Here is a 230,057-nt window from a genome sequence, read left to right on the forward strand (position 1 = left end):
TGACCAGACTGTTCAACAGCCATACGTTAATTTGATGTCAAATACCTGCTATATGCTATATCATCAAATTCACATCTTTTGTCCCAGTGTTAACACCATCCCTATGAGACTGTATTTACCATCATCCGCATTTACCAGTAGCTAGACTCCTTAGGAATTCAGTAACTTGTCCAAAGCCATACAGTTTTGTATACAACAAGCATTCAAACCCATGTCTCATGAATTCCAAACCAAAGTTCTCTCCAGCATACCTAAATCACTACCGTGTCTCTTCCCTCATTTTCTAGAGGCATATTTATCAGTTTGATTTCCATTTTTTCTCTGAAACACCTCATTGCGTATGTATGTACACTGTACATGGCATCGTCACACAGAACCCTTTCACACAAGCACACATTGTTGTGCACTGACCACAAACCTATCTAGCTTCTAAGTCACTAGATAGCTGAAGACCATTTTGAAAATCTGATCTTCCTGCCTTCTTTCCCAGAGACGTGGATTATAGATAGGCATGTGCCGACATACCTGGTTTGATCTAGTGCTGAGGATCAAGCCAGAGTGTTGTGCATGCTAATCACTCAGGCTACTGCACTACATCCCCAGTGCAATCAAATTTCCTGAAGTAATGTCCCATAGTCCTCCAAGAAAACTAGTTCTTAAGCCAGACAAAATAGGCATGGTTCTTTAAAGAACAGAACTGTGGAATGAATACAAGAAAGCAGAGACTCTAGTAGTTTTTCAGTCTGCTAGGCTGATTTCTCAGCACTCCCAAGCTGGTGCTGGAGCCCTCATGGATTCCTGGAGAGCTTCTGATCTTCAGTCTCTGTTAAATCACGAAGACGTTGGTTCTGATACCAGTGAAGGAATGCCTCACAACAGGATAGATGAATTTGCCAACGAAAGGGTACAAGCAGGCAAAAGCAAAGTTTCCTTCTTCCTTGTTCTTCTATGTGAACCGACACCAGAAAGCCTGACCCAGATTTAGGGTGGGACTTCCTGCTTCAGATAATCTGATTAACAAAATCCTTTGCTGACTAGACAGCATCTTGAGTTTTAATTGATTCCAGATGTTATAAAGTTGACAAGTAAGATTAGCCATCACAATTGTGTTCAGTGTATGTCAGGAAAAATAGTTCATTAGAAAATTATGTCAATTAAGTGAAATTAAGAGTGTAGAAACAACAAAAAATGGGACGTGACTCCCAGGAAATCCTGAGAACCCTTAGGTCATACTTCAAAAACCTGTATTACACAAAATTGGAAAATCTAAAAGAAATGGGCAAATTTCTTCATAGATACCATTTACCAAAGTTAAATCAAGATCAATAATCCCTAAGGAAATAGAAGCAGTCTTTAAAGTCTCCCAATAAAATCAAAAGCCCAGGGCCAGATAGTTTTAACGCAGAATTCTACCAGACATTTAAAGAAGAGCTAATGCCAATACTCCTCAAATTATTCCAAAAAGGATAAACAGAAGGAGCACTGCCAAATTCTTTCTATGAGATCACAGTCACCCTGATACCCAAACCACACAAAGACTCAGCAAAGAGAATTACAGATCAATTTCACTCATGAACATTGATGCAAAAATAATCAGTGAAATACTGGTAAACCAAATCCAAGGACACATCAAAAAGATCATACACCATGACCAATTAGGCTTCATTCCAGAGATGCAGGGATGGTTCAACATACAAAAATCTGTTAATGTAATCCACCATATAAACAACTGAAGGGGAAGCCTAGCCCAAAACCTTGTTTTGTAAGGCGTGTCCCCCTTGGTCTAAAGGCGTGTCCCCCTTGGTCTAAAGGCGTGTCCCTCTTAGGCGTGTCCCCCTTAGGCTAATATTGACTTATAAAATCTTGCGGGCCTGCGGCCCGCCTGCTCTTTGTTTTCCTGCCCTCCTCGCTGGAACCTTGGATTTGTAAGTTCCCTTTCCTTTCCTTTATTAAAACTGACTTATATATATTAAAGCTTGTCTGGTGAATCATAACTGCCGATCAACCACGCACCTTCGAACAACCTGAAAAAAAAACATATAATCATCTTGTTAGATACTGAAAAATTCTTCGACAAAATTCAACCTACCATGAGACCCAGCTATATAACACTTGGGCATATAGCCATAGGATGCTCAGTTATACAATGACACTTGCCCAGCTATGTTCATTGCAGCATTATTTGTAATAGCCAGAAGCTGGAAACAACCTAGATGCCCCTCAACCGAAGAATGGATAAAGAAAACGTAGTACATTTACACAATGGAGTACTACTCAGCTGTTAAAAACAATGACACCAGGAAATTTGAAGGCAAATGAATGGAGCTAGAAAAAAAATCATCCTGAGTGAGGTAACCCAGGCCCTGAAAGACAAGTTTGATATGTACTCATTCGTAAGCGGATATTAGCTGTAAAATAGAGGACAGCTATGCTATAAGCCACAGCCCCAGAGAGCAGGTAACAAGGAGGGTTCATGGCGGAATGCCTGCATACCCCTAGAAAGGCAAATCAATATTAACTTGAAACCCTTTCACTGATAAAACTATAAAAATGACAACATCAACTATCTGTTGGATGTTGGAAAACTGGAATTCTTGGGCATTGCTTATGAAAATATAAAATGGTGAAGCTACTTTAGGAAAATACTGACATTCTTCAAAAAATTAAACATTGAGTTACTATATATTTTGGGGTTGGTTTTACTTCAACTTGATATAAGCTAGAATCATTTAAGAAGCGGGAATCTCAATTGAGGAAATGCCCAAAATGGCCTGTGGGGAAAGTCTGGGATGTATTTCTTGATTGATGGTTGGTTCTGGAAGGTCAGTTCACTGTGGTGTCGCCATTTCTGGGCTGGTGGTCCTGGCTACTATCAGAAAGCAGGCCCAGCAAGCTGTGGGGAAATCTTAGTTTAAACATTTGGGGTTTTTTGTTTATTTGGTTGGTTCATTGTTTGGTTTAGGTGTTTTAGGTGTTTTTTTCCCTTCTTTCTTTCTTCTTTTTTTTCAAAAAGTTTTTTAAAGTCTGTTTTTTTCCCCATTACAAATATTGAGCTTTATTGAGAAAGATTTTTATTATGTGGTCTAGGATAGCTCTGAACCCATCAGCTTCCTGGCTTAGTATCCCATAAAATGGTGAATTTTGTGTTATGTGAATATTTAAGGAAAAGTATTGCTACTGGGTTATGTAGCTCAATAGAACAGCGCTTTACTAATTTCATGAGATTCTGGGTTCAATCCCAATAAGTGGCAAAAAAAATAAGAAGGGTCTTAAAGGAAAAATAATCACAGTAAAATGTTAATGTATCTTATTTTAAAGTAACTTGTCAATTCACCAGAAGTCACAGGAGTAGAATCTCTTGAACATTTATCCAGCTTCGTGCAATGATGATATCTTATAGAAATGTAATGCAGTATCAAAACAGGCAATTAACTTGATACAGTATTGCTAAGCAGATATAGGCCTCATTCCATGTTCCCCATATTCACATGCGTAGCTTATGTCTATGAGCGCTTCTATGTGCACAACTGGCTCTCTACAGAGATTAGTATAGTCATTATGTTCATCAGACTATAGAACTGTTTCATCACCACAGAGAATTGCCCCATGTTATTCAGTAAAATACTGCCTTTACTATTGTCCCCCGGCATTACTCCTGTTTCTTCATCTCTAAAGCTGTGTCATTCCAAGGATGGTACGCAAGTGGAATCAGATAGTGTTTAATCTGCTGAGATCTGCTCTTTTCACTAAGCACAATGCCCTAAAGATCTAAGTTATCACGTATCAAAATAGCCTTCATTTGACTGAGCAGTAACTGTTCCATAGCCTGGTTGTGGCACAGTTGTTTAACCATTTATTCAGTGAAAGACATTGTGGTTTTTTGTGTGTGTGTGTATGTGGTGTGGTGTGGTGTAGAAGTCAGTTCCACCCACTCTGGGTTCTGATGCTCAAACTCAAGTTGTCAGGCTTGTACAGCAAGTATTTTATTCTCTGAGACATCTCGTTAGGCCATAGATTTGTTCTTCAATACCGAGTTTTGTGGGTCCTTTATAAATTCTAGATGCTATTTGCTCATTGGACATATGGCTTGTAGGTTTTTTTTCTAGTCTGTGCGTTATGTTTTCAACTTTTTGGACAAAGACTCTTGCTGTGTAGCACAAGCTGGCCTGGGGCTCATGTATCTCAAGCTGACTTTGAACTTGCAATCTTCCTTTTCTCAGCCTCTCTCCTCCACATGCTGGAATAACAGGTGTATTTCACGACATCAAACTTCTTTTTTTAACATTTTTAAAAATAATTTACTTATTTTTATTTTATGTGCATTGATATGTATGAGGGTGTCAGACTTTAGAATTACAGTTGTTAACTACCTTGTGGGTGTTGGAAATTGAACCTGGGTCTCATTACTTTCATCTGTTTAATTGCTTTTTCTTGGTTTTCTTTAAGAGATTTGATGATTTCTTTCGATTTTTTTGTTTGTCTTTTCCTCCATTTCTTTGAAGGAATTTTTCATTTCCTTTTTAAGGGCCTCAAACATTGTCCTAAAGTTATTTTTTAGGTCCTTTTTGTCTGGTTCATCTATATTTGGTTATTCAAGTCTTGCTGTTTGTAGGGCCACTAGTTTTTGTTGGTGTCGTGTTGCTCTTTGTGATGTTGAGTGTGTTCTTACCTTGTCTACCCATATTTTCCTCTGATTGGGGTAGTTGGGGCCGTGTCTCTGGTGATCAATCTTCCAGGTGCCAGTGCATCCAAGGCTCAGATGGTTGTACCTCGTGGTGCAATTAGGGCCCTGGTTCCAGTTACCCCAGAGGTCATTCGGTGTTCCTGGAGGTTGTTCCTGGGGGATCACTGGGGCCTGATCCCATGGAGGTTGCTTGCTTGGGGGTGCTCCTTCTGAGGTTGCTGCCTTGGGCCTGCTCCAGCTGAGGTCACTGGCTCAGGCCTGTTCCCGCAGATGTCCCTGACTTGGGCCTGCTCCATGGGAGGTCCCTGACTTGGTCTGGGTCCCACAGAGATCTCTGGCTCCATCTCTCAGCTTTCTTATAGCAGAGACATTATCCCACCTCTCCCATTGTCATCAGATCTCCTCTAACTCTGATCTTTCTGTCTTTATGTTTTATAAACCCAGGTGATAACACATATGGTAACCCACATGATCGCCACACAAAAGATCCTGGATAATCTCCAGATTTTTAGGTGAATTACTTCTACAATGTGTCTTTAAGGAAGGTGCTAGTTCACCATTTCTGAGGACTAGGGTATGGCCATATTTGTAAGAGTCACTCTTCAGCCCTTCTATAAACATCTTGCTTTTGGCATCATGTCTATGAAATTCACTTAGTTCTAGGTTGCCAAAATTTTCTAATCGAGTGTGTTTTTTCTTAAAAATCTCATGACTTATGCTCTATATTTGATTCAATTTTTGTCTTTCATTAATTGTTGTATACAGTATGAGTAATAAGTCTAGTTTTGATTATGTACAAAGTACCACCCAAAATAATTGAACCAATGTAATTACCCCAAAGAAGGCCACCAAGATAGCTCCTCTCTCATATGTTTTCACTAATGGTAGGAGCTGATCTGAATCAAAAACAATACACATACCAAAAAGGATACCATAGAACAATATAACTTATAAATTAACATCAAGCATCTCAAACAAAGTAAAAGTAAATTGAATTCCCCTTAAAACCTGGCACTGGTGGTGCACACCTTTAATACCTTTAATACCAGACTTGTGAGGCAGAGGCAAGTAGATTTCTGTGAGTTCAAGGCCAGCTTGATCCACAGAGTGAGTTCCAGGACAGCCAGGGCCACACAGAGAAACTCAGCCTCACCCCACCCACCTCCAGTAAAAAAAAAAAGGAAGAAGAAGAATCCCCTTCAAATACATACATTATATATATGAAGATGTCACAATTAAACCCATTATTTTATACACTTAATATACACTGATAAAAATAAGTTCCATACAGAATTCTGCATCACTAGTAAAATCTTATCCAGTTATTGAAATATGGAAAACATTTCTATGCTGCTAGAGTAGCCAACAAAGGAAAACTGCACTTTTTTTATGCTGGAGATTTAACTTAAGGCCCCCTACAAGCTAAGTGAGTGCCCTGCCATTGAGCCCCAGCCCTCTTTTTACTATTGATTTTGAGACAAGATTTCACAAAGTTACCCATGCTGGCCTGGAACTCATTCTGTAATCCAGGTAGGCCTCGAACTTGTGATTCTCTTGCCTTAGCCTCTGGGCAGGTGGAGCAGTTGAGATTACAGAGATTAAAGGCCTCTCTAAAATATTTTAAACATATTTGTGTGGGGGGGTGTGTGTGTCATGTTAGTGCTGGGCCCCACAGAAATCAGAAGAGGTAATAGGATCACCTGGAGACCTGGAGTTGAATTTACAGGTGGTTGTGTACCACCCAACATGGGTACTGGGAACTGAACTTGGGTACTTTGAAAGAATAACATATGCTCTTGACCACTGAGCCATCTTTCCAGCCCCATATATGCTAAAATAATGATTAAAATACTTAAATGTGGGCTAAAGAGATGGCTTGGATTTTAATTTTTAGTAGACATTTTTTATTACTTTATAAATAATAGGAATCAAAATTTCCACTTCCTCCCCTCCTCCCACTTCCTTCCCGTTCCCCCACTCCTTTTCCCCCTCTCCCCCTCCAGTCCTAAGAGAGGGCAGGGTACTCTGCCCTGTGGGAAGTCCAAGGCCTTTCCCCTCCATCCAGGCTTAGGAAGGTGAGCATCCAAATAGACTAGGATCCCAAAAAAGCCAGTAAATGCAGCAGAAACAAATCTCAGTGCCATTATCATTGGCTTCTCAGTCTGCGCCAATTGTCAGCCACATTCAGAGGGTCCGGTTTGATCCCATGCTCATTCAGTCCCAGTCTATGTTGCTCCCATAGAAGACCTGGGTTCAATTTCCAGCATTCACATAGAAGCTTACACAACTCCAATTCCAGGGAACTTGATCGCCTCTTCTGGCCTCCCCAGAATCTACATGCACATACTTCCCTTACATTGTTTTTTCTTGCTGAAGCATGCATGGGCAGCCCGTATATGGCGGTTCTGTTGAACTTGTCCATATCGGGTTTTACGGTCCTAGTTGATGAGGACAATTGACCAGGTATCTTCCTCAAGAGGACACCAGGTCTCATTACACACGATTATGAGCCACCATGTGGTTGCTGGGAATTGAACTCAGCACCTTTGGAAGAGCAGGCAGTGCTCTTAACTGCTGAACCATCTCTCCAGCCCCAGAGACCTTACATTCACACATACAAAACACTCTTACATATATAAAAATAGAATAAATAAAAAGAAACAATAATAATTAAATTATTAGAATTGCTAGAATTAGGACACACTTCCATGACATCAAAAAAGACATCCAGAAAGGTTTAAACAGAGATAGGAATGAGGAATAGAGAGAGAAGAAAGGAGACACAGATGACAGGGACATAAAGATTTAAGTAGAAATGAGATGGAATGTGAAGGGCAACCCACATTTGAGAGGAGGAGTTGGGGGAGAGTTAACCAAAACTAAGGATGTATTGGTGCTGGAGAATTGTCTGTATTCTATCAATCATGTTTTTGAATAAACGCTGATTGGCCAGGCAGGAGGCATAGGTGGGTCAACCAGACAGAAAGTAGAGGTGGGGCGATGAGAACAGAATGCTGGGTAGGAGGAAGCCCAGTCCTGCCCAGACCACGGAAGAAGCAGGATGTGACCTACCCGACTAAAAAAGGTACCGAGCCATGTGGTTAACATAGATAAGAATAATGGGTTAATATAAGCTACAAGAGCTAATAAGAAGCCTGAGTTAATGGGCCAATCAGTTTATATTTAATGCAGACTCTCTGTGTGATTTTCTTTGGGACCTAATGGCTGTGGGAACTGGCCATGACAGAAACCCCAACAAGCAGGCCCTCATGTTACAATGTATGAAAAGTCTATAGAAACCCATAAGTTAGCAAACTAATTTATATACATATATATTTCTATATATATGTATATATGTAATTTGAAAGACAACTGCTTTTGGCACACTCAGAAGCACACTATCAGAAGCTTAAGCATTAGATATTGCAGACAAGTGGCCTCTCGGTTCTTTATTACAGAATTTCGCTTGAGGGAGCTGAATGGTTTTTAGGTCAATAGCCCCTTGCCTGAAACATGATCTTTGATGTTGAAATGTCTGGACCTGAACCTCATAGTCAAGGATTACTCAGACTTTTTAAAACATAAACTTCCACAAAATAAAAAATCAAATCATGACCCGGTTAAAGGAGTTTGAATGAAGGTACCCTAGATAGATGCCGCGCTACCAGAAACCATGGCTTATTAAACAAAAATCCCAGCGCCTTGCATGGAACACTTCCTTATGAGCAGTTGGCAAGAAAGCCCCCACCCAGCTGCCTGCCCAAAGCAACCAGATGATAAGAACCTATCACTGGACTCAGGTGATGATGGCACACGCCTTTAATCCCAGCACTCGGGAGGAAGAGGCAGGCGATCTCTATGAGTTCAAGGCCAGCAGTCTGGTCTTCAGAGGGAGTTTTAGACACAGAGAAACCCTGTCTCAGAAGGAAAAAAAAGAACCTATTGCTGAAACCACTAAACACTTTAGTTTCAGGACAAAGAAAAAATCAACCTAGAACTAACGTGGAAACTTCCTTTCTGCTGGCTAGCTTTATCAATGCTGAAAGATGCTATGCAGGCCACTGGGGGTGGGGGGGGGGCAAAATCATGAATGTTCTTACCCAGTGCTGGACCCTGCATGCTCTAACAATACTGACCTGCCAGTCAAGATACACAATAGTGGCATGCATAGCTCTGATTGGATTTGAATCCAACTGCATAGGAGGGAATTCATGCCTGGTACCATAACCTGAGTCAAAAGCTCACAGACCTTAGGGGAGAACTAACTACTGCTGGTTTGCTAAATGAAGATGTTGTCAAGCTGCCTCAAAAATACTTAACATTTCTAGCCACGATTTTAATACTGCACCACTCCCAATCTTCGTTAAGAGTTTTATTTTGTCACAGGCAGCAGTTAATGTAAAGACACATGGTGCTAAGGAAGAGACTGGTGAGCATTTAGTCCCAGACATCTGTATCACCCCTATCCCCAAGGCTCAGGAAACACCGTGAAGGAGAGGGGTGGAAAACCGCTGAAAGAGCCAGAGACAGGAGGGAATGTTGGGAAACACTGTCTTCTGAACACAACGTGGCCCTTGTGCTCATGCAATTACAGCAGCTATGGTTACCAGCACCAGGCCTGCACCAGATCTGGCCTCCACATATGTGCACACAAATGTGCACACCCACACATGCGCTTACACACACACATACACACACACACACACATGCACAGAATGTCTGTCAACACAGTGTTTTCTAATTGTGGCCAAAGTGTGCGTGTGTGTGTGTGTGTGTGTGTGTGTGTGTGTGTGTGTGTGTGTATTGTGAGAGAAGGGGGGGAGGGAGAGAGAATAAAATAAAAAGTAAGAAAGCACCAGAGTTACGTTTATAGGCAAACCCTTTTTCTCACAATTAAAATCCTCACAGTAATGTTCAAAGTCCTGTTTATACTGATGATGTCAACTGTTCACAGCTGAGGGCCAGGTGAACTAGAGGAAGGAGACTGGTTTAGGGCGAGGGAAAGCAGGTGTCAACTTTCATAGGTCTGGCTGGGCAAGTGCTTGGGATGGTAGTTTATTTCTTAAAGGTTTGTTTTCTTATTTTAATTATGCTTAGGTGTGTGGGGGGGTATGTGTGCATGTGTATGGGGGTAGTGCCTGAGGAGGCCAGAGATATCAGATCCCCTGGAGCTGGAGTTACAAGCAGTTGTGAGCTGACTGAGCATGTGCTGGGAACAAAACTCAGGTCTACTGTGAGACCAGTATGTGCTGATAACAACTGACCCGTCTCCAGAGCCTATTCTAAGTTACTGAAGAGGAAACCACTAAAAGTCGGAAATGGGAGAGGCCCTGAAATCTGATCCCCTTTACACTATTCTTCAGTTATTTTGGTCAGTTTCCTTCCAATTGAACAGCTTTTCAGTTTTCCAGTGTTTGAAAAATATCCAAGCAGTTTAAAGCATCAACAAAAGTTGTGGCAAAACTGAAACACACTGCTTTGATTTTGGACTTAAATAGTAGATAATGAGCCAAGTAACTGTTTTTGGCAAAAGCATTGTTTCTCTTTGAGCACATACAAACAAGCAGAGTACGCTAGCAAAGGACGGTATCTCATCTAGTGTGCCAGCTACAGGCAAACTTGGGTAGAGCAGCAAAACTGAGGAAGGATATGCACAGACCCCAGCAGAGATCACTGTCGTTACAGCAAGGTTAATAGAAATCAGCCAAGAAGATGGTTGTTATTTGCAACCGAGTATCAGTGAGATCGAACTTAACATTCTGTTATCTAATGCTACCACGAATTCACAATGCTGAGAAATACAAACCAAGGCCTGGAATTTTTAGCAATTCAGCAAGGCTGGCTGGCCGGCAGCTCCAGATAACTTCCTGCCTCACCTTCACAGCCCTGACATTACAGACCCTGGCTGCCTGGCTTTTTATATGGGTGCATGCTGGGGATCGAACCCAGTTTCTCATGTTTGTTTGCCAAGCACTTTACCAACTGAGCTATCTCCCCCGCCGCCTAATAAGATTTTCTTTAATAGCCATATAATATTTCTTAGACTGCTGTCTTTATGAGATACATACTTTATTACTCTGAGGTTCTTTAATGTCTTTTGCAAAAGCAAGTTGCCACTTGTCATGTTCGCTTCTGAAAAATAAAAGTGTAACATTAAAAATATCTGAAATGCACTTGGAAGGTTTGGGGGATAATAAAGAATGCCCTTGACAATACTTACCAGAAAATTGTGACATCCTTGTTCCAAATTTCAATGACACAACACTATTACCCAAACACCCAAGCATGCATCACAATTATTGTCTAATGTCCTTTAGAATGTGTAGAGCTCAAAATAGTTGGATGAAATTTCTGCCCAGGTATCTCTCAATAGGTATCCCCAGGATGCCAAAGGCCCAAGTTGAATTCTGTCCCGTGACTGCAGGACATGGAAGGATCAATCTGGGCAATGGAGAGAGTATACAGGGAAAACATATGGGGGGGGGGCAGAATTTCCCTGTTAGAAGAGGCCTTCAAACTTACTACCAGTCCCCAGACCCAAGACTGCCGTGGAGAAAACTATCCAGAGCGTCTCCACAACACAATCTTCGGATACTATCTAAGAAAAAAAAAAAGGAATTTAGGGCCTGTTATGGACTCAGCAAGACCTGGTAGAGTTTTTCTCAACCACCAGCTTTCTTGTTTCCCATAGCAACTAGAAGAAAATAGATCTTAGGGATGGCCTGGGACAGGAATTGGGTGAGTCAGGAAGCAGCAGTTGGACGGATAGCTGGAGGAGAACTCCACCCCCTTTACAAACCAGGCTGCCTGGAGGTCAGCCAGGCAAGAGCCTCAAAGCATCTGTACAAACAAACCCTCCCTGAAGACAAGCAGAGTCGGCTAGATGCCTTATCTTTATCCCCAAGATCACCCATACCATATGACATATAGAGGTCAGGCCGGCACACTGTGTTCCTAGAGGATTAGCACGTTAGCAGGCGTGTCATTGTGATGTGGCGCTCCATGTCCTCAAGATGTCATACACTCTTCTAATATAGAATTATAGAATTCCTGCTAGGTGGCAGGCACTGGTCAGGATGCTGGGCTGGCAGCTGAAATAAAATAAGGACCAGCTCTCCCAGAGCTGGTACACCAACTGGACAGGCAGACAGGAAAGCAGCACTATTATGTTCCTATCAGTTACTGCCAGGAAGAAAATTGAAGAAAGTTTAATTAGCGATCAGTAGGTAACAGGGAAGCATTTTTTAACTATAGCAGCAAGAGAGATCCCCAGTAATGTATTACTTGAGCAGAGATCTGAATGAGAGGGCCCAGTCCGACTTACTCCAGGGGAAGGATAGTCCAGGCAGAGGGATCAAAACACCCAGGCAAGTCAGTATACTTGCCATGAAACTGTCAGGGAACAGACAGTAACTGGAACAGACTAAATAGGGGAAGATAAATGATGGCTTGATCAAGTAGGACCTCCTAGACCCACGGGTAACTTTAGATATGGTTTCTTATCTAAATAAAGAATGGAAGTTAATTAAAGCTTTTTTAACATAGATCAACGTATGGAGGATAGGATAATAAATCTCCTTAATCGAGTCACCTGGATTTCGCAGTTAGCCAAATTTTACGGTTACTACTTGCTCAGCTAGTCTATCCTTCTGTATATCACATCTAAAAATAAAACCAATACATTTAAAGCCTATTTTCTTATATAAAATAAAGCTATTATCACACCTAACAAAATCAACCATTTCCCCATATAATACTCTGTCCTTAGTTGAGTTGTTACGTCTGCCTTCAAGCCATTTTTCCCAGTTAGCCTATGGTGACCTATAAACTATCTGTATGGTGTTCCTTCTTTTTTCACCCCACTTTGCTCATATCAGTGATTTCTTAAAACAAAAAACTACAGCATTGCCCTATAGAGGCAAACCCTATATTCCTGATTTGTCTGTTTGCCTCCTTATGATGTATGTTAACTTGTTTATTTTCCCTATTCCTGTAAAATAGAAGTCAGCCTGAAGCCATGTAGATTCAGGTTCAAACAATGAGGTACAGAGCTATCTCTTCAGATACTCTAGGGTTTCCATCAGCAGTGCAGATGCTAACGGTGTCAATCTGTCTGTCTTTCCTTTCTTTTCTTCTTCTTTTTTTTTTTTGAGACAAGGTCTCCTGTATCCTGGACTAGATTGAAACTTGCTATAAAGTCAAGGATAACCTCAAACTCCCCATGTTCCCACCTCAGTCTCCCGAGTGCTGGGATTACAAGTATGAGCCACCCTGCCACACTGAAACTTTTCATTGTGACATTCCAAAGAAACCTTTCACCTCATGATGTTAGCCGTCACTGATGATGACCATTCGTTGCCTGACACTATTGTTTCTTCAGAGATTGAACAATAATGTTTTTCTACTTCTGTCATTCTTCCCACACTTATTAGCTGGTATGATACAGTATATTCAGAAAGGTCTCGTTTCCAACAACAGCCCCACTACCTAGTTCCCTTCCACTCACTCCCCACAGCTAACTGTCTTTGCTAATTTGGTGTTTTCTTCCTTCTGAGATTCTTGTAGCAACCAAAAGAATTACGTGTGACTGTGTGTGTGTGTGTGTATAAATTTGTTTATATACAAATGTTTGTATACATACAAATTCTAATAAATATATGTATGCATTTCTCATGTTATGTGAATATGTACATATTCCAATTTACCTCTCCTTGTACAAAATGGAGGCTTTGTATGCAATTTTGTCCCGTTCTTTTCTGTCTTACTTAAACATGTCCAGGAGTGCTGAAGCATAATGATACACATCTAAATCCCAGCAGCACTCAAGAGGCCGAGACAGGAGGATCACAAGTTCCAGGGCAATCTGGCCTACATAGTGAGGCCTTGTCTCAAGAATGAAAACAGCAAAAAAAAATGTCCTGGGACATTCTCCACATCATCATCCAGCAATAATCCTCATCCCTGGAGAGGTTTCGAGCAGGGAAATGGAGAAACCTGACTCAGGGTTTACAAGCCTTCCTCTAACTGCTTGTAAAAAATGAAATTTAAAGAAACAGTACTAAACAGGGAAACTACTCTAGTGGTCTAGAGCGTTCTGATACAGCCAGTTTAGATCATGCAGGTAAAATGAGACTATAACATGACATGGCCCAGCCCTAGAGCTGAGCTACCAGAGACCAAATTCATCTCCATCTTATTTAAAGAAGCTGTTACATGCGCTCAGCCTACCTTCTAACTTACATAAATCATTCTAGTACCAATATACTCATTCAAATGTGCACTTATCACTGCAACTAAAGGAGTCAAAATGAGTGGCTTCCTTTCGTGTGTGTGTGTGTGTGTGTGTGTGTGTGTGTGTGTGTGTGTAAATCATAGGTCTACAGGCCTATGTGGAAGCCAGTGGTCAACATCAGGCAGTGTCTTGCTGTATTGCTCTCTGTTTAAGAGTGTGATGGCAGACTCCAGCTGCTGCTAACGCTCAGATACTCCTGGCAGCTCTCTCTTTCACAGGTGTTGACAGGCACCCTATTGAGACACTGCTTGTGAGTCCCTAGCTTCCCAATTTCCTGGAGCCAGAATCTGTCACCTGAGAAGTGAGTTTACATTAAAATGGTATTAGTGCCACACCCTGATCACCACACCCTTCCCTGCCTCCCACCTGGGAGTCAGAGAGCCTGTCCGCAGCCTCTGCTGTATAACCTTCTCCATTCTCAAGAAGAACCCATTTCTGCCACATAGGTTTTGATTCCTCTCTTCAGAGACCCCACTATGCTGTTGTCTCTAATTTCGGGGCCTGTATTCTCCTGGGAACCCCACCATGCTGCTGTTGTCTCTAATGTGTGGGCCTGTACTCTCCTGGGAACCCCACCATGCTGCTGTTGTCTCTAATGTGTGGGCCTGTACTCTCCTGGGAACCCCACCATGCTGCTGTCTCTTTAGTCATAGTATTAATAACTTTGCTGATAGACTTCTTGCTCCCCAGTGACCAGTTCCAGTTCCTTTCTGAGATGCCCTAGGTCAGGCAATCTGCTGAAAATTTTCACTCTCCACCATATTTCTTTATTTACTGGAGGTTTGGTTTGGTTTTGTTTTGAGCTGGGTTTCTCTGTGTAGCCCTGGCTGTCCTGGAACTTGCTCTATAGACCAGGCTAAGCCTCCAATTCAGAGACCCTAACTGTCTCTGCTTCCCGAGTGCTGGTACTAAAGGCCTGTGCTACTATGCCTGGCTCCACCTTGTTTTTAAAGACAACACGTCTTATATACTCACTCATAAGTGGCTTTTAGACATAAAGCAAAAAAAAAAAAACAGCCTACAGTTCACAATCCACAACTCCAGAGAATCTAGACAACAAAGAGGACCCTAAGAGAGACATACATGGATCTAATCTCCATGGGAAGTAGAAAAAGACAAGATCTCCTGAGTAAATTGGGAGCATGGGGACCATGGGAGAGGGTTGAAGGGAAGGGGAGAGGAAGGGAGGGGAGTGGAGAAAAATATATAGCTCAATAAAAACAATTTTTAAAAAAAGACAACACGTCTCACTGAGCCTGGAGTTCAGAGACTAGCTAGACGGCCTGACCTGACCAGCAAGTCCCCAGTTTCATCCTGTCTCTACTTTCCCGTACTATGAGATCAGAGGGGCGCACTGCCACTCCCAGCCTTTTCCATGGGTTCTGGGGATCTGAACTCAGGCCCTCTCGCTTGCACAGCGAGCAGTCTATCTGCTAAACCTCCTCCCCAGCCCAGTGGCTGGCTTCGAATTCGAGCTGGTTTTGTGCTTGATGAGGTATTTCAGGTAGAGGAACAACAGAGGGGAGGTTTCAGAGGCTGGGAGATGCAGCTTTTATCTCATTAACAACAGTCTCTGGAAAGGAACAAAACCCAGCCCTGGGCTTTCCTTCAGTTCCACGTGCATTCACTGATGACTCAAGCTAACTTCCGTCTTCACTGGCCTTGACTAAGTGAATCACCTGCTCTATCACTTAGCTTCCTACTGTTTAGTGTTGCTCATTCCTCTCCAACCACACCGGCCCACTCACTGCTCCATGCGTAAGCTGTGCATGCTCTTAACTCAGGGCCTTAGTAGCTGCTATCTTCCCTGCCAGGGAAACCACTACCTCTAAATTCTACATGTCTTTCCCCATCAGCCTTTCTAAAACTGCAGCTCGCTCTCCATCCTGGTCAGTCTGATTGATCTCCCTCACAGTCCACAGTAGCACTTGGCATTACTAGATTGCATTGTACATAGCATGCTGTGTGTTTGTTAGTTGCTGTCTTCCCTCCCTAGAATGTAAGCCCCATAAGGACAGAGTTTTCTCTCCATCCCTTCTGCAACCACAGCACTTAGAGTACTATGAAACACAGCAGAGATTAGACATAGTAAATACCTGGATATTTGGTGGACAATGAAAGAGATATACACTATCTTGCACTTAAGTCCTTGGACTCATACTTCTTTCCAACATGTCTGAGCTAGAGAAAATATGAGGCATCAAGAATGAGGGGTTGGGGGTGAGCGTGGAAGTTCAGTTCTGACGTTAAATCAGGTGGGGGTACTTTCAAAGGAAGCAGGAAGCTGAGCTCTGGTCCATTTGCAGATTGAGAAGCACTCAGACCAACTTTTGCAGACATTAACCTGCTGTTTTTCAGCCTCTCCTTTCCCCTAAAGTAATATTTTTTTTAGAAGAAAACCAAAAATTCAAACTTCAAACAAAGGTCAGTGTTATTCCAAGTTGTTAGCTTCAACTCATGCACATACATGAACATAGAAGCAACACTAAATTGGACAGAGTAGGGTGTGTGTGTGTGTGTGTGTGTGTGTGTGTGTATAAAACAATAAAAATTAAAGAAGAGGATAAGAATTTGAGAAGTAGTTGTGGGCACAGGAAGAGTTGGATGGAGGTGGTGATAGGGGACTAGAAATGATATAAATACAGTACTAAAAATAAAAAATTAAATTTAGAAAAAGAAAGGAAATGGTTGATAAATTAACAATAAAATTAAGAAATTAAATTTTTTTTTTTTTTTTTTTGGTTTTTCGAGACAGGGTTTCTCTGTGGCTTTGGAGCCTGTCCTGGAACTAGCTCTTGTAGACCAGGCTGGCCTCGAACTCACAGAGATCCACCTGCCTCTGCCTCCCGAGTGCTGGGATTAAAGGCGTGCGCCACCACCGCCCGGCAGAAATTAAAATTTTTAAAGAAAACAAAGACAATCTACAAACTAGGAAACACAGAACTCAAACAAATATGGAGCACCTATTGTGTTCCAGCAACTATCAACAGCCCTTCGTAAAACTATCTCTGAGGTGATAGTTTTAATTCAGAATGATTCCCAAAGGCCCCATGTTGTAGTCGTCGTCGTCTGGATGAGGAGGCGGAGGAGGAGGGAGGAGGAGGAGGAAGAAGAAGAAAGAGAAGAAGAGAGGAAGCAGACAAACGTGAGGCGGGAGGAGGAGGAGGAGGGGAGGAGGAGGAGTCAGAAGAAAAGAGAAGAAGAAGAAGCAGAGAAGAGAGGAGGCGGAGGATGGCAGGGGCAGGAGGAGGAGGCGGAACGAAGAAGACGAAGAAGAAGCAAGAATAAGAACGGAGGAGAGGACGAGCGGAGTGATCTCGGGTTAGGTCGGATGAGGATGATTCTTCGACGAGTATCTTGAGTGGGAGGCGTGCTTGAAGAGTCCGTACTCGTGTCTTAGGAGCCTAGCGATGCGCCAGCGGACTCGGGCGGGAGATAGGAGTATTCTTCCCTCTTCTCTTCCTATGAGTCTTCTTCTTCTTCTTCTTCTTCCTCTTCCTCTTCCTCTTCCTCTTCCTCTTCCTCTTCTTCTTCTTCTTCTTCTTCTTCTTCTTCTGTTTTGTTTTCAAGACATGGTTTCTCTGTGTAACAACCCTAGCTGTCCTGGAACTACCTCTTGTAGACCAGTCTGGCCTTGAACTCACAGCAGTCTGCCTGCCTCTACCTCTGCCTCCCGAGTTCTGGGATTAAAAGCATATGCCACCACTGTCCAGTCAGCCTATGTGTCCTTAAAACTTTGATCCTCAGTTTAGCAATATTGGAAGATGGTAGGCCCTTTAGGAGGTGGAGCCTGTTAGAACGCAGTTAGACCATTTGAAGTGTGTCTTTGAAAGGGATATTGAGAATCTGTCCCCTTCCTGTCTGCCTCCTCTGTCACATTCTCCCACTATGTTAAAGGGCCCCAAAATGAGCATTAATTAAAACATGTGAAACCACGGGCAAAAATAAAACTTCCGTCTCTGTCACTGGGCATTCTGACCCAGTGACAGAAAGCTGACTAGCACACTGAGTCAATGGTAATTTGCCTTTCAGCCTGTCAACTTTGACAGTACAAAATGACGCACATTGACTAAAAACTAGTTTTTGAATTTTAAATCTTTTCCCAGGTCAGTGATTCTCTTTTCGGATACTTAATAGTGGCAGTGACTCACTGCTCCCGGTGAGCCGCTCAATCAAGAAGGGAAAGAACAAATAGTCTACAGCGTGTTGCATTACTAAGGCTACAATGCTCGGCAGCTCAGGGGTTTAAAATTCATTTTGACTTATGTTTTAGTTAGAGTAAGTTTGTCAGAATGTAAAACAGTCTTGAGTTGAGGGGTGTCTATAGCAAAGGAAGGCAAACTTAAATAAGATCTTTTGTTTAGGAGGCTTATGTGTATATGGGATAAAAATTCCAAATCTTGAATAACAGGCAAACATCAATACAGTGGTTGTTCGTGGTGCGGGGGACAGGGGAATCAGATGAGCATAGGGAGGGCATTGGAAGTTCCTAGTACTATCACTTTCTTTTCTTTTGGATTTGTTTTACAGCACTGGGATCGAACCAAGAGCCTTGTGCATACAAGGCACACATTCTATCTCTGAGACACCTATCCCCAGTCCACTAATTCATTCTGGGTGGTGGGGACATATATGCTCGCTTATTTTTCTTTCAACTCTTTATATGTATGATGCATTTCATAAAAGCACAGAATAAAAAAAGAGAGAAAAACATGAGCAGACTTGGGAAGGATCGTATACTGCTTCTAGAAATAAGAGGGAAGGGAAGGTGACTGAAGGGCCGTGTTAGCTTCTGCTAACATTTTGTTCCATGTCAGATCCTTGTGGACTGAACTACCAGGACTTGTTCAGGCACGCCTGTGCTTCTCTCCCAGTCATCTCTCATTATCCGCAAATCTTGGAGGCCAATCTGAAGTTTTGTTTTGTTTAAAATGCATGGTCATCATTTTTAAAACTAGAAATGCTTCTAAAAGATATGTATACACCCGTACATATGTGCAAACATCCCATGTGTACCTATAAAGAGGCAAAATAAATAGACATAATATTAGCAAGTACTGAATTTAGGTAGTTGGTCATATGAGAATAACATATCCTTAGATTATCTTTTAATTTTCTTGTATGTATTCGATTGCTTAAAATAAAAAAAAAAAGTTGGAAGGCCTTTAGCAGCATCTCTCTGGGTCATCACATGATCATTCCTTAAGACTCTCAGCTTGTTCCTTCATATCTAGTACCTCTGGTCCCTAAACACATTTGTGTTTCCCACTTCTGGCCTAGCCGGTAGGCCCAGACTCCTATGTTTTCCTGATTCCTGCATGTAAACAAATCCTAATGCTGGGGCATGATAAAGTTTCTCTCCCTCCCATTAGCTATACACAAGCCCATACACAAACTTTATATTTTAGAAGAGGCCAAGTGCAATAAAAGATGATATCATTTCCCAGTACCCTACAGTGACAGAGAGCCACTCCCTCCTAGCAGCTACAGTGACAATGGAAGGTATACTGTATCTTATAATGTACAGGTGAAGCCTTGGAAGAATCCAAACATATCAGCCATCTTCTCCCACCAGATTAGATGTGTGTGTGTGTGTGTGTGTGTGTGTCTTTTAACATTGTTTATGGCTTGTTGTCTCTCTAGAACCAATTCTGAAAAGGCTGAAAACCTAAGCTCTTCCAGAAACATCCATTGGGTAGGTAACCATGTCATTCTTCAAATCCTTGATACAGCATTGAACAAGGTTGACCCAGTGGTCACAGGCAATGTCTCCAAGGAGCCCCTTGAAGGTGCATAGGCACCAGAGAGCCTGTAGCCAATAAGCTTCCCCTTTAAGCTGAGTGACTCTTAGTCCCTTCCAGTCTAATCGCCTTAGACAGGACTGAGGTAAGTTTCCCAGTTGTCAGTTACCGGGCCACATTCATGATGACAAGCTCATTCTCTGCAATCCGCAGTTTTCACTGTTGCAGCTGCCATGCTGCAATGAGCAAATCCGCAGCCCTTCCCACCTCCAGCTTGGCTGCTTCCCACACACCACACAAAATGAATTCATACTAAAAGCTTAGAGGAGTCTGCAGATTGCCAGAGATAGAGTAACACGGGAAACAAGCTGAGGTTGGCCAGTGACACCACATGGCAGACTGGTCAGCATGCCAAGGCGGGTAGGGAAATGGTAAAAATCTCAGTCTGATTCTCTCCCATCACATGGATAGAGAGTGAAAAGGTTAATTTGCCCTTCTGAGCTCTAGTAACCTTTACTTGGACCAGCACAGTTTCTACTGACTTTGTTACTTTTGGGAATAGCATTGGCTTTTGCTTTATTCTCAGCCTTCCCCCACTGCTGACCTCTTACTGCTGACCTTACAGCTTCAACCTATTGCTTTTTTTAATATCTAAATCTCCATATGACTAGACATTGGCTCAGGAGAATGATAACACCTGTCCAGCCTCCTCTATGACCTAATTTCACTGGGTTCTGCCCACGTACTATTTTGACAGAACTCACTTGCGCATTTGAAACTTCTCTGATCAATCCGTAGATGCTGAGGATTGAAAACAAGTAAGATTCTACTTCCAAAGCTAGAGCACCAGAAAGAACCCTTCAGCCTTCAGAGGAAGAAGTTAAGACAATACCAGCCAAGGAGCTGCTAGGTTGCAATTCGGGGACAAGTGTTGCTTTCCATGTGTAGTTCTCAAGGAAGAAAGTCCTCCCAGGAATTGTTCTTAGCAAACAAATGTGTCCTGAGAGAATCTGTGGGCAATAGAGACAGGCAGTGTAATGTGGAGGAATAGCATGTGTCAATAAACATGGAGGGAGGGAGGGAGGGAGGGGGGAGGGGGGAGGGAGGGAGGGAAGAAGGAAAGGAAAGGCAGGAAGGAGAAAGAGAGGGAGAAAGGAAGGAAGGAAGGGAAGACCCATAAATTGGTAAAAGATTGTATGACATCAAAAGCTAAGTGTGGTTGCACACCCTCTAATACCATCAGTTGGAAGGTATAGGCAGGAGGATCAGAGTTCAGGACAGCCTCATCTACATAACAAGTTTGAGGCCAACCTAGGCTACATAAAAACCCTTGTCTCATAAAACCCCCAAATAAGGAGAGCTGAGAGTATGCCATCAACAACAGATTATAACTAATACAATTCAGTGATGTCACATTACTAAAAGCGACAATGAAGACAAAGATTTAGTGTTCTTACTAACAACCAGGTCTCCATAGCCTAAGGTTTTCTAATCTCTTTTGGTTATTGTTGCATTTCCTTTCATATAATTCAGGGCAGCCAAAAAAGTCCCTGGATGTCCCAGATATTCTGACCATGGAAATTGCAAAACTCTCTCACCGTTTTAGTTCAGGTGAAACTAGACTCATTTTCTTTCTTCTCAAAGGGGAAAGAAAATAATATGAAACAGAGATCTCTTACTCAAGTTTATTCTAAGTACAGACTGACCTTAATGATCCACTGCTTAAAAAAATCCTATTTTTAGCCGGGAGGTGGTGGTGCACGCCTTTAATCCCAGCACTCGGGAGGCAGAGGCAGGCGAATCTCTGTGAGTTCGAGACCAGCCTGGTCTACAAGAGCTAGTTCCAGGACAGGCTCCAAAGCTACAGAGAAACCCTGTCTCGAAAAACCAAAAAAAAAAAAAAATCCTATTTTTCCAGGGTTCACATCCCACTGGACCTGGCTTAAATCCAATTATTTTCAGATAAATCTAAAAGTAACACTATCAGGTCTAGTAGGATTGGCAGAAAGGTGTGTGGGGCGGGCAGAGAGAACAAACCTACTTGCCCACCTGTTTGGAGAAGAGGGTCATGGTCTCTCCTCAAGCCCAGAGTTCTCTCAAGGCGATGCAGCCTAGCTCTCTGCTTCCTCTGCCTGTGCCATATCTACACGTGTCAATGGCATTCTAGGAATGTGCCTGATTTCTGCACCCTGCCTAAACTCCTAAAATTCACTGGGGGAGAGGACATTTAACACAATAAAGGAGGTGTACAGGTCAGCAAGTAACCTTTCACTTACCTAGAAATCTAACTTGAGTTTGGAAAGTACTTATCTAAAAGTTAGAGCTTCTGAGTGAGCATGGTGCCCACACCTATTATTTCAGCCATCAGGAGTGGAGGCTACAGGATCAGGATAAGTTCAAGGCCAGCCTGGGCCATTTGTGAGTCTTGTCTAAAATGAAGCAGAAGGAGCTGGAGGGATAGCTTAGCGGTTAAGAGCTCATACATCTTTTTTTCAGAGGACCTAAGTTCAGTTTTCACACTCAAATCAAGCAGCTCACTCATGACTGCCTGTAACTCCAACTCCAGTGGATCCAATACCTTCTTCTCGACTCCTTAGGCACCTACGTTCATGCTCATGTGCCCCCCCCCACACACACATAATCAAATATAAGAGAATTTTTTAAATGAAGCAAAACTAAATAAATAAACCAGGTTTGGTGACTCAAGTCTTTAGTCACACACGCAGAAGGCAGAAACAGACAAATCTCTGTAAATTAGAGACCAAGCTGGTCTATATAGCATGTTCCAGGACAACCAGGGCCACATAGTGAATCCTTGTCTCAAAATTAATTAGCTGATTAATTATTAATTAAGAAAAGTAGTGCTTCACATACAATAAAGGTTTGAGAAATGAAGTATGGTGTAGTCATACAAGGAAATGTCATGCATGATGCTATAGTAACATGAAATGATGTCACAGTATACCATTTCATACAAAACGGCTTACAAAATGGAATATGGGATATGTATTTGAGTTAGTTGATTATTTTAAAAACTAACATTGAACTTTTTGATGATTGTTTCATTTATTGAACCTTTAATGTGAACATATATATGAGCAAAGAACCGAGCCAAAGACTCTGCATGAGCTATTTTATATAAATGACAACCCTGTGGTATGGGTCAATATTTAATCTTTACAGATGATGAAATGGAAGCGCTAAGCACGTAAGTGAGAGCTCAGATACACATCTTGATGTGTTGGACTCATGAATCCAAACTGAACAGTAATTTTTTATTGATGACCGCATTTATATAGGAAAAAATACTCAAGAGAAACAAAGGCCAGTATGGTCACAATTAATAGTAACTACTTGTGAAAGGTGAGGTTATTTGTATACTTTCCTGAGTACTCTGAAAATTGACCAATTTACATGGATTATTTCCATAATCAGAAAAAAGGAAATAAAATTTTAGTCATTTTATTTTCATGTGTATAGGTACCCTGCAAGTGTATCTGTTAGCCATGTGTGAACCATGAAGGCCAGAGCACTTGATCCCCTGGAACTAGAGTTACAGATGGTTGTGAGGAGCCATGTGGATGATGGGAATCAAATCCAGGTCCTCTGGAAGAGTAGTCAGTGCTCTTAATCACTGAGCCACCTCTTCAGCCCCCATAAACTTTTATTTAAAAAGAAGCAAGAAGCCATTGTTCACAGCCTGTAGGCAGCAAGCTGCTGACGCATGAGGGAGTAACTTCATTATTACAGAGCATTGTCTAAAATGAATAGTGTCTTGCACATATATTGTTTCAAACAGATGCAAATACAGTCATAATCTATGCACATAGCAGGCTCAGTGTGTCATGTGTTATTCAATTGATATTAAAAAACACAATTATTATCACACGGAGGTCCATGAAGTTTTATATACAAAAATACTAATGCAAGGAGTGGGATCTGGTACTAAGTGTAACATATATACCAATAAACTTTCTGTAGTTTGTCTTTAAACAATTTAACAATTTGCCTTCTATTTTTTTTCCAGGGGGACAGAAGGAGATAGAAATGAATACTGAGACTTCACACATCATTAAAGAGTTAAGCTAATGGGAAGTAGAAAAAGACAAGATCTCCTAAGTAAATTGGGAGCATGGGAACCTTGGGGGAGGGCCGAAAGGGAGGGGAGAGGAATGGAGGGGAGCAGAGAAAAATTAAATAAAAAATGTTAAGCTAGGAGGCTGGCTTCCTGGAGAAAATAATTTACAAGGACGAGAAGAGTGTGGGCAGGAGGTGATGTAGGACATTCTCTTCTGGAAAGCAGAGCGCCAAGAATGAGGCTTCAGCCTGAATCCCAGCTGACATCACGACCTCAGCAGAGCAGCTGCTCAGCAATACCTACCACTTGCCCTGGAGCCAGGCTAGTTTCTAGGCCTGGAGGTGGAGGAGGGCACTCTGGGATAAGGGGAAGCGAAGCACATGGAACTTTCCTTAACATCAAACTGCCTCAAAGGTCAGTTGGCACCTGTCTTCCTCTCTTGCATTCTTTCCTCTCCCCTTTGGAAATATGTCCTTTGTTTTCTCTATTACTGTGCGTCTTATTGTTCCCCATTGAAGTCCCCAAAACAAACGCCTCCATAGGATTCCAGCGATCTCATTACACAAAAGCGATCATCCGGTCACAGAAATCAAAAACGAAACACTCAAGATTGCGCACTTGACATCCATGGCCTAGAATTTGCCAGACATTGAGAATAGTCACACTACTAGGTATGTAGTTCAGTCGTTGAGCACGTGACCAGCATTCTCAAAGTCCTGGGTTCAGTACCCAGCAACACACACACACACACACACGCACGCGCACACACACACACGCACGCGCACACGCACGCACATGCACACTTTTTTTGCTTTTTTTTTTCAAGACAGGGTTTCTCTGTAGCTTTGGAACCTGTCCTGGAACTAGCTCTTGTAGACCAGGCTGGCCTCTAACTCACAGACATCTATCTGCCTCTGCCTGCCGAGTGCTGGGATTAAAGGCGTGCGCCACCACCGCCCGGCCCCACACTTCTAAAATGAATAGACTTGAGGCTCACGCTTCTAACACCAGCATTCAGGAAGCGGTGGGGTTTCTGTGGCCAGCCTGGCTTACATAGAGACTTCTAAGCCAGCCAGGGTGATATAAAACAAAATGGACTTGAACTCTTCAAACGTGCCAACATCAAGAAAGGCCAGGGGAGACCAGGAGAGTGTAAAGAAAAGAAGACCGTGATTAGGGGGACTGTGGAATCCTAATGGGATCCTGGAACAGAAAATGGACACCAGCGAAAAAGCAGTCACAATTCAAGTAAAACCTAGAGTACAGTTAACAGAGATTCTCCAGTGGTGATTTCTTCATTTTAACAACACTCCCTGATTACACCGCACACTCAACAACAGCGAGGGTGAGCTGGGTGGGGTGTGGAGGGGCCTTTCTGTACTGTTCTGGAACACCATTATAAGTCTAGTCGCTCCAGAATAGAAGGCTAAAAAGCAGAAAACTTCAATTTTAAAATTTAGAACTTCAGTCACGTCTGGACAGGTGGCCCATAGAAAATCATGAAGAGGATGACTCCGGCTTTCCGGATAATGGTTGCTTGGAGAGGAGAAAGAGGATTGGGGTGGGAATGGGCCACATGGAGAGGGGCTGGGCCAAGTAGAAAAGTTCTACATCTTCACCTAATGGTGGCTGCCCGGTGTTATTCATTAAGCCATACATTTATTTAAGTGATTTTTGTCTCTGGTTTTACTTTACCAAGAGAGAGTGAGAGCAGCACAATAGCCAAATATAACCAGGGAATCTTGTTTAGAGCTAACTAGAAAGACGCTTGCATGTGTATTGACCATCAGATAGTGTTAGGGAATTGGTACGCTTGTTAAGGGTGACGGGGTAGTGGCACTGCGGAAGAAGTCATCTGCAGTTTTATATCTGCATAATGAAGGCCTTAGTGACAACATGGCATGGTGTCACAACGGTGGCTGTCAAATACTCCTCCCAGACAAGCAGACAGATGAAACGAGCATGTCAAAATGTTAATAGTTGGTTTTGTTTGTTTGTTTGTTTGTTTGTTTTTCCGGTGCTTGGGTTCACGCAAGAGTTAGCAATAAATACAAAGACGAGCATGTGCTCCAGTCTCTACTGGTGTGCACCTGCAGGGAAAGTGTGAGGCTGCGCAGCCTCGCGTCGGGCTGCTTGAGGGCAATAGAGATCCAACTCCAGGTGTCCCTCACCCAAGACCCCCCCCCCAGAATATTCCTCCCACCAGCTAATTCCTGCTGTGTATGCCTCCTGTGGTCTGAGTGGCCTGTGAGAGAGTTGCCCCCTCTCTGGGTATCTGTCACTTAGGCTGGATGACAGTCCTGCTCTCCTTTCTTCATCCTGATGTCCCCATAGTCACAGAAAAGAGTCAAAGGGCGGTGGGCGGGGCTAGACCTGCGAGGGCAGTCCCCAGCGTTACTGAACAGGCCTCTGCAGTGGGTGGGAGGAGGGCGTTATGGAAAAGAGGGGAGAGGGCAAGTGTCAGTTCTTCATAGCCTCATCAGTCACTATTAGGTGAGCTTGCAGAGGCTGTGGCACCGTTCATTGGAACAGGCTCTGGGACCCTTACCTCCCTCAGGCACCTGGGCATAATGCCTTGCTCTAAGAAGCCTGATTACTTACAGAGTTTGAGCCTTCTGCAGTGGCCCTTGAGCTACCTTGCCATCTGTGAGTACTGAACCAAGAGTGCCCAGCAAGAAGCCAACCCAAGGAGGCAGGGCCAGACCTGGGGGATGTTCTTATGGTCTTGGGAAGTCTCATTTTTGGTCTTTTGATTGACTTAGAGAGTCGAGCTGCGGAGTTCTTGTACCTTGAATGGAAAGGAAGCGATGAAGGCCCAGGGCACAGTGAGAAAAGACAGGAGTGGGGGGGCAGTCCCAATAGATATGAATGTGCCATCCAATTGCAGCCACTCCTTAACCTGCACTACTTATAGATGGCAAATGTGCTTACAGGGGTTTCCTGCAACATGGAATCGCACAGGGGAACAGCTAGCATTGTAGGCTTAGAGGAGTGGGGCCTGCGGAGCTTTTGTTTCTTTTGTTTGTCCTCTTGATTGCCCTTGTTGTTTTGTTGCTGGATTGGTTGGATTTTTTGAGAGAAGTCCGTGCTCAGTGTGCTCTCTAACTCATTATCGTCTTTCTGAGAGCTGGAATTGCAGGAGTGTGTCCACATGCCCAGCTATAGAGCCAGGATTTGAGCCATAGAATTTGCTACTCTGAGAGTGGATTGGTAGTGTTGAGTGAGAGAAAGACGGGGGCAGAATTGTGGGATGGGCAAGAGGACAAGAACAGTGGGGAGGAAACAGTATGGGGATGGGGATGTTGGCTGGGAATACTCAAGGAAGAGATGGGGAGTATGAGGACAAAGGAAGGTAGACCCATACCTAACACAGATTGGAGACAGGCAGGGGGGAATGATAGCTGAATGTGAGCAGTTGATAAAAAGCTTGTTCCAGGCACAGAGCCAGAGTACAGGGATGGGGACTAGACAGGGAGTCAGAGGAACAGGATGAGAGGTAGGAGGAGAACTGGGGATTGCATACGGTAGATGATAGAAAAAAAATTCCGAAGGATAAATGTCGGGACCTAGACTGTGCTGAAGCCCAGGTTCAGAGAATGGGCGTGGCTGAGTTCTGCTGCCAGTACAAATCTGGCCTTGCCTACTCTTCCCTCAGTTTGGATCCTGCAGCCATTGTTCTTTGGCCTGCTGTTCACACCCTTGTGGCTGCTGCCAACACTTTACTTTGTCTGGTTACTCCTGGACTGGAAGACTCCAAATCAAGGTAGGACTCGTGAACCTGGGAAAAAGAATGTTCCACCATAGCCTATAAGCCCGCTTGTGGGAGGGTCCCACTCACCATGCCACAGGCCTCCCTTCCAAATTCTCAGAGGCTCGAATGCCAGGCAGCTGGACCCATTCTGGAATGTCTTCCTTTCCTACCTCTGTAGCAGAGATGTGGTCCTCCACGGTGCTAGGGAATCCCTGGATGACCGAAAGGTGTGGAATAGCAATACTAACATCATCTCTACTGGCACTTTTGTCTCAGGTGGCAGGCGTTCAGCCTGGGTAAGAAACTGGTATGTCTGGAGCCACATCAGGGACTATTTCCCTATTACAGTAAGTATCCCTTCCCCAGTGTCCCTCTCAAAACACAGACATTATATCAAATAACTAGGATTCTCCATAAGAAAACTGGGCATCTTGACAGTGTCAGCTCTAACTGGATTACAGCATGGTCTTCCGTACTTTGCTGGGATATTTTAGACGTTCTTGGCACGACCTGCCTTATGACATAGGCTGAGTGAAAGTATGTTCAATCTAACAAAAATTATTCAAAAACTTCCACTAACCACATGTTTGGGCCTCAGAGAAGTAAGAACAATGTGATTCTTCTTGAGCAAGGCGCTCACATCTGAAGGCAAGAATGGGTAAGTGCATAATTAGAATCTGGTGCAAGACACAGAAGTGACTCTGGCAAAGGCTAGCTAGGAAATGCTTCACAGCTGGGGCAGTATCCAAGCGGCGCTTTCGGTGTTCACGGGAAGCTACCCAGGCAGATACTGGAGGCAGGTGAAGGAGGACACCGCAGAGAGAAAGTCTAGAGACAGGCTGCTCTGAGGCTCCTCTGGGTAATCTTTAAAGTCGATGACAAACTCAGCCAGTGTGTGGGATTTTTAGAATATATTTATTTGTATTTGTGTGTGAGCATTTTGCGTGCATGCATGTAAGCAAACAACATACATTCAGTGCCCGAGGAGACTAGAAGGGAACACTGGAGCCCCTCGAACTGGAGTTACAGGTGGTTGTGAGTAACCACATGGGCGCTGGGAACCCAAATCGGGGCCTCTGCAAGTGCAGCAAATGCTCCTAACTGCTGAGCCAGCTCTTCAGCCCGAGTCCTGAATTTTCTCAAGCGGAGCTTCCTGGCCATGACATCTAATACAACATTGCACAAAGAAAATGATAATGTGCATAAAGCTCTCATGGATACCGATGACTGAAACTGCTTGAACCCACAAGCAAGAGAAGAGGCTCATTAGTTCCAGTTGCCCTGGATCCTGTCTTGTCATCCCAAGGCTGTGGGGATCAAAGTCCAGGCTTCTTGAAAACAGTTGTCTGTTAGGCAACTGTTTCAGAGAATACCTGAATCCCTGACATATCTTTACCTTGTTGCTCCATGTGTGCTCATTCTCTCTCTATGCTGTTTGTTTCCATGGTTGCAGATCAGGAAGACAAAGGACCTGTCACCTTCACACAACTACATCATGGGGGTCCATCCCCACGGTCTCCTGACCTTCGGCGCCTTCTGCAACTTCTGCACTGAGGCCACAGGCTTCTCGGAGACCTTCCCAGGCATCACTCCTCACTTGGCCACGCTGTCCTGGTTCTTCAAGATCCCCATTATTAGGGACTACCTCATGGCCAAAGGTGCTTCTGATCATACTCACTGGAGTTTCTGGGCCATTTCACCGCAGCTCTTTGAAGGGTTGCGCACCATGCACCCTCTAAGCCTCTTCTCCCTCCACTGCGCAATTCCTTTGCCCTACAATCACAGTGTGAAGTCAAGGCTTATGCCCTGGAGTGAACCTGTCCAGACTTAATTCTTGGCTCTGTTGCTTGCTGTAAAATCACATGAAAATTAGCTGGGCGGTGGTGGCTCATGCCTTTAATCCCAGCCAGTGGGAGGCAGAGGCAGGTGGGTCTCGGTGAGTTTGAGGCCAGCCTGGTCTACAGAGTGAGTTCTAGGACTGATTCCATAGTTACTGGAAATCCTGTCTCAAGAAACAAACAAACAAAAAAAAAAAAGATCATAGGCAAACTAGCTAATTTTCTAGCAGACTCAGCTTCCTCACCTGAAAAATAGTGCTGAAATGGTACAACGATTTAATAAGAATTCTCTTAAGTCTCTTAAACAAGTGTTCAACATAACACCTAGTACAGACTTTGTGTTCAATGAACAACAGGTATTGCTATTCATGGACTGAAAAGGGTGGAATCAGAATTGAGATTCAGAAAGTTGGATTTATCCCACTAAAACCACCCTGCTGTAGCTTCCAATTGACCTTGCCTTCAAGTGAAATGTGTTCTCTCTGCTCACTGCCGTCTCTGCCCCACACCTCTGTCCCATCTCCTTGAGCTTTTCCTCCTGTGAGCCATGGGAACCCAGAAACCAGTCTACTCTCTCTGACATTGCTCCCCTCCTCATGACTGTGCCCGCTCTGCCCTTGATTCTCTCTAGGAGTGTGTTCTGTGAGCCAGCCAGCCATCGACTATCTGCTGAGCCATGGCACTGGAAACCTCGTGGGCATCGTTGTGGGAGGAGTGGGAGAGGCCCTGCAGAGTGTGCCTAACACCACCACCCTCCTTCTCCAGAAGCGCAAAGGGTTTGTGCGCACAGCTCTCCAACATGGGTAGGTCCCCCCAAGGGAGGAGCAGGGGGGTCCCTCTCTGCTCATTATGCTGTAGGTTGTGACAAAATGAGTACCACTTGAGTTTGCCCTCTAGGAACTTAGGACTGAGTATGAGAGATGGCTGTAATTGGTTTTTTGTTTGTTTGTTGTTTTTTGTTTTGTTTTGTTTTGCTTTTTCTTTTTTAAGCTTTAGGCCGTCTACTTCCTCTCATTGAGTTGCACCAGTGCCCAGGAAGTCAGACCACAAACTCTAATGCAATGTCCAGGGCAGTTAGACTCAGGCTAAAGTCAATTAAGTCCACATTTCTCTGTGTCTAGCAGATAGTCCACATTTGTCTGTGGATAGTAGGTGCAAGGGACACTACAAAACAATGAGTTTATGTGAAGAGCTGGAATCTGGAGCCTGATTGAAAATCCTGGCTCCAGGAGGCTTGAAGTGTAGTTCTGAGGTAGAGCAACTGTCGAACATGCATGAGACTCTAGGTTCCATCCCAGTGCCAGATAAGTAATCATGATGATGATGATAATCATCATAATAATAGCCCTGGCTGTATGGCTTACTATGAATATTGGGATTGCATCCTGAGCCTTGGGATCTTCATCTTCCTGATACAGCTACTGATCATTGTTCCTCCTGCATGGGATGACTGGGCTTCACAGCTCCAACAGACCTTTAACTTATGATCCCCTGCCTCAGCTTCATGAGTAGCTTCGGTTATAGATCTAAGCCCCCAGGTCCAGTAAGTTATGAATGAATTCAGTCATAAAATATCTACCATGTACCTTGCACCCATGGGGGGGGGGTTGTTAAATATTAGATGCACTGTCTTGGGAAAGGAAGGAAAAAGGGAGCTGGTATCTGGAGTGATCGGGAGCTTACCAGTCCAGTGGTCTAGTTCACTGGACACAGGGGCAATTGTCTGCTGCATACTCAGGGAGGACACAAACCTGTCTTTAAATAACCTCCCCTCAGGGGCCTATCAGTCCGGACTATAACATACAGGGAGAGCTCTGAGTTGGCCAGGAGACCTGGGTTCTAGTCTAGGACCTGCTACTCTCTGGCTGCCTGTAAAGTCTTGTCTTTTATGGGCCTGGGCTCTGGTTTCCCCACCATGTCCTCTCTATTATAAAGAACCAATCGGGTAACACATACCAAATTGCTGTGTTTTCTTTTTCTCAGATACGGGCTGTAAGGAGCCTTAGTTTTTTTTTTGTTCTTTGTTCTAGAGCATCCACTGTTCACTGTGGGCTCTTGTGGCCTTTAGAAAAGAAACAATGCTCCAGTCCCATGACCCAAGGACAGACAGACTACCTTCTGATTGGTCTCCTTGGGGAGGGGCATTTCAAATATGTGTATATATCCACATTACCCGTATCCTGTGATTTCTCGAACAGAAAGTTAGATGTTTCATTCTCGACACCCACTGGAAATTGGTCACCATGTGGGTCTCTTCCAAGCTCTTCTTTCCTGTCTGCATCTCTGTGTCTTGCCTTGGGAATCTAGGCTAGAGTTGATACTCTCATTGTCCTGGAAATTCTCAAGACAGGGCATACCAAATAGGGGACCCTGTGAAGTGCAAAAAGAATGAATTAGGTCTCTAGCACTGCATCTTAGTGGAAGAGTGCCTGGCCTTAAAAGTCCTTCCAGCATGGTTTCCACAATAGTCTGTGTCTGAGAAATGAAGATTTTCCTACAGAGCTCATCTGGTCCCTACTTTCACGTTTGGAGAAACTGAGGTATATGACCAAGTGCTGTTTCATAAGGAGAGCTGGATGTACAAGTTCCAAAGCTTCTTCCGCCGGATCTTTGGTTTCTATTTCTGTGTCTTCTATGGACAAGGCTTCAATCAAGGTTCCTTGGGACTCCTACCATACCACAAGCCCATTGTCACTGTAGGTGAGTGCTGCTCTCAGCCTCGGGGCCATCTAAGCTCTTTCTCCCAACTCTGTAGCTGCATCTTACCCCTCCTCCACCAAATAAGAGGGCAGCAGAGTGGGAGAAGCTGAGGGCTGACAGGAGTGGCCCTAGAAAGGAGAGGAGAGTGGAAAAAATGAGGGTTCTGGCACGTTCACTCTTCGATTTTTTTTCATCTCTTTTGACAGTTGGGGAGCCTTTGCCCCTGCCCCGTATTGAAAACCCGAGTCCAGAGATGGTGAACAAATACCATGAGCTCTACATGGATGCCCTACACAAGCTGTTTGACCAGCATAAGGTCCAGCACGGCTGCTCCAACACCCAGAAGCTGCTTTTCTTGTGATTGAAGAGACTCCCCTTGAGAGCACCTGCTTTGGAGAGAATCGGAGAGTCCTGGGAAAGGAAGATGAAGGAGGCTGTGCGCATGCTCAGCGAGGGGACATTGAGAGCTCCTTTCTGACAATAGTACTGCCCATGCCCACACCCCCACAGGAGTTGTCCCTGAGGAGTTCCACCCACCCAGTCTTCAGAGGGGCACATCCTAAGGTCCTTCTAATCTCGGGCCTTGCTGAACTTGAAACCCTAGATCCCGAAGGACTCAAACGATGACCAGGCAGTTACCACTCCAGTTTTTAAAAATCTTAATAAAACATTTAAATTAATATGTTCTTTGCATCCCATAAATTTAGCCCGTTTGACGTGCAAAGTCCAGCAGTGGTTAGTATCTCCAGACAGCTGTACAACGACCACCACAAGCTGTTTTGGGATTCTTTCAAGCACCGCTAGAAACCCAGTACACACTTCAGTTACTGCCCGCTGCCTCAGCAGCTGGCAATCGCTGATTTCCCTTGTCCTTAAGGCTGTGACAGTCTGAACACTTCCTAGAAACGAAACAAAGTGGCATATGTTATTTCATGATTGGCTTCTTTCTTTCAGGGTATTTTCGAGGTTCCTCCGTATTATAGCATGCAACAGTGTTCCATTCTTTGTGGCTGAATAACGGTCTATTATGGGTGACCCGCATTTTGTTGATCCAGTCATTAGTGGAAGGACCTCTCTTTTGTCCCACTTTTCAGCTACTATGAACAGTGCTGTTACAAATATTCATGTATAATTTTAAAAATTATCTTCTGTCCTCAAATACAAAGGCTTACTTCCTCACCACTGCCAAGTGTGATTTTAGACAGACAAAAGGTGCCTTACTCGAGATCAGCTCTCCATTGACATAAGTATTTCATATTTATTTTCCTTTCTATGGTCCCAGGCTATCTTAATCATTACAAAATTCTATCTATAGCTTTTTTTTCTAAAAGTTGTACTCTGCTTTACTTTCTTGTTTTTTGTTTGTTTGTTTGTTTGAGATGCTATCTCACGTAGCCCAGGCTACCCACAAACTTGCTAGGTGTCAGAGGATGACCTTGAATTTCTTATCCTCCTATCTCTTTCTCCGAAATGCTGGGATTATGTGAGTGTGCCACCACACCTGGTTTACGTGGTGCTGGGAATGGAATTCAGGGCCTAGGACATGCTAAGTACATGGGAACAGGATATCTGTGTTTCATGCTACCATCTCCAGCTCCTGAACTGTGGGAAGTTTAAAGGAGTAAATAAAAACAGATGTCTCTTACTTCAGAAAAAAAACCAGCAAGAGGCACTTTGAGAGCCTGGAGAGAGAGCACAGTGGTTAAGAATGCATGTTGCTCTTGCAGAGAGAGAGGAACCCAAATTGGGTTCCCAGAATCCACATTAGGCAACTCCACAAGCACCTGTAACTCCAGCTCCAGGGAAGTCAGCACCCTCTTCTGGCCTCCTCCGGCCCTTCACTCACACACACAAAGCCGCATACATCCAGATAAAAATAAGACACATTTTCAAATTCACCAAATACCCCAAAGTTAAGGGTCTATTTGCATTTCTTTTTTTTTTAAATTTTATTTACTTTTTAATATTTACTTATTATGTTTACAATATTCTGTCTGTGTGTATGCCTGCAGGCCAGAAGAGGGCACCAGACCCCATTACAGATGGTTGTGAGCCACCATGTGGTTGCTGGGAATTGAACTCAGGACCTTTGGAAGAGCAGGCAATGCTCTTAACCTCTGAGCCATCTCTCCAGCCCCCCATTTGCATTTCTTTTCTTTTTGCCTTGGCTTGACTCTTAACTGTTCCACCTTCTCTTATTTTACATAATTTTGGGTCTATTTCTAACCCAGACTTCCCTTGTAAGCAATAGTCAAGTGGATCCAATTTCCCAGCCTCCAACAAACGCCTTCCACTCATCCCCGTCCCAAGCAAGTCATTGCCTTCCTCCAAATTCCCATTGTATCCCCAAATTTACTACTTTTTCTTAATTCAACAAACCCCTCCTCTCCTCTACTACCATAATCTAGACAAAGACCTTACCAAAATTCATTGACTATTGCTATTCCTTCTAGTAAAATCTGTTCTAGTCAATCCTTCCATCAGGCTACCTTGCTGAATCTTAAATCCGATTAGTCATCCTTCACTTAAAATTGTTTCTTGCTTCTACAATGGCCCTACCAATATACTCTAACTTATGCTCTGGGTACCACTAATGCTCTTAGATGCTAATAATTACTGAACAGAAGATAATAGTAAAAACGAGCTTGGGAGGTGCTAGAGTAGATAGATATACTTACTGAAGTGTTTTTAGAGTCTTTAGACTTTAGCTCTAAAATTTAGAACATTAATGGACATAGTAATTTTCTTTTTAAAGATTTTTATTCATTTGTTGAGAATTTCATAAATTGTGTCTTGATTATATTCATCCCTCTCTACATCTTCTCCAAGATCTTACCCCCATTCCATATCCACCCAACTCTGTGTCCTCGTTGTTTTAAACCATCAAGTCCCATAAGTACTTCCTATATATTCTTGGGTGTGTGGTCATCCATTGGAGCACATTAGACCTACCAGGCACCATGCTCCCCCCCCCAAAAAAAGCTAACTCTTCTTTTTCTTGACAGCTGTCAATTACCAATAACTCCTCAGCTAGAGGCGGGAATTCATGCCCACCTCCTACCTCCATGCTGGGATTTTGTCTGGCTTAAGTTTGTGCAGGTCTCATGCATGCCATCAGAACTGTTCATATGTGTAACTCCCCTATCGTGTACATAATTATTCAGAATTCTTCTGTACTGACAAGTTGCCTCCAGCAATTTAAAAAAATGTATAATGAAGCCTAATTATCAAGTTATTTTACATGATTATGATTTCCTGACCCTAAGAAAGCATTGCCTACTTAACCAGGTTGTTTTGCTTGCCTATATCATCTGATTCTTCTGTAATAAGGACTTTGCTTCATAATACTGAGAAACCAAGGTTTTACAATTAGATGACAAAACTCTGTAATTTTAAAGATGTATTTTAATTCTTATGTTTTTGAAGTTTTATTTTATTACATTTTATTTATTTGTGGGGTAGGAGGAATGAGATGGTACATACTATCGAGCACATATAAAAGTCAGAAGGCAACAACGGACTTGGTTTTCTCCTTCAACCATACATGTTCTGGGAATCCAGCTCGGGTCATTGGACTTGAAAGAGCTTTTACTCACTAAACCATCTTGCCAGTGGTAGAATTTATTGCTAATTAAAATTTACACAAGCCAGCCCTATTGTTTTGGCGATGTCTTCACAAATCAAAATTTAAAAAACCCCAATTTTAAAAGCAAATTGCCATATACGAAGAATCGGTGACAAATTTGAAGATCGGCACTATCTGTTCCCATGGAAACTCCAGGTTAAAGTCAAGGAAAGAAAATGGCTTTAGAGTTGGACCATCCTCATCTGTCTTTTGTCTACCAAGTATCTGAATTAGAAAGCATAGTAAGCAGTTATAAACATGATTCTAAATAGGAAGAAAATCTGAGGTGCATATAATAAAGAATTAAGGATTTAGCCAGGCCTGGTAGCATAGGCCTGTAATCCCAGCTATGCCGGAGGCTGAAGCAGGAGGATTGCAATTTAAGGCTTACCTGGGCTACAGACTTAAACTCAAAGTTATCACGAGCAACTTAGTAAGAATTTATCTCAAAATCAAAGCACAAAGGGAACTGGGATGTGGTTCGGCGGCAAAGCAGGTGCATAGCATGCACAACACCCCGGGTTCAATCCCCAGGCCTTAAAACAAAGCTATGTCTGGTGGCACGGGCTTGTGATTTCAGCTACTCAGGAGGCTGAGGCAGGAAGACCACAGGTTCAAATCCTGACAGGCCATTTGAATGAGACCCTATCTCAAAATAAAACATTCAAAAGGCAAAAAGGACTGGGAATATGGCTCAGTGGTAGAGTGCTTGCTTAGTATACATGAGGCACTGGGCTCAAATACCTTGGAAATGGATTGTATCACTCAAAGTAGAAAGAATAGAGAAGCCTGAGCTGAAAGATAGTGCACGCCTTTAATCCCAGCACCCGGGAGGCAGAGGCAGGCAGAGGCAGGCAGATCTCTGAGTCTGAGACCAGCATGAGTCTACAGAGTGAGTTCCAGGACAGCCAGGGTACACAAAGAAACCCTGTCTTGAAAAACCGAATAAACAAACAAACAAACAAACAAATATTTTTAAAAGAGGAAGGAAGAAAGCCTAAAGTCCAAATTGTTAGAGTTTTTCTCTTTCTTTTCTATTGGCACATGGTCTTACTATGTAACCCAGGTCTAACCTCCAACTCCCTATGTCGGGAGGCTAGCCTCCTATGCACATCCTCTTGCTTTAGCATCCTAGGGGCTATGGTTACAGGCAGCATCCATCTCTACTGGCACAACTGTTTTTTTTTTTTTTTTGCTTTGTTTCCTGTTTTCTCCCTACGAGGTGAATGATCTCTTCCTTCACACACTCCCACTACTATGCTATTCTGACTCACCTTGTGTCCAGAATCAACAGAGCCAAGGACCAGTAGCTAAAATAAGTCTTTGCTCCTTGGGGCTGTTCTTTTAGGTAATTAATTTGGTTTCAGACAGATAAATGTGACTAAAATATCCCTTTCCTCCTGTGCAGAACACAAAACTCTTCAAAGATGAGCGACCATTTTGCAATCAAAAGGCTAAACATAGAACTGAAAAGATGGCAAAACGAGCAGTTATAAGCGTTCTCTTGAGTATTTGGAAGGCAAGCCTGGCTAGTCAGCAAAACAGTGATAGTAAATTTCCCATTAGGGCCCATGACTTCTCCAACCAAAGACTCTTGACCAGTTTTACAGAACTAGGCATGAGTCCCCACTGCAAATATATATATATATATATATATATATATATATATATATATATGTATATATATATATATATCATATACATATATATAACAACTTTCTTCTCCCGTCCTCTCCCTACTTTCTCCAGTTCTGCGGGTTTACTACGATAGGACCTCATACACGCTAAGTAAATATTCTAGCTGTACCCTTATTTATTTTGTTTTCTTGAGACAAGGTTTCACTGACTGGACCTCATTCTGTCGCTTAAGCAGGTTTTGAACGTGGCAATCCTTCTGCCTCCTGTGTAGTTGGGATTCCAGGCCTGTACCACTAGACCAGGTCATTTCTTTTCTTTTTCTTTGCTCTATACTTGCTCATAGTGGAAAGAAAGAAATCTAGAGGAGCTGGAGCCATAGGACAGCTTGTATCTTCTGCTTTAGTGGTTTTAGTAGGTCTCCCTCCTTAGAGAAGCACTGACTATCCTGACAGGTTCTTGGGATGTGCTGTGGGGAATAAAAGTTGCCATGCTTAACAAGCTCAGAGAAAAATGCATGCTGTGTTCTAATGTGGTTTTTGCCTTCAAAACTTACACTAAATTTTATTTCCAATATTAAAGTGTTGAAAGGTGGTAGTATCTTTAAGGGATGATTAGCTCATTAGAAGGGAATGACTTAATTCTCAAGCAGCTGGCTTTATTAACTTGAGAGCATATTGGTATAAAGCTGGGCTTCTTTTTCTGTTTTGCGTTGTTATGCCTCTGCTTGCCCTCATATTTTGTACCAGAAGTAGCAGTAGCCCAGCTCCTTTGTCAGGGTCACACTCGAAGCCAAACAGAACCCCTTTCTTTATAATTTCCCAGTCTCATATATATGCATAATCCCTTCTTCGTTGGAATTCACAACAACGGGCATTATGATATCTATGATTCTTAATAAATCTAGCAGTGAAGAGACATGTTTACAATTATTTAACTCATACAAGCATAGTGGCACCTATTACTGTCCTGGAAGAAGTTCTTTGGGAAGTTTCATTAGAAAAAAAGGATAAAGACAAAAACTTTTTTTCAAAAGTCAAACCGTAATACCTTAAATTGTCAGAAATCAAAAATAATGACTACCCTCTGGAAAGGAATCTCCCCGGAACCAGAATGGGTGATATCTTACTGCTGTTGGAAGTAGAAGGCTATTGTGTAATAATAAAAAAAAAAGTGTGATTTACAATGAGCACTAAGCTAAATATCATTGAGAATAACACAAATTGAGCAGATGCCATCATCCTGGTGCTCCGCTTAGCTTTGCTCCTGAGTTTCCCAAACACACTGAATTGTTTTTCTTCTCTTGAGTAGATCCAAGAACATGATTAGGACCCCAATAGTGCAGAATTAATGGTGATAATCAGTCAACCCCCAAGAGGTACTTCATCTTCTTTCTCTTAGAGAGTCACTATCTTTTAATAATCTACACTTTAGCTCAAGGATGAATCATTTGTCTTTGTCCCATTTTGTAACCCAAATACATTGTCTCTGGCACCAAACACACCAAGGTCCCTTATAGATATGCCAGCCCTTTAGTTGCACTAGAATACTTTTTTAAAACTTTCTTTCGGTGACAAACTACACCTCCACTCATGCTGGAAACTTCAGCCTACAGACTGCACTGCTATTCAGTGGATTCTTCTGAAGACAGTGCAAATAAGTAGGGAACTTAGACGCTCGACGTGGAAGAGGACTATACAAAGCATGAAGAAAATTTATTTAAGGCCAGATATGGTGGCGCATGCCTTTAATCCCAGCATTCAAGAGGCAGAAGTCCAAACTCAGCCTGCTCTACATATTGAGTTCCAGAACAGCCAAGGCCACATAGTGAAATCCCATCTCAAAAAAATAAATAAATAGAAATGACTAAATAATAAATTTGGAGATGAAGAGATGGGTTGGCGGTTGAGTGTGTACTGCTCTTTCAAAGGACCCTGAGTTCAGTTCCCAGAACCTATGTGAGGCAGCTCAAAACCACCTGAACCCCAGCTCCAGGAGGATCCAATGATGCCTCTTGCCTCTAAGGGCATCTGCATTCATAGGTACACACACACACACACACACACACACACACACACACACAAACACACACACCACGGGGCATACATATACACATAATTAAATTTTTAAAGGAAAATTTATTTAAGAATGATCTCTTTAATTGATGTCACTGACTAATGTTCTGGGTGCACAAATCCAAACTGGCAGAGAATTAAGTGCTTTTATTTTTAGTTCTGAGTTTCTTTTTTTTTTTTTTTTTTTTTTTTTTTTCTTTTTTTTCTTTTTTTGGTTTTTCGAGACAGGGTTTCTCTGCAGCTTTCTGTCAGAGCCTGTCCTGGAACTAGCTCTTGTAGACCAGGCTGGCCTCGAACTCACAGAGATCCGCCTGCCTCTGCCTCCCGAGTGCTGGGATTAAAGGCGTGCGCCACCACCGCCCGGCTAGTTCTGAGTTTCTTAGACTTCCTCCATTCTCTTGTGCACTTAACACAACTGTTTATTTTCTTAACCTTTTTAATTCAAATCTTTTTAAAATTAGTTATAAATCTCTCTTTTGAAAACTCCCTTGATGCCAGAAATGGGATCTGCTTCCTTCCAGCTCATCACTAGTGTTATCCTTCAGTGACCAGCTTTTAGCCTTCCGGCTCCCACAAGGGTTTATTTTTGTCAAGCTCTTATTTATCACTTCTAGGCAGAGCGAGATCAAAATCTAGAACTTGGGATGCTATTGAAAAAGGGGTCCCACCAAGAGGAAATGTAAGTGATGCTCTTCATTCACTATTATTGCATGAATTCTTCACCACAGCCCTGCCAACTAGGCATTCTTACCCTAATTTAGCAATGAGAAAACTGAAGCACAAAGAGATCAGCTAACTTTGCCTAGTCAGCTAGAAATGATAGGATGAAAGATATACAATGTGGGAAAAGCAGAAGGTCAGCTTTATCACCTCTCCTCGCACTCAGGCTAGCTCTATACACGGGCCAAGAAACCCACACCGCAAAATATGAGAGAGTCTGGATAGACTACTTCCACTCCAGACATCTCTTTAAATGCTCAACCCAGCTGTTCCAGAAGTCCCTTTGGCTCTTTAATTCTTTGAGATTCATGTAAGCATCTTAAAGTGGCCAGTATCCAGGAAGAGAAACAACAAACTGAATTGTTAGCATGTAATCATCCTTTAAATATTTATTAAGCACCATTTATGAAACAGATAGAATGATAGGATCACAGCTACTTATATTTGCTTAACACTTTAGCTTTGCACAGCCTCACTGTAACCTGAAGTATTACACAAAACTGAGATTACGATCTCCATTTCACAGATGATGAAATTATGGCTCAAAGAATTCGAATGACTCATCTAAGGTCACACACTTGAGTCCCATTTCCAGATTCAAGGCTCAAACTTGGGTGTCCTGATCCCCAGTCTTGTGTTCTTTCCTTTACAATACATTAACTCAAGGGGTTTATAGGTTGGCTACACAAGCCAAGAATGCATGAAGAATTAACTGATAATTCAAAATAGTATCCGTGATATCAAGAAATGTTAAAGGTGCTAACTGACTGCTGTGGACAGTAATTACAGAAGACAACATCAGGAAGATCACTGTTGGTAAGAATCAACAGAGAAAGTCTCTGAGACCTAAGCCTGGCCCATGGGAAAAAGTTTTAAAAAGGACAACTTAGGGGGGGGTGGTATTTCAGTAAAGAGAACAGAGACAATGAAAGTCCAGAGGTAAGAAAGTGCAAGTATTGTCCAGAGAGAGAAAACAAGAGACCTATTTACCTAGAGGAATTTAGAAATGTAGCTCTATTGCAAGACCGTGGGCTCTGCCCCAAGATACACAGATACACACACACACACACACACACACACACACACCATACAAATAATCAAACACAAAAACCTAGAGAAGAGACATTTGTATTGAGGGAGAATAGAAAATTCATAAAACCTTCTTGAATTTCTGCCTAAATTATTTTCACTTGTAGACAATAAAAATCATCAAAGACTTTGAGAGAAGTGTTGGACAGATTGAGCTGACAATGTGCATTTGTGTGAAAGGAGGCAGGAGGTAAGGACTATCCAGAAACCTATGACATCAGTCAGGGAGAAGATGAAAAGAGTCAGTATTAGAAGGGTAGCATTGGGACCATAAAAGAAGGCCAATTACAACGGGCAAAAAGAGCCATGTCAGAACTTGGAGATAGGAAGAGAAAAGAATGGATTTTCCCAGAAGCTTTAGAGCTTAGGTAATTTAAGAAAGACGTCATGAATAGAAATGAGCAAGATGAGTAGGGGAACTGGTTCAGGTGGTTTCCTTTTGTATATTATGGGTTAGAAGCAACAGTGGAAGATCTAAGTGAACCTATCCAATAGGCAACTGAGGTTCAGAGGGACAAAGGTCTGGCCTAGCACCAAGCTGGCATGGGAGAATGGAAGGAGTCGTGGGAACCTAGTCCAGGGTCTAGTTTCTTCCTGCCATTGTGTAGAAAGTCCCAGGCATGACACCTCACTGGCTCTGTTTCTTCAACTGGAAAATGAAGGGGAACCCAAGCCCTGTGTGACCTGTGAGGTATTCTCAAGGACTAGAAGTCAACTGAACCATAGCCACCTGTTATTTGTTCTCTCCAAGAGGGACTCAACAATCTGATAAGCGAGAAAGGATTAAATAAGCCCCACATGTTGAGAGTCAGACAAGAAGGTGACAGCAAAGAGAGAAGTAACGAAGGCAAAGCAGGAGGAAAGAGACTCTAAATCCAGGGAAGGAAATAAGGAAATAAAGCATTATAATAAATGGGTTAAATATGTCAAATATGACCAATGATGATACACATGGTAAATAATTATCACATTTCAATAGAAGCTTACCACTAAAATAGCTGAAGAATAATGCAAATAATAAACACAAGAGAAAGTGTTCAGTGCCATAAGGAGGCAAAGAAGTGAAATTAACAAATTGAATGTTTACCATCCAGAAAGATTTCCTATAAAGTCTGATGCTGGAACTGCAATGGAACGAGGATAGCCATATATCATCATGACAGTAAAAATTTATGCAGTCATTTTGAAAAATCACAATCCATACAAATGTTCATGCTCTTTGGTCTGGTAATCTTACTCCTAAGAACTTGTACAGATTAGACACAGAATTGCCAAGAAGAAAAAAAAAGCCACAAACAGGAAGATATTCAAAGCACAGAAAAATTGAGCTACCTAAATGTTCAATTGCAAAGGGACAGTCAAATAAGATATAATCTACCAATGGGAGTAGTTTTGTATAGCTATTGAAATAATAAACGTGAAAGACTGCATCGACACAGGAAAGGAGAGAGTTTAAAATAAGAGAGGATTATACTTACTTGTTTTGAAATAGGGTCTCACTACAAAGCCTAAATTGACTTCAAATTTATGACCCTCTCGCCTCTACTATCAACTCTTGGGATTATAGTCTACCATACCATAATACCCTAAAAACAGACTTTTATACACTGTGGTTACACTTCTACAGTACATGAATACAAATCAAGAAAACATGAAGTATGAAAAGTGAAAATAGGGGTTTGAAATAGGTGAATCTTTTCTCCACATTTCCTCCTTCAGTGTCGTCACAGTGAGATCTTTTAAGTGTTATTTTTATATTTGAAACAACTATAAAAGACATGCAATAGAGTCAAGTGAAGTAGAGGAGTCAAAGAGGGATAAAAGTAGTATATATATATATATATATATAAAATGTATGTCTGTATGTATGTATATATATGCTTATATATAGGTATGTGTGTGTGTGTGTGTGTGTGTCATTAAAATTCTTGCCAAAGACGTAATTTGTGTTCTGAGAGCAGCAGAGCAGGAGGCAATGCAGTTCAGAGAGTTTGGAGCAATTCCGTGCTTAAGTGGGGTGGAGAGCTCTCTTCCTGGAAATGCAGTGGTGGAATGGGTAGAGATAAACAGAGGGCAGCAAGATGAGACGACAAGGTTAAGGTATTGATGCGGCGAAGATTGGAAATAACCAAAAATAGTCCTTTTATAATTATTTAAGTTTAATACAAAGGGAGATAAGGGAACTTACAGATAGGTTTTTATGTATATTTTTTGGTGATCTTAGGGTTTTTAGAACCAGTCACCTTTTTTGTAGTTATTACTGGGAAAATAGGTAGAGTTTTATTGAAGCTATCCCGGAGAGTTTTATTTGATGGGGTTGGGACTTTTTTTTGTACTATTTGTTTTTGTTTATGAGAGTCCATAAGTTTCTCGATCTTTTTAAATCTATTTACCATTGTCTTTTGTAATGTCTCAATCTCTTGTCCAGTATTATGTTTTAAGGCTTTTATAGAGGATTTAAGGGTATGAAGTTTGTCCAATACCGATAACGTCTCATCCTTGGACAGAATTTTTATGGCATGAATGGTGTCATCTTGTATTGAAATTCTGTCCAGCAATCTTTTATAGCTCTTTGATAAAGTCTTGTTAATACATTTAACGGTTTGAATCTCCTCAGATAATGTTTTAGCTCCTACCGACAGAGATTGTAACTTATGATTTAGATCCGTTGTTCCTGACTCCATACCTTGTATTTTTCTCTCGAGTGATAAAGCCATCTCAGAGAGAGATCTGTTATTTTTTTCCTCATGAAATTTAAACTTTTTCTCGAAAGTTTTAAATTTTTTAAGTAACAAAGCCATCTCAGAGGAAAGTCTCTTATCCCTTTCCTCGAGAGCTGTAACCATCTTTTTAAGCTGTTTATTAGTGTTTTTTAAACCATTTATGTCCTTGTTTAGTTTTTTAGCTCCTGTCTGTAAGGACTCTATCTCCTTTTTATTTTTTAACCACGTTGTAATGAAACAAACAAAAATAAAGAAGATACCAAACCCTGTAAATATCCAGCCAAGGGAAACCACATCTGTATCGCTCAAAAATTTAGTCATCGTGTAGTTGAACAAATTATAAAATCCGTTAATAGTGATATTGTCGGACATTGTTAATCCGAACGGTTTTTAATCAAATGAAAAATTACCTGTAATTACCGTTGTCTGCCACTAGATGGCGTAGGGCCCCGAGTTTTACGTGTTGTAGGAAACCAAAGATGGCGTTCCGCGCAGAGCACCGTAGCTGTGGAAGCAGCGGCGAAGTGGCGGGGCGGGGCTTTGGTTCCCTGCAAGAACTTCACAAACGATTTGGCGGGCGACTTGGCCCTGAGGTGTGGGGAGGGGGAGTGCAGCGGGGCGCGAGAGCGGCGCGGCGCGGGGCGCAGAGCCGAGGGAAGCCCAGGGGGCGGATCGCGCGCGCGGGCGCCCGCGGACGGCTTTCAATGGCGGGTGTCTGTACCTGGCTACTGGGACGCCCGGCTAGCTCAGTCGGTAGAGCATGGGACTCTTAATCCCAGGGTCGTGGGTTCGAGCCCCACGTTGGGCGCCAGATGATGCGGCGAAGATTGGAAATAACCAAAAATAGTCCTTTTATAATTATTCAAGTTTAATACAAAGGGAGATAAGGGAACTTACAGAACCAAGGGTCCAGCGGAGTGACCGCGGGGCAAACGAACGGGCTGCCTTCCGGCTCCCCAATCCTATTTAAGGGGCATGGCTACCCCGCTGGAGCAGCCACGCCCCTGAACGCAGGGATTGGGCCAGCTGCCCCAACAAGGTATGAGTGCTTATGGCTTTTGTAAATGATATAAAATCAGTGTAAAGTATAAAATCAGTAATGGAAGTAATGGAAAAGACAAAGGGAAAAAATAAACGAATAAGGCCCTGGTGGCATACGTCTTTAATCCCATCACTCAGAGAGGCAAAGAGGCAGGTGGATCTCTAAGTTCAAAGCCACCCACGTCTCTGTAGCTAGTTCTAGGCTAGACAGAGGTACATAGTAACAGTCTGTACACTCCAGGAAGTTAGTCTTGACTAAGCAGCTTGGAGTTATGGAGCCTGACTCAATGGAGGAGCTTGAAGAGAATGATCTTAGGTAGGACAGGTGACAGGCAAGGGGGCTGTGGCCTTAGGAGTGAGATCCTGGCAAGAATTTTTTAAAAAGGTCAATAATTTACTACTATTAGAAGAACTCTTGTGTTCCAAGGGAGAGAATCCCTGTAAAGACTGGAAAGGAGGGCAGAGGGGCACGAAGATTAAGCTGCTTTACTCTGCAGCCTAGCACCTCCCTCCCCTACTCTCCAGAGACAGAGAGAACACTTAGAAGCCAATCAGAACTTGGTATCAGTAGATGAGTAGGCAACCAGAGAGGGCAGCAAAGGCTGGGGTCTGACTCAGAAGGCCCATAGGCTCTAAGGTGATTTCCTAGGAAAAGAGGCTGAAAATAGATTTCCCTTCTCATGAAAGCCCGCCCAGAAACTCTTAACTCTCAGGTTTGGGATTGAGTTCCCCTGGCTCCATACACCCACCAGGTCCTCCAAGCTCATTAGGTGCTGTGGCAAGAGGATTGAACAGGTGCAAAACCGAGTGCCACACCCTGCCTTGAAATGCTACAGCCCGATTCAGAACGAGCTGGTGACAGGTTTATCCTTTATCAAACTAGAGTTAGAGAAAGAGGAGAGACCAGTCAAGAGCCAGTTCTGGGCGTCTATTCCTGTCAACGCCCTATCCTTTGCACAAACCTGCTCTGCCCATCTGTTCTAGAACTTGGAGCCAATGGACTCAAGAGGTCTTCTTCCCTCTCAGTCAGAGCTGTCCACTCTTCCTTTCATTAAACATATGGGAGCTATCAAATACATTCTCCACAGTCCCAGGGGTGGATCTAGTCTCATTCTTCTTCCCAAGGTTGCTGTCAGCCTGGACTCTGCCTCCAGAAGTTCTGCAGGGTCGCCCCTCAAGGGCAGTTCTCTACCTCACGGCTGCTCAGCAGCTCAACAGCACCAAGCTTCTAGGTGCTGGTGGAGCTCTGCCAGGCAGGTTTGGAGGTCTTGTATCCTATTTCAGCACCTTGGCAGGTAAGACCAGCTTGTCTTTGAGAGGGAGCCAGGAAGTGGGTGTGGATGCTACGTATAGCAAATATGTCATCTGTGATATGCTAGCTCCCCAGCTTCCTGATTCTGGCTTGCTCCATTATATACATCAGGCCGGTCTTGAGATCGCTCCACCCTTCACCCCTCTGGCTGAATTCCCTACTCTGGTTGGAGAAAGGCATGCTGTGGAAGGGCCGGGGAGGCAGAAAGGGCAAAGAGCACTGAGGAAGTCTTGTGGGTTCTAGAAATCGAATCAGGGGCCCCAGGAAAGGACAGAAAAACAGAAAGAAGTAGAGACCGAGGAGTAACTGCCCCAAAGGTGGACTGAAAAGAGAGCAGCCCCTCATCAGGTATCACTAACAGGCTCCCTTCCCTCTGTCCCCCTCCATCCTGCAGTTACCCCCATTCCTTTTATAGCCGGTGTCTGGGGTTATGTAGGGAAGATGACGTCCTGGTGGGTGTCTGCCCACCTGCTGCTTTCCTCATGCAGGGTCACCAGTGCCAGGGAGGAGGCCATAGTCCGAGGCTGGGGCCCTGTACCTCTACATAGCCGCTGGAGCTGGCGTCGATACTTGTCCCCCGTGAACAGATAGAGCACTGGATCCAGACAGCTATTAGCACTGGCCAGGGGCCGGGTCACTTTGTAGACCACGTTGACCGTGTTCAGCACCTGGCAGTCAGCTTTCAATAGCCTTGCCAGGTAGTAAACTGTGCGGGTGATGTGGAACGGTACAAAGCAGACAGCAAAGACAGTCAGCACGACAGCAATGGTGCGGAGCGTGCGGAGCCGAGACGATGACTGTCCAGCTCCCGGCAAAGGGCGATACAGTCGTCGGGCCATGAGTCCGTAGCAGACCAGGGTGACCAAGAAAGGCAAGCCAAAGAGCAGCACCATGATCGCCGAACTGAAGTGTACATAGTGATCAAACTCCTCAGGCCGGGTGGTGTCATGGCACAGGATGGTGGTCCCACTGGGGCTGGTTGTCACAAAGAACAGGTTGGGCACGAGGCAGCCAGCTACCACCAGCCACACAGCTAGGCAGAGAAGACTTGCAAATCGCGGGCGGCCCCAGCGGAGCGCCCGCAGCGGGTGACAGATGCCCAGGTAGCGGTGCACACTGATGCAGGTGAGGAAAAGGACACTGCAGTAGAGGTTCCAATAGAAGAGAAAGCGGACAAACTTGCAGAAGGCAGCGCCAAAGGGCCAGTGGTTTCGGGCAGCATAGTAGTACACGAGGGTGGGCAGTGACAGCACATACAAGGTGTCTGACAATGCCAAATGGAACATGTAAGTGGCTGTTGCATCCCAGGGTCGAAGGCGGAAGAGGAACAGCCAGAGGGTTGGAGCATTGAGGGCTAGGCCCAGCACAAAGACAACCGCATAGCTCACAGGCAACAGGATGAACTTGAACTCCTCGTTAAAGGTACAGCGTCCATCTCCAGAACTTTGGCTGGGGCCTAAAGACGTAAATAGCAAGGATTCTGAGCTGGTCATGTCCCCCTAGAGGTAGAAAGGACAGAAGTGAATGTCTGATTTCCCTAGTTTCCCAGTCCTGACCAACCTGCAACAAAAGAGGAAAAGCACCCAGGAGAGCGAGGAGGATCAGATCCAAGTGCAATCCAGGCCCGCCTAGCCCTTACCCATCTCTTCCCCAGCTCCCTGAGCCAAGTCCCTACCCTGCTGCCTTAGCCCAGCCTCTACCCAGTTCCCTTAGCCCAGCCTCTACATAGTTCCCTTAGCCCAGCCTCTACCCAGTTCCCTTAGCCCAGCCTCTACATAGTTCCCTTAGCCCAGCCTCTACATAGTTCCCTTAGCCCAGCCTCTACCCAGTTTCCTTAGCCCAGCCTCTACCCGGTTTCCTTAGCCCAGCCTCTACATAGTTCCCTTAGCCCAGCCTCTACCAGTTCCCTTAGCCCAGCCTCTACCAGTTCCCTTAGCCCAGCCTCTCTACCTGGTTCCCTTAGCCCAGCCCCTACACAGCTCCTTTAGCCCAGCCCCTACCCAGTTCCCTTAGCCCAGCCCCTACCCAGTTCCCTTAGCCCAGCTCCTACCCAGCTCCCATAGCCCAGCCCCTACACAGCTCCTTTAGCCCAGCCCCTACCCAGTTCCCTTAGCCCAGCCCCTACCCAGTTCCCTTAGCCCAGCTCCTACCCAGCTCCCATAGCCCAGCCCCTACACAGCTCCTTTAGCCCAGCCCCTACCCAGTTCCCTTAGCCCAGCTCCTACCCAGCTCCCATAGCCCAGCTCCTACCCAGCTCCCTTAGTCCAGCCCAGGGACTGATGGGCATCAGGCAGTGCAGGGACTCGGACAGGCAGTCAGTGGTGTTCTGCAGCTTCCTCTCCTGCAGAGCCTGGCTAGCTGAAGAGGGTGGAGGCTGACCAGCAACATCTAAAGGGAAGATGCCCAGGCTCAAATTATCATCTAAATCCCCATCAAAGCTCTGTCCTAGTTACTGAGGGACTCTCTCCTTCTCCTCTTACCCTGGTCCTAATTCTCTGTACTCATTTCCCTCTGAAGCCACCCGACTTCACACCTGCTTCCAGCCTAGCGGCACTACCTCCACCACCCTCGCCTAGGAACCTTAGCAAGACTCCTACCCAGTGCCCTTGAAGCGGAGCCCAGCTGACTCTGTCACCCTCCCTCTTGGCAGCCAGAGGGCATATTCTTGGGGGTGGGACTCGGGGTGGCGCTTATCCCTCCTCCTGTCCCATCCCGCAGATTGTCAGAGGTAGAAAAGCCCTTGGAGGTTATCTAGTCCAACCCACTTAGCATGCAGATTGGGAAACTGGGACCCAGTGAGATTACTATTTAACAGCTTCAAAATGATTGTGTACACAAGGAGACATCCACGTTTACAGATAAAGATCCAGGCCACTGAAGATAATTAAATTACAGGAAGATCATATAAGTTTATGGGCATAGAGACATGGGAAATGAATTTTAACATGGACAACAGCAAGTCAACACACTGAAGGACTTTTGAAAATGTAAACTACTGATAACCATCTTTACTCTGTATGCGTTTAATTAGAGCACATGTTTATCTAGTCCTTACTCCGTGCTAGGCACTGTCCTAAGGACTTTATACCCATTGATGATTCTACAGGCTCTCTGTCAAATAGCTTTTATTACTGCCTCTACTTTATTGATGAGTAAATTAAGATACAGGTAGTTTGAGTATTTTCATAATTTATGGTAAGATCAAGATTTGCCAAACTCTAACATCCATAACTTGCTGAGCATGATAACCTGATCCTCCATGCTACTGGATCAGACCTGGAAAAGGGTCAACAAACATTTCCAAAGAGCTTTCAGTTCTAGATCCTGGTAGTTCACTACAAGTGAACCAAACAGATTAAAAATTGACAGCTTGGGGCTGGGGAGGTAGCTCAGTGGTTAAGAGCACTGACTGCTCTTCCAGAGGACCCAGGTTCAACTCCCAGCATACACATGGCAGCTCATAGCTGTCTGTAACTCCTTTCCAGAGGACCCAATACCCTCACACAGATGTATGTGAAGGCAAAACACCAATGCAGACAAAATAAAAATTAAAAATTAAAAATTTGTCAGCTTAATAGGAGTTACATAATATTGGAGGTAATAATAAATCAATAAAACACGAAGAGTGTGATCATTGTTATAGAGAAAAATGAAGGCGATAATGAAAAATTTGCTGTTTTGAATACTGGAATGACTTGAATAAAAACCAGGTATTTTGAGGAAGAAGAACAGAATATGAGGTCAGAGCATTTGAGAGGGACCAGGTCCTGAAGGCTCTTGTGAGCCAGTGTAGGGCCTTTAGCATGTGGAAGAAAACCACAGAAGCTTTGGAGAGGAGTGCCGTGGTCTGACGTGCTCTCCAGAGAGCTCTGTGATGAGACAAGATAGCAGGGCAAGCAAAACAGGAAGAGGAATCAAGAGTGACTCCAAGCACATGCCAGTAATGTCACTAGCTGAGACTGGGATGATTGCTCCAAGTTCAAAGCCAGCCTGGGTCACACACTAAGACTCTGTCAAAAGGAATTAATTCCAGGCTTCTTGTCTGGGCAACTAGAAGAGGGGAACTTCTGTAAACAGGCCCAGGAAAGGCTATAAGAAAGAACATTTGGGGGAAAGAAAGGAAGTTCATTTTCCAGCATATATGTTTTAAGATGCCTATGACACATGTAAGAACAGATGGCCAGGAAGCAGTTCATATCTCCATGTGGATGCTAGCCAATGAGCTTCCCTTACACCTCCCACCCCTTCCTACACAGCACCTTGTCTCTTTCCATCACCCTAGGAGAACCTGGTCTTAATACAGTAGAGAAGGCATGCGGAGCAAGCTTCCATTATTAAAAACCTAATGACAGCGAACAGTTGACAGCAGCTGTGGGTCTGAGGCTTCAGGAACTTAATCTGCCTTCCTAAGTACCACTGTCTCTAGCATACCAGGCAAATTGGGTCTGGAGGATGCTGTGGGTAAGGTGAGCAGTACTTGTTGGGAGGGATGAGCAGGCTGGAGCAGAATCTTTAAGTGGAGCTTAGAAGCAATGAAGACTCAGAACCTGATCCCCAGGTCCCAGGAATGTGACCTAACTGCATCCTGGAAGAGAGAGGAGGAGGAGGGCCTGAAAAGGACACTCTAGAAGCCAGAAGCTGGATCCCTTGGAAGACCTACAACTCTGGATGTGGGAGGAACCTGGAGACCCTGTCCTGTTTCAGGTTGAAGCGGCACAACCTGAGTCCTGGGCTACTGACTGTTGGGATGTGATATAAAAAACCCAAATGTCTGCCTGGAGCTAGGCCATCTTGAACTCAAATCCTTGTTCTGTTTATCAGCTGTAGAAACCTGGGCACCTATTTCTCACGGTTTCCTCAGAAGTGAAATTGGGGCAGTAAAACCACAGGTATCAGAATATGAGTTGCTCAGTAGGCATTCAAACACTTGTAAGTCATAAAATGCTGCAAGTCTCTTATATTTTCTTCACATTATTCTGTTCCCAGGGATGAATTTTGACCTCTTCATAGGAGGTGAAGTGTGTCTTGAGACTTGGTGTAGACTCTAGTCATGGAGAAGTGCCACGCTAGAAAAGATCTGGCTGCAGTGACCACAGCCAAGCACTGGGCTGAGCCCCTGGAGCTTAGTTGAAGAGCAGAGCGGGAGGAGGGATCATATGAGCAAGGGAGTGTCAAGATCATGATGGGGAAACCCACAAAGACAGCTGACCTGAGCTAGTGGGAGCTCATTGACTCTGGACTGACAGTTGGGGATCCTGTATGGGACAGAACTTAGTCCTCTGAATGTGGGTGACAATTTTATGGCTTGATCTGTTGCTGGGGGAGAGGGGGAAGGTGGAGTGGCAGTGGGACCAGGACTTATTCCCAGTGCACAAACCGGCCTTTTGGAGCCCATTCCCTATGGAGGAATACCTTGATATGGAAGGCGGGGGGGGGGGGGAGGGGGGTAGCTTGGCCCTGTCTCAGCTTGATATGCCAGGCTTTATTGAGTCCTCAAGGGAGGCCTTAACCCCTCTGAGGAGTGAATGGAGGGGGGTAGGATGGTGGGAGGTGGGGGAGGGAAAAAAGGAGGGAGAGAGAACTGGGGCTGGTATGTAAAATGAAAATAAAATTAAATAATTTTTAAAAAGATCTGGCATGAAACAGCTTCCTGCTCTACTGCTTCAAGCTGGCTTAACTCAAGGGGTTCCCCGGGTTTAAGGCTGCAAGGCTTCACCTGACTTCAGTCCAAGCAGGTTTCTGCTTGTCCCTGGACACTGCTGCTGCTGCTGCCGCTGCTGCTGCAGCTGCTGTTGCCACTGCCGCCCAGTGGCTACTTTAGGGAAAGACCTCCCCCAACCTCCCTTACAGAGGGAACAAAGCCCCACAGACTAGATGCCCTCATCTCTGAGCCGCTTCTTCCTTTTGTTCTCTGTGGCCTACATCGCTTGGTTTCTGTGATTCCTCTGGACACTCCCGACCCCTTTTCCCATCTCCTTTTGGTCATCCTTCCACCAAATGTGGCTCTTCCCCAAAGCAGACTCCCCTTCCTCCCACCACCCTCCTTTCTTTCCTTTTCTCCTTCTCCACCACCTCTTTCCCACTTTCCCCTCTCCAGGTCTCCTCAGAAAGTTACCCTCATGATTTTAACTGCCGTTTAGAAGTTATTGATAATTTTCTTTTATTTTGTTTTAAGACAAGATCTTGCTCTGTAACCCAGGTTTGCCACTCCACCTCCTGGTGCTGTTATTACAACATGCACCACCACACCCGGAAGATGTTATCAGTAATTCTAATAACAGAGACATTCCAGCATAGGGCTCTCTCACTCTCTCCTCCTCCTCCTCTCAAATTCCTGTCTCAGAGCTGCAGAAAAAGCTCAGTACTTAAGGGTACTTGTTGCTCTTACAGAGGACCTAAGTTTGAGTCCCAGCACCCACATCTGGCAGCTCACAATCATCTGTAGTTCCAGCTCCAAAGGATATGACATCTTGTCTGACATTTGTGGGTACCTACTCAGGTGTACACACACACACACACACACACACACACAACACACAGTTAAAATAAATATTTAAAAATACTTCTCTCCTCTCCTTCCTGGTCCCTCACATGCAATATTCATAAATGTATTAATCGCAATTTCTCTGAAATGCCCGCTGTTTACTTGGGGACTAGAATTGAAAGTGGGGGAAAGACATTTTCTGATCTCTTTCAATTAGGATGGAGGAAAGAAGGCAGAGGAGAGAGAAAAGAAAGGAGGGAGGGAAGGAAGGAAGAAGGAAGAAAGGAAAGAAATGAACGGGAGGTAACAATACAGTTGAAAAACGAAGGCAGATGGTGCTAAGGTTGAAATCCAGTTCCGTAACCTATCAGCTGGCTGGCTGTGAATGAAACCTCCCTGCTCCTCCACTCCTCGTGCGTGCTGTCAGAATCCTAGTCTCTGGCCTGTCGTGAGGAGAAGATCAGACCATCCACATAAGAACTCAGCATAGTATCTGGTTGCTGTCATCTGCATCACTGGTAGTAAGTTAGTAGTATTTTGAGGTTATATTCAGAGTGTTGTTCTGCCGAAGGGAAGTGAGGTCACCTTCTGAAAGTTTAACCTTGATGGAGAGAAGCAGTAACTGAAACCCTGGATGACCCAAACTTATCAATAAAATCACCTGCAAGTGACTGGCTCCATATAATCACACTCAAGTTAGCTTTGTTCATGTATCTTCTCTCTAGTGTGCCTTTAAAATGTGGGGGGGTCAGGCTTTTTTTAAAAAGGATCTTACCCTGTATCCCAGGTTGGCCTATAACTCACTAAGTAGCCCAGGCTGGTCTTGAACTCAACAGTCCTCCTACCCCAGCCTCCTCCGAAGTACTAAGATCGCAGGCATGTGACACCACACCCAGCTTAGTGTGCCTTTCTGGTCTTTCTAAGTGTGATCATGTAGGTAGTTCCTAGTAGCTGATCCATCATCACCTTTCCATCCTCCCCCACTGAGCCAATGCCCTTGTTCACATCCCACTCAAATCTGTTGATTTGGAAAGAATGTAAGAGCCGGAGAAAGGTGGGGGAGCGGTATGGAACACTGAGTTCCCGGTCTGGCATGGCTGCTACAGTCCTGGACTTACTGCAGCTAGAATTATTGTACAAGATCTAAACAGAATTGGGCTCCTCCCTCTCTCTCTGTCTCTCTGTCTCTGTCTCTCTCTCTCTCTTTCTCTCTCTCTCTCTCTCTCTCTCTCACACACACACACACACACACACTATGGAAGGGGAGGAGTTCACGAGGCTCCACCCCTCCCTGAGGATTCATGTGTAGCTAAAGGTTGATGGTTGATGGCACTAAGGGAGAGACTTGTTTTGTTCAATGGCGTTACTACTGGTAAGGTGCTCTTGCTCCTGTAAACCAAGTCTAGCCCGTGCTCCTGTAAATCCCAATCTCACTGAGAGAAAACAGACATGAGAACGAAAGGGGACTGGTTGGGAAGAAGGGGGAGGAGAAAGAAAGACTAACGAGGGTGAACACAGTCAAAATGTATTATGTTCATGTCTGGAGCTGTCATCATGAAACCTCTTACGTATAATTAACACATGCCAATAAACTATTTTAAAAACTGTTGATTTCCTTTCCATTGCAATAACTGAAAATTTCAGCTAACTTTAAAAGAAGAAATATACATTAGCTTGCATTTAAGTGCAGGAGCGGATTCAGCAGTTCAGTAATGTCGTACCGATCTAGATTCTTTCCGCCCTTCTGATCTGCAGCCCTCAGCATGTTGTTAGGAATGCTCATGGTCACACGGGGACTGTGGCATTGCACCCAAACTTGGCACTATTCAATGAGAAGAGAGGAAGGCCTCTCTTCCTGTGCTGTTATATTTATCACTCGGGAAACCTTTTTCAGAACCTCCCCAGCATATTTCCTCTCACATCTCAGTGGCCTGAATTTCATCATGCCTAGAAAACCCAGTGACTTTCAAAGAGATGAAACAACCCTAACACATTTGTTGAGAGAGGCACCGGAGGAGGGTAGACACCTCTATAAAGGGTGACTCTGTCTACAAAGATGGGGAGAGGGTTGCTGAGTTGGTGAGCAATACCGTGTGCTACAATCCTTACTGAACACGCCACCCCTTCCTCACACAGAGGTACAAGTATCACATCATAACTGGACGGTCTAGCTCAGATATCATTGAGGTATACAGAGTGGCAGTGGATAAGGACGTGAAAATATTGCTCCCAACAGTCTATCAGATGTATTCCTTCGCCTTTTTACCCCTGCATCCTTGGAAAACACAGATCCTCCGTGTCAACTGAAAAGATGGCAATAGTTCTCTTTGGGACATTCCTAATGGGAAAGGGGAACAAGGGACTTTTCGGGGGATGTGGGCATACACAGGGTATGAGTTTCCCACAGATATTATAACTAATTATCACAGACTTTACTTAAGGCAATACATATAATAGTTCTCTACAACCCCGGAGGTCAGAAGTCTGAAATCAGCATCAGTGGGCTAAAACTAACGTGTCAGCAGGGCTTTACTTAAACTGCGAGAGTCACCTTGCAACCTGAGAGTCTGTGGGGAGAATCCATTTCCTTGCCTTTGCAGCCTGCAGCACGGGCTTCTTCCTCAGTCTTCAAAGTCAGCAGTGATAGCATCTATCTTCCGCCTTCATATGGCCTGTCTCTTCAGTCAAACCTAGTTTTTGTCTTCTTTTAAGGCAGGCTCTCACTGTGTAGCCCTGGCTGGTCTGGCACTCACTAAGTAAGCAGGCTGGCCTTGAACTCGCAGAGATCAAGCTGCTTCTGCCTCCCAAATGCCAGGATTAAAGGTGTGCGCACACACACAGCTTGCTTCTCTTTCATTATAAGACTAGTGACTGATTCCCTTTGGACCAACTCAGATAACCCAGAATAATCTCTCTATTTTAAGGATCCTAATCACGGGGCTGGAGAGATGGTTCAGTGGTTAAGAGCACTGGCTGCTCTTGTAGAGGACCCAGGTTCAATTCCCAGCACCCACATGGTAGCTCACACCTGTCTATAATTCCTATTCCAGGGGATCTGACACCCTCACAAGACATATATGCAGGCAAAACATCAATACACATAAAATACACATAATTAAATTATTAAAAATAAAAAGAATCTAATCACACACTTGGGAAACAGAGGCAGGCAGATCTCAGTGAGTTCGAGGCCAGCATGGTACACAGAGTGAGTTCCAGAACAGCCAGGGCTACACAGAGAAACCCTGTCTCAAAAATCAATCAAACAAACAAACAAAGAATCTCAATTACATCTACGAAATCCCTTTCACCATGTAAGTTAACATCTATATGCTTCAACAATTATAGCCTGATACATGGGGCGTCAGTATTCAGTCCATCATAGTAAGTAAAGATTCACTGAAGTGCATTCAAGATTTATGCATTATTCTAGGCACAGAGGCATATGCCTGCAATCTCAACGAGTTGTGACTTCCAGGCCAACCCAAGCTACATAGTGAGACCTTGTCTCAAAAACAATTATGCATTTTACCATCTACAAATTATATCCCAGCCCCACATTGCAAATATCAGAAAAAAAGATAAAGATTTAAGTTCGATAATAATGAGTTAAAGACCTCCCAGGTCTCCTTTCTTCCCACTGAGCGAATCAGAACCTGATTTCAGAGAGGGGATAAGCCCCTAAAAGGGAGAGTGGGTCTTTGAGTGTGGGTCTGATGAAACATAGGCCAAAAATAGATTGCTTCTTGTTTTTCACCTTCCCCATAGGCACTAACCTTAGCAAGTTCCTGGCTTTTTCCCACACGCCAAAGCTTAGTTTCTGTCTCATTACAGTCCCAGCAGAATTCGAGCTTCTCTAACTGCCTGGAAATGCCTGTGAAAGACACAGAGCAATTAACTGAGATGGCCCTGAGGAGCATGCTGGTCACGGAAGGGCCGGGCTGACTCAGTCAACTGTGCAAAGGAATACAGGCATTCTATCTAGGTGTTAGAGGCAGATATTGGAATCTGCAGGGCACCTGCTGTATTTCCAGATCCCTGTGACCTATAGGAATTGAACCAGGGACATCTGGACTGTGGCAGTAGCAGAGACTGCTTATTAAGAAAGAACATTTCCAATCAAGGAAGTAAGTGAACCAGAGAACTGGAAACTGGATGATACTGGGCTACAAGAGTTGTGGCTTTCTATGGGTCATTAATACAACACTCGCCTTTTCTACCATGTGAATTTCTGGGACTTTTTTCACACAGATATTCTGTTCCATACATGTGGCCCTTGGTTTTCAGTTCTAAGCCATTTCTCTATCATTAGTTTCTTTCATTCACATGTTCATTTTTGAGACAGAGTCTCTCTGTGTAGCCTTGGCTGGCCTGGAATTCACAGAGATCCACCTTACCTCTCCCTTCTGAGTGTCGGGATTAGAGGCATATGCCACTACACCCTGCCATGGGATTAGAGGCATGTGCCACCACACCCAGCCATATGGTAATCTTGATACTTCTATCTCTACCCTACATAGAGCCGTAGGCAAGAAAGGGCCCAACTCAGCCAGCCTTCTAAGCCACAGCCATAGCTATCCTCCGAGAGCTAGAGAGCCCATCTCAAGGGTTGAAGACTGTGCATATAAGTAAATAGTAAAGACCAGCTAGGTCTACAGGGAGGAGAAGGGGGACCAGAGTCCTGGATCCTCAGACCTCGGAGTTTCTGCTTCTACACGCTTCGTGCGTACCGAGGTGGGGCCCAGGCCCTAGGAGAAAAACAAGAACTAGAGAGAACTTTGTGGCTCCTGTTATGGCAGCTGCAGGGACAGAAACTGCTCTGATTCCATGAGTAGTCACACAAGCTGAGGGAGGCTGCTTAGAGCATGGACCTAGTTTCAGGGATTGGAGAGACTCAAGAGCTGGCAGTGGGAGGTGGGCAAGTTACCCTAGGTCTGGGTCATCCAGAAGTCAGCTGCCTATTCCCTGAAGTGTAACGCTCTGTTACTCTAGCAGAGCACCTGCCCCCAGGCCAGGAATGCTGTGCCTCCCTCTCAGAAAAAAGAAACTCAAGGATCTCTGCTCCTGCTCCACGGCCTACAGGAGACTGATTCTTGTCCTACACAGGAGTTAGGCTAATTGGGGTTTCTGATTGTAATCAGGCTTCAAGAGCCCAAGGTCCCAAGTGGGACTCTTTTCCATCCTCCGGGTTTTCATTTGGCCTACAACAGATGGTGAAAGATACAGGGGCTGGAATGTGACACTGGCTGCTCAGACAGACCAAGCTCCACACCATGAGCCCTCCTGCTTTTACCCCTTCACCTTTAAGAATTCCAACTTGTCTTTGATCCCAGCCCTCGTGTGGAAGGCTTTACAAGTCCAAAGTCCACAAATTCCCTTCTTAAATGTGCTGCCTGTAACTGATAGGTCTCAAATCCCTGACAAATGGCTGAGGTGCCTGTTTACATATCAAAGCAGACCTGGCCTCCAGGTTCTCCCAGCATCCCTCAATCCCTACTTGTTACAGGGTGTGGTTGGTGTGCCCCACCCCCTACCCTGAACTCAGAAGCTCAGGCAGGGTCTAGGGTTCCATTCCCCCAAGTGGCTCTTCCTTAATATAATCCAGCCATTTGGGCTATGTGATCCTTTTTACTCCTTTTACCTTTTTTGCCCTTTTGGCGTCTTGGTCTCCTGGTCTCCCTTACATGGCTCAGGGTCATGGTTACTCCAGACCCTTCCAGGTGCCTCTTATGTACAACAAACCTTCTCCTCCACCATACAAAGGAACAGTCATGCCCTCCTTTTTACTTCTTTTTTTTAAATCAGTACCATCATCAGAATTCCCTACCTCCTCAGTAACAGCCGGCTGATCTCATAGCCACTAATCTGTACTCACTAATCTGTTTTCCAAACTCTTGGCCCCTAAACTAATTATAGCAGTGTTTCATGCCACCCACCTCAACCCTATTCTTGTTCTCTGACTCCCACCAATCTACACATTCAGAGGACTGCAGATATAAGAGGCTGGGAGGCCAGCTTAGCAACCAGAGCTGAAGGCTCGTGTGAACTCCAGCTCTAAATCTCCCTACTTCTAGCCTACTAGGCCTACCGTCCTTGCCTTTAGGTCTCCTTTAGGGGGAGGGGAGGGACATCTTTCCTGCTGCGAGCAATGGGTTTTCAGAATGGTTGATGAAAGAGACTTCTAGAATGCATCACCCTCAACTCATCCCTCTGACCAGGCCTGGTATGTACTGAAGGAAAGCACCAGAAAGACATTTCCCTCTCTAGGGTTCCCTAGAGCCTGAAGAGATGGGTGGAGCTAGGGTGGGAAATATTCAGGAAAGTAGTAAGAGGGAAGATAAGGAAGGGCGAGGAGGGCTTTTAATCTCCACGGAGGCTTCTGCCACCAACAGCAAGAAATCGAGAGCAGCAACCCCTTCTCCCCTACACCTTTCCCCCTCCTTCTTTTCCCCTTTCTTCCTTATCTTAGCTGAAGGTCAAAAACATCCTAATTCAGGGTCAAGTCCGTTCCAGGGACAAAGAGAGATATAATCCAGTCACTTATTCATTCATTTAGTTAACAAACATGTCTTGCCAACGACTGTGCGCCAGCTGAAGTTCAGTATCATGCAGCCCCAAAACCATGGTTTAAGAGACAAAGTGGGATAAATAGAAAAGGTTAAACAAATAAGACAGGGAGCAACCAAGGAAGACACTGGACATCCTGTTGATTTTCACACATATGCATACATGCATGCATGTGCGCACACACACACACACACACACACACACACAAACACACAGAGAAAGAGAGACAGACAGACAGAGACAGAGATTGGCTTATAACAAATAGGGAGGGAGGTGTTTTCCCCTTGTCCAGTTGGCCAAATGTGTAACTGAAGAGGTGTCATAGGAAGGGGGAAGAACAGGAAGCATTGGTTGCCGGTCTGGTATTTAAGGAAGTGTCTAGTATACTAGGGGCATTTCTATGGGATACTGGAGTGTGACAAGGAAAGTAGGGGTTAATTAACTGAGCTTTCCTCCTTTCCCTGTCTCAGGAAAGAGTCAACCTAAATTCCTTGGCCAGCATGTCCACGTAAGAATTCCTTCTAATGCTCTGGATCTCTGGATTGTTCCTTATCCAAACCTGAGTTTGGGATGGAAGAGTTCATAGCTTTGGGCCCTACCCCAGTTATCCCTACCTTTGCTCTGCTCTATCTATCTCATGCTCTTGGAGCCTCTTCTAATCCTAGGAATCTTTTTCTGTTCCCCAAACTTCCCTTTCTTTTCTCTCCTCTTTCCTAATCTGCCAACTCCCTTCCTCTTTCTGATCTGCACCCTGTAGAGTGTTTATGGAGACTAGCTCCAGTGGGAAGGTAAGAGAACCTGGTCCAGCTGAGCAAATGAAAGTGCAAAGGGGACAAGCAGACGCATCCCTCAAGGTCTTGGCGGACTGAGCTCTGGGACTGTTCACTCAAAGATAGCTGAGACTGAGCCAGCAAGTTGATCCGCACCAGCTTTCCCTGTACCAGGAAAATGAGGCTTCGTGGATGATTTGGACATGATGGAGCCCATTGATTAGTGAGTCCCAAGGGGGAAAGAGCCTGAGAAGGGAGTGGGAGCCAGGAAGTAAAAGACAGGCCAAGCATGACCACGCAGAACAATGAGGCCAATTGAAGGGTAGGAAGGGAAGCATCTTTCCAGGAATCAACCCCTGTCGAATTCACACTCAATGGTTTTCTGATCAGGAGGCCACCTCTCCCTCTCTCTGCAGATGGAGCAATTCTTGTTGACTTAAAAGGTTAAAGGAGTACATAGAAGTCCTTACTGAGTTTGTAAGCTGCAGGAGAACCAGCTCCTAGGCAGAAACGCCAAACATGCAACACAGGCGACCTGAATGAGAGCCTAGGCCAGAGGGGCATCAGGAAACCGGAAAGTCACAGGAAGTGTGAGTGTTTTATCGACCAGATTCTGACAACCAGGAACTTGGGCATAATGTGGCCACATTCTTTTGGTTGTAAAAAGAACTGGAAGTGGAGCTCACGGTAAGCACTTCATAGGACCCAAATCTCAAAAGGTTGTTTATTTTTTCCTCCAAAGAGTATTCGAAGTAACTATGCTTCTAGAGAACAAATAAAATTATACTCTTCAAAATTACACAAAGCAAATATGTGTTGAAGTTAAAATAGTGTCTTTACAAAATTTCTGTTTTTCCCCATTATTGGTATGGCAGTCCTGCACGACAATTGGTTTCCATTTAAGCTTAGACGCCCATGGAGTGAACCAAGACACAGAAAAGCCCATATTTTTACATAAATTTCTTGACCTTCAAATGCTAACAACTCATTAAAATTTTTTTTTTTTTTTGGTTTTTCGAGACAGGGTTTCTCTGCAGCTTTTTTTAGAGCCTGTCCTGGAACTAGCTCTTGTAGACCAGGCTGGCCTCGAACTCACAGAGATCCGCCTGCCTCTGCCTCCCGAGTGCTGGGATTAAAGGCGTGCGCCACCACCGCCCGGCCTCATTAAAAGATTTTTAAAGACCTACATAGGTCTTTATCTATTCAATTTATTTACTTATTTATTTCTATTTTGTACCCTAAGTGTCCCTTGGGCTTCCATTTTGTAAGCTGTGATATATGTCATTCCACTGAGCTTTTCCTTCATTTTGTATGTGTGTGTGTCTGTGTCTGTGTATCTGTGTGTGTGGAGGGAGGGAGAGAGAGAGAGAGAGAGAGAGAGAGAGAGAGAGAGAGAGAGAGAGAGAGAGAGAGAGAGACTGCCTAAACACTCCTTTAACAAAAATTCCAAAGGAATAACAAGCACAGGCAGTAACAGCAGGAGATAGCGCTCTGGCAGCAGAACTCTAATTCAAGCTTGCACAGAAATATTTTCCACTGCATTTTCCCCTTTTAATTTGCACTATGGATTAACCCCACTGTGATCCAACCGGACTGAAAATTGGGTTCAACTGGAAAAAAGATGGAATCAGTTGGTGATGACTAGTCTAGAAACAGCCCTTAGATGTTGAGAAATAAACGTGCCTTCCTCTCCCAGATTAAGCACCATGAATAAGCATTCTGGCAAGTTTCAAATATCAGAGAAACTTTGCAGGATAGCCACGAGTTAGCTAACTTATTTATAAGTAACAAATACTCTGTTTCTAACCTCTAAATGCCCCTCCCCCTGCACATTCCTAAAAATGCCCAGAACATCATAGGGAAGGAAATATTTACTTGTAAAAATTGCATGCTACTTGGCATGATGGCCTCCATTTATCCCAGTATCTGAGAGGCTGAGTCAAGAAGCATAGTACAAGTTCAAGGCCAGGGTAGCACGCATAGCAACTTTCAGGCCAATGGAGAGCTACGTAGTCAGAACTTAACCTCCCCCAAAATGCTCGTTTACTCAGAAATTAGATTTTTTTGGTTTCCTTTGAATTTCTTTTATGTTTCTTTAGCAGACTTTTATATTATTATTGTTCATTTAAATCATACACATTTCTGAAGTTTAACCCCAGTTCTATGTTTGGTCACTTTCTGAGTGGCATCTCATTTCCACCATATTGTCTTATGTCCTTTTCATCAGAGATGTGTGCTTTAATGGAAAGTATCTTATTCATGCCATTGAGTGCTAACAGCGAGTGAGACAAAAGATGTGGGGACGGGACTGCATTAACAACACTCAACCTGGCCTCTGTGCTACTTCTCACAAATGCATGTGAAGGTACAGTGGTCATGAAATTTAAAAAAGTTTCACTCCAAAAATGAAATGAGAGACAAGTTATAAATACCTGAGATGACTTTGTGTTCGGCTACAGAAACAAAACAATTTGCAACAAATCACAGAAGATAAATAACATGGCCGCTCTCTCTGGAATAGGATGTTGTGGTAGGTAGAGCTTTGGATTCTCTTTTCGATTCTACTTTCTAATACTCACAAGATTGTATGTCTATGCTTCATATAATTAAGATTAAAAAATGGATCCATTTAGAGAAGACATTGATTTTTAAAAGAAAGTAAAAGCAAGCTACCAGATCTGGTAATGTAGGCCTGTAATCCCAGTAACTGAGGGTGGTTGGGGCTGCTCAGGCAGGATGATCACAAACAAGTTCAAGAATGGGCAATTTAATGAGAGCTTGTCTCAAAATAAAATGTAAAAAGAAAGCTAAGTGGTGGGGTGCTTGCCTAAAATGTATGAGATCCTGCGAGTTTGAGCCAGCCCAGTCTACACAGTGAGTTCCATGCCAGCTAAGGTTACATAGAGAGACCCTGCCTCAAAAAAGATCATAAGCTTGATCCCTATAACCACCGTACTACCACCAAAAGTCTGAAGAAGGCAAGGGGAGGGCCAAATGAAAGAGATAAGGAACAAGTCAGGAAAGGGTCTAGAAACCTTTGTGGAGAGGTTGTCAACCTGATAAATTGTTCTTGGAGCACCTTGCTATGGGTGCCTAACTCGGGCCATGGAAAAAGCAAAGTTAATGAGTGCGGCCTAAGCTCTGATTTGAGCCCAGCAGTTCAGCATCATCTCTTTCCTCTGCTAGGACATAGCCTTCTTCTGACTACAGAGGAGGGAGGAAAGATAGCAAGAGACCGAGAAGCCATGGAGATGGAAAGGGTTGGATTGCAGGGTTGGGGATCTGCCTTGGTGGTAATGCGAAGCCTAGCATTTCAGGAGGGCCTATTCTCTTGGAAGGCAGAGGCAGATAGTGCTCTGCGAGTCTGAGCCAGCGCTTAGGACACTTTCTTACATATTTTTATATCGTCATCATATTCATCCCCCATTACCCATTCCCGAGGATCTCCTTCCTAACCATTCCCCTTCTACTTTAGTTTGGTTTCGTTTTGGTGTATGCAGCAGTTATGGATCATGCACAACATCTATAATAAGTTGTTTTCTATTCACGCATGGCTGTTGGCAGTTTTCTGTGTTAAGACTCCAGATAGACTTAAAGTTACCCATCTCTGTTCTCCACCTTTCCTTGATTCCATCCCTGTCACTTGAGTTTTGGAGTACACCTGCCTACCCCGTCCCACACTCCATTAGTATAGTTCAGAGGCTTTCTGTCTCACCCTAATCTTAGATAACAGCTGCAAAGTATGAGTTCGCTTGTACCTGTTCCATTTTTTGCTAAGACTTCTATCATCATCATCATCATCATCATCATCATCATCATCATCATCATCAATCATTCATATCTATGGATGCTTCCAAATAAAATTATTTTTCTTTCTTTGTTAAAAAAATGTGGTCTTATGCAGCTCATTCTGGCCTTACTCATTCCAGAGCTAAAGTTAGTCATGAAGTCCTGATCCTCCTGCCTCCACCTCCCAGGTGCTGGGATTACATCTAAATACCACATTAAGCATCAAAGGAATTTTTATACCAGACATGGTGGCATATGTTCAGGAGTTCGAGACTACCTCAGGCTACAGGGTACCCTGTGTCAAGATAAATAAATGCATAAATAAATAAGTAGAAGAAGGGAATCCTGAACCATTACCTAACTTTTTCTTTACTTAAGGATTTTTGTGAAGTCTACATGTATTGAGGGTATGTATGTATGTGCTGTGTGAATGTGGCGGCAGTGTATGCTTGTGAGTGTACAGGTATGCATGCCTGTTCACCCACATGCTGAGGCCACAGGAGACCTCCAGGTGTCATCCTCTATAACGTATGCACTTGAGATGGGGGTCTTTCACTGAACTGAGCCCAGCATGCTGGAAAGGCATGAAGGCCAGTGACCTTCTGGGATCCAATTGTCTCTTCCCACAAATGCTGGGATTACAATCATGTGCAGCCATGTCCAGCTTTTGATGTGGGTTCTGGAGATTGTAACTCAGTCCTCATGGTTGTGGAACTAGCACTGCTACCCGCTGAGCTATCTCCTCAACTCCAGTCCTATTTTTGACAGTTATACTAACACGTTCAGAGAAGCCAAGGGAATTTTATAAGTCCTATTAAAGTCCAGGTATCCTGACCTGAAATATTTTTGAAATTTTGTTGCTATTATTACGTGTTTGTATATGCACACATGAATATAATACATGTGTGTCAATGCAGATGTGATGGGGTGTGTGCGGAGGTCGTCTCTGTCATTTCTAGAGTTTTATAAGTTACTTATTTCTTGTTTACTTAGGTAATATTATATCCTTCTGGAGTCTTTGATAGAGTTAAAAAATAAATAGATAGTTATAGATTTCCTTAGTTATGATAAAAGATAAAATAGATTTAAACATTATAACTGTAATACTTGCTTAATAACTGTTTTGTTATATGTAATTTTACTATGTTAAAGTTAAAGCCTTTCTTTTTTGTTTAAACAGAAAAAGGGGAAATGATGGAGGAGAGTTATCTGTCTATGTTTCTTTCATTGGTTAATTAATAAAGAAAACTGCCTTGGCCCTTTAAGAGGACAGAAAATTAGGTAGGTGGAGTAGACAGAACAAAATTATGGGAACAAGGTAAAAGCTTCTCTTTGCATCGAAAATTGTGCCTTATTGCTGGGCCCTCCAGAGGGGAGGAATGCTGTATCCTTAGGTGGCAGAAGAAACAGGAAAAAAAGATGGATGCTAATAAGTCTTTTCTAATAAGGGCCTTAGCCCCATTCATAAGTGAAGATGAGAAAAGATTCAATTTTACTAGACAGCACCAGTTTTCCAAAGTGGTTATATTAATGTAGCTCCCACCAATTGTACATTTGAACTCCAATTGGGCTACATCCTCATTAACACTTAGTGTTGTCTGGCTTTAATATTTTTGACAGTCTGATCTGTGTGAAATGTTTTCCCACTGTGGCTTTAATTTGAGTGCATCTGATTACTACTGAGACTACACAAATCATTGGCCAGTCATTCCACTTGTGCTTCTACTAAGAAGCCATCCTCATTCTTTGCAAACTCTGAGAATGGCATATTTGTAACAGTTATTTTATTCACATGTGAACAGGTATATGTGGGGACCAGTGGCCAACCTTGGGTGTCATTCCTCAAGAGGCACCGTCTACCATGTTTTCTGAGATGGGATCTCTCACTGTCCTGGAGTTCACTGGTTAGACTAGGCTGGCTGGCCACTGAGCCTCAGGGCCTCACCTCTCTCCACCTAGCAGCACTGGGATTAGAAGCTGTACCACCACCACGCCCCACCTTTTCACATGGGATCAAACGCAAGTCCTTATGCTTTCGCAGCAAGTTCTTTGTCAACTGAACAATCTCCTCAGCCTCCCAGAGTTCTTTATATTCCAGATGCTAAACTGTTATATGTGCTTCAAATATGTTAACTCTGGATTTCCTTTTTTAATTTGTGAAACTTTTAACAGAGACGTTTAAAATTTGCCTGCAATCAAATGTGTTGATCCTTTTCTTAATGACCACACTTTTTGGATTATAATAGAGTCCTCTCTGGGCCCTGCTATCCCCCATTTAGGATTTCCTTCACTACTGCTCTGACAAGTCACTCTTTTTCCTCCTTTGCCTGCAGTGTTTGTCATGTTGACATGTGCTTTTCGCTATGGCCGTGATGACTTGGATGTGATTGGTCTGACATGCGCAAAGATCTCTATGTACAGGCCAAGCAAGTGACTCCAGCTGAACCCAGAAGCTTCCAGGGCCCCCTCACAGCCTTACAGGAGCAGCTTCTGCACAAACATGGGGCCAGTGCCTACCCTTTCACACTCCAGGTACTGACGTTAAGTCTCGGGCAATTTCCAGAGGAGATTAAGAGATAAAAGAACAGGAAAAGGTCTCCCTATTTTGCTAAGCGCCTTTTGATTTCTTAGATGGTTGCAACCCTGCCCTGTTCGGTGACACTGCACCTAGGCCTGAAAATTTAGGAAAGGCAAGGGAAGACAGTGCGCTAGTCACCTTTCCACCAATGACAGAGTCAACCTAAAAAGAAGACCTTTTCTTGTCTTTTTTTCTCTCATGGTTCAGTCTATAGCAATTCAGTTGATCTGGATTTGTGGCATTTGTCCCATCATGGTGGGAGCCTATGGCAGAAGAGGTCTGGTCACTCCATAGTGTCCAGGGAGGAACCAAGAAGTGCATGTCTGCAATAACCAAACTTTCCCAATCTCTCTTGAGGTTTCAACTCTTAATTTTTTTTACCACTTCCCAATAAAAACATCAGCTAGGCTGGGTGTGGTGGTGCACTTTTTTTAATCCCAGCACTTGGAAGGCAGAGGTAGGCAGATCTCTGTTGAATTTGAAGCCAACCTGGTTAGTATAGTGGCTTCTAGGTCAGCCAGGGCTACCCAATGAGATCCTGTCTTAAAAAGAAAAGAAACATAAGCTGGGGACAAACTTTTAATTCACAGGCACCTGGGGAATGCTTTGGCTCCGAACAGATAGAGAGCAGATAGACAGACATGTAGTTACGATGGGGTGTAGGAAGACAGATGGACAAGATTGGAGACATGGACAGCTAAGGGATGAAGACATTTTTATGTGGTCCCACAAGGAAGGGAGGGATAGAATTAGAAATGCACTTTGTTCCTGACTCTTTACAGCTGTGTGGGATGGACTTTGAAGGGAAGAGTTTCTGTGCAGAAAATCTGAATGAGAAAATCCCTAAGAGGTATTCCTTGGTCTTCCTCAAATCCTTGCCTTATGCATCCACCACAGACCCTGCTCTTAGGACAGAAGCAGACCTAGTTACCATAGCACCATTGCCACCAACTTGGATGTCCTGCTCTGATTCCCTCCTCACTTTCCTTCTTCACTCTAGGACATGGGTTGGGAGGCGTGTAAAAAGACAAATGATGCATATGTACATTCTGTGGGCTCCCATGTCTTGGTTGCCATGCAGAACTCTGCTGCTGTGGTGCTTGCGTAGTCATGGATACTAAAGAAAGGAAAACGTGTTGCTGCATACGAACAAAACTGAATTCTTGGACACCGACACTTAGATTTTATCTAACATCTGTCAGAGACTATGGCTTTTTCTTTGTTTTAGCCATTTACAACTGCAGGCCTAATTCTTAGATTGCAGGCCATAGATAAACAAGAAACAGGACAGATTTAGTCAGTGGGCCAGTTTGCAACCCCTTGGTTTATAGAACACCAAGGATTCAGGCATTCTCTGAGGGAGGCCTTTCCCCACCTCCATCCCCAAGTAAACACAGAGACTTAAGGGTAGTATGGAGTTGTCTGTGGTTCTAGAATGAGATTTCGATCTTATCCCTTGGCCTCTATTCAGCGATTCTGTGCATCTGGTTACACAGAAAGTGCAGTTTTCACCCCGGAACCAGACCCTGGTCCCCGTGCACAGACCATTTGCAGCTTCTTCTCATCAGCTCAACCCCAACAACTCCAGGCCTGGATGGACAGGGAGGTTGGTGATACCCACCTATATCCTATCCCCTTACATTAGAACCCCTCGGATATCCCCTTTTTACTGATGTCTTAACTCGAGTAGGCAGACATGGGAGTCAGGGCAACAACATTTTGAAGGAAATGAAAATTCTACATTTAGGTTTGGGCATACTCCCTCCAACCTTCTTCTGGTTCAGGTTCACTACCATGGAGAAGCTATTTCTGTCCATGCTCCTATCAACAACTGTACCAACAAGGTCATCTAAAGACTCAAGATCGCTCTGCATCTAACCCCCAGACCACAGGTTCTAAAACACAGCTGGACTTCTTACTCATTTACATTTATCTTAGTTTTCTTTCCCAAACAGGCCTATTAAAACATGTGATCACTGCTGGGTGGGGGCAGCACACGCCTTTAATCCCAGCACTCGGGAAGGAGAGGCAGGAGGATCTCTGAGTTCGAGGCCAGCCTGGTCTAGAGAGCAAGTTCCAGGACAGCCAGGGCTACACAGAGAAACCCTGTCTGGAAAAAACAAAAGCAAACATGCGATGACAACTTACTGCATATGTATAGGGTCACGGACCTTGGCAGTAACTCCACTTCTGGCTGCCTACTACCAGAAACAGGGCCTGGCACTGAACGGCAAACTCAAGCACGAAGGCACCAATTTGGCCTCTAGCACAATGTAAGCTCATAGGTAATTTGCAGCTTCTACTTTCTACCCTTAACCCATCCTACATGCTGAATGTATGGCTCTGAGGTTTCTTCTTTGTTTGAGGTTATTTGTCTTTTAAAATGCCCCTCAGCTAGTGTTCAGCACACTCACAGGCCTCAGAGCCAGCCTCAAGCTAAATGAATACCTATGGGACCGATAGGAAGCTGAGGTCTTCGGTAATGAGAAAGGAAAATGCACAGAACAGAGTATCTTTGTTATATAAGATTTTACAGTCCAAACCAGTCACGGGGGTGCTTGCTTGTAATCCTAGCACACTTAAGGGTCAGCACTGAGGCAGGAGAAAAACAAGTATGAGGTCTGCCTAGGCTGTACAGCGAGACCCTGTCACCAAAATGACACAAATGGGGCTGGTGTGATGTCTCAACAAGGAAAGGCACTTCTTTAGCTCACTGCTTGAGTTCAATCCCCAGGATCCGCATGAAGGAGAGAATCAACTCGTATTGCCCTCTGACCTCCCCGTTTATCATGCCACCTGTACCCCCACATCCATGCAAGGGCACAAAATGGAGAAATAAAAATGTACTAATAATAGAAAATGAAAACAAGACACAATTCACGAAAGCTTTACATCCATCTTCCCTTCCTAAGAATACTATTTAGGTTCCCTGGGCAGGTATGGTATTCGACTTACACATATGAACTCTGAGGCTTATACTTACCTGGCAGGGGAGATACCATGATCACACAGGTGGTTTTCCCAGGGTGAGGCTCACCCATTGCACTTGGGGTGTGTTGATGCCTGCGATTTTCCCAAATGCAGGAAACTCGACTGCATAATTTTTGTTAGTGGGGGACTGAGTTTGCGCTTTCCCTGGGAGGGGGGGAGAACTCTGGGGCTTAAAGACAAGGGACTTGTTCAAGTTTCAGTGATTATGAGGCAGATAGGATTCTATTACATGCCATCTGGCTCTAAACATGTGACCTCCACAATAGCTACTATCTAGAGAAGATAGAATCGAGTAGAAGGTTAGGAGATAAGAAATAGCAGAAAAGGAGGATATAAAATGAGAACTATATGACAGAAATTGATAGAATTCTTTGGTGCCATTCGTTTGGTTCTATGCCTTCAGATTAGCATTAGTTGTGTTTCTCACCAAAGCCATTTGTCTGCCACCTACAATCATGATTGCCCAGTTCTCCCCATGCCTTACCAAACGACTATCTACAGGCCATTATTTTTAGAAATAGCCTTAGAAATTATTCAAAGAGCATTATTTTATAGAGAGATCCAAAAGCACCCCAAAAGCAACCAAAAGACTACCCCAAGATTCTTACAGCTTTTGGTAACTTATTTTTCAATCATCGGGTTTTTATTGAGCGCTTATTACAAGTTCATTCCTCTGCAACACAATCAGATTATACAAAGAAATTTAAGGCTATCTTTGCCTTCAGTCAATATACGGCCTGGATGAGGAACACAGAGGAAAGCAAATAGAATCCAGCAGCTAAGTGTTAGCTGCATGTGGGTCATATTATGAGTCCAGTGGAAGTTAAAGGCCAGCATAGCTGGTAAGACATTCTCAGAGGAGATAGAATGAGCTAGATCTCGAAGAATGGGTAAAATCTGGATATTAATAATAGAAGAAAGGAACATTCCAGACTGGAAACCTGGCATGGGAAGAAGCTAGAAGGTAGGAATCCCACATGGCATTTTTAGGAGCAAAAAAGGAAGGCGGTTCTGTCTAGGCTGTGTTCTAGGTGTGTTAGGAGTTCAGGAGTTAGGGCAGAAAAGAGAGAAGTAGATGAGGCTAGATTGCTTTGGCTCCTGGAAATCAAGCAGAGTAGTTATAGTCAATTTTTTTTTTTTTAAAAAAAGGCCCTTGAACAGACAGTAACCCAGTCAAATGGAATTGTAGGAAGAAAAATGTCATCCCAGCTGGGTAAAAGCAATTATAGCCTGCGATATCTTTTGGGAAAAGACATAGGCAACAGGGCATGGTAATAGAAAACCACAGGATTTGGGGGAGCTAGATTCAATTATATTCCTAACATCCCCAACTTGACACTACAATATCAAGTCTTCAAGCTGGGATGAACAGGGAGCTTCTGGGGATCCTGGTATCCTACAAAGTTAGAGTCAACCTGATGGTGTCCTATGGAGGGGTAAGTGAAGGTTTCCAGTTGGTCTGGGTAGAGGTAAATAGGATGCTTAGGTTTTCAGGGAACATATAGGTGAGGGGAGACCCAGAAAAAAAAGGAGGGAAAAGAGCAAAGAAATTTCCTCATGGGACTGCAGAGCCACTTATGAGCCATTTCGTGTCCCTCTCCATCCTTGCCAGGTAAGTCAGTATGAGGCTTGGAAGCTGTACCCCTCCCCCTTGCCTACTGCTATTTGGTTTTTTTGTTTTGTTTTTTGGGTTTTTTTTTTTTTTTTGGTTTTTCGAGACAGGGTTTCCCTGTAGTTTCTAGAGCCTGTTCTGGAACTAGCTCTCGTAGACCAGGCTGGCCTCGAACTCAGAGATCCGCCTGCCTCTGCCTCCCGAGTGCTGGGATTAAAGGCGTGCGCCACCACCGCCCGGCCGCCTACTTCTGTTTTATGATGGAATTTTTAAAAGCTTCCTCTAAGTGTTGCTTTCAAGACTGAACCAGGCTTCACCTCCACTCCTGGAAAAAGGGCGCATCTTTTTTTCTTAGCTTTTCCGGGGGTAGGGAGAGTGAAGGCAGAGCAGCAAGCTTCACTCAATGTTAAAAGCCAGGACAAACTTTCTGCTTGAGTGGTAATAGAAAACAGAACTAACGTTAGCCAAAGGTAGCTCCTTCGCGGACTTTAAGTGAAGACCATGTGGTCAGAACTCCTCATTTTTACTAGAAGTTGTCCCTAGGAGACTGAACTCATCTCAACTCTCCTACCATCTCATAAAACCTAGGGGCTGAAAACTGACTTGAGAACTTTCAGAATTCAGGCATCAAAACCCCTTTCCGCTATCTATGCCTTAGGTCATCATTGCCCAATTTGGGCTTCCCATAGCAGCTATTCCTTCCCATCCTTAGGGTGATGGTGGATTTGTTTTGGTTTATGGAGACAGGGTTTCTCTGTGTAACAGTCCTGGCTGTCCTGGCACTCATTTGTAGGCCAGGATGACCCTGAATTCAGAATCTGCCTGCCTCTGCTTCTCAAGTGTTACGAGTAAAGACATGTGCTACCACTGCCCAGCTGGTTTGTTTTTGAGACAGGGTCTCTCTATGTCAGTGGCTCACAATGTGTGGGCTGCAACCCCTTGAAAGGGGTTGAACAACCCTTTCACAGGGGTCACCTGAGACCACGGGAAAACTGATATTTAATTATAATTCATAACAGTAGCAAAATTAGTTATGAAGTAGCAACGGAAATGATTTTATGGTTGGGAGTCACCAGAACATGAGGAACTGTATGAAGGGTCAAAGGGAAGGTTGTGAACCACTGTTCTATGTAGTCCGGGCTGTCCTGGAGCTTGCTGTGTAAACTAGTTTGGCCTAGAACTCACAGAGATCCTCTTTGCCTTTGTCTCCTAAGTGTTGGGATCAAAGGCGTGCACCACCACACCTGGCTGGGTTATGGCTTTAATACTCTCTTCCAACTCCTATACTTCAAATAAAGCAGCTCCCAGAAGTAGTCAGCTCCTTTTACTCCATCTCCTAACTTCTCAGTGACACAGAGCACCCTATCTTCATTGACGACTAAAAGGCCAGGTTCACAAGCTTCCCGCAAGCCACCTACATTAAATGAAATTTAACCTGAAATCCAGCTCAGTGGCACTCTACTGGGCCTTGAAGAATCTTATTTAGAACAATAACCACATTAGTAAAATTAAAATAAGGAATACCCGTGAACCTCGTCCTAAAGCAGTGGTTCTAAAGCTTCCTAATGCTGCAACCCTTTCATGTTATGGTGACCCCAGCCACAAAATTGTGTTACTTCATTGCTACTTCATAAACTGTAATATTGCTGTTATAAACTATAATGTAAATGCCTGTTTTCCGATGGTCTTAGGTGACCTCTGTGAAAGGGTCGGTCAACCCCTCAAAGGGGTCATGACCTACATGTTGACAACTGCTATCCTAGAGCAAGATCTTTACAAGAAGCTTCTATGGGCTTCCCCCAGCTCATCCTACAAATCTCAAAAGTTCTTATGCAGGTAGCCATAGCTGTGGTGTGTTCGTGACTACAAGGCTATGTTATATCCAGAAGACAGAAGAAAGCTCTCCTTTCTATCCTCTGGCTCTGACATATTTCCACACCATCCCCCTTTTCTGCAATGTTCCCTGTACCTTAGATGTAAAATCTGAGTGCTGAATTAATAAATTAGTGGTGAGGAATAATCTCAGCTGGAGGCTACAGAGCTGTTTTAGTCAGGAAAGTATTAGCTGAACAAACATGAGGACATGAGTTTGAGTCCCATAGTGCACTTAAAAATGCTGGATGTCTAGTCTGTTATATTGGCGCATACCTTTAATCCCAGCAGAGGCAAGTGGATCTAAGCTTGAGGCCAGCCTAGTCTACATAGTAAATTCCACAACATCCAGAGATACATAATAGAGAAACTGTCTCAAAAAAAAACGTATCCTGGATGTGGCAGCACACACCTGTAATCCCAGCACCGGGGAGGCAGAGAGAGGAAGCTCCCTGGGACTTCCTTGCCAAACAGGCCAGTCAAATAAAAGAGATTCAGGTTCAGTGAGAGACACTGTCTCCAAAAGATAAGGTGGAAAGTGATTGAGGAATAGCTGATTCGGACCTACACACACACACACACACACACACACACACACACACACGTTAACCACAGCTGGGTGTAGTAGTGTACACCTGTGATCTCTGAGTTTCGGAGGATGAAGTGGGAAGATCCCGAGTCCAAGGCCAGCTTGGACTATGTAGCAAGAACCTGTCTCAGGAAAAAAAAACTCAACACAAATTTATTAACCATGGAAAGAGTCTTGACTTTAACGTTGTTTGGTAGACTCAGCCAATAGGTTTTGCGGAAATATCCATGCTTTTCCTTCTCAGATGGCCACCAGGGGTCAGCAGAGCAAATTAGAGGATAGATTTCTCACGAAGACTTAAACTAATTCTACCTCCAGCTCTGTTCAGAAGGTACAGTGCCAGTAACAGAACTGAGCATCGAGCAATACCTTTAGTATAGCTGGGGTAGGATTCATGGGAAGAGCCAGTTTCTGCATGTCATCCATCTGAAAAATTGATTTACCTTGTTTATTTAAATAGGTAGATTTCTAGTTCTCCCACAAACCAAAGATTCACTCTCCAGAAGGAATTAAGAGATTCAGTTCAGCTCCCCAGGATTCTTGTATGTGCTTGCATGCCAAAGCCTGCAGGTGGAGGACAACAGACAACTTTGGGAATCAGTTCTCTCCTTCTACCATGTGGGTCCCAGGGGTTGAATGCAGATTGTCAACCCAGAGAGCCATCTTGATGACTCTCCATAGGATTTTAAGTCAAAATTCGGGCTTTCACTGCAGCAGCACCTTCTTCAGAGGGAATAAAAAAAACTTTAAATTCTGAATGGTATGTTGATGTCAGTGGAGATGGCACAGATGTGATTTCTGTAGTATCTAATGGCCAGTCACTAAATATCTAAGAGGACAAAAAGTTATTTGAGGGTGGGATCAGAAAAAGGAAGTTGGCAGTTAGCGCTACTCAAACTACAAGTGGGAAATCATGAACCAGTTTCCTACTGCTGCTTGTGAGAAGCAGTGTATCCATGCTACTTCTTTGGTTTAAGTTCCAGATCAGAGAACATGGGAAAGGAGAATATATTAATACCAGCCCCTGTAGCAGACAGCCTAACACTCCTGGGGAAGGGACAGTTTTAGCCTGCAGGGCCCTTGAACCTAGGCATCCCTTGGTTATTCTTTAACCTCCCAAGTATTCTAGCCAGATACAGATAGTTGTAAAGTAGGTTTGATGTTGCTGTTTCTTTCAATGTTTGGTTGTTGTAGGTTTTTTTTTAACTCAGTGGTATTTTACATTCATATAGTATCACTCAAGCCATATTTGTTTGGTACTGTGTTTTTACTTTAGGGGGATGAGGAGGAAGGGGCAAAACCAGTGTCTCTTCGGAGTCTCCCAAGTGTATGGGACTCCAAAGTATATGTACAAGGACTAGGTGGCATGGCTAGGCAAATGAGATGGAAGGTCCCCAGATTCTCTGATTTCTACAAATAAAATGCTAAGTGACCCATCTGTGGTACCTGATAACTGCCAGTGGCTTTCCAGCTGGCTTTCCACACAGGCTACAAACATCACCAGCTCTCTCCTTTTCCAGAATGAAACTCACCTAGGAAACTAGGGGAACTCCAAGGACAGTACAGTTGATACAGAATGCAGCTAGTAAGCTGCTCCCCATCCTCCCCACCCGCTAAGCCAGGAAGGCGCTGAGAGTAGAATTTCCCGACTGCATCTCAGAGGGCTAGCCGGCTTGCTCAGGCAGATTCCACATGGAGGGCTATGAGCTGCAAGCCTCTAGTGCACAGTCCTCTCTTTTTGGCGATGATAATCTGGGGTAAGAAAGAACACACCACATTATTTTTGGGCTGAGCTCCCAATTTCCCCATTCCCAACTTCCAGGGTTTGCTGTTCTCCATATTAAAAAGAGTTCTAGGTATCTAGAGCCCTGCCACGTAAGGGAAAAAAAAGTTGTCTTACTGTAAGGAAAGAAGCGCACACGCATGCTGATTTCTCGGGCTGTCTTCAGGATTTCAACAGCCTGGAAGGAACACAGCAGCTTGTACAAATGATGAGAGGTTACCCAGGACAGAAACATACCAAAGGAATGTAGTATGCCACTTCAAACATCTAGGTCACCGAGAGTTGCTCTCTTCTGGTGCATTTCCCTTGAAGAGATGCTTTCTTACAGATAAGGCTAATCCCGTCCAGCCTGTCCTACCTGAGATGGCTTCTTATACGACTATAGCCCATGTGCTATGCTTACTTTGCTGTGCTCAATATCCTGGAAATCCACATCATTCACAGCCAGAACTTGGTCCCCTTCTTGAAGTCCTGCTCGATGTGCATCAGAGTCTGGAATGACCTGTTAGTAAAGGGATAACACACATAACTGAGATGGAGTAATTCCAGGAGATGGCAGGGGAAATTCAGAGTTGCTCAAGTGTTTGCCATTTTCTGTGACACTACAGGGAGATAAGCGGACTGCCAAATGAAATCTGGTTCTCGATTTGTTTTTGGCTTTTTAGATTTTTTTGGTTATTTTTTTGAGACAGGGTTTCTCTGTGTAGTGCTGAAACTTGATCTGTATACCAGGCAGCCTTGAACTCAGAGATTCACCTCCTCTGCCTCCCGAGTGCTGGGATCAAAGGCATTCAGTTGGCTTTATAGATTCTTTTTTTGTTGTTTGGTCCCAGCTGTCCTTAAACTCAAGAGATCCACCTGCCTCTGCTTCTAGAGTGCTTGGATTAAAGGTGTGCGCCACCACCACCTAGCCTGCTTTATAGATTCTTATTGCCTACTCCTGACCTTCCCGCTCCTGCCTCTGGAGTCCTCGGATTACTGGCATACCCCACCACACCTGACCCAAATGCAATTTTGAGACGGAAAGGGTGAGTTCCTATTATGCCCATTCTATGACTCCACCGGGTCATCCAGTGTATTTTAATAAATACCCTTTGTTAAAAGGGAAGTAGCTAGCCATACAGCCTGCCACACACACATTCATGCACAGACCTTGGAGATGAAGATGCCTAGCTGGGAGGCCTTTCCTCCTCGGATGTTAAATCCCAGCTGTAAGACAAAAATCACAGACACAAGAATATGTAGGAACATCAGTGTACTCAGAAGAAAACGACACTACTCTGGCCACCTACTTCCCAATTCACATCCAAGCCCCAACCAAGTCCAACCTCTGGCATGGCCAAAATGTAAGGCGAGATTAGCAGCTTCTATAAGTTTACCTGTGCACCAGGGGGCTTCTTCAGTGTGACGATCCGGGGCAGAAACTGGGTCAACTCATTGTTGTAGTCTGGGTGGTACACTCTCTGCAAGACACAGCAACCTCAGAAATCTTACTGCCAATCTTAATTATCACACCTAACTTCTTCTAGAACATCAATAAACCAGCTAACTTAGGGCTAGGAAGTGAGAAAGTCACAGACTCAGTTTATACGGAACAGACACCACAGTCAGGACCCCACAGTCAGGACCTGCTAGCAGCCCCATAGATCCCTATTTTATTGACAGAATGGAAACTATGATTCCTAGTTTTCGGCATTCACTGGCGTGAAAGGCCCTGTAAAGATGATACTACAAGAAGTTTCCTATGGGTCCCCGTTTGGAATTCACCCCTTGATTCACTCTCCATTGAGCTGCACGATCTTGCTACGTTATCTCTCATAGATCTCACACTTGGAGGTAGGTATCCCTTATTCAGGAACGCAGATGGCTCCCACCTCATGAGGAGGAATCCATGCTGGGGGATTCTCATAGGCAGGCAGGAAAACCACTGGGTAGTCATCATAAGGGATCCGGGTATCCATTTCAGGCAAAACCCTGAAAAGGAGAAATCAACGCAAACAAAATGATTTTCAAAGGGCTAAGCTCTGTTTCAGAAAGCGTTCCACCCTAAGGCCATCCATTTATGGGCCTAGCAGCATGGACGTGTTGAGATTGGAGGGGGACAAGGGGGCAAAAGAAAAACTTATCAATTTTTCTAAATATCTAAATGCCTAGCACCTTGTTAAGCACTCTAACGGCATGTTCTCATTTCTCACAATTCTAGAAATATAGGTGTCACCGCCTTCAACCCAGAGAAGGGGAAATTAGAACGCAGCTACAAAGATCTACTTTAAAACAGCAAGGGAGTGCCAACTCTCTCCCGTAGGGCTTGGGGCCAGGCGCCGCCCCACCTTCTCTAGAGGTGCTTAGTAAACGCGCCGTCCACAGATGGACTCCGTCGGCACCGGCTCCTTTCCAGATCCAGGTCCTGCCTCCCTCCCGAAGCCCGCGCTCACGACCACTTAACGCAGCACCACCTCACCGGCAAACAGGCCTCCCTCCGCGGCGCCCTGGCTCGCGGCCAGTTCGGCCCAGGAACCGGAAGCGGATGCCGGCTGCCAGCGAGTGTGGGCGGAGCTCGCTAGCAGCGAGCCGGTTCCCAAGCCCTAGCCAGCGGCGTCACGTTGTGCGTGCTCACGCGCTGCTCCCAGCCGGGCTGTCTGCGCTGCGATTGGCTGGCGCCTCGGGGCTCAATTTGAAACTTGGCGGTTAAAGCTCCAGTTGGAACAGGGCGCCAGGGAAGATCCGGGAAAGGGACGTTTAGTTTGGTGAGTTATGGGGCCGCGGTAGCTCAGACGCGGCCCTTTTTAGTACGTTAGGGGTTTGACGAGGTCGCTGGCTCCGCTGGAGGGTTTTTTTTTTTCCTTTTTATTTCAGACACCGCAGTGCCGAGACTGACAGACCTTCAGGCTGTGGCCGAGTGTGAGTGACGGGAGGGCTGTGATCTCGCTGGGAGGGAGGCTGCCCCGCCGAGTTCCCAGGGCCCCTACGGCCTCAGGGCCTTCCCACTCTTGCCAGCTTCTGGGGCCCCCTCGGAGAGCCGCCTTCGCTCCGCGTGGACGCCTGCTGAGCAGCTACCATGAAAGAAGAGGTGAAGGGAATTCCTGTGAAGGTGGCACTGCGTTGTCGCCCCCTGGTCTCTAAAGAGATCAGCGAGGGCTGCCAGACGTGCCTGTCCTTTGTGCCCGGAGAGCCTCAGGTGGGTAAGAGTTTTGCTCGCTACAGCTGGTACTGAAAGCCAGCTGGGGGCGTGGTCTGGGTTTTAGTTCTCCCCATCCCCCAATGCCTATCTTTTGCCTTTTGCAGGTGGTGGTTGGTAATGATAAATCATTTACCTACGATTTTGTGTTTGACCCCTCTACTGAGCAGGAAGAGGTCTTTAATACAGCAGTAGCTCCACTCATAAAAGGCATATTTAAAGGTGAGGCTGTTTAATTCACTGGGTTTTTTTTTTAGCATATATTATGTGTGGATATATAGGCACTACAGATAGGAATGGCTGAAGCAGACTCCTTTAAAAAAAAAAAACAGCCCACAGCCTAGTAAAATTTGTGAAAATCTTTCAGTCTTTTTACTTTTGAAGCTAGTTTTAGACTATGCTGTTTATCTTTGACCTAGACATGTTTTTTGTTGTGGGATCACTAGAGGACCAGCTCAGCCCTCAGAGTATGGTGGCTCATTCCTTTAATCTCAGTGCTTGAGAAGCAAAGACAAGCAGACCTCTGAGTTCCAGCCTATCTGGGATACACACACACACAACAAACTCTGTCTCACAGACACACACACACACACACCAAACAAAATATAGATTTGAGCCGGGCGGTGGTGGCGCACGCCTTTAATCCCAGCACTCGGGAGGCAGAGGCAGGCGGATCTCTGTGAGTTCGAGGCCAGCCTGGTCTACAAGAGCTAGTTCCAGGACAGGCTCTAAAGCTGCAGAGAAACCCTGTCTCGAAAAACCAAATATATATATATATATATATATATATATATATATATATATATATATATATTTGTTGGTGCTGATGGTATGCCAACCTGCTGGAGTGGAAAGCCTCAGTATTCAGATAATATAGCCTCTGGGCTCTAAAGGAGTTCAAAGTCCAGAAGGTCAGAGAACAGGTAGCTGACTACATAAGTGAGTTTGAATACATAGGGAAAAAAAACCTAAAGTTTTTGCAACTATTTAAAATGTTTTTCGTGATTTTTCTCCCCCCCCCCCGAGTTTGTTGTAGCCCAAGCTGACTTATAATATAGCCAGAAATGGATGTGATGGTGCATGCTTTTAATCCTAGCACTCAGGAGTAGGCAGAGGAAAGTGGATCTCTGTAAATATCAAGGCCAGCTCGTTTGGTCTACACATATTGGGTTCAGGACCAGCCAGGGCTACATAGCGAGCCCCCGTTTAATGTGTAGTGTTGTGGGAACACACACAGTGACTTAATGTGTAGCGTTGTGGGAACACACACAGTGACGCCTACTATAGACATTTCGCTGCTTTCCTATGAAGTACTATGACAAGTTGAAGGCTGGCACTAACTCCTTTTGGGGGAGTTTAGGTGAAGGTCCATAGGGAACTTTTGATGTAGGTGTTGAATGATGAGTAGAATTTTTTTAGATAGTTTTTTTAAAACCCCCGAATATCATAGCCAGTTAATAATCTTTCTTGCAGAAGCAAAGATTTTATTAGCAGGATTCCAAAGAGAGTAGAACCTGAGAGATGTCTAATTGTTGTAGTATAGTGGTTATTCAATTTTTTAATTAGTTGAGAATTTCATACAAGCATATAATGGGTTTTATCAGTTCTTCTCCCAACTCCTCTCCTCCAGTCCTTCCCCTATTTCCAGCACATATACTCTCTCTTCTTTTTCTTGAACACAGAGACTGTTTAGTGCTGCCAGTATGTAGACTCATCTTATAGAGCATGGGTAGCTTCTGCAGGCCACATCCCTGAAGAAAAATGATTGTTCCTCCTCCATTGAGCTCCCATCAGTTGCTGGTAGTTCCTAAGCTAGGTGCAGGACTTCATGAATATCCATGTTGGGACTTTGTGCAGACCTCACCAGCTGTTCATTTAAAAATTAGAACAGCATCATATTAGTGCTTTTCAATTATAAAATACATTGCATCTCGGCTGCCTAGACCCAAATAATCATACAGAAACTATATTAATTGCAACACCGTTTGGCCTATTAGCTCAGGCTTCTTATTATCTAACTTTTATGCCTTAAATTAACCCATTTGTATTTTATATTTTACCACGAGGCTCTTAGTTTGTTACCCCTTGCTTCTTGGGTGGCTACATGGTATCTGCCTGACTCTACCTTCTTTCCTCCTCTTTATCTGCTTGGATTTCCTGCCTTGCTATAGCAATTAGATGAACTTACAGTGTCTTGTTTGTGGCAGGGTCTCATTTATCCCAGGCTGACCTTTAGGTAGATATGTAGCAGAAGCTGACCCTTAACTCCTGATCCTCTGTCTTTACCCCTAAAGTGTTGGGGTTATATACATGCACCACTACAGCACACCTCCAGTGTCTGTTTAAAGTTTTTCTTTGACAGAGAAGTCATACTGTCATTAAGTAGCCCACTCGATGGCTGCTTTCTGTTGGACAACTCACTTTTTTTTACAGTTACTTTGTGTGAGTGTGTGTCACAGTATGGGAGAGGGGAGTCAAAGGACAGCTTACAGAAAATAGTCCTTTCCTACCATGTGTCCCCCAGATATTGAAATCCATCTGTTGAACTTACCAGCTTTTACACAACTTTATTCATACAACAAAGATCTCCATACTGAAAAGAAATTTACCTCCCAATAGCTTCTACCCAGTGATCTTAGTTCATCATTCTAGATACGCTCAAGCCTTCTAAGCAACAGCTAGTCAAATGTATTTTGATCCTTTAAATATGATACCATGGGGACTGGACTCATGGCTCAGTGGTTAGGAATGCAATTACTAGCTGGGCAGCGGTGGCACACACCTTTAATCCCAGCACTCTGGAGGTGGAGGTAAGCAGATCTCTGTGAGTTCGAGGCCAGCCTGGTCTACAAGAGCTAGTTCCAGGACAGGCTCCAAAGCTACAGAGAAACCCTGTCTCGAAAAACCAAAAAAAAAAAAAAAAAAAAAAAAGGATGCAATTACTGCTTTTGTAGACGACCCAGGTTTGGGTCCCCACACTCACATAAAGCAGCTCCCAACTACCCAGAACTCCAATTACAGGGTATCTGGTCCACTCTGGCCTCCACAGGCACCTGTGTGCACGTGGTACACATAAACTCATGCAGGTACACATAGAGTTAAAAAAAATTTAAACCAGGCAGTGGTGACTCTTGCCTTTAATCCCAGCACTCAGGGAGGCGTAGACAGGCAGATCTCTGAGTTCAAGGCCAACCTGGTCTACAGAGGGAGTTCCAGAACAGCCAGGGCTACATGGAGAAACCCTGTCTCGAGAAACCAAAAGGAAAAAAAAAGCAAAACTTAAATGATGTCATGTCTCAGGGTATATTGAATATCGAAGTATATGCACATGTGTATACAGATGTCCTTGCTCATGCATGTCTTATTGCATGTAGAGGTTAACAGATGTTTTCCTCTATTGCTCTCCATCTTCTTTTTTGAGACAGGGTCTCTCTCCGAACCATTTCAGCTAGACTGAAAGGCCAGCAGGTCCCCAGGGTCCACCTGTGTCTGCCCTCCTAGTGCTGGCTTTACACAGCTATATGCTAACATGCCCAATTTTTATGTAGGTGGTAGAGATCTCAACTCAGGTTCTCAGGCTGCACAGCAAGCAATTTGCCCACTGGGACATCTCCCCAGACCTAGCCTTTATTCATTCATTTACTTTTTTTACATTATTTATTTAATGTGAATTGCATGTGCTAATGTGTCACAATGAACATGTGAAGGTCATAGAACAACTTGCAGGAGTTAGTTCTTCCACTATTTTGGGTTCTAGGGCCCATATGCCAGTTGTCAGGCTCAGCAGTAAATGCTGTTACTCACCAGGCCATCTTGTCAACCTGGTTTTTTTTGTTGTTGTTGTTTATTTTTTTCTTTGAGAAAGGTCTCATGCATTGCAGGCTTTCCTGGAACTCACTAAATAAGCAGGAATGACCTTGAACTTTTGGGTCTCCCTGTGACCTCCATCCCTGGTTTGGTTTATTCTGTACTGGGAAGTGAACCCAGGGCTTAAAGAAGCCATCTTTTTTTCTGGAATCATTTGTGATAAGTTGTTGATCTAATGACTGCTGAATACTTGATCATGTATTTCCTATAAGAGTCAAAATTACATGGCAAAGCTGTCATACAGAAGTTGCTTTATCACATTGCTGCCATGTAATTTCTAGAGCTATTCAAATTTTGTCAATTGTTTCAGCAATACCCTTTAATAGCAAAAGGATTTAGTTCAAAAATCATGTTCTTTAGTCCTCAGGTATAAAGTAGTTCTTGAATCTTTGTTTACTTTCATTGTCTTGATACTTAAGATTACAGTGCACTTATCTATATGTCTGTTTGCTTTTATCTGACATGATAAAATTTGAGCTGTATGATTTTTGGCAGTAATCACCACAAGTGTGCTTCTGTATTCCCATTGATTCCTGTTAGGCAGTACATGGCCTTGATTTGTCCTGTTATTGCTGGTGTTCATTTTGATAATCTGGCTAACAGATCAAGCCACATAAGAGCTTCTAATTCTTTTGCCTCATTCTCCTATATGTCAGGCTTCCTTATCCTATTTATTTTTCAATAATTATTCCCCCTTCCTTTTCTCTTTAAGTGCATGGCCCCGTTCTCTCTCTCTCTCTCTCTCTCTCTCTCTCTCTCTCTCTCTCTCTCTCTCTCTCTCTCTCTCTCTCTCTCTCTCACCAGCGCATAATATGTAAATAGAACCTGCTGAGTCTATTTAGTGTTGCTTTATATATGATTTCAGGACTGACCACTTGGTATGGATAACCAATTAAGGGGATCATCCCTGGGAAAGACTTATTCATCTCTCAGCAGTCGTTAACTGACTGTAGTTCTTTGTGTAAGAGTGGGGCCCTATGAGTTTTCTCCCTTCCGTGTTAACATGTCTGTTGGTATTGTCCTTCTTCGGGTCTTGTTTAGGCATCTATACTGTTGACGTATTGTAGGAGAAGCCTTTCTGCCTTTTCTAGGTGATACAATCTCACAGCAGAGTTACTGCTCCTCTGGCTTTTAGAATCTTGGGTCTGCACCCTTGTCTGCCATGTTCCCTGGCCTTAGGTGGAGGATTTGTGTTGTGTATATACCCACTGGGGCTCAGCACCCCATGATGAGGTGTCTCTGTATTTTGACTAGTTATAGTTTCTCGTAATGGTCTCTATCCTTTGCAAAGAGAAGCTTCTCCAAAGTGTGAGGACCTCTCTTATCTGTGGGTAGAAGGATAAGTATTTAGAATGCAATTTGAAATTATACTTGTTTAGTAAAGTAGCTTTAGTAGGTTCTACAAGATCCATGCCTCACTAGCCTTGGGTAGTTGGCTAGGTTTCAAGTATTAGGCATGATTTTCTTCCTGTTGCGGGGGCCTTAGCACCAAAATATGAGTGTCACTTGTTGAACCTTTAGGGATATCAGGTTAATGCTGGCCATTGTGGTTCATAAGCTTCACAGCTAGGCAGGACTATTGGTTATTTCACTTGCTCGGCAGTTTGCATAGCACCTTCCTATGCTATGAAAGCTAGTTTCCAGGGAGGAGGCTTTCAGGTCAGATCCATTGTAGATCCTCCAAGTCCAGTGTCCAAAGTGCATGGTGTCTTGAGCAATAGGGATTTAACCTTCAGCCTCTGGAATGTAATAGTAGTAGCCTGTATTGTACTGGGAGTTTCTTGTCTCCTCTTACCTACAACTTGAAAGGAGGTTTTTCATGTCTAGTACTAGGGTTTTGTTAGATAATCTTTGACTCTTGAAGGGGAGCATTGCCAATCCAAATGGTATAAGTTCGTTTAAACTATATATGCATATACATACACTTATATGTACTATTTCTAAGTAATAAAAATAGTATGATTTCTTATGGCATTTTCAAACATCCTTAGTGTTATTTGTCCCTCTATCCTCCCTCTCCTGTATTGTCCTCTCTGGCTTCTTTGCAATTAAAGCCCCACCCTTATTTTCCTCTTTTCCCTTCATATCACATATATCCTGCTATTTGTTTTGAAACAGAATCTCATCGAGTGCATGCTGGCTTTGAATTCATTCTGTAATGCAATAGAGACTAGCTGTTAGCTCCTAATTTTACGTACCAGCCTCAGTTCCCCCACTTTCTCCCCCCACCTCTCCCCATCTTACCCCCCATTCACTCCTTGGAGTGGGTAAGGCCTCTCTTGGGGAGTCAAAGTCTGGCATACCAAGTTGAGGCAGGATCAAGCCCCTCTCCGCCTGTATCAAAGCTGAGGAAGGTATCCCTCCATAGCGAATGGTCTCCAAAAAACCGGTTCATGCACCCAGGATACATCCTGATCCCACTGCCAGCCCTCCCAACAGATCAAGCCACATAAGAGCTTCTAATTCTTTTGCCTCTTTCTCCTATATGTCAGGCTTACGGGCCTGAGTCACCATGCCCAGCTACCACCCCTGTTTTCTTTAGTCATTTCTGAAACATTTTTTTAGACTCTTCACTAGCTGGTCATTTTCCACAAATGCACTTCCATAGTTTAGTAAAAGTACAGTAGTTGTACTTTTTATTTATCTATTTTTTATTATTTTAAATTGTGTGTGTGTCTGTCTCTTCTACCTGCCTGCCTGCCTGCTTGCCTTTCTCTCGGTGTGTGAGTTTGTGCACATGAGTCCAGGTGTCCATAGAGGCCAGAAGTGTCAGATTCCTCTGGCGCTGGTTGTGAGCCACCTGAAATGAGTGCTTGGGAGTTGAACTCAGGTCATCTGGAAGAACGGTGCATTCTCTTAACCACAGAGCCATTCCTTCAGCCCCTTCTTTTGTATTCTTACCCTGGGAAATATGAGGAGTAAACTGTATTATTTGAAGACAATTGGCAAGTATAAAGTGATTCAGATACGTAGCACAAATAATAAAAACCCAGAGACATATATTGGGGTTCAACTTGAAGACCAGAAAAGCAAAGCAGCCAGCCACTAGAGAGCTCTTACCTCTATAAAATCTTTAGACTGAAGGAGAATGAGTTCTTGTCTCATCCAGCCTTATATTCCTCTCTAGTGCTGGGATTAAAGGTGTGCACCACCACCTCCTGGCCTCTATGGCTAACTAGTGTGGCTGCTGGGATTAAAGGTGTGTGCAACCACTGCCTGACCTATATGGCTGACTAGTGTGACTGTTTTGCATTCTGATCTTCAGGGAAGCTTTATTTATTAAAATACAAATGAATATATGAACACAGATATACATGTGTTTAACACCATCCTTAATGGCAAGAACAAATCTTGTTTTTTTATATTCAGCTCAGTAGTATCCCCTTATACTCTGGACTCCTGGTATCAGAGTCTTGAGTGTTTTTGACACAGTACTAAAACTTGTTTTCCCAAGATGTTGTTGCTTATCAGCATTTGTGATATTGTAGAAAGTTATAGGGTGTTATATCCTGCCCCACAGTCATCAGATTATAGGAGCAATATATTAGAAACTTCCGATTATAGGTTAAGAGCTTAGAGTAGAAAGATCTCTCCTTTCACTCCCCTCTCTTCCTCTCCTCTCCTCTTCTGACAGGGTCTAGTTTGCCTGGAACTTGTTGTGTAGACCAGGCTGGCTTAAAATCCACAGAAATCTGCCTGCTTTTGCCTTTCAAGTGCTGAGATTCAAGGTGTTGAACTACCACACCAGAAAATATTTTTTTAAAACTTCAGAGTTATCACTTAAATTGGCCTACTTTTTTTTCCAAATTTAAAGATTCTTTTCATTTTCTATTTTTAGGTTTTAAAAAGTTGTGGGGTTTGTGGGTTTGTTTGCTTGCTTTTTATGTATGGACGTTTTTGCCTGGATGCATGTTTGTATACCACATAACTTGCAGCGTCTGGAGAGGCCAGAAGAGGGCATTGGATTTCCTGAGACTGGAGTTTCTGATAGTTGTAAGCCACCATGTGTGTGCTGAGAATCAAACCCGGGTCCTCTAGAAAGAAGAGCAGCCAGTACTTACAACTGCTGAGCCAACTTTCCAGCCCCAAGATTTTTCATTTTAGACTCCAAAATTATCTGGGTAAAAAGTAAATGATAGCTTTGACAAAAATATAATGGTTGTTTTAACAGAGTTGCCTTTAGACTGTGTCTAATCCTCTCATAAGGGATGGCTTTCTGAGGTATTTATTAGATGTTGAAGTAAATTTGAATTTATAGTTTCTTTAGCTACTACTTTATACTAAATTAGTGAGTTATAATTTAATGTGTGAATAACCCATGGATTATCTAATTGTTTCTTTTAAAAAATATTGTTGTAGTTATAGCTGGAATTATCTGCTTCCAGTTTCAGTCAAAACTCAAAATTTGTGGTATAAAGGAAATGTACAAGTAGTATTCTGTATTCTCTGGCAATGCAGAAAATAAAAATAGATGTAGAAAATAATACTTGAACTAAGCTCAAACAGGCATATATCTTATCTGTCTTTCTGCAAATGATACAGATTATATAGGCAATAGGAAATACAGCCACTATTCCATGATGCATCCCATTAATAATTTAAAAGTTGTTTACCATCCTATTAGTCACAATCATCACAATGTGAATTTATAGCCTTTTGATCTTTTCCTGTATTTTTATTTACACTTAAATTACTTTTAACCTGCTATTTAAACCTCTTTTTTTCAGTTCATTATATCATGGACTTTTTAAAAAAACATTTCTGCCTTCTTTTGGAGACAAGAGTATTCCTGTGTAACTCAATCTGGTCCTGAATTTTTTTTTTTTTTTGAAACAAGGTCTCTTTGTTTTACCCTGACTGGCCTACAATTCACTATCCCTGTGTAGATCTGGATAGCCTCAAACTCAGAGATCCTCCTGTCTCTGTCTCCAGCATACTGGGATTAAAAATGTGTTCTATCATACCTAGCTTGGCTGTGAACTCTTCAAAGTGCTGACATTAACAGAAAAGCTTTACCAGGCCTGGCTCATGAGCATCTATAAATGGATTATTCCTTATTAATAGTCTATAAAAGCAAAAGATAAATATGACATTTAATCATACTTAAATGCCATTTCTGCGTGGATCCTGACAATATGGTCTGAGTATGTTCAGATAGTTCGGAGAGAGATTTTTCATCAGTTGTAAAAAAAAAAAAAGTTGCTGCTTTTCAAATTCTCTCCCTATCCCATATCTTTCTCTTTTTTAAAAGATTTATTTCTTTTTATTTTATGTGTATGGCTGTTTTGATTTCTTGTATGTTTGTGCACCACATGTACGGCTGCTGTTCACAGAAGCCAGACGAAGGCATCAGGTTCCCTGGAACTGGAGTTGCAGACAGTTATAGCTACCATGTGGGTGCTGGGAATCAAACCTGAGTCCTCTGGAAGAGCAGCCACTCTCTTAACCACTGACCCATCTCTCCAGCCCCAGTCCCAACTCTTAATCCTGTCACAGCCACCTGCATTCTGGGATACAAGAATGTGCTTTGATACATAGCTGCTGAGACTTCTCTTTACTTTTTACTTTCCATAATTTAGAATTGTTCGAAATAGGGAGTATAAATCCTCAAGAATAAATCTTTGAAAGGCTTTTACCATGACTTGGCTACCTTTATTATCTTAGTCACATCTGTGTTTTTTTAAGGTTTATTTATTATGTATACAGTGTTCTGCCTGCATACCTACACACCAAAAGAGGGCACCAGATCTCATTATGGATGGTTGTGAGACACCCTATGGTGGCTGGGAATTGAACTCAGGGCTATTAAGTACTCTTAACCTCTGATCCATCTCTTCAGCCCCCACATCAGTATTTGACTTCCTTCCTTTTAAGGACTTTCAAAAGGTGGTGCAGTTTGAGGCCAATAATTTTCTTTACTTTTCTTGAGTAACATAAAATTATAGAACCCACAGTACTTTTCTTTGTAGCTGCTATTAAAGGATTCTGTCTTAAGAAAGCAACTGCCATCCATACGGCTTCTATTTTTCCAGGATACAATGCAACTGTCCTGGCCTATGGGCAGACTGGTTCTGGAAAAACCTATTCAATGGGAGGTGCATACACTGCAGAGCAAGAACATGAATCAACTATTGGGGTCATTCCCAGGGTAATACAGCTTCTCTTCAAAGAAATTAATAAAAAGAGTGACTTTGAATTTACTCTGAAAGTGTCTTACTTGGAGGTAAGTGATTTATCTCGTTATTCAGAATTCAAGATTATCTTTGAGTAGAAAAATACATTGAAATGAGATTTTTCCTGGCGTGTCTCAAATTAGTAAATTGAATTTTTAGTAAATTGCATTTTAATAAATTGATAGCAAAAACTTACTTTCTCAGTTGGATCTGGACCCAACCCAGTTTTTTTCTTAATTAGAATTAATCTGTTTAATCTGATTGTTATAAGAGTTGGCACTGCCATACAAAAATATATAGAAATTCTTTAATTTTAGTTTGGCTTGTATCACTGATTCCCTGTGGAGTATGCAGAAAAGTGCTCCATTTCAGTTTACTGCTGAGGCTTGAGTTACAATGCTGCTGCTTCATGAAGAATGTTATTAAAAATCAGGCAAAATATTATGCCATGTAAGTAGATGCTTATTGAGCATCTACTATGTGCCAGACCCTGATCTGGGTACTCAGATAGATAATGTACATGGGAGATATCAGTGGACTAACAGATTTTAAAGACCCTGTCCTTAAAGGAACCTGAATTGTAGTGTATATCAGTATAAAATTGATTGGCCAATTGTATCTAACCTCATGATACCCAAAGGCATAAGGCATATTTAGAGAATTTGGCTTCTGAGAAGCTAGTTTATTGGTTCTACTGCAGTGATGCAGTGATAGCTTTGAGGAATAAGAATTAAACTTGCAAAATTTATGCATGTTAATTGTAAATTGTATGTAAATAGTTCATCCTGATGTCGAGTTGTTATATATTATCAGATATAAGATATAAAATTAGGGGGTTAAAGATGATTACAGTTACCCCTTATTTTCTAAAGATTTGTTTTATTTGTGTGTGTGTGTGTGTGTGTGTGTGTTTGCATGTATATGGGTATGTGCACATGTGAGTGCAGGTTCCCGACAAGGCTAGAGACAAAGAATACCCTGGAGCTGGAATTACAGGCAGTTGTGAGATGCTTAACATGGGTGCTAGGGACTAAATGTGGGTCCTCTACAACAATAGTACACTCTTAACCACTGAGCCATTTCTCCAACCCCATCTAGCTTTGCCTTCTTGAGTTTTGATTGATTCAGCCTTGGTCAAGGTAATTAAATATAGAAATGATTTGAGAAACTAGTGTGTTAAAAATGACATCAGTAATAACAGTAAATAGTAAATAAGTGTAGAGCTCATCATGTATGAAACATTCTCTTAAGTACTTAAGTTTTACTGTTTTATTGAAGCATTAGTTTCAGCTCTTCCCTTGCTCCCAACTTCCACCCTTCCTCATCATAAGCAACCATTGTTCACATTTTTGATGGAGGAGGGTCATCTGTATATCTGTTGTTTCATTGGTTAATTAATAAAGAAAACTGCTTGGCCTGATAGGTCAGAACATAGGTAGGCAGAGTAGACAGAACAGAATTGTGGGAGAAAGCAAGCAGAGTCAGGCAGACGCTTCAGGCAGTCGCCATAGGCAGTCGCCATGCCTCTCCTCTCCCAGACAGACGCAGGTTACGATCTCTCCTGGTAAGCGACCACCTCAGATTACTAAATATGGGTTAGTCAAGATGTGAGAATTAGCCAATAAGAGGCTGAAACTAATGGGCCAAGCAGTGTTTAAATGAATACAGTTTCCGTGTAATTATTTCGGGTGTAAAGCTAGCCGGGTGGCGGGACGCAGCCCCGCCACTCCATCTACACATTTTAACTGGTAAAGTGATGCTGTTGTGGTAGCAGTAAGGAACTGAATTTGGAGGCTGGAGAGATGTCTCAGTGGTTAAAAACACATGCTGTTCTTGGGGAGTACCCTGGGTTCAGTTCCTCCAGCTCTAGGGGATCAGATGCTCCTGGCCTTCACAGGCACCTGTATTAACATGCTCATGCCCCCATACATACAGACATACACATAATTAAAATACAAATCAATCATTTTTGTAATAGAACTGAATTTGAACACCCATATACTAACTTTTCTTGTGCCTGTTATTTCCAAGAGACTTTATCTTAAAAGCAGTATTAATTTTGTTATAATATATGAATTTAATATGAAGTTAATACATATAAAGCCCTTTTTCTTCTCCCCTTTATCTTTTCCTCTGCTCTAATCCCTTCCTTCTTTTCCCCCTCCCCTCTTCCGTCTCCTTCTCCTCCCTTTCCTCCTCTCCTCCTTTCCTTTTCCCCTCTTCTGTTTTCCTCCCCTCCAGTCTTCTATCTTCACCCCTCCTGTCTCTATTCTTTCCTCCTCGCCTCTCTTTCTCCTCTACTTTGTTTTTCCTTTGTATCTTTCGTTTGCGGTGTTAGGGCCTTGTGAATGGTAGTCAAGGGAAGAGCTCTACTACAGACCTATACCCACAGCCATTAAAGGCTTTAATATTTTCCAATCCTTCCTTCCTTCCTTCCTTCCTTCCTTCCTTCCTTCCTTCCTTCCTTCCTTCCTTCCTTCCTTCCTATTTATCATGTGTAAAAACATATTTCTTTTTTTAAAAATATATATATACAGTATTCTTAAAAATTACTTATGATCGTGCAACCCACAGAGATGGCCATTGTTAACATATTTTACCACTTTCTTTCAACAATATCAGATTTACAATGAAGAAATTTTGGACCTTTTATGTCCATCTCGTGAGAAAACTCAAATAAATATTCGGGAGGATCCCAAAGAAGGCATAAAGGTGTGTTTTTCTTTTTTCCTTTCTTTCTGTGATGTTATTACAAATGTTGGTAAGTAATAAAGGTCACATCCCTTTTTTGCCACTGTGGTTTTTTTCGGTGATTGACAACATCTTAGTCTTTCAGGTTTTGTTTGGCCCTAATTCATTTAGATAAGCTAGAATTGCTAGAGGAGTGCTCTTGTGAGAAGAAATTAAAGGAAGATTTATATCCAGCACCATCACTTTCTTCTTGAAGGATGTAGAAGCAATTAAACATTGTTTACAGCGTTCTGAGTGTAAGCCCTTTAGTATGGTAGCCACTTGCTACAAGAAGGTATTTAACTTGTAATTAATTAAAATTGAATAATCTGTTCCTTAGGTACACTAACCACATATTCAGGGGTCACTTTTCTGTGCTGCTTCTGACTACTTTGTTGTTGAGCACAGATATGTAAGATAGCCATGATCGTAGAAAATTCTACTGGGCATCACCACCAGACACTATACTGGGCTCTGGAATGATTTTTAAAAGTAGAAAATTAAATACAGCAATTTAGAGTATATAGCCACATAGGGAAATGATCACTTATCTGAGAACTTTGGTCACATGGTCTAGATGCAGTGCTTGAGTATTCAGAACTAGAAGAATCAGAGGCTGCAAGTGGATGACATTGAGTAAAACAGGCTTGGGGAAGTGTGGGAAATTGTAGCTTATCTATCTTTTTTGCTTGCTCATCACAAAGAACAGAGAGTGACTATTTAAGGTGTAGCAAAGACTAGTTGCCAGTCCTTCTGAGTCTTTTTTCCTGTTATCCAGGTATTAAAGCCACACTTGAAATATACTAGGCCTGGTAAGTTTGAAATATACAGAAGGATAACAAAGATAAGAAATCTGGGCAAAATATATCACCAGGAAGAATATGGGTGCTGAACTACCTCTTGACTATGTCTTAAGATCTTTTATGTGCCCCACATGAAGACAGGGCAGACATTGTGTGAGGCAAGATATGTGATTCAAAAAAAAATGTGTTCCTGGCACAAATTGGTCTAAGAACAAGTTTTTACACATTTTCCAGATAGCATTTAAGAAACAAACAGGAGGTCTGTTGAGATGGCCCAACAGGTAAAAATGCTTCCCACCAAGCCTGGTAACTGTTTGAGCCCTGGGGCCCACAAGGTGGAGGTAGTTGTCGTCTGACCTCTGTGCATGTACTTTGGCAGCAGATGTACTGTTGTAGCAGCTGTATGTGTACACATACACTTCCACAGAGCTTGCATAAAAAGACTTTATAGTAGGGAGTAACATAGCAGGAAAGTAAAAGAAGCCTAGACCGGTCTGTCTAGGATAGGAAACTTGGACTGGGAAGTGAAAAGAACTGTGTTAGGAAAAGATTATGAAGCCAGCTTAGACAACTTAGTTTTTCCCCAGCATCCACTAACAGTACATAATTATATAAAACTTCTGAAGGAAGCACTGCCCTGGTTACTTATACTGGGCTTTTAGTCTTATGTGTGTATCTGTCCAACTTTGTTGCTCTTGGAACTTCAGAGAGAATTTCAAAGTGGCTTTGTATCCACCTCATCTAGAATAAGGGTTAGTAGTGTGCTGACATTTTTTTTTTTTGGTTTTTCGAGACAGGGTTTCCCTGTAGTTTCTAGAGCCTGTCCTGGAACTAGCTCTTGTAGACCAGGCTGGCCTCGAACTCAGAGATCCGCCTGCCTCTGCCTCCCGAGTGCTGGGATTAAAGGCGTGCGCCACCACCGCCCAGCTGTGCTGACATTTTAGGAAGGCTGACTGGAAATGAAAATAAACTCAATGGGAGAAAGACTAGGGTGATGAAGATGCAATTGGGGAAATTATTGCCTTGTGTTTTTCACATGAGGTAATACTAGTGTGGATGTGATTTTTTAAAAAAAAGAAGTAGCTGATTCCCAATAATATCTGAGTTGGTGATACATGGGATATGAAGGAGTAAGAGGAATTGACAGTGATTTGAAGTTTTGAGACTATGAGGGTGGAGCTGTTAATAGAAATGAGACATAGTAAGGAGAATTGATATTGGTGGAAGGAAGCAAGATGAATTTTGTTTATAATGTACTGATTCCAAAGGATAAGTAGTCAGCAGCTAGAAATAAAGGAGAAGAAATTGGAGTCACAGATACCAATTTAGGAATACACTCATAGTATACTAAGGCTAGCAGGAACCTCATGAATAATACAGTCCTATCAGCCCTACCCCAAAGCTCCAAGAGAGTTTGACTTGTATAAGTTCCCTCAGGTAGTTAAGGACCATGCCTAAAGCGTGATGTTTGTGGCTTCCTAAGCCAGTGAAAACTGCCATGCTGTTTTCTCTAGGAGAAAATGGAGTATGAAATGGATTGGAGGTACAGGAAGGAACAGAGTCATGTGGAGGAGAAAATAGCAAAGAGAAATGCCATTGTAATTTATATTGTACTTGATCTCTTTTGGAGCAAATGTTGACTATTTACCCTCCAAGGTTTAGAGACCTTCTCTAACTCCAGCACTATATCTAGTACCCTTTTTCTCAACTTTATAGGTAAGATTGTAGACTTTCATCATATAGTTCCCTATTAAAAGTTCTTCATTTTTACAGCCTTGCATATAATGATATTCTCCTGGAACAGGAAGGCATTTTCCATTCTCTAATCCCTGTACGTCTATTCAAGAATTAAAAGAATGAATCAAGGAACCTTTTTTTTTTCCTCTTGAAATTAGATTGTGGGACTCACGGAGAAGACTGTGCTAGTTGCTTCGGATACTGTTGACTGTCTAGAGCAGGGTAACAACTCCAGGACTGTGGCCTCCACAGCTATGAATTCCCAGTCATCTCGATCTCATGCCATCTTTACCATCTCCATAGAACAAAGAAAGAAAAATGACAAGTAAGTTAGAGCATCACAGTTGTCATGTGCTCTGAAGGCTGAATGTCAGGTGGCTGTTTCCATTGATTTGACATTTAGACGTTATAATGATGAGCATTAATGACTGCTGGAGCTACTTTTACTGTCTTGAAAGAAGTAAGAGCTAGCCAATCAGCTTTGATAACTCGGCTACTTTCAAGCTTATGTATTGTTTTCACTGTGTCTTCCTGTTATCATCACAGAAACAGCAATTTTCGTTCCAAGCTGCATCTTGTAGACCTTGCAGGCTCGGAGAGACAGAAGAAAACCAAGGCTGAAGGAGATCGTCTGAAAGAGGGTGAGACAATTAAGGTCATAGCTCTTGAAGACATGCATCCTGTTGTTGGTATTGTTGGTATTATGAAAGGACTATTTCAGTTTACCTTCTAAATAATATCTACAGTTCAAATTTGAGATTACTTTCAGAAATGGTGAAAAATTATTTCTTTCTCTTGTAGTGATTCACAAATTCAGGTATGAAATTTGAACCTCTCCCTTGGTTTGATTTCATCTGCTCCAGTAAATTTTAGGTTTATCTTCACCCACATATAACTAAAATATTCCAGTTCTATCGTTACAAGTATCTGCTGTCCCTTACAGATGTTGCCATGTGTAAACCTTATCAACATGGTTTCCATCTTTGTTCAAGTTGTTGACTAGAGAAGTGTGAAAGCTGATGCTATTGGAAACCATCTAGTATGACAGTGACCCAGTGACATACACGAACTATCTCTTCGGCATCCATCTTTCATTTCTGAATGAGTTTTATACACGCTCTGATTGTTTGCTATTCATACTTTGGATTTTAGCCTTTGTAATATAATTTCGAAGGTCTCATACCCCTACCTTCCTTTTCTTTTTTCAGGTGTTTAGTTCCAGGTTGTTTTCTTTGGGAGATTTACATAATTGAGACATAATTCAACATATTATATTTAAAATTGCATGTCAGTTGATTTAGTGTGTCCACAGAACAGTGCAGGCATCACCACAACCTCATCTCAGAATCTTTTATCATCTTGAAGAAAAGCATCACAACCTGTTAGTACCCATCCCCCATTCCCATTTATCCTTAGATGAAATATAGTACCTTTGTGACTGATTTCTTTAACTTAGTGTAAGATTTGCAAGGTAAGCACATGTAGCATATTAATCAGTACTCATTCTTTTTTTTGGTTTTTCGAGACAGGGTTTCCCTGTAGTTTCTAGAGCCTGTCCTGGAGCTAGCTCTTGTCAACCAGGCTGGCCTCGAACTCAGAGATCCGCCTGCCTCTGCCTCCTGAGTGCTGGGATTAAAGGCGTGCGCCACCACCGCCCAGCCCAGTACTCATTCTTTTTATTGCTGAATAAAATTCAGCTTTATGGATATACCACATTTTGTCCTTTCATCAGTTATCAAATGATAGCTGTTATAAATATTTTTCTCAAAGCCTCTATATATAAGTTTTCAAACAGACAGTTTGTTTTTAAGACAAAATCTTGCTCTCTATTTTTAACTCACATGGAATTCACTATATATAGATTAGGTCAGAATCTCATCCATCTGCCTCTGCCTCCTGAGTGCTGAAAGTAAAGGTATGCACCACTATGCCTGACCCCAGACAAACTTTTAAATATATCTTGAGAATATACATAGGAATGGAATTGCTGGGTTATTTGTTAACTCCATTTTAACTTTCTTTTTTGTAAAGTTATGAGTAGTGTACCCTTTTTAAAACATGTAACTGAGTGAATATTAATTGTTTATAAGGAGTTCTTAGCCTTCACCAAAATAAATTTTAAGTTATATTTATTCTTCCCCCAAAGAAATTAATATTCATTAGCAGCCACTCCCTATTACTTATTAATCCTCTCCCTCTACAAATTTGACTCTTTGGAGCTTTTCATATAGAAGGAATTATGTAGTTATGTGCCCATTTTTCATTAACTTCTTTTTTTTTTGAACCAGTGCTAGGGATTGAACCTAGGTTCTCGTGCATGCTAATCCCGAGTGCCTCGGCCCTTATTGACTGTTTTTCTCAAAACATGTTTTCCTAGTTCATCCATGTAGCATGTATCAATGCTTCATTCCTTTTCATTGAAAATTATTATTTCACACATCTATTTATTTGTGTCTATGGTGTTCTGCCTACATGTATTCCTGCAGGCCAGAAGAGGGCGCCAGATCTCATTACAGGTGGTTGTGAGCCACCATGTGGTTGCTGGGAATTGAACTCAGGACCTCTAGAAGAGCAGTCAGTGCTCTTAACCTCTGAGCCATCTCTCCGGCCCTATTTCACACATTTTATTGATGTATTCTTCCCTTGACAGATGTTTGAGTGGTTTCGAGTTTTTGTTTGCTTTTTGGTTACTATGAATAATGCTGCTATGAATTTTTTTCAACCAGGTTTCATGTAACCCAGTCTGCCCTTGAACTTTTGAGCTTCTTGCCTCCACCTCCCATTTGCTGGGATTACGCGCATGTGTTACCATATTGATTTTGAATATTTGTACACAAATTTTTCTTAAAGATATATGTTTTCATTTCTCTTTGGTATATGTATATAAGAATAGAATTGCTGGCCTGGTACTTGCTATGCACACCAGGCTGACCTTGAACACAGAGCATTTCTCCTGTCTGCCTCCTGAGGGCTAGGATTAAAGGCGTGTACCACCATACCAGGTATTTACATCTTTTCAATTCTTGCCCTCCTAGTAGGTATAAAATAATTTCTCATTGTGGTTTTCATCTGTATTTAATTGATGGCTAAATATGTTGAACATTGTTTCATGTACTCATTGATAATTTGTATATCCTCTTGGGGAAAATGATCATTTATTTATGTCTGATACATTTCAGTTAATTTTTGTATGTTATGTTAATATTATTTCCTCATTTCCAATCTGTTGCATGTGCATATCTAGATATCCAGTATTATTTATTTGAAGACTATTCTTTTCCCACTAAATCTCATTGATCTCCCTGTAAGAAGTAGACTATTCTGTAGATCTATGTCTCTGTGTTTTCATCAGTGCCTACCTGTCTTGGTTACTGTAATTTTGTAGTAAATTTTGAAGTTGAGAAAAGCGATGCCTCTAACAGTTTTTTTTTTTTTTTCGAGATTTGTATTGGTTATTCATGGTTCTTTAAATTTTCATTGCAATTTGAGGATCAGCCTGATTGATTTCTGCAAAGAAGCAAACAGGAATTTTCAGAGGTATTGCATACAATAAGCAGGTCTGTTTGGAGAGCATTGCTCCTTCAGCCATGTTCAGATTATAGTCAGGAACACTGTCCTTTTTCCTTTTTATCTTTTAATGAGCTTTAAATTTTTTGAAGTATTTAATGCTTCTGTTAATTTTATTTCTAAATATTATTTCAGCACTATTAAATTGAAGTTTTCTTAATTTCATTTAAAATTATTTATTGAGTTTAATATAATTGATCGTGTATCCATTGACCTGCACAGTTTATTGGTTCTAATACTTTGGTTAGGTCTTTCAGGGTGTCTATCTACAGGATTATGCCATTTGTGAAGAGAGAATTTTACTTCTTTCTTTCCAATCAGGATGCTTTTATTTCTTTAGTGCTTTTCCGTTTCTGCCTAAGTGTCCTTGCTTGAAGCTTCAATGCATTATTTGATAGAAATATTAAGTGTGAATATTGTTGTGTTCTTGACCTTGAGAGAAAAAAACACAAGTTTTTTTCTACATTTAGTGTATGTTTGCTATGCATTTTACGTAGAAGCCTTCACACATGTTGAAGAAGCACTAAGTCAGGTTTGCTGAGTATTGCTTTTATTATATATGGGTATTTGTCAAGTGCCTTTTCATCATTTTTGACATGGTTGCATTATTTTATGCTTTCATATTTTTTGGTTGTTTTTGTTGTTTTCAGTTTTGTAACTTTCTTGAGTTAATTCGTGTAGTTTCTGTTCTCTCTAGTTTGCCATCACAGAAGTTTCTGCTTACTTAGTTTAGTGATTAGCTAATGATTAGTCACAAGTTTCCTTAAATGCTTGGACTTGCAAATCTCCCATCATTTACCAAGGACTTTGTACATGTTGGGAGATACACCTTCTACACTCATGCACTTTACAGCTCTGCTTCAGCATTTATTCATTGCTTGAGCCAGCCTCAAATTTTCTATATGCTTTTCCCCATTTTAATTTTCTTTGAACATTTAGAATTAGCTACTGTTGGAATGATTTCTTCTCTCTTTTTAGGTTTATTGAGTTTTATTTTGTTGTTTTCTTTTTCGAGACAGGGTTTCTCTGTAACTTTGGAGCCTGTCCTAGAACTAGCTCTTGTAGACCAGGCTGGCCTAGAACTCACAGAGATCCGCCTGCTTGAGTTTTATTTTTATAAATAAACATCATATATGTTGTTTATACTACCTTTAGTATCATGTTTTGATAATATTATTGTGAAATTATTAGCACAGTCAAGCTAATTAGTATATCCATTACTTCACAGTTGTTTTTGTCAGTGCTTTATTGCTAGAGACACCATGACCAAGTCAACTCTTGTAAAAGAAAGCATTTAATTGGGTGCTTGCCTACAGTTTTAAAAGCTTAGTTCGTTCTCATCACGGCGGAGAGCATGGTGGCAGGCAGGTATGGTGCTGGAGAATTGCTGAGAGCTATATCCTAATCCACAAGCAGAGAAAGATAGAGAGACTGAGACTGGGCCTGGCATGGGTTTTTGAATCCTCAAAGCCCGCCCCCAGTGGCACACTTTCTCCAGCAAGTCAGCACTTCTAGTCCATTCAATATAAGGAATGATTTAAAAAGATTAGCAAAGTATAAAATGAGGCTGAAACAAAAGGATTATAAGTTCTAGGCCAGACTGGACTCATAGTAAGACCTTGAGACTGGGGCTAGCGAGGTGTCTCGGCAGTTTAGAGAATTTGCTGCACAATCATGAGGACCACAGCTTGAATCACAGCACTCCTGTAACAAGCCAGACATCTTAATACCCACAGCTCAGAATGGGGTGGAGACAGGAGCATTACTGTGGTTTGCAGGCTTCCAGCCTAGTTGAGAAAACATGAATCCCAACTTCAGGAGAAACCCTGCCTCAAAAGAATAGGCACAAAATGATGGAGGAAGACACCCGATGTCCTCTTCTGGCTTCCATGTTTACACATGCTCATATGTAAGTTATGAATAGAATCAAATGTATTAAACAAATTAAGTCAGGAAGAAAAATATGTTTTATCTCATTGTGGATCCTAAGTTTTATATAGACACATAAAGTCTTGTGTGTGTGTGTGTGTGTGTGTGTGTGTGTGTGTGTGTGTGTGTATGCTTGCATATTAAAAGTAAAACTATTCAGTATATGAGCCTATAAGAGGTCATTTTTATTCAAGCTACCACATTCTGTTCCCTAGACCCTATAGACCTTTAGCCATATCATAATGTAAAATGCCTTCAGTCCAACTCAATAGTCCCCATAGTCTATCAGTCTCAACAGTGTTTAAATGTTCAGAAGACTCTTCTGAGACTCATGACAATCTCTTAACTATAACCCCCCATAAAATGAAAATCAAAAAGCAGATCACATACTTTCAACATACAATGGCATATTATTCCAAAAGGGAGGAAAGGGAACATAGTGAGGAAATATTGACCAAAGCAATACAGAAAACCTTCAGAATAAATTCTGTATTTCTGTCTGATGTCAAAACACTCTTCAGACCTCCAACTCCTTTCAGCTGTGGTAATTGCAGTGCACTTCTCTATCTTGGGCTGGTTCCACTCCCTGTTAGCAGCTCTCCTCAGCAGGTACCCCACAGCACTGGCATCTCTAACTTCTTGGGGTCTCCAAGGCAATCCAGTTTTCACCTTCAAAGCTTCACTCAATGGCTTCTCCAGACTTCTATGCAAGGAAATCCCTGAAAATCCCTGAAATGCACCTACCCTCCGATGATTTCCTTAGCCACAGAGAGAGATCCCACCACTACCCAAAACATTAGACGACATTGCCATCCCACCCAGAAATTTCCTTCACCCATTTGACCCCCATTCTACTTGAAGCAGCCAATTACTATTTTCTGTTTTCTGGCCCCATAGTAATTTTGCACATTCTTAGACTTCTTTTAGCTATGATGTAGTGTATGTGACACATACCTAGCTTATTTTGCTCAATATATTGAGGCTTTGTGTTTCCTTTGCAGTGTTGACGACTGAACCCATGCCTTTGCATATGCTAGACAAGTGTTGTACTACTGAGCTAAGTTCTTCAGGCCCAGCATAATGTTTTTGAGGCTTATTCATATTCTTGCTTTGGTTTTTTGTATTTCTGAATAATGTTCTAGTTTTTGATTATATAATGATTTGACTTCTGTTACATTGGTGAATTATTTCAAATTTTATCCATTATGAATAATGCTGTTCAGAACATTTACATGCCCTTTTGTAAACATGTTTTAATTTTTCTCCAGGACATACTTAGGAATTCAAGAGGGTAAATACATGCTTAAGATGATAAGAAAATGATTAACAAACTCTAGCATACTTGGTACCATTTTACATCTCCATTGTATGAGGGTTCCCACTTGTTCACATTTTCATAATTCAAATGGTTTCATACCATGCTTTTACTGAGATTTAGAGTTCTGACAGTTGGGCTAGGCACCAATCTATGAGTATAGCAGAATGTCATTAGGAATCATTTCAGTGACTTTTTGTCAGTTATGTTTGGTTCTATCCTAGATTTCTGGGCTGTCTAGCCTCTGGGTCCAGGCCCTCCAGGCAGTGTCAGGGGTGGACTCCCTCTGGTGGTGTGGGTCTCAAGCTGGACCAGTCATTGGTTGGCCACTCCCACAATTTCTGTACCACTTTTACCCTAGCACATCTTGTAGGCAGAATAAATTGTAGATGGAGGGTTATGTGGTTGGGTCGGTGTGCCAGTCTCTCCACTGGAAGTCTTACCTAGTTACAGGACATGACCAGTTCAGGCTCTGTAATCCTTAGTACTAGGAATCTTAGCTAGGGTCGCCCTCATAGATTCCTGGGAGTTTCCATTGCACTATGTTTCTAGCTCATCCTCAAGATGCAACATTAATTCTAATAGTCTCTCCTAGTATTCTCTACCTCCATTCTCCTCCCACCTGATCCTTCCCACCCACCTGGTCCAGTAAAGACAGAGCTTTAAAAAGTTGTTTTGTATATTGATACAAATTCAAAATTAATTTTGTTAAAGCCTACTGTACATCTTTCTAATCTTGTTCATTAAGTGGGCACTTAGTGCTATGAACTTTCCTCTTAGCACTGCTTTCATTGTGTCCCATAGGTTTGAGTATGTTGTGTCTTTGTTTTCATTAAATTCAAGAAAGACTTTAATTTCTTTCTTTATTTCTTCCTTGACCCAGGTGTGGGTCAGTAGTTGACTGTTCAGTTTCCATGAGTTTGTGGGCTTTCTGGGGGTAGCATTGTTGTTGAATTCTAATTTTAATCCATGGTGATCCGATAAGACACAGGTGGTTACTAATATTTTTTTGTAACTGTGGAAGTTTGCTTTGTTACCAAGTATATGGTCAATTTTCGAAAAGGTTCCATGAGCCGCAGAGAAGAAGGTATATTCTTTCCTATTTGGGTGGAATGTCCTATAGATGTCTGTTAAGTCCATTTGGTTCATTACCTCCATTAAGTCTTTCAATTCTCTGTTAGGTTTCTGTCTGATTGACCTGTCCATTGGTGAGAGAGGAGTGTTGAAGTCTCCAACTATTAGTGTGTGTGGTTTGATGGCTGCCTTGAGTTCTAGAAGTGTTTCTTTTACATAAGTGGGAGCTTTTATATTAGGGGCATAGATATTCAGGATTGAGACTTCATTCTGAAGGATTTTTCCTGTTATGAGTATAAAGTGTCCCTTTCCATCTCTTCTGATTGATTTTAGTTTGAAGTCAACTTTGTTGGAAATTAGTATGGCCACGCACTGTACCTATACAGCTCATTTAACAATGTAATACAAATTTCTAGTTATTGAAAGTTATTATTACCAGTTGTTTAGGATAATAAAAAATACAGGTTAGTAATTAGTCACCTATTAAATCAAACTTGTAGTCACATTAGGTATGTTTTCAAGGTCAAACAAATATATTTTAAATAGACAAGTAATCTTCAAAACACTCCAGAGATCTACAGAATATGGCACTTAAGATGTTTTAATAGCCTAGGTTTTTTTTTTTTAATGACAATGAGACATGTCTGCTTCTGGCAGCCCCAGTCTATTTCAAAGAAGTTGATGGGCATCGAAGAAACTCCATATGGAGTTTCCTTTCTTTGTGACAAAAGTAAGCCTCTGGGCAAGAAAATGCACTTGCCTTCACTGCTGACAGTGTGCTGTCCTCATGAGACAAGCAGGACACAAAAGAGAGTGACTGCCAAACCTTGTCAAGACAAAACAGGACAGCACTTCAGAATATCCTGCTTCATGGAAAAGTCTGTCAGTTATTTTAGGCCTATAGTCTGAAGATGGATGCCCCAACATTTGGGTGACTGCCCAGGCAGCCAGCTGTTTTTGTCATTTCTCACTTTTTTTGAAAGTCACTCGTTTACACTTCCTGCTTACTGAATTAATAATATTTCCTTCTCGAATCTCTGAGGTAGTTGAAGACCTGATAGTTATAATTATAGTTTTTCTTGTTTACCAGACTCAGAAAAGAAACTCACTAAAGAGGTGTAAAAGTATAAAAGGTTGAGGAGACATTAAAAGATAATTTGATAAGGCAAATCAGGATAGAAAGTGAGTTAGGTACAACATTTTGAATTCATCAAGATAGGATAGATATGAAGTATTTTTTCTGAATTTGTCGAATGCAAATGAACTAGACATTGCTGATCTATTTATTACCTGTATATATTGTATATAGTTATTGTACTTATGGTATATAATTTATTATTAGTTATAGCCTTTTTTATTTTAGACAAAAGGGGAAATATAGTGATATATTATTTGTGTTTTAATAAATCTTGCCTGAAGATCAGTGCAAAGCAGCCACACTTGTCAGCCATATAGGCCAGGCAGTGGTTGCACACACCTTTAATACCAGCAGCCACACTAGTTAGCCATAGAGGCTGGGTAGTAGTGGTGCACACCTTTAATTCCAGCCCTAAAGAGGAATATAAAATGGAAGGAGACAGGCCTCACTTTCAGTCTCAATCTGAGGATTCATGGAGGCAGAATCGCTCATTTTGGTCTGAGGTAGATGTAAGAGCCAGTGGCTGGCTGCTTTGCTTTATTGATCTTCAGCTTGAACCCCAATATCTGTCTCTGGGTGATATTTTATTACTTGTGCTACACTGCATGTCTTGTTAGGATTTCTACACAATATTATAGTTTTATTGATATTTTGAGTACTTCTGTTTTCTATGTCTGTATAAGAAAATATTACTTTTTAGATCTTGTCTGGAACCTAATTCCCTTCCACTGTCCTTTTTTTTTTTTCTGTCTTTAAAGTGGCTGGCCTAGAACTCATGTAGAACAGACTGGTCTTGAACTCACAAAGATCCAGTTGCCTCTGCTTCATTATTTTCAGTTAGATATTTTGGTCTCTTTTTCAAATATTTATGCCTCTCTTCTTTTGTTAACTTCTTCAGGATTATGCTAGGTGGTGCCAGTGATAGTTGTCATTCTTGTATTTCTTTTTGTTTTGTTTTTATGCTCTAACCAGAAAGTTTACAACTATTTTACTCTTGGCTATCTACTGTACATTTATAGCGTGTAGCCATTATCAAGTTAAGGAAGTGGTCTTTTATTGCTAATTTGTGAGTAGTAGAACTTTTAAATTATTTTATTTTACATGTTATGGGTATTTGGCCTGCTTGTATGATTATGCACTACACATGTGCCTGGTGTCCATAGAGGCCAGGAGAGAGAGAGAGAGAGAGAGAGAGAGAGAGAGAAAGAGAGAGAGAGAGAGAGAGAGAGAGAGAGAGAGAGAGAGTTGTGAGCCACCATTTAGGTGCTGGGAATAGAATCTGGGTCCTCTGGAAGAGCAACTAATGCTCTTAACCACTGAGCCATCTCTCCAGCCCTAGTTGTATATTTTTAAAAGAAGAAATGAGTACCAGGTAGACATAATAGGCACACTATAATCATAACATGTGGGAGGTGGAAGCAGGAGAATCAGGAGTTCATCATCATCATCATCATCATCATCATCATCATCATCATGTGCAGCCTGGGCTGCATGAAACACAATCTCAAAACAGAAGAAAAAGAGAGAGAAACACATTAGTGCTGTATTTTATCTTGATTGGAAATGAGTTAGTCTACTTTTTTTCTACACTGTTGATAAGATTATAAAAATAGATTTTTTTGTAAGTTACTGAATTGGTCATGAATGTTATTCTTTGTCTCCACAGCTAGGGTACTGTCTTAGGACTTAGGACTTTTGCAAGTCTGGCTCTGTGAGAGAGTGCCTCTAATTTTTTTTGGTATATATCCTTTCCCATCTACTTTTAGTTTGAAAATAAACTAATTTGGAACATTTTCAGTTTTTCTTTAATGCCATTCTTGTAACATGGGAAATATTTTCAAAAATGTTTTTGATGATTTGATTTTCTATATATTGATTCAATTTTGCTAATTTATATTTCTCAGAAAATTATTCATTTTGTGTAGATTCTCAAATTTATTGGTATCATAATATTGCAAATAGATTTGCTTTCTATTCTCTAGCTCTAATTATGTTTGTTTTTGTCATTTGTATGTCTTCTCTACTTCTTATCAGTTTGACAGATTTGTTGACTAGCTCTACTTTTTTCTTCTTATACTTTCACCCTCTTCCTGGGTTCTGAATTGTATATTCTTTGTATGACTTCTTGGGTTGAAACTGAGTTTGCCTCTTCTCTTTCCCTTTAAAAAGTTTTATGAGCATGTACCAAAGCGGCCAGACTGGTATGATGACGCCCTCAGGTGTGTCAAGTGGTTTTAATGGTGATTAATTTGTGGCCAGACTTTTCATCTGCATCCTACCTACTTTCACTCACTGATAGTTTTTCGACAAGGTAGTTGCATGCAGGGTGGTATGGCTGTCACCTGATAATATTTTGAAACAAATCTTGAATGTATTGTTTTACTTATTTCAGTGTGCATATGTAGAAAATAAGAACTTTAAAAAAAAAGATTCTTGCCTGAAATGACTTGCTGTTTAAATTATCTCAGATTTTATCTGAATAAAAATCTAAATAAGAGCCATACCTTACCATTGTTTGATAGGCCCTAGGTTTTTTGTTTTGTTTGTTTGAGGCAGGGTCTCACTGTTAAGCCCAGGCTCGTCTCAAACTCCTGCTCTTACTGCCCATGTCCACAAAAGACTGGGGTTACAATTGTGAGGTACCACATCCTGATTGTGAGATATTTTTAAATCTGGAGGTATCTCTTTCACCTACCTTTTTTTTCCCGTTAAATTCTTGGGAATTTGTTTATTGAAAAGTTCAGGCAGTCTTCAAGAATTTCCCAGTCTGAATCACTGATTGTGTGTGTGTGTATGTGTGTGTATGGAGGGTTTATCTTGCCATATCTTTGATCTACATTTACTTACCTCATTTGTAAAAATATCTCCTTAGAAATATGCTGATTAAACAAACTCAGTTAGAAAATAGCAGAAATCCTAGTAACTAGTAGCCTGATTGAGAACTGTTAATTCCTTCTGTGTTTTTATTTGTTCTGAGCAATGTCTAATAAGTAACAGAGTATGCTACTAATATTTGTGTACTTCGTCAGCTGAATTAAGCATTCTAGGAGTTTTATAGGTAGGTGCTTGTTAGCATTTGAAGTAGCTTTTGAGAATGGAAGAGGGTCGTATGAGTGTAGTTTCTACCAGTAGAATTATGTCAGTGGCCATTCTCAAAGATGATTCCTCTAAAAGGAATCACTTTCTACCTATTAAGAAATAAGAAAATTGCTAGCTCTTTCATAATGCTTGAACAGGGTAGATACAGCCCATCAGAAAAATACTACATGTTATATTACAGAGAGTGAGGAAAGCAGGTATCCAAGTGGTTGATTTGATTTGTTAGGCAAAGAAGTTAATGGAAAAAACACACACAGTTGAGTCCTAGATAAAGAAGAAGGTGCTAAAACTGTAGGAAAGGCAGAAATAAAGCTCAGCCATGTAACATAACCATGACTGTCAACAGTGGGCCACATGCACAACCTCAGTTACAGAAGATTATATCTCCTAGTGACATTGTGTAAGTCTGATGTCTGCAATAATAATTAAATTATCTAACTGCTTTTCTTGTGGTATCCCTTGCTGTCAGGTGACTAGTAGAAAAGAGACTACAGAGGGAAAACTTCTGAATTTGATTTGGAATATATCAGTTTTCGAATACATATTAGTAAAAGTCCAGGAAGGAGTAGTAAATTTAGGATACTGGACTAGAGACAAATATTTGAAAACTATGCAACTACATAACGAGAGAACCAACATCACATATTAGTGAGAAACACTCACATTTTAAGGTCAAGAGTAAAGCAGTCAAAGACATTGAGGAGACAGGATGGTGTGATGCCTAGAAAACCAGAGTATGGGTTTCTATACAAAGGGGATTGTCAGTTGTGGCAAATGTTTCCTTGCTGAAAAAGAATTCCCCCCCCCCCCCCCCGCTGAGGTTTTTGAGGTTTGGGTTTGGTGTGGTTTGGTTTTGTTTGGTTTGGTTTGGGTGTTGAGTTAAGGAGTTAAGTCAGGTTACATTGAATTAAGGGACAGATCTAACTACTATTCTAAGTATGGGATGCCATATTTCTCTTTTCCATTAATTTCTCTATCCTTGTATCTTTTAGCAATATTTACTGATGTCCTATCAAATTCTAAACATAAATGACTTCATTATGTATGTGTCTTCTGTTTTCTTCAATGTTATCTTGAAATTCATCCATTTGATATCTGTTTCAATAGAATTGTTTTATTAACTAGAATCTTGAGTTTTCTTAATAGGGAATTGATTAAAAGAAAATTACCTTTGTCGATATTTATTGTGATTATTTCTATTGCTTTTTTATTTAAGAGCAAGAAGGATGTCATAGCGTATAACCTGGGTTTATGAAGTTGTTTTCCTCATAAGACTTTAGTTTCCAAATTAAATTATAATTGTTTCAATGTTTTATTGTTTGGGATGATAAATTTTTGGCAAATAGTATCTTAATTCTTTTCTTTCTTTTAGGAAGTTTTTTAAATACAAGTTATATGCTTCTTTTAACTTTTTTTAAAGTTGTGTTTTATATATTCCTTCTACTCTTTGACTTTTTAGTCCCTTAATTATACCATTTTCCTTTGTTCATTAAGGCTCAAATATGCCAAAAAGGCACAACATGAGATTATTCCTTTTTCTACTAAGTATTTTTCTGATTTGCTAAGGGAAAATGCTGCCTCATGAGTTTAATATACTTTTACATTTATCAAGCATTTCTCTTCCTGGTAGAATTGCCCTTTCCAGGTATTGTTCTCCTTTCAGTCAGTGAATGCTGACATTTCCTATTACATCTAGCCCACTTTTTTTTGTCTTGCTTTAGTATATTTAAGCAACCACCAGATAGATTACAAAGACAGTACAGGAAGTGTGTTAGTCCACCAAAGTATTAATCTACATATGTGAAAGTGCCCTGATGATAGTTGATAACTGCACAAACATAAATAGCACCTAGTTGAAGAAACAGTATGAGAAGTGTCCCAGAAGTTCCATTTGTGCTCTCTTCTATTCTACTAAAGGGTAACCACAACCCAAAACCCTTCATGCTGCTTAACTACACTTGTGATTCCCCCTTATTTTTTGTAAGGTAGCACAAAAAATTACATAAGTAATGACATAGATTAACAGATAATTATAACATAAATAGCTACCCATGAAAATCTTACCTAGGGTGATAAGCAGAGCATTCCCTAGCATTTGATGGATATTTCAGATGTTTCCAGATTGTGACTTTAATCAACAGTGCCATACAAATTTTTTGTATCTTCATGCCTATGTACAAAACTTTTCTAGAGTAGATCCCTACAAGTAGAACTGCTAGGTCATTGGGTATATATACTACAAACTCTTCCAAACTGTATATGCCTATGTAGGAGTCCTTTTCACTCCACATTTCCCAACTTTTGTATTTGAACATTTTTTTGGTGGTGTACATATATATATATGTGTGTGTGTATATATGTACACACACATATATGTATGTTTATATGTGCAGATGCACATTCTGATGCATGCATGTAAAGTCAGAGGTCAATCTCAGGTGTCATTCCTTTGGTGCTGTCCACCATGATTATTGTGATGGTCTCTCACTGGACTTTAGGCTTGCCATTTAGTCTAAGCTTTGTGACCTGTCTCCACTTCCCCAGAGTTGGGAATATAAGAATGAACTATCATGCCTACCTTTTTACATGGGTGCTAAGGATTGAACTCAGATTTCCATGCTTGCTAAACAATTACTGACTAAGCTATGTCCCCAACTCCTTGTCTGAATTTTTAATTTTTGCCAGTTGAGTAAGTAGGGATGGAGTTCCTACTTCACTGTGATTTTAATTTTCTTCCCTGATGGCTATGGGATTTGTTCCCCTTTCATATATTTATTGGCTATATGTATTTTGTTTTCTGTAAAATATCTGTTCAAGTATGCCTTTTAAAAATATTCACTATGAGCAAATGGTGGTGCAATTCTTTAATCCCAGAACTCAGGAGGCAGAGGCAGGTGGATCTTTTTGCTTTTGAGGCCAGCCTGGTCTACAGAGAGAGTTCCAAAACAGCCTGGGCTGCTACACAGAGAAAACCTGTCTCTGGAACTAACAGCAATCCTCCTACTTCAGCCTCCCAAGAGCTGGCATGAGCCACCACACTCAGCTTTCCTTGTAGTATTTTACATACTATTCATATAGTTATATTTTGGAGGACTCTTCCACTCCTGTATAGTGTACATGTATCTTCCTCTTTTCTCCATCTAGCCCTCATTCTAGGGGTGGAGCCCAAGGTCTTGTACATGTAATTTCTCATTCTATTGAACTACATCCCTAAACTTCACTTTCTTCATTCATGTATATGTTGTTTTGTGCCTTATTTAAGAAATTCAGCACTCTAAGGTCTTGAAGGTATTCTGTATTCATGGAAACGACACAGTTTTATCTTTCACAGTTAAGTCCTCTCATCTACCTAAAATGTTTTATATAAGGCATGATAAATAGTTTCTAGTTTTTCCATATTAATATTGTCCTAGTACTATTTAAAAAATTCATTTTTCCTCTGAGAAGCAGTGCTACTTTTAAAAAAATATGTGTGGTTATATGGGGTTTTGTTTGTTTTCTCAAAACAGAGTTTCTGTGTGGCTCTCTTCCTGTAGACCAGGCTGACCTCAGACTCACAGAAATCCACTTGCCTTTGCTTCCGGCATACTTGGAATTAAAGGCCTGCACTACTACACCCAGCTAATCGATGAATGTATGTAAATTAAGTGCCCAAATATTGCCTTGATCTGTTTCTGGGTACTTTATAAGAAAAATTTAGGATGGTGTGGTGACAGGTATCTGTAACTCCAATAGTTGGAAGACTAAAGCTTGGAGTTTGAGGTCATCCTGGGCAATAGAGATATCCCACCTCACAGATAGGTAGGTAGGTAGGTAGATAGGTAGATGGATGAATGGATGGGTGGGTGGGTGGATGGATAGAGCTGAGGAGATGGCTCAATGGCTCAGTGGTCAAAATGCTTGCAGTGTAAATGTAAGGACCTGAGTTTGAATCCCTCAGAGCCACATAAAAAGTAGGTGTGGCAGCATGCCTCGATAGTCCTGGGTTTGAGAGGCTAAAAAAGTAGTGTCCCCATCACTAGCTAATCTAACCAATCCAGTCTAACCAATCTAGATTCAGTTTCAGGGAGACACCCTATCTCAAAAATAAGGTGGGAAGCAATAGAGGAAGACACCTAATGACTTCTGGATTCCACACATATATGCATAGGTAGGTCACACACATACTGCACCACAGCCACACACATACACAGAGAAAACATTTAAATAAATTAATAAACATCAAAGCATATATGTATGTATGTATGTATGTATGTATGTATATGGACTGGAGACAGTTAAGAGCACTGGCTATTCTTCCAGAGGACCCAGTTCTGATTTCGGCACCCACATGACAGCACACATCCATATATAACTCCAGTTCCAGGGGTTCTGATACTCTCTTCTGGCCTCCTTAGGTAATGCATCACATTTAAAAAATTCTAACTTCCACATAAAAGAACACATTATATCTTCCTGTGTCTGACTTTCTTTTTTTAATTTATTTTTTTCCATTCAAAAATTTACACTTCCTCCCCTCCTCCCATTCCCCTCCCACTCCCCCACTCACCCTCCTCCCTCCCCCTCCCTCTTTAAGAGAGGGCTGGGAACCCTGCCCTGTGGGAAGTCCAAGGCCCTCCCCACTACTTCCAGGCCTAGGAAGCTTTGCATCCAAATAGACTAGGGTCCCAAAAAGCTAGTACACTCAGTGGAAACAAGGCCCAGTGCCTTTATTAATAGCTTCTCAGTCAGCCCCCATTGTCAGCCACATTCAGAGAGTCCGGTTTGATCACGTGCTCGTTCAGTCCTGGTCCAGCTGGCCTTGGTACGCTCCCATTAGAACAGGCACACTGTCTCTGTGGGTGGACCAACCCCTCCCGGTCCTGACTTCCTTGCTCATTTTCTCCCTCCTGCTCTTCAACTGGATCTTGGGAGCTCAGTCTGTTGCTCTGATGAGGGTCTCTGTCTCTATCTCCATCTGTTGCTGGATGAAGATTCTATGGTGATATTTAAGATAATCAGCAGTGTGATAGTGGTGGTATGTACTCACTCATTAGTGGACTCTAGCCATAAACAAAGGACATTAAGCCTATAGTTCACAAGCCTAGAGAAGCCAAATAACAAGGTGAACCCAAAGAAAAACATATATAGATCCTCCTGGAAATTGGAAGAAAACAAGATCGCCAGGCAAAAGTTGGGAGCATGGAGGTGGGGATAGGGGAAGGGGAGAGGGGGAGAGAGAAGGGAGAAAGGAAAGACTGAAGAGGGTTTGGGGGATGGGAGGGTGGAGATGAAGGAAGGGTGGATATAAGAGCAGGGAAGAAGATATCTGCATTAAGGGAGCCATTTTAGGGTTGGCTAGAAACTTGGCTCTAGAGGGGGATCCCAGGTGTCCACAGGGATGTCCCCAGCTAGGTCCTTGGGCAGCAGAGGAGAGGGTGCCTGAACTGGCCTTTCTTCACTTAAAATAATGTCCTCCAGTTCTGTTCATTTTACTTTAATTAAAAGGCAAACCTTCATTCTTTACTACTAATATTATTCAATTGTGTGTATATGTACCAAATTAACTTTTTTCAACTTCTGTTGAAGGACACCTAGGCTGATTACTGAGTTATCTATCCTGGTTAGTGCCATAACAAACATAAGTGTAGATGGATAGCCCTTTGGCATTATTTTGTTTCCTTTGGCTATATAGTCACAATTGGAGAGGCTAGATAATATAGTTGATCTATTTTTAGCTTAGCTAGTGTCCATACTGTTCTCCTATAACAGCATACTAATTCCACAGTGTATAAGACTTCTTTACTCTCCACATCCTTGCCAGTATTATCTGTTTGTATACAGTGACAGTATACAAACAATATATATATCAATATAACTGGATTTGCATTTCCCTGATAGTTAAAATAGCGTGAGGCATATGTTTCAAGTTTATTGGTGATTTAGAGTTGAGAAGTATTTATTTCAATCATTTATCTATTTTTAATGGCATTGTGTGTATTTTTAAGGTTTGGGGTTCTTTATATATTCTGGATATTAATCCTCGATCAAATGAAATGTTAAAAGGCATTCCATTCTGTAGCTTTCATTCTGTAGCTAATCTTTTATTTTTTTATTGTTTCCTTTGCTGAAAGTTTTTGACTTTTTGAATTCATTTTATTATATTTACTTTTGTTTTCTGTGCCTTTAAAGTTCTATCCAGAAAATATTGCCCATACCAGTGTCCTTGATACAATTCCCTTGTATTCTAATAGTAGTTTATGGTCTTACATTTAGATTTTTCATCCATTTTGGGTTTGATTTTTGTAACGACTAAAGATAAGGGTTAAGTATCATCTCTTCACATGTGAACACCCAGGTTTTTCACCACCATTTATTTCAAAGGCTGTCCCTTCTCCAATGCATTTTTGGCATCTTTGTTATACATCAATGTGCTGTGGATGCTTAGGTTTATTTCTGGAATCTGTTTTTTGTTACATTGGTTTGTATGTTTGTCTTTCTTCCAGGGCCATGCTGTTTTGACTACTGTGGCTCTGTAGTATGTCTTGAAATTAGGTATTGTGATCCCTCCAGCTATTTGGGGATTAAGATTGCTTTGGCTAGCTGAGGATGGTAGCACTTACCTGCAATCCCAACACTATGGAGCCAGTTCAGGGTTAGCCATAGTGAGCTCAAGGTCAGCTTGAATTACACAGCAAGACTCAGAAAAACAAAGAAAATTCACAATGTATCTCAGTGATAGAGTACTTGTCTTTGTTTTGGTCCCTGTTCATCACCAAACAAAATTTCTTTGGAGCCTTTGGCTCTTTAATATGAATTTTATGGTTAATTTTTTCTATTTTTATGAGGAATGTCATTGGTATTTTGATGCAGTATGAGCATTTTGCCTTTCCCCCACTGAGACAGGGTTTCTCTCTCTCAGGACAGAGCCTTTGCTGTCCTGGAGCTTACTCTGTAGACCAGGCTGGCCTTGAACTTGGGGAGCCTTCTGCCTCTGTCTCTGCCTCTTGAGTGCTGGGATTAAAGGTGTGCACCACCACTGCCGAGCACAGAATGGACATTTTAACAATATCTATTCTTCTAACCCACAAACATGGGAACATTTTCCTGTGTGTGTCTGTGTGTATGGTTCAATTTACCTCACCAGACTTTTAAAACTTTTCTCTGTATAGGTGCTTCACTTCCTATATATTTATTTTTGTAGCTATCACAATTAGATTGTTTTAATAATTTTAAGTAGATTCAGTTATGATACATAAGAAGTATTTTTGTTAGTTTTGAATCTTGCTATTTTACTGAGTTCATTTATTGATTCTAATGGCTTTCTAATGAAAATAAAACACTTCAATCTTTCTTCTGTATATAGAATCATAGTATTGCCATGGCTTAACTTGTTTAACTTTATTTGTGGGATCAGAGGTTGAACTCAGGTCCTCAAGTTGCACAGCAAAGGTTTTATCTACTGGACATCTCTTCAGTCTAATTTTTAACTTTACTTTTGGTATACATAAAAACAAAAATTCACTTATTCTTATCTTTATTGAAACAGGTTCTTACCATGTAGCCCTGGCTATCCTGGAACTCCACTATGTAGACAATGCTGGCTTCGAACACACAGATCCACCTGCCTCTCCTTCCTAAATGCTAGGATTAACTGGTCAAAAATAAACTTATTAATATTAATTTTGTATCCAGCAACCTGTTTTGTTCTAGATTCAGTAGTCTGTGTTAGCTTTTGTTAGTGCCAGTATGTAGAAGTCCACCATTAATATTTTTAATTGTTAGAACCAATGGTTTCTTTCAGTACCTATCTTATCCGACCTCTCTGTGCATTGACACTTCAACTAATATGTTTTAAAATGATCCTTTATTCTTTGGGCATTACATACAATGTAATTTTATTCATCTTCTTCCTCTACCTCCCTACTCACCCAACTTCATGTCTCTTCTCTACTTTTCCCCCATCAAGTCCAGTTTGTATTGCCTGACTATTGCTTTGTGTGAGTCCTGCCTTAGAGTGGTCAATATGTCACCTTTTACACCAGAAAAGAAAACTGACTTTCCTACCAGAAACCAAATACCAATATTTCTCCGCTAGGGGTGGGACTTTCTACCTTTCCCCTCTCCGTGCTGGGATTTTGTCTATCTTGAGCTCACATAGGTTGTGCTCATATTGTCACAAGTGTTGTGAGTTCATATGTATATCTACCCTGTTTCGTTGGTGTCATTCACTGCCTCTGACTCTTATCATCTTTCCATCCTTCATCCTCATCTTCATTTTCATAAATCCCCAAGAGGAGTGTGTGTGTGATGGAGATATCCTTTTTTAGGACTGAGCACTACACAGTATCATATTCTCTGCATGTTGACAGTTGTGTCTTGCTGTTAATTGCCATTTACTTCAAGAAAAAGTTTCTCTCATGAGGGTTATAAGATATACTGATGTACAGATATAGCGATAAGTCATTAGGAGTTGTTTTAATGCTATAATTGACTTCCCCTTTTTTGAAATTGCCCTTGATTTGTAAATTCTTACTGTCTTAGTTCATTTTTAATTCATATGATTCCTTTTCTTTTTGCTGTTCCATTAGGTTAATTATTACACTCAGCATGATCTCCCCAATTAGGAATGAGTACCCACTACCTGCTGTTCGTTCTTTCTTAGCACTGGTGTGGAGATGCACCCACTTCCATTCTGTTCCTATTGTCTCTGCCAAGTTTATAGCATCATCCTGTACATCTGGAAAAGAGCTTCCTGACTGGACCATTAAAAGGCACTCCATTCCAATACTATAGCTAGACCAAGCTTCTTAAGATGGGCCACTTTGCATGTGAATTCAAACTGAAGCATCATGTCCTACTTACAGGATGAACTCTAAACACCTGCCACTTGGCCTTCCAGACCCTTTACCCCCCAAGCTCTAGCCTAGCTCCTCTGCTGTCTTTCATGGCTTCCCTACCCACACTATCCACTCAAGCTATGTGGCCCCCACAACATGCTCAGTTTCTGTATATGTTCTCCATAGCCTTCTCCTCCTCGTGCACAGAACACAATGTGTGCCTGCCCTTACCCTACCTTCACGATCAAACTGTCTCTAGCACAGCCTTTCTTTAAAGCCCAAATTGTCTTGAAGGTTTAGACATTGCCTTTTAAAAATGATTTCATAGAGTTTTTGCCTTAAAATTCTATAGTGACAGAGAACAGTAATGTCACTCTCTGGCCCTTGTGTATTTTCAGTCCACATCCATCAAATTATGTTGTCATCTGTAACTCATCACTGTCTACATAGTTGTCTTGATTCGATCTCAGCATTACAGCTGAGTGTTCCTGCTGGGTTTTCTCCCCTTCCCTATTGCCTTCAGAAACTTGGTTACATCAAGCACACATGCTCCCTGACTGTGTATGTTGATTCTGGTACTGGGAATAGAACTCAGGTTTTTACAGGTGAATATAATTCTATTGTGTGTGTGTGTGTGTGTGTGTGTGTGTGTATATATATATATATATATATATGTTATATATATATGTACAGCATTTCTGCTATTCATTCTTAGGTTGATGAGCATCTAGACAGATTCTACTTCCTTGCTATTGTGAGTAGAGCTGTAATAAACATGGATCTCTTGTAGAATATGGAGTTCTTTGAGTACATGCTCAAAAATACCTAGGTCATATTGTAGTTCTGTTTTTAGTTTTTTGAGAAACCTCCATGCTGACTTCCATAGTGGCCATACTAGTTTACATTGCCATCAGCAGTAAATAGGGCTTCCCCTTCAACTACATCCTCCCTAACTTACACCAACGTCTGGCTTTCAAGGCATTTCAATGTAAATTTTCTTGGTTCCCTCATATACACATAATTTAAAAATAATACCAAAGTATTACAAAGCAAAATGGGTTTTAGATGCATTTATATTATTTATTTTTGTTTGTTTGTTTGAAACAGAGTATGTATTACAGCCTGACCTCAAACTCAGGTAGCCAAGGCTAGCTTTGTACCCTCAATCTTCCTGTTTCTTCCTCTCAAGTTATAAGTTCAAATTTATGATACTGAGTAAGTAAGTCACTCTAAGAATCTCTGTGTGGGGGCCAGTAAGATTACTCAGTGACTAAAAGTGGTAGGCCTAAAGACCTCAGTTTGGTTCTTGGTTCCCACAAGGTGACAAGAGAAAAGCAATCAGAGAGTTGCCCTCTGATCTCCACTTGTCTACCAAGCAGTGTGCCTGAACATAGGCACATGTACACAGAGAGATATACTTGCTAAATAGAATATTTATTTTATTTTAAAATCATGTGTATGCTTGTATGTCTTTGGGTATTGTACATGAGTGCAGCTTCCCAGAGAGGCCAGAGGATGGCTTTGTTTCCTCTGACTCTGAAGTAACTAAACCACCAGACTTGGATGCGTGCACCACCACTGCCTGGCTTTTTGACACTTTTTTCATCTAAGTCTTTAGCAGAGTTAAATATAAGTGCATGATATCTATTTCTAAACAAACACTGTGCATACTATTCTAATTCTGTTTTTACATTTAGTAATATATTTTTGGGATTGCTCGATTCCAGCTTTTATAGACCTTCTGTGTTCATTTTTATATGTGACTATTGATAAATTTAGATTTGATAAAAATTATAGATTTCCTACTGATCATATAGTTGCTAGTAGTAAATATTTTAAGAGCCCACTCACAGTATTAGGAATAACTTAATTTATTAGATTGGTCCAGAAGGTTGAATGAGGAAATATAGGAAATTCAAATCCTAAGTTAGATAGCTAGCATCTTTCATAATTTATAAAATTTGTAAGAATTATAAACTATGTCATAGAGAAAGAAATCAGGAAAGAACACCTTTCACAATAACCTCAAATAATATAAAATATCCTGAAGTAATGAGCCAAACAAGTGAAATATTTATATGATAAAAACTTTAAGACATTAAAAAAAGAAACTGAAGATAGAGAGATCTCCCATGCTCATGCATCAGTAGGACTAACATAATAAAAATGACTATCCTACCAAAAGCAGTCTTCAGATTCAACACAATCCCTATCAAAATTCCAACACAATTCTCCTACATCTTAGAAGGACAATTTTTAGTGTCACGTGGACATACAAAAGACCTAGAATAGCTAAAACAATCCTGACTAATAAAAGAACTGCCTATACTCAAAGATTAGGGCTTTGCTCAGCCATCAGTGGAGCTTCTTCCTGCAGCAGATGGTAACAAATACACAGACCCACAGCCAGGCATTCCACAGAGAGGAGAGACCCTGGAATACTCAACTCTAAATGGGATGTCTCCATCAAATCCCTCCCCTCAAGGATCAGGGAACCCTGTTGAAGAGGAAGCAGGAGTGTAAGAGCCAGAGGGCTTGGAGGACACCAAGAGAAAAAAGGCCCTCTAAATCAGCACGAACAAAGCTCATGTGAACTCAGAGACTGAAGCTGCTTGCACAGGGCCTGCACAAGTCTGTCAGGTCCTCTGCAGTTTAGTGTTTTTATTGGGATTCCTGAGTGTGTGAACGAGTGGGTCTCTGACTCTTGTGCCTTCTTTTGTGTTCTTTTCCTTCTGTTTGTTTTTGTCCAATTCCGATGTTAGTTTTTATTGTATCTTATTGATATCTTATAACTAAAAATGTCTAACAGAACACACCCAAAGCTTACCAGAAGCATTAAACCCATTGTAGATAACACATACTCTCCATATTTTCCACATTCATTGTTATTACCCAACTATTATGTAAGGTTCGGTGCATGTGCTTCAAAGACAGCAGGGGAAAAAAAAGTTAACCTTAATTAAATGCTAATGCACTGGTAACATATTAAAGTTTAACATGTAGTACATTAGGGGCATTTCTTTAAACGATTAAAATAACAGAATAATGGTGATACACAACAGTATGAGTATAATTAACGTCACTGAACTGTATTCAGACTTACTTACAGTGGCCCCTACAAAATGCTCCACTTTGAATTTTTATGCTTCAATCTGGTACAAAAGCCATATGTGTTCAATAGAAACTGCATCTTGTATTTAGAATTTTCATCTTTTCTGATTAACAAGAGCTATGCAGTATAATATTCTCCTTTAATCTTTGGCAATACCTGTGAGGCACAGCTCCCATTCAACTGCACAATCCCAAGGGGAATCAACTGAGATTCTGTAGCTGATACATCGTTCAGTTAGGACGGTGGATAGGTTGGGTGTATTAAATTAAATGCCTCTTGAAGGTGTAAATATTTTCAACTTATATTAAGTTTAACATGACTTACCTCCTGGTAAGCTGAGAAACAACCACTTAAAACAGAAACAAGTTACCCTTTTTTTAACCATAATAAAAATAATTATTTAAAAACAAATCCCAAATTATACTGTAGAAATTCTGTAGTATTTGGTTCCAGTAATATTCCTGAGGTCTAGAGACTACAGTTTGAATATCCCTAGCCTACAGGATAAATTCAAACACGTGACCATGACCCACAAGGGCCTTTATTCTCTATCTCTTCTGTCCTATGGCCTCATTGTCCTTCTCCATCACATAACTTTCATTGTGTTCCCTGTAGATCATATATGTGAAAGTTTCTTACAAACATGTGCCTTAGTATATGTCATTTCCTCTGCGTGAAATGCATGTGTACTACTTTCTTACCTTCCTCTTAATCAGCATCGTTCTGCTCATGCTTCATGAGCCAGTTGAAACATCGGTTCTGTTCCTGATGCCATCGTTTACATTTCCAGGAAACATTGATCACTCTGTCCTATGCAAAACCATTTTAATTGTACACATCTCTTCCTCTAGTATTACACTGTCAGTTTTTGTTTTGTATGTCAACCTCTCCTTTTAGGCTGAAGTTCTCAAAATTTAACTCATTTAATTACTTTTTAAAAAGATTTATTTATATGTACATTGGTGTTTTGCCTATGTGTGTGTGTATGTATATATATTACATTTATATAATATTAAATAATATTAAATTATAATTTATATAATATTAAATTTAATTATATATATATATATATATACATACATACATACACACACACACATGTCTGTGGGATGCCACATCCTCTAGAACTGGAGTTACAGACAGTTGTGAGTGTCGTGTGGGTGCTGGGAATTGAACCCAGGTCCTCTGGAGCAATCAAGCAGTGCTCTTAACTGATGAGCCATCTCACCAACCCCTCATTTAATTCTTACAATAGTCCTATAAAGTAGATATTATTGCTCATCTTTATATATCTGAAAGCTAACTTGCACAGTGCTAGAGATTGTACATATCCACCAAATGTGCGGTGAATGAAAGCCTTGGATATGTGGGGGTGACAATAGGGAGACTCTAGGATGAGTCAGATTTGCTCTTGATTGGATGACCTTCTAAAGGTGAGACAATGAAAAGGAACAGTGTTGGAAATAGAGTAAGAGTGCAGCTAAGCAGATTCTGTTCTGTTCAGGTTTTTTGTGCAGTGCCCTAGTCTAACCAAGATAGTCAGGGAGCACTCACAGTACAGATTTGGACATCAGGAAAAAGGCCCTGTTTGTGGATACAGTGGATACAGTTTTCAGGCACTGATAGTAATAGATACTTGTAACTCTAGGCCTGGAAGAGGTTAAACAGAAGGAGTATAGAATAAAAAGATTATAACATGGTTATAAGGGAATACCAACATTTAATAGAGATACAGAAAGCCTTGCATAATGTAGATAGAGAATGATTGAAAACGGGAATGGGTATTGTAGTTTCACCACTCTGCAGAGCAGAACTTCTAGCTAAAATCCTCTTCAATGATTTTAATTAATTTATGTGCAGATAATTATAATTTTATTAATCTTAAGACTTAAAAACAGCATTTATTCATTCGTATGTATATGTATGTGCATGCCATGACACATGTGTGATCAGAGGACAGTATGTGTCAGTTCTCTCTATCATGTAGGTTTTGGGAATGGAATTCAGGTTGTTAGTCTTGGCAGCATGCACCCTTACCCACTGAGCTATCTTGCCAGCTTGAATTTTCTCTTTTGAAAAGACTCCTATTCATTTCCCTTTACACTTCATAAAATTGGCATCTTAAATATCATTCTTTCCTAAATTTTAGACATGATTTTTATGAAATATCAGGTACTGACATTTGTCTGTTCCTTAGTCTCCTGCAACCAGATTTCTATCATTCCACTTCTAGAGTCAGTTCTGTGTTATCTTGAAAGCAAAAGCATTCACTTCTGTAATCAGTTGTAGTTCCTTCTGGGTCATGTAATTGTCATCAGAGTAGATACAGGATTTCAGCCTCATATGATTTAGCAAATAGCCAGATTATCTCAGGTTTTCTACCCTTTAACAAGAATTACTTGAATATGGCTCTCAACAGATGCCATTTTATTTTTATCATAGTCTCATGATCTAAGGAAGATCGCCACTGTTTTATGGAGAAAATTTGAAATTTGTTGGTAAGTCACTGAGGCCAAGTTTTAGTTAAGGTCCTCTGTCTCCTAATCAAGCGCTCTTCCTACTTTTTGAATAGTTACTTCTGTAAGGTTCTTTGCTTGTTTTTGTTGTTGTTTTAGAACCATACACATCTCAAGCTGGCCTTGAACTTACTTTATAGCCAAGATTTTTAACTCTTCACCTTCCTGCCTCTCTACCCCCTAGTGCTGAGATTACAGGTGTTTCCCACCATGTGGGTTTATGCAGTCCTGGATGTGGAACCCAGGGCTTCCTGCAGTGCATGCTAAACAGGCGCTCTACCAAATGAGCTACATCTTAAGCCCTATGTAACTTTTAAAATCTGCTTTGGTAACAGATTAATCCATTCCTTTTTGACTGGCGAACACAACCATATTATGCTATTACTTAAGTCTTTGCGGGAAACTTCTTCAGCCAGTCTACCTGACTTTTATCCATATGTGATTTTCCTTTCATGTTAACCAGGCTTTGTCACCTGTGGTACTGTTGATGTTTTGAATTAAATTACTTTGTGGGGAGCTCTCTTGTACTTTGTAGAATGCTTAACAGAATTCTTAACCTCTTCCTATTAGAAACATGTACAGCTCTCACCCCAAGAAGTGACAGTAACTATCTCCAGAGATTGTCTGCTGTCCAGTAATAAGCAAAATTGCCTAGTTGACAGCCACTCTATATAGAGCTGCTTCATTTTCCTCCCAGCCAGGCTCTTCCCTACCACAGATGTACCCTTCTTTTGAAGCTGTTGTAATGTGCCTCTGGTAGCTCTGAAGTTGCATTTCTGTTTTAAATCCAAAAACTTCCCCTTTGTTATTTATTTCTTGCCATAATGAATAAGCATGAAGTGGTACTGGATAATATTCTTGACTCTCCTATTGTTTGGACTTTTTCAGTCTTGCAGTTTTAAAAGAACTTCTCATCACATAATTTTATCTGAACAACTTTTTTTAAACCATCATCGATGACATTTTTAAAGATTTATTTATTTGATGTATAAGAGTGTTTTACTTGCGCGTGCACGCGTGTGTGTGCGCGTGCGCGCGCATTCATGCATGCATGCATGCATGTGCATACCATATGTATGCCTAGTGCTCAGAGAGACCAGAAGAGAGTGTCAGCGCCCCTGGAACTGGAGTGATGAATATTGTCAGTCACAATATGGGTTCTGGGAATCAGACCCAGGTCCTGCAAGAGCAACAAGTGCTCTAACTGCTGAGCCTTCTCTCCAGCCACCTTGACCAGAGCTTTTAAGGCTCTGCAAACAATGTCGTTGTTTTTTTTTTTTTTTCAAGAATTTACCATTTTAATGTCGTAATTTTTTTTCAAAACAGGAATTTTTCTATGTAATTCTGGCTGTCCTGGAACTCCAAGATCACCCTGCCTCTGTCTCCCAAGTGCTGATTTAAGGTGTACACACTACCACTGCAGTCTCCATTTTAATATCTTAATAACAAAATTAAATAGAAAGCAGAGGGCTAATGTGGGGATTAGTTACCTGTACTGCAGGCAGATTTGATACATCTCAGCAGGTCCTTCCTGAGTGAAATAAAGTGCTCTGCAAAGTACTGTATTTTTCCAACTGGCAATAAAAAGAAAACAAAGGGATTGATTGCTTAAGAATACTGTTTTTTATGTAAATGAGGGAAGTGTGTGTGTGTGTGTGTGTATATATATATATATATATATATATATATATATATATATATATGAAGGAGTTAGTCGGGGAAATTAACTGAAGGTTTAAGAATGGGAAAATAGATCAAAGCATGTGGGTCTCAGGCAATAAAAGGGACTAGAAATATGAACAGAGGTAAAGAGCAGAGACTTCATGGTAATGGTAGTTATTTTCACCAAAATAGGTGGAAAAACAAAGGAATAAGTAACATCAAAGTAAAGAGCATAAAGTAGAGAGGACAAAGGTTAGGGAGCTTTCATGTATAACATCTCCGTGGAGTTTTTGATGAAGTCTACTAATAGAGAGTGAAGGTAGCTTTGTAGTATTGAAAATGATGAATGTTTAGAATAGCTGCCACATGAGTTAAATTAGCCAAGCAAGATCTTCAATTGACCACAGGTTCAATTAAGATCAATAGCATGGTTGTAATGGATTCAACTCATTTGTTTATATTGTTCCTTCAGTACTGCACCCTGCAGAGATTCAGACACATGTGCACGCGTGCACACACACACCCCTCTATCTATGGTAAGCGGGGCTGGATGGGTAAGACACATTTCTAACATGTGTGGGAAGAGAGGTATTATTTTAGTTGGGGAGAAAGAAATTAAGCTATCGGGCTGATGAAATGGCTCAGAGCATTGACTTTTCTTCCAAAGGTCCTGAGTTCAATTCCCAGTAACCACATGGTGGATCATAACCACTCTTGTGCACTCTTGGCCTGCAGGTGAACATGCAGGCAGAACACTGTATACATAGCAAATAAAAAAATTTAAGAAAAAAATAGAGCTCTGGTGGAAATGGCAGGTCATAGGAGCATTGAGTGCTTGAGAACACAAAACTGAAATGATTGGTTGTGGCTTCAGAATAGGCAGTTAATGCCCCAAGAAGCTAATCTTGAGATGTTAGTTTCAAATGGGTAGTCACAAGAAAGGAGAAAATAGGGTCCATGAAAGATGTAGTCAGTGAGGATTTTGGAGTTTTTCATCATGAACAAGACTTCAGAGAAAGTTAGCTTAGAGGGTGGAAGCTATCTTTTGGCTCCAAGTTTCAAGTTTTCGTCTAATGTTTCTTAGTCCTTCACTGAGCCTGTGGTGAGGTTACATGCCATTGTGGGGAGGAATGATTCACCTCATTTCTGGAAAACAGAATCAGCAGAATAGGAAGGGACAAGATAAACCCTTCATGCGGCTGGAGAGATGACTCAGCCGTTAAGAGCACTGGCTCCTCTCCCAGAGGACCTGGGTTCAGTTCCCAGCACCTACATGGTAGCTCACAACTGTCTGTACCTCCAGTTCCAGGTAATCTAACACCTTCATACCAAAATGTACATAAAATAAAGTCAAATAAAGATCTACCTTTCAGAACCATGCTTCCAGGGACCTACCTCCTCCAGCTAGATCCTGCTTCCTAGTAGTGTATTCAACTATGAACTCATCAATGGATTGGTCCATTGATACAGATAGGGCTGTCATGGTCCAATCATGGTCCTGAGTTCAATTCCCAATCATCTGTCAATGGCACTACCAACTGTGGAGGAAACCTTCAACATACAACCTCTGGGGACATTTTATATCTAAACTATAATAGGATTGTGTAAATATATTTGTTTCGCGTTATAAGGGAATCCAAAGTATGGCTGACTAAGTATAAAGTAGAGCTAACAGTAATGATACAAGTTCCCATAGTTTATCTGTACTACTTTCACAATCTACCTTAGGATAGGTAATCCATAAACAGTAGAAATTATGTTTTTACACCTGAAATCTGTGAATGCCAGGATGATCAGAATTGGTATTTAATAAGGTTGCCTTCTCTGTGCCTTCACATGGCAGAAAGACTAAAAAGTCTTGCTAGATCTGTTCTATCCATGAGGGTAGAGACAGTATTATCACACCCTTAACCTCTTTTTTGCATTTTTATGATTATTATTATTATTTGGAACTGAATCTCTCTATGTAGCCCCGGCTATCTTGGAGCTCAGCATATAGACCAGGCTGCCCTAGAACTCACAAAGATCTTCCTGCTTCTGCCGTGGAGTGCCAAGATTAAAAGTGTTCATCACTGTCAGGCCATACCTCTTAATGTTGCTTTGGAGATCAAATTTCAACATGAATTTTGAAGGAAACAAAAACATTTAAACCAAAGTATTATTTGTCTAACATTTAATTTCCTTTTAGTTATAACATCTCATATAATTCCTTCCACAACCCAACAAAGTAGATAGAGTTGCCTCATTTTACAGAGCATTTTACCTATGATCCTATGACAGTAACAGAACCAGGATTAGAAATCTAGGTCTGCATGACACCAAAGCCCATGGACTCAACCAGCATCCTATAAAGCCTTTGTGCTGTAAATGTAACAGTGGGAGAAGTCAAATGCTTTAGACAGACCTCAAAGATTTTGAGAGTGTTTGAGTTAAGTAGAAAAGCCCAGCTCGGGATGCTGGTGGAAGAGCTTGCAATGAATGGAGATCAGCCTATAGAGTGAGGCCATATTTTAAAAGAAAAGTAGATAATAAGGTAGAAAAGTAATCTTTACCTTTTTTAAGCAACAAGAAGTATGATATTCCGGTGTGGTACAAAAAACGTAAGATTGGCTGGAATTCTGAAGTGGAATCTCATGCCTACCACTTACTATTTGTATATAGGGAAGCCATCTAACATTTGAACTACTTTCCTTACCTGTAAAATGAGAATGGTGATGAAAATAATGATATTAAGATTATTAAAGTAGTTGTAAACCTGGTTTCACAGTGTTAGTTTAAAGATTGTCATAATGGATACAAAAGGTTACTTCAATTGTTACCTGTCTCCGCTTTGTTTCCATGAGAAACGGTAAGTGCAATGTACTCAATTGTACGAACCTAACATTTGAACCTTTGCCCCCCGAGCTTTCCTAAGAAGCAGCACTCCCGGAAAAATGAATAGAATTAAGACATTTCCTTAGTATTGATGGTGATATTTCTATGAAGTATTTTCCTTTATCAGAAAAAAAGTACATATTTGTTAGCTGTTTTCCCAAGCAGTTTAAATTTTGTTTCCTACTATTAGGTATTAACATTAACCGGGGCCTCCTGTGCTTGGGAAATGTAATCAGTGCTCTTGGAGATGACAAAAAGGGTAGCTTTGTGCCCTACAGAGATTCCAAACTGACTCGTCTGCTTCAAGGTAAGTCCAAAGTGCCTCTAAAATAAGAGAGGGTAGTTTGGAATGATAGTGTGGAGAAAGCAAAGGTGAAACAAGCAAAACACTAATGGGCTGTCACATCCACAGCTAATTGATAAAAAGATGAAATAGCTATTGGCAATCATATTTCTAAGATAATGAGAAAATGTATCATTTTATGCATCTGAGGTTTTACTATTCTTATATTGAAACAAATCAAAAATTTGTAGCTATCACAGTAGATGACCCCACACCCATGAGTATATATACAGCATAAATTTTAATCAGTGAACTATAAAACGAAAAGAGATGAAATTAGGAGGGGTCAGATGGTTGATCTGGGATGGGTGGGGTGCAATGTACTCAATTGTACGAACCTAACATTTGAACCTTTGCCCCCCGAGCTTTCCTAAGAAGCAGCACTCCCGGAAAAATGAATAGAATTAAGACATTTCCTTAGTATTGATGGTGATATTTCTATGAAGTATTTTCCTTTATCAGAAAAAAAGTACATATTTGTTAGCTGTTTTCCCAAGCAGTTTAAATTTTGTTAGAATTAAAATATATTGTATGCATGTATAAAATTTTCAAACAATAATTTGAATGGTTTTTAAATTAAAGCCAAATAGTTCTGAAAAATAAAATCAAAGCCAAATCAAGTGTCCCTAAGATTTTTTCTTTCATCTATGAATTCAAAGTCATCAGTCCAAATAGGCAGCTTTTGCTTGCAACCTACTTGTTTGATTTTATTTCCTTTCATTATCCCTTATTGTTCTTTTCCAGATTCTCTAGGAGGCAATAGCCATACACTTATGATAGCCTGTGTGAGTCCTGCCGATTCTAATCTAGAGGAAACATTAAATACCCTTCGCTATGCTGACAGAGCAAGAAAAATCAAGAACAAACCTATTATTAATATTGATCCCCAGGCAGCTGAACTTAATCATCTTAAGCAACAGGTATAAGACTTTATAGGAAAGTTACAAGTATGTGAATGGAATTATTTAGCTTCTACTTCTTTGTTCTAATTATATTTGTCAAATAATAATACTAATACGGTATTTCCTATCCCTTTAATATTAGGGGGTGCCATTGGGTATTTTACTGATAAGAAGTGAAGAATAAGCTGGATGGTGGTGGTGCATACCTTTAGTCCCAGCACTTGGGAGGCAGGCAGATCTCTGTGAGTTTGAGGCCAACCTGGTCTACAAAGTGAGTTTCAGGACAGCAGGGACTGTTACACAGAAAAGCCCTATATTTTAAAAACAAAAAGGTGAAGAGTAGAAGATAAAGCAAGAATGCCTTACAGGGCTCAAATCCTGAAGTTCCTTAATATGTTCTGTTAAAGAGCTTGGAACTGGAAAGTATTAAGGGCTACAGAAGTAAGAGAATAACTTGGTGAAATGCGTTTGAAGGAAATCTGTTTTCTGTACAGTAACAACAGATGAAAGATGACTGGCTAGAAAGAAAAAAATAAGACAGGCTTTGTAATAACCTGGGTGGGAACTATGGTCTGTACTAAAGACTGTAGCAATAAAAATCAAGGAAAGGTCACAGAAATAGAGGACAAAGAACAAGAAGTAAAATATATTGGGATTTGCTTAGTTGCAAAGTTAATGTAGGAAAAGAAGTGGGTAGGAGGAGCCACATTTGATTTTCAAGTTTCTTCCTTGAATTACAAAAGATCATATTGATGAAAGGAGATGGATAACCAGAGTTGCACATGAAAACAGGAATGATATATTTAGTTTAGGTCATTTTGAATTTGAAAGGTGTTTAGGAAGTGTGTATAGAAATATTCAAATATTGCTGACTACATAGGCTTGATTTAGAGGGTCTCAGATGAAGAGTAAAGAGGCAGCTCTAAGAGCATTAGCATTTAGATGATATCTGAACTTAGTGAGTGCGTGAGAACAAAGTGTTATCACACATGGAGTAATCACTGAATGTTTGCTAAAGAACCAAACGAAGAGGTCCAGACCTACAACTTGAGAATACCAGCTCTTAAAGAATGGATAAAGGAGAAGTAGATAAGAATAGACAGGAAGAAAATCAATGATGTCACCAAAACCAAGGAAAGAGCACTTCAAGGAGTGTTGCCATAAGAACAAATTTACTAAGAAGTATAAAAATGAAAAGTATCCATTGATTTTTTTTTTTTAATCGTCAGGGACGCTGTTGGCAACTACTGTGAAGTCGGGAGTGATAAGAGCCAGTCAGTGAATGATAAATAGATAGAATAGTAGAAAAGTGAATGGCTTTTTATTCAAGGAGGCAAAATGAGAAAAGGCAATGGCTGGGTAATCAAGGGCAAAGAGATATAAGTTTGTTTTTTAAGTATGAGAGAGCCTTTAATCCAGAGAGGCTGAAAAGGAAAACAGCAACTAAGGACAGATCATCTTCTAATGGTGAGCAGTTGGGTAATAAGATAGAGGACTGGAAGAGACCACACATGACTTAAAATCATTCTTAACAGAAATAGAAAGGTATCTGTCTCTTTGTAAATTTGTGGTGGTATACATATGACTGTAGAGCAGCTCACAGTACTAGTACAGAAACTGTGAAGGCAGGAATTGTATTAATGTGGAAGGTTTTGAGGGTTTCTGGTTGGTTGGTTGATTGGTTGGTTGGTTGGTTGGTTGGTTGGTTGGTTGGTTGGTTTGGATTTTTTAGACAGACTCATGTAGCACAATGTAGCAGAGACTGGCCTTGGACATTTATGTAGTTGAAGATCCTCTTCTCTCCTTAGTGCTGGGATTACAGGTGAACACCATTATGCTCAGGTATAGGTGTAGGGTTTTTGTATTTTGTTTTGCTTTGGTTTGTTTTGAGATAGGGTCTCACTATGTGACCCTGACTAGCATAGACTCACTATGAAGCTAACTTTAAAATCATAGAGATCAGCCTGCCTCTGCCTCTTGATTGTTAAGATTAAAGGTACACATCACCATTTTTGGCCCTATTGATGCAGGTATAAAAGAGTCAAGTTTTCCTGCATGCTAGAAGAAAGAGGACTTGATTTCCACTTGGAACTGTATTCCCTTCTGTCCAGTGCTCACTCCTCCAGCCTTTCTCTGCAGTGATAGTGACTATATGTTAATTTCTTCTTCCTTTTTCATATTCAAGGTCTCTGTAGCAAATACAAGTAATAACCTGCATGCTGGGTCTTCTGAATTATAAAATAACATTCAAATCTGTCTATTTTTTCTTATGTCTGTTTCTATTGACAAAATAACCATCTTCTAATCTGCTTATTTGTTTATTCATTCAAACAGTTATATGACAGATGCCACATAAGATATACTTAAGTGCTTAAGATGTACTTAAGGTTTCATGGGCATTGAGTAAAATTACTCTGTTGCTAGTTATAGTGACTTCATTACAAAGGGTTAGACCTCATTTTGTGGACTGAGGTTGATAGTCTTGATTATGTGTCTTGTTCTGGTTGGGAACTCAGAAACTCTGTGTAGCCATGGCTGGCCTCAAATTTTTGATCCTCTTTTCTTAGCTTCTCAAGTGCTAGAATTACAGATGCATGCCACCACACCAGGTGATAAGTGGCTTTTGATTGTTAATTAGCTGATTATTTTTATTGCATCTCCCAGGTCCAACAGTTGCAGGTCTTGTTGCTACAAGCCCATGGAGGTACCTTGCCTGGAAGCATAAAGTAAGTCATAGATTATTTTTAAAGGTGTTTTCTTCTAGAGGGTATTTTGTCTGCTGACTGTTTTCTTCTGATAGCTTGTAGTTTCTCAGGACACTTGATGTCCAGGAAGTGATCCTGCCAACCTTGTCAGTTACTTAGGATTTCAGTAGTTATCCTGATATAATGGAAAGAACATAGATTCTTTACCCAGAAATTAAAATGCTCCTTTAAGGAAGAGCTGTCTCTGCCATCTACTTATTTATTTGACTACTTAGTTATATACATAGATTCATGAATATTTATTCCTGGGTTAACATCCATAGCTATCATTTGGTTGATTTCTTTGTCCATTCAGAGTTCCTTCAGATAGACTCTTATGTTCTTTAACAAATCATCAAGTGTTCGAGCATTTAAACAAGATATTACAAATGATTCTCTTTGCTCCAGGCCTGGAATTAACCATATCTCCAAGGAGCTTTGGCTTCCTGTATTGGAAAATGGTGTTTAGAAACCAAGATCTATGTGGTTTCTCTAGCTGTGCTCACTGTTGCTGGGGTATCACTGCCCCTGAGCCTTCTTGGTGGGTAGGACTCAGAAATACTTGCATGTATAATAACTTACACATGCACTCATCTACACTTTTGTATCTATATTGTATGTATATTAAAACCACAGTTTTCTACTGATACTTTTGATTTCCTTCCAGCACTATAGGTTTTAGTGTATTTTTTTTACATCTTAAATGGGCAAATTTAATTGTATCTTAAGTATGCCTAAATATTTTAAAGTCCACAAGATTGAATATGTGACTAACTGTAAATTGGCCTTTCCTTCTCAACTCTACCCATTCCTTCCAACTCCATCCAGCCACTGATGTCCCTAGTAACAGATTTAGAGTACATCTTGAATGCAGCAAGAAACCCATCTTTCCTAGCATTCCAAGATGTTTCTGAGTACGCCTACTCAAGCATGGCATTACGGAGAACAGGAAAGATAGGGGAAACTACAAAGCTTCATGACATGGGATTGGATAGAAAAACAGGGAGACATAAAGGATAAATGTGTACATTTTTGTGCCTGCCACAGTAGTGGCCTCAGAGGTATAAGTCAATAGCATAGCTCACTTGCAAAGATGAACTTACAACTCCCAGAAATAGAAAGTGCTAAAGTACTACCTGACAAACCTCTAGATGGCCAGCCTCTAGGCCTACCCTTAGATCCTACTCTACAGCCTGTTCCAGGAAGTGAGAAGAATCTAGCATCGAATTGTCACAATAAACTAAAATAGAATCCCATGATCCCATCAGCCTCAAGGTCCACTCTCAGATCCCACCCAGGAGAGAAATGTTTAAACAAGAAACAAATGTTAGTATTGCCTTTCCTGGAAGCTTATTAGCTCGCTTTCTAATCTCAGAGCCTCAGATCCAGCCTAGGGAGGAAAGCAAGTCTCAACTATATTTCTACTTGTTGTAGCAGTTGGTTCAGCCATTTCTAATCCACTTAACCTTGGTCCCTTTTCTGGAGCTCTGACCAACTGATAAGCTCAAACAGCAGGTATACCCTTGCTTTCAATTCCCTTGAGTATGCACCTAGAATTAGAATGGCTAAATCTTGTGTTAATTCTGCTTTTAATTTTATAACTAAACTACCATACTGTTCATAGGTACTGTACCATTCTACATTCTCACCAGTAGTAGACAAAACTTCTAGTTCCTTCATATTCTTACTATTATTTTGATACTTTCTGAATGATAGTAAACCCTAATTTGGGCCTGCATATTTTAATCAGTTCTTTGCTTATTATGTTAGCCCCTTGTGGTATATGTTACAAATATTTTCTTCTAATTTATCATTAGTCTTTTATTTTGTTATCTTAGGTCATGGGTTGTTATTTGTTTGGGTTTGTTTGTTTGTTTTGTGTGTATATGTATTTGCAGTACTAGGGAATCAACCTAGGTCTTCACACATTACTAGGTTGACTGACTGTTCTACTGCTGAGCTATGTCTAGCCCTTTTCATAGTCTTGATTTTAAGAAGGAGTCTTTTTTAAGTTGCCCAGGCGGGCCATGAACTTGCAATCCTCCTGAGCCTCTGGAGTAGCTTGTAGTACAGGCCTTTGCCATCAGATCTTTTTTTTTCTTTTATGTATTAAAATGAATTAATCTTTTTTACTGCCTGTGGATTTTTTATTAAGATCTTTTATACACCATAAAGTTCACTCATCTTACACATACTACTCAATGATTTTTATTAAATTTACACAGTTAAACAACTGTTACCACAATCCAGTTTTAGAACATATCCAGACAGATATCTTCTACCCATTTTGTATTGCTTACATTTATATACCCACCACAAGGAAACCACTAATCTGCTCATTGTTTGTAAATACTTGCCTTACTATAGACATTTCATATATGTGAACTCATAGAGTATATTGATTTTTCTTGACTTATTTCATGTTATTTTTAAGATTCATTCACACTGAAACATATATATGTTTCTAGATAGTATGCCATATCTGGATATATTACACTGTTTGTCATTTTATAGACTTTTAAATTGTTTATGAATAGTGCCACTATGTATCTTCATTTGCAAGTCTTTCTGTGGACTGACATTTTTATTGGTGAATGAAATTGCTAGGTCATTTGTTTTGTTTGTTTGTTTGTTTTTGTTTTTGAGGTAAGCTGTCACTATGTTGTTCCAGACCAGATCCTCTTGCCTCTGCCTCGTGGGTACTGAGATATCTGTTTAACTTAATAAACAGTAAAACTGTTTTCTAAAGTGGTTATACCACTCACATTCTCCTCAGGCTTCTGAATTTTAATTCATAGTTTAAAGTCTTTCCTTTATCCCAAAATTAAAAATAAAATATGCTTTGGGGCAGAAGAGATGGCTCACTGATTGAGAGCACATACTGCTCCTGCAGAGGATCAGGGTTTGATTCCTAACCACCCCCGTTGGGCGTTTCACAACTACCTGTATGTGACTAGAGAATAAAACACCCTCTTCTGGCCTCTGCAAGCACCCGCACCCAGATTTCCTGTACACACAGGCAGATGTACACATACATGTAAAATATCTTAAACATGTTTTTTGTAGTACTCATGTTTTACAGTTCAATAGACTCAGGCTATTGAGTTGGCACAGCTGATAAAGATGCTTATTGCCAAGCTTGACAACCTCAGTTTGCTCCCTGAAATCCATGTGATATAAGGAATACAAGTTGTTTCTACTCCTGTAAGTTGTCCTCTAACCTCCACATATATACCATAGCATGTATGTATGTCATCCTCCCACCCCATACACAAATAGGTAAGTGGTTGGGTGGGTGGGTAGGTAGATAGGTAAAACTTTAAAATAAACTAAAAGAAACAATGATTCATACAGTTCATCATTCAATATTTTATAAAAATGCTTTTCTCGAAAATGTATATTTGTACTTTTAGACATGCCGTATGGCTGTTCACAAAACGTACATTTTACATATCTGAGTATTTTTAGCTTTTTCCCTTATAGTGTATCTTTTTTTTAAGGATCTGTGTTGCTGGAACCTTTGTTCTTATTTCTCTATCTGCTTGTACTTGCTTAGCAAATTTGAATTCCTAGCATGGACAACTAAATAGCATGTGAAATAAGAAATACTTTTTTTTCCTGTGTGTTTTCTTTTTTGCCTTATCTTTGCCTGGTCCAAATCTTACTTTCTGCTTTACTACTTTAAGCCCTTCCCATCATATGGGTGTCCCACTTTATTTTGTGGTTTGGTGTTGCTTTTGTTACAATCTTGTGGAGAACTCATCTTTTTCTTATTACTCTGAGAGCTTTTATGTGCAGTATTCTCTGTACATATATACGTAGATACATAGGTATATTGCCATGTGCCTTATCCTTACCCATCCTTCAGCATGTCTTCTTCCCTCTGTGTCTCTTAGTAACTCTCCCTGACTCTGCCCTTCTTCATCCCAGCATCCTCCTAGTCTGGCTCTCCTGCTCAGCTATGGGCCAGTCAGTTCTTTATTAACCAATGAGAGTAATACATATTCACACTGTACAGAGAGATTATTCCACAGCATTTCCCCCTTTATTGTCTAATTGAAAAGGAAGGCTTTAACTTTAACTTAGTAAAACTATATGTAACAAAAACAGTTATCAAAAAAGAATTACAGGTACAATATATAGTCCATTTGTATTTGGCAAAATTAGAGAAAATACTCTATTATCTATCTTGGTGAATTTAAAGTTTTACCTCTAATTTACCTTTTTATCATAACTAAGAAAAACTATAATTATAACTATCTAGTCTTCAACTCCATCAAAGACCCCAGAAGTGTGAAATGTTACTTAATGACAGGGACATCTGGCTGTCTGAACAATCACCTTAGGGTCTTCTGTAACATTGAAGCATTCAACTTTGGCTCACAGGCCTAGTGGACCTGACAAACTTTTCTGGAAAGCAGGGTATTTTGAAGGAGTGTTCTACCTTGTCTTGGCAAAGTTTGGCAGTTACCTTTTTTGTATGCGTTCTCCTGGTCCAGTTTTAACAGAATACTGTCAGCAATTGAGGCAAGGGCAGTTTTTTGCTCAGACGGCTGTCTTACCATTATTAGAAAGGCAAACTCCATATGGAGTTTCTTCCATGCTCTTTATCTTCTCTGAAGTAAATTGGTCCTACCAGGAGCAAATGTGTCTCACTGTCATGAAAAGTCACCTTAGGTTATTAAACATATTAAATGCTATTTTTATAGGTCTTTGAAGTGTTTGAAAACCATTTATCTATCTAAATATATCTGTTTATGACCCTGAAAACATGCCTGATATAAGTTGGACTTATAGATGACTATTAATCTGTATTTCTTAATTATAAATTATATTTTTAAAGGAGATGCATAAATATAATACCCCAAATAAGAGTAGACTTATACATACCATATAAGAAAATTAAATTTGTGTCAGTATACAAAAATCCATACCAATTAAAATATTTTGAAATTAATAGTTGTTTTTTCTTTGGTTTAAAAGTAGATTCCATAATCTACCCTTTTATCCTATCATTTCTATATCCCCCTTTTTCTTTTCAGAAAGAGATCCTTATATCTAATCTTCTTTGTTCAGCTTTTATCCTGACCATTACCAATAAGAACTTGTAACCAACCCCCCTTAAAAGATAATAAAAATTTATAACCCATTTTGGGGGAATGTGGATGTTGTTCTCTAGACTACTCCCTGTTGTTTATGGATGCTGACATCTTTGGGGGTACCTTGAGACACCCAGAATAACTGTTAAGTCTTGGCTGAAATAGTTTGTGAGACTGGGTAATCTCAGCCAGTAGCCTCAAATCTGTTTTTGATGCAGGATTTTGAGGAGACTATAACAGGTGTTCTGGGATGTTGGACTATCTGGGCCATCCGTTTTTATTGGTGTCCAGTCCCATAAACTTTTAAAGGATATATATATATATATATATATATATATATATATATATATATGAAATATGTGATGTGTGCAAGTCAGTTAAATATGATTTTATTGTTTTATGTTTAAGCAGGTAAAATACACATTATGTGTCTTTTAACTAATTCTAGGTTAATTTTTTTTAATACCTGTAGCCAGAATTTCAGGGGCACTTCCCTAATCAAACCTATTTTCTTTAACCTGGAATGAATTCACAGCTTCTCATTGCCTGTGGAAATAAAAGCATAACCTCCTCCCCAAGGTAACATACCTTTTGATTTAAATTTTGAAATCAAGACATTTTTAAAATATATAGGTTGGTTTAATCTAGCAGCTTTCATATTCAAATGTGTCTTAGAAGCTCTCCTTTCTTTATTAGCAATCAGAAGATCTCAAGACTACACAAGAACATATGGGCTCCAGACTCTGTATTTTCCACCTTTATGTGGCTTATTTTTTTTATTACTTTACTCCCTTCTTTAGGATTTTATTTTATTATTTTAAAACTAGCCATGTACTGCTAGTGTACCCCTTTAATCCCAACACTTGGGAGGTAGACCAGGCCAGATGAGTTCTAGGCCAGCCTGGTCTACAGAATGAGTTCAGGACAGGCTCCAAAGCTACAAAGAGAAACCCTGTTTTGAAAAACCAAACAAAAAAACCCTATGTTTCTTTTTTATAACTGTCTATACATTCTCTTTTTCTCTCCCAAGCCTATGTATATTTTTAAACAAAACTGTAACCCATTTGTTCCTGTCTGAATCTGTCTTTACTGTGTAACTATAATCTTTTCTGTTTGCATGAACAAAATTCCAAACCATCCATGCAACACTTTGGCAGAACTTGCAATAGCAGCTAAAGTCCACATGCAGTGGCTGAGAGACAACGCTCTGTATGGTGGCTTATGTAAGATACTACAGGAACCCACCGTGTGGCTTAGCTCATGGCGCACTGGCAGAACTCAGGCTGGCAGCTCAAGTCCGCAGGCAGCTTCTAGAAGATAAGTCTTCACATTGTTGCCAACATGAGAGACATGAGACTAGAAAGCCAAGTTTAGCTCTTTTTTTGTGTGTATTTAGAGCCTTTTTAAAGATTTCTCGGGTTTTTTGTGTAGCTTCATTGCCTGTAACAGCTGGGTACCATTTGTAGGTGGAATTTTATGTCGCAATCTCTTCCCAAATAACTGACAATGGGAGCTTATATTAATTACATATGCTAGGCTGATAGCTCGGTTTTGCTAACTGTAGGAGGAGGGACGCGCGTGTTCTTCCTGGCTACCAGAACCCGAAATAACCACACAGAAACTTATTAATTAAATTAAACTCACGCTTGGCCCATTCGCTCTAGCTTCTTATTGGCTAGCTCTTATATTAATTAGTAACCCATTTCTATTTATCTGTGTATCTCCACGTGGCAGTGGCTTACCGGTAAATTTCCAGCATCTGTTTCTGTGTGGTTCCATGGCATCTCTCTCTGACTTTTTCCTTCTCCCAGCATTCAGTTGTGTCTTCTCTGCCTTCCTAAGTTCTTGCCCTATCAACATGCAAAGGCAGTTTCTTTATTCATTAACCAGTAAAGCAGCACATAGACAGAAGGGACCTCTCCTTCACACCATTATTCTGGGCTAAGCTAGCCAGGTGGCAAGGACAAACAAGCGGCCTACTGCTACAGCTAACTAGCTCTTACAATTTAAATTAATCCATTTCTACTAACTCTACATATTATCACATGGCTCGTGCTTTACCTGTCCTCCAGCATGTCTTGTTCACTCTGTGTCTCTTGGCAACTCTCCCTAACTCTGTCCTTCAACTAGAATTCTCCAAGTCTGGGCTCTCCCACCCAATTTCCTTCCTGCCCAGCTACAGGCAAGTCAGTTCTTTATTACCAATGAGAGTAATACATATTCACAGTATACAGTTGGCGTAGTATGTGGTGGTATGGTCTCTGAAACTATATTGCTGACTTTAAATCCCGCCTTTGCCATATACCCATAGTTGTTATTTGACCTTGGCTTATTTAACCTTTTGTGATATCAGTTTTCCTCAACCATGAAAATGAGAATCACAAAAGAACCCTACTTAATGGGGCTGTTGTGAGAATGAAATGTTTAATGTACATAAATGTTTATTATAGAGCCTAGCGCATGCTGCTATGGAAGTATTCACATATTTTAGTAATGTTTAAATATCCCAGTATTAACCTCAAATTGTAGTGAAGATTCTTCTCATAAGTACTAAATTTTTCTTGGAAAAATGAGAGCGTTCTCTTAAGTATGATTTCGCCACTTAGAGAAAATATTTTAGGAAAAAATAGTGAGTTAAAAGTATCACTGCTTTGAGCTTCTTGAATGATATGGAAGTTTTCAATTTAATGATAAGGGGAATAAAAAACAGCATCTAAAATAATGCTATGTATGTTTAATAGTTTTTGAATGAACATCCTTCTGAAGAGTCCTGGCAAAGTCTTAACAGGGTGATATGAAACCTTATTGTGTGCCCTTGCTATTAACTTTTTGATAAAAGAGCAAGTTTAAGAAGTTAAGATCTCTGAAAAATTGTATTGAAGTCTAATACTAGGTGAGAGGTCATGTTGTATTCCTGAAAATCATTTGTCATTTACTGAGATTGTGAACAGCTGCTCCCTGAGCACTACTTTCTCTCTCTCTCTCTCTTCCTCTCAGCATCTCTCTCTCAGTCATCTCTCTCTCTCCACTTCCTCTCATCTCTCTATCCTCTCTCTCTCTCTCTCTCTCTCTCTCTCTCTCTGTGTGTGTGTGTGTGTGTGTGTGTATGCGCGCACGCGTCTGTCTGTCTGTGCATCTGTAAGTGCAAACACCCATTCATGCATGTATGAAGGTCAGAGGTTGGCATTAGGTACCTTCCTTTATAAGCACTTCACCTCTTTTTTCAGCTTAATTTATTATTTGTAATTATGTGTGTGTGTGCGCGCATGTGAGTGCTGGTTCCCTGGACACCAGAGGAAGGAGTTACAGGTAGTTGGTTGTCAGTTGTCTGGTATAGATTCTGGAATCTAAACTGCAGTCCTCCGCAAGAGGGCAAACTCACTTAACCACTGAGCCACCTCTCCAGCTCCTATCAACCTTATTTTTGTGACAAGGTTTTTCACTTAACCTGGAATTCATTGATTGGTTAGACTGGCTACCAGTGAGATCCACAGTCCTCTCTCTGCCTCCCAGCACTGGAATTACAACCATGTTCAGCTATGCCTTGCTTTTTTTTTTTTTTTTTTTATTTGTTTTTTGTTTTTTGTTTTTTGTTTTTCGAGACAGGGTTTCCCTGTCGTTTCTAGAGTCTGTCCTGGAACTAGCTCTTGTAGACCAGGCTGGCCCCAAACTCAGAGATCCGCCTGCCTCTGCCTCCCGAGTGCTGGGATTAAAGGCGTGCGCCACCACCGCCCGGCTATGCCTTGCTTCTTATAAGGGCACTGGGGATCCAAACTTGTGCCTTTGTGCTTGCAAAGCAAGCATTTTTTCCAGAGTCATGTTCATGAGTCCATGGCCTCCTTAATTCTTAATGAGGAGTTACGGGTGGGAACAATGGGAGAATGTGTATTTTAGATAGTTAGCCTTTATTTCATAAACTACATGACACAAATAGAAAAATCCTAAACTATGATTCATGACAAAAGTTAATCATGAAGCCAAGCAGTGGTGGTCCACACCTTTAATCCCAGCACTCGTGGGAGGGGGAGGCAGAGGCAGGCAGATCTCTGAGTTTGAAGCCAGCCTGGTCTACAGAGGTAGTATCAGAGCTAACTATGGCTGTTACACAGAGAAACCCTGTCTTGAAAAACCAAAAAAGCTGGGCTGGTGGTGGCACATGCCTTCAATCCCAGCACTCAGGAGGCAGAGACAGGCAGATCTCTGTGAGTTCGAGGCCAGCCTGGTCTACAAGAGCTAGTTCCAGGACAGGCTCCAAAGCTACAGAGAGACCCTGTCTCGAAAAAACTAAAAAGAAAAAAAAAAGAAAAACCAAAAAAGTTAGTTATGCTTATTATATAGCCTTATCTGGTTTTGAATTGTTACTTCTTCCAAATTATGAAGTATTTGAGTACTTTTCTTATTCATACATTAATATACTGCATGATTGGGAGGATAGATAGTGGTGGTCTTTTGTAATGTAGTTTTACCCCAATCAGGCCATCAAATGTATTTTTCTAAAATTTTACTTTCTTGTTTTAGTGTGGAACCATCAGAAAATCTACAGTCCCTGATGGAGAAGAATCAGTCTTTGATAGAAGAAAATGAAAAATTAAGTCGTGGTCTGAGTGAGGCAGCTGGTCAGACAGCCCAGATGTTAGAGAGAATCATTTTGGTGAGGCTCCAAAATTCAAACACCAACACTTTGAATGTTTATTAGCTTCATTTCTAAAATATTTAACATGATTCGTATTGTAAAAGACATTTATACAGCATGGTACAATGAATACTTATCACTACAATTAATCTATACTAATTCATTTTCAAATAGTTTTGTCATAAAATGTCCCAAAGGAAAGAAGTGAATCCCTTTTACCTTAAATCCTGCCCAGTTTTTATCCACAATACAGCTTGAGCATCCCTAATCTGAAATCAGGCAGAAAGCTCTGGGTTTGCTTTCCAGTTTGCATAAACTAGATGTGGTGTGTACTCCTGTCATCCCAACTCTTAGGAGGTAGAGTTCTGAGGATCAGATATACAGCAACATTGTGAATTTGAAGCCTGCTTAAGCATGTGTACACCCTCAGACTATGTTAATAAAAATGTTTGTGATAGAGACATAATGAATTTCATGTTTAGATTTGGGGCTCATTCTTGAGATAGCTTATCATGTATACAAATATTCCCAAAGCTGAAAACCATTTGAAATTTGAAGCATTTTTAGGTCTCAAGAATTATAGTAAAGGAATATTCTACATATGCCAAGTAACCATTTCTTCATTCCGCTCTGAATTCTCTCACTCTCTTTGCCTAATACTCTCACATTTCATATTCCATCCTAACAGCTATCATGGGGAAGTAAAACAGCTGGGAAAATCATTTGAATTAATTTTCCATATGTTAATTTCCAAATAAGTGGTTTGCTATGTGACTGATTACACCACTTTCAAATCCTGCTTGTCTGATTCTAACCTCATAGATCAGTCAGTGCATGCTGACTCTCTCACTACAGTTTTCCTACTAGCCTAAGTACAACTCAAATCTTAGATTGTATAGCTATTGCCAGAAGGGAAACAGTTTCTACCAAAATGTAACTGTACCTCTGTAATGTAAACACTTCATGCATGAGTGCTTTCTAGTTAAGGAGAAGGAAGCTCCTGAGAGTTTTCTTTAGAAATGACCAAATCCTGTGGCCATTTATTGTCCTCTACTAGCAAAAGGTGCAAGTGGGATCTAAAAGAGTTTTATTTTCTATTTTAGTGCCACATTTTTTGTCTTCAAAGTGGTATGTTTCATATGTATATGAGTATGACTGACAGTAGATGATACTTCTTTTTTAATTATTTTTTTAAATTTATTATTATTATTACTTTATGTTCATTGGTGTGAGAGTCAAATGCCCTGAAACTGGAGTTACAGACAATTTTGAGCTCCCATGTGGGTACTGGGAATTGAACTCAGGACTGCTGGAAGAGGAGCCAGTGCTCTTAACCGCTTCTTAACCGCTGAGCCATCTCTCCAGCTCCCTAGATGATACTTCTTATTCTAGCCATATACCTATATGACCTTTATAAGGTTGTTGCAATGGCTCCCTGATAAGCTTATTGTTTTATGTCCTGTCAGAATTGTCTTTCCCAAATCTGTTGTAGCATCCAGGTTCTCACAAATTCTGTGATTGAAATAATCATTCTTCCTAAAACATAGATGCCTTCTGTCATTTATTTTTTCCCTAGCATTATTCTTATGTCTTATCTTTCTTTCTTTCTTTCTCTTGTTAAAAAATAGTCTACCATATCAAACAATATAATTTTTTTTGAAAAAATCCTAGCTCAAATTGATCTGAGGTCATTTTATGTTAAAATACTCTAAATCAGTAGTTTTTGACTTTCCTAATGTTTCAACCCTTTAATACAGTTCTTCATGTTATATTACCCACAGCCATAAAATGACTTTCATTGCTACTTCATAACTGTAATTTTGCTACTCTTATGAATTATAATGTAAATATCTGATATGCAACCTCTGTGAAAAGGTCATTCAACACTCAAAAGAGTTGTGACCCACAGGTTGAGAACTGCTTCTCTAAATGCTATGCCAGAGAGTTGAGTCAGCAGTTAAGAATACTTGTTGTTCTTGCAGAGGTCCTGATGGTTTACAAATTTCAGCAACTCCAACCCCAGCAAGGCTCTCTTCAGGCCTCTACAAGCATTGCACACGCATGATATACATAAATATATGGAGGTAAAATACTCATATACATAAAAAATAAAATAAATTGAAAATTCTAAGTACTATGTAGGAGGCAGTTGAAACAGCAGGAAGTATTGCTTTTCCTCAAGTTGCAAAGTTCTTTCTGAAATCAAGGCTTCACACTCTATCCCATAGCCTGAGCTTCATAGAAGACATAAAAATTCAGCTGTTTAGCTGTTATTTTTAGTAGCTTATAATTTTAGGGCTAATTTTCATAAATGCTAAAAAGAACCCACCATTTCCTACTATATAACCAAAGCCCACTAAATCCTCTCTTAGAGGAAAAGAGATAGCCCTCTACCTAGGTTTTCATCCACAGGGTAGAGGATCGAGCATAATTAGGTGAAGCTGTCAGATACTTCCATTTATGATCTGCTGGATCTTTGTTGCAGACTGAGCAAGCGAATGAGAGAATGAACGCCAAGCTAGAAGAACTCAGGCAGCATGCAGCGTAAGTTTCCAGTGAGGTATTTGTTAGCAATTTAAACCATCTTCATATGTAATCTGGTCTTTGTGATATGATTAACCCTTGTGTTCTTTTGCTTGAATTTTTAGCTGTAAAGTGGATCTTCAAAAGCTGGTGGAGACATTGGAAGACCAGGAATTAAAAGAAAACATAGAGATAATATGCAACCTACAACAAGTGATTACTCAGCTGTCTGTAAGTCAAGTAGGTGTACTGTAATAGGCCTATCACTTTCATTCATTCCTTGACGCATATACATATTTCTAATTCTATGAACTTCTGCTGAAATAGCTAAACTGAACTGTTTGAGACATCATGAAACATTGAATATGATCTGAACATTAAGTTTTACATTAAAACATTCATAGGTTTTATACATAGATATATGTATAAATATAAATAAATATTTCTGTATTACACCAAGCCATGGCAGTGCAGACCTATAATTTTGTCGTCACAATAGATATGAGACTAAGACATGATTCATTCTCTCTCACCAGAGGCAGGAACATCACAACTTTAAGGCTAGTCTAGACTATATAATATTCTTTCAGAAAACAAAGAGCCACTCTTTTTTTATGGATGGAGGTCCTGTTTTAAGAGGCTATGTTTAGAGCTTTTCTATTTACATTCTTCAATTTATTATTCTATCGCATAAATGTATTTGTAACTACCTTATGGGAATTCTGCCCTCTTGGGAAGAGGTTTATATTCTCTTAGAACAGTGAATTTTCCATCTCTGGTCTTGCCAGTTTGTTTTTTCTAGAGTTTCTGGCATGTTATGACAAAACCATCCAAGAGATTTAAAAGAGTAAATGAAAAAAAAAAGCTATAATTAAGTTATGGAGGTTAATTCTAAAATAAGTAAGTAAACCTCTCTAAAACATTAGACCATGGTTTAGAATGAGAGATGCTATAGAAAACTTAAGATCAAAACTGTAGTTTACTTATCTAAGAAACAGGACATAGTAATAGGGAATGTGGGCTCCAGAGCCAGACATAGTCAGGTTTAGAGCCAACTCTGCCATTTACTAGTTATGAAACCTTTACTTAATGTATTTACTGTCAGAAAAAAATAATTGTAGCTGACTTAGGTTGAGGTTAAAGACATTATTTTAGCTTTTATGCACATGTGGGGAGGACTCAAACACTACATAACTTCCCAAAGATTGAAAGCTTTATAAGGTGAAAAGGAAAAAGGTATGTGTGGTATCCTTGTGTTTTGGCTCAGGTGGTAAGTTGCTTTTTTTTTAAGATTTATTTATTATATATAAAGCATTCTCAGTATTCTGTCTGCATGTATTACCTGCACACCAGAGGAGTGCACCAGATATCATTACAGATGGTTGTGAGCCGCCATGTGGTTGCTGGGAATTGAACTCTGGACCTTTGGAAGGGCAGACAGTGCTCTTAACCACTGAGCCATCTCTCCAGCCCAGCAGTTTTCGTTGTTAATTGCTGTTGAACTCTTGGTTGTTTCAGTTTTAATGTCCCTTCCTTGGGAAAATGTTGATGCAACCCCTTTCTGGAAGTTGTCTAATTATTTTTAAGACTTTATTCAGACTCTCTGGGTATAACTTCTTCCATTCCTACCAGACACGGTCTCACAGCAAACTCCCCAATCCTCTGGCTCTTACAAGCTTTTCATGCCCACTTCCACTGTGTTCCCTGAATCTTACATGCAGGAGTTGTTTTGCAAATGAATCCATTGAGACTGTGCTCCACAACTCTGCATTTTGATTGGTCATGATTTTCTGTAATGATCTCTGTTGAAAAAAGAAATTTCCTTGATGGGGGTTGAAGAAAACCTAGGCCTCAGCTCTACACAAAGAACTACAGGCAACTAAGGAATGCTGGAGTGGGAGAAATAGTCTTCCCCACGGAAGAGCACACCAGTTGGTTATCCGATGCCAAATGCTTAGCCATGAAAGCATATATATACAAGTAACATGCAGACTGAGAAGTGTAATTGTACTTTCTTATGTGGACCGCCAGCCTGCAAATAACAACACAGAGACTTCTTATAATTGTGAAAGGTTGACCATTAGCTTAGGTTATCCTACTAACTCTTATTGCTTATTTTAACCTGCTTTTATTAATCTATATTCTGCCATGTGGCTCGGTTACCTCTACTCTGTATTGTATGTCCAACCTCTTCAGTATCTCCCTGGCATCTGCTGCACACCTAGATTCCTTCTGCTTTTCCTTTCTCTCCCCAGAAATTCCACCTATCCTCTCCTGCCTAGCTATTGGCCATTCAGCTTTTTATTACACCAGTTACAGCAGCACATCTTTACACAGTGTACAAATATCCCACAAAAGAGATGGTTATATATGTGTGTGTGTGTGTGTGTGTGTGTGTGTGTGTGTGTTTGTGTATGCATGTAAGTAATCAATGACAAAAAAGACCATAAATTTGAAAGAGAAAGGAGGATATATGGCAGGGTTTGAATGGAGGAAAGGGAAGGGGGGAAATTGCATAATTTTACAATGATTTCAGAAAGAAAAAAAATATTTGTTGAGCTAACCCCAGCACTTGGGAGGGAAAGACAGTTGGGGCTCAATGAGCTCAAGGCCAACCTGGTCTACATAGCAAGTTCCAAGCCACCCAAGGTTACATAGTGAGAATAAAAAGTTCTTTTTATTGAAAAGCTAGAGAGATGACCACCATTTAAGAATACTCATTGCTCTTGCAAAGGACCCATGTTTGGTTCCCAGTTTTAGGGAATCTGATGGCTTTTGCTGGCACCAGGCATGCACATTAAACATATATAATATTCAGGCAAACACTCACATAAAATAAAAATAAATCTTTAAAATGACTACTCAAACTTTATGATTTATGATCACTGGCAGAAATGACAGCAAAGGATTGGAAGAGGCAAGATCTAAAGAAAACAAACACTGAGAACTTTCTCAACATCTTCTTTACCTCTTATACATTTGCATATGAACATTTCTGGAGGCAAAAGAAATATTTCCAAAAGCCAAGAATTATTGAAATTTAGAAGATGGGAAGATTTTGCAGTACTTGCTGAAGAATGGCTAGCACAAAGATAAATCCTTCCAGTTCTAATTCTGTTTAACTATATCTGAAAAATCCTATATAAGTAAACCTTGTGAGTTGCCTCAGAATTATGATAATGTAGGGTACAGAAACCTACTAGAGCCAAAATTTACAACCTCTGAAAATACGGGCTCAGGACAGCAGTGTTCGTTGCCACACCAACTTTAGAGAATTTCATACTTCTCATTTCTGAGATCTGAATTACATGAAAGATGAAGCAAAGCCATGGAATGAACTTAATACAATAAACCATCCTCACTGAAGAGCTGGCAATAGAGCTGCAGCCTGGTATGCCTGTAGGCAGTTCTGTTAGTGGTGACTGGCTCAGAAGAACTCTGTAGAATTGCTGTCTGCCACTAAAATGCACTTGGCATACACAGTAGGGGAGTGCTAAAGATTGCCACAAGCTGATAAAGTTCTTGGCTTCCCTCCACCATCATAGTTAATCAGAGTAAACCCTTTTATCCAAGGCTCCTGCTGGACTCTTGAATTAGAGTTTTTCTTCTCTATTGTCTATTGACCCTCCCAGTTACATATTTTTTAAATACACAACAATATATCCCCATGACTTTTATTAAGACTCACAACAGTGAAAGCAAAGTGTTTCAAATGTAAGTACATGTGCCCTTCATTCTGAATTAAAACTATTTTTATTTTAAGTGACAGGTGAACACCCCATTTTTAGTCATGAAGGCAACCATTGTTGCTGGACGTTCCTCCTGGGGCTTTAGGTACCAACTGTACCCTTAAAGTATAATTCAAGTAAACTTTTTTGTTGCAGTAACCTGTGAGGAAAAGCAGTCATTTCATTCCTGCAGAATCAAGTATGATTTTTGTTTATATCCCCTCTTCCAGGACAAAATCCATATAAAGTATTTTGCATGTTTTTTCTAAACACATACTTCATTTTGGAAGGCTCTGCTATTAATTGTAAATGAAGTACCCTGCCTTTGATCCCCTATCACCTTGAGTTGATCATACTTTAAAAAAAAGACAGTGGAAGTTGCAGCCTTAGATTGGGTGTAGAAGAAGAGAAAATGACTTGTTAGGCTAAAACAAAATCTACTGTTAGATTTTTTGGAAGTCTTTTGGTGGGGAGGGTTCTGAGACAGGGTTTCTATGTAGCTTTAGAGCCTGTCCTGGAACTCACTCTGTAGACCAGTTTGGCCTCAAACTCACAGATATTTGCCTGTCTCTGCCTATGGAGTGCTATATTAAAGGTGTGAGCAACCACCACACGGCCTAATGTTACATATTTATACATTTATAATTGTGAAAACTGAGCCATTCTGTGATTATACAAAACACATCGCCATAGCCATGAGCTGAAATGTTGGCATTTTGAAATTTCACTGGTCCAAAAGCCACCTAGTTTGATCCTGATCCTCTTAAAGGTGCTAGGAAAAGTCTCTAGGCTGGAAATGTTGTAATTCCAGAACTTGGGACATGGGAGCAGGAGGACAGTGACTTTGAAGGTAGCTATATGATTTCCAAGAAGTACATTGCAAATGGCTGTTTCAAAAAGGAGCCCCCAAAGAAGACAGTTTTATAAGCTCTTATAATCTTTGATGGTTATATAAATATATTGAAATTTTAACACAGGAGAAAGAAAGGGTAACCACTAGACAATCCTAGATTGGTGCCTCGTTTTTAAAGATCTTTCCCTATGCCTGGACACTTGCCAATGCTGTACACTAAGATAAGAAAGAATTTGCAAACACTGAAGCTTCCTTTGAGTTTGCTTTGATCCTCACTGGTTAGGAATTTCTGGGCAGAACAAGGGAAATGCTTTACAAACAGCACTCATTAAAGGTCCATCTCCTGACCTTTAAGGTACTAAGATTGCAACTGTGTGTTGTTTCACCCGGTTGATGCAGATGCTGCATGTTCTAACCCTAAACTTTTTGACAACGAACACTTGTCACCTATGAACTCCTTCACCACATGACTTCCTGAGAACAAAGCTTTCTTCCTAAGGCTTCAGAATCACTGAAGCAGAAGCAGTGATATATACATTACAGTGCCAAGTGAAGTATAAATTTCAGTGATGAGAATAGAACTGCTCAGATGGTTGTCTAGAAACAAATTCATTCTAATAGGTAGTTTTCAGTTACCTTTCTAGGTGTTTGTTCCAGTGCACAAAAAAGGATTAGCCATTCTGTACAAGGGAACTTAACCTCCCAAGGTGCTTATTCTTTCACTCCTAGTAACTACCGACAGCACCATCATAGGATGCGAGCAACAGAGGCCACAGGACTATGTGTAACTATGAGTACATTTTTTTTCTGGCATATTCAATCTAGGACATTAATTTACCTGTCATGTGAGAGCTTGCCATTCTGCCTAACTATAAAATGAAAGTCAAAACCAGCTCTTCATTCTGTCTACTTTCCTGATGCACTACCATTATTTTATATCTGCTTTTTGCTGGTATGTCCAGAGGAGTGGCTAGGCTTGTACATTAATAGAGACTCAGTGGGAGAAGCATAAAAGTGTAACTGTCTATAAAATGGGTTAAATTTTGACTAGTTAGAATGGTTAAATGTTTCACTCGGGCTTAGTGATCTTTGCTCTCTTACTACATGATCTTATTTTTCCCCCTAAAGACTACACAATTACCCTTTAGAAAAAAGAAAGCTTCCTGAGAGGTGGGAAATGGAAACACATTACTGTTATCTCTGAGTACAAAATCAGTCCAGTACCATAAATGACCTCTGCATATACTTTAAAAATATCACTTAAAATCAAATAAGCAGTATAAAAAATTGTAAATTTGACTTCACTTTTTTTCCCTAAATCAAAACATTTTTGCTACAGGATGAAGCTGTTGCTTGCATGACTGCAACCATTGATACTGCAGTAGAAGCAGACGCTGTAAGTAACTGACCCATTTGAGTGGAACCTGGAGCTCTCACTGCTGCTTCCTATAGTTGATCATTTGATTCTGGAAGAGGATCTGTGATTATTACCATTCTTCATAGAATACTCTGGAAATCTAGAAATCTTAAGAGTAAATGTGTTTCATAATAGCTCAAACAAGGATAAGGTCTGTTTCTAATAATTTAACTAGTAATGAGCAGCAGGACTTCTCGAGGGCATCATTGTTTCATTTCTCAACCTGGCTTATTTTCTATTAGGTGGTAGAATTCTGTTTCAATTACCCAATAAGTCAAAACAAGGTAAGGAACAAATAATGACAGTGTCAAAAAAGCATTTGAGGAGAATGTTTTCTGGATATGCTTTTCTATGGATGGGATGATCATATACTCGAACAAAGAAAGGAAAATGTTTTGAGTGTTCAGATCATATTGATAGGTAAAGTGTATCTGTTATTTACTTTGATTGAAGGTTATACAGTAAAGTCAAAAATGGAAGTTTGGTCAATGGTTTTCTTGAGGCAGCCTTTTACACCCAAACAAGTATATATCAGTAGTGTCCTTATTTTGAATGAAACACGATAAGAGATAAATTAAGTAATAAAAGTTAGCTGTGTCAGAATAAATGACTCTTTTTCCATTTCCAAAGTGCCATTTCCCGTGTCTTCTCTTCTTTAGGGGCTTCTCGAGAGGAAATGAAAGTAAGGATTGTTTGTCAGATCAGTATAGGAAAGAGCAAGAAAACTTCTGTATATTAGAGAGGATTATATGAGCAAAGGAATAAGCCCCATAGTTAATTCCAAGTGTTTCAAGCAGATATTATGTGATAAACCACAATAATGAAAGAACGCAGGTATTGCTGATAGAAAAATGGCTTTGGGGAGTGAAGTAGTATTTTAGGAGCTCCAGCCTCCTGTATCTCTTACAAATCTGTATTAGTCAGGATTCTCTTAAGTAATAGTAATAGAATTTATAGAATCATAGATAGATAGATAGATAGATAGATAGATAGATAGATAGATAGAGAGATAGATAGATAGATAGATAGGATTTGTTAGAATGACTTACAGGCTATGGTCCAGCTAATCCAATAGTGGCTTCATATGTATGCGAAGTCCAAGAATCCAGTATTTGTTGAGTCTGTAAGGCTGGATGGCTCAACTGATCTTCAGTATATGCTAGAACCCTGGAGAAGTAGGCTCTAATGCCAGTGAAGGAATGGATTTGCTAGTGAGTGCAGAAGAAAGCAGGTAAACAGAGCAAGTTTCTCTCTTCCATATCCTTTATATAGTCTTCCAGCAGAAGGTGTGGCCCAGATTAGAGGTGGGTCTTCCATTTAAAAAAAGAAGAAAAAAAGGGTGGTATGCCCAGTCATTTTTAGGTTTTAGTTAATTTTAGATGTAGTCAAATTGACAACCAAAAATAACTATCACAAAATCATTATCTTTTCCAGCAAGTGGAAATCAGTCCAGATACCAGCAGGTCTTCTACTGCTTTCAGCACTCAACACGCTCTTCGTCAAGCTCAGATGTCCAAGGAGCTGATTGAGTTGAATAAAGAACTTGCATTGAAAGAGGCACTAGCTAAGAAGATGACTCAGAATGATAGCCAATTACAGCCCATTCACTTTCTGTATAAGGTAAAGTGTTTTCCCCGTCAGCAGCTGGTCATGTCTACCATCATTAACTGAAAGAAAGAAGACAAGCACACCACTTTTGATAATGAAAAGACGAGATAATGTGCATGGTGCACCTGGAATTCTATTAATCAGGTTTTCTTAAGGATACTTTCCTTACAGGGAATATGCAGTTTTGTTCCATTTAATGTACTATTTCATTGTATGCCATGGGCATGTGATAGTTTGATAATGTTACCATAAATGTAGTCCCTACTTATAGAACAAGTGTGTTCTAATAAATGTGTGCATTTCTGAGACACATCTCTTATTAGATGGTCCCAGTTGTAGTATGAATTATTTAAATATATAACTGGGTAAATGGCTAAGCGTTTTCCAATGATATGTCTAAATAACTCTTGCTAATTAATAAATAGACCTTTGTTTGGTCTGTCCTAGCTTGCTTTCCCAGTCTAGCCATCAACTTAGGGTATAACTAAGGACTATAAGTCCTTGGAATTTATTTCACTTGGTATACCTTTCTGTTATTTCAATTACAGCCCCATCCAGGACGTATATGTGAAAGGAAAATGTTAGGAATCTTTACAGGTCTGAAAAATTATTCTTTTCGTTCTTATGTTTGTTCATTTGATGGGGTTTAGAATGTAAGTTATTTACATTTAGAATTTTCAAAGTGTTGCTCCATTGTCTTCTGTTTTCAATGTTGCAATTAAGAAGTACATATGAGCTGGACAATGGTGGCACACGCCTTTAATCCCAGAACTTGGGAGGCAGAGGCAGGAGGATCTCTGTGAATTCAAGGCCAGCCTGATCTATGTAGAGAGTTCCAGGACAGCTAGGACTGACTGACAGAGAAACCCTGTTATACAGAGAAACCCTGTCTCAAAAACAAAAACATAAAAAGAAGAAATGCATATGACCATGAGTTTCCCACCTCCCACTGAAAACCCAGGAATTTTTTTTGTCCCTAGGTATCACTTAATCTTATAGTGATAAGCTTGCTGTAGATCACTTCTCATTGATTATGCTGCATGGGTCCTTTCAGTTCCCAAAGTGTGTCTTCTTTTCTTGGATACTATTATTTCACCACATTTTCTTTCTTCAATTCCCCTTAATCAGATATTGAACCTCTCAGATTTCACTCTACTCTTCCTCCTTCCTCCCTCCTGTTCTTTATGCCCATGTCCTTGTCATTTTATTCCACTCTAGATTTTCTTCCACTTCGACTGAATGTTTTATTTGCCACTAGTTCCTAAGATCTCTTATTGAAGCTCTGAATTGTTCTTGTTTATAGAAATTGTTTTTATGGACAAAGTATCTGTATCTAAGATTAGGAATTAAAATTTATCAACATTTAATTCTCCCTGCCTGGACTCTTTTCTGCACATTTCCTTACTTTTTTTATGTTTTATTGTTGCTTTTAAGAATCTTTCTCAGCTGTCTCTATGGGTTCCCCCATCATGATCTTGAACCCCCTTGGTTATATGATCCCTCCTCCCTCTCTTCAATTGAACTCCAGGAACTCATCCCAGTGCTTGGCTGTGCATCACTGCATCTGCTTCCACTAGTTACTAGATGTAGGTTTTATGATGGCAATTAGGGGAGTCACCAATTTGAATACAGGGGAAGGCCAGTTCAGGTACCTTCTCCACTATTGTTAGGAATCTTACCTGGGGTCATCCTTGTGGATTCCTGGGAATTGCCCTAGCACCAGGAAGCTCACAGAGTCTGGACTGACAGCTGGGTAACCTGCATAGGACCTAACTAGACCCTATGAATGTGGGTAACAGTTATGTGGCTTGATCTGTTGAGGGGGGCTAGCATTGGGACCAGCACTTAACCCAGATGCATGAACTAGCTTTTTGGAGCCCATTCCCTATGGTGGGATATCGATTGCTCAACCTTGATACAGGGGGGAGAGGGGGGCTTGGTCCTGCCTCAACTAGGTCTGCTGGACTTTGTTGATTCCCCATGGGAGGCATTACCTCCTCTGAGGAGTAGATGGGGGGGGGTCAAGGGAGGGGACCAGGAGGAGGGGAAGGAGGGGTAACTGGAGTTAGTATATAAAATGAAAAAAAATTAAATATAGAAAAGAAACTTTCTTCAAATTTCTGGTGATATTTGACTGTCTGTACAAATGTAAGAGTGAAGAACTAAAAACCAATAGGAAGTTTTCGGTGCATAGCTTTCTCCTGAGCTAGTCAGTTTCCCTACAAAAGTGCCTTTTTCTCTGCTTATAGCTGTAAGGGTGGAATTGTGGGGAAAGGGGAGTGCAGTCTCTCTGGTCATGCAGAGTTTTATTTAATACTTGTCAGCAGAGTGGTTCCTCGTGTCTCCTTTTAGCTGAATCTAGGCTGGCAATCCAGCCTGAAAGTTTCAGTCACTTCCCAAGGGAAGTCTCTACTCTTCTCTGTGTTTCCATGATACAAACCAGCTTGCTGCTTGTACGCTTTCAACCTGTAGGAATCATAGTTTAACTTTCCATTCTGGAAGTCACTTGCTGTTTTTCAAAGTTTGTTGAAATTTTTTGAATACTGCCTACTTTTCATGCTGATAATTTATACAATTTTTTGCCTCATTTTAGTGGAATTACAGGAGGAAGGTTAAAAATGTAGTTCAGTTGTCTATGGCAAGGCATACAGTACAACCCTTTTTATGTCAAATGTGTTTTTGTTTTCCAGGATCAATAAAAGATTGCTAGTGAGTCTCTCTTCTTATACTACCCAGAAACATGGAAAACAAGTTTCTCTAGGGTAGTTCTTACTCTATAATATAAATAATGAGATATAGATAAAGGAATGTAGCTAGTCTTTGCCCCGTGGGAACCAATTGTAAAAAGATATACTCTTAATAAAAATAGTACATTTTAATTACAGGTAAATCATTCCTTCTCTTTTTAAGAAATAATGACAGTTTTCCAATTTTAAAAAAAATGTGTGTGTGTTTGCATGTGTGCACACACGTGCTCATCACTACACATATGCAGGGATCAGAAGACCACTTTGTGGAGCTGATCAAGAGCCAACCTTGCAATAAATTCTTTTTATTGATAGGTGACTCAGAACTACTTTATTAACTCTTTTCAGAATAGAAACTAAGACTAAAAGGGGTTTTCTATTGTATGCTTAGTGTTATAGTTAAGATTCAAATTGGAACCTGGGTGGTGGTGCACACCTTTAATCCTAGCACTGGGGAGGCGGAGGCAGGTGGATCTTTGTGAGTTCGAGGCCAGCCTGGTCTACAAGAGCTAGTTCCAGGACAGGCTCCAGAGAAATCCTGTCTCAAAAAAAAAAAAAAGATTCAAATTGGAGCCTTTGAACTTCACAAGTCCTTTTTTTGCTACCACCCAGCTTCATTAAGTTAAAAAGTATTTTTAGCAGCTGGGGAGTGGTGGTGTGTGCCTTTAATCTCAACACTCAGGAGGCAAAGGCAGGTGGATCTCTGAGCTCAAGACCAGCTAAGTCTACAAGAGCTAGTTCCAGGACAGGCACTAAAACTACACAGAGAAACCTTGTATTGAAAAACCAAAAAAATAGATATTTTTAGTGTGCAATTAAAATAGTAAAGTTTAATTCATAAAGCCAGATGTGGAATCCCTGTAACCTTAGCATTTGGGACTCTAAAGCTTGAGGATAGCAAAGAATCCAGACTCACCTGAATAATAAGAATCTGATTGTTTCAAAGAAAGTGAGACCAGGTGGTGGTGCACACCTTAAATCCCAGCACTCGGGAGACAGAGACAGGAGGATCTCTGTGAGTTTGAGGCTAGCCAGGTTTACAGAGACAGGTTCTAGGTTCAGGTTCAAAAGCTACAGAGAAACCCTGTCTTACTTTTAAAAAAAAGAAGAAGAAGAAGAAGAAGAAGAAGAAGAAGAAGAAGAAGAAGAAGAAGAAGAAGAAGAAGAAGAAGAAGAAGAAGAAGAAGAAGAAGAAGAAGAAGAAGAAGACGAAGAAGAAGAAGAAGAAGAAGAAGAAGAAGAAGAAGAAGAAGAAGAAGAAGAAGAAAGAAAATGAAGGAGAGAAAGGAAGGGGGAGGGAGAAAAGAAGGAAAAATTAATAAAATTCACAGGCTAGGCAAAGTAGTATACAACTTTAATCCAAACACCCGGGAGGTAGAAACAGGCTGATCTCTATGATTTTGAGGCCAGTTTTCAAGTTCCAGGCCATCTACAGCTATATAATGAGACCCTGCCACAAAAAAATAATGATTTATGGTTCTTGGAGACAGAACGTTGAATCAATTGTCTTCCTATTCTATTTGGTCCTTTCTTTTTGGCCTGTATTGTTTTTAGGATAACATTAAAAATCTAGAGTTGGAAGTCCTCAGTCTACAGAAGGAAAAGGAAGAATTGGTTCTTGAACTTCAAACAACAAAGAAGGATGTCAACCAAGCCAAGTAAGAATAAAGTCTTTAAATGCTAAGGCCCTGTCATATATAAGGTGATTTTGAGAGAATAGAGAAGTAGAAGATCCATTCAATGTCCCCAAATGATTTAAACATATTAGGTAGGGGAAAGAAACCTAGACAGAAGAAAAATTAAATAATTGAGTTTTTTTTTACTTTTTATATTTAATTATTGGGTTATAGTATGTGCACATGAGTACAGGTGTGCATGAAGGCCAGAAAATGGTACAAGTTCCCCAGACAATGGAGTTACAGATGTTGTTAGCCACCCAGTATGTGTGCCGGAAACTGAACTTGGCTAATCTGCAAGAGCAGCATTTGCTCTTAACTCTTAAGCCATCGCTCAAGCCTCAATAAAATAACATCTCAGGATGACAATAAAAGCATGCTATAACATAGCAAACAACTAGTGCCCAAATCAGTTTTTGGCAGTAACTACGAGTTAGTTTGTTAAGAAAAAGCAGTATTAAGCAGGGCAGCAGTAGTGCATGACTTTAATCCCAGTACTAGAGAAGGGTAAATCTCTGTGAGTTCAAGGCCAGTCTGGTCTACAAAGCTACTTGCAGGTCACCCAGGACTGTTACACAGAGAAACCCTGTCTCAAAAAAACAAAAAATAAAATATAAAGAAAAAGTTGTATTAGCGTTCACAGACAGGAGCTATTGATTCAGGCTAGTGTGAACAAGGAAGGATTTAAAAAATTAAATGTGAGCAGGCACTTGAAAAATCTTAAGGCCTCCTTGACAATGTTTGTGCCTCTGTTTGTGAATAAATTTAATGCTCAAGTTAATAATTAAAAATCAATCTAGCCATCCATTGATTAGTTAGAATAAAGCTAAGATAGACAATCAGAACCCCCTCCTTTCTCTTAGACTTTTACCATAGACAGCCTTATTTGCTCTTACTTGGGATTGTTTGCATTTTAAACCTCATGTTCTTTAGAGTCATGTTAAATGCTTACTTCCTGTCTCTAATTTATATAATAATCATCAGGATTAGTGCTTACAGCTAAAGCAAGGTGACTTCCTCCCTTTGGACAGAGAGAGTATATTTGAAGTAGTTCATTTTTGTCTACTCAAAAATGGGTTGCTTTACTCTGAAATGAAGCTTTCATTAGTGAGACAGTTTCTATTGGATGGGTTGTAGTCATTATTTTAAAGAGGGATGTATCTAAAGTTGTAAACCTGAGAGTCCTTTGTTATATGTTTTAAAATAAACCATTTCACTTCTCTTCTATTACAACTGTGTTTAGGCTGAGTGAGCGCCGTCGCAAACGTCTCCAAGAGCTAGAGGGTCAAATAGCTGATTTGAAAAAGAAACTGCATGAACAGTCCAAACTTCTGAAGTTGAAGGAATCCACTGAGTATACTGTCTCCAAACTGAACCAGGAGATACGGGTAATAAACTCTTACCCTTGACCACATTCGAACTACAAGCATGGGTGTTCCATTTACAACCATGCCCGAAGTGATTTCAGGAGAGAAAGTGGGAAGCAGAGCAGTCATTTCAGATGTAAAAATGGCCATAAGTATGGTATTCTAGGACATTGTGCTAGTCACTCTCTAGAATCTTTGACTTCTTTTTTGCATACAGAAATTTTAAGGTTAAACCAAGAGATTAAAATATGTCAGTATTTAATGGTGATGTCCTGATCTTCTTCCATGATCTCAGGGTACAATTTTGTAAAGTAGTAGCAAGATGTCAGACATCTAGAGGTTTTTATCAGTTACTGATTGTTTAGCTTGTGCAATCAGCAAAGTGATTACAGCTCATTTGTACTGAATTCTTTAGAATATTAATAGTTGATAGGCGAATTTGTCCCTGATTTTAGGATTAATTTGTTGGAGCCACCTTTAATCCCAGTACTCCAGATGGAGGTGAATTTTTCTGAGTTCAAGGTCAACCTGCTCTACATAACAATTTTCAGGCCAATAAGAGTTGCCTGGTGAGACACTATCTAAAAAACAAAATATCTTCCTTACTTTCTTGAGGGGCTAGAGAGATGACTTGGTAATTAAAAGCCCTTGCTGTTCTTCCAAGGAATCCAAATTCAGTTCCTAATACCTACATCTGGTGGCTCACCTGGAACTCCAACTCCAGAAGATCCAACACCTCACCAACATTCATACACACACACGTACACAAAATAAAGATTAAAAAAACACAAATGCTTCCTTGAAAGTCTACTTATCTAAAGTAAATGTAGGGCTGCATTTAGCTTTTTTGAAGGTTTCTTTTTGAGTCTCCATTCTTATGGTCTATATTTGGAAATCCTGTATAAGTCTAACCAGCATTTGTCAGTGACCTTCTCAGCTTAGCTCTAGCCTTCCTCTCTTGTTTATGGCTGCTCTGTCCTTCTGTACATTAGCCTAGAATAAAGTACACATGACTAACACACTGGTTTTGTTTGGTTTAGTTTACTTTTGTTTTTTGCAGATGATGAAAAACCAACGAGTACAATTAATGCGTCAAATGAAGGAGGATGCTGAGAAGTTTAGACAGTGGAAGCAACAAAAAGACAAAGAAGTAATCCAGTTAAAAGAACGGGTAAGTAAATTAAAGCTTCTCAGAGGCCTAGCTAATGAGCCCTTCTCCAAGCTAGTAATACTAAAGATTCTTTTTGTATATTTGATACCTCCAGAAGGTATTCACATTCATGAATTGAACAGCTTTCTTTTGGGTGCCTACCATATATGCAAGGCACTCTGGCCTAGGTACTATGGGAAGTTAAAGCTGAGTAATAAATGTGCTCTGTCCTTGAATAATATCTTGTTTATACAGGAAGGTGCAATGTAGGCCTGGATTTCTTGAATACAAGGACTAAATCATTGGAGGATTTAAAAATTATACAAAAAGAGACTCAACAAGTAAAGGTGTTTGCTGCTAAGCCTATTAATCTGAGTGATCCGCAGAAACATATAAAGATGGAAGGAAAGAAGTGTCTTTACAGATTGTTCTCTGGTCTCCACACATGTGCCATGGCACATCCCTAAACACAATGACAAATAAAATAATTTTAAGAACAACACATAGGAAAAATAATCACTTCAGCAAAAGCAAGCAGTAATGGAAAAACAAGACCAAAATATATGAGACATAAAACAGAAGGCAGAAGGTATACATTGAACCTCATCAGTAGCATTTGATGTTGCTGTGGGATAAGGGACACTTTCTGCTTACCTCCAGTGATACTGTGCTAAAACCAGAATGATCTTACAAGCGATTCAGCAAGTTACAGATGTTTCTGATTCTGAATACAGGAAGGATTTGGAGGGGAGAATTCTAATGAAACTAAAGTGTCACTAGGGAAAATATACTACTGATGATTGTTTACGGTAATATATAGCTCACAGTCAGAAAAAACACTTGATTTAGCAAAATGTTTTAAAAATTACATTTATTTTATTGTGCAGAGAGAGGAGGACGCTATCAGTCAGATTTGGGAGGTCAGAGAGCAGCTTGTGCTCTACCATATAGATTTAAGGCATTGAACTTAGATCATCAGGCTTGGTGGCAAGTACCTTTTCCTACTGGGCCATCTCACCACCCACCATCTCACCAGATTTTTAGTATAGCATTTTTCAGAAAGATTTTCAAAGTGTCTCTGTTTAGTTTAGTTTAGTTTAGTTTAGGCTTAACAATGGGCAGTTCAAAACCAAGCATGCTACTTGGACAAAATACGAGAAGAAAGAGCATAGCATGTAATAGAAAACAAAAAACACTTGACAATTGAATGGTTTAATAGAGCACACATGGAAACCACAGTGGAATATCACCTCATCCAACTGGAAAAGCTGCAATTAAAACAGAAAGTAGCAAAGTTGGTGGTAATGTGATGAAATCAGAACCCTCACACATTACTAGTAGAATGTAAAAAGGACTGGCCACTGTTTTTTTTAACACTTATCTCATATATGTGTGTGGGTGCACATGTGCCATGGCCCACATGTAGAGATCAGAGGAGAGGTTGCTCTAGTTGATTTTCTCTACATGTGAGTCTCAGGAATCAAACCCAGGTCACTGGCTTAACAGCAGGTGCTGCCACCTTCCTGCTGGCTTACCTCCTTTTACAAATATACCATCTGTTAAACAGAGAATTTCCATGAAATTTGGTTTTCTTGAGAACCTGGCTTCGGCCCTCAACACACAAACACACACACTGATTTTAATCCTCAACACATATCTGCAGAGGCATTTGACAAAACCCAACCTTCTTTCATAAAAAAAAAAAAGTTAACAGATGACTTTCTGAATCTGTTAGTCATGTATGTAAAACTAACATTAGATTATACTCAATGATAAAAATTTTTCTCTTAGATAAGGAACAAGGATGTCCACTCTTATTGCCTTCTCTTAAACATTCTCATATTGATTCTAACCTGTAAAATTGTTGGCGGACATGTCCAAATATAAAGAAAATTCCAGAGGGTGCACTAAAATATTTCTGCTAACATATCAGTTCAGCAAGGTTGCAGAATACATAGTCAATATAACAAAATAAGTTGTGGGGTTGGAAAGATGACTCAGTGGTATTTCCTGCTCCTGCATAGGACCTAAGTTCAGTTCCCAGAACCCACATAACCACTTACAACTGCCTATAACTCCAGTTCCAAGAAACCCAATGCCCTCTTCTTCTGGTCTCCTCAGGCTCATGCATGCACATAGTACACATAAATTTACATAAGTAAACACATGTGCACATAAATAAACAAAATTTTAAAGCAGAAAAAGTTGTATTTTATACATAAAAAATAGGGAAACCATTTAATTTGGAATAGCCTCAATATAAATACTTAGGAATAATTAGCAAAAGAAATTTCCAGTTTCACACTGAAGACTATAAAACATTGAATTAAAGAACCAAATAAAAGATAGTTCATGTTCATGGGTGGAAAGATTTGATATTCTAAAGGTAGAATATCCCTCAGATTTCTTTGTAGATTCAATAAAGTCTTAGTCAAAACTTTAGTGACAAAATGAGGTCCTGGGTTTAGTCCCTAGTGTTACAAAACAAAACGTATCTGACTTTCTCACAAAAATTCACAAGCTAATCCTAAAATCCAGGAGGAAATGTGAGAGCAATAAAAAGAACAGGCTGTAACAATTATGACTAACACTGCACAAACATAGATACATTATCAGTGGATTAGAATTGAATGTCCAAAATCATGATTTATAATCAGTTGTGTTATTGGAGTGCCAACATCAGGGATTGAATGTGGAGCCTTGCCCACATTAAGCAAGCATTCCACCATTGAGCTATATCCTTGGCCCTGCTTGTACTTTTGTTTTTAACTTCCTAATTTTTAAGATTTAATATTTGGTAATTCCATACATATCTACAATGTATTTAGATCTTATTTATCTCTACCCATATTTCTCTAATTCCTCCCAGATGCCCCCTCTTACTCCATGTCTTTTTAATATGTCTTTTTCATTTTTTTAACTCCAATCTCACTGAGTTGTACAAACTGGGCTACAGCTTGCTTTGTCCCAGACCCTGCCTGAGTAGTTGTGGAATTACAAGCATGTGTCACTAGAATTGATTTTCAGCAATGGTGCCAAGACAATTCAATGAAGAAAGAATAGTCTTTTCTTTGGGGAGGTGCTCAATACCCAATCAGACTGGGCTGTTCTATGAGTCATTGGTGCCAGTGAGAGACCATAAATCAAAAAAACAAGATAGATTGCTCCTAAGAAAACACTTGGGGCGGGGAGGGGGGAGTGCACGCCTTTAATCCAAGCACTTGGGAGGCAGAGGCAGGAAGGAGGATCTCTGTGAGTTTGAGGCCAGCCTGGTCTAAAAGAGCTAGTTCCAGGATAGGCTCCAGAAGCTACATAGAAACCCTGTCTCGAAAAACCGAGAGAGAGAGAGAGAGAGAGAGAGAGAGAGAGAGAGAGAGAGAGAGAGAGAGAGCGCGCACTTGAGACTCACCTCTCACTCCCACCATGTGCATATGTATGTATGCACACACATCCTCATACAGATGCATTTGCATATACACAAAGAATAGTTTTTCCCAAATCAAACAGATAATCAATGAACTAAAGTTGGAACCTGCCTCACACCATATATAAAATTAAATCAAACCATATAAAAAGTTCCTCTGTGACCCAATGAGATAGCCTAACCAATAAAGGTACTTGTCGCCAAGCCTGAGTTCATTTACTGGAACCAATATGTTTAGAAGGAGAGATCTGTCTTCCACAAGTTCCCCTTAAACCTCCTCACTATGCATACACACACATTCTAACTAAATATATAATAAAATTTAAATATATGTATGAGCTAAAACTATGAATTTCTTAGAAGATATCAAAGGTGTTAATATTTGTGACCTTTGATTATGCAAAAGGTTTTTCATTTTTCTTTTATTAATTAATTACTTTATTATATTTTACATACCAATCCCAGTTGCCCCTCCCTCCTCTCCTCCTGTTCCTCTCTTCTCCCCACTCTACCCACCCATCTGCTCCTCAGAGAGGTTAAGGCCTCCCCTGGAAAGTCAACTATGACTGTCTCATCCCCTCACTGAGGCAGGACCAAGGTCCCCCACCCCTCATGCCTAGGCTGAGCAAGGTATCTTTACATAGAGAATGGACCCCACAAAGCCAGTTCATGTATTAGAGTTAGATCTTGGTCCCACTGCCAGTGGCCCTACATACTTCTCAAGCCACTCCATTTTTTTTAATTGGATACCTAAAGCATAGTCAAAGAAAAATTAGATTAGAAAAACTTAAAGCTGCTCTACTGTAAACAATACCTGCATGAATATAAATAGTACACGAAAATGGCAGAAAGTATTCACAAGTCATATAGCTGCCAAGGGTCTTATATCGAAAGTACATAAAAAATCTTACCGCTCAGTAAACATAATCCAGTTGTAAGATGACTAGAGCAGCAAAGTGCACAAAAGGTGCTCTGTGTCATTTGCCACCAGGTATATATATGCAAATGGAAACCACAATTACATACCACTTCACACCCACTGAGACAATTATTGTGAAAAGAAAAGACAGGGTTTGGCAAGAATTCAGAATACGTTTGCTGGTAGGATGGGAAAATGGGGTAGCTGCTTTGACAAACAATTGATAGTTTGTTAGGCTAAAAAAATTGAGGTACTGTATGATCCAGTGATTCTACTCATGGTTCTGTCTACTGAGAAGGTATGAAGGCATATCCTTGTAAAAACTTGTATGCAGATGTTCACAGAACATAAGTGATATTAGCCAAAAATGTAGGAGGAAACCTGAGTGTATCAATAAGTATATGTATGAATAAAAATATATGTATAGAGTGAAATACATGATCATGATAAGAAATTAAGTAATGGCATATGCTGCAACACAGATGAACCTGGAAAACATTATGCTTGTCACAAATAATGATATATTACAGGAAATGTCCAGAACTGACAGATTTATAGGTAGAAAATAGTAGTTATAGTGACAGTGTTGTCATGATATGTAAATGTTAACTGAGGTTTCTGTCCCACCAGGTCCCGCAGTCGTTCAGTCCCAAACAAATACACTGGGGTCTACATTAATCATAAACTGGTTGGCCTATTAGCTCAGGTTTCTTATTAATTAATTCTTACATCTTAACCCATAATTCTTGTCTGTGTTAGGCACGTGGCTTGGTACCTTTCATCAGCAAGGCATTCTCATCTGCGTTGACAACTGCAGACTGAATCTTTTCTCTTCCCAGAATTCTCCTGTTCTCTTTGCCCCACCTTTACTTCTGCTACTGGCCAGTCGGCGTTTTATTAAAATACAAGTGACAGGATAAAAAACCATTGTCCCATAGCACTTCTCCCCCCTTAAAAAAAAAGAACTCTGAATCTAATATCTTTTGTTTTAACTTTTTTTCAGACCATTATTCATAACATCTTTTTAACAATGCTCTAAACATAGATAAATATCCATAATCCATTTTTGTGGAATGTGAGCATAGTTTTACAGGCTACTTCCTGCTGATTGGGGGGCCCTGATAATCTTATGGGGACCTAAAGAAAATTTAAGATTATGGTCAAGTCCTGGCTGGAAAATTCTGTGAGGCTTGTTCATCTCAGCCAGCAGTCTTGAAACTGTTCTGGATGCAGAACTCAGAGGAAACTCCAACAGAAGTGCTCTGAAATGTTGAATCATCTGTACCATCTGCTCCTATTGGAGATTCTTCAGGGGGTCTTCCTTGACCAAACCTGATTTTCCTTAGCCCAGAATGAATCCACAGCCTCTCATTTTCTGTGGAAACAAAAGCAAAACCTCCTCTCCAAAGTAACATACCTTTTGACTTAAATTTTGAAGTCAAGGCATTTTTAAAACATATATGTTGGATTAATCCAGCAGCATTTATAATCAGATATCTTTTAGCAGTTTTGTTCCTTGCTCAACCATCAAACAATATAAAGACAATACAATAACATACAGTATCCAGACTCTCTGTATTTTTCATCTTTACGTAGCTTTATTTTAAACTTCTATTTCATTTATTTTTAATTTTTAGCTTTTTGAGACAGGGTTTCGCTCTGTGTATCTTTGGTTGTCCTGGAATTCTCTCTGTAGACCAGGCTGCCCTTGAACTCACAGAGATCCGCTTGCCTCTGTCTCTCAAGTGTTAGGATTAAAGGTGTGTGCCACCAAACCCAACTACTCTCTTTCTTTTTTATTTTAAGGACTTTATCCTTTTTCTTTTCTCTCACAAGCCTACATATATTTTTAAACACAGTGTTAACCATTTAGAGGTTTTCTTCATCTGAATTTATCTTTACTGTTTATCTCTCTTTTTCAGACCACATGAGTCTTTAATTTGATAAACAATATGGCTAGGATTAAACCTGTGGCTTTGACAGCTGGATCCAACCCATTCCTTAACTTTCTGAGAGCCTAGCCTCATGGCGGAGGTACTGGTTGGAGCCATGTTTATTACCACAACTCTATGGAGTTTCAAGGACCCTGACACCAAGAAGCATGCTGTTAGCAATTCATGAACACCATTTAAGTGTTTGGTGGCAATGCAAAGTTTCGTAGCTAAAGCTGAGTCAGGAAGCCTCTCTTAAATGAGATACACTTGCCTCTAGCAAAGAGAGCAAACCCAAGAAATTTCTGCTACCAAGAAGCCATGCTTGCTACTGTTATTTTTTTGTCTAGAATTTACTTTCCAAGTTCTCTCAGGTTTTCTGTGTTTGCAGTTGTCCACACGTTGGGCACCATTTGTTAACAGAGATTTCTGTTCTGCCCAGTCCCAAAGGTGTTCAGTACCAACGAAATACACAAAGGTCTACATTAATTATAAACTGATTGGCCTATTAGTTCAAGTTTCTTATAACTTATATTAGCCGATAATTTTTCCCCCAGGGCAAAACGATATATCTTTATTTAAAACTGCAGGATTTTTTTCCTCTCTGTGAGTCTACAAATTTATAGGAGAGGAGAGAACTGCCCCAGCCCCGCCTCCCACCACTCTCCTGCCTGGGCCTTTGGTGGGAGGGACTCCCCACTGTGACAGTCCTGAAGATCCTGAGGATGTCTGAGGGGATCAGAAGGGTTCAGCGCTGAGATGAGACCTGTTTATGTCTTCACTCATACCTGGCGTTCTGCAGCCTCCCTCTTCTCCCCACCCCCTTGATTTTGGCATGAGATTTTAAAAAATGAACAGAAACACTTATTTCTGTAGCCCATAATTCTTGTCTGTGTTAGCCACGTGGCTTGGTACCTTTTTCGGTGAGGCAGTCATATCTTGATTCCTCTGTGTGTGGATGAAGACTGCAGACTGGATCTTTCCTGTTCTCTTTTCCCCGCCTCTACTTCCTGCCTGGCTACTGGCCAATCAGCATTTTATCAAAATACAAGTGACAGGATAAAAGACCATTGTCCCACAGCAGGTAAAGGAATTGAGATTTCTTTCTGTGGTAGTAAAAATGTGGCAAATGTGGTGTTGGTTTTAGATCAGTTCCATGAATATGCCAAAAGCCATGAATCATACATTAGGTGATTAAATTGCATTATGCATTATCTCTATAAAAGCACTAAAAACAAAAGAAGGCTTATCTATAAAACCCTAGGTTATTACTTTACAGCAGTGGATATGCTATATTGCCAAGAATCTTCATTTTGTTCACTTTCATTTTTCCATTGACTAAAACAGTGATTGTATATTATACTATGCATTCAGCTAATGTTTACTGATTTACCATGGTGAAAAGAAATGTAAATATACGTTTCAAAAATGAATCAATGGCCAGGTCACCACCTGGCACACGCCTTTAATCACAGCACTTCGGAGACAGATGCAGGCAGATCTCTGTGAGTTCGAGTCCAATCTGGTCTACAAAACAAGTTCCAGAACAGCCAGGACTGTTATACAGTGAAACTCTTTCAAACAACCACAAAAAAAGAGTCAAAGAGAGCATCAACAGTTACTCCAGGCTTTTGAGTGAGGCAAATTCTAGTTTGCAGTGATGATGGTGGTTTCAGGAGTGTAATCACTGAGACAGAGAGACATTATTAGCTGAGTTGAAAAGAGAGAATGACCTAGAGTTAATAATCATGGAATTATCTAACAGAAATGTGAAAATTGAAAACCACAGTAATAATATTACTATAGAGATGGGGACTGTATAGAAAAAAGAAGTATAATTAATCCAAGGGCATCCTGTAGAAGAAAAGAAAAAAGAGAAAGCTAAGAATAAAATCTCTTTATTTCACATAGAATAAAATAACAATGAAATTTGTAAGACTGAAAATGGACAAGGATACTGCAATAAGGTTTTGAGAGTCCTAATGATGCTTAGTTTGTTGTCAAAAGTCAGGACTATAAAAAGGACACTAAATTAAACAGGGAAGATTTCAGGACAGCAGCAGAACTAATTACAAGTGAAGTGTAAGGACAGCTAGAGCACTAACTTCTTTGAGAAGCTTTGTGATGAGAGTGTTGGGTTCTCTTTTGTCACTGAACTAGTTCAGTCTTCTAGCTCTTTAATTCTCTTTAATTCTGTTAACATCATACTAACACACATCCTATTAAAACAGGCCTAACTACAATTCTACAATTATATTGTACTCTTTAATTATGTGTCATTTATATTCATTTGTAGTCTGTGAGACTGCTTACCAGATCATCTTCATGTCTACATCCCAGAACCTAGTGCAGTACCTACTGTATAAATTTTATGAGTTATACAAAATGAATAGCTGTCTTCTTCTTTTCCCTGCTAAGACTTTTGCACAGTGGACAAGCACTCTACCACTAAGCTACAGTCCCCAGTGGTGAAACTAATAGTTCTCTTTTAATCAGTGTTTTAATTTGTTGTGGATGCAAGATTATTCCAAGACTTCATTCCAGCTTTAATCAGTTACACATGTTATAGTTTTCAGGGTCAGAGAATTTCAAAAGGCCAACTGAAAGCCTTATCTCATGCCCCACATGGCCTGTTTCCTAAAATCCAGTATGTTCAACTTTTTTATTGAAAGTAAATTTTTTTATATTCTGATCATCGTTTCTCTTCCTCCAACTCTTCCCAGATCCTCCCTGCCTACCCAACTTCATGCCTTCCTTTTCTCTGTTTTGAAAACAAACAGGCAAAACAAACCAGAATAATTTTTATGTACAAAAAAGTGTACACAATAAACTCCTAAGAACACAAAATTGGAGACTAATATATAAGTAAAACAACAGTAAGACAAAAAAATACCAAAACAAAATTAATATGAGACAAAAGTCTACAAAAATACCCTTGAGTTCATTTGTGTTAGCCATCTCATAATAGTTCTTGTATTTATGCTGGCAAAGACATGACTAAAATGGTTGACAATGCCATCCAGATTGGGTAAGCAACAAGTAGAACCAGAAAACTTAACGGATTAAAAAGATAAGGACTGAGCCAAGAAATCAAAGCAGTTAAGTGTGTGGTTGTTTGAAGCGGCTAGTGTCCCATAAAATTTCATGATCCTGATTTTTCATCTCTGAGCAGAGAGGATAAATTCAGATGAGCTAGATTTGTTCAGAAATGAGAAGCTTCGTTAGCTGGAGTTGTCTTAATTTTATAGATGTCTAGCTCTGTGGTAGCTTTCTCCTCTTTGCTGGCCACTGGGTTTTATGACCAATCAGCTCCTAAAGTTGAGGATAAAGGTACTGATCTTATCAGTAGAACTGAGTTCTAGCTATCAGCAGCCACCTATGTGGACAAAGCTCTTCATTGGATGATCTTTGGTAATATTTATAATTGACATAAGTCTGAGAAATGGAGAATTTGGACATAGAGCAATAAGCTGAGGAAGACAAAGATCTTTATTATGTATGCAAACATAGTTTCTAGAACTTCCAGTTCTTAATTCTGAGAAGAGAAGATAAGGCAACTCACAGTGTTGTACTTAGACTTAAATGTGAAGGACGTCTGGGAAGGCTTCTCAATTTAAGTTTTCATTTTAGTTAGCTGAAGATTTAGTTAGTTAAGATCTGACTCTTTTGTTATCAGGATCGTAAGAGGCAGTATGAGCTGCTCAAACTTGAAAGGAACTTCCAGAAGCAGTCTACAGTGCTCAGACGTAAAACTGAGGAGGTAAGTAAGAAAAGCCTATCTGCCGTGCTAAATGCGTTGTCCTTTTCAAACTAAAACATGTGTCTTAGGGAATGGGAGGTGTCAATATTGGCCAACAGTTCTTAAGTCTTTTTCTTTGTTTTGTTTTATTTGGGGATTTGTTTTTTGTTTTTGTTTTTCTGTAGTCCAGGCTGTCATTGAATGCCAAGGCTGACCTTAAACTCCTAATCTTCCTGACACTACCACCTAAGTATTGGGATTATGAACATGCACTACCTTGCAAGCTGTATAAGTCCTAAGTCTTCATCTCTTTTCATCTAATATGACCTGTGAAGAAATAAATGTGTTGAAAACTACCATTTAAATGTGATTTTTTTTGAAAAAAAATTCTAATTTGGGTTTTTATTTTCTTAAAAAAAATAAAACAGACTACTAGCAATACATGACATTCCCAGACATTTTCAGCCTACAGGAGTTCCTTTAAATATACCCCTCTTGCAAGTTGAAGCAATAGTTATTCATCAGTTATGTCCATGGAGATTTTAAAACCTGGCTCCTATAGGAATTCAAACCGAGAGTTTGTTTATTGGGATGCTACAAATTAAAATGTTCTTCAACATCACCATTTCCCATTGTATTTAGGTAGCAGCTGCCAACAAACGTCTGAAGGATGCTCTCCAAAAGCAAAAGGAGGTTGCAGATAAACGGAAAGAGACTCAAAGCCGTGGGATGGAAGGCACTGCAGCTCAAATGAAGGTATGAACAGCCTGAACTGCCATTTTCCTTACATGCGCTGGGGATAGGAAAAATAGGAAATAACTTTCTTTTGATTTAAAAGTAAATGTGGAATTTTAAGTTCTGCCTGAAATCCTTATTTTTCAAAAGATTTATATCTGTAAACTGTTGTCAAAGAACAAGAGTAGAGAATTCTTTCTATCCCTGCCTGTCATAGCTCAGTTTCCATTTTATTCTGGTATAACTGACATATGGTAACTGGTACTTAAAGTACAGTTTGATGAAATGCTAGGTCGCATCATACCATGAACCAGGGTTGTAGACTGAAAAAAAAAGGACAGAGTTTGAATTTTCCTGTCATTCTGCTTTCTGACATTCAACATAGTGTGACCATCCACCTCACACTCCTCCCCCAATGCCTTCCCTGCCATGAGGAGCTGTATTTCATTAAACTGTGAAAACCAGTCAATTGTTTCTTAAGTTGCTTTTGTCAGGTGTTTGAGCAGAGCACTGAGAAAAGTAACCAATATACACAGAATCCCCAAATACATTTTTTGGCAAGGTATGGTGGTATACTGGTGACCTAGTAGCATTTATGAAGCTGAGGTAAGAAAATCATGAGTTCAAGGCAAGTCTGGGCACCATGGAATGTTTGAATCCACTGGTTCATATACATACATTCAGGCAAAACACTCACATACATTAAGTAAATCTAAAGTTTTAAAATTTTTAAAATTAAAGACCCAAATATAATCAGGCAGTGGTTCCACATACCTTTAATCCCAGCACTTGGGAGACAGAAGCTAGTAGATCTCTGAGTATGAGGCCAGCCTGGTCTACAGAGTGAGTTTCAGGACAGCCAGAGCTGTTATACAGAGAAATCCTGTCTTGACAAACCAGAGAGAGAGAGACTGGTTTAGCTTTAACTATAGATTTGTTTTTATTTTTTTATAATTTTATTAAAATGGAATTGCATGGTATCTGACTTTTTGGCCTCTAATCAGCATAATTATTTTCACGTTCATTCATATTATTACATCAGTTACTTTTATTGCTGAGTGGTATCTCATTCATTGTATTAATATATCATAACTTCTCTGGTCACCTGTTGTTGGTCATTTGAGCTATTTCCAGTTTGGACTATTACAGATACTACATTGAATACTCATGGACTATGTTTTTGTGGGAACTATGTGTCTTATTTCTTTTGGGTAGACATCCCAAAGTGAGAATGGCTTTCTCATCTGCTAAGTGTATGTTTTACCTATTAAACAATTACTTAACTGTTTTCAAAGTGGTTGTACTGCTAGCAGTGAATGAAAAGGTCCTTGTTGCTGCGTGTTCTCAACAATACTTATGTATGCGCAGTCTTTTAAATTTTATTTATTCTACTAAATAAATAATATATCTTGTTTTCATTTTCCTAATAACTAAGGATGCTGAGCATCTTTTTATGTGTCTACTTGCTTTTTTGTTTTTGTTTTTTGTTTGATTGGGTTTTTTTGTTTGTTTGTTTGTTTTTTTTTTTTTGAGACAAGGTCTCTGCAAAACCCTGGCTGTCCCAGAACTCACTGTGTAGATCAGACCGTCCTTAAATTCATAGAGATCTACCTGCCTTTGCCTTCTGAGAGCTGAGATTAAAGGTGTGAGCCACCACATCCAGCCTACTTTTTTGAGTATGTTTATTCTATGAAGTATCTAAATATTTTCCCCACTGTTTGACTGGATTTTGTTTTTCTTATTATAAACTTTGAATTCTTTCTGTAACTTGGATATATCCAATTACCTCTGTATTTTATAATTATTTTCTCTTAGGCTCTGACTTGCTTTTTTCATTTTTAAATAGAATTGTTGGAATATCAAAGCTAGCTACTTATCTTTGTTGAGACGGGACCATGTGTGTTCCTGGCTGGCCTCAAATTCACTGTGTAGCTGAGGATGAACTTGAGCTCCTGATCCTCCTGCCTCAGCCTCCTGGGTGCTAAGATTATACTCTTGGCTTCTCTTCAGATCGTGTAATCTTTACCACTAATCTCTGGAATTACAAGCATGCACCACCATGCCCAACATAGGGTTTTAATTGATACTATCCAATTTATTGATTCCTTTATGATTCATAGTTTCCATGTTTTACTTGACATCATTAATAAACTCACAGTTGCGAAGATTTTCTCATAAATATTCTTTCTGAAATGTGTAATTTTAATCATTACGTGTAGGCATATGGTTCATTTTGGCATGATACGTCAGAATTATATGTCTGTATATCTATTTGTAGATTCCATTACATTGATCCACATATTTATGCTACTACCAAAATATCTTAAATGCTATTCCTGAATTTCCAAAACATCAGATTGTATAAGTCTTCATAAGTTCATTCTTCTTCTTTCTTTTCTTTTCTTTCTTTTCTTTTTTTGTTTGAGAAAACTAGGTCCTCCGCATTTCTATCTGAATTTTAGAATTGGTTTTTAAGTTTCTGTCAAGTCCGCTATGAGTTTGATTAAAATTGCATAAAATTTATATTAAGGGTTTCACAAAATGAGGGGGCTGGAGAGGTGACTTTGTGTTTGCAAGCACTGGCTCTTATAGAGGACCCAGGATCAGTTCCCAGAACCCACATGGAAGCTTAAAACCATCTGTAACTCCAGTCCCAGAGGATCAGACATCCCCTTCTGATCCAGTACCAGGAACACATGTGGTACATATACATACATGCACCACCCATATACCTAAAACTAAATCATTTTTTATCAAAATTCAATTTCATTTTTCAGTTTTCCCTTTATTATCAAAATAATCTCATGGCTTGATTGTTTTAGCTAATAGGATAGAAAATGACATTACTTTTTTTTACCGAGTTTATTTTATTAAAGCATAATTGACATAAAGTGTGTGTGTGTGTGTGTGTGTGTGTGTGTGTGTGTGTATGCGCGCGCGCGTGCTTTATTGGATAGTTTAGTAAGTGCTAAGAATTAAAGCCAAGGCCTTGTGCATGCTGGACAGGTACTCTACTGATGAGCACCTCCCATACACTGATCTAGATCATGGTTAGATCAGGCAGGAGGATCACAAAATAAAGGTAAGCCTAGGCTGCATAATAGCACCCTATTTCGAAAAGTGTTATGTTAAGCAAAAATATGTTTATGTTAAAATATATATAAGCATCAATTTTTTCCAAGTTAGCCATCTGTAAGAAGGAGTTGGTTGAGGAAGGAAGGAAGAGTTGGTTCTTTCATAGACCTCTGGATTTCCTGATCGAAAAAAGGTAGAAAACTAAATGTAATAATAGAAATTTCATCAATTATATCACTGTATATTATATATACTATAATGAAGATTAAAAAGGAATGTGCTAGATGCCTACTTTGAGAGTTTGACTAAAATAAACAATTTCTCAGAAACATACAAACTACAGAAGTTTACTGAAGAAGAAACATGTTATAACCTGAACAACCTGAGATCAGTTTTTCTTGTAATGAGAGGGGGGCCCTTTGTTTGTCCCGGCCACCTGGCTAGCTTACACCTGAAATAACCACACAGAAACTGTATTCATTAAAACACTGCTTGGCCCATTAGCTCTGGTTTCTTAATGGCTAATTCTTACATCTTAATTTAACCCATTTCTATTAATCTGACTGTGGTTTACCAGCAAGATTCTAACCAGCGTCAATCTCAGGCAGAAGATCCATGGCATCTCTCACACTGCCCTTCTTCTCAGCATTCATTTCTGTCTTCTCTGCCTACCTAAGTTCTGCCCTATCAGACCCAAAGCAGTTTTTTTATTCATTAACCAATGAAAGTAACACATGAACAGAAGAACCTCCTACACCAAGTTTTTGTGTGTTTAGTATGTGTGTATGCATGTTTGCACAAATGGGGGGTTGAACCTTGTGAAGGCCTGGGTACCCTGTTTTGGCCTCCCAGATGCTGAACTTACAGGCAGGCTACCATGCCCTCATCCCTTGCTTTTTAAATAGATGCTGGGAATCTAAACTCCAGTTTTTGTATTTCTGTGGCAAGAGATCTAACCACTGAGTCACCTTCCTAGCCTCTGCAATCCAATTTTGAAGTTGAATTTGGTTAATTTACATTCTGGTGATGGGAATAGAGGAAGAAGTAGAGGGTGGCCTTAAGCTAGTCATATATGAAAAAATTTATCTTTCCAAGACAGTTGTACAGTGTAGGTTTGGCTTCCTGGAGCTCACTATGTAGACCAGGCTTGCCTCATTCACAGAAATCAACCTGCCTCTGCCTCCCACGTTAAAGGTATGGGCCACTACTGCCCAGCTATGAAAATCTTGATCAATAAAAAAATTTTAAAAACTCAGGTGTGGGGGCTGGAGAGATGGCTCAGTGGTTAAGAGCATTGCCTGCTCTTCCAAAGGTCCTGAGTTCAATTCCCGGCAACCACATGGTGGCTCACAACCATCTGTAATGAGGTCTGGTGCCCTCTTCTGGCCTGCAGGCATACATGCAGACAGAATATTGTATACATAATAAGTAAATAAATAAATATTTAAAAAAAAAAAAAACTCAGGTGTGCTAATGCATACCTTTAATCCCAGCAGATCTCTGAGTTCAAGGGGACATCCTAGTTTACATATAGAGCTGCAAGACAGCCAGAGAGACCCTGTCTAAATAAATAGATAAATAACACAAAAAAGCAAGCAAGTAAACAACTATGTAGCCCTACAGATCCAGATAGCTTTTCTAGTGCTCTCTCTCTCTCTCTCTCTCACACACACACATACACACACACACACACACACACACACACACACACACACACACACACACACACACACAGAGTCTCATCTCTGGGTTACCTGTATCTCCCTAAGCAGATTAGGCTGGCCTTGAACTCAGAGACCTGCCTAGCTTTGCCTCCCAAGTGCTGGGATTAAAGGTGTGTGCCACCACGCCCAGCCCAAATTCTTTCAAATTTTTAGGGAAGAAATAATGTTAGTTCTATGCAGAGTCTTTTAGACAACTGAATCAGAAGGACTACTTTTGCTGCTCAACTCATGAGGTTGTCAGTAGTTTTCTCTGATAACCAAAACCAGATACAGACAGTACAAGGAAACTACAGACTAATATCTTACACACATAGTAGAATTTTTTTATGATTTTATGGATGGATGCTTCTCATCTTATAATGAGGCTCTATCTCAAAACACTTACATTAAGTCACAAATGTACTTAGTACACCTCATCTGCTAAGTATTATAGTTCAGACCTGTCTACCTTAAGTATGCTAATACATATTACCTAGAATTGGACAAAATCATCTAATAAAATGTCTACTAAGTGTTTAATATCTAATGTAGTTTCTTCCATACAATACTGAAAATAAAAAACAAATTTTATAGGTATAAGAAACAAAATAGGTATTTGGTAGATATGATGGGATGTGAAAACATAACACAATATCAAAAAATGCTGACTTCTGTTTCATATGCTTCACAATCTGGAGCAATGTTGCTGCCCTTTGGGAACATGCTGAATGGAATTTCTGGTATTACTGGAACAAACATTTAGAATTTATCGGCTTCATCAAGCAAGGTGGTTCATGCCTGTAAACTAAACCCAGCACAGAGACAGAGGCAGGAGGAGTTTGGGTCCAACCTGTTCTACCTACCAAGTTCTAGGCCAGCCAGTGTTACATAGCAAAACTTTGTCTCAATGGAAAGAAAAAAATAATTGGCATCTTCATTTTTATGAAGATAACTTCTTTATTCTTGGTAATATTTTTTTCTAAAATCTACCCGTTCTTTTTTACTTGTTTCTTTTTGCTTTTTAAAATACTTGTCTTTATTTTATGTATATGAGTGCTTGCCTGTTTATTTATGTGCACCCCATTTGTGCCTAATGTTTGAGGAGGCCAGAAGAGAGCATAGATCTGATGGAACTAGAGTTACAGATAGTTGTGAGCCACCATGTGGCTTCTGGGACCTGAACCTGAGTCTTCTGCTGAGCTGTCTCTCCAGCCCCTTGTTTTGCTTTGAGACAGGATCTTTGAGACCTCACTCTCAAGATCATCTACCTCAGCCTCCTGAGTGTTATGGTTATAGGTATGCACCATCATGTCTGCCTTTAAAGTCTACCTCTAATGTTAATGTAGTCCTACCCCCAGCTCTCTTTTGATTAGTGTTTAGTCTGGTAATTGTAGACCCAATTGATTTTAACTTACTATGCATTGTTTTTTAAGTGTATTTCTCATAAGCAGCAAGTTGTTGCTTCTATTGTCTTCTTTGTTGAATTAAAGATAGCTTTGTTTCACAGATTTGGGTGCTTTGTATTGAGAATTATTTTCTTCCTGATGAAATGGACCTTTTATCCATGGTAGTATTCTTTACATAAGAATTCTACTTAACCAGCTACTGATTTAGCCACTCCAGCTTTCTTTTTATCGCTATTAGTATAATTTATCTTAATCATCATCTCAAATGTTCACAGAAATGATAGCCGGGATTTTGTGGTTGTTGTGGTTGCTTGTTTTAATAATATTTTATTAGCTCTTTGAGAATTTTATATGATATATTTTGATCATATTCACCTTTTCTCCCCCAACTCCCATCAGATCCACCTCCCTACCCAACCAACTTCATGTCCTCATTTTTATTTTTAAACCCACCAGTCGAATCTGTGCTGCCCAAATACTCTCTGCTGTGTGGCCATTCACTGGAGTGTTGGCTACTTACAAGGACACACCGTTACAGAAAGCTAACTCTTTATCCCCTAATAGCTGTTGCTAGCTCCCCAATTAGGGTAGGACTTCAGGCCCACTTACACCTCCTTGGATTTTGTCTGGTTTGAGCTTACACAGCTCTTGTTCTTTTAAGAACTCATCTGTCTTTTGTGGGTTCTTTTCCTTGTTTTGATGTTGGGGATTAAATTTATAACATTTTGACTGTGAGCACCCACTATACCACAAAGCTATATCCAACCTTCAAGGTTACTGTTTCTAAAAGTTTATTTAGCTAATTACATTTTCTTTTGAATCTCCCTTTCATCTTTATTTATAACTTTTTCATTATATTTAAGTGTGTGTATGTACATGTGGATACCTGAGTTCAAGTATCTGAGGGAAGCCAAAGGCATTAGATCTCAAGATCTAGAGTTACAGGCAGTTGTAAGCTGCCTGACATGAGTGCTGGGAACCAAACTTGGGTCTTCTGAAAGAACAGTAAGTGCCCTTAACTTCAAAGCCATCTCTCCAGCCCCTCACACACCTTCTACTTTAAACATGATAGTTAATGGCAAAAAAAAAACATAAATATTATGGGAACAGTAAATAGAAGTAGTTGGATACCTAGAGAAAAGTTTGCTATAGAAAGCCTCTCATGACTTTGGGGACATTGTTGATAAAAGTTCTTAGAGAGGTAATGGTTGTAGTGAGATAGACATAAATAAAAATCTCCCTTCTGGTTTCATAGGCTCTGGTCCAAATGAAATTAAGTTCAACTGAATCTAGCCCAACTCACACGTCACTGATTTCTCTTCTAGAATTGGCTTGGAAATGAAATTGAAGTTATGGTCAGTACTGAGGAAGCCAAACGGCATCTGAATGACCTTCTTGAAGATAGAAAGATCCTTGCTCAGGATGTGGCACAGCTCAAAGAAAAGAAACAATTTGAAGAGAATCCACCTCCTAAACTCCGAGTAAGTGTCATGGGAAAATGCTAACAATAACCACATAGAATTTCCAGCAAATCCTCACTGCTTTGGAGTACTCTTTCCTTTTAACCTTCTTGCCCACTGTCTTTACAGAGGCGCACATTCTCACGTGATGAAGTGCGTAGTCAAGATTCAGAAGCAGAAGATTGTATTGCAAAGAAGATTGAAAGCCGGGAGACTGAACTGGAGCTCAGGTAATAGGGCTATCTATATCTGAAACATAAAATGTTATGCCTGGAATCCAAGTAGGTGCCACCATTCCACTCATTCAGGAGTTGTCCTCTTCAAAGGATTTTATGGTAGGAAAACAATAACAAACAGAAGTAACGGTATTTTGAAATCCATTCTGGACTCTGTCACTATGATGCTCTATGAGGTAAGTGTCATTCTTCTCACTTTACATTTGCTTGAAACAAAGTTGAGGTCTTAAACTTTTTGACAGAGAGACCAACAATACACACTACAACAAAGACAGCATCTTTAAGAAATGGTGCAGTTCAAACTTGTAGCACAAATAATAAAACCCAGAGACAGATATTGGGGTTCCAGTGAAAAATCAGAGAAGCAAGGCAGCCAACCACTAGAGAGCTCTACCTCTACAAAATCTTCAGACTGAAAGGGGAGTGAGTTCCTGTCTCATCAGCCTCATATTCTTCTCAAGTGCTGGGATTAAAGGAGTGTGCCGCCACTGCCTGACCTATATGTCTGACTAGTGTGGCTGCTTTGCACTCTGATCTTCAGGCAAGCTTTATTTATTAAAACAAATAAAATATCGCTATACAAACTTGTTAGCTGCATATATAAGAATGAAACTAGATTCTTTCCTCTCATACACAAAAAAACTCCACATAAATCAGACCTGAGACCATAACCCAATAGAGAAGAAAATAGTGAACACACTTTAACTTATAGGAAGCACACACTTTTGACAGTTAGCAGATGAGACCTCATGAAAATAAAAGCTTCTTTATATCAAAGGACACCATCATTCCAATGTAAAGGCAGTCCATAGAATCGGGGGAAAAAATTTTTATCCAGCTATACATCTGACAGAGGGTTAAAAATTAGAATATATACTGACGTAAAAAAAATTGTTTTTCGAGACTGGGTTTCTCTGTAGCTTTGGAGCTTGGCCTGGAACTAGCTCTTGTAGACCAGGCTGGTCTCGAACTCACAGAGATCTGCCTGCCTCTGCCTCCCGAGTGCTGGGATTAAAAGCATGTGCCACCGCCGCCCGGCGTAGTAAAAAAATTTTGAGACAAACAATGAGACAAAGAACTAACAGTTCACATACCATGATGTGCTTACCCCACACCTACATATACACAGAGAAATAAATAAAAGGTAGGAAAAAATCAATTGTTCTAAGCCTGTACATATATATGTTCTACTTATTTCAACCAATATTTAATAAAATTAGATCCACTTTGATATTTCCTTGGGCTTCCTTTTGTTCAGGTTTGGAGGTACCACATAAACTTTGAATAAGGTGGCTTATTTTTTTTTAACTGATCACTCCATATATAAGAGTCTTTTAATTTTCTTCTCAGAGTTCCTCCCTTTCTTCTTGCTGTTGAGGCTGATCACAATAAATCTCACTGTTCTCTCCCTGAAGGAATGCTCAGATCGCAGACCTCCAGCAAAAGCTCCTAGATGCTGAAAGCGAAGATAGGCCGAAAAAACGCTGGGAGAATATTGCCACAATTCTGGAAGCCAAATGTGCCATAAAATATTTAATTGGAGAGGTAAAACTACTCTTTCTAATGTTAACAGTTATAGGGGACCTGGCTGGGTAGGTTGAAGTGTAAGGAACACTTATTTTCTTTTTTTTTCATAGTTTAATTTTTATTAGACAAAATTTTACTGCTAGCAAAGAAACCTCCTACTTAGAAACATGATGATCAACTGTTTTAGAACTGCATTTTGTTATTTATGAAATACTGTTTTACACAAAGGTATCGTAGTAGCTATTGCCATTCTAAGCTGCCAAAATGCTGTGAAGGCAAAATCGTCTCCATCTACTTCTCTTGCCTTCCAAACTGAGAGTTTGGTACAAGAAACTGAATTCCACCTTTGTTTTTAAGAACTGCTCCTATGATGGATCACTATTTTTGTTTTCCTTTTACTTGCCATTTTTGTCTTCCCATAATATTTTCTATTATAAGAACATTGAAGAAATAGTATAGAAGGAAGAAGTTGCTGTGTCTCTCGTGTTTATTATGGACAAATGAAGGAACGCTTTCTTAGTGTTATACCTGCCTTTCGTGGTAAAAACTCCAAGATACTAACATTGAAGAGTTTGGTAGATAAAAGCTGGTTAGAAACAAGGACAGGACAGTGACTTAGAAAATTATCATAAATTGATACTCATCATGCCTGGCATATAGCAAGTATGCAGTAATGTGACCTGTTGTTAAAAAAGATCAGGATGCCATAAGAAGTTACTGGTAAGCATGAAGTATTGTACTACTTTTAAAAACACCTCTGAGATATATGTTTAAAATTTTGAGACATAGTCTCAAGGAGAAAACTTAGTCATTTTGGCATATACAGATTCGTTTTAAGAAAAAGCCCTCTTTGTTAGCTTGAATATATTTCATCATAAGCTGCCAGAAGATGAATCAAAATTGATCACTCAAGACAAGCATATAGTTTCTGAATTCAGAAGTTTGAGCGTTGTTTTGCTTTATACGTTTTTATCTTGGGCTAGCAGATTTAGTCTACTAAGGAATCTTGACTGGTCTAATGAGTACTGGTGTTTATGATGCTCACTGTCTGGACTAGTAGTGAAAATAAAAGTAGGTCAGTACAGCATTCCAGTCTTGCCTAAAGAGGTTTGTCTTGAAAGTTCTACAATTTCAGCTGTCAGATCTACAAGTTCGAACATGTGAACAGAGATTCTGAAACAGAATTGACTATAAGCTGTGTCCTGTGAGTTCTTCTTTAAGATTTAAGATCTTTTTAGAGTTTCAGAATTTTGGAATTGTCAGATATTGTTTATGTTAGGTTTCTATTCTTGCCTTTATGCAGAGCAGCAGATAAATGACTTCAGTTGTGGCTTCTACCGCTAAGATACCTGTCTCTGTAGAAATATCAACTTTATGGCCTAGGAATAAAACAGTGCTATTAGGGTGCTAGAGAGATGACCCAGTGACCCAAGAGCACTGACTGCTTTTCCAAAGGATCCAGGTTCAATTCCTAGCACCCGTGTGGTAGCTCACAACTATCTGTAACTCTAGTTCTAGGTGACCTGACACCCTCTCTTCAGACCTCTGCAGGATCCTGGCATGTACATGGTGTGCAGACAGACATGCAGTCAAAACACCAGTACACATCAAAAGTAAAAATTTTAAAGCCAATAGTAGTATTTCAGTTCAGTATTATAATCTATTTGTCATGGTAAAAAATTAGAATGGATTTAGACTTTTTGGGAAGAACTTTTCTCAAACTGTTTCAAGAAAGCTGACCCTTTCTTGTTTAGTGAATGGGAGAAAAGATAGATCATTCTTCATATAGAATGACTTTCTCTTATCCTTTCAGCTAGTCTCCTCCAAAATCCAGGTGAGTAAGCTTGAGAGCAGCCTAAAGGAGAGCCAGGCCAGCTGTACTGACATGCAGAAGATGCTGTTTGAAGAGCGAAATCATCTTACTGAGATGGAGACAGAGTTAAAAGCTGAGCTGATCAAAATGGAGCAACAGAACCAAGAAAAGGTAACTTTTAGCGCGATAAGAAGTTAATGATAAGGCATGGGCTGTCACTGCCTTTGGTGGTTCATTATTTTAAGAAGTAGAATATGCCTGACGTGGTGGCTGATGCCTGTAATCCTAGCACTCTGGGAGGCTAAAGCAGAAGAGTCGTCTCAAGTTCAAAGCCCATCTGGACTACATTGAGACCCTATCACTATGTAAAAATAAGTAAACAAACAGTGGTGGCACACGAAGCTTCCTTCAAAAGCCTATGTGGGCTTTTTCACAGTTTGTAAGTAAGTAACCTGAAACAAAAATGACTTTTCTAAGTGGTTCTTAGCCACTGGCTCCAATCCCACGGTTACATGCTGAGAAACAGCTTTAAGAGGCTCATTGCTTTGGACCATGAGAAGAAGACATTCTTTACCTTTAACTCACAAAAAAAGTTACATGAATCACTACTTGAGCTAGATAGCATTCTTTCTCCCCTTACTCCTTTCTTATCACCCAGTGCTTGTGTCTTTCTTTAGGTGCTGTATCTTCTCAGCCAGCTGCAGCAATGCCAAATGGCAGAGAAGCAGCTGGAGGAGTCAGTTAGTGAAAAGGAACAGCACCTGCTGAATACACTGAAATGTCAGGTATGCAAAACACGATGGAAGATCCTGTCTCATTTGAGTCATGGCACTTGCAGCAGAAAGTAATTAATGACAAATCAGAGCCTTTATTCTTTTGAGGCCCTGTTGGATCTGGTTATGGCAAATCAGTGTAACTACATAGCCTAATAGTCAGGCTGGGTGGTGGTGGCACAAGCCTTTAATCCCAGCACTCGGGAGGCAGAGGCAGGCGGATCTCTGTGAGTTCGAGGCCAGCCTGGTCTACAAGAGCTAGTCTAGGACAGCCAGGGCTACACAAAGAAACCCTGTCTCAAAAAAAAAAACCAAAAAATAGGTCTCGAAATAATAATAAAACTAAAAGAATAAGAAAAAAACAAAAAATAAGGATAAAACAAAACAAAACCTAATTTTCAGTACCAAAACAGAAGGGTCCATGTCAGACTTAGGCCTCCTGATTCTTTTGCCTTATTAACCCTAAGCTCCAGAGCTGAGGAAAATCTAATATTTACTTAAAGTCTTGACGGCAGGGTCCTGAAGAGATAACTTAGTTGTGAAGAGCACCGAGTGCTCTTGCGGAGGATTGAGTTCTCGCACCCATGCTGGGCAGCTCACATGAGCATGTAACTTCAACTCAGGAGGAATTCCATGCCCAGCCTCCAGCATGTGCAGGCATCTTGTGCTCATCATATACACTTAAAAATAATACAAGTAAATTTTTAAAAATACTAAAGGCATTCAAATGTATCTCTCTGAACTTGTTCTGGGCCAAGACCTGACATGTTAATAAAATGCCTAGGACTAAAATTCTTTCAAAGTCTGGGAACACCACACCCTTTAGTAGCATGTGAGAGCACTATTTTAGTTCAATCTTATTTCTGCACTGTCAGTCCGGGATTGCCTTAGCCCTTCACACCTTAAGACATAACCAGACAAGTTAAAGTTAGATACATGAATACAGTTGCATTAAGTGCCAGCAAGTTTAAGCAGGCTTGTTAGAGTAGCATTCAGACTAGCTAGTCTATGTGAGAAGGGTGCATAGAGGCACATGCAGATTTCAGGGAAGAGCTAATGTGGTGCAGCTTTCTGAATCAGCATGCTGATGTACATAGGTGCTATGAGAGCAGGAAATGATGAGAAAACTTACTTCCTGCAAATATATTCAGGGATATTGGGGAATACTGAAATATGAGGCATTCACAGTACCTAGGAACAAGGAATGAGACATCTTTCTGTGTGTCTGCCTGGGATGTAAAAACCAATCATCTACCAGCCACTTGAAAGCAGTGTTTTCATCTGGATTACTTGGTAGCTCGTATGTAGAATCTAAAATAACCCCACCTGTAATTATGCTATCGGGAAATAGGATGAAGAGCTTAGGAAGATGCAAGAAGTATGTGAGCAAAATCAGCAGCTTCTCCAAGAAAACAATGCCATCAAGCAGGTAAGATGGCTTTCCACGCACTTGATAAGCCTCAGGAGACCCTTGTTGCCACCAAGACTAGCTAGCCCTTGGAAACAGTCTCCAGTTTTGATGACTATATTTAGCCTGATTTTATAAAGTCTCCATCAAGGTTTTATGTGAACCAGTCATATGCATTTCAAAGTGTTGGAGATGCAAGTTTTTGTCCAGCAGTTTTAATTCCAGCACTCAGGAAGCAGGGGCAGGCAGATCTCTATGAGTTCGAAGCCAGCCAAAAATATATAGTGAGACTTTGTCTCAACAACCCACATGGTAACAAACAAAAAAATTAAGTATACCCCTCCTTAAGTATCTTTCCTTAATCTAATAGTGATCTTAGAAAGTTAGAGTCCTCCAAATACTCCATTGTTAACCATCCTCGCTTTATTGTGATATACAAGGAGGATAGCCTAGGTCTGGAATCTTTGATTTAGCCATGAACCCTTCCAGAATCTGCCTTAACATTATATACTTTGTCTCTCCTGTTCAAACAGAAACTGACCCTCCTCCAAGTAGCCAGCAAACAGAAACCCCATCTTATGAAAACTATCCTTCAGTCTCCAGACTCTTCCTTTGAATATATTCCACCTAAGGTAAAATGTTCAGTTGTCTATGATACCTTTACATAGCCCAAGTTTGAGTGAGTGTACTAAACCTGTTTTGCGTAAAAGGCTATAAGAGTAAGGAGTCCCAATAAAACTAGAATACACTCCTAAGGAAAATAGGCACTCAGCTTCCTCAGAAGGTTAATTGTGGTCAATCATGCAGTTATTACATAACATAGCTGAGAAGGAACAGAAGCAAAGAGCAATGTTCAGCTGTCCATCCAGAGATGCTTATCTTATTAAACCATGAGTCCTCTCTTCCTTCCCTCCCTCCTTGATTGACCTCCAGTTTCTAGCTCTTCAAAGACTCTGCAAGGCTAAAGCAGAATTTTTGTGATTGGCAAAATCAAGTGGAATATATTTGAAAAGTCTGAAATCTCTGTAAATACTGCTGACAATAGTTACTGAGATGATAGCATGTTATATGTAGTTTTCAAAAACTTTATTAACTGCCTTATTTTCTGTAGCCCAAACCTTGCCGAATTAAAGACAAATGCCCAGAGGAAAGCTTGGACATCGAGGAGCTACAATATTATTCAGAGCATTCTGTGACCGAGCAGAATGACAGTGATGATTGTGCTGATGAGGAGTGGATACCAACAAAATTAGTCAAGGTGTCCAGGAAGAACACCCAAGGGGTATGAGCCAACTCTCTAATTTCACTCATTTGAATTAACTCCAGTGGGCTAGCTTCTGAATCTCACATTGGTCCCTGCCCTGCATCTGAACTCCTTAGAGCTCCTTCAGAGGCATCAGCTCTAAGGGAAACTTGTCAGGCTACCTCTGTATGAGCTGTGAGGGCTGCATGAACACCTGAGCATTCAAGTTGGCTGGCTTGTTTTGATTGTTCAGGATTGTGGCAATCTGAATACTAGCTTTCTGTACCATTTCACTGAAGCTGATACCCAAGTGATCATCCCAGTCCATGTTGTACAGCTTTTTTTATAGTTTAACCAACTATTCTTATACATCATCTTTTAATAATTAGTTAAAAAATCCAGAGAGGTATTTATGGTTTGCATCTTACAGATAGGCTTCAGATCCACAAGAGGAAAGTGAATTGGCCTATGGTCACCAAAATAAGTGATAGTTAGTATTTGAAACTTAGTGTTTAGACTCCAGATCTAGTTTATTTTCACCATATTATGGTGGTCACATTAGTATTTTTAAAAACCTTGGACCAGAAACTGAAGTGAGTACTTTATCTTCCTTGCCTGTTATGGTCTTTTTCCTTTTTTTCTTACTAGGCTAAGGAACAAATGGAATTATGGAAAAAGATAATAAGAACAAATGTGCTAAATTAAGGCTAATTAGGAATAATCTGACTTGGGGCGTTGTTTTGTTTTGTTTTGCTTTGCTTTGCTTTGTTTTAGATATGGTACCTTATATAATCCCAGGCTAGGCTTGAACTCACTGTGTAACCTAGGGTGATGATCAACACCTAGTCCTCCTACTTCTATCTCTTAAGTGCTGAAATCATAGGTGAACTTGCAATGTCATGCCCAGCTAAAATTGTCCTGACTTTAAGGTGTACTTTACTTATTTCCACAATGCTCCATAATTACTAAATACAGCGGTTTTATACTAATTTCCAAAATACTATGCTTCATCACTAGTCTACCTGTGCTCTTGTAACCACCTTCTTAAAGAATGGCTCCTAATTTAACTTACTGGCTTCCTTGAAATAGACTTGATTTGACCAGTTTTGTAAAGCCAAATGCTTAAGTGAAGCAGACCATAAGGAACAAACCGCCAGGTGGTGTCATTGTTGGTCAGGTGGTGGCATGGATAATGCGGCATACTGTGCCCTCAGGGAGCTTCTAACCTAATGGGGGAATCCAGACAAGAAATAGGAAGAAGCATATTGAGAACTTTAGTGCATTCGTGTCAGGAAGAATAATTGGGAGGGTTTGGGTTTTTAAAACCAACGAGAAGTGTAGATAAAAGAAGTGTAGATGAAGGAGGTGACTGTTGCGGCAAAGATAGTGTTGAGGACAAGAGGGAAAACATTTGTGGAACGATAAATCATAGATTGCAAAGACTTGAAGCAGAGTGTTGAGACACACAAAATAAAGCAGGACATGGCTGACTTTTTAAACTTTAGACGTATTTATGTGTACTGTTTCACCTGCACGTATGTGTGTACACCATTTGCATGCTTGTTGCCTGCGAAGGTAAGATGAGGGTATCAAATCTCCCAGAACTGGAGTTACATATGGTTGTGAGCCACCATTTGGGTGCTGGGAATCAAGTTCAGGTCCTCTGCAAAGGCAGCAAGTATTCTTAACTACAAAGCTATCTCCCTAGCCCCCAATGTCTGACTTTTGTTTATTTCCTCAACCAATATTTATACTATTATGATTGAAGTAACAGTGTGACCTGAATGTAGATTAAATGGCCATCTAAGTTATAGAGACAGAGTTCAGAAACATACACAAAAACAAAAGGATAGAGGGCCTAAAACCTTTGGAAAGGAGTTTGCAGGTATGAAACAATTATAGGTACACTTGCTCTTGAGAAAGCTTAGCAGCAGCATTGCTGCTCTACCACTGGGAAGTGATTCTTTATGATTTGATAAGTGGCTATGCATGGACTTTAAAGAGATATAAATATCTCTTTAAATAAATAAGGACTCTCCTATTTTACAACCTCAAAATATTTAGATGCCATGTCCACTCTTGATCAGACTGCTTGGAAGACACATTAGCTATACATGAAGGCCATCTTTATTATTGTTGCTTCAACCCAGCTGAAGATGGCAGCTCTAATCACTTTCTTGTGCTTACTAGAAAAATACTATAGCAGACACCAAAAGGATGGCGTCTCCAGAATTAATGTCTTCCTTGCTAAGGAGATGCTAAATAAGTCACTTGCTATAGTAGACTGAGTAACAACTCAGAAGGTAAATTGGCATGGGTTCTAGTCTGGAATGTATCAATAGTTCATTGAGTATTACTGAGCAAGGTACTTACTTTCCCTGAGCCTGCATTCCCTTATGTGTACAATGAAGAGATTAAACAAGAGTAGATTACTTCCAGTACTAATGTCTTGAGTCCAAGGACTAGTGAAAAATTTAATAATACTCCCTTTATATAATGTTATATTGTATATTAGAAGTTTAAAAATATATAAAAGCACTTTGTAAGGGATAAAATAATTATATATTTTTATTAAAGCACTGAAAGCATCTTTAAATATTTTGCAGTCAAATGCTCTACCACTGAGCTATACCCACATTTAAATTATTTGCATTTGTCACCTGTGTTGGGGGCACATCTTTGTTTTGCTCTGTCTTCTGAGACAAGATCTTAGGGTAATTAGTTTGGCCTTGAACTCCTTATGTTGCTCAGGGTGGCTTCATGATCCTTCTGCCTGGGCCTCCCAGTACAGATGTGTGCTACTGTATGTGCCCCAAAGGGAACAGATATTGTCTCTTCTGTGCTAATGAGAGAGTAGAGCTGAAATCGGAAGTGACTTTTCCATGGCCATGCCAAGTATTAAATTTAGGGATAAAACCCATGCTCTGGTTTTCTTTATTCTTTGAGTTTAAAATTTGACCAGATCTTATTCTTCTGAGATATACTGAACTTATTACTAGAGTTACAGACTGTCAAACAACCATCTCAACCCTAGTTTTTCTCAAGGGAGCTCTTTAAAAATTAGAACCTGGGATGAGTTGATCTGAGGTAGGACTTGAAGTTTTAGAAAAGTTCCACAGAGATTTTTTTTCTCGTGTGTGTGGGTGAATGCCACATGTGTACAGGAGCTCGAGCCCAGAGGCACAGAAGCTCCAATGTGAGCACACTGGATCCTTTGGAGCTGGGAATTGAAGGTGGGTCCTCTGGAAAAGCAGCAAGCACTCTTAACCACTGAGCCACCTCTCTAGCTCCTACAGAGATTTCTCGTGTATAGTAAGCTCTGAGAAGGCAGACCTAGGAGTCGTCCTGTCCGTGCTATCTCTTGAGATATGCTGGTGGATTGCCAGCAGTTTCCATACAGTTGTGTCCCAGTTCTTCTCTGGCATTCTAATCGGCTTCCTGGGATGAGAGAGAATAAGATGGAGGCATAGCAAAGGCATATGACATTCGTGTGGCGCATCTGTCAAATGTTCATGAGCATTCAGCTCTACCGTCACCACTACCAAGTGCCCGTCTCTAGTCTCTGCTTGCCTGAAGACTAGCAAAATCAGAAGTCTGTGGGTTCAAAGGCAGCCAGCTGCTGTGTGCTATTGGGTTTTAGAAAGTGTTCCTTCTGTGTGTGTGTTATTCTATAAATCATTTCACCAGGTTATGGCTATGAAAAATTCTAATCACTCATGACAGCCCTTTGGATATCGTTTGCATCATCCCATGTGACAAAATAGAGAAACACTGGCAGGGTAAAAAGAGCATTTTTGAAGCCTTTACATGAGCCATGAGCCACAAATGGACAAAGGACCTAGGATGCTGTAATGGATCAAGGCCATGCTGAAGGAATGTCTAGAAGACAGGTCATAAAACTCTTATATTTTGTCTTGCTCAAAGCAGCTAAAGAAATTTTTTAATTTTAATGTATCTTGTTGATAAAAGTGACTAAGATGGAAATTCTTATTTAATGCTACTAGAATTATAACTTGGTATACCTATTCTGGAAGGTAACCTGAAAACATCAGAAACTTTAAAAATATTCTGTCATGCTCATTTCAGCAACACATATATTAAAAGCGCTCCTATTCTTTGATCCAGAATTACTCACATAGTAATTCATACTAAGGAAATAATCATCAAGAATCTTTTTTTAAGTAGCTTTTTGCCAGGAATGAGTACTATTTCTGAGAATACATTTAACTTTATTATTGTGAACATATTCTTGTAGGAAAAGACATAGTATTAAGAAAAACAAAGTAGTTCTGAATGGTGATAGAGAAGAAAACAAAACTCCATAGTGAAGTTATAGTGATAATGGGGAGGGGAAAGGCTGTTTGGGAAACAGATGGTTAAGATGAGATCTAAACAAAATGAGGAGCACCAGGCATGGGGGGGCATGGTTGTATTCCTGGCACTCTAGAGGCTAAGGCAGAAGAATCACAAGTTCGAGACCAACCTGGGCTACGTAGTGCCAGCCTAAGTCACAAAAAGAAAGTGAGAGAAGTAAGAGTAAAGGAGAGGAAAAAAGGGAAGAGCAGATGAAAAGACCTCAGGGTGGGAATGGGCTTTACATATCTGCAAAGGCCATTGTGACGATCATGGGTTGAGAAGTGGGAAAGGTGAAGTTAGGTGGAGTTGGGCCAGAATTTGATTTCAGATTCCATTTGTGTATGAGGATATTCACTACAACATGATTTGTAATAGTGAGTATTTTCTTTCAAAACTATCTTAGTATCTATCATTAGGGGACTGGTTAAATAAACTGACGTATCTACATGATAGAATACTGTATATAGCCTTGGGCTTTAAAATGTTATAGGATGATATACATTATCCTCCTGATCAAAAAAAGATGTTATTGTGGGTTTCCTATATAGCTACAGAACAAAGATGATAGTTCTTATGTGCAAGGCCCTTAAGATCTTGAATTTTATTATAAACTCGGGATGAGTCCACAGATGTCACCAGGAAAAAAAGCACTGACAGCTGTAATCTCAGGACTTGTTAACCACCATACTATTGGATTCATTTTGGTGTCACTGTGTAGGCCTGGCTGGCCTGGAATTCTCCATGTAGATTGCGTTAGTGTAACATGAAGGGGCCTGTTTGTTGGGGTTTCTGTCCCGCCTGGTACCCCACAGCTGGCAAGCCCCAAAAGAATATCACACAGAGATCTCTATAAGTTATAAAGCTGATTGGCCCATTAGCTCTAGCCTCTTACTGGCTAACTCTCACATCTTGATTAACCCATTTTTTAATCTATTTTGGACATGTGGCTCAGTACCTTTTTCAGTGGGGCAGATCACATCCTGCTGCTTTGGCGGTCTGGGTAGGAGTGGGAGGAATCAACTTCCTCCTTCCCAGAGTTCTCCTGTTCTCATTACATCATTTCTACTTCCTGTCTGGTTTTCGCGCCTGTATTACCTGCCTGGCCAATCAGCGTTTATTTAAAACATGAGGTTAGCTGCCTCTGCCTCTGCCTCCCGAGTGCTGGGATTAAAGATGTGGGCTGCCTTGACTAACTGTGCAAACTACTTTAAGCTAGATCTCCATATATTGTATTTAAACAGCTGATTTGGAGGAGCCCAGATGCCGATCTTGAATTTATTCCTATTGTATCCTTTCTTTCTATTTTCAGCCTATAATTCCAGCCTGTCAAAATATTTAGATTGTGATTTTTGTTATCTTACCTATTAGTCATCCTTCCAGCTTTTTGCCATTGACTATAAGGGGTGTGTGTATGTGTGTGTGTGTGTGTGTGTGTGTGTGTGTGTGTGTGTGTGTGTGTTGTGAAAACTGCAGCTTCAAATATAAATGATTTCAATTCCTTTCTTTTGTGATATTGAAGCTGAGTTAGTGCTCAGGACAAAGCCCCAGCTGATACTGGACAAAATGTAGAAGTTTGCATTAAAAGAAAGTACAGTTTGCATTGAAAGAAAGTACAGTTAAGTAGGTCACAAAATGCAGAACAACTTGACTCCATCCCTAAATAAGCCTAACTGTACTACCATGGTCTTTGAGCGTGAAACTGTGACTAGTGTTTGTCACAGTGACCCAGTACTTGTCATGAGAGGAGGGTGTTAGGACAGCCCACTTATCTTTCTTCAGCTATTCTGCCTAAAATAGAGCATTTTTCATTGTTTGGTGTAACCTGCTCTTAGTTAACCTATGGTGGTTCCTGGTGATCTTAGTTAAATGAAAGGAGGGACTGGTTTGGTAGAGATGGTGGCTCTTTCCCTTGTTTCTAAAAAGACTTGCATATGAAGGAAAGGTACTTTAGAATCTAATCCTTTCAGTAATGTGTCTTCCCACAAACCTGTTTTGCAGTGTTCCTGCAAAGGCTGGTGTGGGAACAAGCAATGTGGATGCAGAAAGCAAAGGTCAGACTGTAATGTAGCGTGCAGCTGTGACCCCACAAAGTGTCGGAACCGACAGCAGAGCCAAGTAAGATCAGTATTGCTTCTTCTCACCATCTCTTCAGACCTCTCCAGAGTTTCTAGCCTTTTCCTCCTTCTGCCCTGAAACCTGGGATCTCCTAACAATAATTCCTACACTTCTTCCTCTGTACCCAGAAAGAAACATCTCATTCCTCAGGTATGCAGTCCCCACCCCCACCCCTAGCCTTGTCTGAGAAGCTTCTGCATGATTTCTGAAACAGGAACAAGGAACAGGAAAGCAAGAACTTACAGGTTACAGAGAGAGACACAGGATCAAACTAGTCCAGAGGCTTACTTGGGATTGTGAAAGCCATGTACTGAGATAGCAGCTTCCAGAAAGGAAGTTAATCCTTCTGGCATCTTGAGACAATAGTTAGTAGGCTGTATGGGAACCGAGCATTCCATGACTCTGGGAAAAGAGCGCTGTGAAGCAAGTTAACTGTAGCTGTCCTTCTGTTACTCCCAGGAAGAGCTCCGGGAAACAAAATGTTCCCTGAAAAGAGCTGCAGCAACCAGGTTCAATCTCTGTACTTGCCTTATACCTGCTTATGCTGATGGCAAGAAATCTTTGCCACAGCTCTTGATACATAATACAAGACTTGAAAGTGTACAGTATAATGAACATTCATCATGCATTTCTGAACATTTGCACAGGAACAGTTTGGGCTTGGGCCTTTTATTTCGAAGACTTCTAAGCTAAGTAAGCTATGTATAGGTCAAGCTAAAACTCAGAGACATAATGGAGGCCTGTAAGGGTTGGTTCACTGTTCTCATGGTTTTTCATTTAGGATTCTAGAACCCTGAAGCTGTAGCATAAAAGGGTCTCTGCCTGAAACCTTTAGAATTTCATTTCCATCAAAACAATTTGCTCTTCACTTACTTTCACATTGGGTCTCTCCTTATAATTTCAGTTAAAACCAGGCAGTGGTGGTGCACACCTTTAATCCCAGCTCTTGTAAGGCAGAGGCAGGTGGATCTCTGAGTTCGAGGTCAGCCTGGTCTCTAAGAGCTAGTTCCAAGACAGGTCCCAAAGCTACAGAGAAACCCTGTCTCGAGAAACTAAAATAAATAGGCAGGCAGACAGACAGACAGAATTTCAGTTAAAGAAAACCACTGACTTGGGGCAAGGTTTCCATTTTACAAAAGAAGAACTTAAATTCCAGAGGCAAACTGAAGTGACTTGCCTGATACATAGCTGGTCCTGGCCACTAAGATTAAAACCTCAGGCTTCCTGGATCTCAATCCAGCTGTCTTTACAACAAACTGCTCCAGTTTTAATCCTCATTCTATGCAGAGTCACCTTATGACCCAAATGACTTCTGTACTCTAAATAAATACTAATGCAGGGAGCCTCCTATAGAGTTCTATTGCAGGTTATAGGCAGAAGAACTTTAATCAAAGAAACAGCCAAACCTTGGCCTCATTTTCCTTTTATAATTTTCTTTGAGACTGGGTCTTGCTAATTCCCCCAGGTTGTATCAAACTTGTCATCCCTCTGCCACAGCCTCCCAAATCCTGGTAATAACCTATATATCCCCACACCCAGCTCAGCCTAATTTTAAAGTTCCCTTCACCATGAATAAGTCCTTGGATTCTACCTCTTTGTTATTGTTTTGGTTTGGGTTTTTGTTTGTTGTTTGTTTTTGTTTTGTTTTTAAGACAGGGTTTCTCTGTGTAACAACTCTGGCTGTCCTGGAACTCACGCTATAGACCAGTCTGACCTCAAACTCAGAGATCCACCTGCCTCTGCCTCCCAAGTGCTAGGATTACAGGCGTGCGCCATCACTACCCAGCCTAAAATTTGCCTTAAGTTGAAGATATTTTCTTTTGTTGTTTTTTTTTTTCCTTTTTTTGGTTTTTTTGAGTTGGGGTTTCTCTGTGTAAGGAGTTCACCTCTTAAGCACAAACTCATTCCTCTGGGGACAGAACATGTTAAGCCCCATGGCTTCTCTGAACAGTAGCTGCCTTAGGTTTGCTTTGAGTAATGGGCTGATCAGGTCCTCAGAGCTGGGACTTCCCTGGCTGAAGAGGAACAGGATATTTTGTAACTCAGGGAGCTAAATTATAATAAGCCTGTCTGCTTGATTTCAGGAGAACTTAGATGCTACTGAGCAAGCCCAGGATTCTGAAAGTTCCTTTAAACTGGAAGACCCTACAGAGGTGACCTCAGGATTAAGCTTCTTCAACCCTGTCTGTACAACTCCCAGTAGCAAGGTGAGTGGCTAAATTCGAAACATGAAAAAACTGTGTTTGCATCCTTCTCTGCATTAGCTATGATAGAAGCCCATGGGAGATCGTTGTGGAGAAAGATATAATCAAATTGCTGGGCACTGGCTGAAGTGTGTTATCTAATAGAGAGCATGTGTAGGGGGTGCCTCATATTACTTGGGTTGTATAGAACCTTCGTAGTGGCTCAGCTGGGCCCGTCTATTCATTTCTGTCTCTGTCTTTCCTAGATCCTAAAAGAAATATATGATGCAGATCAGGTGCTGCTGGGCAGGCCTGCTTTTGTTCCTTCCTCTGACCACCCAGAACCGAGACCTTCAGAATCACAAGAAAATAAGGTCACAAGCAAGAAGAAGAAGCGAGCTCTAGCCAGCAATACCAGCTTCTTCTCTGGCTGTTCTCCTATACAGGAAGAGTCCCACTGAGGTTGTGGTCATGTCTTTCTCTTCCGTCTGTCCTGGGCACACTCTTAGGTGCAGCTCAGAGGGGAAGGGCGCTAAAGACTTCTGTAGTTTTTAGGTTTTGCTTTTGAGAAAAGGAAAAAAAGTGTCACTGAAAGGAAGAGGACCTTTGCTGAATGCTGATCTTTTCTATCTACTCCAAACAACTACTTTTCTTCTCCAGAAGGTGCTGAGCCATCTGTTGGAGAGAACTAACTGACCTTCCTGATGACTGACTCATAAGGACACCAGTCCCCAGCATAATCTAGCTCTTTCTTTGCAAGTAATTGAGTTGTCTCCTCATGCAGCAGAGGCCAAGATGTTCCTTTCTCTTGGTCATGTCAGCTTAATGGAGGAGCCTCGTGCAGGATGGAGACCGGACTAAACTCCGTCACCGCAACTCAGGAGTGGGGCTGCTCCATTCCAACTCTGGATTTTAACAGGAACTTCAACTGTCTGTCATGTTGCTAAAGTGAATGAAACATTTTTAAATGTTAAGAAAATAAATAAACCTTAGCTCTTAAAGGAGATCCTTTTTTGTTAGAGAAAGAAATAAAATTCCAACACTTTTTCCTCAGCCCCCGGGGAAAACTGTTAAGGAGATCTATTACAATTTCCCCACAAATCCGCATATTTTCTTTTTCTAGAAGTCTGCCTAGTGTTTTGTTTGTTTGGTGTTCTGTTTTGTTTACAGGGATAGGAATTGACACAGGGCTTTGGACATGTCAGACAAACATTCTGTCACAGAGCTACACCCTGCCCCAGCTTCCTACCCTTTCCTAGAGCCTGGCACAGAGTATAGCATTGCCTTTCTCCGCTGTGCTGCTCTAGGAAGTAGGAATGGCATGGCCATTACCACATTCCTGCCATAACTGTATTTGCTTCTCAAAAAAATGCTCAAGGTTGATAGGAGCCTGTACTTTCCATACGAGAAAATAGAGTGTCAGCTTCACCATATAGCAAATGCCTGGGATAATGAGTTCATGGAGAAAATGGGTTTATTTTAGCTCACAGGTTTGGAGGTTCTAGACCATGGTTAGTAGCCCATATCAGATCATGACAGAGGCATGTGATGGTGCAGAGCTGCTTACCTCATGGCTAGAATAGAAAAACCAGTGGAAGGATCTGGATCCCATCATCCCTTCAAGAGAATACCCTAAAGTATACTAAAAATATTCCACAAGAAGCTATCTCTTAAAGTGTCCACAGCCTCCCAAATGGCACCACAGGCCAGAGAACAAATCTTGAACTCATGGGCCTTTCGGGGAATGCTGAACATCTAGCACACTGATAGTACCGAGGTACAGGGAAGTAGTTATGTAGAGTTACAATGTTCGTGAAGAAGAGAACTCATTATACACTTACTATATGACCCTTATGCCCTGCAGTCTGCTCAATGGGTGTAGCACCACGCTGCTTTTCAGTTACAGAACAAAACTACCAACTGGCCCCTTGTTTCCCCTTGAAAAGAGAGAGGAGGAACAAGACTTACTTTTTACCATCATCTCCAATTAAAAGATAGAGGGGGCAGCCTTGCAGGGCCACATACAGGCTAGATTTGAAGCCCTTGGAGAGTTTGCCAGCCTTGAGACTCATAGCAATGCATATTTAATCCTGGTCTGCTCCCCCACCCACTCTGCTTCTAAAGAGCTCACAAACTGTCCCCACATGTAAGAAAGACAAAATTCTAGAATCCAACACAACCCAAGCAAAGAAACTGAAATTGAAAAACAACCTGCCAAGAATGACTCCTGGTGGAGGACTAGGTGACCCGCTGGCCCTCCCTGGCTTCCTGCCAGCAAGCAGCCTTGTTTCTCTTTGCATTTTAATTCTGAGAGAATTAGGGAATCTCTGTCATTGCCAACTAGAGCCTCTGGATACAATGGGAAAGCTGAGAGGGAGGGGCCAGCTCCTGGCAGAAGAGGGCCAATCTCCCTCACTGGTCGGAATTGAGTGTGTGGAGGGGGAAGGGAAGCCAGCTTATCTGAAACAACACCCCAACAGTGCTAATGCACAGACCTCAAGTCACTGCATCAGCCACAATGCAAGAGCTGTCTCAGCCCTTCCAAGCTCACAGGCAACTCTGTGCTTTATACTCAATTTACCACAACTTGCTAGTCCACCTCCTGTTGATGCTGGAGTGATTCTTTTGTGCATGTTCATCTTCCAAAAGCATGGTACCCCAATACACTCTACACTCCTGAAGCGATTCTTGAAATGATTCAATGTTCAGGTAAACAAGGCAGCAAGCCCGATATCCTGAATGAGGATCTCATGTTCAGCAGAGGGGGGCACAGGGATCCCTAGTCCAGAAATCGGGCAACTTGCTGCCCAGAGTTCATAGTCACTTCAAGAGCATCTCATAGGCAGACCTTGCAGAGATGCAAATAGCCCAAGAGGAAAGGGAAACTAATGATTGGAAGTTGTACTTCCAGGAAGCTTAAGGTGAGACATTCTCGTCTGCTCTAGAGTTTCCAGGGGACTGGCAGGGCCCCTTCTTCTCACTGCCAAGTTGCAAAATTGTGTGGTCACCTCCCCCATCTTCCCTCCCGCCTATGCCCTCAGCCCTTGCCTCCCAGAACCAGGACAAAGCCCTCTGGCAGTGACTGGGAGGGGAACGGGAGGAGGGAGGATAGGGAAGGCTGCACAAAGGAATTCCTCACACCAAGCCCCCTGACCGCCAGCTCCTGCGAGTAAAGAAGCCGACCTCCTTTCCCAGCTCTCTGGCGCCCGCCTGCCTTCCCACCATGGCTGGGCTCGGGCCCATAGAGCCTCTGCGAACATTCCAAGAGGACCCACACTTCTTCCTGTAGGTGGCAACAGTGACACCTGTTTGATCAGTGAGGCTGAGCCAGGGACTGCAAAAGGGAGGAGGCAGACACCTCGGAGAGGAGCTGGGAAGCAGAGCTGCGCGCTCCCTGAGTAAAAGGTGTGAGGGCTGGGGAAGGCTGGGGGCGACCGGTGGGAGCTGGAGAGTGGGGACCCGCTCAACCCCGCAGGGATGGAGTCCAGGGGTTCAGGCAACACCCCTATCAAATTCTCTGCTCCGGGTCTTTCAGACTAGCCAGATCCTGATTCCATCTTGCAGGCAGCTCTGGAGGGAGGGAGGACTCTGGAAGTCTGGGGTGCAGGGGAACAACCCTAGAGGAGACAAGGGGTGTGTAGTGTAATAGCGCTCAGAACAGACTAGTGTTGCCCAGCTCGGGGATGGGAAGAAACAGGGGCCTCCCTTTGGCTTGACTACAATCTGGGAAGAGACCCACAAGGTAAAGGTTTCCTCCTTCCCCAGACCCCACCCTGCCACTCTCTAGACAGAACCCTTCTTTCCCAGGGGGAACTTGGAATAAGGGGGGCAGTTTCAAGAACACACACACACACACCTTTCCTCCTTGCTGGGGCCCTCCCACTGTGGACCCCTATAAGACTCACAAGTGAACAAGGGGCCTTGTCCTTTTGTACATGACAGTTAGATGAGAGGGGGAGGGGGAAGAGGGAGGAAGGGAGAGAGAGAGAGACAGAGAGAGAGAGAGAGAGAGACAGACAGAGAGAGAGAGAGAGAGAAATTACCCAGAGATTCCTTTACATTTTCAGGGTGTTTGAAACCCATTTACTGGCAGCCACTAGTCCACTAGTGCACATACATGTACATACGTTGACATATCACACACAGTCACACCCTGCTTACATTGGTGGTTCAGTAGTAGAATTCTCACCTGCTACAAACCGTCCAGCCTCTCATGTAGAATCACAGTCATGTGCCCAGCCCAGTTTGTGGATCAGCTTGGTCTCAGCCGTATTCAGAACCACAAGGTACAGGCCTACCCTGCTCCAAGACAACTCCCCTGCCGCCGCCACCACCACCCCTATACACACATACACGCAAATGCAGGCATTCACACATGCACCTTTGCCCTGTGTGTGTGTTGTACTTTCATTAAGGATAACTCAGAGGGTGGGGCCCCTGGGAGGGGGAAGGTGAGAGCTGGATTTCTATTTGGGGTGGAGGGTGACTGTACATGATGCCTTGGCAGGAAAGGACGAGGCTAGAGTGAGGGGGACTTGGATTTTCTGGACTGTGTAGGCCGGAAAGGGGCTCCTTTAGAAGCCTAGGAGGAAGGGATCCAGGCAACCAGCTCCCCTCCAGTCTTCTTATTAGCAGTGCCCCCAGCCCTGGGAAGTGGACACAGGGAATCTTTCAGTCAGGGCTTTGTGGTTTGTACAATCTCTGTATCCATAGCAACTAGTCAGCTTGCTCTGCCTCCCTTAGCCCAGGGTCGGAATGGGAACCTCTGCTTCAGGTTACTCCTGCTTCCTGGGGTGGAAGGCAGCAATGGGCTGGCTGCTTCAAGCTCAGTCAGGTCTGCCTTAACTTGCTATACTGAATTTGCCCCACCCTGGGGCAATTCTCCTAAGTTACTCTGGGCAAGGACTCCAACCCCAGACCTGGATGTCATTAAATAGAAAGGAGCTGGAGAGACAGGGTATACATTATGCCTGTAAAAAGGCTGGACCACTGACTTCCCAGGTATCAAAAATCAGGGGAAATGAAAGCCTCCAAACAGTCCCTCTTCCAGGCTTGGGCCAGTCACCTCATTGACTCCAGAGTTCAGGGTCTTCCGTGTGACAGCAAACCCTCTTGCTGAGTAGCAGCCCAGGAGGGAGGGAAGGCTGTCCTCTGTCAGTTTCCTGACATTCACGTCCCTTCCCCCAGGCCTTCATCATGGCCGAGTCTCCTGGCTGCTGCTCCATCTGGGCCCACGGCGTCCACTGCCTATATAGCTGTCACTGGAGGAAATGGCCTACCCAGAGGAAGAAGACCAGCAAGGTGGAGTGGGGTTGGAGGGGGGCAGGCCTTGAGTTAGAGAAAGGGCTGCTTGAAGGGAATATGGAGACTGATTGTATTCATAGGCAGTTGGGAGGAAGGAGTTTTCTCTCCCCAGGAAAAAAATCCCCCTCAAATACAGGAAGAGCGCTCAGTGCAGGACAGAGCTACTGTCCTGGGGGCCTCTGAGCATTAACTGGGGATCAGCTGAGAGCTTCTCTCCTGCCCCTCCGCAGTGCGACTGCATCTGGTTTGGCCTGCTCTTCCTCACCTTCCTCCTGTCCCTGGGCTGGTTCTACATCGGGCTCATCCTTCTCAATGATCTGCACAACTTCAATGAGTGTGTCACGTTCCACCTACCCCTTCCTCCGCAAATCAGCCTTCCTAGCCCCTGCTCAGCCCCCCCGCCCCCGCTATCAGTCATCCCCAACTCTACATGGCCCCAGAATCCCACATTCCCAACCGCTTTAGAAAAGTGTCTCCCCCACCCCCCGCCCCTAACGCCGTCCCATCCCTGGAGACCTTGGCCCTATGAAGCATTTCCCCTTTGCTCTATTTATTTTCCTGGACTCAATTCCCAACCCCCTCAGGTCGCCTCCTCCCCCTGAACACCTCCCTTTCCCCTCCTACAGATTCCTGTTCCGCCACTGGGGACACTGGATGGACTGGTCCCTGGTAGTCGTGCTGGTCATCTCTCTACTGGTCACATACGCATCCCTGCTATTGGTTGGTCCAGGGATATCTGACCTAATTCCCATATAAGCCCTTCGTTCCTGCTCAGGTCTATTGTCTTGTTCTCGTCCTAGCCACTGAAGGGATGGCGATAATTCTGGGGTGGGAAGGAGATGCCAGCCTGCACAACCCCACTTGAACTTGCCTTCTCCCAGCCCCTCCTAAGTGCCCCTACCCTCTGTCCCCAGCTCCTGGGCTTGCTCCTGCAGCTCTGTGGACAGCCTCTGCATCTTCACAGTCTCCACAAGGTACAATGAAGTGGCAGTGAGGGAGAAGGGATGCCGGGTTCAACACCGATGGCTATTTGCTTGAGGCCGTCACTTTTCCATCCCTGCGGTCCAGGCCAGGACCTGTAACCCAGCCCGTATTTACTGAGTGAAAGCAGAGTGGATGTATTCAGGAAGGAGAAGAACCCTGTGTTAACTGTATAAGGAGGTAGTGCACTTAACCCTGAGCTGCGGCTGACAGTGAAGGCTCATTCGTTCTTCCTTTGACCCAGGTGCTATTGCTCCTCATTATACTTCTGGTGGCCACTGGCCTGGTGGGACTGGATATCCAATGGCAGCAGGAATGGCATAGTCTACAACTGTCACTGCAGGTGAGTGGCTGATCTCCACTGTCTAGGCGGGAGCCTTGGCCCATGGCCTGGAACACTACATTGCCCATGGTCCCATGAGACTGCAGGTCTCTCTGAACTCCAAAAGTTGTCCCTAAGAGGGAGGCGGGGAGACAATAGGAGGGCGAGCCTTCCTCACCAGCTCTTATCCACAGGCCACGGCCCCATTCCTTCACATTGGAGCAGTTGCTGGAATCACCTTCCTGGCCTGGCCTGTGGCGGATACCTTCTACCGTATCCAACAAAGAGGTGCCAACTTCAGCCCGTACACACCCTCACTGGACACCAGTGGCTCTTCCCACTGCTCGTTCGGTTTCTTGTGCCTGAGCGCCTGCCCTCTGCCCCTAGAGTTCCCACTCATTTGCTGCCTTTCCCCAAAGCCTATCCTCCACTTTCTACAGGCCCCAAGGTTCTACTACTTTTCCTATTTTTTGGAATCACTCTGGTCATCTACCTGGCCCCCCTATTCATCTCCTCCCCCTGCATCATGAAACTCGGAGACTTACCCCCCAAGCCTGGTCTGGTGGGACACCGAGGGGCCCCCATGGTGAGTGACAGGAAGAAGCCTGGGCAAGTAAGGGAGAATCTGCTGGGCTTCAGCAGCTCGGCCTGTGGATTTCCAGACCCCTACCCTTCCCTACTACTTCCTCCTGACTCCCTTTCCCAGCTGGCCCCTGAGAATACCCTGATGTCCCTACGGAAGACAGCCGAATGTGGAGCTACTGTGTTTGAGACAGACGTCATGGTCAGGTGATGGAGAGTGGGGCCCAGGGGGGTTGGTGGGCTGAAGGACACTGCGGAGTCACTCAGGAAAAGATGGCAGCTCCAGAGCTTGGACGCCTGACACTCCTTGTGCCCTCAGCTCTGATGGAGTCCCCTTTCTCATGCACGATGAGCAGCTGAGCAGGACTACAGATGTAGCCTCTGTGTTTCCAGAGCGAGTCTCAGCCCACAGCAGCGATTTCTCCTGGGCTGAACTGCAGAGACTCAATGCTGGAGCCTGGTTCCTAGAGGTGAGGGCGCCGGCTAAGAGGCCATCACCTTGGTGGCACTCAGGGCAGAGTTCATGCCAGCAGTATGTACTTGCTGCACCCTGTGCTGGTCAGTAAGAACGGTCTCTGCCCTCATGTCGCTCCCACGTGCTAAGTAAGAAGGAGAGAGAGCCGGAGCGAAAGACAATCAGAGTCGGAAATAGAGCAATAAAAATACTTCTCCTGGGCAGACGGGAGTGAGGTCCACTGTTTCGCAAAGCCAGAATGGGAAACTAGTTTTGCAGTGCTAGGATGGGCCTCAGAGCCTTGGCTAGACAAGCACTTAACCTGACATTTGCTCCAAACCCTTGCTTGGGACATGGAGTTGCTAATTTGAGGTAAGGGCATGGGGAATGGCCAGAAACACAAGCAGGTTTCTAGAGAACAAAAAGTAACTCAGTGGAACTGGTAGATTCGATTCATGGAGTGGTGGGAGGTAGGGGCTTGAGCTTAAGAAATTTTGAAGGTTGGGCCATTGAAGTGTTGACTTTAATCCTCTAGGCAGTGACAGATATTTAAAAGGATACTTTAATTTCACAGTACCTCTTTTCCTGATGGCAAAAGTAATATTTGTTCATTGTAACAAAAAAACACAGAAAAATAATTTATGAGTTGGAATCTCCCATAATCCAACCGTTTAAAATATTCACTGATAATATGTATGTACATATTTTTTTAAAAAAAGATTAAGATCACAACCCAGACTTGCAGGTTTCTTTTTCTTTTATAAATTTAAGTCTATATCTGATGGCATAGCAGGGTAATTAAGAACCAAGAATGTCTATATTTGGTTTTTTGTTTGTTTGTTTGATTTTGTTTTTGTTTTTCGAGACAGGGTTTCTCTGTAGCTTTGGAGCCTGTCCTGGAACTAGCTGTTGTAGACCAGGCTGGCCTCAAACTCACAGAGATCCACCTGCCTCTACCTCCCCCCCCCCAAGTGCTGGGATTAAAGGTGTGTGCCACCAACCGCCCGACAAGAATGTCTATATTTGAACTTTGGCTTTAGCACTCACTAGCTATGGTGACTCTGGCCAATGATCCCTAGCCAATCTGTGCCTCAGTTTCCTCATTTGTATGACAGGAATAATAATTGTAGTACTTCCTTTCTAGGGCTCTCAGATTGTCAGTTCATACACAGAAAATACTCGGCACATAGCAAATACTCAGTGCTACCCAGGTTTACCTATGTCAGCACTTGAGGTCTTTAGTTGATAGTAAGGGAAGGAAGGCAGGATGGCAGTAGCTTGGAACAACCCCTAGGAGGAATGGAAGAAAAGGCCAATCAAGAGCAAGTAAAAGGTTCGTCAAGCCACAGTGAATGAAAACAGGAAATGCAATGCCAAGAGTCCCCATGCTGTCATCTGCCTGAGACAATGTGCAGCCCCCGGTCCTAAAGGTGGAGGAGGCAGACAGTTGGAAAACTGAATCAGAGTTTAGAGGGTGTACAAAAGGCAGAAGGGAGTCTCTTGAGAGCACTGTGCAAAGTAACTCATGAAACAAGAAAGGAACCGGAGGACAAGGAGGAAAGCAAAGGCTTGAGATCACAGAGGTCTCTTTGAGACTCAAGAGATGATGTAGCAGGAGGAAAAGAAATTAGAAACCTGGAGGGGTAGGAGGCTGAGCCATAGGGTAAGATTAGATGGGAGAAAGCAACAGTCTGGAGAACCCGGGTAGCACACTTAGTAAGACTGAGGGGAGCTAGTAGCTAGGTGTGGTAGCTCACATCTTTAATCCCAGAACATGGGAGGTAGAGGCAGCTCACTGTAAGTTCAAAGCCAGCATGTTTTACATAGCTGCATAGCAAATTCCAGGCCACCAGGACTGCATAGTGAAAGCCTGTCTCAAAATGAATGAACGAACGAACAAATAATGGCAAGTAGCAGGAGAAAATCTAGAGGCTTCCTGAGCTGTTGAAATAATTCCCTTCTCTTATAGAGGCAACCCTTCTGGGGGGCGAAAGCGCTGTCAGGCTCTGATCGGAAGGAGGCTGAGAATCAGACAGTGCCAGCGTTAGAAGAACTGCTGAAAGAAGCAGCAGCCCTCAACCTCTCTATCATGTTTGACCTGCGCCGACCTCCGATCAACCACACATACTATGACACGTTTGTGAATCAGACATTGGAGGCTGTGTTGAATGCAAGCGTGCCCCAAGCCATGGTGATGTTGTTCAGTGCTCCCAAAGTCCCCCTTTTGCCCCTCTTCCCACCTACCTTCCTTAAGCCATGGTGATTCCAAGGCTGCCTCCTGCCCTCACCCTCCTACCCCATGTCACATACCACATTCTGTGGCCAAAGGTCTCTGCACCTATCCCTGGAATCCCTGGGACTTCCTCGGCTGCACACTCATCTCCCCTGAACCACAGGTCCTTTGGCTCCCGGATGAAGACCGTGCTTCTGTGCAGCAACGGGCTCCCAGAATGCGCCAGATATATGGACAGCAGGGGGGCAACAGGACCGAGCAGCCCCAGTTTCTCAACCTCCCCTATCAAGACCTGCCAGTGCTGGATATCAAGTGAGTGCCAGAGGAGAGGAATAAAGGGAACCCCAAAGTTGAGTGTCAGGAAAGAACCGATGCCGGGGGTGGGGGTAACTACTCATCCATTCATTCATTCCCACAATGGATACCTATTGGATGCTTGCTATATATCACGTAGCATTTATTGTAGGCCTAAAGAGATAATGTGAATAAGACAAGAAAGGTCCCGGCTTTCATGGAATTTGGGAACTACCAAAATATATAGACAAGAAAATCACATTTCTGTTGGGTAGTGACAGTAATAAAACATGGTATAGTAGTGATTGGGGCTGGGGGTAAGGACGCAGGAAAGCCACATTAGGATGCACTGAAAAGTGGGATGAGCAAGGAGAGAATAAAGAGCAAGAAAGGGCAAGAGGAAACTGGAGAGGTAGACAGGGGTTAAACTGGATAGGGCTTTGGGCATGAGAAAGGCGTTAGTATTAATTCTACATCCCAGAGATCCATATAAAAGAGGATGGAGGGCTGGAGAGATGGCTCAGAGGTTAAGAGCATTGCCTGCTCTTCCAAAGGTGCTGAGTTCAATTTCCAGCAACCACATGGTGGTTCACAGCCATCTGTAATGGGGTCTGGTGCTCTCTTCTGGCCTGCAGGCATACACACAGACAGAATATTGTATACATAATAAATAAATATTTAATAAAAAAAAAAAAAGAGGATGGATCCAGGGCAGAGTCTCAGCCATGAGCTGGGCAAATTCTGGATACTTCCTCATTCCTTTCCCACGTCCACAGGGCACTCCACCAGAATAATGTCTCAGTGAACCTGTTCGTAGTGAACAAGCCCTGGCTCTTCTCCCTGCTCTGGTGTGCAGGGGTAGATTCAGTCACCACCAATGACTGCCAGCTGCTGCAACAGATGCACCACCCCCTCTGGCTTATTGTAAGGGCTCTAGCATTGTCGCTGTTCCTCATCTCCCGCCTCTTGTCTTCCTTAAACCAGTCCTCTTCCATACTTATTTTCCCCCATATGCCACTGCTGGGCACTCTGACCACTGATGGGCCTCTTCTAATCCCGTAGCCCCCTCAGATCTACTTAATGATATGGATCGTCACCAACTGTGCCTCCATTCTGCTGCTTTTGTGTATCTTCGTCCTCCGAGGGTGAGTGTTTTTGCTTTGGTCACCTGGGTCACTGCTTCCCCGGGGCCCCAGGTAATAAAGCTAATTCTGACTCACGTGCTGCCCAGGATTGGGATCTGGTCCAGTCCGGTTGATTTTTTGAGCTTTCCTTATACCAATAAATTGTCTTGGCCCTGGGCAAAGCAGCTTGGAGAACCCCTGTGTTCTGCTACAAGTCAGTGGAACTCACAATAGAAACCTTTCTCTCTCTAGGAGATGTGCTGAGAGAAAGAGAACAGGTAAGAATGCTCCTTTGCTTCTCATTGTCTCCTCCTCATTCCCCTTGGTTTCGCCCCCTACGTGAGCCACCTCTTCTCCGCTGCCCTAGGCTTAGAAGCAGCAGTGCTGCTGACCAGGATCAACAATGTCACCTCGGAGTGAATGCGGAACCCGTGCCCCCATCAGCTACAGACCAAGGGCTGTGTGCACCGGCCAAAAGGAAGGAAGGGAAGGAGCTCAAGTGGAGCATCTCGGAATAAAATGTTTGGAGGAGGGGAGCATTCCTAACAGAAGTTTGCAACCTAAGAGGGCCCTCTGTCCAGATGGTGGGCATGTCTCAAGCTGCCATGGAATTTGCTGCCTTTGAGATTTTGACAATGAATTAGTTGGAAAGACAGCAACAGGAAGTTACTCCCCAAATGAAATGAAAATAAGTGAGAGATTGCCAGGGTAATGTCGTGGGCCTGTGCGCACATGTGCTCGGGTAGAAGACGCAGGGTGTGTCAGGGTGGAGTAGCTTCGAATGATGACTGAAGGAAATTTGGCAAAATGGCCTTTTCCTGGAGAACTTAAAGATGATGAAGACAGTCCCCACTCCAGTCCCTTTCTTTCCTCACCCTCACAATTTAGCGTCTTTCCTGCCCACAGGTTGGGAGCTGAAAAGCTCATTTAGCAATGCAATTCTGTGCCTACGGTGCTTTTGATTGTGAGCCGTGAATGGTCCCTGTATCTTGCCTGTTAATCTGTTATTCAATGAATTTTTAATTGTCATTCGGTCACAGTTTAATCATTCCAGTGCTGGGGCTGGACGGATGTGCATTCCTTCTGGAACTGAATGTAAAATGACATTGGGAGGTCATCATCATGGGGAGACGGGTGGGGGGCTAACACCTCCCGCCTCCCCAGCAGGGGCAAGAGTAGCGCCTGTGGCCTCTGTCCGGGTGGCCCGGGAGCTTTGAGCAGGGTTGCGTTGTAGCTCCACCTTGTGGTCATTCGCCCCCCCGAGATGGCTGGATCCGTTGCCACAGTGACGTACTTGATGAATGCCACCAGTTTTCCTTGCGTGTTTGGGGACTTGTGCCCTTGACTTCAGACTCTGAGGGCAAGGACTGATTTCCACCTCTTCCCCTCCCCCCCCCACATACACCCCGTCTCTGGGATGAGCACAGGGTCTGGTTCTAGATAGCCTTCCCCTTGAGGAGCAAATGCCTCAATATGTTGCTGCTTGTAAGGCTAGAAGCTGAGGCGGCCAGTGTCAAGCTGACCTGGCGATGGTGAGGCAGATAAAAGGGGATTGGAAAGCAAAGACAAAAACTAGGACAAGAAGGGCTCTGTCAGGCTGACCCTGCAATCCTCCATTACACTGTCATTCGTCCTGGTTCGTGCCTCCGCTCAAAGGCTAGTCAAATTAAGGTTTTGGGCTGACAGGGAAAGGTCCTCGATTCATCCTCTCCTGTCAGATCAGGACCCGGAGCAGTACTAGCACCTCAGGCCAAGACCTCACCCCCGACCGCTCCCCCATCCCTCAGCCCCTTGGTTACCGGCAGCCATGGGAACTACAATTCTCTGTATGCCTCTAGGCACTTACTGCCTTCAGTGGAGGGAGGCGAGTTTGAATTTCTCTCTCTCTCTCTCTCTCTCTCTCTCTCTCTCTCTCTCTCTCTCTCTCTCTCTCTCTCTCTCTCTCTCTCTCTCTCTCTCCACCTCCCAGCTTTCACAGTCGTCCACACCGACACACCTGGCCCAAGCAGGCGTGGCATGGGGGACAGCAGGGCAGACCCGTGGGAAGGTCCATGGTGCCTTGAACTCAGCAGATCATACCGCCTTTCAAACTGCATTCCCTTCCCTTTCCTTCCTCCTACTCCCGCTCCTCAGTCTAGCCGATTACCGAGTCCCCCAGCCTGTCAGGTTGTCAGGTTGTCACCCTTGGGCATGTGTACTTGCTTCCCAACTCATACACTTTTTTCTCTGCTCTTGTCTTTTGACCAGGCTCGTTGTCCTGCAGCTTCTTCCCTTCCCTCCCTTCCCCTCCCCTCCCCTCCCCTCCCGTCCCGACCCCTCCTCTCCTGACTCCATACCATCAACCTCCAGCCTCGCAGCTCTAACCTCCCAACTCCCCAGCTCTCGGCTGCAGTCCTCTAACCCCAGCGTCCAGATTCCCCAAGTGCCCCCACCAACTCAGACCGTGCTCCCAGCTCTTAGCTTCTCATACCGAGTTCTGAGTCAGCCACTGCAAACTCTTCTTGCTGGGAGAACCAGACAGCTGTAGGCACTGAACCTCTATGAGGCCCGGGACTAGAGACTAAGACTGACCAAAATTTGAGGGCCGAAGGCCAGGGGGAGCTGTTCATTGAGTTTTGAGTGCAATTGCTCGTTATTTTTAGCTGCTGACTCACAGCTCCTGGCATCTGGGTTTGGGGCTAGCAGGCTGGGTTAGGGGCTATTAATAGAGCGAAGGCACAGCCCCGACCCAGTTCAGTTTGGAAACATGGGGAGCAAGGAGCTTTGAGGCACTCCAGTGGATAGAGGTAGTGACTGGGACAAACGCTCTCTGGCTGCAAGCTTCCTCAGCCTAGTATCACTCAAGGGGTAGCATACAGGCACACTCCTGGGTCCAGCTCTCCCCATGCTTGCTATGAATCGGGGGCTCTACCACAACGAAGCTTCTGTTGTACTAGCTGAGAGGGCAGAGGAGAGCCCCTCAATGGAGAAGTTACTGTGGCAGGGCCTTGGCCTGCATGGGCCTACTCCTAGGTTAGACAAAATATTAACTTACTAGAAGGGAAAACTGAATTTCTGGTCCCCAGAGCCTCATGAAAGTAGGGGGCTTCAGCACGATCCTGGTAAAGGCGGCACAGAGCCAAGAAGCCTCCAAGTTCCGGGTCTACCACCCGACCATTCTTCGTATTTCTCTCCCTCTTTTGAGGCTCTGGTCCTACTTCATGAGCTCTCCTTCAGGTCTCCTCAAGGAAACCTAAAAAAAAAAAAAAAAAAAAAAAAACACGTCCCGCTGAGGTCTGAATAATCCTTTATATTTTGTCATTCCCGTGGAGTCTTTATTTTAATGAGCTAAAGTAGGAGTTTCCTGAGGCACACGTTGAGAATGGTGGGCAAATCTTGATACTTTGGCTGGCCTAATCACCAAAATTATTCCCACCCACTCGCAATTTTCTACAATTCCCTTTGGTTAGGAACATCAATCTTCGTCCTCCACCCTTTACAAACCGGAAATCCCTGCTTTCAACAACCTGCTCATCTGGCCCTTAGATGAAACCATGTGTGGGCCAAGAGAGATTGTCTCTCCACCAGGACTGAGATCACCTGCTAAAGCTCTATTTTCAAGAATGAGCTCAGATCATGAGACAGCGGTGAAGAGTGCCGCCCCATCCCAGTTTATTTGCTGAGGGCGCTGGAGAGGCGGTGGAAGGAGAGAGAAACGGTCTCTGTGCTCACAAATCCCCCAACTATTCAATCTCTGAGTCTGCGCTCAGGCTGCCTGGTCGCCTAGCAACCACAGCCGCCTGCCTGTGTTTGGGGGCTGCGTCAGGCCAGTAGGGGGCGCCTGTCTCCCTAGGGCCTCGAGCTGAAGCATGAGCAGTTGGCAGATTTCCTTGTTAGTGTCAAAGCATCCGCATCTCAGTGTTACTGACCTCCTCCCAGGCCTGTCAAGCCAGTCTGTTCTAAGTGTCAGAGTGCCTGTGGAGTAGGGAGAAACACACCGAATCTGGATGGAGTTTACACAGATTCATTCAAAGTGCAGCAAAGGATGGGCTCAGAAGCACTTAACCAGAGGACCCAAGTTTTGTTCCTAGCACCCACACTGGGTGGCTCACAACCCCCGTAACTCCTGCTCTAGGGTATCTGACACCCTCTTCTGATCTCTGAGGCCAGCCATACATATGCAGCATATATTTGCATAAATATACAAATATACACATAAATAATCCCTCCACACCCTTTTAAGAGAGACTGGCAAGATAGTTCAAGGGAGTAAATGCAGTTTCTGTCAAGTCTGACAACCCGAGTTCAATCCCTAGAACACATGTAGTAGGAGAGAACCAGTTCCCAAAAGTTGGCCTCTGATCTAAACGCACGCACATGTGAACTCTCTCTCTCTCTCTCTCTCTGCTTCTCTCCCCCCTCTCTCGTTGCCTCTCTCCCCTTCTATCTCTGTCTCTCTCTCTCTCTTTGCCCCCCCTCAGTTTTTCGAGACAGGGTTTGGAGCCTGTCCTGGAACTAGCTCTTGTAGACCAGGCTGGCCTCAAATTCACAGAGATCCCTCTGCCTTTGCCTCTTGAGCGCTGGAATTAAAGGTGTGCACCACCACCACCACCACCCAGCCACTTCTCTCTCTTATGTTGGTTCCACTCCCAGTTAGCAGTTTTCCTTGTCAGGTATCCCATGACTCTGGCATCTCCAACATCTTGGGGTCTCCAAGGCAATCCAGACTTCACCTTCACACAATGATATTGCTGGGGCTCCATGCAGGAGCACCCCAGACACACACTTGACTTCAGGGTCTTTCTTTAATCACGGAGGGAGATTTCATGACCTTTTTCATCTGCCCTTGACTCTAAAGCTAAAGCTTCCCAGTTCTGCCGCTTGCTGGGGCTGAAGCTTACCCCCTTGTCCAACTACATCTGCGCCAGTTTTCTGCTTTCAGGGCTTTTCTCACTGCTGAAGCTTTTCTTTAATTTCTTTTCACAAATTGAAAGGTTAGCTGGGTGGGATCTTGCCATGAGAGCGCCACTCCCCTTATTGCATTTAGCATCAGGCTTTTCTTTATTCTTTTTATCTCCTCAAGCGCAGGACTTACCTCCATTGTATTTCCTCGTGCTCCTTTTCTCCTCAAACTGTGTATTTTGTATTTTTTCTTTGCTTAGCTTGCTCCTTTTCATTATAGATCCGCATGAGAGAGACCACTAATAGCCGTCTGACACAGTCTATACTAGGCTGTCTGGAGATCTCTGCCGACACTGTTAGTCCCAAACTCTTTCCTTTAGCCTCAGGCAGACTTTTGGATAAGGATAGAAAGCAGCCACGTACTTTACCAAAATTTCACAAGAACAGTCCCTAGGCCACTTACTAATATCCTTCCTTCTCCTTTGAAACCTCTCGAGTCCTGACATCATGATCTACATGGCTCTCAGCACCACCGTCTTCCATGCTCCTACTAATATGGCCCATTAAGCTTCACTTAAAACATTAAACTGTTTTTCTAATACAGAAACATTCCAACATTCACTTTCCACCAGCAAGCAACATGGTCAGGCGTGTCACAGTAATACCCTGCTCCCTGGTACCAGCTTCTGTCATTGTTCTATTACTGTGAGGAGACACCACGACCATGGGCAACTCTTATAAAGGAACGCATCTAAATGGGGCTTCTTTGCAGTTCCAGAGATTTAGTCCATTGTCATCACAGTAGGGAGCCTGGCAGCACACAGGCAAACATGGTGCTAGCCAAGGAGCTGAGAGTCCTGTGTTGGACTTTACACACAGCAGGAAGAAATACAACCATCAGACCTGACTTGGGTCCTTGAAACCCCAAAGCCCACCTGCAGTGACACACTCCCTCCAACAAGGCCACACCTACTCCAACAAAGCTATACCTCCTAATCCCTCTCAAATATTGCCACTTCTTAATGACCAAGCATTCAACTAAATGAGTCTAGCGGGCCATTCCTATTCAAACCACCACAGTTGTCTTTACAGCGATTGCACATGCACGGTCTTGTGATTTTCTAAGTTACATTGTTCAAAGGATTTACTCTACAACAAGGCTTCAAGGTGAGGCAAAGCTCAAATTTTTAAGTAAAGCTAAAAAGAAAATGGAGAGATGGTTCAGTGATTAATAACATTGGTTGCTCTTTTAGAGGACCTGGATTAGATTCTTAGCACACACATGATAGCTCACAATGGTCTATAATGGCAGTTAGAGGATCCAGCACCCACTTCTGGCCTCCGCAGATACTGCACACATAACACAGCCGTATATGGAGGCAAAATACTCATCCCAATTAAGAAATGTAATTTTTTTGAAAGTTAAGAATATATGAGTCAGCTTACTTATTTTAAATAACTTATTTTTGTAAATGAAATTATAAGATGATTTTTGTGACATGCTTTGTTTTGTTTTAGAGAGAAGAAATGAGGGGCTACTATGGCAAAAACTCAAGGCTTCAAGGCTGTAACTATGGTCTTAAGTAAGCATAGTTCATTTGACATTTTCAACATTTTAAAAATATTACTTACTTTATTCTATGTTTTTGCTGCACATATGTATGTGCACCTTGTGGGTGCAGGAACCTGCAGAGGTCAGTAGAGGCACTGGATCCTCTGGAAATGGAGTCAGAGACTATTCTGAGCCCCTATGTGGGTGCTGAGGAAGAACTGAACCTGAGTCCTCTGCAAGAGCAGCAAGTGCAACCGGGCGGTGGTGGTGCACACCTTTAATCCCAGCACTCGGGAGGCAGAGGCAGGTGAGTCTCTGAGTTCGAGGCCAGCCTGGTCTACAAGAGCTAGTTCCAGGACAGGCTCCAAAGCTACAGAGAAACCCTGTCTCGAAAAAAAAAAAAAAAAAAAAAAAAAAGAGCGTCAAGTGCTCTTAACCATTGAGCCATCTCTTCAGCCTGTCATTTCTTTTTTGTTTTTCAAGACAGAGTTTCTCTGTAGCTTTAGAGCCTGTCCTGGAACTAGCTCTTGTAGACCAGGCTGGCCTTGAACTCAGAAATCCACCTGTCTCTGCCTCCCGAGTGCAGGCATTAAAGGTGTGCACCACCACCACCCAGCCAGCCTGTCATTTTAAAAGTATTTTTGTGCTGTTCTCTTTCATTTGTTATTTTCACCAAATGCATACCCACAGAATATGGGTACCCACGGAGACCAGAAAAGAGCATTAGATCTCATTGGACTGGAGTTACAGGCAGTTGTGAGTCACCACGAACTGAACCTATGGTCCTCTGGTAGAACAAGTGCTCATAACCATTAGATCATCTCTCCAGCCCCCTTATTGTTTTTAGCATCCTTATTAGTGTGTCTTTAAAAACAAAAACAAAAAACAAACAAAATAATACCCAGCTGGGAGGTGGTGGCACACGCCTTTAATCCTAGCACTCTCAGGAGGCATGGGAAGAAGGATCTCTGTGAGTTTGAGGCCAGCCTGGTCTACATAGCAAGTTCCAGGACAAGCTCCAAAGCTACACAGAGACACCTGTCTCAAAAAAACCCAAACAAACAAACAAACAAATAAAATACCCACCGCAATCTCTTCATAGATTATTTTGGCTTTGTCAGTTTTGTTGACATTTCTTGATTCTCCATCAGCAGGAAGAGCAAAGTAGATCACAAGGTGAGGAGATCTACTGCTCGTGTTCCCTTAATTTTCTCTGTCTTTCTAGTTTGCCTCACTACCCTAAGGGTATATGAACTCTTCAGCCCTGTGTCATAACTTAATTCCTAGAGATCTTCATCATATATCTCTTTCACAAGGTATCAACACTGGTCCATTTTATTAACGGCACTATGCTAATGGAACCTAATGAAGAATTGTTGGTAAAGCATGAGATGTTGGAAAATAAACCCAATCAAAATTCAAGGATAATCTCCCTTAGGCTAACTGCTAAGACTCCAGTGGTGGGGGACACAACAGACACCCCTTCCACTTACACCTGGTTTCTTCTGCTACTAAGAAAGAAGAACAATGCTTCCTGGGCCTTTTGGAATTTTTTTAGATAATGCATTCCTCATTTGGGTGTATAACTCTGGCCCATAAACAAATTGACTCAAAAAGCTGCTAGTTCGTGTGGAGTGATAGAGTCAGAAGATAGAAAGTTCCTTCAATAGGTCCAGGCTGCTATGCAAGCTGCTCTAACACCTGGGCCCTGAGTCTAACCAGCGTCTGTCTCGGAGAGGAGAGCCATGGTATCTGCCTGACTCTGCTTGCTTTCTTTCTCCCAGCCCTACCAAAAGGCCAAGGCAGTTTCTTTATTTAACCAATGAAATCAACACAAAACAGAAGACCCTCCTACATCAATGTGATCCTGCAGACCCAATAGTACTTAAGGTATCAGTGACAGATGAGGATGTTGGTTGCCTTTGGCAAGACCCCATAGGTAAATCTCAGTAGAAGTCTTTAGGGTTTTGGAGCAGGGCCCTGCCTTCATCTGCGGACAACTTTTTTTTTCTTTGAGAGACAAATCTCAGCGTGCTACACGCTCTTAGTGGAGAGCAAATACTGGACAATGGGCCACCATGTTTCTATGTGACCTGAGATGTTCAAGCTGAGCTTGCTGTTATTTGATCCACCAAGTTATATAGTTGTGTGTACACAGCAGCAACCTGCTATTAATGGAAGTGGTATATAGGCGATCAGGCCCAAGCTAGGCCGGAAGGCACGAGTGGCTTACTTGTAAGTGACCCAAATACCTGTGGTTCCTCCTCCTACTGCAATGCTTTCTATGCAGTGCCCTATGGCTTCATGTGATGTGCTTTATGCAAAGCCCCTATGGCAACCTGCGCAGAGAATGCGTGTCTGTGGAGTGCCCAGACACAAATGCGACATCCGTACCGTATCTAACTTCAGTGAAATGAGTGTGCTGGTGGGCTCAGTTCATAGAATTCACTGCCTTGCACTGAAGCCTCCACCATTCTAAAGCAACTGGCTTGCTAGAACAGTGAAATAACCTTTCATACCGTGTCTACTACGTGGCAATAGGCTGGGGGGCTTGGTAGGGTTCTTCAGAAGGCTGTAAGTATACTCTCAGAATTAGCATCCAATATATTATGTAGTTCTTTCTCAGTCAGGATTTGTGGGTTTGGGCATCAAAGGATGAAAATGGAAATGATACAAGTCACTGTCATCCCTCGTGGCCCACTAGTAAATTTTTTTTTATTTGTTTTCCTGAGACCTCACATTCTGCAGGCTTCTACCAGGATAAACGACAAACACTCGGGTGAACTCAAAGCTAAGACTTCCCCCTGGCCACTTTGGGCTCCTTGTGCTCTTGAGTCAACAGGCTAAGAAAAGAGTTACAGTAGTAGCCGGAGTTACTCAATCCAGACAATCACAGATCTATTGATCAGGGAAAGTATACCTGCAGTGTAGATGATCCATTACAGCGTTAGTGTCCTGTGATTAAGGTCAATTAAGGAAACTGCGACAATCCAATCCAGACACGATAGGAAATGGCTCAGCCCCTTCAAGAATGAGGGTGTGAGTCATTATTCCAGATGAAGAACCGAGACCTACTAAGGTGCTCGCTAAGCGTGGAGGAAGTTCGGAATGGATAGTAGAGAAAAAGAACTATACATACCAGCTAAGGCCATGTAGCTGGTTGTAGAAAGAATTATATGACCCTGAAATTTTATTTTCAGTTTCATTAAGGATGTAGTTGCTTGCAGTAGTGAAAGTTCTGGAGAGAGGGCTCGGTAGGTAAGGCTTACAGAAGACCCGAGTTTGGCTGCCAGCACTGTCTCAACAGCTCACCACGCTAGTAACTCCAGCTCCAGGGATCTGATGCCCTCTTCTGGACTCTGGGAACACACACACACACGCACACGCACACGCACGCACACGCGCATGCGCACACGCACACATACACACACACACACACACACGCACACATACACACACACATACACACACACACACGCACACACACACACGCACACGCGCGCACACACACACACACACACACACACACACACACACACACACACACCGTAGTCTATTGGTTTTGTTTCTCTAGAGACTAGCTTCTGGATGTGGGTCACAACTCCTCCAAGGCCTCAAAGTCAGCAAGTGTAGAAATCCTTAGCCCTCTGCAACCCACTTCAACCAGAAGTAGCCAAGCGGACTTGACATTCATCTTCTAAACTATTTTAGGGTCTCAACTCTTGAAGGGGAATGTTAAGTAGCTAGATAGTCATTGGTGGACTTAGCGGTCATTGAGAATGGGTCCCTTCCTCTTAATCACCTTTGGACCCCACCCCTTCTTTTCATGGTAACCTTAGGAAGGGAAGCAACACACTTACCCATACATGGTATTTAAAACTCCTTATGAAAAGGGAAGGTAGCAGGACTTTGTTGAGGCCCACTAAAGGAAAACTACTTCCTCCAGGTCAAAGGAATGGACTTTGAGTCATACCTCAGTCACTGGGTGGAGAGATAATGACATTCTGATTTGTCCCAAAGATTAGAGCAGCTCATACTATTGTTCCTTCTCTGAAGAGTTTCTTTAGCTGGGCCTGACAGAGGACAATCCCTCAGGAAAGATGAGTCACCTGAAGACACACTAAGAAGATAGGAATGAGATAATGTACTTCTGCCCCCCAGAAGCGCCTCCCCAGGAAGCGCTGGCAGTGCTCCACTGCCCACTTCCCTCAGTTCTAACTCAAAAACCTAACTTTTTCCTTTCCCCTTTCCCTCTTCTTTGAATAGCAGCCCAAACCCTAAGCATGCTTTCTCTGACAGTCTAGACTTCCTCTCTTCCTCGAGCTGCTTGCAGACTTCCATTACCGACTCGAACTCTCCTCGAACCATCTTATTTTTCCTAGCACCTACTGGGATTTACAGTTTGCCTGCCCTGCTTTGTTCTGTTCTGTTCTGTTTCTCTCTCTCTCTCAAAAACTAATAAAAATGGTTCTCAAGCTTTTAAAGAAAGGAAGAAGGAAGAGTTCCTGTATACACAATAGCCAAAAATTAATTCAAGATCAAATGTTGAAAGAATTTAAGGTATTTCTTTTCTTTTTTTTTTCTTTTTTGAGACAGGGTTTCTCTGTGTAGCCCTGGCTGTCCTGGAACTCACTCTGTAGACCAGGCTGGCCTCGAACTCACAGAGATCTGCCTGCCTCTGCCTCCTGAATGTTGGGATTAAGGGTGTGCTGCCAGTGCCTGGTAGCTTTCAGGCATTTCTGACAGCAGTCCCACTGAAGTCTTGTGTGTAAAGCTATAATGTATGCATCTTATCCTGTACTTGCCTCCCCATCACACAGCACCAACCAAAGCTGCCCAGACACTTAGACTTGGGTTTTGAGTCTGTTGGATGTTACGCATCACCGCGCTTTTTACCGTGCATACAAAGTTTTCTGCCTTATAGACATAAAAGTTTGGTTAAAGAAAACCTAGACTTGCAATGTCTTCTTTTCATCACTCCTCAGCTTGTAAATGGATGTGCCTCGGGGCTGGAGAGATAGCTCAGTGGTTAAGAGCACTGCCTGCTCTTCCAAACATCCTGAGTTCGATTCCCAGCAACCACATGGTGGCTCACAATCATCTGTAATGGGGTCTGGTGCCCTCTTCTGCCCTGCAGGCATACAAGCAGACAGAATACTGTATAAACAAACAAACAAACAAACAAATAAATGGACATACCTCTGAGAGCTTGTTCGGAGATTGTAGTAGGGGAACACACCTATGTGTCTACTCTTGATCAAAGAGTAGTCCTCCATTATAGAGGGAGGCCTTGCTCTTTGATTGGCTACACAGCTTTGGGAGGGATACATGCACGTGAAGAGGTGATGGAGGAAGGAGATACCTGCATAGGAAGCCAGATCAACTGAGTCCATCGTGGAAGTCAGTAGAGAGACACATGTTGCAGCCAGATCACTCTTACATTCAAATTAATATGTTGTTGCATTAGAATGTTTTATTTATTTTGAGGTGGAGGGGTCTCACACAACACAGGTTGGCCTTAAACTTGCTTCATAGTTGAGGATTCCTGTGAACTTCTTGTGTGTGTGTGTGTGTGTGTGTGTGTGTGTATGTGTTTTCTGGGACGGGGTTTTTCTGTGTAGTTCTGGCTATCCTAGAACTCAATCTGTAGACCAGGTTTGCCTCAAACTCATATCGAGCTGCCTGCCTCTGCCTCCAAGTGCTGGGCTTAAAGGATTCTTTAAACTAATTTGCTTGAACTTCTTATACACCTACCTCTGCCTCCTGAGTGCTGGAAATACAGGCGTATATCATCATACCCAGTTTTAGGAGGTACTGAGGATCAAACTCAGGGCTTTACATGGTAGTAGTAAATAAGCATTCTACCAACTAAGCTACATCCTTAGCTACAAGAATATTTTATTTAAGAAATTTTTGCTTAAGTTTCTGTTTTGAGTTACATTTTAAAATGTGAATTGTTGGGCTGGAGAGATGGCTCAGAGGTTAAGAGCATTGCCTGCTGTTCCAAAGGTCCTGACTGAGTTCAATTCCCAGCAACCACAGGGTGGCTCACAACCATCTGTAATGAGGTCTGGTGCCCTTTTCTGGCCTGCAGACATATACACAGTCAGAATAGTGTATACATAATAAACAAACAAACAAATAAATAAATATTTTAAAAAAAGAATGTGAATTGTAAGCCTGCCATGCTAGTGCATGTCTTTAATCCTGGCACACAGGAGCCAGAGGCAGGTGATCTATATGAGTTCGATGCCAGCCTTGTCTGCATAGGACAGCCAGAGATATAGAGAGAGAGCCTGTCTCAACAAAACAAAACAAAAACAGAATTTTTAAATGAATTTTGGATTGATATTAAGACATAATTTCTCATAGTTTATGAGTTGAACATATTTATCATATACGCACACATACAGATACACTAATAATTAAAAAATCAGTCAAGATTTATTTGTATAAAAGTAAACACACTTTCACCTTAGTAATGCAAATTTGTTTTCATCTTTAATGAATGGTAGAATTATATGTATACTACAGAACCTTTAAAATAAATCTCTTTGTAATTACCAGCATACATTTATTTTGTGCACCTGTTTTATGTGCCTATATACCTTGGGTGATATAAACATTTCTCAGGTGAAAAGAAGTAATAAGTGGGAGAAGTTTCTGAAGCCCTGAGATAGAGAACCCTGTGTAAGCATGCTGACCCATGCTTCAGATGGAAGGAAAAGAGTGTGCAGCAAGACGGATTAGCAGTGCTAGGAAAACCAGCGTGTGATATTTTGTCCAAAAAAGAAAAAAGAAAACATTATCATCGCATTTTAGTTTTGTTTTATTTTTGTAATGCTGAGGTTCAAATCCATAATCTTGTGCAGGCTAAGCAATTCCCTCACCACTGAGTTCCATCCCCTGTTCTTATTCTACATTTTAATGTGCCAATTTCCAAAAAATAAACAAACCCCTCATTTTCAAAGAACAGACAATTATCCTCCACCTGGATCCTCGTGATTTTGGCTTGCTTTATCACATCTCCGGCTTCCACAGATCTCCTCCAGGATAAAAAGAAAATGAGGAGCTGGAGGGATGGCTTGCTGAGGAAAGCACGCGAAGACCCGTGACTTCAGATTCCCAAAACGCACACAAAGCCAGGCACAACCGTCTGTGTCTATAACCCCAGCACTCCTATGGCAAGATGGGAAGAGAAAACTGGAGAATCAGGGATGCTCGAGAGAGCCAGACAGCCTGGTGTACACAGTGCCAAACAAGAGATCCTGCTTTTAACAATGTGGAAGGCGAGGACCGAGAACCAAGAACCATGCATGCTGTGGCCCCCCACTCCACATGGGTAGATTTTAAGAATTGTTTTATTTAATGTGTATGCACAGTTCACCTGCATGTGTATATAAGTACCACATGTGTGCCTGGTGCCCAAGTCGACCATAAGAGAACATAGGATATCCTGAAACTGAAGTTACAGACGGTTGTGAACATGAGCGCTGAGAATCAAACCCCAGTCTTCTGAAAGAGCAGCCAGTGTTCTTAACCACTGAACCATCTTTCCAGTCCTAACAGATTTTTGTTTTAAAAACTGAACATTTACCAATATATGGAAATGTTCAGAGGATACTGCATGAACACTGCCTTCCTCATCAGGTAAACAAATGGTAATGCATTGCAGTGTTTGCTCTGTTCTTGAATTTACTTACCCTTTTTTCCTACCCATTTGAATCTATTATGGTATATTTAATCTCTAACTGCTTGAACAATTCTTTACTGATGGACGTTTTCTCACATGACCATATTATTGTGACACTTAATAAAAATAACAAGAGTTGAGTTGCAGAGGTGGCTCAACACTTAAGAGTGATTCCAGCTTTTCCAGAAGACCTGAGTTTGGAGCCCTGAACTCACATCAGGCCACTCGCAAATGCCTGTAACTCCAGCTTCAAGGGATCTGACACCTTTTTTGACTTCCTCAAGCACCCACCCATTGTGTACACACACACACACACATACACACTAAACAAACAAACAAATAAATAAACAAACAAATATAAATCTTAAAAATAACAATAACTGCTTTTTATCTGATGCTTTCAATTCTATTATCCAAGTTTAACAAATTTATCTTTTATATTCTAAAATCAAAATCTAACCAATCATGGTTCTCACTACTTTTGTGTCTTTAGAGGCTTTTGACTACCTGTGGCTTTTCCCGCACGTACATCTGTGCACCGTGTGCAAGCAGTGCCTTGAAGGTCAGAAGAAGGTGTCGGGTGCTCTGGAATTGGAGTTACAGATAGTTGTGAGCTGCCATGTGGGTGCTGGGAATCAAATCCTGGTCCTCTGGAGGGGTAACCAGTGCTCTTAACCACTGAGTCATCTCTTTAGCACCAACTTTTGATTTTTTACTTTTGAAATATTTATATATTTAGAGTAACTTGCAGATAATACAGAAAAGACCTGAGTCCCTTCCTCCAGTATCCCATAATAATTACAATTTTCAAAATTATAGTACAATTCAAAATCCGGAAATTAACTTTGATGCAGCACATTCACAGTTCAATGCCATTTCAGCACTGGTGGAGAGTCCCGTGATGCCAAGTGCAATCAGTGCAGAACCACTGTGTCACCAGAAAGATTCCCTGATGTCATCATTTGGCCAGACAGAAGAGAGAGTAGAAACTTTACTTCCCTCTAAGTCATTTTCTCCTGCCCTATTTATAGTACAGTTATGTTAACTATCCCCTCCAAACAAACGCAGATCCATACTAGGCAATGGTACAATTTTTGCTTCAACTATCAAACATAATTTAGAAAATTGAAGAGAAGGAAAGTCTATTGTATTTACTTGTACTTTTGTTCGTTCTGTTCTTCCGTTCCTCCTGATAGTCTAAGATTTCTTCTTTTATGATTTCCTTTCTGTTTTGAGAATGTTCTCCAGCATTCTTTAAGAATGGCCCGCTAGCACAAATTCTTTCAATGTTCCTTTGTCTGAGAATGTCTTGGTCTCGTCCTCATTTCGGGAAGATATTGTCATTATACAAAACATTCAGGGTTGACAATTCTTTTACTTTCTTTTTCAAATCATAAAGAAAATTTTTTGTCCCTATTTATTTCTTTTTTATTATTATTATTTTTATTGAGCTCTACATTTTTCTCTGCTCCTCTTCCTGCTTCTCCTCTCCCCTTCAACCCTCTCCAAGGTCCCCATGCTCCCAATTTACTCAGGAGATCTTGTCTTTTTCTACTTCCCATGTAGATTAGATATATGTAAGTCTCTCTTAGGGTCCTCATTGTTGTCTAAGTTCTCTGGAATTTTGATTTGTAGGTTGGCTTTCTTTGCTTTATGTTTAAAAACCACCTATGAGTGAGTACGTGTGATAATTGTCTTTCTGTGTCTGGGTTACCTCACTCAAAATAATGTTTTCTAGCTCCATCCATTTTCCCACAAAATTCAAGATGTCATTATTTTTTTCTGCTGTGTAGTACTCTATTGTGTAAGTGTACCACATTTTCCTTATCCATTCTTTGGTCGAGGGGCATTTAGGTTGTTTCCAGGTTCTGTCTATGACAAACAATGCTGCTATGAACATAGTTGAGCACATGTCTTTGTGGCACGATTGAGCATCTTTTGGCTATATACCCAAAAGTGGTATTGCTGGGTCTTGAGGTAGGTTATTTCCTAATTTTCTGAGAAATTGCCACACTGATATCCAGAGGGGCTGTACCAGCTTGCATCCCCACCAGCAATACAGAAGTGTTCCCTTTTCCCCACAACCTCTCCAGCATAAGTTGTCATCAGTGTTTTTGATCTTGCCCATTCTTCCAGATGTAAGATGGAATCTCAGAGTTGTTTTGGTTTGCATTTCTCTGATGACTAAGGTTGTTATTTCCTTAAGTGTCTTTCAGCCATTTTAGATTCCTCTGTTGAGAGTTCTCTGTTTAGGTCTGTGCTCCATTTTTTAAAATTAATTTATTCTTATTTTATGTACATTGGTTTTTTTTGCCTGCATGTATGTCTATGTGAGGGTTTCAGGTCTTGGAGTTACAGACAGTTGTTAGCTGCTATGTGGGTGCTGGGAATTGAATCCGGGTCCTCTGGAGGTGTAGTCAGATTTCTTAAATGCTGAGCCATCTCTCCAGCCCTGTACTCCATTTTTTATTGGATTATTTGTTTTTTGGTGTCCAATTTCTTGAGTTCTTTTTATATTTTGGAGATCAGACCTCTGTCTGGTGTGGGGTTAGTGAAGATCTTTTCCCATTCTGTAGGCTGTCATTTTGTCTTATTGACCCTGTCCTTTGCTTTACAGAAGCTTTTCAGTTTCAGGAGGTCCCATTTATTAATTGTTACTCTCAGTGTCTGTGCTACTGGAGTTATATTTAGGAAGTGGTTCCCTATGCCAATGTGTTCAGTGTGTACTTCCCACTTTCTCTTTCATAAGGTTCAGTGTGGCTGGCTTTATGTTGAGGTCTTTGATCCATTTGGACTTGAGTTTTGGGCATGGTGATAGATATGTATATATTTTCATTCTTCTACATGTTGCTATCCAGTTATGCCAGCACCATTTGTTAAATATGCTTTCTTTTTCTATTTGATTTTCTTTAAAGATTTATTTATTATGTATACAGTATTCTCAGTATTCTGTCTGCATGTATGTCTGCAGGCCAGAAGAGGACACCAGATCTCATTACAGATGGTTGTGAGCCACCATGTGGTTGCTGGGAATTGAACTCAGGACCTTTGGAAGAGCAAGCAGTGCTCTTAACCGCTGAGCTATCTCTCCAGCCCCTCTATTTGATATTTTTTGCTTCTTTATCAAATATCAGGTGTTCGAAGGTGTGTGGATTGATATCCGGGTCTTTGATTTAGTTCCATTGGTCCTCCTGTCTGTTCTTATGCCAATACCAGGCTGTTTTCAGTACTGTAGCTCTGAAGTAGAGTTTGAAGTCAGGAATTGTGATCCTCCAGAAGTTCCTTTATTGTCTAGGATTGTTTTGGCTCTCCTGGGTTTTTTGCTTTTCCATATGAAGTTGAGTACCGTTCTTTCAAGGTCTGTGAAGAATTTTGCTGGGATTTTGATAGGCATTGCATTGAATCTGTAGATTGCTTTTGGTAAGGTTGCCATTTTTACTATGTTAGTTCTACCTGCCCAAGAGCATGGGAGATATTTCCACTTTCTGGTGTCTTCTTCAATTTTTTTCTTCAAAGATTTAAAGTTCTTGTCATACAAGTCTTCAACTTGTTTGGTTAGAGTTACTCAGAGATATTTTATGCTATTGTGGCTATTGTAAATGGTGATGTTTTTCTTATTTCTTTCTCAGCCCTCATAAAGAAATTTATTTCATTTGTGGATTTATGTGTGCACATTAGGATGTTTACAGGTGAAAGTTCATTTACCTTTCTAGTGACTACATCATTGAAGAAAATGTCTCTCCCTTTTCCATCAACCAGCAACTGCACAGCAAGGTACTGATGAGTCCAGTCCTGTGGGTTTTTTTTTTTTTTTTTGGTTTTTCGAGACAGGGTTTCTCTGTGTCTTTGGAGCCTGTCCTGGAACTAGCTCTGTAGACCAGCCTGGTCTCGAACTCACAGAGATCCGCCTGCCTCTGCCTCCCGAGTGCTGGGATTAAAGGCGTGCGCCACCATCGCCCGGCTCTGTGGGGTTTTTTTTGAAGACAGAATTTCATGCAGCCTAGTCTGGCCTCAAACTTGCTATGTGTCTAAGAATGACCTTGAACTTATGATCTTCAAGTACACACTCCAAGTGCAAGGAGTTCAGGCATGTATCATTATACATGACATATTTTTAAGCATCTGAAATAAGTTGTACTATTTGCTTCTCTCCTGCATGGATTTTGAAGAGAAAATAACTGGCATTTGACTCAGTTTTACCTCCTATAGACCCCTGAGCTTCTCTTCTTCTTCTGGATTACCAATAACATATATATTACTTTTTTATTATATAGTTCCACATGACCCTGAGACTCATTTTTAAAACAATGTTTCCTGGGACTGGAGACTTGACTCAGTGGCTAAGAGCACTGACTGCTCTTCCAGAGGACCTGGAATATTCCCAGCATCCACATGGCAGCTCACAACTGTCTGTAACTCTAATTGCAGAAGATCTGATACCCTTACATAGGCATACATGCAGGCAAAACACCATAAAAATTAAAAACTAGCCAGGTGGTTGTGGTACATGCCTTTAATCCCTGCCCTTGGGAGGCAGAGGCAGGTGGATCTCTGTGAGTTTGAGGCCAGCCTGGTCTACAAGAGCTAGTTCCAGGACAGGCTCCAAAGCCACAGAGAAACTCTCTCTTGAAAAACAAAAACAAAACAAAAAACAAACAAGAAGAATTAAAAACTGAATCAATTGTGGTTTAAAAAAATTGGCCCCCAAAGGGAGTGGCACTATTAGGAGGTGTGGCTTTGTTGAAGTAGGTGTGGCCTTGTTGGAGAAAGGGTATCACTATGGAGGCAGGCTTTTAGGTTTCACTCAGTGTACACACAGATCACTTCCTGTTTTCTACTGATGTGCCAGCACCATGTCTGACTTCACACTGCCATGTCCCACCATTGTGATAATGGACTGAACCTCTTAACTGTAAGCTACCACCTCAATTAAATATCTTCCTTTATAAGAGTTGTTGTGATCATAGTGTTTCTTCATAGCAATAGAAAGCAACCTTAACTAAGACAGAAGTTGGTACCAGGGACAGGGGTATTGTTGTGATAGGCATGACTATGTTTTAGTTTTGGAGGAATTTGGACTTTGGTACTTTGGGTTAGGAAAGCAGTGGAATACTTGAAACACTGCTTACTGGGCCATACTAGTAGGAGCATGGAAGACAGTGACGCTGAGTGTGATTTGATGAACTGTGGGGGCTACCTGAAGAGGTTTCAGAGGAGAAGAATTTTAGTATGTTGCCTTGAGATTGTTCTTGTGATATTTTGGTGAAGAATATGGCTGCTTTTTGTCTTTGAAGAGTTTGCCTGAGGCTAAAGCTATGAGTTTTAAAGCTGGGGAGTGGCTCACACCTTTAATCCCAGCACTCAGGAGGCAGAGGCTAGCGAATCTCTGTGAGTTCAAGGCCAGCCTGGTCTACCAAGAGCTAATTCCAGGACAGACTCCAAAGCTACACAGAAACCCTGTCTCAAAAAACAAAACAAAACAAAACCACCACCACCAACAACAAAAAACAGTTTTAGATTAATTCCATTGACAGAGTCTCAAAACAGCCTAGTATAGACTCTGTTGTGTGGTTATTAGTGGCAACTCTAATGAAGATTTATAATGAAAAGGAGCAAGCTGGGCAAATAAAAATACAAAATGTACAGATTGAGAAAAGGGATACCAGAAAGTGGAATAGAGCTAAATCCTGTGTTCAAGGAGATAAACAGATTAAGAAATGGAATAAAGGAAATGGTAACCTCAGGGCAAGATCTCACCCAGCTAAATTAGCAAGTGTGAAAAGGAACTAAAGAAAAGTTTAGAACTGGTTTGTGGGGCACACTTTTAATCCTAGCACTGGGAAGGCAGAGACTGATGGATCTCTGAGTTTGAGGCCAGCCTGGTCTAGAGATCCAGTTTCAGGACAGCCAAGCTTAGACAGTAAAGGACAGAAAGCCAGTGAAGATGTAATTGAGCAAGGGGGCCATGTTCCAGCCCCACTAAGCAGCAGAACTTGGCGGCTTTGGCCATGTGGTTCTGGAGTTAAGGATAGAAAAGGGGGGCTACGAATTTGCCCCCGAGACCAAGGAAAACTGTTGAAGCGAGGCATGTGTCAGGGCTGTCTCTGAATGGAGGCCTAGAGAGGCCATTGCATGAAGCTGTGAAGGTGAAGCCTGGATTGCCTTGGAGACTCCAAGATGTTGGAGATGCCTGAGTCGTGGGATACCTTCTGAGGGGAGCTGCTAAGAGGGAGTGGAAACAACCCAAGAGAAAGAAGTGTGTTACAGTCAACAAAGCTGACTGGAGTTGGAGATCTGAAGAGCGTTTTGAACCAAGATCTGAATTGAGACCATTTCCTGTTGCCTGCAAAGATGGAAGATTCTCCGCTCTTTCTCCAGCACCATATCTGCCTACATGCTGCCTTGTCCCACCATGATGATAATGGACTGGACCTCTGAAACTGTAACCGAGCCACCCCAGTTAAACATTTTCCTTGCCATGGTTATGATGTCTCTTCACAGCAACAGAACACTAAGACACTCATGCTTGCTAAACATGGTTCACATTGGATAAGCTCTAAGTTTTTCCTTCACTAAGACTTTCTTCTGTCCTGATCAGTCTAATGTTAAGCCCATCCAGTGTGTGTTTTAGTTTGGTTATTTCAGTCTTCTGTTCCAAACTGTGTTTACTTCATTTTATCTCCTAGCTTCTGGAAACAAATTTCTAATTAAAAAAAATGTTCCAATGTCATCTGTAGTTGCTCATTGGAGTATTATTTTTTGAAGCTTGAGAACAATTTTATTAGAGTTCCAAAGAAAAACCTCAGGGCAGGCAAGCTGTAAATCTTAGCAGCTGCCCAGTAGAGGATGGAGAAGAGAATGGGGGAGGGGGAGCTATGCATGCCATTCTGAGTTAAGCCAGTCAGCTTCATGGTGGACACGCAGCCTTATGGCTGCGACGGGTCCTGTAGAAACATGGTAAGGAAGCCTAAAGTGTTAGGTAAAGCATGCTTAGAGCAGAGTTAGAAAGAATGAAAGAGCTGGGTGGTGGCGGCACACGCCTTTAATCCCAGGGGAGGCAGAGGCAGGTGGATCTCTGTGAGTTCGAGGCCAGCCTACACAGTGAGTTCCAGGACAGTCAGACCTATACAGACAGAGAAATCCTGTCTCAAAAAAACAAAAATAAAACAAAGAGAATGAAAGGAGGAAGAGCTGTGCCTTTCTGAGTAATTCAGAAAAATGGGCTGACTTACAAAGCCACATGGCTGGGGAGCTTTAAGCCCCTCAGGAACAATTCTTTATGTTTGATTTTAACCTTGTTCAATACTTTAAGTCTGTCATCTGGGGGCTAGAATCTGGTGGCTGTTGTTGCTGTAGCCCATGGAACATTTTGTCAGGAGACTCTGGATTTTATTCAGATCTTTTTTTTTTTTTGTGATAGGCTTCCTCTGACAGCAATGCCATGGGAGAGTGCACTGCCTGGTTATAACTGGATAAGAGGTCAAGTTCCAGGCCCCTTGTTGATCTCAGCTAAGAAAGGAGAGGGTGGTACCTCCTTACTGCTGAGCAGAGATGGTTGCAGCGGTTATCCTTTTAAAATTTACTTTTAACTTAAAAATTTTTAGAAAATTATTAAAAATGCTGTTCATACAATATATTCCATTATAGTCTTTTCCCTTCCCCAACTCCTCCCCAGGCCTCTCTATCCACCTAACTTCATGTTCGTTATCTCTCCCTCATTCTCTTTCTAAAAAAAAAAAAAAAAAAAAAACCCAAGTATAAAAAATAAGTAACTAAAAAATAAAAACCCAAAAGGACAAAAAAAAAAACCAAAACAAATAACAAGCACACAGAAAAACAAGGAGTCTATTTTACGTTGGCCAACTATTCCTGGGCATGAAGCCTGCATTGGAGTGGTGTTTTGTATACTCGGTGACCCTCCATTGGAGAAAACTTATTTCCCCTTTCTCAGTTTTGCTTCTTTTTTAGGGGTGGGACTTTGTGTTCATTCCCCCTTCTCAGTGCTGAGATTCTGTCTGGCTTGAACCTGTGCAGGTATGTGAGTTTCTATGTGTATAGGTCCTGTTGCATCTGTAAGATGTTGTTTCCTTGGAGACAACTGCCACGTATACCTCTTAGAATCTCTTCACCTCCTCTTCTACATAGATCCCTGAACCTTGAGAGGAGGGTTTTGATGAAGACTTCCAATTTAGGGCTGAGTGTTCCAAAGTATTGCCCAGTGGTGAGTCACTGTGTTGATTCCGGAACACCTACTGCAAAAAGAAGCTGTTCTGATGAGGGCTGGTGGAGGGTCACGGGCTCTCATCTGTGGTGGCGGTGGAGGGGGGTGGTTTCCTGGTAGAGAGTGGTTCTGTAACAAAGGAATGACGATAGACGATAATGAACAACAGAAAGGCCCAGTGGCAGGGAAGAACCAGGAGAACCCTGGGTCCAAACCAGGAAACTGGGCTCCTTGTGTCTGAAGGTGAGCAGGAAGGGACTGCAGTGGTTGTTAGCGAAGAGCGGCTTATTTATTGTGGCTTTCTCTGACATCTATTTGTGGTGGCATTTCTAAGCAGCTGGGATATATGAGACACCAAGAAAAAACCGGGGAACCCACCATGAGTTCAGGTCACTTAGGTTGCAAGTAAATCTGTCCCTTTCTTTTTTAAGAGTCATATGTTTGTTTGCTGTATATATGATGCACATGGTTTAGAATGTACTGCGTGTGAGGAATAGGGAAGAGTGGGTCTATTCCATTTAGCAAGCATTTGGTATTTGAAGCAAATTGGAAAGCTGAAAAAGCTTGCTAAGTGGGTGCCTCATGGGACAACCAAAGACTTTTTCAAAATTCATTATTTTGAACTGTCATCCTCATTTGTTCTATGCAACAATAACGAGCCATTTCTGGATCAGATTGTGATGTGCAGCGAGAAGCAAACAAGCAGCTCAGTGGCTGGACTGATAAACTAACCGCAAAGCACTTCCCACAGCCAGACTTACACACACATACACACACACATACTCACTCACGCACACACACACACACACACACACACACACGTCATTGTCACTGTTTGGTGGTCTGCTGCTGATCTGATCCACAAGTTTCTAAATCCTGGCAAAACCATTACACTTAAGTATGCTCAGCAAACCCACAAGAGACACTGAAAACCGCAATGAATGCCTGCAGCTGGCATTGATCAACAGAAATGCCAATGCTCCACAGCAATACCCTATCACATAAACATAGCCAATGCTTCAAAAGCTGAATGAGGGGCTGGAGAGATGCTTCAGCGGATAAGAACACTGGCTGCTATTCTAGAGGACTCAGGTTCAACTCCCAGCATCCACATGGCAGCTCATAGCTGTCTGTAACTCCAGTGTCAGGAAATCTTATGTCCTCTTCAGGCCTCCGTGGGTGGTATACCTCTGTCCTATGGTGCGGAGACATGCATGCTGGGAAACCGCCCACACACATAGAATAAAACTAAAGGAAAAATATTTTTTAAATTGGATGAATTGAGCTACAAAGTTTTGCTTCATCTAATGTATTTCCTGACCTCTCCCCAACTGGCTACCACTTCTTCAGGCATCTCAACTATTTGCATGGAAAACGCTTCATAATCAGAGAGAGAAAGAAAATGATTCCCAAGAAGTTCCAAGAATGTAATCCAGAAGCATAGGTTTTCATGATCTAGCAATAAACCCACTGATTTTTTTTTTTTGTTGGCAAAAATGCATTGATTGTAATGGTTCCTGTTTTGAGTATTAAAGATATATTCGAGTATCGTTGTAGTGGTTTAAAATTAATGGTCTGTAACCTCAATTCCTTTTTTGCCAACCTAACAAACAGGTTGAAGACAACCTGACACTTGAGTAGACTACAGGGACGTGAGTAGTGAGTCACACCAAACAGTAAACACACCGAGACAACAGGCATTGCGGAGATGGCGCTCAGCTTGTTGACGGAAACAGAAAAGAGGCCCAAGTGACTGCGACAGAGTGAGGGAGTTGAACAGCAGCAGACAAGGTCTGAAATGCAATGAGGGAATCACGTTGCTCATCACCTGGTGACCACTATGAGGATTCCAACTTTATTCTTAGAGAGACGGGGACTCACTGGGTGGCTTTGTGAGGACAATTGATGGACTATGACTTGGTTTCATCAGAATGGGTCTGATTTCTTTGCAAACATACTACCACATTGGGCAAGGGTGGAAACCTTGAGACTAACCATGAAGGAGACTACTGAAGTGACCCAGTTGAAGAAGCACTTGTGTCGTGGACTGGAGGACTAACACTAGGTAGGATGAGAAGGGGTGCAGCTCTGAGTTTCTTTTGAAGAGACAGCTGATGGATTTACCGATAGACTGGATATGAAGTATTGTTCCAAGGATTTTACCCCCAGAGAAACTAGGAACATCAAATTACTATTTTTTTAAATTGAGTTACACAAGTCCCTTAATTTTCTTCTTTCTTTTTTTTAAAGATTTATTTATTTATTATGTATACAATGGTTTGCCTGCAGGTGTCCTTGCAGACAGAAGTTGACACCAGATCTTATTACCGGTGGTTGTGAGTCACCATATGGTTGCTGGGAATTGAACTCAGGACCTCTAGAAGAGCAGTCAATGCTCTTAACCACTGAGCCATCTCTCCAGCCCCAATTTTCTTCTTTCTTTAAGACAGAATATTTATCTACTTATTTTATGTGTGTGTGCCTGTGTGCTATAAGCAGACAGATACCTGCACAGGCCAGAAGAAGGCACCAAATATTCTTGCAATGGGAATTCCAAGTAGTTGTGAGCTGTCTGATATGGGTGCTAGCAATCTAGTCTGGGGTCTCTGGAAGATCAGCAAGTACTCTTAATCACTGACCAGTCTCTGCAGCTCCTGAAACCACTATTGAATAAGACAGTGACAACTTGGGGGGGGGGGTTATTGTTAAGAAGATCGGCCATTCAGATATGTTGAGTTCGAGATGTCTGCTAAAGGTCCACATGCAGATGAACACAAGCTCTGTTGCCATGGTGCGCAGTAAAAGAAAATAAAATATGGAAGCACATCACTCAAATGTCCATCATGAACAGTGCTACTTCTGAGAAGGGTGCAGGGAAGCAAGTTCTTTGCTTTACTTGGACAGGAAGGATGTGAGAAAAGTTTTCTAAAATAGATGACCCCAATCCTGTGGGGTAGCTACTATGTGTCCATTGATGAGGGAATAAATACTATGTTTTCTATATTCTTAGACCCTGGCACACAGGGATTACTCAGTCAGACTCATCTGGACACTAGTTGTGTGACTGTGAAGTTCTCTGAAACTCAAGTTCTGTATCTATGTGATGAAAATCATCATAGCATTTTGTGAGGGTTCAGTGCTTGACCCACTATTTGATATGCAGGGACTTCATGTTAATTGTTATTGTTGAAAGTTTTCATTAATGGACAACAGCTTTCCTTAATGATTGAGTATAAACTAGACTAGCAGTTGGGTAGCTTCAAGTCTTCTCTATGCTTAGCAGCTTACCAATACAGTGCCAGAATCTCTTCTGTATTTTAAACAAGGCTCAGAAAAACAAACAAGCAAAACCTCCATGCCCTACAGTCTGAACCCTCCAAACTTCTCTGGTTGAGAAAAATGCATAGCTAAGTCCAGAGTGGATGGAAAGGTGAAATTGTCACCCCAATTTTGTCCTTCCCGATCCCTCTGATGCCTCCCTCCCATTTTAGCCCCCCCTTTTACTGTGGTGGTTTGAATAAGAATGGTCTCCATAAGCTCATATTTTTGAATGCTTAGTAACCAGGAAGTGGCACTATTTGAAAGGATTAAGAGGTGTATAGCTATCAGGTACTTCTCCAGCATTATGTGTCTGGCACCATGTTGCCTGCCATAATGAAAATAAACTATATCTTTGAAACTGTAAGCAAGCCCTAATTAAATGCTTTTCTTTGCAGAAGTTGCCGTGTTCATGGTGTCTCTTCACAACAGAACACTGACTAAGACAAAAGCTGGCACCAGGGAGCAGGGTATTGCTGTGACAGGCCCGACCATACTGTTTGTTGGTGGAATGTAGATGCTGGGAAACTTTGAATTAGGAAAGCAATTGAATGTTTTAAGTGGGGCTTATTGGGCTACACTAGTAGGAGCATGGAAGACAGTGGTGCTAAGAATAATGTAGATTCTGGCTTAAGAGTTTTCAGATGAGGAGAATATTAGTAAGTGTCCTAGAAACTGTTCTTGTGATATTTTGGTGAAAAATGTGGTTGCTTTCTGCCTTTGTCTAAAAAAATCTATCTGCCTGTGACTAAACTGAAGAGTTTTGGATTAGCATCATTGGCAAAGGAGATTTCAAAACAGCTTCGTATTGACTGTGCCACATGGTTATTAGTGGCCAGTCTTATGCAGATCTATAATGAAAAGGAACAAACCAGAAAGCAGCACTTCTCAATGGCCTCTACATTATCTCCTGCCTCCAGATTCCTGTCCTGTTTGAGTTTCTGTCCTGACTTTCTTCACAATGAGTAGTACTGTGGAATTGCAAGCCAAATAAACTCTCTCCCCATCTTGCTTCTTGGTTATGGTGTTTTATCACATCAATAGAAACCCTAATTGAGACAAGATCTAAGTGTGACTCTTAAGTCTACACATTTTTCTTTTTGCCCCAGACAGAGATTAATGAAGGAAACTCACTACTAGTCAATGTTCAGAGAATAAATGTCTTTGGAAAGCCAGCCATAAATGAGACATCCATATCATCTGCTTCCTCATTGACTCAGGGACCATTGTAGAACCAAGGCTAGAAAGATTATGAGAACCAGAGGCTGGGGAGGACCAGAATGAAACGGTGTCTTCTGGACACACCAGAACTGTTGAACTCAGGAACTTACAGCAGATGTGTTTGTTCACACAAGGCCTGCACAACATCATGACAGTCAATATCCTAGCATGGAGAACTGAGGGGCTCATGAGCCCCACCTCATACCTAACTAAGGAGCTATTGATGGGGTGATAGCTTTTGAGAAAGTCCATTTTGTTTAAGGGCAGTTTGACCCCTGGTAGTTTGACCATACTCCAGTGGATGGTCACACCCATGTATATATGGGCAGGACAAATTGGACTCACTGTGTTATTTTTTTAAAAGATGGTCGCATGGGGAGGTGGGAGGTGAAAGGAATTAGAAGGGGGAGTGAGGGTGAATATGATCACAACACATTGTAAAGAATTCTTGTAGGATTAATAAAATTGTCATATTAAAAAGAAGGCTGTGTCCATATCTTGGAGGTGTGTACCATCTTTGTTCTATGTAATCTTTGGCAAAATACTTCATAAACTCATTAATTTTGATTCACTCTGGTACATTCTGAAAATATTTTCAGAATGTGGGCTAGTCAAGAATTTGGCTTTACCTGAGTGGAGGTCCCTAAGGGAGACGGGAATTCCTTAGGCTGCTATTAGTTGTATTGGCTGTGTTTCTCTGACACTGCCCCTGAAAGGCTAGTGAAGGTGTACTGCTGGCCTTTCCAGATGAAAGCAAATTGTTTCTTGGGAGTCCTTTGGGACAGGTATGGATAAAAGTATTTGCAAAATCAATAGCTACATATTAGGTGCCAGGAGATGTATTAATCTAGGTCAAGCAAAGACTCGAATCTAGCACAGCAGCTTCAATTTGAGTCAACACTTGATTGATCTTATGGTACTAAATGGTCATTCCCTTCATCTTTTGCACAGGCCAAGTAGGAGAGGTAAATGGGGGATGTTATGAGGACCATCACCCTGCATCTTACAAGTCTTTGGTGAGGGCACTAATCTCTGCAATCCCTTCAGATATACAATATTGCTTTTGGTTAACTCCGCTCCCAAGCAGAGGCAGCTCTAATGGTCTATATGTCATCTTCATTCCACAGGTCAGGGGACCAATGTGAGGATTCTGCCAACTTCTAAGTTGTTTATCAAACCCAATTATGCATTCTGAGACTGGGAAAATAACTACAGGAAAATAACTATAGTTCAGGCGCTCATTGAATCAACTGTGAGTCAGACTTTTGATAAAATTCCATTGCTTATCTTGTATCCTTAAGTCCCTCCTTTGACTGAAGAACCACAATGCTATTTAAGATCTCCTGGACTTAATGTCAATTCAGAGCCAGTGTAGATACAAAATACCTGATTATTTCCTTTCCCCGGAATATAGTTACCATTAGAAAAGACTGTAGATTCATTTTAGGAGAGACTGAAGAAAGGTTAATAGTAAAAAACAATTGGTAGTATAGTAGGATCCCTCCTCAAGGGGACCTAGGATCAGTTTCTTTCATAGTCCTATAAATTGTCTAAAGTGTGGAAGTTGGTTGAGGAGCCATGGTTCTTTGTGGCTATGATTCAAGATAGACTTTTGCCCATTTGCTCTGAAAATACATTTTTTTATACATAGTAAAAAACAACTTAGTAGACTTCCTATATATTTTACTTTTCAAATTACCACGGTTCATTATCCAGCATCAAGAGAGACCATCAAGATCATTGCTTTTCTTCTACTGTCTGTTATGGCTGGTATTCTCACTTTGCCTTTGGTAATTTAGTACAGCTACTTGACCATTGTAACTCTTACACTCTCACACCCATTGCATTTAGGTTACCCAATTGAATGGCTATGTCTCCCACTCTAAAGTCTACAATACAGAAAAGAGCAATGACAGAGTTCCTCAAGCTTGCCAGTGTACCTCTCTCAAACCCACTTATAGTATTGGAAGGCATGTGTTTTGGACTCTTCTATGGTAGAGGAATAGATATCCAGTTACCCTAAGCCACTGAATCTGTCATCAACATTAAGCCAAAGGACATCAGGCATATCCAGATATCCAGCTCGCTCACAGTAAGCCATCTCTAGAC

General features: G+C 41.4%; 6 protein-coding genes and 2 non-coding genes across 11 annotated transcripts; 6 read left to right on the forward strand and 2 right to left on the reverse strand.

The window, feature by feature from the left end:
• The first annotated feature begins 26,365 nt into the window (after positions 1-26,365).
• On the forward strand, positions 26,366-32,445 carry Awat1 (acyl-CoA wax alcohol acyltransferase 1). Its single transcript, XM_038317494.1, has 7 exons — positions 26,366-26,441; positions 27,451-27,558; positions 27,823-27,893; positions 29,000-29,204; positions 30,016-30,187; positions 31,885-32,084; positions 32,291-32,445. Exons 1-7 carry the CDS (start codon positions 26,366-26,368, stop codon positions 32,443-32,445), a joined length of 987 nt encoding a protein of 328 aa, XP_038173422.1.
• Positions 32,446-44,686: 12,241 nt separating this feature from the next.
• On the forward strand, positions 44,687-44,759 carry Trnak-cuu. The gene has a single exon. It is a non-coding gene; the product is annotated as a tRNA-Lys (tRNA).
• Positions 44,760-44,994: 235 nt separating this feature from the next.
• Positions 44,995-49,028, reverse strand: P2ry4 (pyrimidinergic receptor P2Y4). Of its 3 annotated transcripts, XM_038316972.1 has the most exons (3): positions 48,902-49,028; positions 48,555-48,692; positions 44,995-47,803 (listed from the first exon to the last, which is right to left on the reverse strand). In XM_038316972.1, exon 3 carries the CDS (start codon positions 47,795-47,797, stop codon positions 46,733-46,735), a length of 1,065 nt encoding a protein of 354 aa, XP_038172900.1. In that variant the 5' UTR covers positions 47,798-47,803; positions 48,555-48,692; positions 48,902-49,028; the 3' UTR covers positions 44,995-46,732. The 3 variants fall into 3 exon arrangements, with proteins under 3 accessions (XP_038172900.1, XP_038172902.1, XP_038172901.1); XM_038316974.1 differs by lacking the exon at positions 48,555-48,692 and having other exon boundaries at positions 48,902-48,932; XM_038316973.1 differs by lacking the exon at positions 48,902-49,028 and having other exon boundaries at positions 48,530-48,892.
• Positions 49,029-59,855: 10,827 nt separating this feature from the next.
• Arr3 (arrestin 3) lies at positions 59,856-74,976 on the forward strand. Its single transcript, XM_042054322.1, is given in 16 exon segments — positions 59,856-59,863; positions 60,113-60,143; positions 60,285-60,294; positions 60,297-60,348; positions 63,202-63,398; positions 66,248-66,310; positions 66,313-66,446; positions 66,546-66,576; positions 66,579-66,604; positions 67,275-67,342; positions 67,964-68,001; positions 68,004-68,098; positions 68,277-68,397; positions 68,654-68,765; positions 70,835-70,919; positions 74,833-74,976. Coding segments are annotated over 16 exon segments (1,215 nt in total).
• On the forward strand, positions 69,468-69,631 carry LOC119805655. Its single transcript, XR_005283964.1, has one exon. It is a non-coding gene; the product is annotated as a U1 spliceosomal RNA (small nuclear RNA).
• On the reverse strand, positions 74,805-77,867 carry Pdzd11 (PDZ domain containing 11). 2 transcript variants are annotated; one of them, XM_038316643.2, is made up of 7 exons: positions 77,801-77,867; positions 77,214-77,313; positions 76,719-76,802; positions 76,492-76,548; positions 75,743-75,841; positions 75,457-75,517; positions 74,805-75,308 (listed from the first exon to the last, which is right to left on the reverse strand). In XM_038316643.2, the coding sequence occupies exons 2-7, from the start codon at positions 77,298-77,300 to the stop codon at positions 75,274-75,276; spliced, it is 423 nt and encodes a 140-aa protein (XP_038172571.1). In that variant the 5' UTR covers positions 77,301-77,313; positions 77,801-77,867; the 3' UTR covers positions 74,805-75,273. The 2 variants fall into 2 exon arrangements, with proteins under 2 accessions (XP_038172571.1, XP_038172572.1); XM_038316644.2 differs by having other exon boundaries at positions 77,670-77,846.
• Positions 77,868-78,038: 171 nt separating this feature from the next.
• Kif4a (kinesin family member 4A) lies at positions 78,039-190,493 on the forward strand. Its single transcript, XM_038316803.1, has 31 exons — positions 78,039-78,086; positions 78,196-78,517; positions 78,625-78,739; positions 88,417-88,607; positions 91,180-91,269; positions 93,986-94,152; positions 94,374-94,468; positions 125,123-125,239; positions 126,020-126,195; positions 128,842-128,903; positions 138,539-138,671; positions 141,139-141,197; positions 141,302-141,407; positions 147,097-147,153; positions 148,609-148,794; positions 153,084-153,187; positions 154,449-154,593; positions 155,633-155,743; positions 165,673-165,756; positions 166,378-166,491; positions 173,980-174,135; positions 174,244-174,344; positions 175,766-175,895; positions 177,691-177,861; positions 178,368-178,475; positions 179,815-179,892; positions 180,405-180,503; positions 180,983-181,153; positions 187,469-187,585; positions 189,670-189,792; positions 190,035-190,493. The coding sequence occupies exons 2-31, from the start codon at positions 78,398-78,400 to the stop codon at positions 190,227-190,229; spliced, it is 3,681 nt and encodes a 1,226-aa protein (XP_038172731.1). The 5' UTR covers positions 78,039-78,086; positions 78,196-78,397; the 3' UTR covers positions 190,230-190,493.
• Positions 190,494-194,964: 4,471 nt separating this feature from the next.
• Gdpd2 (glycerophosphodiester phosphodiesterase domain containing 2) lies at positions 194,965-201,482 on the forward strand. The gene is made up of 15 exons (XM_038317351.1): positions 194,965-195,069; positions 195,303-195,406; positions 195,699-195,792; positions 195,987-196,046; positions 196,298-196,396; positions 196,570-196,663; positions 196,816-196,961; positions 197,082-197,164; positions 197,277-197,427; positions 199,381-199,602; positions 199,808-199,956; positions 200,715-200,862; positions 201,001-201,083; positions 201,315-201,340; positions 201,430-201,482. The coding sequence occupies exons 1-15, from the start codon at positions 194,965-194,967 to the stop codon at positions 201,480-201,482; spliced, it is 1,617 nt and encodes a 538-aa protein (XP_038173279.1).
• The last annotated feature ends 28,575 nt before the right edge of the window (positions 201,483-230,057 follow it).

Source organism: Arvicola amphibius, chromosome X, assembly GCF_903992535.2.
Source record: "Arvicola amphibius chromosome X, mArvAmp1.2, whole genome shotgun sequence".
In the NCBI taxonomy this organism is placed as follows: domain Eukaryota; kingdom Metazoa; phylum Chordata; class Mammalia; order Rodentia; family Cricetidae; genus Arvicola; species Arvicola amphibius.

What these genes read in the sequence shown, in the direction of transcription:
- Awat1 (XM_038317494.1), top strand. Translation starts at nt 26,366, where the DNA reads ATGCCTTGCTCTAAGAAGCCTGATTACTTACAGAGTTTGAGCCTTCTG. An exon ending in GGACTACCTCATGGCCAAAG is followed by an intron (nt 29,205 to 30,015) that starts GTGCTTCTGATC and finishes GATTCTCTCTAG; the next exon opens with GAGTGTGTTCTGTGAGCCAG. An exon ending in CGCACAGCTCTCCAACATGG is followed by an intron (nt 30,188 to 31,884) that starts GTAGGTCCCCCC and finishes ATTTTCCTACAG; the next exon opens with AGCTCATCTGGTCCCTACTT.
- Kif4a (XM_038316803.1), top strand. Translation starts at nt 78,398, where the DNA reads ATGAAAGAAGAGGTGAAGGGAATTCCTGTGAAGGTGGCACTGCGTTGT. An exon ending in ATCCCAAAGAAGGCATAAAG is followed by an intron (nt 91,270 to 93,985) that starts GTGTGTTTTTCT and finishes TCTTGAAATTAG; the next exon opens with ATTGTGGGACTCACGGAGAA. An exon ending in TTGAATATATTCCACCTAAG is followed by an intron (nt 180,504 to 180,982) that starts GTAAAATGTTCA and finishes TATTTTCTGTAG; the next exon opens with CCCAAACCTTGCCGAATTAA.
- P2ry4 (XM_038316972.1), bottom strand. Translation starts at nt 47,797, where the DNA reads ATGACCAGCTCAGAATCCTTGCTATTTACGTCTTTAGGCCCCAGCCAA.
- Pdzd11 (XM_038316643.2), bottom strand. Translation starts at nt 77,300, where the DNA reads ATGGATACCCGGATCCCTTATGATGACTACCCAGTGGTTTTCCTGCCT. An exon ending in CATGGATTCCTCCTCATGAG is followed by an intron (nt 76,803 to 77,213) that starts GTGGGAGCCATC and finishes TGTGTCTTGCAG; the next exon opens with AGAGTGTACCACCCAGACTA. An exon ending in AGGATATTGAGCACAGCAAA is followed by an intron (nt 75,518 to 75,742) that starts GTAAGCATAGCA and finishes TGTTCCTTCCAG; the next exon opens with GCTGTTGAAATCCTGAAGAC.
- Gdpd2 (XM_038317351.1), top strand. Translation starts at nt 194,965, where the DNA reads ATGGCCGAGTCTCCTGGCTGCTGCTCCATCTGGGCCCACGGCGTCCAC. An exon ending in TGTATCTTCGTCCTCCGAGG is followed by an intron (nt 201,084 to 201,314) that starts GTGAGTGTTTTT and finishes TTCTCTCTCTAG; the next exon opens with GAGATGTGCTGAGAGAAAGA. An exon ending in TGCTGAGAGAAAGAGAACAG is followed by an intron (nt 201,341 to 201,429) that starts GTAAGAATGCTC and finishes CCGCTGCCCTAG; the next exon opens with GCTTAGAAGCAGCAGTGCTG.